The sequence below is a fragment of the Helicoverpa zea genome, chromosome 2, assembly GCF_022581195.2.
Source record: "Helicoverpa zea isolate HzStark_Cry1AcR chromosome 2, ilHelZeax1.1, whole genome shotgun sequence".
NCBI lineage: Eukaryota > Metazoa > Arthropoda > Insecta > Lepidoptera > Noctuidae > Helicoverpa > Helicoverpa zea.
The window spans coordinates 6955840-7200189 of record NC_061453.1 but is presented as its reverse complement, the minus strand read 5'-3'; the positions used below and the strand labels follow the sequence as shown (position 1 = coordinate 7200189).

At 36.8% G+C, this 244350-nt stretch overlaps 16 protein-coding genes and 2 long non-coding RNA genes across 43 annotated transcripts; 10 read left to right on the top strand and 8 right to left on the bottom strand.

Annotated features, from left to right (window-relative positions):
* Nucleotides 1–11532: 11532 nt before the first annotated feature.
* On the bottom strand, nucleotides 11533–25097 carry LOC124636989 (serine/threonine-protein kinase mig-15). Of its 9 annotated transcripts, none has more exons than XM_047173292.1 (22): nucleotides 24809–25097; nucleotides 24551–24616; nucleotides 22859–23066; nucleotides 22607–22783; nucleotides 22263–22494; nucleotides 22049–22177; nucleotides 21720–21953; nucleotides 21572–21645; nucleotides 21409–21493; nucleotides 21172–21295; nucleotides 20701–20721; nucleotides 20507–20603; nucleotides 20294–20423; nucleotides 19899–20025; nucleotides 18349–19299; nucleotides 17151–17273; nucleotides 14107–14497; nucleotides 13776–13996; nucleotides 13371–13561; nucleotides 12938–13076; nucleotides 12726–12860; nucleotides 11533–12657 (listed from the first exon to the last, which is right to left on the bottom strand). In XM_047173292.1, exons 1-22 carry the CDS (start codon nucleotides 24872–24874, stop codon nucleotides 12397–12399), a joined length of 4182 nt encoding a protein of 1393 aa, XP_047029248.1. In that variant the 5' UTR covers nucleotides 24875–25097; the 3' UTR covers nucleotides 11533–12396. The 9 variants fall into 9 exon arrangements, with proteins under 9 accessions (XP_047029248.1, XP_047029255.1, XP_047029265.1 ...); XM_047173299.1 differs by having other exon boundaries at nucleotides 11533–12645; XM_047173309.1 differs by having other exon boundaries at nucleotides 12950–13076.
* Nucleotides 25098–28198: 3101 nt separating this feature from the next.
* LOC124641909 (asparagine-rich zinc finger protein AZF1) lies at nucleotides 28199–88622 on the top strand. The gene is made up of 3 exons (XM_047180169.1): nucleotides 28199–28446; nucleotides 56493–56527; nucleotides 83516–88622. Exon 3 carries the CDS (start codon nucleotides 83955–83957, stop codon nucleotides 85656–85658), a length of 1704 nt encoding a protein of 567 aa, XP_047036125.1. The 5' UTR covers nucleotides 28199–28446; nucleotides 56493–56527; nucleotides 83516–83954; the 3' UTR covers nucleotides 85659–88622.
* Nucleotides 88623–95043: 6421 nt separating this feature from the next.
* On the bottom strand, nucleotides 95044–107684 carry LOC124642118 (serine protease inhibitor 88Ea-like). Its single transcript, XM_047180434.1, has 8 exons — nucleotides 107483–107684; nucleotides 99964–100261; nucleotides 99520–99687; nucleotides 98689–98950; nucleotides 98242–98340; nucleotides 96966–97096; nucleotides 96275–96401; nucleotides 95044–95788 (listed from the first exon to the last, which is right to left on the bottom strand). Exons 2-8 carry the CDS (start codon nucleotides 100252–100254, stop codon nucleotides 95628–95630), a joined length of 1239 nt encoding a protein of 412 aa, XP_047036390.1. The 5' UTR covers nucleotides 100255–100261; nucleotides 107483–107684; the 3' UTR covers nucleotides 95044–95627.
* Nucleotides 107685–109942: 2258 nt separating this feature from the next.
* Nucleotides 109943–121867, bottom strand: LOC124637477 (cytosolic non-specific dipeptidase). Its single transcript, XM_047173989.1, has 9 exons — nucleotides 121445–121867; nucleotides 120855–121052; nucleotides 120397–120658; nucleotides 119304–119451; nucleotides 114346–114446; nucleotides 113878–114008; nucleotides 112772–112894; nucleotides 112130–112288; nucleotides 109943–110303 (listed from the first exon to the last, which is right to left on the bottom strand). Exons 1-9 carry the CDS (start codon nucleotides 121853–121855, stop codon nucleotides 110244–110246), a joined length of 1593 nt encoding a protein of 530 aa, XP_047029945.1. The 5' UTR covers nucleotides 121856–121867; the 3' UTR covers nucleotides 109943–110243.
* A 46-nt stretch (nucleotides 121868–121913) lies between these two features.
* Nucleotides 121914–124632, top strand: LOC124637472. The gene is made up of 2 exons (XM_047173982.1): nucleotides 121914–122483; nucleotides 122930–124632. Exon 2 carries the CDS (start codon nucleotides 122989–122991, stop codon nucleotides 124630–124632), a length of 1644 nt encoding a protein of 547 aa, XP_047029938.1. The 5' UTR covers nucleotides 121914–122483; nucleotides 122930–122988.
* A 15-nt stretch (nucleotides 124633–124647) lies between these two features.
* LOC124637466 (nicastrin) lies at nucleotides 124648–132543 on the bottom strand. The gene is made up of 15 exons (XM_047173970.1): nucleotides 132309–132543; nucleotides 132013–132114; nucleotides 130242–130437; nucleotides 129918–130121; nucleotides 129710–129811; nucleotides 129408–129498; nucleotides 129138–129201; nucleotides 128914–129018; nucleotides 128028–128254; nucleotides 127600–127864; nucleotides 127365–127519; nucleotides 126696–126929; nucleotides 126129–126231; nucleotides 125609–125840; nucleotides 124648–125266 (listed from the first exon to the last, which is right to left on the bottom strand). Exons 1-15 carry the CDS (start codon nucleotides 132358–132360, stop codon nucleotides 125242–125244), a joined length of 2157 nt encoding a protein of 718 aa, XP_047029926.1. The 5' UTR covers nucleotides 132361–132543; the 3' UTR covers nucleotides 124648–125241.
* Nucleotides 132544–132994: 451 nt separating this feature from the next.
* On the top strand, nucleotides 132995–137255 carry LOC124641832. The gene is made up of 7 exons (XM_047180067.1): nucleotides 132995–133160; nucleotides 134168–134383; nucleotides 134492–134611; nucleotides 134780–134917; nucleotides 135113–135233; nucleotides 135511–135623; nucleotides 135835–137255. Exons 1-7 carry the CDS (start codon nucleotides 133137–133139, stop codon nucleotides 136714–136716), a joined length of 1614 nt encoding a protein of 537 aa, XP_047036023.1. The 5' UTR covers nucleotides 132995–133136; the 3' UTR covers nucleotides 136717–137255.
* An 8979-nt stretch (nucleotides 137256–146234) lies between these two features.
* On the top strand, nucleotides 146235–154066 carry LOC124638214. The gene is made up of 4 exons (XM_047175115.1): nucleotides 146235–146556; nucleotides 146936–147071; nucleotides 147532–147663; nucleotides 149473–154066. Exons 2-4 carry the CDS (start codon nucleotides 146949–146951, stop codon nucleotides 151846–151848), a joined length of 2631 nt encoding a protein of 876 aa, XP_047031071.1. The 5' UTR covers nucleotides 146235–146556; nucleotides 146936–146948; the 3' UTR covers nucleotides 151849–154066.
* A 166-nt stretch (nucleotides 154067–154232) lies between these two features.
* Nucleotides 154233–156512, bottom strand: LOC124638224 (mitochondrial chaperone BCS1). Its single transcript, XM_047175126.1, has 7 exons — nucleotides 156066–156512; nucleotides 155852–155991; nucleotides 155544–155756; nucleotides 155251–155389; nucleotides 154800–154994; nucleotides 154571–154714; nucleotides 154233–154403 (listed from the first exon to the last, which is right to left on the bottom strand). The coding sequence occupies exons 1-7, from the start codon at nucleotides 156386–156388 to the stop codon at nucleotides 154283–154285; spliced, it is 1275 nt and encodes a 424-aa protein (XP_047031082.1). The 5' UTR covers nucleotides 156389–156512; the 3' UTR covers nucleotides 154233–154282.
* Nucleotides 156513–157932: 1420 nt separating this feature from the next.
* On the top strand, nucleotides 157933–163320 carry LOC124640138. The gene is made up of 11 exons (XM_047177805.1): nucleotides 157933–158218; nucleotides 158306–158539; nucleotides 158827–159024; nucleotides 159193–159342; nucleotides 159765–159902; nucleotides 160103–160323; nucleotides 160808–160925; nucleotides 161174–161495; nucleotides 162316–162459; nucleotides 162806–162971; nucleotides 163230–163320. The coding sequence occupies exons 1-8, from the start codon at nucleotides 157992–157994 to the stop codon at nucleotides 161430–161432; spliced, it is 1545 nt and encodes a 514-aa protein (XP_047033761.1). The 5' UTR covers nucleotides 157933–157991; the 3' UTR covers nucleotides 161433–161495; nucleotides 162316–162459; nucleotides 162806–162971; nucleotides 163230–163320.
* Nucleotides 163321–164667: 1347 nt separating this feature from the next.
* Nucleotides 164668–167057, top strand: LOC124640120. The gene is made up of 3 exons (XM_047177780.1): nucleotides 164668–164815; nucleotides 165410–165596; nucleotides 166051–167057. Exons 1-3 carry the CDS (start codon nucleotides 164668–164670, stop codon nucleotides 166985–166987), a joined length of 1272 nt encoding a protein of 423 aa, XP_047033736.1. The 3' UTR covers nucleotides 166988–167057.
* On the bottom strand, nucleotides 164677–171746 carry LOC124640149. Its single transcript, XR_006985527.1, has 3 exons — nucleotides 171382–171746; nucleotides 165435–165607; nucleotides 164677–164810 (listed from the first exon to the last, which is right to left on the bottom strand). It is a non-coding gene; the product is annotated as an uncharacterized LOC124640149 (long non-coding RNA).
* A 9-nt stretch (nucleotides 171747–171755) lies between these two features.
* On the top strand, nucleotides 171756–178794 carry LOC124640129 (paired box protein 6 homolog). Its single transcript, XM_047177794.1, has 3 exons — nucleotides 171756–173352; nucleotides 175922–176045; nucleotides 176329–178794. Exons 1-3 carry the CDS (start codon nucleotides 173018–173020, stop codon nucleotides 176977–176979), a joined length of 1110 nt encoding a protein of 369 aa, XP_047033750.1. The 5' UTR covers nucleotides 171756–173017; the 3' UTR covers nucleotides 176980–178794.
* On the bottom strand, nucleotides 178787–183487 carry LOC124640112 (transcription termination factor 5, mitochondrial-like). Its single transcript, XM_047177769.1, has 8 exons — nucleotides 183332–183487; nucleotides 182956–183193; nucleotides 182104–182264; nucleotides 181646–181986; nucleotides 180937–181068; nucleotides 180718–180836; nucleotides 180202–180456; nucleotides 178787–179552 (listed from the first exon to the last, which is right to left on the bottom strand). Exons 1-8 carry the CDS (start codon nucleotides 183456–183458, stop codon nucleotides 179324–179326), a joined length of 1602 nt encoding a protein of 533 aa, XP_047033725.1. The 5' UTR covers nucleotides 183459–183487; the 3' UTR covers nucleotides 178787–179323.
* A 543-nt stretch (nucleotides 183488–184030) lies between these two features.
* Nucleotides 184031–188500, top strand: LOC124641192 (transmembrane protein 43 homolog). Its single transcript, XM_047179204.1, has 8 exons — nucleotides 184031–184182; nucleotides 184299–184406; nucleotides 184492–184718; nucleotides 184861–185054; nucleotides 185368–185543; nucleotides 185891–186119; nucleotides 186420–186525; nucleotides 186748–188500. The coding sequence occupies exons 2-8, from the start codon at nucleotides 184299–184301 to the stop codon at nucleotides 186893–186895; spliced, it is 1188 nt and encodes a 395-aa protein (XP_047035160.1). The 5' UTR covers nucleotides 184031–184182; the 3' UTR covers nucleotides 186896–188500.
* On the bottom strand, nucleotides 186674–192062 carry LOC124641201. 2 transcript variants are annotated; one of them, XR_006985648.1, is made up of 2 exons: nucleotides 191925–192062; nucleotides 186674–186858 (listed from the first exon to the last, which is right to left on the bottom strand). It is a non-coding gene; the product is annotated as an uncharacterized LOC124641201 (long non-coding RNA). The 2 variants fall into 2 exon arrangements; XR_006985647.1 differs by lacking the exon at nucleotides 191925–192062 and adding an exon at nucleotides 190321–190678.
* LOC124641183 (beta-galactoside alpha-2,6-sialyltransferase 2) lies at nucleotides 189121–200021 on the top strand. Its single transcript, XM_047179191.1, has 5 exons — nucleotides 189121–189900; nucleotides 196562–196659; nucleotides 196972–197117; nucleotides 198281–198411; nucleotides 198770–200021. Exons 1-5 carry the CDS (start codon nucleotides 189123–189125, stop codon nucleotides 199012–199014), a joined length of 1398 nt encoding a protein of 465 aa, XP_047035147.1. The 5' UTR covers nucleotides 189121–189122; the 3' UTR covers nucleotides 199015–200021.
* A 10769-nt stretch (nucleotides 200022–210790) lies between these two features.
* Nucleotides 210791–240820, top strand: LOC124637345 (matrix metalloproteinase-14). 17 transcript variants are annotated; one of them, XR_006985231.1, is made up of 15 exons: nucleotides 210791–211111; nucleotides 217153–217460; nucleotides 229024–229153; nucleotides 231230–231334; nucleotides 231486–231654; nucleotides 232411–232486; nucleotides 234664–234741; nucleotides 234884–235015; nucleotides 235169–235355; nucleotides 235596–235799; nucleotides 235923–236179; nucleotides 236450–236600; nucleotides 238062–238255; nucleotides 239815–239930; nucleotides 240435–240820. XR_006985231.1 is itself a non-coding variant. In XM_047173763.1 (13 exons), exons 2-13 carry the CDS (start codon nucleotides 217299–217301, stop codon nucleotides 240557–240559), a joined length of 1710 nt encoding a protein of 569 aa, XP_047029719.1. In that variant the 5' UTR covers nucleotides 210791–211111; nucleotides 217153–217298; the 3' UTR covers nucleotides 240560–240820. The 17 variants fall into 17 exon arrangements, 6 of the variants coding, with proteins under 6 accessions (XP_047029719.1, XP_047029683.1, XP_047029749.1 ...); XR_006985224.1 differs by having other exon boundaries at nucleotides 229000–229153; nucleotides 240435–240453; XR_006985235.1 differs by lacking the exon at nucleotides 239815–239930 and having other exon boundaries at nucleotides 236450–236534.
* Nucleotides 240821–244350: the final 3530 nt, after the last annotated feature.

Sequence of the window (244350 nt, the reverse complement as noted above, 5' to 3'; positions counted from 1 at the left end):
GCAAAATCAAAATGAATATAAAAATAAATAAAACCAAACTGTACCTGCCTATTAATGGAATATAATAAATCTTCATACTCCCAGTGGTTTCCTCACATTTTACTCTAGCTACCTACTCCTTTCCCTTTTCCTTCAAATGACCAAGTAGTGCCTTTGCCCTTGTCGGGCTTTGACTGAATAATTTTACTTCACTTACTTGAAAAACAGTTTCAGAATGCATTGTCTCAATGTAAGAATTTTATTTCTAGCTTCAGAGTTGAAACAATAATGCTGAAATGAAGTTTGTCCTGACGCTTCGTACTTGCGATTAAAGCCCCGTAATGACTTTTACGTGCATTTTACTAGCGTAGCGTTTGCTAGTGTTTTATAAACAACCGGACAACTTTGAAATGTCACTACAGTCGAATCGTTTTACACTGACGATTTATGGAAATTATTACCTTTACCTTTTACTCACACATTACCTTACCATTACCACTTTCAATAACCTTACCAACAAGTTACCGCCACGCCGTTTAAAGCAAACCTTTGAGTGTTACTCAAGGACTCCACGACAGTGGAACGTGACTTTCAAGTCCATGCCAGACCCTACCATTTTATACTTGCACACAACATATACGAATCCTCGCGAACCTTGCTGTCCGCACCTCGTAAAGCTGTACAAGTTCTCGCATCTCAGGCATATTAGGTATATACTTGCACACAACATATACGAATCCTCGCGAACCTTGCTGTTCGCACCTCGTAAAGCTGTACAAGTTCTCGCATCTCAGGCATATAGGTATATACTTGCACACAACATATACGAATCCTCGCGAACCTTGCTGGTCGCACCTCGTAAAGTTGTACAAGTTCTCGCCTCTCAGGCATATAGGTATATACTTGCACACAACATATACGAATCCTCGCGAACCTTGCTGGTCGCACCTCGTAAAGTTGTACAAGTTCTCGCCTCTCAGGCATATAGGTATATACTTGCACACAACATATACGAATCCTCGCGAACCTTGCTGGTCGCACCTCGTAAAGTTGTACAAGTTCTCGCCTCTCAGGCATATAGGTATATAGGTACATATGATAGTTCTACTATCTAATACTTTCGCGCAACCTTACGATTTCTCACGGACCTTACTGTTAGCAACAGTGGAACGTGCCTCGCAAAGCTTTACGAATACAAATATAATAGTTCTACTATTTAATACTTTCGCGCAACTTTACGATTTCTCACGGACCTTACTGTTAGCAACAGTGGAACGTGCCTCGCAAAGCTTTACGAATATAAATATAATAGTTCTACTATTTAATACTTCCGCGCAACTTTACGATTTCTCACGGACCTTACTGTTAGCAACAGTGGAACGTGCCTCGCAAAGCTTTACGAATATAAATATAATAGTTCTACTATTTAATACTTTCGCGCAACTTTACGATTTATCACGGACCTTACTGTTAGCAACAGTGGAACGTGCCTCGCAAAGCTTTACGAATACAAATATAATAGTTCTACTATTTAGTACTGCCGTACGATCTCTAGTTTTTCAAACATGTACATAAATACATAGTAATTATGATCACATAAACGTACGTACCCGGTTGACTTCCGCGCAGTGGGCCCGTGAACTAGCAGATTTCTGCCAGTACCTACACATACATAATGACTAAAAGTAGAATTATAGTTCAGAATTTTTTTTTTATTGATAACAACATAACACAATAATTTATACGGTTGTACCTAAGTGGTAAATTGTGTCTACAAATGAAATACCTTTGTATTTCCAATCTGCTTTTCAACGTGTCTAGGTGCCAGTATACCTATTATACAATGTTTAAAACTTAAACGGTCGAAACGCAGCTCTCCTGACGGAAAAGATATCTCGTTTACTCATGTTGTATCGTTAACTATTCTAAAAATTGTACTACTAGGGGAATTACATTTAATCTCGATGACAACAGAGCACTATAGTTCGGCCATTCAGAGAATGCGTTCCTGACACGTCGCGATTGAACTGACGACGTAACTTTGCAATGGCGTTGCAGTTACGATAAAAATATTTTTGCTGGTTGTTTACCGTTTTAACAATTGAGGAGCATTAAAACAACATTATTATATCAATAATCAATGAATGTTATTACGTCGTCAGTTCAATCGCGACGTGTCAGGAACGCATTCTCTGAATGGCCGAACTATAACAGTTTAGTGCACTACTAATGTGTTAAGTAAATATAGGTATTCCTATTAGACTCGGAACCAACCTACCTAGCAATCATGTTTACATAGTTACAGATCGCTTGGACCAGCCACCGTTCACATCTAATTTGACACCCCATTGCAAAATTATTTAAATTATTACAAATGAAATTAATAGCAAATGCTTAAAACATAATATGAATCAAACTCAACTAATTTTGGTAACAGTTTCCTTTTATTAATTGAGAGTGGAATATATCAAAGCTTAATTCCTTATCTCAGCATTGCAACAAGTAATCTGGTTTTCAACCGTATGGATCAGCGCTGGCACTTGCATGCTTCTGCAGATACACTCTCTAAAAGAATTCTGATATACCTAAGCTTCGAGCGTTCTACATCAATGAGTGTCCAGGGGCGCAATTCTACAAATTTTACTTTAGTGCTATGTGTACGTTACGATTATAACGTAGCTACCTATAAAGCCGTTGCTTTATAGTTACGTTTAACTTATCAGATTTTAGGATTTTAGTTAACAACTACGTCGTGCAACGAAACGCGCTTTGACAGGTGTCATCAGCTTTGTAATCTGTAGCTGTGACATTCAGTGAAACTACAAAACACAAACAAACACCTTAACATAGAATAGAATCCATCAATAGAGACTCTCAACTACTGTTCCTCCTCCTTTCATCAAAGTGAACAGCAACTCACAAACAGCGCTCCCGTCGATGCACATTTCCCCCTGTAGAAACGATCGCCGACCCCTCTACAGCGTCCGTCCACCTATAGATTGGCCGCAGGATTCCAAATTCATGCGCCCACCAACGCCGAATAGAAACCTAGAACCTATGAAGTAGGTACCTACTTAGTGAACAACCAAGTGCCGCAGATAAAATGCAGGTGCCACAGGACCCAGGCAGCTCGGTGCCGCTGCTTTGAAAATTTCAAGAAACTGTTCGGTCAGCAGGCATCTCCAGGTTTCACAAGTGGGTGGCAAAGCAACAACAACAATCAGTATGCCAAGAACATTTGTAGCCAACAACTGAGAAGGCTACACATAGATAAACATTAAGTACCTATGTACCTACTTCAAAAAGATAGATGTATTAATCTCAAATCAATAAATGCATTCTATTTCATGTCTTGGTTATGTTATTCTCCCAACAACTTTCTATGTAAGTTTATTTAGTTTACACTTATAATTCTTGTTGGGCACTGCAATACTGTAAAGTATAATTTACAAATAAATAGCAATATTACAATGAGGGCTACTCTGTTAAACTGCACCAATGCATGGGCGTAGCCAGCTTTGGGCTCAGGGTGGGGCAGCAGTCAACTTATGCCCGGGGGAGGGCGGGGGCCCTCCGATTTTTGTATCTTAAGCCGTTAATCTCAAATTTGGTAATCTCTTAATTTGAGAAGTTTATATTTTCAGGTACAGAAAATAAACAATCACACACAGGACAAAAGCCAAAAGTAAGGGCATATAGTTTCTGAATACGCGAGCGAAGCGAGCGCAAAATTTTTATCGGACTTAAACCAAATATTACGTAAAATTTAGCCCAAACGTACTTAACTTTTTGTTTGTTGACAAATGCAAAGATAAGGGCATATAGTTTCTGAATACGCGAGCGAAGCGAGCGTGAAATTTTTATCGGACTTAAAGCAAATATTACGTAAAATTAAGCTCAAACGTACTTAACTTTTTGTTTGTTGACAAATGCAAAAATAAGGGCATTTAGTTTCAGAATACGCGAGCGAAGCGAGCGTGAAATTTTTATCGGACTTAAACCAAATATTACGTAAAATTTAGCCCAAACGTACTTAACTTTTTGTTTCTTAACAAATGCAAAAATAAGGGCATATAGTTTCTGAATACGCGAGCGAAGCGAGCGTGAAATTTTTATCGGACTTAAACCAAATGTTACCTAAAATTTAGCCCAAACGTACTTAACTTTTTGTTTCTTGACAAATACAAAAACAACATAGTTTCTGAATACGCGAGCGAAGCGAGCGCGAAATTTTAATTATTTTTTAAGACTTAAAACCAAAAAGTACGTAAAATGTAGCCTAAACATACATTTTCACGAATAGGGGGAGTAGGTACGACACCCGATTTACGTCCATACGAAAACCCCCTCGCTCGCATAGATAAATCGATAAAAATAAAGTTAGATAACGAATAGCAACGTCGCGCAGCTAAGCTTCGCGGACCACTTGGAATGCCTCCAGGGACCACCAGTGGTCCGCGGACCACCGGTTAAGAACCACTGTGCTAAACGATCGTTCTATTGTACAGGAAATCAGTGGTAACTGTCATGCACCTTGACTCAATAGTAATAAGTACGATTTTCCTATAAAACTGTTACCACTGACCTGAAGTTGACTGTACATGGCTGTGCAAACAAAATAGCGAGCGCGGTTTTTACACTAGGATAAAATTGCATTTCTGAAAATTTTTATCACATCTACCAGTTCCATCTCCTTCAATGCATTATTTTTTGGATTAGATGGACGGCTCGGCTCGCTACGCCACATACCATCTATTCTTTTAGGGAATACGGCTCGCTTTCAAATGACGCGCGCACCGCGCACGTTCGAGAACTCGAGCGTGCATTTTGTTTTGATCGCGCTCTTTTCAAAGTCGACAATTTTTTTTGTGCAATTACTTACGGATAGTAGATATGATTGTTGATGTTGTTAGTTAGAGTTAGTAAAAAAAACATTGTTTAATCAGACACCTTATAGGTCAGAGCCAGGCCCCAGGGTGGGGCAAGTGCCCCAGCTTGCCCCAGTGTGGCTACGCCCATGCACCAATGTCAGTCATTTGTGATAAAATCCACTTAAGCCTGAATCTTGAAGGTTATATTTTAGAAGCACAAGCAATCACCAAATTATGAAATCGAAATCATTAGACAGTACCCAGAGTAAGTATCTATATTGAAACTCCTTCCATGTTTCATTCTTATAAGATTTTGTCACAGATGTGAAACCCCAGTTAGGTAAATAAAGCAGCATTGTCCCAACAGATCTTAATGGGAATTAATTAAAGTACAAAAATGCTCCATTGCTTAGTTCCTTAAACTTTTGGTCTAAGAGTTTCATATTCACCTAAAATACTCAAATTAGGATTATGAGTTAGGATGTTTACCAAAGATTCTATCTATTGAATACCAAAAGTTTTGATCCACATTTTCCATCTAATATTGCTGTTTGGTACTGTTTTCCTGTTCTGCATCTTCTGAGATATCTCTGTTGTAACATAACAACCTCTTTAATACTGCAAAACAAACTAAATTAAAAGGATTAGAATTATATTCAGGGTGACTGAGCAACCGTTATAATTAACATTAACTAGATAGGCAACCCACTGGAAGCGTTGACGGGTTGGAATGTTGTGCATATGTGCATACATACCAGTATAGCTGGGTAAGTACTTCAACATACATAGTCCAACTTACAATGGTCCTTCAATGTGCTATTTGTTTAACTAAATACCTAGCACATGTTTGTCATTTATAGAACAGTTGACTAAAGGTACAAATCCACCAGTTTGTTCTTGTAATATCCACTATATTGTAAGCAAGTCTCTTGAAGTAAGTTACCAGAACAATGTAGCAAGTAAGTAGTTAAATAGACTCTGGGAGGGAAGCTAGGTTTGGAAGCTTATATTATCCAAACCACCGGCACAGAAAATCTGAAATTAATCAAGATTTAAAGAAGGTACTCGTCCATATTAACTCTGCTGCCGGGCTAATAAGCCCGGCCGCAGACATCATGGACTATGACGAATTGATTGCTGTTGCACTTTTACTGGCGCTAAACAAGAAAAAGAGGAAACGACGTTACTGGGTACACCCGTCGAATGCTCAAAGATTATCCGAAAGTCAATTCTATGTTAAAACAGCTAAATTACGAGCATACCCAGAAGAATTATTTATTAAGTATTATAGAAAGTCCATTAAATCCTTTGATGAACTTCATAAATGTATTTACTAACAATAATGGATTGTATTATCTGAATAAAAATTGATTATTATTATTATAAAGGCACAGATATGTGAGAAATAAAAAAAACTCATTATTTTTGGGTGTTTATTTATGTAAATATGTGTACGTTTGTTAATTGTTCAATAAACAGGATTTTTTTTTTATAATATTTAATACAAAAATAAAAACATATAAAAAGCCAGTCACAGGCGGGCTCTGAATGTTCTGATACACGTCCATTCGGAACAGGGCTACCTTGATTCAGAATGAAAATTGCCGTATGTGTGCGGCGGTCATAGACATAATATTAGTAAACAGGACTGCGCATATAAACCCAAAAAACGAGCCGAGTGAAACGGTTAGTACGGAGGCTGTCTGTCCCTTTCTAATAGGGTGACTATGAGATTAAGCTATGTGAGACAAATCCGAATTTTGCTAAGATTATTAAACGCAGATTGGTATTGAAGTTTTAACTTACGCAGTTTGTGACCTTAAGATACTTATAAAGGCTTTTAATAATTAGCGGGAATTAGCAGTATAAAAGCAGGAAGATTCGAAGTGAAGACTGTTTTTTTGTATTTCTACTTCATATATAGACTGCTGAGCCATTTATGTCGCCTTTCTTCATTTTTTGGGAAGCTATAACAATAGTACAACAGTTTTAAAATCCATCACCCATATTTTCACTCATTACAAGAATTCATGGGCACCCTAGTTGTTTGGTTTACGAAAATGTTATTATTAGCTAACCTGTGGAACGATATATTGCAACCACCATAGGATTCACTTTTACAAGTATAAACACAACACTTTTTCACCATTTAAATAGTTTAAATTGATTTAATACAAAAAATATAAACAAAATTTTAAATGCTGATTACGCGCCAAGAATGTTCAGGGTTACCGCTAGAAAAAAAAAAATTATGTTGTTTATGTTTTAAGAATAATAATTTATATAAATAATTTATTCGTATAATAAATTAATGCGATTTTTATTAATTTGTTGACTTACAATTGTTAAAATAAGATAAAAATATATGTGATTCAATTGTTTTTTTGGGAAGACAAAACTGTTGACCACAACATTTTTTTATGCTGGCAAGGTGTTAGAAAGAGACAAACAGCCTCCGTTCTAACTATCCCTCTCGGCTCGGATTTGCCTCTGTGTATTATGCAACAAATTTAGTACCTTATTGCGTTGGAATAGAGTTCATTTTCGTAAATATGTATTTTGAGCGTGCGCAATCTTGTTTATTATATTACATCTATGGCGGCGGTCGAACCAAATTGTTCGCGAGCGCTGCGTTCGGAATGACGTCATCAGGTTTTTTTTCCGTTCTGAGTACCCGAACGCACGGAGAAAATTTTAAACCGAATGTCAGGTTTTTTTCCGTCCGGAAAAAGTAAGAACGTGTGCGCTCTTGTGAACATGTTGTATGAAAAAAGAGCATTCCGGTTTCCGAATCAGGATTCCTGATCAGGAAACCGGATGTCTGCGGCCGGGCTAATATAGCTAGTGACACGGAATCCCGAATCTGAATTCCTGATCAGGAAACCGTATCCGGAAACCGGATGTGTGCTGCCGGGCATAAATAGGGTGCCGCCGGTCTGAATAAAGTCAGTCGACAGAAATTTCTAGTGATTTACTCATCTCCTAAAATGTCATTGCTTATATCATATTTTCTTGTTTATATTTGAAAGTGTTTTGTTGATTTGAAAATCACCTGCAGGATCATACGCGTTGGCTTACATATTTACTCTTTCTTCTCAACGTTTTTCCCGTTTTGTGAAGGGGTCGGCTTTCCGTATCTTCAAGTACCGGCAGCCGGGTTGACTGTACTGCCATCAGCCGTACCATAAGGCAGAAGGCATATGTGTATGTAATTTGTGAAAATCAGGCATACCTTCATCAGTACCTAAAACGCAGGTAATTACCATCCTTACATTCGCGTTTATAACATTATGCTACTGCTCCATCTGCGTCTTAACGCGCAAAATTTTGGCGTTACACAGATGTGGCCAATGTTTTAATGGCATTAAACGTTAAGCGATAACTCGAATGTCGGTTTTTTGGACACATCAAAGGGTTTTAGTGTATAGTTTAGCGCGCTAAGTGATGTTGGCTACATTAATGCCATCTCATTCCACGAAACGCACGCGCACAGGACGCATGCAAGGACGAGTGTAGATACTTTGTTTAGGCGGTAACTGCATTTTACGAACACGATAATGGAGTGGTCGAATGAGAAAGCTTTAGAGTTTTTAGAATTACTTTGTGTGTCTAAGTTTAACCTCTTTAATGTGTGTTAACGCGTGACTTCATGAGGGATTAACTCTTTGCGGCATTGTAACCTAAGTGTAGCCAACGCGCATTTTTAATGCGCTAAGTAACGTGTAGTTGGCCATTGACATTAACTTTAACGCTAACGCAGATGGAGCACTAGCATTAAGGCCCCAGTTCACGTTGGCCCAAGTGCGGCCAATACACGCCATCACCAATGTGTACACGGGGTATTGGTGCAGGTTGGCGGACATTTGTCAAGGTTGGCGCGCATTCGGCGAGTTGTCGGTTTTTTGGGCACACATCAAAAGGAATCGTGGCCCAGCTTGGCCTGTGGTGTTTACACATTCGGCCAATGTTTTGTTCGTCACCGGCCGCTGAGGATAGTACACTTTTGTATTGCGTGTAAAAATAAATATAGTAGTGTAGTATAATATAAATATAATAATATAAATATAGGCCCCGCAGGGCATCTGAGGCGGATGACGGGGAGTAGCGACCCCGCGGGGCTATATATCCGAGTGCTCCAGGGAGAGCATACTGTCCCCCACCTTCGGCTTGCCGGAGTGAAGCATGACGGGGGATAGGTCTCCCGCTTCTTGGCTTGCCTTCATCGGCCGGTCAGAGTGGAGTCGCTAGAGCAGGGTTAGCAGCCCACTCGGAGGGTAGGTGCCTCGTGGTAAGTGGCGAGTGGGCCGGTGATGCTGGACCCACAGGGAGCGCGTGATCTGCGTTTAAAGTCCGCCGAGTTATCCTCACCCTTCAGCCGCTCATGTACCTGTTGCCCTCTTGTTGCTATTCAGTGACTGATTCCCGAGGGCCCAGTAAGTGAGTTGGCGAGTCTCCACCTGCCATTTTTACGTGTGCAAACATTGTTATCGGCAGGTGCCATAGTTCCCATAGTCTTTCCATTCCTAGTCCATTAACATCCCATCACAATAGCCCAAGTAGTTTTCCTCCATAGTTAGCAATAGTTTAGCACAGAACCGGGGATTGTCCTTGGGTACATTTCTATAGTGTATACGGGGATAATCGTCGGTTTTGTGTCGCCATTTCATTAAAGTTGTCTCAAAAGGGCTTCAGCGTGTTGGCTTCGGCCCCACGTTCGCCTCCCAAAAATCCGGGACTCTATAGTCCCGAGGTCTGGTAGAGACATACAAATAATACGTACAGTATAATGTAGTAAATGTAAATAGGTATAGTGTAGTATACAAATAAATAGCCGCAGCCTTAGTTACTTAGACGTCCATCGCAAGTGGTTTGCCAGGCAGCAATGAGCCATGCGCCAATGTGTAAACACCATTTGATCGTGGCCTACATTTGTGCATTGCAAAGCTTGGCCCAATACAGGCCAATGTGTACTGGGGGCTTTATAATTTTAGCCATAAATATATTTATGTATACCACACTATTGGGGCACCCGATTCTTTGAGTACTGTAACATTTTTATTTAAAAAAATAGAATCACACCAGTGATACATTGGAAAAACCCAAGAATTTTCAAGCGATGGTTCGATGCAATTTTGCAGCGGGGATGGATCCATCACTATATACTTCTAGTTTAGATGGTTCCCTGATCCCTCAGTTTCTCCAGAAAACCAAGAATGGTCGAGCTGGTTCCTGATTAATGTTTCTTCCATATTTCTAGACGAAAACTTCTGATGACACATGACTGACACTGTTGTGTCACATATTTGACATCACATTTGACATTACGAATGATTGGTATTGGTTTGTTTCGAATCTCAGGTAAATCGCTGAAAAGATAATGAAACAATGCAGGATCAAGAAAAAGTTCTCAAGTATTTGGTATCGGTGGAAAAGTTAGCTGATGAAATATTATCAGACAAGCGTGAAATTGTTATGTTAGACAAAAGAAGAAATCAAAACCGTGAAGCATTGCGGGACATTACAAAATCGTGCCAAAACAAATGTTGGGTTACTGTAGGATCAGTTTTAATCAAACACAATGTTGCAGCTACAAAGTCATTACTGGAAGCTGATCAAAAGCAGTTGAATATTGATATAAATAAACTCCGCAGTGACCTGAGAGTCAAAGTAAACAATCTACGCGATTTAGAAATGCAGCCACCTGTACCAGGGTTGATGTTAGTACCTATGTCATCAAAAGAGACTGAAGCTTTATCCACATCAAAGCTGATTCCTTCATAATGTTAAGTATTTTATGTTTTCAAAATAAATAAGTTAAATGATTTAGCTTTTTTATTACTATCCTGTGAGTAACTGTGTACATAAAATAATAAATCAATAAACAAAGTTAAATAAGTTTTTGGGGTGGTTAAAATGTAGTCAGGGATATTGCTGTAGAACTGCAGAGAGTGATTAATATAAAAAAATAACCAGCCAAGTGCAAGTTCAACTCATGCAGGTAGGGTGCATTTCTATTATCTAATTAAATGTTGTGCATATGAGCTCCTAAAGTATATCTGTGAAGTGTAGTCTCTTGAGACTGCCTATTGGATAGAGCCTGGTGAGAGACAGCAATTTAAAATATTTAATTGTGTATAACAAATGTTTCAAGAATATGTAAAGTATTATTTTTGAAAATCCAGACTTCATCATATTCAGATGTTTACTTACTTTTAAACACGTAGTCGGAATCGCGCATGAAGGGTTCCGTACCATATCATTTAGAAAATGAGCAAAAAAATCACGTTTGTTGTATGAGAGCCCCCAGAAATTCACGAAAAGAGGACTGAAAAGTCACAAATTACTACTAATTCCTGGCAAAGTTTCATCAAATATTATGAGTTGGCCACGCGGTCGAAATGGACACATAGTTTTCAGTATTTGTTGTTATAGTGGCACTAGAAATACATCATCTGTGAAAAATCCAACTCTATCCCAGTTCATGAGATACAGCCTGGTGACAGACGGATGGACAGACAGAGCAGCGAAAACAATAGGGTCCCGTTTTACCCTTTGGGTACGGAACCTTAAAAACCAATGTCATCTTTTTGTGCCCTTCTTGTTGAATATTTTAGGGGTGTTCTAATTCACAAAAATATCCCTACATTAGTTAGACAAGGGTGTTTTTCAATAAAAGGACAAATATTTTTTAAGTTTTATTGGGCTAAGGTATTTGAAATAAAAGTCATCAAATATATACTTTCAATATGCACAGTTATATCTTTATACATGTAAATAATATAGTACATAACAAATAAATAATAAATATTACCAAATTTTTAGGATTTATCCATTAATAAAAAATGTAGTTTGGTGTGATAATTATGATACAAAGTGACTTGACTAAATGCCAATTTGTTAAGTGAACAAACCTTACATAATATGTAAATTGAAATATAATTTTACATTAACTCTAATTGTTTTTGTTGAATGATTGTTATAATTAATTATAACCTGTCAGACATGGCATTTTACTTTGTTAATATGTATCATAAAAATAATTATGTAACCAATTAATAATATCATCACCCAACTATCTTAACATTATAAACAATATGGCATATATGAATTAATAGTTGATTTCAATTACATTTTCTTTAAGAAATTATCAATTGCAACATAATAATAAAACCTAAGCACATTAACTTACTTATGCATAATTGTCAATATCAAAACATTTATTCTAAAGGTTATTGCTTAATAATATAATATTCCTTAATAGCTTGTAATGAAAATTATCATTCATCAGTACAAAATGCCACATTTACTAAGAAGGTCCTCGAATACTTGAATGTAAATTATTTTGTGGATTGTCTTTTGAGCACATATACTAATTTCTGTCACTATCACAAGTCTTTGAATTTCGAGTGGCCAAAGCACATGATTTTGTTATATTGACTAATCTACTGGCATTATCTTGTACAGTACGGGCATGCACTTAGTAAGGGACGCCGTGCGGTTACAATCACAGATGAGCGGCGCGCGCGACGCCTGCCGCGCCCCTGCACTACCAGTTGGCCATGCCGGGCTTGTTGAGCGTCATGAAGTATATCTGACAAGAGGAACCACCCTTGGCGGATGAGAAGAACACTTTATCATTGCGCTCACATAAGAATTTGAGTCGTTGTGCTTTCTTGTGCATAAATACGCCGTCGAGGTGTCCGGTTTCAACTGAACGAATTTCAATAGCTTTATTGCCCCATCCCATTATCTGTCCTGTGCCGATGTAGGCTACTGATGTTGGCATTTCACCCCACTGAAAGAAGACCAATATACATCAATTAAATTTTATTAAAATACCTGTTTCATTGTTAGTAATGAGGTGAAAATACAAACCTGGAGAACAATGTTCTTGCTTACTCGTCCATATGTGTTCACGTAAACTCCTTCGTTATCGTAGCATAATAACAACTGAACTCCATTCGAGTTAGGAAGGGGTACAATGCAGTGTGGGACGATAGCTCCTTGTGTCTGTAGACATTGAAAATGTAACAGATTATGTGTAAAGTAGCACCTGTATTCTAATACATACTTGTTTATTTACTTACATGGTTACTTACATGCTTTGGAATATATATATCGTAAACTGTGGCAGTATCCAAGTCCACAGCATGAAAACCATCTGCTGATCCGTAAATTACTTTCAGTCTTGTGCTGTCTTCTATAGTCAAATCAACTAAAAGAGGCCTGGAAATAAAAAAAAATAAGCTATCAATATTTTTAGTTTGATAATTCTTCAATATTTTTAGTATGAATTTTATGAAACAAGAATAAAACCGAAGAATTCATTACAAAAATTTATACAACCACAAAAATACAAAAAAACAGAAACTACAATTTTATTTTAATCCTAAGATTTTTCAGCAAAACAAAAGTTGACCGACTCTATATGCTTACACTGCCATTGTATTATTAATAAACATTATTAAAATAAAACATTGTCAACTTTGGCAGGTGAAATTACAAAAAAAAAAAACATACCTATGTTGCAGTTCCCCAAAGTTCTTAAAGGCCATGAATTTGTGATATGGTTTGGGCGCCCACGCGTAAATCTCGATGGAGTCTTTCAAAGCAATAACAAGAAACTTGATTCTTTCGTATTTGACGATGCGGAAATGTACTGCGCCCTGAAGTTCACCGACGTTTATCCAGCCATTCCTCCTTTCAGCTTGCTGTAAAGTAACATCTTTTTTATTAAACATTTGTACAAACTGGACAAACGGTTGGACTTTATTTTTAATGTTCTTTAAAAAGACTTACAGCGAGTTTGATTTTTATATATATCTTTATATATTATTTTTATATTGTTATTTGTTAGTTTTGGTTAAAAATTGGTTGCTTAACTTATTTGTTATTCTTTTGCAATAAATAAAAATCGAATCTTACGTCACTAAGGCCGTCGGTGCGCAGAATTTTGGACTTGAGCCAGCTGAGATAGTATACACGCACACGATTCTTCTTTCCAGATACAGTCACAAGTATATTTTGTCCTTCTAACACTTCCATTTGTTGGAAGCGGCGTCGTGAGATCAATTGGTAAACTTTTCCTTGACCTGATCGGTCCAAGAGCATTAAACCATTCTCGGTGCCAATAAGTAAATTGACTCCTGTAACATTAAAATATAATTTAATTAATGTTTAATTACCTTAAATTAATGTTAAGGAAAAGTCGACGATTTTCGACGATTCAAGCGTATAGGTACATATATTTGCTTACCCCACAATGCTGCGCAGAGTATCTCAGAGTTAAACCTCTTCTTATATTTCCGGATTTCGGGGGTATCAGAAGAGAGGTCATGGCCTGTCGGAGTGACATTGACGTTGACGTGGCTCTCACGTCGCGAAGCATTGCCGCCGGAGCCGCCGGTGCCTCCGCTGCCAGTGGAGCCCGCGCCGAACCCGAACGTGAGGAACGAACGCTGCTTCTGTTGCAAGGGAAGGAACTGTTGTTGGGATCCCACAGACGAGTTCGAAGGGGATTGCTGTAAGGGATGTGGGGAAGCCGCGCCAACCACGAAAGATTTGGACGGCGTCGATTGAACTGAGGATGGGGGCGGATGGTGATGGTGATGGGAAAGAGGCGTGCCTCCGGCAATGGCTTGCCTATACTGGAACAGAGAAAACACTGAATATTATTATAAGCACTTATATCATATAAGGAATATATCAATCAAATAAATATGCAGCACATTCAGCCGCAGCATTAACCGTGTACATTAAATAAGTGATGGTTAGTCAAATAAGTCCATCTCCCATTGATTAGTTATCATGTCAAATACAGTTGGAAAGTTATTAGCTTGATGGCTTTTATCTACTATTCATGACTAAAAAAATGTGATCATGGACATGATATTGCAGCAGGCATGAACTCGCAATGTATGCTGGTAGATAAGTATGCATTCGATGAAGACTTGATTATGAACTCTGACTTTGACTTATCCAAACCATAAAATCAATTATTTTTAGTAGTTTCATCAACTGCGTTTTTTTATGTTTACTAAATAAGTTTTTCTGTTGATAACGTAACACAGTTTTTATTTTATAAACTGCGCCGTACATGAGCTATATTAGCAATTCATTAATCACCCGTAGTACCTCTGCCGTAGTTACAACTGTTATTAAGCAGCCCTTATATTAACTGGACTACCTTGAAAGCTATTAATAATGTATCGATCTGCATTCGATGATCAACAAAACAATTCGAACATAATGAAAGCATATCTAGAAAATGCATAAATATAAGGAAGAAGTGAGATACAGATCTAACTTTCAACAAACAACAATCTATGAGAACCTTAAGCATTTCCTCTTGCATCAATTCGTTTCGTACTTACGCAGTGTTAACAGGTGTCTGCAAACCGGTCGCGCAGTGGCTCCAGGAAGTTTGCATGATTGACAACCATTATCACATTAATACGATAAACCAAAAGCTTGAGACACCACACAGTCATGATCCGGAACAGGAGCTTCCAACGAATAGCTTGACACTCCATCATATGTGACAACCTCACGGGTAATACATTAAACACGGTTTCGTTGAATATTTCGTTGGTTTATCTGACTTTGCAATAATGGTTACGGTTACATTGCAAATTAAAAGTATGTGAATACATTTTGCATAGATGAATATATTATGAAGCAGCTAGCGTTGGAAGCACCGTCGTTATATTTAATTATGAATACAAATCATGGCATGTTACTAGAGATCCCGTTAAAATAACCCTCGAAGCTGTGTACGGTGAAATGCCACTCAATAACAAAATCAACATAAAAGACAACACATACGATTTTTCTGGTATGTTTGATGACAATAGCAACCAGTGTAACTAAACGCAAACCAGGTGATATATCATGACAATAGGCATGATGACAAATTTTTAAATTCCTTTGTATGATGTAGGTATACGTCTATTTTATATGAAAAATTATTAATTTTAAGAAAATGCGAAGTTTTTTTATCAAATAATAGCATTTTTCTCTGTCCACTTTGAATCCGGCGCGAAAACGCTTGTCAGTGTCATGTCGTCACTTGTGACGTCACGACTGAAATTACACGACGCAAGTAAACAACGCTCGTGCAATAATTAAGTTTTTAGTGTTATTAAATATGAATTCGAAAGTGCATAGGTGTTGTGGGGTCCCCCAGTGTAAGAACACATCCAAAACAACTCCTGATAAGTTATTTGTGTACGTTCCTCACAATAAAAAAATACGAAACAAGTGGCTTAAACTTGCAAGGCGAGATTCAAAAGCAATATTGCCCAGGGTACAACTTTATTTTTTTGTTTTATTTTTTGTGTTTCAGCTGTACGTAACTCACAGCGTCATCACCATAGGATGGCCTGGAGGACCTAAAAGAAAAATCAATTTATAAATAAAGGGTAGAACCATGATAATAGATTTCATTAACATTTACACCTGATAACAAATACATTGTCAAAAGTAATTTTAAGGAATTATTTATAACTAAAATTGTTTTTAATTAAACTAATATTCTAACATAGAAGTTTTTTTAATTAAACTAATACACTTAAATGGAAGTATTTTTAATTAAACTAGTATACTTACATGGAAGTTTAAACATTTCTAAATTCAGCTGAACAAAAATCTTTATTTGATGCGAAAAACTCTCCCAGCATTATGATTTCAATTCTAGGCAAATTAGCGCTGTTTGCCTTGATAAATCCGGGCTCCATAACTCGTGTTATGAACAATTAATTAATTAAAAACAAAGATCGCAGTGGAAGTTCACAATAACGAAATGTGACGTTCGCGCGCTTTCGCGCGAGTTGTTTTGAGAAATGACGTCACGAGCTCTGATTGGTGTTCAAGATATCATGGCGGATTGCCTTATTTCGTAATTTTATTTTATAAAAATACATATTAATCACATTATTAATAAAGAAAACAATGCGCGTTTTATATTCCAAGCTTCAAGTTTAATTTAATAAATGTATTATTTTAATGATTTTTGATTACTGTCATCATGCCTATTATAGTGATCAAGATTCCAATGAGAATAAAAGCTACACAGGTTTTGAACGTACCAACGCTTTTGCTCTGGAATCAAGCTCACTTTAGTCTGTCAAAATTCATCCTAGGATTGCTTCAACTCTAATAAGTACGTTTTTATTATGTATTATAGTTCGAGTATGCGTATGATGTTATATAAAATTTAAGAAATTAAATTGTTTCCCAACAGTTACTTGCGTATGATTCGATAAGACATTTGGGTTGACATGTAATAGCATATAAACATACCTCTTCGCTCGTGGACTTGTCGTGTCGTGGAGGAGTGGTCGGCTGTCCAGCTTGGCTCAGCAGATCGGGTAGTACGGAGCTAGTGCGAGATCCACTTCCTTCGTTGGTGCCGCTTGATCGACCCTACATCCAATACAATATTTTATAATATTCTGGAAGTTTACAACTTTTAATTATTATTTTAATCAATGGTTATTCCTATATGAAGCCTATTTTTTTGTAATAATAAGCCAAAAGTTTAACAATTCCATAATTCTTATGAGTTGCAGATATTTTAAATACCAAAGAACAGCATTCCAAAAATCATTTAGTCAATTAAGTATAATAATATCCAAATAACACAAGTTTTACAAAGTATTTTACACAAAAATCATACTAATAAACCTATGTTACGTGTAACTTAAGTCCAAACTTAGACAAACGTTTAATATAATGTATAGCAATATTAATATATTGGACAATAACAGAGCTCGACATACAACGGCAGCCAACATGCAAGTAGTAAAACACATTCACAAATTGATGATTGTTTCTTGCCAGCTTCTGTGATATGTCGTTAGGCAGCATTCCTAAATGGTTAATTTTCAAGTGTGGATGGCATAAGTACGTATCGTATATATTTTGCAGTTGTTGATTTCGTGGCAGGAAGACGGTATTCGCGTTTAGACAATGAATTCAATGAACGGGTTAGTTAGAGAATTAATAATGGGTTGCATTAATACACATGTTAGGTGATGAAGCTGTTAAGAGGTTGTTAAAACTAACGTCATATTTTTTCTACTTTGTTAAATTCTTACTCACTACCTATTTGTACCTTTTGTCTTCCCAAATAGCAACTCAACTAATACTAGTATAGTTCTAATAAAGAAAAGAATTATCACGCCAAAATGTAAGACGTGTGAGCAATATCTAAAACCAATGTTTTCCTTAAGTGATACATAGACAAAGTGGGTCATTTTAGTATAAGTATAACAAACAAGAGCTGAATACCATTCCCATACATTTAGGTAATTATTATTGTTATAGGAACCAAAACCACTACAAACTAAATACAAAACAGACAGATCCTTTATAAAAGCGTCCATACATATGATATATTATGTAGTTAGTGAAAACCATGTTAGAAAACCAAACCCACATACCAAATGTAAGTATATAATATTATTAATCAAACTATCCTGAGCTGGGAGCAATTTACCTGATCCTGAGCGAGTACCGCTTCCTGCCCACAACTTGACATAAGTTCTGTATGCCGGTTATATTGAGAGTTTCTCCGGAATACTATATCCGATTCAGTCTTTTCTCTGCGTGGCTTCACCACGTTGTCTTCGTTCAAATTATCTATATTTGATTTCTCATGGGTATTGGCGGTTATGTCTGGCGTGCCGGCTTTTTCGAAAGAGGCGCTACTCGTGAAGCAAATGCTCGTTGCTGGCGAGTCACTGTTCACGCTGCTCTGCCGACTCGGTCCGTTGCTCTCGCTATCTTGTCGGATAAGGGCAGCAACATTTTTGAGGGCATCGATAGGGTTGCTGGCTGCAATTTTTCGATCGGGAGTTCTTTTCTTTTCACTTTTTCTACCGTCGGCTTGAGCCATCTTTAAGCTATCATTCGTTTTTATGAAGTCTGTTAATATGGGCTCTCCAGCTGAAGGTTTTATAACTTGTTTGCGAGAATTGTTAAAGATTCCACTTGATCGAAGTTGTTTATTGACTCCTGCTTGGCTTTCATTTTTCGGAAAGTATATAGCGGAGTGACGTGTACTAGACAGTGGAAAGAGATCGGAATTTTCTCTTCTGAAGCCGCGGAAGAATCGGTTGGGAGAGTTGACTTCGGAATCAGGCTCTTTCTTGTACTTCAGAATATCAGCTAATTTTTCCTGTGTGGACTTGTCGGTGGGTTTCTGCAAAAGCTGCTTGTGTCGAGAAGGAGGAGTGGCTATAGCTTTGTATTTAGACCACGCATCTTCCATTTCTAATCGCGACTGACGTTGTAGCTGAGCTCGCTTTTGTTCCGCTTCTTTAGATGAGTCATGCTTTTCTTCTTTCTCAGAATTCTTTGAAGGGAAAAATCGGGCGAAGTCCCAATCCTTGAGTAATACTGCTTCATCAACATCAGACTGCCTTTTATCGTTGTCGGTATTCTCTCTCTGATGTTTGTCAAACATGTCCGATACAAAAAGTACATATGAATGATAAAAACCAAAGTGACAAAAAATAACGTAACAGCAATAATTAATGCTCACTGATCTTACTTTGGCGTGAAAACCATTCGAAATATAAATTAGTGCATTGGTTTTACATGGAACCCCCACGCTGTCAGTTGTAGCGTTGATAAGCCACACACAAAATACTTATCACAAATGCCACACAAATAAATCCCAGTTGCAATGAAAATGTCGATGATAAATAAAACAATACGCAATTAGGACAACAATAATGATAGGATATTTCTGTTATAGTATAAATTCATTGCACCTGATAAATATTTATCCGTAAAACAAATGTGGTGATAAATTAATATGTTACAGATGTAGCAAGAGTAATCGATATTATTGTATGCGTTAGATTTCTTAAGCAATATTTTGCTCATGTGTACACAGAGAAGGGGCCATGACTTGAGCTTTGTTTTCATGTGACACTGTGTAATGTCAGGAGAACAATGATAGAATTGAATGGAGTCTTTTTTGTCTTGGCTGTTTCAGCTATTATGTCAGTGTCATGTTGTGTAATAGTGTAGGCTACTCACCCTCTTCATGACGAGCGTGCGGTCGGCGTGCGTGTCGTCGTCGTCGGGCGTGGGCGGCAGCGGGCGCGTGGGGGCGCCGCCGCCCGCGCCGCCGCCGCCGTCCTCCGACACCGCGCTCAGACCTGGCCTGTAACAGAACTCGGGACTGGCAGACAAACGCAACGACACAGGACGGGAGGGGCAAACAAAATGTGGTCCACAAAAATAAATGCAAATAAAAAATTAAATAAAAGAATTCAATGGTTAGTTACATTTACACAGTAGGCGAGCAAAAAATGCGTAGGAATAATCGCCAAATATTCGAATAAACTAAGTCTATGTTCGGCTAATAGAGGTTCTACTTAATGCTCGTACTGATCTTTGAGTCATAAAGGTTGTAGTTGTCTCCTACTTACAGAGGCTTGGGCGGGTCGCTAGCTAGGAGGGTACCATCATTGCGCACCCTTCCACCACTCTCTTCGGCGTCAGAATCGCTATCAGAGTCCTCAAACGCCGGTTCTGGTTGGTTTCTCTCTACTGGTGGTCCTAATTACAATTTATTTTTTAAATTACCAAATATTGTTTATTTGTGTTTTCACACTACTTGTTTTCAAATGGTTAAAAAATACCTTGACCATTAGTGGGAGCGCGAGGTGGCCTGTTTGGCGGCTCGTTGCCAGACACGACACCAAGTTCGTTAAGCTGAGCAGCCAACTTGTCCAAATCCTGAAGATTAGAATAAAACCATGAAACATCTAGTCGCATACCCAAACAGCATAGCAACACAAAAATGATAATAATAAACGCCACTCGTACTACCTACCTCTGGCCTTCTCGGTGGAAGCTGCAGTTGCAGATTAAATCGGATGTGCAAAGAAAGTTAACAGCGTGACATGAAAATAAAAACAAAAAGCTAATAAAATTAAAGGAACAAATAAATACATGTGATAACGAAATCTGCCAACTTCTAATTTAACAGAATAAACCACGTTGTAGGTATACTCAGTAGAATGTAGCAATGAGATATTACCCAGGACAGTTTCACTACCTCTGGATAACTTTGAACAAAACCTTATAATATTATGAAGTTCTACTCAGAATTAGTGAAACTGACACAAAGTTTGCTAAATACAGACTAAGGCCAACAAACACATATTTACAAATAAACACCTCTAGCTTTCAATAACAGTGACTGATACAGTGAACTTGTTAAAAAGTACACATGATAATATAGCCATATAGATAGAAGCTGGAATCTGATTGGTACCAATAAAATTTGCATAGCAAAACGTACCATAGGTTTGAACATGTGATGTGAGCCGCGTTGCGGAGGCTGCGGGCCGCTGGCCGGCGGCGTGCCGTTGTTAGAGCCTGAACTGTTCGATGAGCCCGAAGACTTAGGTGTTGGTGGAAGAGGCCTGCAAGTTCCACTTCTATATCAGCAAAAAGCTAAGCTAATCATTACTTAAATATCCCAAATGTTAAGAAGTTACAAAACTAGACGGCAAAATTAAACATGAATAATATTTACCTATATCTGTTAGGCTGCTGTGCCTGTGGGTCTGGTACAACAATCAGTCTTTGTGGTATAGTCGGCCTCGCCGGCGGACCTGGCTCTGTGGTGTCAACAAAAGCTGGGTTAATCAACGTCACAAAGTTATTGAAAAAAATGAAAAGGTTAGCATGTTATTTACCTGGAATCTCCTCGCGTTCCTCTCGCTTACTGTTGCGTTTCGGTGGAGGCTGAGGTTGCGGAGCTTCAGCAGGTCTGGTTTATTACAGAATTTTAATATCATATATTAGTTTAAACGCTAAACCAGTTGAGCTAGAGCGATGACCAACCTTGGGCCTTCCTGAATTTGTTGGAAGTTCCTGCGCAGAGTGTCGCCGCCCTGGTGCGCGGCCGCGTTGTGCACGATGGACGAGGGCTCGCCGGCGACCGCGTTCTCTTCTTCCTCTCCCTCCGAACCAGAGTACTTGTAGTCCTCTCGCACGGAGTTGTCCTGCTTCCGTTTCTTACATCGGTCTATATGATCCTTCAGTTGTATTCTTACCTGTCTCTCTGTGGGTTGGTCTCTATAAAATCAATTTAAATACATGATTTATTTTGCTTGTCTATAAAAACCTATACATATGTGTCATACGATAAGTCCTTATTAATAATAATTTACCTTATAAATGCATGTTTCAACAGCTGTTCAGTATACGGCCGTTGATGGTAGTCTTTCACCAGTACAGTTTCAATGAAACTGTGAAACTTTTTAGCCCATTTCTTGGACTTAAGACGAGGCGGCGGGTTTCTATAATTATTACAAAAAATATTAGATTACATCCTAGAAAGTAGGTAAACCAGCTATGGCAGAATACAATGAATAAAATGTATACCTAGGAATGAGGAAAAGAGCCCTCATAGGGTGGAGATCACAAAGTGGCGGTTGACTCTCTGCCATCTCAAGTGCAGTTATTCCGAGCGACCAAAGGTCAGAACGATTATCGTAAGTTGCATCGGGGTTTTCATCGCACGCGATCACTTCGGGTGCCATCCAGTATGGAGTACCAATGAAAGTGTTTCTTCTTCCTATAGTCCTATCCAGTTGTGCTGACACTCCAAAATCCACTGATGACATAAATAGTTTTGAAATTAAATATTGTGTAGCTAATAAGGTAAGTTTTAGTTAGAATAGAAAATGAAATCAGAAAATAGTAGTCATGTTTGTTCACATACATACCAAGTTTAACTTCAGCATTGTCTGTAAGCAAGACATTTTGTCCCTTTATGTCACGGTGAATAACTTTATTGGAGTGTAAATAACTGAGACCTCTTAGGATTTCTCTACAGATGTATGAAATCCATTCTTCTTTTAATGACTGCCCCTTAGTGGACTTCACTAAGTCAGTCACGGATCCTAAAAATACAAAGCATTATAAAGATTTTTTTGTATCAATAACGTTATACAATTTGCAAGTTTTAACACACATACCAGCACCACAGTACTCCATGACCAACCACAGTTGGTCATCCTTTCCAGGCGGGCTCTTTTTGATAAAAGCACCATAGTATGTGGCAATATTGCGATGATTAGAATACTTTTTCAGCACATTTATCTCAAGCTTTATCTCTTCCTCCTCATCTTGTGTGACATCCATAACTTTGATGGCAGCAAGTTGCCCTGTTTTAGTGTGACGCCCCTAAAATATGCAATTTATTACATCGTGCCCTGTATTGTTTTAGATTGTTGTTTTGTGTTTGGTTATTGTTTTTATATTTTAGACAAATACAAGTTTATGTATGAAAATGTACTACTTAGGTAATAATTGGATGACAAGAAAATAATTAACTTTTTAAAACTTAGCTGTAGCTTAGTAAAATCTGTGCTATATTATTCTCTAGTACTATTATTGTATTTATTTGTGTAGGTATTCTCGCTCCATTTCAGAGATCTAATTAAAGGTTCCCACACATTTCGTACACTAACTTCAAGCAAAATAATGTAAACTGTTTACAGTCCCCAGGTTTCAAACTTTCAAAGAGCCAATTTTTATTAAAATTGCTTCAACCATTGTATTTTAATGTGCAGGCAGATTGGGTATTGCATCTTAAAGCATAATATTTGATAACAATAATGCAGCTAACACAGCTAGCCTTGAGAAAAACACTCATCATTCCTTTCATATGTAATTTTAAAAACATGATGTGCTCTGTTTAAACACATTCTAATATAAACACAAATGATGAGCATAGATTGTTTACACTTTAGTACATACTGTATAAAAAATTGTGAGTACACAAATGGGAGCAGTAACCTTCTTATCTACCAACAATTCTGAACCTACCATTGTGACTGGATAACTATTGTAATAACTTCAATGTTTCCAATGACTATTCATTCAATTTACAGTTAAAAATCCTGCAAATGTAGAGGACTTTTACCAGCTAGTGCAAAACTAGAAAATGCCTGTGTCTGATGAAGAAAGTAAAATTATACAAGTCTTAACATTGTTGCAGTAAAAATACTAAAACAGTTTGTCATGTGTTTTGTGTTCAAATTATAATTGGTACCACAGTTCATAAGATTGACCAATGAGTTCACAAATGCATTTCAAAACATGTTTGTTACCTTGATGAAATGACTTTGTTTTTAATATGCAATAGTACAATAAATCTGTCCAAAATGATACTTTTTGTTTTGCTTGACTTTTCTAATACCTATAAGACAATTATAAAAATGATTGTTACAGATTGTTTTATAGGTCATGTTTCTTGGACAGGCTTTTATCACTACAACATACAGGCAAGTGGTTATCATTCAATTCTGGAAAACTAATTATCCATTTTCTTATATACTTGGAATTTATATAATGTAATTGATAAAAAGACAATAGTACAAATGTGATGAAGACAATAGTCAAAAAATGCTTCAGTTTAATTTACTGGAGCTTGACTCCATTGATGGGAACTAATGAAGTTCATTGACATTAATAGACAGTACTCTTTAATTGTAATGCTTTCATTGGAGCCTATTAAGTTAATTTTTGTAACCCTGCGTCATGTATTACCACAGTGGATGTAGAACATGAGTAAGTCCAATATAAGCAATCAATTTAATTACTAATAGGCGTAGTTATGTGTGTATAGCTTATTAATGAACTGTCTTTGATAAAATAATACATACCTTGTATACTTGTCCATAGGTGCCATTTCCGACCACTTCTATGAGTTCAAATATACCAGCAGGATCCTGAAATGATACATAAATGAAATGAAATAGCATAAAAGATTATTATGCCGTTTCAAGTAAACCTTCACTTATGATTCACGCCCTGTGAGATCATTGCCCTTTGATTACTTTTTTCTGCAAGTTTAGGGGGCCTCCGGGTTCTAGGTATGAAGTATTTGTTGTTTTTAATAATAGTTAACTTTAAAAGTTTACCTTTAGAGCGCTGAGGTCAATGTCGTCCAATGAACAATTTACAGACGGTGCCAGTTGATGCGCCATTTTGACTATATTGTCACACACGAAGACAAAGCACGAGAACCTCACATCAATATAAAAAGCGTATAAAAACACCTAAATTACGACATTGGCATTAAGATTATACTTTTTTTAATGTCGCACGATTAAACAATTTATAAAATTCATTGTTTACACTTAAAATTAAGTAAATTACAGATACACAATTCGTCGCTCACACACCCGGCAGGGATGCCAGCACAGATTAGTTAAAAAAGTGCTGCCATATCAATTTATTAATCGTGAATAACAGATTATACTAAAATCATTAGTCAAAAATGTAATAATAATTTAACGTATTTGTTTTACTATCGTAATTTTGTTAAATAGTTTGAAAGTGAGTAAATATAACAGAACCTTTCATCTTGTTTATTTAAGTTTTAACTGGTGTAAGCGACATCTGTTGGAATCTAGATAAACCATCGATCATTTATCTCTGCAGACTTCATTCCTTCTCAGTTTATTGTTGTCGTAAAGACGAAAAATATTCGGTGGCTACTTCCACCACTATAATACAAGTAGGTAGGTAGTCAAAATTGAAAAGATTTAAACCATAGTGGCCCAACTCCAGAGTGTAGCTGTTTCACCGACTTAACAGAATCACGTTACTTTATGTGGAAAATGAAGAAGGGCACTAAGTTTTTCTTCTGTATATTCTTTGTTATTTCCCCTTTTCCCCTTTTTTTGTATATAAAATAATAATTTGTGCGCAGCAGCACCGATATACAACGTCCAATTTGAGAAACCCTTAGTTATACAAACCCTGTATTGGTGTGTGCTATATCCATACGGATTATTCATTCAGTAAATACGATTGAACTTGATTCTGCTAATTTTACTTAAGCGACATACGATTGATATCCAACTAAGATTCAATTATTGATCACATCGATTGAATGAATCCTGTACTGAAACAATCAAAACTATGTCGACGGATCTGCTGCTTCAAGAGATAGAGGCATCACGAAGTTATACCCACTCGGAAAAGGCTTTCCTACTTGTTTTGTGGCAATCTTAAAGAGGGATAGCATGGTTTTCAGACTGTTTGGGGATCCTAAAAATAAAATGACGTATCTACCTAGTTTCTGCATAGGTTTATCTCTGTGTGATGAAAGTGCGAGCAAAAATGGTCAGGACATTAATAATGTCCGATTTGTAAACATAATATATAACTGTCAAAGTTCGTATCACTTATTTTTAAAGGTTTTTATCCTTTTCTTTTTTGTCTTTTTTTATTCTAATCTTCAGTGATCATCTTGTTGTATCCTTTACGTGACAAAGAGTTTGTCAAAACAATAAAAAGCTCCTCCCATCTTCTTCAAGTTTGCGTACTTTATCTAAAATATAATCACTCGGTTTAATCGAGGATTTCCCGCCCATGTTACAGTTTCACTTGGGTAAAATGCTCATGCTGGTATAATACTCATAAAAAGTTAAGATATTACATGTTGTAGGCGGGCATTTGAACGCTAGATTAGGTCGAGTGATTTTAAATATCACGTTGCTTGGTACTTGGCATTTATTCGTGCCGCAAAGTAAGCAAACACCTAGACCACCTTACTTATTTTTTTATTTAGGTGATTACGAAATTATTGAAATGTTCCTCTGTCTCATATTTCAGACAAGGAAAAGGAATTTGAAAAATAAAGTAGACTTAACTGTCTAGCTCCTTTCTTCATAACAATGACATTACTTAGTGCTTATAAAATTTTAGCTACATTTATTTTAAAAATATAGGTACATGAACATTGAAAATGTACTTTTCCATCATTTTAGGGTTCCGTACCCAAAGGGTAAAACGGGACCCTATTGTTTTCGCTCCTCTGTCCGTCCGTCCGTCCGATGTATTTCTGTTGCCGCTATAACAACAAACACTGAAAACTAGAAAAAAATAAATAGTTGGGGGCTCCCATACAACAAACGTGATTTTTTGCTCATTTTTGCTCGATATCCATAAATATATATAGAATATTACTTTGGATGGTACGGAACCCTTCGTGCGCGAGTCCGACTCGCACTTGGCCAGTTTTATTCTATATAATATTTCCTCTTCCCTTATACTGATACTGTATCCAGATAACTATCCAAATTCTATGTTTCTCCTCATTGGCTATCACAAAACCTGGAGTGCCAGAAAAAACAAACTAGCTCTGTGTGTTTGTGGCACGTAGAAGTACCTACTTAAATCTAAATTTTATTGCAATTATGTTATTTGGTGATTGTCGTTTATGAAAGGCATAGCCCTAATTTACGCGGTTCTTGTCAAAGTACCTGCATTTGAGCCTGAAAGCCTGAAACTCCTAAGTATGAACTTGGTATACGAAAAAGGTTTCAATACTTTAGACTCCTTTCTCGATATTGTTGTTGAAAGCCAATACAGAACCTCCATTCAGAAATAAACTCTATACTTCTATCGTATTTATTTTGATTAGCATAAACTAAACAGAAATCGAACATGATTTTGAAAATAAAACAAAAACCGATCAAAAAAATTGTGTGCAGAGCATTTTGGTTCGAAGGCCATTGCATTTTATATCAAATCATATTGCGAAAAGTGGATTTTTGTGTATTACATCGGGGATAAAAGTGTCTTTGTCTTGGGCGAACCAAAACGCACACGGAACTAGCTTTGTTTCTAACAAAACATTCATAAAGTCATTACGGAAAGCAGAAGATTCTTCATTCGAAGGTTTATAAAATAGGTAATACTCGTTTTTCTGATAATTATGTATTTTGTCATTGCAGTTGTGGGTAATTTTATATTAAGCCTTTGAGTGCATAGTTTTGAAACTTTTAATGAGTAAATACATAAAGTTTTATGTGAACGTATAATTATAAATATTACACTGTTATTGATGAGTTCTGATTACGTAAAAATAAATGTCTTAAATGAAGATACTTATGGTTGTGTATACCGGTTTCTAGCCTAGGTAGTTGGCTCGACACGACGTGTGGTGTTGCACAAACCCAAACTAAAATTATTGACTAGATATTATAGAAGTAAAGTATAGCCGCGGTGCTACGTGCGCCCGCGCGGCCGTGCATACCGAATCGTAAGATCAAAGCACGCATAGGTAGTTACTTTACCTACTCCAACACCCACACAGGTGCACGGCGCGTCACGTAGCGGCGTGTCGGCGTGCCGCACACATGCACACGTGCACGCGAACACTAATAAAAGTATAATAAATGTTAGCGAGACACAAGCGCGGCGTACGGTACTATTTGTTCGGGAGGGAGGTTGGAGGCACTCATACAAGCGAGGGAGAGGCTGTGTCGGCGCTGCCAGCCAGTTTACCGTTGCGAGGCGCGTAGTGCGGCCGGACGCTGGACCGCCACCCGCGCGCCGCCGGCACCCCGAAGCTCTCCGCAGCCGACACGACCACCCCGGACTGTCTCGGGACAACCACCCCTGTGCTCCCCACGCGGACGCTTTGTCGAACACGACCCGCGTCGCGTTCCTAACTTACAGACTAAGTGCTACGACTCGTGCTTATTTCACTGGAGTGTTAATCCGATTTCAGAATATTTATTGGATCGCTTCATCATAGGCGAAGGTGAGTTTTGCATTTCTTTGAATACTATTATTATCTTAGTAGTTAATGTAGTCATAGTACTTGTTTATATGTTTTCATTTACAGAGGCTTCATAGAAATATCTTATAAGAAATATTATTTAAGTTTCCTTTAATCCAGTACGACAGTTGCGTTAATTGCCTATTGCTAAATTAATGTTTCCACGCGTGAAGAAATTATCATTTACTTAGTTGATAATGTTATTGACATTTATAAACGCGGATGAAGTAAAGTATATGTAATTTTTAATGAAACAGTCAGAGAGATTAAGTGTGGGCGGTGAGGCAATTGTTGTATAGTTTACCTTATACGTTGCATTGCTTATTATCACGTCTGGAGCTTACCATAACAAGAAGGTAATTTGTGAGTGCAGTTTGGTGTTTGAGCTAACTATTTCATAACTTAAAGCTGACTGTAACTAACCAGTACTCATTTTTAAGGATAATCTAAAAGAAATCAGTTACTAACCACATTCAAATATTGTTTAATGCATAGCTTTTATAGACAGACATGGTTATAATCGTAGAAGTAGTAGTGTAATGTAATAAAACAAAATAACCACGTTGTGGAGGTATCACGGCCGGCTATCATCACGACATATCGGCTGCACCGCATTGTATTGAGCGCGGTGTCACTTTGTTCAAAAGATTTCAACGCGCAGTAGCACCTATTGAACTCGTGAGAACATTGCGCACTACATACATACACTATGTATCTATACGTCAAATTTTCTCTATATTTTTCTCACGATTGACCACACGGAATGTAGGTAACGGACACATGCATAGATTTCGTGAGAGAAGTCAAATAAAGCCTGTCTGATGGTTATTAGAATAAGGAAAACCATCAAAATAACTGTACACATGGAAAAATAAATCGATGTGCCACGTGCAGCAATCAGTGGAAGATGAATTTAGATAACAGCTTGTGAATCTGCAAGACTGGCTCTCTTAATTAATTTTTAACAACAGAAGAGGTTAAGAGAGCAAAATTTTCCGCTTGTTAAAAAACAATTTTATAAAAAGTATCTTATTTAAGCGTGACATACAGAATTAAGCTTTAAACTGCTTTAAGTAAGACTAAAATAATAAAATTAAAACATAATTCATAAAACACGAACTTAACAGGAGCATTTAAAGAAACAGTTTAAAACTTTTAATGCACTTTATTATAAAGGACGCAATAAATATGTTTAAATAGCGTCGCCGTGGACAAACAATTATATTCCGTCAAAGTATTAAATTTTTCGCAACATATAATAAACCATATAAAAGCCATAATTAACAATACGGATGCAACAATCACAAGGCAGTTTCATTATTCATTTTCTCCCACTTAGTATGGCTTCAAGTTGATCTGATTCTGTGTCACTCATTACATGTCCGTACTAATAAAAACATAAAAACGCTTAAGCTAAATTACAGTCAGGTATGAACGGAAGAAAAACTTGCTGACTTATAAACCGGGGTCTGCAAGTACTTACGTTTATAGCCACAGTTGTCTAAATATCCGGTTCGATATTAACTCTATAAGCTGTTATTAGAATAGATTATAATAAAAACTTAGTATAAGAAGTTTGCATATTTTCATAGACAATTAGTCAATATTTATATTCAGTAGGTACTTTTTTCCATGCGTCACCAAATGTTAAACATAAATGCGTATTAAACTTTCAATATGAAAAGCTTCTGCCTTTTCGAATAACTTTTATATTCGTAACTGATATAAAACTGCGATGGAGAACTGAAATTTTCCAAAAAGGAGCTCGTTATTGTAGCAATCTCGAAAAGAAACTTCCATACCGCTTGTGCGCCGATCTGCTGTTATTATAGCATTTAACGATATCTCGACGATAAGTGTTTTATTGTCTTAAGAATTTTATAGCGGGCCGCGGTTACCTTGAGAGTAGTATTGAATTGGACAAAGGATATAACGTCACAGTACGAATTAGCCCGTGGCGATAGTACAATGAGATGGCATGAAGGTGATGGAGCTTGTTAGCCGGCAAGGGGAGCGTGTATTGTTCGCAGCACTGCCTTCGTCGAAGCCGAATAGCGTCGACTTCGTGACATCACTGCGTGTTGCTTCACCTAGCTTCGACTCCACTGAAAAGAAATCTTCTATACTTAATTGATGACTGAGTTTTTTTTGCAAAGTTAATTGACGTTTTTGAACCTTCAGATGACCCTCATTTCTTTGAAACAAAATTTTGCGATTTACCTTTTAGGTGTTTCTTTTTTTTTTGAAAAATAGTTTTTCGTTTCTTTTCGTTTTCTATTATATCAACCACTGTAAGTATCGTGATAGTCATAGCCAGCGGTATCAACTGAACTTATACACCCTTGGGGTCTTTAAACAAGATTCACAACAAGTTGTACGCTGTTTCAGTTAAAAGGACATAAATGGAATGTGGACCTCATATTTATTACTAATGCGAAAGGGTTTTGATATGCTATGTAGCCTATAGAAAAGAGTTTCGCGTAGGAATCAAAAGTGGTGTGAGGCTATTTTTGTTGGGATTACAGAACGGAAAACTGGAAAACTTCCTCCGAATAAGTAAGAGGACATTGCATGCACCAATTCAAAATGTTTAATGCACGTTCATTACTTTATGTGTATTGTCCTACGTATTGTTGGAGCAATGAATAGAAATAGCTCCGTGGATGCTGAGCCTGAGCCTCGTCGTGGCTCGTCGGCGCATGATCGCGTTACGCAATCAAAATGCTCCACACGACGGCTCGGAGCCACCACAGATACTCCTATACCTTATAATGCGTCACGACTTGTCCTTTTAATTGTGTTCCAATTCCAAACGTTGGAAATCGGTGGGGCTAGTCGCTCTCATTTTATAGCTAAGAACTTTTTGATGGGCGGATGATACACGCAACTTTAATAAAGGATGATTAGGCTATGTAATTTAAAAAAAATTAAACGTCGCGTTAATTTGGTGAACACATTTATGTATTTTTGTTGAACTAATAAATATTTTTAATGGATTGATCTTAAGAAAATATCAAATTACATAATTGAACTTTAACTAAAACTTTGGTAATGACTGAGAAATTGTGTGGAAATCTGCTCTTAGTTTAGATTACTATATTGGCGCAGAAATGAAGAAGGATTTGTTTTCTGAGATGCAAGAATTTTAGTAAACATTTGATAAGTGCGTGAAACATGATACGTCCAAAGATAGGAGTATGAATATGACGGCTGAGATGACGGCCAAAGATTAATAATAAAAAAGATCACGCTACGCTAACCACAAACTCATCTCAATAAAGACAGGAGAATGATGAGGATGACCTATAGAAAGTTTTTTATCTAGGTATCATCAATTGAATTATAGGTGTAAGCGTGAGATAGTGCTCGCTGATTTATAAATACTATTTCTTCTGTCGATAGGTTAGAGATTTATTGCTTAGCAAGTTAACACGTCTTGTGTGCCGATGCAGGATTAACTGATAGGGATTTCAAATATAGAAAGATATTTTCTAATTGGATTCTAAACTAGGTACTTAATTTTTGAATGCAAAGCCAAAATCTAATCGAATGGGATTCTGTCAAATATAAGTACGTATATCAAAGCTAACTATATATATTTTAGTTTTAGTATTCTTATAAAATGCATATCTACTCATATTACCATATAGTTTCTGAATTTGCACCGGCCATGGAAACTTACCTACAATAACACACAGACTACTATGTTGGCCTAAGATAAGAACAATTGAGGAGTGGCTCGGGAGGAGTCACGGCGCCCTCACGTACCGCATGACGCAGGTCCTCACCGGACACGGTTGTTTCGGGAGGTACCTGCACCGCATCGGTCGTGAGGAGGCGCCCGGGTGTCACCATTGTGCGGACAGCCCCGAGGACACGGTGGACCACACAGTCCAGGTGTGCCCCGCATGGGAAGGGCACCGCCGGGTCCTCGTCGAGGCTTTGGGCGGCGGCGACCTCTCGCGTCCGGCCCTGGTTCAGGCCATGGTCCGGGGCGAGAGGGAATGGGATGCCGTCGCCTCCTTCTGCGAAGCGGTCATGCTCGAGAAGGAGGAGGCGGAACGCCAGAGAGTTCGCACCTCTCATCCCGGCCGCCGCGCTGGACCAGGTAGACACCATGGGCGCCGGGTGTCGCGAGATGACTCCCGGCCACCGTAGGCGTGGGTCTGTGGGCGGTGAGTTCGGGTGGCTCATCGTCCCTCTGTCTTTCTAGACGACAGACCCGTGTCGACGGCGCGCGTTGTTCCACGCGCTCCTCAAAGAGATGTCAGCAACCCCAGCGGGGCCCAGCAGGGCCAAGGCCTGCCGGGGCTGCGGGTTGTTCGAAAGAGATACCGCGGCCCTGGTACATAAAAGGCCTATGACGGAACACGACGATTTTAGTCAGTAAGAGTCTGACACTCCCTCACCGCTGCTAACCCACAGCGGGAGGGGTCATTTGATGATTTTACGTCGCTAAAAAAAAAAAAAAAAAAAAAAAAAGATAAGAACAATAGAATATCTTATTCACAAGGGTCTTATGAATAAGATTTCTAAGTACGCGTCCATACATTTATAGAAACGAGAAAACCGATGGAAAGTGAATACTTAATAGTTCGTTGATAATTACAAAGATACGATGTTTATTTAGATACTAGCTGTTGCCCGCAACTTCGTCTGCGTGGGCAATATAGAATAGTCAAAATACTACTTATCCCGTAGGTGCATTCTTTCACGTGACAGTATAATTAGGATTAGCACTTAGCAGTCGCATAGATTCATTGATCAAGGTTGTGTTGTGGATGTGACCATTTATCTAAACAAAAGAAGTAAAGTTTGTGACGTTGTGAATATCTCTGGATCCAGTCAGCCAATTTGGAAAATTATTACGTATGGTGCGTAAGTAATTTTAACAGGAAACAGTTATAATCTATGTCTATATGCTTTGAGTCTGACAGAGCTGTCATTTGTACATTTTCTGCAGCTGCTGCGACTAATCAGAAGCCAGAAAGTCTGTCAGTCTTACCATGGATATCGGCTTGTGTAGTTGACTGGATTGAAGATAGGTAGATAGGTAGTCGCTCCAAGCAAAATATTGGTACTCAAACAGATTCGGTGACTGGAAGCCAACGCCAACATAGTTGGGGAATAGCTGGATGGATGATAAAATGAGTCATCATCATCAGCAGGCGCATAGGGTAGGATAGTTTCACTACTGGGGAGAAACACTTGTATGACGGGGATTTTCTGTGCACTTACTCACTATGGTAAGGCTGACCCCACATTAGGCGTGCGCGATCCTCGGGCGTGTGAGTAGCGCGGGCGTCGCGAGCACGCTGCATGAACGTCGCGTTTTGCTGCCCTGCGGCATGTATGAAGAGTGCAAGCGACGCGCTCGCGGCGAGCACGTGGCTCTCGAGTTGCGTTCTTACCCCTTCGCCCGCTATCCCCGCCGCCCGCTAAACGCCTTAGCAGTTAAACGTCAAGGAGAGCGGCGCGTGCGCGGTGCAGGGCAGCAAAACGCGACGCTCACGCAGCGCGCTCGCGACGCACGCGCGGCGCCCGCGCTACTCACACGCCCGATGATCGCGCACGCCTAATGTGGGGGAGGCCTAAGCCGGGACTCCACCGAAATGTTTGCATTAGTTCACGAATAGGCAAAATGTACGTATCTGTGAGAGTCCACTTCATGTGTTCGTACTTGAAACCTGCAGTTTTGCCAAGATTTTCATAATGTACGCTTGCAATTTGTCATTTCTTGGTGGAGCCAGCAAATCGAAAGAAACATAAGTGTTGTATACTGTGCGTCACTACCGCACACCGGGAAAATTTCGCTCTTGCGGAGGACGTTTATATACCATATTTTGTGTCACACAGGACGACAGTAAGTATCCACCGAAACACTTTCAAAGATCTGATGAACGAACAAATCAGACCTGACTTGGTCACCTGGGGCCAATCAGAGCTCTATAAAGCGATCATATGCATTGGCTCCTACTGTTATTGTGGTTTCTGAAAATTTATTCACCTCATTCAACGATGAATGTAATTCTGATGGTACTATTAAGAACACTTGCTTAGCGCAGAAGCTGACGTTAGCAGGTCGACTCTTTTGACTTCTCGAATAGGATACCATTGGTTTTTGTGCAATGCACACCTGCAAGGCATGCTGGATTAGGATAGGATACAGGTGGATAGGATATGCAACAGAAAACAATTCTGTCTTTGTGATTGAATGACATCAAACGTAGTTTTATATAAAAGGTGTTTTTTTTTAGACTTGGCTCAGCTTACTGAGACTGTTCGTAATCGTGACCAGTGTATTTGCGATCAGAAGTTGAAAGTAAGCATGTCTCTGGTATGCGACGCGCAATTTGTACGTTTTCAGACGCATAAAGCATTTTACGTGTGTATGATATTAAATCGAGAAAGCTCCCATTTCTTATCTAGACTTTGTATCTGGGCTTGTTCTTAAAGCTACAGAATCCTACATTACCTACCTACCTCACGCTTAGCAGCGCTTGCGAGAGACAGATCCTCATTTCTTCTAGGATTAAGTTTACATATTTTGCATCAGAAAAAATAATTAAGGTCTACTTAATACTACTCACTCAAAGTAATTTGTTTTAAGGCCACCACATTAGTGGAAGATAAGCTAAACTATGTTTATGAAAAAATCCTGATATGAACTCCACCTGTAACTTTAAATGATAATTAATTGTTCCACTAAAGTCATCATTTTTGACATAATGTTCAAAAAATAATTTAGATGGCACCGTTTTAAATTCGGCTGAGAACTATTAATTTTCTTTTCATCAAGGTAATAATTATAGTTGGATTTTGATGTGGCACGGCAAACTGACAAACACTATTGAAATGTCTATCGAAAAATTACACTACGTGTTAAAATATGGTGAATTACGGAAAATACACAACTCCATCTGTTGAAATAATAATCCTCTATAAAGAATGTATGGTAATTTATTCCTCTCCTCTCCGCTCCCTTTGTCAAATTTTATGTATTTTATTTAACACAGATTACCACAGATGGAGCTACTTTAACCTTGGCTAAACAAAATTTTCATATTTTTTTTTCTTCCGAAGTTACTTATGAAGGTGTGATTTTCTGTGTAAAGGTTAATAATAAGCCGATCAACTAATATAAGTACAACATTCAAATGTACAGTTTTGACAAACAGATTGCGTGTCGTAATATTTTACATCTTGAATTCACAAAATTAATCATATCTTTTGATAGTGTGAATCGATTTCGATGAAACAAAAACTAAGTAATACCCCAAGTTACGTAGAATTTTTGTATATAAGCATTGTCTGCATTGAATTCGTAGATTTTACGTGAATCCCGAACAAACAAACAGATAAACAGACAAACAGACAAACAGACAAACAGACAAACAGACAAACAGACAAACAGACAAAAATGACAAAAATGATGGAAATGGGTTCTGTTAGTTATCCTTTAACATGCTGGCTATTTTTTTTGTCAATTTCTTCAATGTACAAAAATTACTTTTCTACAGATTTATTATATGTATAGATCAGCAGATATATGCATTTGAATATAATTAAATACCATAAAATGATTAAGTTGTGTCCGTTGGCGTTGTCCAATAAATGTAGCGTACTTGAGGAATTTCAATATTTATTATGCACATTGTAATTGATTAATTAGAGAGCCTTGCGAATGAAAATAGTTACACGGAGTGCTGTTTGCTAGTTGGTTAAACAATAGCATTCTTAAGGCTGTGTACGACGTAATGTGAAAACGGTAACCTTTCTGTGGAATAGGCCGGCCTAACGTAATGTCTGATATCGTTTGCTGGGAATCAACAACATGCTCTCAAGGGAGTTTCGCTTATTTTATCGATACTTTGAACTACTGTGTTGAGCAAACTGTACCCCCTTTCCTTCGATAAGCCTTACAACTTGACGAGAACGAAGTTTTCTACTAACATGCCTGAGCATTGATCTAAACCAAGCGTGGTGCACGCGTATAAGGCTGATTGAATTGAAGAATCTCAAATAAAAACAAGGAAAATACTCTTTGAGAATGTGGGTTGAAGTTCTTACGAATAAAGTTATGATTATTTGATAAATAAAAAAATAACAGTACCAATTGAATTTCCATAAGTGCCAATCAAAAATCAAAACCGTGGGACGATGGCTACGTAACTTGATGCTACATAGCTAGCATAATAATAACAATCTATAACTCTCGCCAATTCGAAGGTGTAAAATACCCAGCAGTAAATCGACGCCGCTGTCCGGTCTGTTATGATTTTCGGAGAAAGTGCGATAATGACAGCATACAAATCTCTCTCGGTTAATTGTTTATTATATAATTAATAATTATAATTCAAAAAGTTTTATTGTAAATGTTTATTGTGGAGTTTCATGCGATTCCGATAATTGTCTTAAAGGTAACGCCCACACTTCTCTTATTAAGTACTGAACTTTAATTTTGTTTTTCATAGTTAACGATGTGGGTATTACCAAGTATGGTGTTTTCCAAAAGAAATTATTTATAACAAGAGTATCTATGTATTGCAATTTTACTTCCATTTAATAACAGATCCTGTGAAATAAACAGCCATCGATTTGTGAATCAAAGAAGTGAATTAAAATCTTTATTCTACCTTGACGACAACAAAAACTCAATTAAAAATTCCCAAAGACCTAATTAAAATGCAAATTACTATAAAAAGTATTTAGTTGAGTAAATTAGAGCAAAATGGGCAGTGTTGGAGCCTTGACCCCTCGCGTGTGGAGCGCAGGCCCGGCGCGACGCGGAAGGTTGGTGCGCGGCCGACCGCGACGTGCACTCCTGCGCAGAAAGTGTTTGTCCTTGTCGTACAACGCGTAACCTTTGCCCCTGAAACAAAAACAGACGATCGATTCATTAGATTCTGGCTAATTGATAACTTTTGGTACGCAATGAGGAAAGGTTGCATGCCAATAAAAGCATGGCGGCCACAAAAACACTGTTACTTTTTTACAAATGTTGGTAGATACTTCATGCTTTGCTCTTAGACATCATCAACATTAAAATAAGTAGGAATTGTAAGATTTCTACCTAAATGAAATGTAAAAGTAAAGTTCTACATATCTGGTCTATCTTCTGTGTTTATAAACCTTTCGGTAATTTCAACTTAATAATGAGTAGAGATGATTTTACTTCCCAATAAATCGGCTATAGAATCCGAAAAGGATGCCGAAAACCAATACGGAGTAATTAATAAATAAAGTTCAAAATAAACAAATAGTGGAATCATTAATAAATGATTAATAAAACTTTTTAGGTATGAGAGTTTTGGTTCATTAATTAGGTATTAATTTAATTGTTTAATCAAACATTAATTAATTCAAACAAATAAATCCTCTCAAATGCGAAAATGAAGTGTGGGAAAAACAGCCTTTGGAAGTTTGACCACCTACTTTGTTGAATTTGTCAGCTACTTCCTCATAGTTGACTTATATACATCTCATACTAGGTCTTAGGTCTGCAATTATTAAAAAAAACTTATCTTAATGGTTTCCTAAAGGTAGTTTATAACTCTATTGACAGGAAACCCAGACATTTTTACATCTTGTTTGAATTTTCATAGAAAGTTTATTATGATAATTTTTTGCAGAATCTGTTTTTTATGAATGCAAAAATGTGAATAAAAAAGACGAATATTTGGAGGAAAAGAATCGTTTGCATGAATTTAAAACAAATGCAGTTGAAGAAAGTGTTACAATGTGTCTACGTATATTTTAACATTACTCTTGCACATCTCTGGATGTAAGTAGATGCATTAAGTTAGGCTGTTACAACTAAAGATACTAATTGAAGCAAAATATCAGGAGTTTGAACATTATTGTTACTGATGTTTATAGCAAACCTCTTATGGATAAAGATGAGAGAGACCTAAGTATTGCATTATTAAATTAATCATTCTGTAACTACGAAATTAATCTTGGTTGAGAAATTAAGAAATCGTTTGCTAGGATTATTTATGATTGTTGTAAAACTTTTAGGATAAGGTATAGAAGTATACTCATGCGACGATTGGCCAATTGTTTGCGGGGTACTGAATTAATGTTTTTCTTATTTACTATAAAAATCAATACAAAGCCTCCTCATCTTAAAATATATTTAAAATCTATTACACTCCTACGCAGTTGTTAAGTAAGTTAAAGTTCTAAAAAATATTGTTTATATAATCCTGTAAAGCGAACTGTAATCTTACAATAATTAAAATGAAGCTAGCTAAAATTTTATGACTTGTCTGAAATGCCAAACATGCAAGCTAACATACATACGACACGTCTCTGTATTACAACGTCATTGTTTCCGAATTCATAATACGATACGAAATACTCAGTCTCGCGTCTTTCAAAGGCCGTAGCGTGACTAATCTTCACATTAAGCTTAATATGTTGAAATACACTCAAATCAAACATACATAGAAGTTTTTCGTAGTAGTGCATAAACACAGGCACACATACACACGAGACGGAGGTTTTTGTCGAATATTAAAGTCGAAGAAACCGCCGAATACCGCTAGCGGTGCCGTCGGTTATTGCTCTCGGATTCCGCAACAAATTAACATGTATTCGGTACGTCTACATTTTATACCTAGTAATTTTACTTTAAATACGCTTTTTAACTACGTGGAAATTTTTGAGAAGTTTTTTTTAGGTGGAAAAAAAATATGCACACTTATCGCTTATCTCAATGAATTATTTGAATGCTCTTTTATCAATATGAGTTAAGAGAGTCTATTATTCTTGGTATGTATGTCGTCAATCAGGCTGCTGCGTGTTTGTGAGACGCGAATGAGGACGCGCCGTTTAGCATTTTGCACTAACTTACTTTGTTTGTTTATTTAGCCGTTAGGAAGTAGGTCCTCCTATTAGAGTTAAAGTGAAGACAAGCCCGCGTAGGCTGCTTTTTTTCACATCCTACTCACACTTTTACCAATATATTACGAGTTTTTCCTCAATGATAAGTCATGTTGGCACTAAACATTATGTCCTGAGCGCTTGTCACTAGTTGCTATACGTAAAAACGATGCATAATTTATGTTGGTTGGGTGTCGTTGTCGACTGTGTTCCGACATACTGTCTAGATATTTTACATTCTGATGTAGAAGTAGCCACGGGTTCCCTCACGGCATGACTGAAATGCTTCCTCCGAGTGAGAGTAGCTTGTGTAACAGACCTCACAAATGCTAAAACAAGCAAGCGAAACGATGCACTAGACTGCATTATCTTATTTTTTAACACAAAATTATTTTAAAATGATGCTCATAATATAAGCAATTAATTTGGCAATTTCATTTTCTAAACCATAATTTATTTTAAACCTGTTCAATATTATAATGAAATCCGAATAAAATTCCATTAGTATATCGTCTTACGATAAGCAAATTAATATGCAGCGTAAAAAATCTAAAGCTAGCTAAAATTCTAACTAAGTAGTCACAAAATCAGAAACTGGTTTGTTGTTGGAATATTCTATGATAGAGTGCAAGTGAAAGTCATGATCGTACATATAAACAGTTCCGGTTTATCTTAGTTTTTAACATTAATTAGTAAGTCGTGCTTGCAGCGAACAATTATGTACTTAGACCGTAAATGTTCATGTCTTAATAGTGTCAAATCCTCATTCGTGATTCCCAAGCTCCCTGGTGCCAACTAGCGTAGCAGCTCGTAGCGTCGTAGACACGTAGCGCGTAGCAATCCCTGATGCGATAAGTTTCCTATTGCTTCCCATTATGTTTTCATGAGTCTTTTCTAGAATGCGTAGAAGATAAAATGATAATAGTTCAGCATAAAATTAAGCTTAAATGATATCATTTTTTTTTATTCACACATACAGTTATTTCATTCTATGTATCTATAATATTAATTAAGATTTTGATTAACATCATAAAAAGCACAATGATTCATCTGTCGTGCTACAAATCGATCTCAGCAAGAAATAATAATAAGACTATAAAAGCACGCGCCGATTGAGATAATGACATTTCAAACGTCCTTCAGTGACACTTGGACGCGGAAATTAAACAGCTAAATTACTACCTACATTCGAGTGCAGAACCGAACTAGCAGTAGTACAATAGCACAATACACATCAGCAGCCAATGAATATTGTACCATTGTATACGCTGGACCTAATTCAATTTGCTAAACTCAATTTTCTAAGCGTCGGTGTATGAGCTCAAGTCTATTTTCGTTCTTACAATTCCGACTTCGGGCCTAGCTATAGTACGTGATTCGAATTAGACATTAGGAAGTATTAAATCATGCAGGCAGCATCTCAAACGTCCTTGTGGGTTATTTCCTGTATAATAATTTTGGTCTAAAATGTACAATTTTTGCGCAAAAATACTTGTATTGAGGAACTCGGTGCGGTTGTAGTCACGTAGACGAAATTCGTCGTGGGGAGTGCAGAGGGAGGCTTGTTCAGGGTCTCACTTGCCTGGTGTGTATCATTGCGCGCCGGGAAACAAAAACTCCACTAATGTCATTTAATCCGTGCTGTCGACCGTGGGATTACGAGCGTAGTTTTAGGTATAAATTAAATTTTAATTTGCATTGTACTTTTCCAGCGGTTCGACTGACCTTCATGTTTTAACGACAAACCGGAGCATTTCAAGGAAGTTTACCTAAATATACCTACAGTTTTTGTTTTCTTTACCTTTTGAGAATTTAGGTTCTTAATCTTTATGACTTGTACATTTTTGTATATTTGTTTTTGTATAATTACGGCAAGTAAATAAAGAATAGTCTGGCAAATTCGCAGCCCAATATAATTGATCCGAAAATAACATGACACATTAAAATTTATTGTTGACCATTTAAACATTTAAATTATTATTTACATGGATAAATAACATATGACTTGATCAGCACAGCAGCTCTACCTGTAAAATATTTTAAGAAACCGCGCAGTTTTATAGGTAGTTCTATAAAAAGATCCTTTTACTGAAGCAAGATCCAAGGTTACTGGAATCTACCGTAATATCATGGAATGACTTTTCACAATTCTTATATTATAAAGTTTGATGTAAATCATTTCGTGTTATTCGCATTACGCGGCCGGTTACGTTAGCTGCCTCCGTTTGTTCACTGGCAGTGAGAACCGTCGTCTTATCCGGCTTTGTCATTATTACAATACTAAAATGCGTCCCAGATGAATCTGCAAAATGAATAAAACCGCAACTGTGGTATCCAATTAAGTGGATTGCTAATAAAAGTGAAATCGAAGCGAGTGCAGTGGCCGCACGGCGCGCGGCGCGGCGCACGCTGAGTCGCCGACGTCGTACACACTTATCGTACTGTCTCAACGTTTGTTCTCAACGTGCACTTTTATTCTTTTATACACACTGCATTCGGATTCTGTGCCAAATTCCAAAACCTTGGGCCATTCAAACAAATAACACTTTCGTGTTCACTTGAAAGTATTTTTATGATCACGAACGGGTTTCGAATCTATTCTTATGAATTCGTGTGGGCAGAGCTACTAAACCGGCAATATAATCCGTCCCATAACATTTGTATTAAAAAAATCCCCGCTAGCAGAAAAGGTTAGGTGTAACCACCTTGATTCTTTGTTTTAATGGTTTTCTGTTGTGTTTTGCCAACAAGTCAGCACCTACTGTTAAGCGATCTCGCATGAGGCATGAATAATAATTAAAAAAAGACGAAGTTAGTTATTCTTTTCCATTTTGAACATAAGTGAGTACAAAATTAGTTTTTATTTAATGCACTTTTACGGAATAAATTAACAATTAGTTGGATTATGATCCCTAGCGGCTTCTTTGATATTAGATAGAATTACCAAGCGTATACAGAGGCAAGTATAGATACTAGAATATTTGATATTTAATGACGACTACTAATTACATTAAGTGGTTAAAAACTTTCTCAGACAGAAAAACATCATGTATGATACCTGCATATGTAAATATGATGATCAGTTTTTATTTACTTTGTAAAATGATAATTTACTTAAAGTTATGTAAACTAAATATAGTGACACAATGAGGTGCGTAGTAAATTCTTGGTCTTTATGAATAGTAGCAATTTAATCGTAACGTCCTATCTTATTAACAATTGTCTCGTGTTACTCGCATTCATCGAACCTAAATCGAAGTTATGCTATACTAAGAGACTGGGTTTTACTATACTTCTATACAAATTCTTCTGAACCGATTTGATAAAATATTTTATAGCTGGAAAACTACTCTCGACCCGAGAAGCATAGGCATGTATTTTATCTCGGTAGATACCCTCAGTAGTTCCCATGGGACGTGAGTAAACGACTAGTCCCGAATAAAACTAGACATGTTGGTTTTCATCACTGCGAATAACAACACAAATTAAACGTTACCTCTTATATGTTCTAATTAGTGTAACAGTTATAATCTATGTATACTTTATGAGAGGATTTTGGTGAATAATAATTGGACAAGGTTATTTATATTGCATTACCATTGTTGGCTATGGAGTTCTGAAAACTAAAAATGTGAATTGGGCTTTTTGTAAAACACGAAAAAATTTGAGATGTTTTATATTATCTATGAAGTGGTCGGTGCGGGGCGAAGTGTGACTCGCGCGCAACATGATTTATCGCGAGCTTAGATCCGGTTCGCGCAGCCACCACCGCTGCCCACGCCTTGCTCCATTATCACGCCAAAATGATCACTTTGAGCTCGCTACAATTATATTATTCGCTTGCCTATACTAGCTGCGAACAACCACGTTTTTTTAAGCAAATTCAGAGACCAACCAAACACTTTCGTTTAAGAAAGCTCTGATAAATTGAACATTTGAATATATTTTTTCTGAATAGTAATTGAATTTATACTCAAGTTGCTGATAGAGGAAAATAAACATTCATTGCAGGTTCCAAAATTTTATAGATAAGTACTCTAAAGTTTGAAGTCTGGTAATGATAATACATTAAACGGTACAAAAACCACGTATGTTGGTCAAGCATCTCTTTGAGTACTTTCTTCAAATCTGAGAATTGGTGTATTAGATGAAATGTAAATAACTGTAGACATTTTTCACATTAGATGCATGTGAGATCATGTGTATTTTTGTTCTTTTATACATATATAGAAATAGTGGGGTGTGGCTGGCGGCTTAGATGAATCGAAAGTACTTTGGCATTTCCTGAAAGTTATTGCCGAAAACAATGCCGCAATAAGATGTTTGATTTATTTATTTCTGAATAAGTTAGTTCCAAATGAGTAGCTTTCTATTTCTATAAATTTATTCTACTGAATAATAATGTAGATGCTGTAGATGCAATTTCATTGTCTGTGTCGTTACGTCTTTGACGTCCAAAATGCTTGGTTACGTTTTAATTAGGCATGTCGATTACGATAGACAAAGTAAGATTAGTGACTAAACTGCTGTTTAATGTTGACTGTGATCTGATTTTTGCAAGTGTTTGCTTTTTATTCCGATATTTAGTACAATCAGTGTGGTTGATATGTTCCGGGTGCAGTGCAGTGATATCATTAGGCAGCTGAGCATGATGCCGGGGTTCGCGTGGCGGCACTGCACGGCGACATACCGTCACGCCATACCCCGCGTTTTGTAACACCATGACTCGAGTTCGCTTTACGTAAAATACTAGCCATGCGTCTTTTATTTGCCGGTTTTCCTTGAGCGTGAGAATACTGAAACTTCTTCAAAAGCCATTCAGTTAAAGATGGAGATAATCACTATCTCTTTATTTAATGTTTAGCTTATTATTTAAATGTGAACTGAAATTCACTGGGTCACTTAGTGAAGGGTAAAAGTTAACCATCAGTGCATGGCATAGAGATATGATGGCTAACACTTATTTCAAATGAAGACTCCGCTTCTTTTATATTGCCTAGACAAATCACAATTTGTTTTAATGCGATTCTCACGCCAGTGGCAGTGGCCTGCAATGTAATGAGTCAGCGGGTGTGAGTCGCGCGGCGTGGAGCGCGCGTGTGTGTGGCGTGTGTGTGGCGTGCGTGCGCGCTGACTTCGTGTTACGGTTAATGTTAGCTTGCATCACACGCAGCGCGGACGATGACGCCGAAAGAGACAACGAAGGAAAGTCGTGATGAAAACCTTACATTAGCGTTCAACTCGGCATTACTATAATTACAAAATTAAAACTACTTCAATAAAAGGTTTATTATTGAAAATTTAATTTCGCGATTCTTATATGGTATTCAGTAGTTCATTAACAAAGAAAGTTGTATGTGTATTTTTTACTGTCGCTTCTTTGTTCGGCGAGGCAATGTTTCACAGTGTACACCGCCTGCGCATGCGCACACGTTACGCCTGTCATCGTTATTGATTGACCAATTGAACTCGAACGTCTCATTATTTGTTTGAAATTTGTGTTGTGACAGAAATAATTGCTAGACATGTTGCTAAAATGGCGCTTTATTGTAAAGCTAACAAAGGACTAAATACGCCCATATTTGGCACATACTAGTCATAACGTAAAAAATGCAATGACTACAAAAATTGCATTCAGATTTAAAGATCTCTTTCGGTTCAGCATACCTACGCTTTTGATAATAAAGATATATGTATGGTTGCTGTACCTAATGTTTATATTATATGGATATGTCAATATATCTTAATAATTTACCAGTATTTTATTTTAATAACTTACCAGTATTTTAGCTTAAAATATTCACACACTAATAACTTATCTATTACTCACTTAAATTAATGAGTCGTTAAAAACCAGAATCACATAAAGTGGCTAAGTGCCACATCATTTGGTGCCCGTGATATGCAATAGTAATGAAATTAATTAAATTCCGTGTCAGTTTTCATAATGTGGACAAGACTCTTAACACACAATGCCCATAAAGACATGTTTGATGATCTCAAAGACCATTGATATTTTAATTAGCCTCTCCATTGTGAGGTAGTTCTCTATGGTTCGGCTTGAAAGCAGTTTGTTATAAGCATTCTTCATTATAAAATAGCTTAACAACAATGACAGAGTACACCTCAACAAGTAATGGGCTTTCCTATTATTAATTAGGTACTATTGGAATATTTTAATGGCTGGTCAAGTACTATTCAGAAAGTGGAAACTTAAGCATCACCTTCATTAGGAAACGGTATCTCTAAATAAAGGTAAATCTATAATTACAATAACTCGTAATATAAGTTTTATTTGATATTACCATATAATATTATTATTTCCGAAGTATAATTATATTTGAACGTGATGCCATATTAATAAAATTTAATGCTCTCATAAACAATCAAGTTTGTAACGAGATTTTCTCGGAGTATAATGGTACCTTCTGCACTATAGATTTTAACGAGAATTCAGCAATACTATAAATGTACGGAAAACAATTAAATATTTAATCGTGCGAACTACGTCATAAAGTGTTAAAGCTTAAATTAAACATGACTTTCTATGTGTAATGTGGTGTACCTAAAGCAAGGTAGTTTCATAGTAGAGCCAATAACGGCCAAATAATACTGCGTTCAACAAACGCAATTAAGCTCAGCAACTCATTAGGTTATGGGTGTAATAATGTAATATTAGTGGCTGTGAGTAATTAGCGGACATGGCAGTGCGAGTGACGGCGACTCGCGGCCGGAAGGCGGCCGCGCCGGTATCGCCACCGCTCGCATCTAAATTATAGCTAAATTATATCGACGAAAAGAAAAAGTGTACCAATTGAGCTGTGTAAGAGCTAGACGTAAATCAAATTGAAGATGCCCGATAAAGTGGATAATAATTAGTGGAAGACGTGAAAGCGTTGGGAGAAAAATTCGTGAGAGTTTGTGTTAGTGTGATTGTGCATTTGGTGAGGAACATCCGGTTGTGGCGCTCTGCGGTCTCATGAATATACAGAAAACCATCGACATTATATGTACGTAATTAATTGTAAATATCGTTATGTACCTACTTTATCACATCATTCATTGATTCACGATAATCGCTATACATGCAATGCGAGGATGCATTTTCCGATGTTCAAAGTTGATTAAAATATCGACTTCTCGAGAATAAAAACGCAACAAATCCATTAGCGTCGCATCAGATATACTCGTACAAAGTATGTACAAGGGTGCCCGATGCCTTAGTGTATCATGATACATATTCTAATTGATGCCCCATAAGTTTACGAGCAGACTAACAAAAATTCCAAAAACGGTGTTACTGTTACCTATTAAGGGCTTGTGCAAGCCTCGGCAACCCACCAACGATGCTCAGTGCTTCGTACATGGAGATAGGCACTTAATTGGGAGCGATTCACCATTTGCGAATATATTGAAGCGATCAAAAGGCATGTCCCATTAGAGATGATCCTCCATTAAGTATAAATACTCAAATAGGTACTTACGTGCACTAGAGTCGGAGTAGTATCTTGGAAGATTTTTCTCTAACAGTCATTAATCATAACCAAGATTCTCGAAACTAAAGTTTCTAGTAATTTATAATTGATAGCGGTATGCGAAAAAATATTTTCACCAATTTAAAAGTAAAACCAAACGAATCTTTTTGTAAAGAAACTGGCAAGTTTATCAAAATGTTTAGTTACTGTTGCAGGATATCACGATTTAAATGATAATATCCAATGTTTATGAGTGTTGTTATGCATAGTAACAGCGCATTATACGGTTGCAACGATGACGGTGACATTTACCGTCGTGTAATATGCATCAGTTCAGCTGCGTTGAACTTTCTTATGATAATGTGTATTAGTGATGATACTTTATTAATTGCTTTTATAGCCCGTTAATAGTAGCCCATTAATTAATGTCTTGTAGTCTTAATCGTTAATTACCATTTGTGGTTTTGACAGCTATTAAGGAAAATGTTGGTAAATCTAATACAATTATCTCGTCAAGTTGAAAGTGAAATTGCTTTGTGAATTTAAAGTTCGGGGGTCAAAAGGTTATTTACTTAATAACCTTCGTGCTAATATTGAGTTCAAATCAATATTGTGTTTCAACTTCTTTAAAAGTTGATCAATAAAGAGCAATCATTAACGTAAAGATTTTATGCATAGTTAAATTAGTTTAATCATGTCACCAACTTTTCAAGAACTGTTTCAACTTCTTTAAAAGTTGATCAATAAAGAGCAATCATTAACGTAAAGATTTTATGCATAGTTAAATTAGTTTAATCATGTCACCAAACCTGTAAAAATGGATTATTTTGCATCTTTAAATGAAAATTAATTTTTTTTTGGTCATTATTTCCGTCTCATATTATCAAATCTATTCAAAACGAATTGCTACGTGATGTCGCTTCAAAAGAACATTATGATAACTCGTAGTTGAATTTCCACTTTAGTGGCCACGTTTTATTACATTCTATCTCGACATGCCAATAAATCTATGGTTAGATTGTCTAGTTGATTAATGGATTTTTCCTGCAGTCTACTATTATCGTTGCATAGGTATTAACTTGCAGTCCAGTTATTCTTGATGCGATGTAATGTAATATAAGGCATGATTGTATCTAAACTAAGTATGAATAAAGTGAAAAGATTGCTACATAACTTTTGATTCAAAACTAATTATGTTGCTTTGGATATAGAGAGTAATGTTTCAGCAATTTAAATAAACGTTGCAAATTCTACATGTAAAGTCTATAATCTAGTCTTAAATCGAGCACTCTCACTTATACTGGAATTTGCCATTACGATCCACCTAGATATTATGCAGAATCGGGGCAGCCGACCTGCCGCCCACGGCGACGGTACCTAGGTACATGCCTCGTACGTACATGGTCGTGGTTCGCAATGTAAAGCTTTTTACGATTATGGTACAAAAATACTAACACTGTCGGTGACTCGCTGCAGTACCGTTACATTGCCGGATACAAACAATTGCAGAATGGCATCTGTAATTTTGGATGGGTTTTTATACTTGCAACTCTATTGAAACGTTAATAGGCATGATGACAGTAATCAAAAATCATTAAAATAATATATTTATTAAATTAAACTTGAAGCTTGGAATATAAAACGCGCATTGTTTTCTTTATTAATAATGTGATTAATATGTATTTTTATAAAACAAAATTACGAAATAAGGCAATCCGCCATGATATCTTGAACACCAATCAGAGCTCGTGACGTCATTTCTCAAAACAACTCGCGCGAAAGCGCGCGAACGTCACATTTCGTTATTGTGAACTTCCACTGCGATCTTTGTTTTTATTTAATTAATTGTGTATAACACGAGTTATGGAGCCCGGATTTATCAAGGCAAACAGCGCTAATTTGCCTAGAATTGATATCATAATGCTGGGAGAGTTTTTGGCATCAAATAAAGATTTTTGTTCAGCTGAATTTAGAAATGTTAAAACTTCCATGTAAGTATACTAGTTTAATTAAAAAAAACTTCCATGTAAGTGTATTAGTTTAATTAAAAAAAACTTCTATGTTAGAATCTAGAGAACTATGTAATAACTTACATCAAAGTGATCTTCACAAAAATAAAGTTGTACCCTGGGCAATATTGCTTTTGAATCTCGCCTTGCAAGTTTAAGCCACTTGTTTCGTATTTTTTTATTGTGAGGAACGTACACAAATAACTTATCAGGAGTTGTTTTGGATGTGTTCTTACACTGGGGGACCCCACAACACCTATGCACTTTCGAATTCATATTTAATAACACAAAAAACTTAATTATTGCACGAGCGTTGTTTACTTGCGTCTTGTAATTTCAGTCGTGACGTCACAAGTGACGACATGACACTGACAAGCGTTTTCGCGCCGGATTCAAAGTGGACAGAGAAAAATGCAATTATTTGATAAAAAAACTTCGCATTTTCTTAAAATTAATAATTTTTCATATAAAATAGACGTATACCTACATCATACAAAGGTATTTAAAAATTTGTCATCATGCCTATTTGTGTTGTCATTTAAAATTGTTACTGATATTATTCCTTGCCTTCATTATCTACAAGAAATATTTTTCTAGGTTTAATTAATTTTCAATCTGCTATCTGAATTTAAAACAAACGAGATCTCGAGATCATGTAAATGGGTCTTGTAATAAGTAAATCTTTAGCTTATATGGAGTGATACTTATATGGAAAGACTTTTGTTAATGAGGTAGTATATCGAATGGCCGATATGAAGTAATGTTATCTTATTACGCAGAGGTTTAATAGGCGTCGTAGTTAATAGAGCCCTAAACTTAATGCCGTGAGCGTTTATTACGTCCATAATAGAGTGAGCGCTCTGCTTGCGGTCTCGACCTTTATGCTGTAGTAATTATTGTTTAATATTACGGCTGTAGGTAGCCGACGTAACTCCCGCGCTGTGACAGGTAGTACCTAGCTACCGGTAGATATTATGCAACGAGCCGGACGCAACACAATGTTAAGTGCATTATATCTATATGATAGGCCGCGCTTCGTGACTCGCCCGATCCTGATCGCGAGCGATGGCGGACGTGTCCGCAATGTCATGATATATCATGACTTATAAAAGTGTGCGCCGGCATTTATATAGCGTTCGCGGTAAACACGTATATTACAGACATTACTGCGTCTTGGAAGGTGCCTTGATAGCTTTGACAATAATAAAGTGGAGAGTACTAGGAAGACATCAGCCGGAGGCAGATCAGCGTAATGTGAGCGCTCATCACAGCCGTCTCTGTACGTACTGCAACTAACATTGCACCAGGTTGAAGGTACATATATAAACGTGATAAAATTATTATTTCTTGTATTCAAGAAATAATTACAATCTTGTTCCTATATTTTTTATCGATCTAACGGCCTACTTACCTAATCTTGTATTCTATTTAAAGGCACCATTATGAGTTTTTTTTTTAATAGGACCTTTTCAGAGATAGACTAGATAATTAAGAATGTCACATTTACAATCTTGCACACATAATATTATTTTGTACGGTGGTATCTAGAGAGATAAATATGATGTTTTATTTGCTGGTTTAATGAATCCATAAATAAATTGACTCACCTCGTGGTTTAATTTGTGAAATCGGATTCGTTTGGATTTAACTTAAATTATGACGTTGATTTGACGACTAGTCTAATTACTCAGGCAAAGCGGTTAGTTTATACTTTATACTGATTTACAATCATAACATTCTTGAGTAGTTTCGTCGGCAAAATCAAAGTGCGTTAAGGGTGTTCTGGATTATCGGCGTAGCAGATACGCTACGTGCGGACCCCGAGAGTAGCCGCGTAGATGCTAATATTATATTGTTTGCTACGCTAAAGATCTGAAGACTAAAAATATCGTTGAGAAAATACTAAAAGCGTACATATTTTTAATAATTTGATTATTTTGTTTGAAGCATCAGCTTCAAAAGAGAAAGATCTTCTTCCTTATCTTAAATAAAATCTACCATCGAACTATTTGTACTTATCGACTAGGTAGTCATTCAATTTTGAATGAACAAAATATTTGCGAGTATTGTACTGCGATAGAAATCAAGATAAATTATTAATTTACAGTCTGAACGTGAAACAATAGGAATGCACTGTCAATTGTCAGATTGTAGAAAGTACCTGTTTTATTGATAATAATGATGCGCCTTTGTTTTCGCTTAAGTTTGTCAGATTGCTCCTAGAGCTTTTGTGTCATTGTTCCAAGAAATATGAAAGTAGTAACATGATCACGCGTGGCGCCAAAAAACAAACGCAAACCCGTGTGGTCAATATTATAAGCTTATAATTAGATGATTATTAGCCAACGATAAGATGCTAATGTATTCCAACTTAATTAACTATTATAAATTTCTACACATTGTTGCAGACGGCCTTGTTACGCAATCTGTGCAACATAACACACATATTATCTACAAATATTAACATGCGAGGCGTTTCTCTTTCATAGGTATCACGCGCGCTGCTCAAAATATAGCGCGCCGGTTTTGGCTTTAAAGAAACAACAAACGTTTGAAGCATGATTCATTCAAGAAACAATTGAGCTACGACTTGTGAACAAGCTAAACGATGGAACGAGCTCCTGTATGACAATGTGTAACGTACAGCGATACAAGAAATGTAAATTATTGCAACTTATCTGATAATATTAATGTTCATTTATATTTTAACGTGTCATATCGATGAGCAATAGTAATCTTGATTTACTAATATTACATTTTCCGCTGCCGTGTTTTCCGTAAAGAGGATCAATGGTCGTGGGTCTCTCTTTAGAAACTATAAGCTTGGTTGAGACAGATTTATAGGAGAAGCATATACTTAATACAGTTTTATTAGTCATTAATTTTCATTAAACATATTGAAGTAAGCAACATTGTGTACGAAGTGTTTGCAGCAATCTATCTGTGTGGTGGATTGCTTAATTTGACACGCGGGTCATGCGCAGTTCTTTGCTCGCTAATTTTACGGCTTAATAATATTAAAGTGTAGTACTCATGCAGGTCTACTGCCTCTAGGAAGCATGCTCCGTTAGTTTTATAGATGCATACATATACACAGACATTAGTACTGGTCATATTTTCACACATTACTAACTTGATTAATACATACGCTTTCTAAAAACATAAAATAGGTATAAAATTGTGCATTAACAGCCATAATGTAAGTATACGTGTGCGTCGCACGGTGGCAGCTTTTGTAAACATTGGCGCATGATTGCTCACTCAGCCGCGAGAGACTTCACACTATGAACCGGCCACAAATATTTGTTTAACTACTGTTTAAGTCAATTTTAATGAAATATTTCTGTGAATTTGTTTATTTTTGATGAATAAATAGGTGAATACACTATAAAATGTTAGCGTTTGCCTATACATTATGCATCTGGCAAAAATATGCTACTTATGCTTTAATTTCTAATAAAAACGTGCCGTTATGGTGATATCAATCTCGATGCTCATAAAGATTAAAGCTATACAGGCGCTTTTAAATACTCGAAATACAAATCGAGGCGATGTGAAAGCCCTTGCTTGATAAAAGCAAGCTTCGATACTTATAGATGGTACATAAATCGAATGATATGTTCCAAAGTAAAAAGTGTGTAAGTAAATTAAAAAGTAAGTCGAGTGCAGGTCCGTTTCTCCTCATGATTGACGTGACAACTTGATCTGACGACCGACGGCGCGGCCGGCGCTCGCCAGTCCCCAGACCCATCACACACGCCCAAAGTTTCAAACTAAAGTTTTTTTCTCATGCTCTAAAAGAATAATACCATTAAAGTATAGGAAAAACGTGACTTATGTGATATTATTTTTGAAAACAATTCCACATAATAGTACTACATATATCATTATGGCGTCTCTTCCAGACAACCTTTACCAGCTTATATTTATGTGTACCTGATGAATATTTTATAGTCAGAGCCAAAGGAATTACCCTGATAACTTGTGAGTTTAAAGGTGTTTAACTTTATTACTTCTGCAGAATTAAACATAAGATATTTTGCACCCTCAATGCTTAATGGATGGTTAATAGACACACGTGCTTGTGAAAGTTTAATGTAACTTCTTACGAAGAGTTCAAAGTTCTACATTAATTACTAGTTAGCTCCGGAACCAATTGAACCATTGGATCGATTATGTATAGTAAAATAGTGTCTCAAGCATGAAATATCCTTTAATTTCTTAATATTTAAGAGACCAAATAACTAAAGTTAATGCGGTTTATATTTATTGTTGTCAATAAAAAGATATTCCAAAATATAATTGGCTTAAATGAAATCGCTCTCAGAAATAATTTTACTGTCCATTATAATATGAAATGTCCGCGACTCTCAAATCATAAAAATGCATGCATTAAAAACTAGAAGGATACGACTGCGCTTTCACAATCGTTGTCTCTTTTTGATTTTCGTTAATTCCGTGCATATAATTGACATGAACTGCTCTGAAAATATCAGTCAACTGAACACGATCATACCCGAACATTAATGAAGAAAATTGTACGTGAAAATAACATTAAATAATGACAGCGTGTCGGTCGGGCGGCCCGGCCAACTCCATCGGCGGAATGCAAATCGAGAGCACTTGCCCACACAAACCTGCGTAATGTTGTTGCAATCGATATAAACTTATATACATTTTTATTAATTAAAGTGGAACTCGCTCGAGCCGGTAGATGCAAAATGAGAAACGATTTATATTTTGTCGAATGGCGGAATGTCGTGTATGGTGTTATTTACATAGTGAATGCGGGTGCGGATAACGTGACTCGTGACTATGATTATAGAGCTGCATTATATCGTGCGCTTAATGCAACGCCGCCGGGCCGCGTAATGTTCACACAATGGTTTGCTTCTTACAGTGAAAACACTTGTATAAATGCAGAATAGAAATGTTTGTTCTCGACAAAAAGGGTGCTTTAGGCGATCAAAATTCATTAAGATGTATTAGTAAAGCAGCCACAATAGCAAAGCGTCGTATGCTTGGGCGAATGAAAGTAAACGCGTGAGGCTGCGCGGCGCGCGTGTGTCGGACACTATCGCGGTCGGTTTCACCTCGCACTTGTATCTTGTGATCTCGTCGCAGAGGCGTTTCGCGCGCCTTTTTTGGAATAACTCGAGCAAATTTCGTCGGAAACTTTTATTTAACTTCGCGCGAGTTGCACTCGAAAATCGGATTTTTATTTTAATGAGCCAGTTTCGGTGTGGCATCTCGCTCGCACCCGCCGCTGCACTGAATAAATAAATGACTTGCTCTACTTTCTATGAGATCGTTTCTTTGGGCGGTCCGATGAGACTCGGCGGTTACGCAGAGCGGCTTTGTGCGCCCGCGCTCGTGCCGGCCGCGCGCCGCCGCCGCGCCGCGCCGCCCGGCCGCCGCGTGCGCATCAACAACATTGCTCTTTTACTCTCTACACAACAACAATTCTATTTTGAGATAAGTTTCAGTCACGATTTATATAGCTGGCAACTGATTTCTTTGTCAGAAAATTCCAATTGCTCTACATTTATAAAGATGGAAGACTGGAATGGAAGGATTCTTTAAAGCTAATTCGCCTAAGGGGAATTAGTGGTAGATACTGAAAACTCACTGATCATCTTTATGTACCAACTCACACACTCAGTTTAAATAAAATATAAAAATGGGTATCCTTTATCCCCATAGTTTTCACATCACGCAGGACGGTTTTAGTAAAACCTATGAAAGTCTAGAAGAAAATTAGCACATAAAGCATAAACATTTGACACTTAGGTACCTAAGAAGTGCGCCGGGTCAACTCGTAATCATATTTCTGTAGTACCTAAAGAATTGTCAGATCAAAAAAAGCTAGATTATATATTTTATGATACAGCCATCCATCCCTATTATGTCACTAGTGACACAATGTACGGCTTTAAAATTAATGAATTAGCACTTAGAATAGATAGAACTGTTTACACGCAGAATTATAGCCATTTTCTCTACGAAAGCTACTATTTGTTTGTGCACTTAATCCTGTTTTCCATTCATAAATCTTGTGCAAATGACATAAAGGCGTTTAAATGCAACGTTTACCGCGGAACAGAACATCTTTACACTGCAAGATTTGTTATTATATTCATAAAGCGAGACACCTCCCACACTGGTGCAAAGCCTCTGTATTGTCAGTTAAATATCATCATAATTATTTAATCTACGATAAATGGCGTTCCCGTTTAGTTAAACCTGAATAGTAGACAATGTTATTTTCACTTATCACGTGGTTCAGTTCTCTACCTAATAAATAAAAACATAGACTTGGAAATTATAACAAACTAGAATTATGTAATCCAGGCCTTGTATTGATTGTTACACATTAATGTAAGGCAAATAAAAGTTTCAGCTTTATTGATGGCCATGTACAAATTTAGATCTTTATTACAATAACAATTTCCCTGTAGTGAAATATTTTAACATCGATAGAAAATAAGGAAACGCAAAACTATAATATTGAAACATAAATTAGAACATATGAGGCGATCGATCTGACGATTATGTAAGGGATTTAACCATCGATACGGTCATACGGTTTTATGCAAGAAGTGGCGAGTATCACATGATAGTGCAGTTATTGGTCGTGCTGAAGGCTTGTTGCCTACCGGACATGGAAAGGACTCGGTCGGTATTATTAGTGCAATGCACTTGTATGCGTCACTACGCGAAGGACACGCTTTGTCTGGATCAGGTGGTCGAGTCGCGCAGCAGGTGGGGCGCGGGGCGCGGCGGGGCGCGCGGGACGGGGCGGGAGGGGGGACCTCGAGGCCGCTTCCTGTCGCAGGACTGGTTCTGCGGTTTGCACCACTTTTGTTTTGCACCAGTTTCCAACTAAACAAACAACCTTTTAACGTTTAATGCACCAATTTATGCGTACATGCACTTATGCTTGTGTATATGCGGTACCTAAATGGTTGCCTACTTATGAATAATTTCCTTCGTTTTCCACATCCATAATTATTATCATTACACACTATGGTATCGATAGTATGTTTGCGAATTGACATTATATTTTAAATTGTTCTGAGATATTATTTTACTCTTCAGTTATATACAACAACACTTTTCTGTGTTCTTGTCAGTAAATCGTTATAATATTCATTCTGAATGAGTATATGAAATGTATAATGTCGATATTTTATTTATGATTCGTCTTCTGAACTTTTTGACCCTTCCAATTTGCGCTGTACTAAATTACGGAACATATTGAATACCTGTAACAGTGATGGCCAATTTATCGTTTGTTATCGTCAAGTTGGAGGTGTCTCCTTGAGAACCTTTTTGTGTATGAAAACCGATTTACTCTGCGTCCTGCAGCAAATCATTGCTTTATATTTCCGAAAATGTTCGCGAAGACTTCACTAAAGGCCAATTTACCAACCATAATGAGTTTAAAGTAATTTTATTGTTATTTCTTTTCATTATTAACGATTGTATGGACTCTCTGTGGTATTCTTTTTTACGAAAAAAATAAGTATGTCAGAATTAAATTGTCAGAATGAACAGAGAACATGTTATAGGAATCATATTTTTCTTTGGGAAAAGTTAGTCTTCTAATTTATCATCGATGTTAAGATGTATATTAATGGTATTTTATTTATTACAGATATAAAATCGTCAGGTGTCGCATCAAACTTAAAGGTAAGCATCATAAAATTATATAGTCTTTGTAACTATGTGACACATTGTCGCGAACTAACAGCCTTTTCATATTAGCGGATTTTCCGAGTGCAAAAACTGAGCGACATCGCCCTTACAGACGGTGTCGGGGATAGGTACCTATATGATGACAGGAATCAATTGACAACTATCCGTCCAAAAATTACGTTAAAATAAGAAAGAAAAATTCGCAAGCGTGAAAAGGCTGTAATCGCCAAACTCGAATCAGGAATAACATAGAACGTCAGTGATGTGAATATTACATGACTGTACAATGAAGGTGAAAGTCAATCGCAAGTCATCTCGTCTGTATGCACCTCCGCCGTTGCTCATTGAATCTGCAACCAACTGAATTAATGAATAGAATCCTATGAATGATGGACAATAAGTATATCGAGCTATACTTAAGTCGCAGTCAAGCGGGACATTGTCCGTCAACACTGCGCACGTAAAATGATTTATTGACGTTGCAAGACTCTTATTTTTTATTAAAACACATTATATCGAGGTACGGTTCCTGGTGTCTGAAGGCGACCTCATACCTTTGCGATATGTTATTGTTCTACAAGGTATATCAGTTCAACCGCTGGACGACAATGCTTTTGTTCAAGTATGGCTTGAGCGGGATTTATTAAGGCTTCGCGGATTTTATTACCACAAAAAATGGCATAAATTGGTTCGATTTATGGTTGCTAATTTCCACATCACTTCATCTCCAAACCGCTTTATTAAGATTGTATGCTAGTCATTTATTTTACCCGACTGCGCCAGAGAGAGATTATTTTTTGAGCTACACTGATGTTTTTGTTAAGGTCATAACTGTAACCGCCAGACGTGTTCGAGGATGCTAAAGATGCTGTAGTGGCCATGATAGTATGCCGTTAACGTAGGGCAAGAGTCAAGGGCAGGGCACCGGGCGCTCTGCTAAATCTTCAGCGAGTAACCAGACAGACAACCTGCGGTAACCTTTACAAAGAACAAACATCATTTCTGCGTACCTATATCACGCAAATTGACGCAGTTTTCGTTAATATAGTTCAGAATAATCAAAAGACTAGATTTTTCCTTAAACTAACATTATTTATGCTCTTCTAAACTTGGCCTATTTAATTTTAAGATGTTTTTTGGAAACGCACAATTACAAAATTAGCATTAAAAATACATTCTACATTTAAATATAAAAATAATAATACACGCATATTTTAATTGTTGAATTCAAATCAATATTTCTATTGAATATTGAAATTATAACCTATATAAAAAATATATTAAATATTAATTTGGTTAATGTAGAACTCAAAAAGCCTATTAACATTTAAGCAGAATCTATAAATCTGAATTATTAACATACAGTAATCCTATTTAAGTAGTTTTTCTCCTACGTGTGTAGTTATTGACGTCAATTCGAAGCATCTTAAGCATCTCAAAATTTCAAAAGCTAGCTCCAAAAGTATTTTACGTACCTAACACTAAAACACGTTTGCTTTCATTAGTGCTGGCAGCTTTCGCCATAGTGTTTGGTTTGAACCGCACTATACTATATTTTTAATCTTATTGAAATAGGAATAAGACTCAGACTTCAATCAATCACTTTTTTATTAAAATTTCATCTCGAACGTAATGATGATGATGCTCACATCCTTTTGCTTAATATGGCAATGGCAAGTTTATCTGATCATATTTTTGTTTTGTTCGTTTCTTCGTGTCAATCAACATAAAAAATATACGTACGTATTATAAATACTTGTTAATTTGGAGTAACTCTATATTTATTTATTTTTAAATATATCAGTTTATTCTCTATCGCTGTCAACTGGGTGTATCACCACGCCGTTGGATAGCATGCTTATCCTTCGTGTCTACAATCTTGGTCACACTATGGTTACCCAAACAGCCGCCTAGAATGTTCTTTAAACCGTACATAGGCATCTACTGTTAAAGAACTACTAATAAATTATTCTCACTCTACCAACCAAGCCGTTATACGTGCCTTGAAACCCCCATGCTATGACCCGTGCTATGACTCCCATCTGCCCTAACCTAGATTAGAATAGACCCTGATTACTAGATTCATTTAAAATATTTCTCTAACTTGTAATAGGTAAGAACGATTAAAATATAGGTAGAATTTAATTTTACCTACCAAAAAAAAAACACTCTCAATTTACTTAATAAGGCTCTTAAAAGCTTTGGTTCTAATTGCTCAATTATTGCCTCCTTACTTCATGATTAATGACGATTATACATTGCTTTTTCAAACATTTTTACAACTGTAAGACGCCTACTCATCTAATGCTTTGGCAGACTTTTCTTGTGCGAGTTTTTTCCTCATAAATGGGGTCCGAAGACTCATTAACCCGTTAGATGGCTTGTAACAAAAAACCTTTGCCGTGGTTTGCAGGCGCTTCGATCGTTTATACAGCGAGTATTTTATGTTCGATTACTGAGCAGCTGACGTAATGTGACTATAAGTTCATATTTGACGCGACCAAGCATTATTTAAGTGGCATGCATATTAAATTAATTTATTACCTGCAATAAAGTAAGTAATTTTGAAATTCACTAGAGTTTCTAAAAAATGATACGTTTGGAAATTTTGTGTATAAAATACTCATAAAATACTTAATAAGTCTATTTTGATTAATTCTTTATGACAACTTTCATTGTTGTTTAAAAGCTTATAGAGAAATCATGTATATTTAATTGTTGTTAACAAATGCTTTGTATTGTGAACGTGTCATGTTTATTGATTGTAAGAATTAATCTCGTGGCGCTGCGGCTGTAGATCATCAATTACTTTCATTGTGCACATTATGTTATATCTACTTACTAACTTATAATAAAATTATAATTCTATAAAAAACTTTTCTAATACGAAATAAATAATCTATATTATAAAAAATGTTACAAGAATTTCATATAATACATAGTAGATGAGATTGTGTTTGTAGTTATGTTTTTTGACCTACTTGTTCAAAAAGTTCACCGTTCCGCTTAGAACAGGCTTGCACAGCAACCGAAGATAATTAATTTTATCAGCGAATATGCACAAATGAATATAATATATACACGCGCCTCGTCTAATAGTAATAATATTATAATAAAGCACAATGTCGTAAGAACATTTAGAGTCGGGAACAAACACGTTAGCATGCGTTTAGCACAACTATTAATAACGCTAATAAAAAAGAAATAAAACTTTGTCTGACTTAAAAAAACAACAGTTGGCATGTTGCAAAACCAGTTTATATATTTTATGAGGCAGTATTGCGCACAGCTACCTACTATTTATACGTATTATGTAGTTCGCGAAATCTCGTGCCGACAAATCCCTGCACGGTACAGTTATAATCTAAAAGAACCAAGTTAACTGGAATCTAATTCTCTAATTGTTGGAACGTTAACGATACCAATCTGTAAAAAATCTAGTGGCCCAGATATAAATGTAATTTTAGCCAACATCAAGACACTTATCTACCTTTATTGCTTCCAAGAAAACTTCTATTCACAGCTGAATATGGTACATTTTCACTTTCGTGATGAATCATATTCTTGTTTATTCAATTGCCGACAAACTACACCTGCCTCTGGTTAATAAGAGACCAATAGTCGACACAGTCAGCAGAACTATTGTATAAATTAACTGCATTGTGAAGCAATTACTTTTACACGGCATCTGACGTCATTAGACAAAGTGCAGTGTCATTGCATTACATTTTAACATGATTTATTTTTTGTTTAATATTTAATTTTACTCGCATTATAAAATATTCTTACGTAAATGCAGCTCGTAAGCTTAGTGAGCTGGCCGCGCGTTGATGTCTTTTCTATGGCGCAGCTTTTAATGGAACTTCGTAAATAGCTATGCATTTATCTTCAATGTACATTTATCCTTTGTAGCTCGTTAACTGACATTTATTTTAATAACAAGATATAATGATCGTGTTGTACCTTTGAATCATTTACGACTCTGGTACTTATTACACTGCTAAACTTTTATACTGTAGCACTTTAGATCAGTAATTGCTTACACAATTACACGTTTTCAAAATTGCTTACGCAATTTCAATGTGCGTAATTTGGCAAGGGTGTTAGTGGCCTAAATTATTTGAAAGCTTACTTTTAATGTGCTTTTGGATAAATTAATTGACTTGATAAAATCCAAGGCCAACAGATATAGGGAAATCACAAATATTGTATGTGTAGCTAGGTCGAATTATTGAAGCTTTGAAATGAAAATTCTCAAGTGATTGGAGCTCGGTATGCAGGACCAATTAATATGGAATGTTTTTATTTAAATGAGCGTCGTGGAGTCGCTGTGATACAGTTCCAACGATTTTTACGACCATTACTATATGCTTTGTTGAAATTAAACTAAGTGCCTCACTTATATTTGTGTAACCTTACTTTATGTTGAGAACTACATGCGCTATATATAGAAAAGATAAGGAAGCATTGAATACTACCTATAATTCAATCGAGCAATTAAAAAAAATAAAAATAAGGACTCTAAAAAAGCGTCGGCCGAATCGGAAACTCCATTGGAACAATAATAATATAGTGTCAGTGGTAAAGTGGAACAAGGAACTCTCGTAGTGGCGACTGGTACGTTGAACCTCCCTGCGCGTGTGTGTGTGCACGCACACTCCCGCACCGCGTGCACACACGCCGCCCGACAGTGTACACACGTCAGCAACGTGCGTCTGTGTGCGTCTAACAAACGTGTGTAAGTACTTTAATCTGATTCATGGCGCGATACGTAGGTAAGGCGCATGATGTTTTAGCAGCACGCGTTACGTTTTATAATTTCCTAATTTATGCCGATACTCATAAAGTTCACATTACAATGACAGACAACGTTCGGTTCGCGTACATGATATTTCACAGAAAACAAATTCTCGCATGATCTGTATAGGAATGATTAAGTTGTTACAAATACTCGCGGTATCGGTATCTAAGGTAATGTGTATGGGAGGACTCGGCCCGGTGCATGCGCACACTCACTTGTACTTCGTCGACGCATAAACAAGATTTACGTCGCTGTAACTCCGAACTCGCATATTTATTAAAGGGAAGCATGTTCCCTTTAATAAATATGCGACTTATCACCGCATGTGACTTAGGACTGCAATAATTTTCTATTATTTATACCGCATTAGCGTATAAGAATCTCGTATCTAATGTCCCTTCAACGATTTATCCAATATCTTGGTTCTTACTTCCTTAATTTATTTTCATTTATGATTATTTGATGCAGTAGGCTTTACTGGACTTAATTTTGCAGTTAAATGTTTTATGGCCTCTAATAATGGTATAATAGTTCTGAGATGAAGTAGTGACTAGTAATGCATGCATATTTGTGTCATTATGAACTTTATAGAGCTTGTGCAACTTCCTTGTACCACGTGTTGTTCACACGTCAACATATCACTGTCCTGTGCAGCCCTACTGGGCTTTATATTAACCTGTAAGCGGGTAAAATGTAATGTCTAATTGAAAATAAACAATTGTAATTGACATCCCAGTATATATATACTAATATAGACATGGTATATAAGTAACATAAAATATCTACCAAACTGCAGCAGTACATTGCAGTGGCAGCAGAGTATTCAACCAGGGAACAAGTGTCGTGTGTCGACAAAGTGAAGTCTCGCGTTCGCACCGGAGTGGCAGTAAACTAGTAGAGCATGTTCGCTGATCGCAAGTCGCAGGCGATTGCGACAGCCGCACGATCAGCCGCGTGATCGTCCTTGCTCGTTGCTCAACGCTCGATAACTGCACGATATTAGCGCCATCTTAAAAGCTTTCCACTGACAAAATAAAATTCGTAATAAGAACAATAATTAAAGAGGTTGTTAATGTTTTAGTGCTGGCCGGCGAGAACGCAGTAACGCCTCTAGTTCAACCGACCTTTACTGGTTCGGGTTTCGAAACTTGTACTACTAAAGGTTCTAAAAATAGCCTACACAAGTTGCACGGATTTTCTAAGTACTGCCTATTTTTAATGGCGTGTTGGTTAACCTAATTTGAAATTCCTAACATAAGTATTAATAAATTCAATGAATATTAGAAAATTGCCACAATATTTTTGTTGCCTATTCAGAGACTGTTTTTTGATTCCACTATTTTTTCTTTTGTAAGTTCTTTCATGCTAAGTGCTGGAAAACCCCAATTGTAATAAGAATAATAAGAACTAAAAAAGCCTATCTTTTCCAATATCAAAATCCATTATGGTCGGCGACTATTGTTGTTTTTCATGGAATCGGTTTTATTTCTCTGAGGCCGAGTCTCCGTGTCTCCGTGTGCACAATGTAGGTCGTCTATATAATTGTGTCGTGTGGTGTCTGCGGCAAATAGGATTGTGAGTAACAAAGGATGTTGCGTAAGGCCGCATTGCTATTTATTGATAAATGTCATCTGTGACGTCAGTGACGTGATATCACTTGTAGGGTAAAATATCAATCATATAAAACGTTTATCCTGCGACTCGCTCCAGTCTTTCCGTTGCTTGATCTACCAGTAAAACTCACTAGAGTACAAATCAGACCAGCTTTGTATGTACATGTTTATTAAGTAATTAACTTATAGTAGAAATCGGTAAGTTAATTTGCTAGTACAGTTCAGTGATTTGTCATTGACTGTAGTCGAACAGTGTTGCACTATAATTATAAAGCAACGAATGTACTCGTAATTAGTGCAATTGAATTGAAATTAAATTTCGATTCCATTGCCACTTAACCAAGGTAACATGTTTTATAAGAATAGCCAATTCGTATCCATCAAAATTAACAGTATTGTTAGAAGTGCTAATTATATTCTATTATTCTATTTGTTCTGAAGGAACGAAGAATAGCTTTTTTTAGAACATCTCTCTTGCGCAGTAAAATTGCCACCACTTTGATGCACCATTGCAATTACCTTGGTCTCATACTTAAAAAGTGCTCACATAACCTAAGACATAATCATGCATCGCTTCAAAGAAAATCGAGGCAACCGCTAGTTGAAGACAATAAAATGTCCTTCTCCTAATAAAGCTGTTGGAGATATGTTTGAAAAGAGAATCACTTCAAAAAAGCAAGTGAAGCACGATTAATGGTCATCACTGCTCGGTACAGTGAGGAATATTTTAGCCTGCCAGTAGTAAGTTACGTGATAAAACGTACCGTAATGTTACAATAGCGGGGGTCGCGCGGGTCTCGTGCTCATTCCGTTTCATTCAGTCATTCATTTAGCCATACTTGTCTCTTAATTACAAGTTCAATAGCATTTGCTTTCAATACCATTCAATTCGTAAGGCTGAATAAAAGTCTGCTTATGAGTCGGCAAGTGTCAACTGTGAAAAAGGCTTATTTTTAACCGACATCCCAAAAAAGAGGAGGTTCTCAATTTCTTGGGATGTTTGTTATTTTTTCTTCTAGCAGCTTTGTTATTGCACTTTTGTATTGTTATCGAAAATCTTTCAGTTAAATCGATTTTGTTGCAATACAAATGGAAAACAAATAAAGTACAGTAAGAACTATTTAGACCAACTATAATCGTACATTACTATACTTCGATATACCTAACATTACACAAATGAGGTCCACGAAGCCCCGCGGCACAAATATATTTTGAATCATTACATCCGACGATTTATTTATTCTAATACATTTTCGCATCAGTGTAAGCCTAGTTTTATCTTGTAGACAGATAACATGATACCTATACAATGCAATCAATCTATTAGTATCGAAGAATTCCAAATAGGCCAGATATTTCTAATAGGATTCATAATAGACATGCAGGCGTCGGCTCACTGCAAGTACAACGTTGCTTTACTTGAATGTTAATCGGTCTAAGTTTTTATAAATAACTACTAAAACTAATTTGCTCTATATAAAGGTATGTGTTAATATCGCTAGTTCATATTTGAGGTATATTTATCTTAGAAATTCCGTAATATCCGTTAGGACTAATCTAATGCACTCACACACGTGAGCGGTGCACACATACGCAGGGAAGCACACGTGCACAGCGGTGGCAGCGCGGAACGAGTTCACACCGACCTGCTGCGCCCGCGCAAGAAAGAACTCAGCCAAGGACGCCGGCGTAACGGTCCGCGTGCGGGGCGCGGGGGGCGGGGCGTGCGAGGCGCGGGGGGGGCGGCGAGGGGGGGGGGGGCGACGTGCCCGCGGTCCCGCTACGCGCGCCTCATGCCCGCGGGACGCACGGGACCCGCCGGTCACTGATTCATGCTCACGTTACGTCATCACTCCATAACTGTGTCTCTAATTAATTAAAATCTAATTATGTAACAACTGTTTGATTTAAATAAGGTCAAATGAAATGCTTCAGGTTAATTAATAACCATACTGTCTTCTTAAAAGATTCCTGTTAGAAAAAATATTAGCATAGCATTGCTGCAATGGCACTTCACTGATTAATGTCTCTAAACATCGATAATAATTTGTTAACATCAATAAACATGCTGGCTTGACACAACATTTGAGATTATGATAGACGTGTCCTAAATGAAGCATATTTCTTAAGAAAATCCAATTTTAAGTTCCTTCGCTCGGCCATCGACCCTAAAAACCTTATTTTCTTTCCCGCTCACCCTCGTTTACTCCGCTAGTTGCGTCTCACAGTCACGAAAACCGCTGTTCTGTCTTTATTTTGTTCCATTACGGCCAAGAACAATGACTATTCGTCGATAGGACTGTGTTCTTATATCTATTCTTTTCCGACACACGAGCAGCGGGCCCGGGCGAGCGAGACGACTAGCTTTCTGAAGCGTGCAGCCTCTGCTAAATGTTTCGAATTCCTATTGGGCCGCCGAGAGCTTAAAGATGGCCACTCGAAGACCGTTTTCTCGTTACGATAACCTAATTTTATTCCATTACGTCGGTAGTCGTTCTGCTTAAATTTCAATAAGGCAACTCCATTAAGTTCGAATGTCAGGAGGTAATGCGAGTAAAAAGACAGCGACCTCGCGGGCGTATGTTCGCACGCTGCCCCCCCTCCTCCCTCCCGGCCCGCGCGCCGCCCCCGGCCGCGCCCGCGCCACAGCCTCCGCGAGCCGCGGCTCCCGAGCCGGTGATTCAACTGTGTTTGTTCGGAAATGTCGAAGGTTTGCCGGACGTCAACAGACACGGAACTACCTTCAGCTTGAGCGTGTTTCCAGGTATCATTTTAATTTTATCTATCTAGAGCACCGATAGATTTATGCGCTACGAAAGAGTGCTCGACTACAATGTTTAGTAGCTTAATAGAGCTGCATTACTGAATAAAGCAGAGTGTTATCTACAAGTCATTCCAAATTGTACAACATTATAATGCCACTGTGCACTGCGTCGATAGCAATGTCGTTTGTCGGCCGACAATATAAAAGACATCAACGCGCTATGAGCCTTTAGTGGAAAATTATGCGTGCAACAATTCTCGGTAGTGTTTTCATTTAAGTACTATTATGTCTGTTCATTTGAATAGGCTGAGCAAACAGAAGTAGTCTCTACATATTTGATGAGAGTGACACATACAATTACAAATAAAATATGCACATTTTTTCCGCGCCTAAAGATACGACAAAAATTATCATAAAGTTAATTGCCGATCCATAATTTCGTTAAGTGATCGACTGTCCAAATATATTTAAGAGCAATATTTGCATATGCTACTATATTCACCGTATGTATGTATATTCGGTAAGCGCCGGCGTCACGCCGACAACTTGACACCTCACTATAAATATAAAAAGCTTTATACACGTGTATACTAAAGGTAGATATCTCTTGTCATTGATATTTTCCGCATTTAATCATGTCACGGATTATGCTAGAATCCTGTTCGAGTTTTTGTGGATATTGTTGTGGTTCCAGTTTGACCGCTAGCATGGCACGCTACGATACGATAGAGATAGCGTGTCACGTGCCACGTGGACCGAACATCTCATCACCATACAGTGCGAGCGATACAAGTTTTGATTTTTCTATTAATATATATTTTTAACCACCCTTTATACAACTTAATATAGTAGTATCTGTAGTATAAATAGCAACAAAAAAAACAGTAAAGTTTAAACTTATGCTGTCACAAATCTTTTTCAACATCGAAATTATACAAAATTAACCTTTGCTTTGACAAATGATTCAGAGTTGATTAGCAAAATGTAAAATAACCTACCTACCATACCTACTTTTTAAGGAAACTTAAAAAAACAACATTACAGCGTGTTCACTGTCAACGAATTTAAAAGGTTTGTCTCGTGGAGGTCGAAGGGTATTTGACCTCTTTGCACTGGACATTACACTCGGAACAATTACATATATGTTGAAATATAATTTAATTTTAAACATGAAAATATATTTTTCAAGGCAACTCATATTTGCTTACACCATTTTTTAAAACTATACAATTTTATATTTACTAAGTACAGAAGTACTGTGTGCGTGTTTTGCTGTTGAATTACATATTTCATTAAGCTCTTATGTCTATAAGAATTTATTTTACATACTCTAGTCAGTAAACGGATCTAATTTATTCTAGTCTTTATTTACATAGAAATGTAAATAACTACAAATATATTTAGAACTATCCTAATAAAAACCTATTAACGGCTATATAAATAACTTTTTTCAGTCTTTCAGCATGAAAATAAGCTGAAGTAATTAACATAACGTTTCAATGTAACGTTAGTAAAATGAGATAGCTTCACTTAATTGATCGGCTTCTGAATGGCTCCGTTTTTGTTTACACGCACTGAATGCGATCGATGCGCACGCGACGCTTATATTTCACATTACCAAGCAATTATGCTGATAAAAAACACGATTAATTATTATAATATTTAAATGTCAGTTAGGTCATTATAGTTTTATAATTAGAACAATTTATGCTGATTAGAATCTGGGCAATTAATAAAACGTTGACATTTTTTTTTGACAACCTAAATTACATATGTTAAAATGATGTAAAAAACAGATAAATTAATCTGTAGGAAACTTGAATCTTTAGTTTAGATGTCAAAATAAATTAACCTGTAAGAATCCTTTTAAACTGTTTCCCACACATAGTTATTATTCTTTCGGTTGAGATTCATTCTAGAGCAATCGGTTAATATTATGGACTAATGGTTTTTTTTTTACTAATTTCTTTCAACATTCTACACATAACACGGTTTATATTAACCTTGTCTAATAATAACGCTCTGTTATATCTTTTGGGAATACTTACATGTTTTTTTTTATAACTAGTTAGTGCTTTGATGAAGTCATTTATAATTCAGAATTCTCTCAAAACCCGTGATAAACAATTAGTATTAAATCTATATCTCTGTCATTTTGGAGTTATAAAGCTATGTTCAGCAAATATGTAGCTACTCAATAACGTTTCTTTAATTACCGACAAGATTGGATGGCCGGCCATTTAATTTTTTTTTAATAACAAGACACTAGCAGGAAAACCCATGGCAACATTGTAGGTCACTTTTTTACCATCGCGATACTACCGCGTTTCTTTTCATCAAATAACACTTTAGGTGAAATTAAAGTCGGAATCCAATTAGAATATTACTTGCGGTAAAAAACATCTATTATGATCACATAATGGCGTGTCGTTAACAAAACTATGGTGTTTAGGAGAAGAACAGTTCGATATGACTTCCAATATCTCATGTAATATTGATGAATTCCACTTATTTTGTAATGTTAATTTTTCTAACGACATCGACACGGTAAGTTCTATTTTATCTGCACCGTCGTCACGAATTAACATTTCAAATAAGCTTAAACATCAATATTGCATGAGGCGGGCTCGAGGACCTAACCTAAGATAATGTTTACTTCTACGTGGCGAAGCGATTCATCTCACATGTGAAAGCACATATAATTTATATGTTTTACTTAATAATTATGGTAAATAACCATATTGCTATAAAGTTTCTTGTCGTAAGAACGTTGCGGTTGCCAATTTACAAAACACATTAAATTCATACGTAGCTTTGATGTAACGGAGGAAGCATTTCTTGTTTATATTCTCTTAAATCGACTGATTGCGTATTTTTTGAATTATTTATTCTTAAAATGACTTTATACGGGTATACTACGAATTGTTTACCCAAATCTTCCCCATGAATATCTAGGTTTTTGTGAAAACATAAATCGTTCCGTATTTTTTTATTATAGTGATAAATAAATCACATTAATATCCATGACAGTAAATAAGTAAATTATGTCATTGAGTACGTATTTAATTAATAGAGTAAGTTGTTGATGGTGTTGGTCTAGTTGTATCATCAGTATCCAGGTTAAGTGGGGCGTGTTTTCAATTTCTCGCATCGGGTCGGGGTCACTCGCTCGCACGTTTTAGACCACGTCTTGTTCAATCAATTTGTTTATATCGAGCACTTTAGCAAAAGGATCACGATTGTACAGACCACTCAAATACAATATGTCGATATTACACTAATATACATAAATGTATGACATTAGAAAGTTGGTCTTGTTGTGCCCTAATTTTGAAATTCTGATGCCTATCTCTGCATTGTTTTGTAAATTTTTAAGTTGTTTTTCTTTAGCTTGGAATGTTAAACGCTTAGCATTCCAAACTTAAGTTTAGTTGTAACTCTGTACATACGTGAAATACGTAATAAATTCTTTATTTTTGAATAATGCGATCATAAACGCTAAACACGTTTTCTTGTAGTCCCAAAACTTAAACTTGATATAAACGCACTATTTTTATTTTATTTTATACTACACATTGAAATATAAGCAGTATTTTAAAATTCAGCCTAAACTAAAATGACGACGAAGGCCGTACATAAAGACTAGACTTCTTTATTAATTTTGTCTTTTCTATAGCAATATACTTCTTCTTCTCAAATTTTATATTCATGGCAAGTTTTTAACATAAAAAGTTTCATCCAAAACCGACCAGTAATTCCTGCTCCAATAAACTGTTGATTGCAATTTTATTACAGTATTGATTAAATACCGTTTTCGTCTCGAACGCTCGAGTTTTTTCAGCGTTGTAAAGTATCCTTACGATTCTTAATATGACGCCATAAAAGATAAGATTACGGAGAAAGTTCCGAAATTAGTTCAGTCTCGTTATTAATTACCATCTCCCACCCACATCCTGGTTGGCAGGACTTTGTGTTGACTCTTTTTATTCTGTTATATTTTATGCCTTTTTTATTTAGATTTTTTATCAAACCTCGTTTCTTTGAACTCTATTTTAGCTAAGTAGAATTCTCAGAGTTTTGTGCGACCTTTTGGTAAAACCTATGACGAATTGTTTAGGCTGCTTCGATGTTTCTCGATATTTCCTGAAAAAAATAAGAGAATTTCAATTCGTTATTTAACTTTACAAAGAAACGTTTTTACTTAAAGTTTGAATTAATATTTTTTGTTTATTTATTAAAAGGGACTAAAATTAAAAGTCATTGTGTCACAGTTATTGTAGTCAGTTTCAGTTTCATTGTTTAAATAAATTGCTACATGTTGCCTAGCATACATAAATATATGTGTCTTTTTAATCTTCAAGTTGTTTTTTTTTTAATTAATAAATAAGACATTTTATTATTGTGACAACTTATAAAAAAATTAATATAAAAATATTTTTAATAACGAAATTCCAAAACCATATCAACATAGACTTATCTTGTCACAAACATGTTAACCACAAGAAACATAGTTTCTTGGATTAAAATGTTAAAATTGGAAAGCCGTGTCAAAATGCAAACTAATAACATAATACGTTATTTATATATCATACGAAGAACTTATGGAAATTGAATGTGGATTTAACTTCCCACTTAACTTGATTAGATATTTAAGAACACTCTAATAAACGCGAATGATCCTACAATGAATAAAAAAAGACATGAAAACTAACGCATTCACGTAAAATAAAAGTATGTTGGTATTTGAATAGAGAGCGTCCAAACAGCGGCGCTCAATCTTTGTCATTATTCCAGCAAATTAATCATAAGTGAAATTGCGCTTTCGGACTAACTTGCGAACCACTGTCTGGCGTTATAATAGATTTTTTACAAACATTATAGTCTCGATTCAATGTTTCAGTTCGCTCTTTTGGCCAGTAATCAAATACACAGTTTTGTTTGTATTTGTGATGGACAAACAAGTTTTTTAAAAATGTAGATTAGCATTGTAATATATTCTGTATAGCAATTCGTTAAATAATAATTTGTTCTAGAAAAAAACTAGTTCACGGGTGCTCGTACGTGTTGATCGAACAATCGAAATTATGTTACACTGAGAAGCTTTTGTGTACTGACCTAGATCAAAGATTTGTGAACATAAAAAAAATTGTCAAGTGAACTGCCTCACTGGTCTTATTGGACTCGTGGTCGTTAGCGCGACTACATAGAATGTGCTCTCAGATTAAATCCCCAAGATCGGGTTTCTGTGGGTTTTTCCTTGTGGTTTTATCTGTACAGCCTAAAATATGGGCCCTGTCTATATTTATAACCTCACCTCATTTATATGGAACAACAAAACTGTTAAGTTTGCTATTATAATGTGCGAAACCTCTGCCTACGCTTTGAATGGATATTACTTACAGTAGGTATATTATGATACTCAATAAGTGCAACAGCACTTAAATAGATCAGTAAAACAGAACACGACACAACTCATACGTTATGCTCAATTTAATTTGGAAATTAAACCTTCTTGTCTGGTCTAAGTTATTAAAAGATTAGAATCTAATCTGACCACTTATTAATATCCTTAGCTAGTGCCAGTTCTCTTCCAGTGCATTGAATTACAACGTCTTAAAGAAATTAATTTGCATTCATAAATCTGTCTATTTAATGATCGCGGTGGATATAGCGATCATTTGAAGTAGCATTTCTTTTTGATATCAACCGATAAAACTGTAACAGTCATAATTAATTATTATCATTAATTATCACTTCCTTTTCCGAATGAATTCTAAACCTAAACTTCTCAGAGATCAACCCTAGTTGTTCTCTTTATCAGGCGGAATGCACAAAGATCATAGGTGAAGCAATCTGAAGTCTTCAGTTCTAAACAGCATGTCCACACAACGTCACACTGTCGGCGGCAATATTTCGCGCAGTACTTAGGTCTCAACAATTTACGAGGAAACGAGCATTTCGCAAAACTGATTACAAACCGTTGAGATTGGTTCTCGAATGTGGCGTGTCTAATTTATCACAAATGTGCATCAATGCAGCAGGCGCGGATCGGCGCGGATCGCGTCGCGAGCAGTCTCGTACGCCACCGGGTTGCAGGTGTCAATCCTGTCGCATAAATAATGCGGATAAACTTCCCGCTTTCCACTGAATTATGTCTCGTACACCTAGTAAATACTCACGCACATTTGTAATTCAAAATTTTTAGGTTTCGACACATTGCTGTGCTAATGTCTGATAGCCAGTAGTTCTGTTATTGAACCAAGATTACTGTTGGAAAGTTCACTTAATGGTTTTACATTATGCGCAGAATGTACTCGACAACTTTATGTTATCCCACTTAATGTAAAATTTCATTCCATGAACATTATTTCCCAAACGAAATGCATCTGTGATTGGTTTAAACATCTTAAAGGCCCTTTGTATACGTATTTCAGAGTTCTGAACTTTCTATGCTTGCAACTAAGAATGGCTAATAAATCATAAAATTTCAAGTGTTCACAATTGAAATTGCCTCAATAGGCAACAAGTTATCCAGTGAACAATACTCGGTATTAATTTCTATTTGTCCAACAAATAAAATATATCAAAATGGTATATGTCAATGTTGAAGTTGGCAACTACAAATAAATAGTGAACGCTGTAACTCTCGGTGTTATACAGTTACGTTACGCTTAAAGTAGTTTAAGACGTGCTCTCAGACTTTGAATGTAAAGCCGATTGTGCAATTTGCTAGATTTATATATTTTCTATGTATTTTTTGTAGCAATACTAGAAGCATACAATTTTAAATTACTCCTTTAAAAATATATTAATTTCAAAATTCGAGGCACAGTTTGCTTGATTTTGTACCAGAGAGGGTATTATTGCACATTTTTATTTCCCAAAATCTGTCGCAGATCTAGATTATCTTGTGTAGCGATTACAATAAATCATTTGCAGCCAATGCTGTCATATTCCAGCAAAAGTGAAGGTGCTATAATAAATCTGTGTTGTGTTATAATAAATCTAGTCGTTATCCGTGTAGTGTGTCGTTTTGGCTTACAAATATTTTCACTGAGTGGTACAAGCGCTGCGCGTACGCCGGGCACAGGCGGCCGGCTCGGCAGAACAACGTGCGCCAGCGACGGCGACGCGGCCGCACAACACGACAGCTAGTTAAGTGAGAGTGCACATTATGATAAATTGTGCGATCGTCGTATATTCTTCCACATTAGTCATATAACATTGCACTGTAGGTCGCATTCTTAGTTGCATATAATAATATCTGTTGGGAGATGATTCAAAAAGTTTAGGAGAGACCAAACAACACTTAATATCAGTTTTCTTGAAGTCTCAAACGGTAACCCTCGGAGATCGTTCAACTCGATCCAGCAGCCATGAAAATGTTTAATTTGAAAGGAGTATTTTGCTGCTATTTTAAAGTTTCTAGGTAAACAGGAAATGTAAACAAAATCCAAATACTTCGCTAAGAGACAGGAGGAACCTGGGGACTTCAAGGTTCTCGCATACTACTGATACACAAAGTACGAAAATAGACCCAAAACAAGTTGCGTTTGTTTCTGGTTACAGTTCACAAACAGTTACAACTTCACAACTTGTTTCTGTTTTATAAAACGCACCAAGTTGGACACGTTGATTCTTAAACAGATTCCTATTAATTTAATGCTTGTAGACCACAATACACTAGAATGATGTAAGTATCTGCGTAAGTAAGTACGTGTAGGTAGGTAACTGGTTAAATTCTTATCTCATAAAGTAAGTAGTAATACTGCATTTTGTAATAAATTATTCAACATTGCGGTTCACAGTCTTTAAATGTCAATAAGTAGAGCACTTTAAGAAAGAATATTAAATAAAATAAGTTTTCACTTTAAACCAGCCGCAATTACCTTGATAAACCGCCACAAAGTATGAACCCTTCAATTAAAAAGTACCATTCTGGTTTGGCAGGCTCACATGTCGGCAGGGCGCATGCTTTTTCTTACGAATTGTAATTTGGCTATATTCATTACGAAAGTTCCATTGTAAAGTGTCACGGGCGCATAGCAATTGACATACCATTTTTTTACATCAGTTTATGTAGAAGACGGACCAGGAAACCATGTACGGGCGTATTAATGTAGAAGAAGTCATGCAATTAAACTATATATTCAGGGAAGTTATATTTTAAGATTTTAATGTGGATACTTAGGCTTTTTAATGAAATTATTCACTTGAATGTTAATGTAACCATAAATGTAGAGACTTACGTTCCCAACTTGGCAACAGGAAAATAATTTCAAATATTTCATGTAAATCAACAGAGGTGAAGTATTGCGTTTAGACAACACCTACTTTCTTTGTGAGAGAACATTAAAGAGCAACATAATAACCACAAATTATAGTGTACGAAATTCGATTAGTAATACCTAAATAAGTATGAGGTTGAACATTCATTGTTGAACTCTCACTTGGCATGAATGACTAAAATGTTTATGTTGCCGACTGACCTCTGTCATCGGACCTCACCTAGCGCAAGAAACAGGACAAAGAAAGAAAAAAAAACTTGGTGGAACCAATTAAAAAAGCCATTAACAACAAGAATAACGATCTCTTGTTTATTGATTTAAATTGCAAAAGAGCGCGTCACGTGGTCGCCACGGTGCGGCGCAGGCGCACTGCTCGGGCACCGTCTTCGTCTCGAGCTTTAATTGGCGGACATGTCCGGTATTTTTCGTCATCTATTTGGATGGCCTGGGACCGGCCTAACATTTGCTAACCCAATTCACTAGCTGTACATATCGTAAATGCGAGAAGTCGAACACAATAGTGTAGTCTATAAACGTTGATAGTCTAAGCGCACTAAATCTTTTAGTACCGATCTATGTTAATCGATAGGACATTAACAACGGTGCGTCGGTAATGGTCAGTCCTGGGACTCAAGGCTGCGCTCGGTGAAAGGATTCGTCGTGAATCTGGATCATCCCGACAGCGACATCCGCGAGCCGTGCCTCGGCCTACGCGCCCGGCTCGCCGAATAGCACCAACACCGGTTGCGCTAATTTGGACCAGACATCAACACAGCTATGATAATAATTCAAACTGTTCTTTATTCTTCGACGGAAACATTTTTGATATAAAAGTAATTGTCCTTTCCGGCCATTAAAGAGTAAATGGACCGTAATTTCTAATGTAGCGCTACATGAAGGCAGTAAGTAAGAGTGGACTAATGTAATCCATGTACTAAAACTTCGCTGCGCTAGAATAATTGGCAATTATTTTATGGCGACATTTCCATAAGATGACATTTCTTGAATAACGCCAAAATCTAATAGTTATCGTTAGCCGAAAATTGGTTCACTGGAAATACATGGAGCCTGTGAATAGTAATTATTAGTGGTTCGCTCGATGTACAACACGGGGCCACATCGACACCGCCGTGGAATATGCAAATGATGTTAAACTGCAGCCTTACGAAACTGCTCCGGCTGCGGCCGATAGACGTGATAATACCTATAAATAAGGACAAACTATTAATGGTGAAATAAATTGATGTGAGATCACGATTTGAAAATTATTAACCTGAAGTCATTTACACCGTGGAAAGCGATCTGCGCGCTGTTATATGCATACTTACCTACTTATGCGACACGACCACTGCTTCTGTCGACAAACTTGGTAACTTGGAAGCTGTTTCTGAACATGTCCAACTAACATGCCAAAGTTGGGGTTTGCGTGAAATTCCAAACAATTCTCCTTATTTTAATATCCAGCGTCGTATTCAGGGAAATGTAGATATTGGGATATTTAGGATATTCAAATGATTTCATCAAAACCACTTTCAAGTCTTTGTCTCGAAAACGTATTTAGAAAATCCAAAAAAGCTTTTATGCTTTTTTTGAAAATTAATCAGATATTTAATTTACGACTGCGATAAATATTTCATTGTTGTCAAAACTGGCTAGACGACGCCCAGTAAGAGTGGCTATCTTTTAGTTGATGTCACTACAGTTTTGTAATCTGACAAGCCATTACTTTATTCGCATTGCATCTGCAAAATATTAGCATTTGCGCACATAAAAATGGTTTAACATTGATTGATTCCTTGCTGATTGGATTACGGAGGTGAGATACCATTGCAATTACGCTAAGATGTTTTCAGTGCACATAACGAAGTAGCCTCTTGTGATTGCGAGTATATAGATGAGCTTCATTAAGATTCGTACTAGACATATTGCTAGGTGCGATGTGAAATATTATACCCGTTAGTAATTGCGAGCCGCGATACAACTTATTACACGACTGTTGTCGGTGTATAATTGTCTATTACTATGTATGTGAAGAGTCCCCTGGTATACGTAACGTGTCTTGTTAAAGTAAATAATGCGTGACAATAGGTTTGTAAACAGATCTCTGATCTACGTCAATTTGAAAGAAGAATACTTAGCAAGTTTCAATAATTAATGAATTCGTTACGGAATGCTAAAATTAGTATGTAAATAAGAGCGTGTTAATTCGTATCCGATTCACAAGTTTGCAAAAGAATTAAGATGATTTATACTAAGTCAAATAGATACGAATAGTGATTTAAATATTGCGGCCGCGGTGTCGGCGTGGGCTCCGATCTGAATTTATTATGTTATTAAATGGAATTCATGCAGCGATTGCATTCGATTCGGCGACATGCTAATCGTACGAAAAGAAACTGCATGTTTTATTAATGCATATCATTATTTATACGTCACATAAATTTTGAGTTTCTGAAATGTTGGAATAACCAACATGGATATTTAACAATCGATAATTACTGGAAATGTCCTGTAAATAAAAAAGTTCCTTAATGTTGTACAATTAACTATATTTTTATTTAAATAATTATAGAAAATTAATGCGACTGGGAAATCCCTTGTACAAAGTTTCATGTTTGCAAATACGTATACGGCACATACGCACATACTGTAAGTACCAATCTAGACATTATACATTAAAATTATATGTGTACGGAGTTCGTATAAACATTAGCGTTTATGCACGCTATAATTTTACTTCCCGAATGGCAAGATACAAGTTGCAACAACTCGTTTATTTATACCGAGATCAATACGTGGACGAATAATTACATTGACTTTTGCTCTCGGTTATTTTATAATAACAAAATCCGGAATAACTTATTGCATGTTCTTGAGTGTTTCGATATTCATATATTTTTATCTTTGCGGCCTGTTTCGGTATTTATTATTTAGATATTTCAATTTTAATAACTTATTTGGCTATCGTCGGACCGATAATAAAAGATAATATCTATTTACATGATCAGTTAACTGCTTTACTTTATAAAATGACGTCAATACCTTAGCGTTCACATATCTTATTAAATTGCAAGCTTTTGCAGTTTGATTACTCATACGTTATATATGATGTGATTATCACAGGTTTGTGATTTTTATTTCACTGTTAAGTATTTCATAAGATAAGTATTTGAAAATAGAAATCCAGACAATATCCGGTTAGGTAGTACTTCACACTTTCTTAAACTAACTGTATTGCGTGTAAAAATCAAAACCTACATATACCGTGGTCAGTATATGTACTGTTAAAAATTGTAAGCATAAAAGAATGCTTACTGACGTGCAAAAATGTATCAAAATGAACCGTGACACCCAAGCTGGGCGGGTAATTTAATATTCGTAAAACTATCCGATAAAAATAACAAACCAAAACTGCACCAGGTGCTACTTTCGTTTTCCAGCCACTTATTGACCCGCCCGTCAAAAGCTTAACGGCAATTTGCCTCTGTATTATATTTGCACGCTTTGCACATAATCGAACATGCATGCTAACTACCAATTAGTCAGATCTTCATTTATTTTCACCACACAACAGATGCGGGATGCGGCCTCTGACAAATGCTAACTGACTTTTTTGTCCGGACGTCAACTGTCGTCGCATAAAATCTTTTCAACGTGACCTTATCTTCTCAAAACTTTTTTGTTCTAAATTGATTCGTATAGTGAAGTCGGACTGTAACATTTATATATTTTAAAAATAATATTTAGAAAAGTTATCTATAGATCATATCTACGTGAAGTTAATTGGTTGTATTGAATGTCTATGCGATTGTTTCCTTGTTTAAAATTTTAAATCAACTGTATTATATTTTTGGTGAAGTACCTAACTAACTTTAAAATTCAACGAGACGTGTTTGACTTTAACTGATCTTAATATTATTGAAACATAATACATAACGACGTGTTTTAAAGCTTAACTGTTGTTTTTTACTGAGAGAGATTTAACAAGAAGTGGGTGCATTCCAAAATAGTTTACGAAGAGGAAGCTTAAATTGCACGGAAGCGGTTTCGTTTTATTTACTTAACAATATCGATGCTGCGCCGATATTATCTGAAGGACTACTCACGTAAACAACAGTGATTAAAACACCATAAGAGAGAGAACGTAGGTTCGCACGAAACCAGATCGAACCGGATCCAAATCGGAGGGAGCGTTTTCTGTAACTGGAGCAGACGGCCGTCTCGAATATCGCCCCTTATGTCGATAATAAGATTTTCTTTCGTACGCCGCAATACTGCAGTTTCTCTTTTTTGTGAGTGCACCTGTGATGTAGGCCAATCATGGCTTATTTCAACACGAACTCGCGAGTGACGCTTATCCCACACGTTATTGTCCTATGCAGATGAATATAAAGTCTACGTCTGTTTACATTATTAGGTTTGATTTCTAATATAAAGTAACTGAATGTGCCCATGTTTTCTAACCCAATAGACGCTGTGTAAATGGAATATACTTACCTATACCTAACTTTACGATCATAAAACTTGAGAGCGATTAAGCTCGTGAATCGATTTGACGGATCAGCTGAATTACGTAATCTTGTGTCATCATGTAGCCAATTAGCTGAAGCCGCTGAGCACTTCTCTAGGACAAAGCGGTCATCTCGGTATAATTTTGGTTCCAAATCGAGCTAAACCTGAACGACAGGTCGGCACACCCGCTCATAGAAATGCACAGTCTAACCGTCTGCTCATTAAAGATCCCAGCGATTATATACATCAATAAAACATCTTTTATTTGGTAACACATAAATAATGACCACAACTTATAGAAAGTGAAGAATAAAGCAGATTGTTATTTTGTATTACAAACGAAACTAGAGATTTGATTTTTCGAAAAGATTTATTAAATTGAAATCAAGCTAGGCGAACCTGTCACCGAGTGATATGTTTGTACGAGTGCACGTGACATCACGGTACATTAAATATTGCCAATCGTTGAAATCTATCTTTACAACATTAGCATGTGTCCAATCATTTGCGAGCCGGTGTCGGCGCGGGCACAGCGTTCGAACTGCGTGGGAACTCGAGCAACCACTATCCGATATAAATACTAACCATATTTTACGTCAGAATTGGACGCACTCTAGTTGCGCGTAAGCAAGTAATCTCCGCCATTAATGTCACGACTAGATTGTGCATCCTTGCGTAGCCACCGGTCTCCCAGTTGCCATAAATCAGAGTTTAAACCGCAATCGACCTATATTGGCATTTACAACCGCCTCACAGTACACGTACGCAGCACTATTACGTGTATTATCCACCAAATTAATTATTCAACTAGAATTCGAGCATAATTAGCACCGGTGTAATTGAATTGCTAAAATATTTCATCATTACAAAGTTGCTGATTTAAATTAGTGTTCAATCGCATGTGAAAATCGTCGGGTTTGCTATTTTTTTATTCATTTGGAGCTAATAACGATCATCTTTGAAATATGGACACAGGTGGAGATGAGAATATACGGAACTCACACACTCGGAGGCGAGCCCTTTAATTGCATGAACCGCAATTAACCGCGTGTCATTCGAGTTTATAGTAACGCCCGCCAACAGATCAGCACGCAACGTTAATTTCACTTTTACTAGTACCCGACTCGTTATAATAATCTGGCATAAAATTGCAACAGTATGAGAGATCAAAGGCTGTACGCAGCAAGCGGTCATCTTCTGTTCAAATGTCAGAGGTCGGGCCCGGGCCGGCGGCGACGCGCGCTCTGGTATGCGAGCTGCAACCAGCTCCCATTTACGGCTGCCTAGCTAATACCAATTGATATGAAACATAGCGACAATTATACTAATTGTAAAACCATTCGCGCCATCACCATCGCAGCCCTGTCGATACTTTATGTCATGAACAGGTTGAAAATCAATCATTAGCGATATTTGTTAGAAATAATTGTTGTCATAATAAAAGCTCTGTTGTATCTTTTATTGTTGAGTTTTAGTAATTGTAATTAAAATAACGTACATAAGTTTATCCAAAGTTAAATACCAACTTAAAACTATGTTTACATTTTAAATTAATTTTCCGCCTTGAATCTAGTCTGAATAGTTGCCTTCAAAATAAGATATGCCTAAAACTCATTACTTGAATGTTCCTTTGTATTGAAACTTAATTGTAAAAATAACAAGGTAATCAATTGGCAGTCACACACAATCATAACATCGTGCTGCACGTCGAACGTCGCCTTGAATACCGGAGAATGACCAGAGGCATGTTCAGGTTTATTTCGAATCAATTCTATGTAAAACGTCCAATTAAAACCGTCACAATGTGGTCTCGGCTATCGCGGCCCGATCTGAGTCGGTCGCGGGCTCGGGGCTCCGCGTAACACTTGGATCATGCTCTGGATCAGTCCCGACTCTCCGACTAGCCACTATCGTCACATCGGAACTTCACAGTTAATTGTCCGCGTATTTTTGTTGTAAATACGACGCAATTTGTAGACATCGTCCGATAGCTCGCCGAGATAAAGTCGCCCATTGTAGTTGCGATATCGAGGCCGCTTATTCGTGTTAATTAAAGATATCGAACTAGATCTCCGGTATCGATATGCTGGGCTATTTTATAATACGACATTATTTTCATACATATTGAATACAAACTTATTCCAGAAATGGTCGACCTATTGTATAAGTGTAGTAATACATAACATAACAAAAGCAACGCCATTATTACACCAGTGTCTCTTAGTTATCTATTCTTTAATTAATTTAAGAACGCTATTAATATATATCGGTTCATAAATCTATTTAAGGCATTAATTACTTGCCTGAGATGGCATAAAGGTAGAAATAATACAAATGGGTATAAAATGTAATGAGTATTCGCACTAACGAACATTGCAATTTGAGATTTCTAGATATATTATAAGAGAGGTAAGGTTTTTCCGTAGCTCCGCCTTATAAGTCGCATCAATAGGTAATAGAAATGTTATTAGGAACTTGCATACGCGCGGCGAATCTTCTCACTACCACATTCCGAATCATTAAGTTCCTGGAAAACCAATAAAGGACAATTTGGTCAAAACATTTTCTACCGGAAGAGCTGTTTGTTTTTATGTAATTCTTTTACAAGTTGATAGCCTGAAAAAGTATATTAGAATAACAATGACATGTGAAATAACGTATACAGCAAATGTTTGAAGGCATCGGTGTGTCGGCGACGACTCGGGCGCAGCGCTCGTGGCGCAACCGCGCTCGTTAACCCACATGCAGCGCGCCGCCACTGCCACTGCTCAATACAAAGTCATCAAATTCACATCCTTGCTTGTCGATTAATACATGTATTAGTTAATTACTCAATTAGATAAATACAGAATTTTATTGTAATTGTTATGTACCAATCGGGCTGAATTTGCTTCTAACTGTGGCCTCCGAAGCCGAACATAACTTTGATACAAGTAACCATAAAACAATCTAGGTCAAGTAAAGTGTTTGTGCGACCTAAAGGAAGTTTTCTTGATATCTTTTCTTTAAATATAGTGAATATAACATGCCAACTTTAAAGCAAAGCCCCAGCTCAGAATTAAAAAAATGGCCTAATTTTTAAGAAACTATTATTTAAATGTACAATCATTAAGCCTACAAATATCCACTAAAATTATTTGTAGCCGTGTTGCGAGTACAAACCCGAACCGATTGCAATAATCGACGCTTATCGGTTAAGTTAATAGCTTACAAAGCTATTACGAGACCAGATTCTCAGAAAAACCACTGCAGCGACCTTAGCGCAGGCAACTATAATGGCTGCCTGCACCTCTACCTACCTAAAGCCTGGGATTACCCACTACGGAGCTTACACACGTACCGGACAACATAACCCAATATTTTTACCTTTATGATCGATACTTATGTCTCAAGAGCCGTCGACAATGTTTCCTATAAGCAATTTCAAGTTAATCTACGTCTCCGAACGTTCCACAATTGTGAAATAGGGTTTAAGTAATGTCAAAAGCACTATTTTTAACAGTTTTAGTTGCACAACAATTTCGCATGTTAACTTAGTGTTTCGTTTAAAGTAATGACAGGCTGTACACAATTTAGTACAGTTAAAATATGTTTGTGAGGCAATGACGTAAAGTACTGATTGAATTTAGAATTTTACGAGCGGCTCGCAAGTAAACTCATTAATTTATAACCATCTTCAAGCTCAGAACTTGCTTCATTGTAGTGTGTTGGACAACTGCACAATAGAACATCATCTACGACAAAATAAAACTACTTTTATGGATTTTATCGCGGCTATATAATATTATTAATGTAGTTATTAGTTTTATTTTAATGTCTAATATTCGTGTAAGTGTCAGAAATCAATATCATCAAAGACTAAATCTGGAACGTACCTATACCGCTAATGAATCGACATTGATTACAATTTTCTATAAATGTAGATTACAAAGCTTGCATAGTTTTAGTTGCATACAATATAATTTATAATGCTGTACTCCATTAGATATTGAAGCAAAATACACGAATCTAAACAACTACAAACATTCAAACAAAAAATAGCGTCATTGTTCTTAATTAAAGATTCGTTCCAGAATTTTTTATTGCCCACAAGTATTACATTCCGTTTTAAAGCTAACTGTTAAAGCATCTCCGAAGACGTCACGATGTTTTGTTTTGTTTTATACATCAATTGATAAATTCACAAAGATGCTACAGAACTATGTTTATAAAGTTACATTTGATTTTACCCAGTTATCGTATAAACGAAGCATAATGTAAGTTATACATAACCAAATAGTATTACTGGTGTATGTAAAGTATACATGAAGTAAATAATATTTCGTCAAATATCAACGAGTTACAATTGTATCAGCTGTCAGATGAAACTTAATATCGAGTGTTTCGGTCCCTCGCGCTTGCTCCAATTCATCGTGTCGTTTGACAGACCTTTCTCATTTTACGACACGTATATCGAACGTGTACGGAAACCTCCATCGTGTAGCCGAATAACAATAATATTCTTTTTTACATTTCAAATATGATGCAAACCGTGAAGGATGTGGAAATTAGTAAAATCATGTAGAAAGCCAAGGTATGAAGACGACAAGCAAAATTATACACTGTGTAAAGATCTCATTTAGCTTTTATTTTAGTTAAGTTTAATGTTCAGTTTTATTGTTTGGTTTTGGCGCTGAAAGCCACCTCGGTTCAGAAAGAATCTGGCAGGCGGCGCTGGCCCGGCGCGGCCACTACGTGATGCCTGATAGGCGCGACGCGTGACTTGCTCGCCCTGGTTTTGTGCAGGATCTAAAGACTCGGAGCGAGCTTATTAATTAAACATTCAGACACGGATATATTCTGCCTCCTGCTATGCGAATGCGATGCCAGTGCACTATAGTTTCGTTACCTTCCAGTTATAACTTTGCGTCAATACGAATTCCTCGCCAGTATCTATATGTATTTAAGTTGTCTTTGTTTCTCAAGCCTTGTGATTTTTAACCATTTTTTTTTTGTTCTTTTCAGATTGTCTTCACTCCTGAGCTTCAACCACAGTCACAACATCATGGATATTTTGGTCGATTTCATTTACTTTGCCAAAAGTCTGGCTAATTAAGTTCTCGACCAACAAGGATTAGGGTTGGGGTGAATAATGGGAAAAAGGAACGTACGGATCAAGTTCGCACACTCGATTGGTCCGCCGATTGACTCGAGCACGTTGGGCACGTCCGAGTAGCACCCCAGCCCGCGCCCCGCACTACCGCACTCTCAGTTACCGACGCTCTAGCGACTGCCAATAAAGTACAAGTCATACCGGGTTATTCACTTATTTAAATTTAGATATATTTATTGTAGTACAAAGATAAACTGAACACAAACATTGCGAGCATTCAACATTGATGTAGCAAACCTGACAGGAGAACGAACCGAGTAGTCGTCCTCGGTTGTAAATGAAACGGTAGTCATGACGGCCACTGCCCCAGAACTGTCAAAGTCAGATTTCTTTGATTTCGTGACATCCAACGAGGTTACTGATGCCCAGTACAAACAACAGATGCGTTCTGTTAATGTGTTCATGGAATCACCCGACTCAAGGTCGAACCCACTGCTCTCAGAGGAGCCCAAAGAACAGAACAATAATAGTTTATTGAGCGTGAGTGGCGCGCAGATTGGCGCCAGCAGTGGCATGGCCACGGCCACCACGTCCACCACACTGCAGAGCTTCGACTCTATCTGGAACGTGGACCGCGAGCGTGATCGCTTGGACAGCACCATGTTGGAGGATCTCAACAAGTTTTATTGGAATCAGGAAAGCGACATTAATGGCACGCATCCCTGCGCAGACACTGCAATTTCCAATAAATTAATAAACAACACGGACGGACAAATTTACACACTGACTGTACTAAATCATGACATGACAGAAACCAGTTCCAACCGGTACTGGGCTAAGGAAGAAGACGTGTCTATGTCTAGTCCAACTGATATAGAGACGCATAACTCATTAGATCTCGAATCCATTTTAAATATGAACGGATTTCCCAATGACTTCAACCAAGATTTACCAAAAGTAGAAGGTTTCACTTATGAAGATGGTGACTCAGAAAGTCAACATGCTGATTTAAGTACTAGTGATTTAGTTAAAGTGGAACCTTACAGCTACGAAGAAGGTGAGTTTCAGACTAGTGATAAAAAAGATGACTCACATAGTTCATCCCTTCTTGTTACACCTGCCCTATTAGAAAGTCAAGTAGAATTCAATAACAATAATAATGATTGGAAAATTACGGATCAAAATACGGAATCGAATGAATCTTTGCTCAGAAGTGCATTACAGGGAAAAGCCTTTATTAGATATAGTACTATACAAAAAAATCCTGCAAAAGTCGATGTAAGTAGTGATCTGAAACGAGACATCGCTACTAATAACAACAAACCTGATGTACCATCGATGTACCAATCCAAGGATCAACTGTTAATGGCGATTTCACCACAAAGTCGTTTAAACATATCGATATTATTAGAAGATCCAAACAACAGCGTTGTTTCAAATGGTGAAAACCCTTCATCAACGCAAAGTGTAGATGACATTCTACTGTCACGGCTTGATACAAATTACCCAGAAGACTACGAAAAGTTGAAGAGGATAGCAACGGAGCTCGGAGAATCGATGCAACCGTTTTGTACTGTAGAACCCATTGACCCGACGCGTAGCGTCTATAACATACATCACGTCAATGGTGAACTGGTTACCATGATCCCCGCCGGGGAGGTCCAGCTAAACCAACACTTACAAATAGTAACAGCATCGCCTACCGTGACGAGCACGAAACCTGGCAACAGGAGATACAAAAAACCGCAGAACAAGAACCCGACGCCGACGACGCAGGCGCAGTCAGGCACGGCCATACAAGCGGCAACCTCCACGTCTAACGGAGTAAGGAAGGAGAGATCTCTTCACTACTGCTCCATCTGCTCGAAAGGCTTCAAGGACAAGTACTCGGTGAACGTGCACGTGCGGACGCACACGGGCGAGAAGCCGTTCACGTGTTCGCTGTGCGGCAAGAGCTTCCGGCAGAAGGCGCACCTCGCCAAGCACTACCAGACGCACATCGCGCAGAAGAGCGCCGCCGCCAACGGCGCCGTCAAGCCCAACAAGCAGAGGTAACAACGTCCCGCACGCCGCCGCCGCCGCTTACACCCCATTGATAGTCAATTGAACTTTATCATGGTGATATCATAACAAATGTATTTTCTTTTAATCGATACTTAAAGGCTGAAAATATCACAGATGAATTTGGTAAGGTGCTAATAAAGTAATAATTTATAGAGAAATAAGACAGTTACGAAAGAGAGATGTGAAGTTCTCGGCCGTTAATCTTATTTGTTAATTTGTATGTAATTCCGCCCGTTACCGTATACATGTTAGCTTTAGCTAAGGACAGATACTTTTAAGTGTTTTACAAGATAATATAAAATCGACTTACATTGCATATTTATTAGTCATAAATACTAGTTTACGTTAGAAGTCATATTTGTAGACAACGTTTTATGCATTTTGGTATAAGTAGGTAGATAGGTTCCTTGATGCTCAAGGCACCCCGACGCAGTCCATGTGGCGCCGGACTGTACATCAACCAATATTTCTATAAATTGTGGATTATCGACAATGTATTCTGCAGTAACATCAGATAAATAGTGAACAATGATGAGCACCGCTGGTGTTAGTGGTCGTCGCAGCGCCGTAGTAATTTCTCCCGCTGTGCGACCGACTGAACTTTCTAAAAATAAAAATAAAAAAAGACTAAAAGAACGAGTATTCGGAACCCAACATCTTTCACCGCTCAACTATCGCATCTCTGTACTGTGCTCCTCTCGGTTTGAACAGTGATTTTTCTTTTTCGAGTATGGCTACACTATCATTTTTCGACATTTCTATTTACTTAGAGTAACTGCGATGTTTAAGATAAGGCATTGAACAAAAAGTTGAATAGTTGCGCTATTATTATAATGTGCTCGTCGGAAATTGGAACGTAATAGCTTGTTCGGGACGGGAGGGACCATTATTCGAGTGTCCATATCGGCCGACGCGACGCAGTGAACGGTTTCTCATTCCCAATATTACATCTTTCGCCTCATACTGGGAGAGGCCTGATTGCCCTCAGATTGCTATAAATTATAAATACAAGTGGTGTTTCAATCGCGGTCTTTAAAATGTGCTCCCTTTCTCGTCTAACAAATTGGCCTTTCTTTGTTCCGTCTGTGTGTTTATAACACAGGGCCTCGCCCTGTCATTATTTATATACGTGCCTAGATAGATAGACATTGTTTACAGTCGGACACCTATGTAAGTAATCATTTTATGTCTTCCCATTATTACTTACCAGTTATTAGCCATGAAACAGTAATCTTGAGTATGAAAGTGCATGAAAGTACTGTGCATGCTTACCTTCCACTCAGTGAAAGTAATTACCTAATACGAGTATAGACATCATTCTAATCTGTTTCACTGACATTTTCAGATGCCTTTCTATACATTCAGGTGCTTTGTGCTCCGTTTATCTTACAGAAATTACTTTTACGTACACAAAGTTATATTTATTAAGAAGTGTAGTTGAGTATACCTAGTTTACTTTTTATTTTCATTAAACATCTCACATCGGATATAACAACAATATTATAACTATTGCCAGAGTTGTGAAAGCACTTTCATTTGCATTGCACATGTTTTAATAAATTTAATACGCGTCATTAGGTGCAGGCCTTTGCAAATACAATAGGAAAGCATTCCATGTCATAGTAAAATTTCTTAATTTATATATCCCTCGAGTTTGATTATGTCAAATGTTTTTAGAGTATATTCAGACAATGTCGTGGCCACCGATGAATGTGCCAGTGGAGCACAATAAACACGTTAATAGGTTATATCATGCAGCGTCTATTACAATAGTTCAATTATGTACCGTGATTGAAATTAAACCACCGGAATTAAGGTCAAGTTATAACATTTCGGCCTCCGCACGTCAGGCGCGCGGTATCACACACAATGTCATTGCAGCACGACTTATTCTTTTTTTCTGTCAAACTATATGACTGGACCTATTTACATTAAATGAGCTTTAACTTACATGTCAATTTTTGAATAGAAGGATCCTTCCGCCCTCTAGCTAAGTGGATAATAGCACTTCTTATATCTACCTACGTATATACCGATTTGTTAATTTAAGTAACAGCTTTTGGAGCTTTGATAACGTCAAAATAATAATAATTATTATTCACCCGGATACTAGAAAATTAAATAGACCTTTGAAATAAATAAATTGTAAAACCCTATTATTACGTAGCAACATATAAAATCAACCAAACTGTAAATCAACAAATTAATTAAACTCTTGTTTGCTAAAGATTTTCAGATAGAGATAAGAAAAGTAAATTTATTTATATCTCAAAATTACACCTTGCAGTCTGTACATTAATTTAATATTATATTTCTTGGTATCCGCCGGTTGCATTGGTCTAAATATAATTTTAACGACATCTCTCACATTCACTGTTGGGAAACTGCTGGTTTGAGCTTCTCTATTTACTTATAAATGTTAAGTTGCCGATATAAATATGCATCTTGCCAGAAGCAATACTGATGAAAGAGGAATGTTCAGTATTTAACTATTTGTAAACGAACACTGCCCCTTGACGCTCCTGTTTGACTTTTTGACGTGGAGTATTCTCGTTTCAGCACAAAACTTTACAGCACCTTTCATTTTTGAATAAATCTCGGGTGCTCTCTGGCACTATGGAGGTGCTTTAAAAGATGCTTAAATGAGAATGCTCTTAGAATAGTATAAATGTTTGCGTGGAACTAACTTAATACTTTTGTTACTATAGTAATGAGTTTCAATCTCAACCCTTTAAGTATTTCGGTTTTATTTTTACAGTATAACTTTATATGAATGCCTTATATGTAGTTGATATAAATGATTAATGAGAAAAAAGTGCGGTCTACCTAAATACAGCTTTTATTGAATTCATGCCATTAAATACGCCTAAGGCGTTAAGTCCGCCCTTGTACAAAATGTGCAGAAATATTAAATAAATAAATAAATACCATTATATGTTTACTACAAAACACTTACCAGTTTAAACGCGGCGCATCTTTTGAAATTATTTCAGACTGAATTTTGTACCTACATACTCTGTTATGTCTCCGGGTTGAGGCACTATGAAGCTCTGTTGAGATTGTCGTGAATATTTTTATAAAAGTATAGTTGTAAAGCCAGAGGAAACTCTTTAACAATACTCATTATCTTGTAAATATGTATCATGAATGAATTTTATAGAAAAGTTGACTTTGGAAGTAAATTTTATACTCTACCACTTGTATCTCATTAGATGGTATTTGAATTACTAGCGAATTTATAGTTTTAATAAGTACCTAAATAAGAAACATTGAGAGATTTACCAGATTACTCTAAGATACTAAGGCTACCTTCATAAATTATGTGAGTGCATAAATGGTTGTTAATATATTCATGTAATATATTAAACTATGTTGGTTTTTGAGTACATTATTTTGAAAAGGTTTATTATTGAAAAGGATTATATTGATCGATTTTTATTGCATTTGTTCCTGAGTTGATTATTAGATTTTATTGATAATTATGTCTTGTTTATAAGGTTCTATGAGTAATTATTGCATGAGTAATTTAATTTTATATAGTATCGGAATTGTTGTAAGGGAGACGTGGATGACTCGCTGCCAACGACATGTGCTGTTGAACACTTTGTAAATACTGTTTATTTATTTAAGGTCGCCCCGCAATTGATGAGGGCGTCGCTGTCGGTTCTTATATCATTGAAATTAACATTATCTTCATTCATTTTAATTACTCTACTTTCGAATTAACTTTGTTTATATTCCCTTTACTAAAATTATTCTTTTTAATTGCTCTATAAAGTAAGTTTTATCCAGTTAAACTTTCATAATTTTTATCTACGTCGCCCTTAAGCTGAGCCGTCCTGTACAATACTTCATTATTTATTTTTAGAATTATATTTTAAGGTGAAGAAAATATGAAAACAAAAACATAATTGTATTTTGATTAACCGGAGCTGTGATTTTTTGCTTATCTGTATATCTATTAGACGGTGCGCGTGCCGAGCTCGACAGCGGGCGAGGCGCCGCACTGACTCAATCACTGAGGTCTTCCAAACCCTACGTCACACGAGCAATGTTTCTTCTTCCCCTGATCTCTATAAGGCAGACAATTTTGGAGCCTTACATCCAGAATATATAGACTCAAAAGTATATCGTAAATTGGCAATAAGCCAATTTGGCACTTGGTAATTGACTATGTGTTGTGTTTTTCCTTGCAACAAAATACTCGAAAGATTTTTTACATTTGAAAGTCTTAATTTCAAGGAGTAGAAACCCAATATTAAATGAAACGTAATGCTAATCAAATTATTACTTTACAAACATAATACTCGTAGATAATTTAATTTTTTAAAAACAAACAGAAGCATTGCTCGTGGAAGCCTAGTGTCAGACATAATGTCAGATTAGATCTGGTCACGTTAAATCAGTATCACACCGTAAGGTACGTGTAATATAATAAATGTAGCTACCATAATTTTTTACAACATTTACAGTTTTATAATGAATTTCTTATATTTTTACTTTCCTATGTTAGTTTGCTAATAAAATGTTTTTTTGATATAATATGACCTTTTGTTTTTTTCCCTGATTTCCTTAGTACTTTCGACTGCTTGACATAAACTGAGTCAACTTAATTGTAACATTAAGTATAAAAATTTGTAAGCGATGAGCTGGCGACTGCTGCAACATTTACGACCGAAACCTGGTCTTAATCTTTATATCCCAGCCAGCTTTTGAAACTCATTATTATGATTTCAGCCATGAAAACTTTAAATAATTGATATAAATTTAATACTTAATTACTGTGGATTGACTCAATTAATCCTTGCTCATAAAACTTGTGGATAAATAAAAGCTATGCTATCCCGGAATGCGAAGAACTGCGCATGGCACATGCTGATGAAAGAAGAAATCAAGGCAGTGGCAGTCTCATTACAGCCCGCGATTCACAAATGCAGTAAGTAATAAAAAGGTAGGTACAATATTAAATACCGTTCTTAAAACTGCGACAGCATAATAAATATTCAAGATATCGCACAAATCTGTAACTACGTGGAAAAACAGCTTCGTTTCCGGGCTTTTCTCTTAGCTAAAGAAGTACACTCAAGATCGACTACTTTTAAAATAACAAGTAATGACGTATTATGTTTTGCACTAACAAGGAAAAACAGCCAGTTATTTTTAGGGTTTTCCGGGTAAGATATTATACCAAAATATTATGTGACTGAAGGCATTCAATTAAAATAAGAACGTGATTTTCTAGTGGGATTACAAATAACAGGAATTAAAAAAGAGAGAGGTAGACCTCTAGCTAGAGGAAATTTAAGGCTTTTATATACAGGCAGAATGGAACATTGACTATGCGTAATGAAGATTCTTCCTGATGAAATTGAAGCTTATCAGAATATGCATCTTCTCTTTGCCTTCTTATGATTCAGAACAATAAGAGAAGAAGTTCATCTGCTCATAAGTATGATAAGTTTGAATTACAAGTTCTTTTAATAGTTTTTTAATTCAGTAAGTTCTGCTTAGAGAATAGGTTAGTTGCTTATTTAATTTGATCAAGTTTCTTTGCTTAAAAAAAATAATATTTAATTCATATAAGTTAAACTATTGCATATAATAGAGACATATGTATTTTCTGAATCAATGTTCAATTAAAATTCAGATAGCCATCGTCATATTAAATCATTAGATAATGAAGGAATGAACAATGACTCACTTTGATTGTGTTTTGTTAATTTCAAACAGTTTATCAAGTTTGGGGCCTCGCCGCCGAAGCCATTGTGATAAGGTTAAGATGAGTGAACAAAAGGCATATATAAATAGTGGTCGGGTAGTCGAGGGGCATTGTTTCCCGCGGTTCCGGCGCACACGCACCGACCGAAGGCGGTAATTAGTTCTATTGTGGACGGACCGATGTTATCGACGCCACAAATACTTCCGATGGATTTACGTACCTGCTTTCCACTCATTGTTTACTTATGTGGTCTTTATTAATCGTCGGTCCCACCACCCGCACCTCCGCCCAGGACAAAGAACATCGACTACAATTAATTTTAGTCCAACCATTCCATTGTACCAGTATTTAATGCGATGTTAAACAAGAAAGTAAGAAACAACTTCCTTAAAAGGCTATTAAAGCATATTAAATTATAAATAAGGTGAAGAAACAATTTTAGATAAATGTTGTAGATAAACACCTCCCTTATTCATATACAGAACAAATGTGCCATTAAAATGGAAAAAAACTGGATTCGTATCAATAGCAACAGGGAAAAGCGATACTTATGGGCAGACAACAATCCTTATAAAGTAAACAGAGCGATCGTACGAATTCAAAATAACTAAGTTATGAGCTCAAGAAAGCGGACAGCAAAACGGAAGTGTAGCGAACGACCTTCCTTCGTATAAACATAAGTACAAGTACCTATGTGTCGACGGCGACATGCACTCCGACAACTAATAAAAAAACAAGCTCATATAAAGTCCAACGTCGGCCGTGCCCGTATGATATCGCATGAAAGGAAAATATACAAATGCTGTAGCATACTTAATGTAAACAGACTCGTGAATATTGTGAGGCACTTCAACTTTCTCCCAGTGATGGGCCGTCAATCATCGTAAATTAGAGACGATTTTCCAGTTATCACTTTGATATAACTTTATAGGTATTTAGGTTCACGTAGCCTTAATGTGTGGGTACAGGCAATTAAGCGCACATACTTGTATCACGACCGTCTACTTGTTGCCAAATCTTTATTGCATTTTTAGCCAATCAGTGGAAAGTTCTCTGATTGGTTTACGTATTTCCCATAGGTAGACTTTTTATTTAAAATATTAAGCTGCATGTTCCTACATAAGTAGGTAATGCTAACTATTAATACTTTTTCTATTCGCATTTCTATACAAGATGTGGGAAAAAATCTCGCAAACTGTACAATTTGTATGTCTAAAGTAATTGAATAAAATGATTCGCGTATAAATCGGTAATTCTTTGACCGCAACCATCCGGTCAACACAGCAGCCATGTAGCTAAACCGCGATTAAAGCTATCACTGTTTACTTACTGCAATATAATATTGAAAACACTGTAAAAAATCGTCGAAACTTAAGAAATGATAAATGATAGACGAAGAGAAAACAACAGTCGAAGTATGCAACGTAACCAGAGATCATTAGTTGACGCGGTTACAGGAAATCGTACATTATGAGTGAAAACTGAGCATTCTGCATTTCAACTGAACGGTGAGGATACTCATGTCGGCTCACATAAGCAGTAAGTAGTTATAGATGAGTAATAGTCAATATTTTCTCGGCGACACAAGAGCTGCCCCGGCCGGCAGCGGGGCGTTTGGGAGGCAGCTGTGTTGTTCGTAATCACCGTACATTCGTTATTCACGCTCATCCCACTATTATCAAACGATTATTTTCTTAAGGTCCCTAAAATCCATCGATATTTTTTTACCTAATTTACATTGCATAGGACCTTGTTTTTAATTGTTACCCAGTGTAACGTTTACAATGTCAATCAACTGTAAGTTTATAAATTAAACGATACTCTATAGTATTTATCACTGTTTTCTTATAGTAAAGTAAATCAAAGTGTGTCTTGGACTTTACGAAAAACATAAGTAGGTACTTAATTCTGATTCTTGTATACAGAATTTCTTCTTATGGAATATTTCTTATACGTCTAGTGGTTTAAAATGGTTATTAGACGCGTTGACTTCAGTAACAAGCTAGCGATCTCTAATTCACTTTTTAATCCGCTTGTTACCCACATTCCTGGCACAAACAACGTGTCAGACAAGTGTAAGTTGGCAGAAACATCTGATATGAACCCACACGTCATCCTCAATCAAAAGGGTTAACCTTTTCACCGCGATTAGAAAACCGCTAAAGCCGATTTGTAAAAAATCGACTACCAAAATGAAGCTTTCATTAACCGAACTAACTTTCTACTATAGATCTTACACGGAAGTTACATGGAGCAGAGATAAGTGGACAGTGCGCGATAACATCGGCCCGATGCGGACTCCATAACAACGCTTATTTATTGTCGTTACAAGAGTCTCACGAACACTAAACTTAGCTGACAAAGTAATGAAATAGCTAATTTAACACTAAACCGTTGCATAGTGCATGCTCGGGTCTAGAACTATACAGCAGCGTAGTAAAAACTCCTCTCCAAAGATCAAACATCTTTGAACAACAAAGCCAATACCTATAAGCGATACATTTTTTTTGCAGTTTATCAGTTTTAAGTACGACTGTATTTGGTTTTTCTAAAAGTAGTAGGTACTCTAAGCACTAAGCCTTCTAAGAAAACAACGCAGACGGCTACACTAAACACGAGTATTTCCCCAACTTAGACAGTCAAGTGGAAACGTTTTCACAGCGCATTGAAACTACATTAGGGATTTAGGAAGTAGCAGCTTTTCTTTTGCATAATCTCTAAGAAAATGAGTCATGGTAAGCGATCTGCCTGGAATGCAAGACTCATCGTCGAACACGACATGGTCAATGATCGGTACGTAAATACTTACACTACACTTAATTCACAATGGGAAAATGCACACTCATTTAATTCTACTTTGACTTGACTTTTATGAGTTTCTTGAAGAATTACGCGACAAATGCCACTGCAATTGACGCCACTATCAAAAATAAACCTAATATGGTATTCTAATTCCATTACTTTGCATTCAACCCACGTTCACATCGACATTGGAAGCACGATGTTTTATTTCAAAATTTGAATCTTACAACAATACTTTGTTGTCTAGACATTGAATGTTTTTTTTGCAGAAAATATTTAGAACAAATTAGTCATTCTTAGTCCGTGTACATTTTAATTTACATAATGTTGAGTCATTAATTGATCGAGACATTTAATCAAAGTAGTTTGTGCAAAGTTGGTCATCCGTGCGAAATGCGCATTGCATTTTTATTGTCATTTTATAAGATGGAATGTAGAATGTATTGTTTTGATAGTGAATACAGGAAGTCATTAAAACTAAGACCGAGCTTACAAAGCTGCATCATGTTAAACACGTACTTAACAGGGTATTAAATTGTTTACATCGCACATTCTTCACAACTTACAACAACTTTATATTGAATTCTAATATTTATGAGAGAAGTTTTGGTCATCACTAGTAATTCGTATTTTTGTAGACGTAAACCAAGCAAAATGGAAGGCAATTCTGATTCCTCCAAATTGAAATTGAAAGATTTGCAGAGGTCAATTATGCATTTGTTTCCTAAGACCCAAAAAATACATGTATAATAGCGATGAATGAAAAAATATTTATTCGTAAAAAATATATTAAGCAAAATAATATTATCTTGTATATGTGTGTATCACGAATTTATGGGTGTGAATAAAATACGATTTGTTGGATTATGCCATTGAGGCATAGCTCAGTTTAATGTACTTAATCACGAATATATAATGGTAATAAAAAAACTATAAAATAATAGTTACCTAATTACAAAAAGACTTAACCTAACTTATCGAACAACAATTTTAACAATTTAAATGAAAATCTCTTGCATTAAAAGGTCTTAGGATAAAAATAAATAAATACAAAACTACTCCTAAATAACTTTAACTTATAAAGTATTATAACTGTGAACTGGCGTCTAACTGACACCTTGACGGTTTGCTACTGGTTGATATCACACATTATTATCATTATAGGAGTACCTCCACAACGAAGTTAAAATTTGGTAATCACAGTTACTTAATTTCATAAAATATGCCCAAAGTGCAGTTATGAGGTCAACTTATTCTACACATAAGGTTCTTTGATATTGAAGTCACAATTAAAAGGTAACTTATTATTAGATGACTTTGATTAAGCCGTCATTTTACAATCTTAAGAAGTCATGTCTTTTTTGTCGATCAGATCTGAAATTTCCCAATTTATATTAAATAAAAATTGCTTTAAAACTAATTATGGTGTTTGAGGTGATTTATTTCTTAGGGTCTCTGTAGACACCCATGAAGAGAATGGAGTTAGTTGGGCGTTCATAGATGAGGTATACGAAGGGGAAGTTGGCAATGAACCGGCTGGGCTCCGCGGGTCTGGACGACCGGAACCCGAAGATCGCTGTTGCTGCTGCAGCCACGGTACCTGCGAAACAATACATATTTTAAACATAAACCCTCTTAATTTTCCTGATCCCCACAGCAGTTAAACAATGTACTTACATCGCACAATACCTATACAACAACATTTTTTATACGTAAATGGAACCCACATGGTACAGCGCCGCAGGCACTAGCCGACACGTCTGGTGTGTTATCAGATACACGGCACGTTGATGTCAATTATACAAGAGGAATAGCCCTTTCTAATCTGTGTTCTTCTCATGATACATAACTTTTGTCTGCAGGTTAACAAGCGAATTAATGTTGACATAAAGAAATCGTGTACCTTCCTACATAGTTTTCGCTATATTTTTCCTTGTGGTTATCTAAAATATGAAAGTTATCTATAATTTGGCCTAAGTGAGCGTTCTATAGTGCAATAACGTGACTGTAATGATGAGTTATGACTAACATTTCGACTACAAATGACTCGCTCATTTGCAACTGTAATTGATTTGCGGTTGCGTACCTTCTTCATCGATTTGAATCTTCGCCTTGTGGACAGCGTCGTCGAAGAGGATGCCGCGTTGTTCTGACAGCGTACTGAAGTCAGCTGTAGCGTTGAACAAATCTCCTACTCCTAACCTTTCGAGCACCTGAAAAAATATAACGTTAATTCTCTAGTAATTTAGTACACAATGGCTTACAAAATAATCACGGAATCAAAATGTAGTGAAATATTATTAAGTCTTTTCCTTATTTTATAACACGAAGACTAGATTACATTCACAATCATAATAATGAAGTGCTCTGTTGGATTTCAGATTTCTTACTTTCGGTCTGTCTATCTGAGATGTCTATCAAGATCTCAAATGGCTCTAGCTAGGTGGAAAGTGGGCCACTTGCTGCGATTGCGTATACAAATCAAAAAGCTGAATTGAAAGATATTGAGAGATAATGTTTCAATATGTATTTTACAATGTTCCTCACACTCTATAAAGAATTTGAATCTAAAATTCATGGTTTTTTAAATGAATACATACATAATAAAACGACGAGATCAGAACAATCCAATGTGTGTAAGTCGTTTTTAGCATAAACTCTGTACTCATTAGGTAGGTATGCAGTAATAATTCCTAATTAAAACTGTATATAGATACGGGTGAGAAAATGAAATTGTTATCATAAAACACATAGCCTAACTATTAGGATGTACTTACGTCTCTCAAAGGCAGGCTCCTCTCCATTGTGAACTTGGGTATTTCGACGATGACCTCACGACCCATGTAACCTTCTTCCACAACGGCCGCCAGACGCTCAGGGGTCAGGTTAGCAATAATGTTGCTTACTCCTATACAAGAACAATTATGTATTAGGTAAGTATTGGTATTCAGGTACAGGAAGAAGTTCCCCAAGACGCGGGTGAAACCGCGATAAACAGTTGGTGAGAAATGTTAAAAGTGAAAATATAATAAAAAATAATTGCCATAAACATTTTATTTATCGAAAATAAATTTCGTACAGGTGCTAATCTTCTAATTGAATTACGAGAAAACCTGTATAACAGGAGTTCAAATCGCTACTGCCGTAGCAGCAATTTGGTAAATAAAATTTGATTGATGGCAACTTGCAACCAACGGGTCAAATAAAGCAACAAATAATCCATAAGACTTAAATTGGTATGTACCGTTAGCAACCGACTGAACTAGAAACCACAGGTAACAGTATGCTCCATCATTCATATCAGATTAAGTGCTCAGATCTGTATCGGACGAAAACGAAGCGAGGGCGATAACATCGAAAGTGTTTTCAAACAGACTCCAAAAGTGTTTCAATTGTGTGTATATTTCCTTATGCAGGTGTGACAGGTATGCAAATCCCATTAAGATAAAAAGGATTTGAATAATTCACAGATCGTAATAAAATGGAATGGAAGTCATGAGCGCTTTAAAGAAGCTTGCATCGAAGTGTTAGGTTCGTAAGTATTAAAGAACCCTACTAGGTACTCCAACGCATAAAATTAAGTAAATCGAAAGTCGAAATCGATCGATGACAATTAAATATGCTACGATGTTTGATCAAACTAATTATATCGAATACGGTATTTTTTTTTAATTGTTTTAAAATTTCGTGTGCGTGTAAATTGTACCGTTTTAATTTCAATGATGGTCAGGGGATATCTGAAAATCAGGGCTGTGCCCAGCACAGCTTCTACTGAGATATACCCCTTGCCACACTGGTTCTTTTTTTTTCTTGTATACTTTTGTTATTTTTCAATGACTGTATGTGTGGCTAAATAAATGGTTTAAATGGTTTATAATTCAATTAGTTACGCTCAAGACACAAGTTGGACATCGTACTCGAAAACTCAGCCTAGCTTTTTCCCAACTACGTTGCAGCTAAGCATCAATGTTTTTATCATATTCACCAGAATGTTTTGAACTGTTGTTGAGTGTGGAATAGGATCAATATACAAATATTCGTAAGTTAGCTTACCTTCCTTCATGGAGTAAGGTGGCAGCAGGATGTACATGCTGATATCGTTGCCCTTGTATGGCAACTCTAGGATTTGCGCTCCGAGGTCATCGTTAACCACTGCAAAGGAGAATAAACGTTATTACAGTTTTCATATAAAGATTTACACTACGTTATCCTATGTATTTTATTGAAAGCGTTTATAAAATACTATATTTTTTTGTAGTGTATATCTAAAAGGGTTCTTCTCAAATTCCTAAATTACTTTAAAAAATCTATCGCTAATATTTAACACAAAATGAAATCAACGCTAGCCCATTTAAGCCATCATCTTACTAATTTTGTTTCAGACAAAATTATAATAGAACGCTACATGGTTATTATTTAAGTAACCTTTCATATTATCTTATATATCATTATATTCCCATATATATTATATATCATTCTATAAGTAAAACAATCACGTACTGTAATGGAAAGTTCCCTTCTGCTTCATGAACGGTACGAGCGTCTGGCGTGTCTCCGAGACAAAGAAGGCCTCCTTCTTGGTCCTTTCCGCGGGGAACTTGGAAGCCCACACGCCCTTGAAGTAAGCAGCATTGGCGAGCACCAACTTAGTGGCCTGGGTGATACCGTCTTCCGGCAGCAAGTCCTTGATGTTGTTCTTGGTGATACGGGACACCCAGTCGTTGATGTACAAGCGAGAAGCCTCGGGATTGTCTCTGAAGTTCTGGAAATAAAAGCGCAGATTATTGATAAGTATTTAACAAATCTATTTTTACTTAACACGCGAAATATAATATTTGAAGTTTGAAAATGTGTTTAAGGAGAGGTGGTAGCAGTTTCAGAAAATGCAAAGCTCAACGTAGGTACCAGAAATCACGACAACCGCTTTAGGTTTTGGCCCCATTGGAGTGAATGATCTCGTCAAGGAAATACGGTGTGGTCGATTATGCACTTGCCTGGATTATAAAAAAGCCTTTGTTTGAATAAAATTTTGTTTTATTTAAAAAAATATGTGAGAACGCCTTTTCTTCAACATTTGTCTCCTTATTCCCAAAGTACACACTATCGGAGAAAGATGCCCACCACAACTTAACTTATAGTAAGGTGTAAGTAATATAGATGCAGAATACATCATACTCGTAGACTCTGGCCTATTTTCTAAGTTTCTATATACCTGCTAAGATTTTGGCCCAACCCGGGGTTGATCCCCATATCCTGCGCACATCGCATAAGGTGCATGTGTTGTGTGTTCTTTACTTGTACAATAACATTATTATTAAATAAAGTACTTACCAGGGTCTCCACCTCTTCCCCGAACAGATCAAGCATGCACTGACGCACGCGCAGCCCTGTGTCCGCGAACAGTTTGTTGGCGCTGGTGAACTCGTAGCTGTCGCTGTTGTTGTTCGCGATCCTCGAGCGCTGGTCCACCTTGTAGGCCGTCATCAGGTTGATCTTGTCCTAGAATTTCATAAACAACATGATTTATTTTTGTTATTATAATACGGTATTCGTAATATGTATACTATGGTATTGCCTTATTAAAGAAGGGTTGATTTAACTCTCTTTGTGACCATATTACCATATTCTCTTAGATCGCGCGCACACTGAGACTTTTTGTCGGCCGATATTTTTGTAAGTCCTTAAGAAGCTATGTGATAGGTTGGATAGGTTGGCAGGTAGACATCGAAAGGTTTGGGGTTGATTTTCAAAAGTGAAAATCATCATCACACTTACCATTTTCTCAGCAATTCGCAAGGATTCCTTCAACGCATGTTCAGTTTGTTCCCCTGATGAGAAGTACGCCAGGACTAGCGCGTGGTATACGGAGAAGGGTGAGAAGAATATGTTGTCATCAGGAACAGCCTTGTTGATGGCGTCGAACAAGTTGAGCGTGAACTCCAGCTGCCCTCGGTATAAGGAGGTGCGAGCCTCAGGGTCCAACTTCTTCGAGGAGTCATCCTTGTAGAAACACTGGCTGTTGACGGTCGCTATGACCAGCAGGCCCACTGCCGCTACTTTAAACATATTCACACTGGAACAAAAATATTAAAAACTATTTCGTTAATCTGTTTAAGTTTAACTTCACACATTTTTTCTTTTTTTAAATCGATGCTAAAAATACCTGAACATGCAGTATGTCTACTATCTCAATACGGTTTGCGTATTTCTTTTGTTTACGCAGATTTTTATACTACCATCCATGTGTCATTATATGTGATTATCCCTATCTATAGGCAATTACTCATAACAACCTATCGGAAAATTATGAGCTCTAGTTTACAAGAAATAATATTTTGTACAGGAAAAAGGTTTTTTACTCAGATGTTTTAATTTACAAAACATTGTTATTGAACCATATTTTAAATAATTGCGCCAAGGATAGCAATGCTATTTTCTAATATACACGAATCACGTTAGGGATAGTTTGTAATAGGTATACATAAATATAGGCGGAATGGAACAATTGGGTTTTTTGGGTAAACAATGTTTGACGTAGAGATTTAATGGAATTAATGACAGAACAACATTTTTTATTTTGCAATATTTTGAAAGTACCTAGCTAGTAAATTATTTAGTTATAAACGTAGTTAAAATCTACCTCTAGATACTTTTACTCGTTATTAAAACAGTATACCTATGCATAAAATAATCCAGGCTGCATTGCTACAGCTACTACGGCACGCTTGGGTTACGCTTGGGCCTAACGTTTGTTTACCAAACCACTCTATGCACAATAGGTAGGTATTGTCAAGCAACACGTAATAAGCGTATGGTTGAATAGTTCTTGACGTAATAAAAAGAGCAAAACTTAGCCAGACAGAGTTTATTTTATCTGTGGGCATTTCACTCGCTTTCTCCTTGAAGCCGAGGTGGGGTGGAGCGGTCAGCCACCCACGACTCGGACAGCATGCCATAATATGCCACTAACATTCGTCTCCTACGTAATATTTTATTTTTAATAGGAGCATATTTAAATGGATTCTAAGATATCGAACTCTAAACCTTATTTTTTATTAATGATTAGTTAGATTGGATCGCTTACTATCAATTAAACATGTACCACTTATTAAAAATAGCCTACAATATATTAACATTTTAAATACTTAGGCTGCTTAATGCATCTCACTAAATGGTATAAACGTGACTGATGGGTGCGGGTAATAGCTCGGCCGCAATGTGCATTAAATTGAGAAAGCTAGTTAATTATCGTGTGTCCGATCTCTATACCTAATTAAATGATCTAGGTTCAAAAATGAGGGTCATATCTGTTAGCCGCTCAATCACGTCCGGGCATGGCGTGTGATTGATTAATGGCCTCGCATCCACCACACTCAGCCTCGCACGACAGCTCGTTACATCTGTCCCCGCTATATTCCGGAACGAACATATTTATTACACGGATGGGAAAACCCCAGCCGTATTGTATTGTATGTAATCGTAAAGCTTGACCTGATAACCGATACTCGTACACACTGTAAATGCAAACATTTTACACAATTATACATTAATATGTGTACCGTTCGTTTCACACATTACGAGCAAATTCAATGTTATGCCTGCATATGTCCGGCCAGTGACATAATTTTACTGATTCACTATCTGATATTTAGAAAACTGGAAATATATAATTATAGTGGCGTCTAAAACTGGTTTTTCCTCTTGTGTTCCGAGACTGATTACCTTCATACAGATTTAACCTCTGTAGTGTGATTCATCAAGAAGGATGTGTATTTAAAAGAAATAACATTGCCTTGTGTAAACGAAAGTGGGTCGTAAACTGTTCCGTCTCAGAGGTGTGAGTCAGCAATTATGATTTAATATTTCTTCTTCTTGGGTTACTGGGTATCACCTGGGGAAAATCCGCTATTCACTTTAATTTTCAATTTTAAGTACATTAGTATGTACACGTGTGGTTTCAAATATATTAAAGGGCGTTTGTTTAAGCAGCAGGTTCTTTTCTCAGGACATTCAGCTGAACAAAGCATTTTTCTGCTCAAGGTTTTCATTGTGTCTTTCTTAAAATAGTGGGAAAGGTTAACACAATAATGCAGTAACATTTTACCAGTAATTTGGTTGGCATGCTTTTATGCAGTGAGTTTGAAAGATCAGAGGTGTGTCTGACGTCAGAGGGAATCCCAGCCTCCCGCCAGTAGGTCATGCTTACGGCAACCGCTGCGCCAGCGACACTGTCCCCGTGCAATGCTTGGATTTCCCTTTGAAATCAATGCTGCAGCGAAAGTTAAACACACGTCATCCTCGACACATTTGTTACACAACAGAACAAAAACCGTGTCGCTACGGCATGTCATATTTGAAGATAAAAAAATATACTTCAAAAACTGTGATCGACTGAAATACAATGCAACAATATCAATGAGTTTTCGCTGAATGAAATCATTGTGTTTTTGTCTCCAGTCTATCGATTGCTTGCTACAGTTTTGCACGAACGAGGTCAAAAATGCAATGAGCTTCATCATTTATTTGCATCTAAATGAAACTCAAACTGTAACTAAAACATCTTTCACTGCAGTGTTGGTATTCACTGCAAAACAATTGACGATGTTATACCAAATGATCAGCAAGAATTGACATTTCAAAACAACTACAATTTAGCTGCACACAATGCATTCATCTTAATCGATTTGAAGAGAGACAGAAAACAAACCACTTTGTATTGATGTTGGTGAATTACCAATCATCTCAGAACTTCGAGTATTGTCATTCTTCTTATTGTGAAGGCTCGGGATTCCCGTAAGACATTAAAATTATTATGGTTTCTCCCATCGTTCAATAACTCCCAGCATCCGATATCTCATGAATATCTCCAATGCAGATTATTTATCCGCAAGTGGCCAATTATATAAATTATCCTTTAGGCAGTATTTATATTTATGTACCTACTGTAGTATTCAGGAAAAAAAACTCGTGATCGTTTCTTTATTGGAACGGGTTCGATTTGAATTGTTATTGGCGTCGAGACAGTTGAGTGGCCGACGCTACAGCCTGCGTCGCATGCGTTCCGCTTATTGCTGAATGTACTTGCTAACGGTTTATTTGACGAACAGTGAAATTTTTATCGAATATCTTATGAACAGTTGAGCATGTTAAGGCACTTGATTTAAATTGATTGAAATAAAATAATTGCGAAAATACAATGAAATTATTTTCATCGTCGTAGGCAGTAACTTCATCTGAGTAATATGATGTTTCTTGGTTAAAACTTTGGTGAAATTGGAAACCCAACATTGAGGAGCTTTGTCCTCCAAAATAACCGGTTTCTTTCGAACAAATAATACAGCAAGTGTTTATGTTGACCTCGGCTGGTTTGGTCCATTTTTCGGAAACATTAAGGCCATACACCGCACACGTAACGTTTGCATAAGATCCTCGAACAGAACCGGCGCGCTGCCTGAATAACAATGAACTACCCATACTGACTAGGTAACTGTATATGAAGTCGTGTTATCGAAGAAATTATGTTTTATCTACTTGACATAGTTGATAATAATACTCAGTTGATATTAAACTTATGACCTTATAGGTACAGCTAGGGAACGTCAAAAATAATTGAAATGCGGTAGTTGTTTACTTAACAATAACTTACCGCCTAGTCAATGAGGAAAGAAACTTAAAAAAACCAACAAAATATAGACGTATTATAATTACATTTGGGTACCTACTAGTTTCGCAAGCGAGTTACGAGAAAGAAAATGAAATCTTAAAAATGAAGAAACCAAGTTTCCATATTTGCCATTCAATGATGATGATCATTAGTGGTTGACGCCATTGTGTAGATATGACACTAACTTTCTATTCAGTTTCACGGCCGCTTTTCAACTGTTGCATTTGCTACGACTATTCATCTTTGAAAGCTTTGTTAGGTCTAATTTCCTTTTATATCGCGAGCCTAAATATTAGAGGGAAATCCATTTTTAACCGACTTCCCAAAAAGGAGGAGGTTCTCAATTCTTCGGGATTTTTTTTTTTATTATTTTTTATGTATGTTCACCAATTACTCGCAGACGCCTGGACCGATTTGCAAAATTTTTTTTTGTTCGATAGGGTTTACCTTCGAGATGGTCCCATAATCATCAGGTCAGGATCCGATGATGGAAACCCTGAGAAATCGAGGGCAACTTTCGAAAATTGCAGGCATACGTAGGGTAAAAACTTGACACTAAGGCGTATGTCTGCTAACACTATGCAATGGTGAAGGTTTGAAGCTGACCTGATGATGAAGACCAGAGAAGGTCGAGGGAACTCGACAACTGAATGTGTGAACTGCCTCGTGTTTGGGCTTATACTATTTGTATTGACAAGACCTTTGCATCAGTGAAGGTTTGGAGCTGGCCTGATGATGGAGACCAGAGAAGGTCGAGGGAACTCGACAACTGAATACGGAAACTACCTCGTGTTTGGGCTTATATTATTCGTATTGATGAGAACCTTCCAATTATGCGGATAGTGACAACTATGCTTGTCACTGAAAAGCTTAAAATAAAAAGCTTTTTACAAAAAAATAAAACCGACTCCCAAAAACAAGAAAAGCAAAAAAAAACATTCTTAGGTGCATCGGCCTAGAAGTCAGTGTCTAATGGATGTACCTGAGATTATACGCCACCGACTTCTAGGCCGATGCACCTAAGAATGTTTTTTTTTGCTTTTCAGTGTTTTTGGGAGTCGGTTTTATTTTTTGTAAAAAGTTTTTTATAGGCTTTTACTTTACGGAGTAGTTAAGTCAAAATAATCCAGTAACCTCAGCGGGACTTGATGAAGAAAATAATACCTGCTTTCGTTAATATCTACTCTTTAAACCTAAATCAAAAAATAGCCCACAAGGTCTTGTACACTTAAACACCACTTTTAATCTCCAATGTCAGATGCTTATCACATTCATGACACTCGTTCAGATATAGGTCGATAGTAGGTAGGAATTCACTCTCTCTAATTAATATAAACCACTAGTTGCCCGTCTGTTTTACTTGCAACAATATTTATTTCATTCACACTATTGAAAAAATGGAAGTGTTTCCCAGGTTGAGGAAGTAAAACTCTCTGTGTACAACAAGCCAAACAACAGATCAAAAGCCTTCCCTGATAAATGGGCTAACAAACGCTATAAGATGTTTTGAAATCAGACCTGAGAGCTGTTAGTCCCTGTGATTAAAATAGGATGTTCAAAGCAACAAACTGTGAGCAACTCTTCAATTTTACATTATTGGGAGATAGGTACCTACTCGTGGATAGAGCACTGAGCAGAAAGTGTATTACAAACCTCTATCTATCTATCCTTCTATATCTCCATAGATATAATAAGTGAAGGAAATCCTAAAGATAAAGATGGTAATTAAATTGAATTGATGACAAATGTTATGGTTTAAGTGCCCATAAAAAGGAAGATAAATACCATTATTATATGTGCATACAACGGTTTACCCCTATTTAATATTTAAATGTATTCCACAATTTTCCGAGAAAATATCAAAATTAATTGCACGCATTATGATAAAAGTATGATAACTGCCTACTCATTTTATATTTCTCCTTTCCATAATCAGAAACACGGAAAACACGACTTGAGTCAGTTTGATCAACTTAATTGGTCCAATTTTCCGTGATTTTCCTTTTAATAGTTCGTTAGCTAGCTCACTTCTATCGGTTTTTTATGCCGGTATTTCAGATTAGTTTAGGTAAAACTTCAGTTAAGGAAAGCTCCTTATGAATTTTCACTTATAATACCACAAGAGCTTCAAAATTATCGGGTATTTTCCGATAGGTTCGTTGCAAACAAATGAAGGAGTCAAGTTTTTCAGGTTAAAAAATAACGAGCGCGAAGCGCGAGTGATTTTTCCTGAAAAACTTGACGACTTTATTTGTTTGCAGGGAACCTTGAGGGAAATGCCAGATAATTATGAAGCTCGTGTGGTATTCGGGAGATTATTTTTCCGTCCCAAATGTCGGCCACAACCTGTCAGTTTGACGTAGCAACGACCAGAGAAAATATTCAAAAAATTTTCAGTATAATACCATGTAGGTTGTACCACGTGACGTCGAATGGTGCAATTCTATTGGTCGATATTTGGGTCGGAAAAATAATCACGTCAATTGTTATGGAAAATTAAAAGCGAACTCTTTAACCTTAGGCCATACAAATCCTCTGCCTATCTAGACCCAATTGATATAATAAGTAGGCAATTCAGATAAAAGCGATATGTATGTATCACATAGGTAGTTGTTATCGATCAATGTTTTTGTAAAAATGGTTGATTGTATCCGTCGAGCAGTCGTATGATAGGTTTAGTCATAAATGGCTTATTCGTCATATATGGCTTATAATAATTAGTATGAGTATTATCATTTTTGTTTTTAATCAATGTTTTGGTTTGCTCTTGGTCTTTGGTAATTACTGCAACACAAGCCATATAATTTTTAACTAACCAGCTATTCGTAAGTCATCCAGCCTATAGTCACGTTAGTTATATTCGTAAACAAAAAGAATAAAAAGTATGTAAAAATTAAAATTAATTAATTAAACCAACAACAGAATTAGGAAATGTTATGTTTGTTGAGAACAGAAAAAGGGCACGTTATGAATTTATCTGTCTAGATATGGTAGATACGCGAATACAATGTTATCCCCTGTATCTATATACCTTAAAGACCGGTTTATGTCATTTGTTTAGGTACCATAGTTAAAATATTATGTGAAGCTATTTTATGAACAGTTACAAACAAACAACGTTCATTAACTTAACTCTTTAACATCTCTTATATAAAAGGTTCACGAAAACTTCGTAGCTCTGGACGTTAATATACTTCGTGAAAACGTAATTTTAATTAAGCAGCCTTAAACAGGGCGGTATCTAGTAATGTGCAACGAATTAAAGCGACATGGATGTTATGTGCGCGTACTGTTGCGAAAATTCGTCACAGTAAATTAGAAAGCGTGCATGATAATCTGCCAGGCGGTGACGGCCCTGTGTTGTGTTGATACTCAACAAGCACAGTTACACAAGTTTTTGTGAGAACCTGTCTCTTTGATTACTGGAAAACAATTGCTATGAAGGTAATTTTAGAATAAATTTCAGAAATTCATGTAACTATGTACATAAATACGTAGCTACAGACAGCTTAGGTCTTAACTCTTGACCCTTTGTAGAGCAAACATAAACACTGATTTTCTTAAACTACTGCCGTCATCCAACAGAAACAACAGGTACAGACTAAAAAGAATACAAAGTAAATAACTCACCGAAAAGTGTCCTTCTTGTGCACCAAGATTTATTAAAGAATTTTTGAATTGATTTATTTATCTTTATATGTAAAGCGTTTCACAGTAATATGCTTGCGTAGTTTTGTGTTAATATAATCTTTATGATTGGTATATAAAATACCATGCGGAGCGTAACGTTGCACTGTAGCGAGACTCAGAGACAGACTGAGTGAATGAGGGCCGGTCGCTATCCTCTTTTATGTTAGTATTGTAGAACTGGTATGCGTTTGCTCACCAGCCGATGTCAACGGGAGGTAAATTTAAAAGAATACTTTTTATTTAATCGCCCACACAATACATATTGGATCAGAAGTGTGCTAAATGAGATATAATCTCTGGTCAATTAATCGTTGGACGAAACCGTTAACATAACTGTAAGAGTGTCAACAAAGTCCGCAATACGGACAGTCCTTGTCCCTTCGAGAAGAAGGACCCTTGAGTTGATGGATTAGGTAAATCTTTTAGATATTAAATACCTTAACACCTAGGAAATGCCCTCTGAGACTAACTTAATCGTAGAGCGACTAGAGTACCTAAATATAAATTCAGAGAAAACTTACTACAAAGTACCTACCCGTATATAGTAAGCAAGCGCCTACTTAAATCGGTAGAGGTCATCAATCACTTTACAGTTTTCTATGTAGGTTCAGATTGGACTTTGCCAAAAGTACTAGATAAGTAGGTATTGTGAGGCCGTGCTATTAACCTACTAGAATTCATCGTGATACTTACTTTCGGACGGTCATCCACGCCTCCTTTAGATGAGATCGGACAATACAATGATGGAAGAAATGTCAAATAGCCGGGACTTTCTATTAGAATATCTGTTGTCTAATCTTCACTCTCTTTTATTCAGAATTCTGCGCCACCATGAAAATACCAAATGGGTTAAATGAAATTTAAGGCAAGTCACGAATTCATACCTACAGGTTGTTATCTTTACACCCCGCTTTCTTTGCAGCAAAGGTATTTCTGTTTTTTTTTTTAGAAGTGACTCTTTTATCAATTTAGATCCAATAGGCAGTTTTAGTACCTACTCACTAATAAAATTAAAGCTGCATTGTGATCTTGATCCCACAAATGACTGCTTCATCAAAGCAGAGAAAAGTAAGTAAGATGAACGAGAAACCTACGACAAAAATATACACCCGAAAGGAAACCGCCTTACCGCACGACTTTCCTTCGTATTTTCTGTGAAAGTTCAGCTGCGCCTGGAGCACAGCCATTACTTCTAGACATGACTAACAAAGAATCCATCATTTACATAGCTAGCCACTACCCAAGAATGGAGGACACCTCCATATTTAATACAAGATAGGCAACTAATTAGATTAGATCTTCTATTCGATTATATCACATGCCCTGTGCGGTCAGTATAGGCAAATACCTTAGCTTGAGAGAGACCTTAATACAGTGTTGTTTTTAGCTGTTACAATGACGATATCGTCGGAGCTACCGCCAATCTGACCTCCTCAACCCGAAATATAAATACCCGGGCTACCCGATACTCCTTAGCGAGACTGGCAGACTTTCTGACTATATAGTAAAGAATAAGGCATAGGTAGGTACTATTTTGTTTCTTTATCAAAATTAAGTGTATGAATTTGTTTTTCTAGTACCTACGTACTAAAACGATCAGTTACGAGTTAACTAACGAGGCGTTCAGAAAGAGTATTTCAGTTATGACATCTCAGCTCGTCTCTATGTTCCCCGTGGCATTTTCGGTCTGTACGATAAATAATTAATTTGAGAAAGGTCGGTAAATTCATCAAAACAATGAGATAAATAAACACAACTTGGTAATACCCAGAACAATATTTATATTCTTATAATCCATATCAATACTTCACCTTTTCCTTGATACGTACATGATCACTTGACCTTTTATCTATTGTAAAATGCAGATGATAAGTATAATAAATAATTGGCAGCGTCTCTTAGATCATTTATAGTAATAGAACGAACAACTTTAGTTTCCTCTTAACATCAAACTTTTGTGACACAGAGCAGCTTGAAATTTTTATGAAAGAAAGTATAATTGATAATAATTAATTTTAATAATTGTTTTAATCCTGTCTAGTCTACATAGGAATATATGCTTATTGATTGATGATGAGCGACAGCAAACGCATAACTCGGCGCCACTGCCAGCTACCCTACGAAGACGCCGAAGTATTTTTGCGGTACTGCCAGATTATTTTTCTGAGAACCAGATATTTTTCGTTTATGTAGACCTTACATAGTTCAGCAGTATCCTATGGTTTAATTAAATCGAACTCCAATATGTGAGCTAAACAGCTCATTTCACTAAGTCGTTAAAGAATGATTGAGGAAGAAACGTACAAACATCAAACGCCAGTAGCTGCCGACGCACAAAACACATTGGGCGAAACTTAGCTAAGTACTACAATCCGGGAGAAAATAAATAAAACTCACATAAAAGTAAATAAAAGAAAATATTTATTATGCAAATCTTTTATATAATACAGAAAATAAAAGAAAATCAAATGCTTAAATCAACACTTAAACTTGTTGGCCCTGTTCCAGAGTGCATTTTGATACGTTAAAGAAAATGTTAAACATAATAAGTTACACTGTCCAAATGTAAGAATAAGGCACCGAGACATATTATGCAAGATAAAACATACATTATGCAATGTGTATGTACTTTAAGGTTGGAATGAAGACAATCCTTTGAACATACTGCTTACACGAAACGTCCTTGCCCTCAGCTTAAAGTTTACTTTTCTGACTTAGACAGCTTGCTTACTTCGAACATGTAAGCTGCGAACAACTTTATCTGTAACAATAGAAAAATCATTTTAGCAGGTAGACTCTCAGTGACAAATGTTTTAATTAATTTATTATAATCAAAGTCCGTATCAAATCATTTATTTCACGAAGGCCTTTACAAGCACTTACGGCCTATAATCCTATATTACTACTAAGAGAAAAACAAGAAAACTTAATAAATATAAGTATACAGCTTGCACAAATTAACTTAGCCGTATAGATCATGCCAAAACGCTGTTCTTGTCCGAAGTTGGCATTGACAGTTAATTTCGTAAAAAAAACACATGGTAACAAAAAAGCAGTACTGCACATGCATGAGGCTTCAAAAGGCTAACTTCATTAATGCAAAGTTAATTGGTGCAAACTGTAATAATGTACCTACCCAACTATTAGAATTTGACCCGCATCATGAGAGAACAAATAACACCTCATTGTGACATCATTTCTCGGAGGTAAAGAACCTGTTACTGAATTTTCAAATACAGGAAAGCTATTTTTATTTGGCAGGTCATTTCAATATGTAGTTTTCATTTATAAAGGAAAGGGGAATTTATTTATATTTGATGCCAGTTCCTACGTGATAAGTTTCACGAATCAGCTACCCTTGGCTACGGGAAAACAATTAGGTTTTTACGCAGTAGGCGATGTTTGGTGTAAAAACACGCGCGTCATTTTTTTTACAATATCACGCGTCTTTTTATTGATATTTAAAAATTCACAGAATCTTGAAATCATATAAAAAGAACGCTTCGATGTTTATGATTTAATTGGGTTTTCTCCACTAATATATTTTGTTTATTTGTACCCTCTCCCTGAAACTACTCATCCCAGTAAAAAAAAATAACATTTCACTGTTCGGAAGCTACACTATCCCAGAGTAGCTCAGACTATATTCTGTCCAATTTAGTGAAGAAGTTCCCGCGACGTGAAGTGGACGCGAGTGAATGCGCGAAAAAACATCTAGTATTATAACTTAAAAATTACATGATGTTACATATACAGCCTTTCCATGTTGTATTGATTGTTACATGTTGCAATCGTATTGTAAATGACAAGGACAACTTGTATCCGTGGCCGTCTGTTTAATAAAACAATACACATCGATCATACCTAAATAGTATAAGTATAGTATACAAAATTGGTACAATCAGGAGCTATAACGGGCAGTTTAGTATGTCGATACAGTTCTGAGGAGCTGGTATGCACTGTTTCCAGCCATTAAAAAAGTACTTGTGCTAAGCGAAATGCGAATTTTTAATATAAATCTTTGTACTGGACAACTCTTATTTTCGTGCATTTGAATTAATTCGCAATAGTTTTATCAGTTTTGGTTATTTTTGTTGTAAAGTTTATATATTAAAAAAAAAAAAAAATTAATCAAAGTGTATTTTATTATATAAGTATTTTTTTAGTTTAGTTACTGCTTTTGCATTGGGTATATCCTGTTAAAACTTTAAGTAAACAAATAAATATCGTGCTTTCGGATTCCCCTATATCTTTTACTAGTACTGGTTTTAAGCTTATTTTTGTAACACCTGTATACAAAAAAATCACCAAGCAGCCCATAGTCTGGAAGTTGGTGATTCATTCACCCGTGCATCGGAGAGCACGTAAATGTCGGTCCTGCGCCTGATCTCCGGTCGTGTCGGATCACCGTCCCATTGGGCTATGAGAGTGAAGGAATAGTGAGTGCACCTGTGTCAGCGCAAATGCTTGTGCACTATAATATGTCCTGCGCAGCTGGCTGATCTCCTTATACGAAAACAGCCGCCGTGGCCGAAATCGGCCTTAGACGTATTATTATTATATTAAAAAAATGAAAATATAACTCACTCCTTCAATATAGTTGCGCACGTTGATCTTCTCGTTCTGCGAGTGCGCCATGTCGTCGCCGGCGCCCATCGGCAGCAGCAGCACGTTGCGTCCGCTGGCCTCTTGCAGCGTGATCGTCACCGGGATCGAACCTCCTTCGCGGGACATGTCTGGTTCCGTCTATGGTCATAACAATAGAGATTACATAAATCGTAAGAAAAATAAAAATCAATCTCTTACACCTACAGTGACGGTTCCGAAAATACTGAACTAATTTGAAAACTAATTTCGCTGTCGGAAAGCTAGACTCTTCCCGAGTTACATAAGCTATATTTTATCCGAGTACGGGGGCAGTATCATATACAAAGAATTGCCTCTAAAATAGTGTCCCCCAAAATCGTGAATCCATAATCGTGGTCCTTTGCATTTAAACGAGCACCTACAGTCAACTACATAATATCAAAAATATATATTTTTTATTGCTATATAGTTTATTAAAATATGTTTCACTTCCAGCTAAAACACGTAAGAAGTGGCGAAAGGCGGGCGTTTTGGGGGCTGTTTTATGTAAATTTTACCTTAAAAAGTGCTTATTTTCAGCTTAGTTTGAATAAATGACCTTTATTTTTACCACACTACCCAGAATATCAGATGAGTACTTACTAAATAGATAAGTCTGGTAGCGCGCGCCGCAGCCTGGTAGTGAGGGTGGTCAGGGTTCTCTGTCCACGCGCGCCCGCTCTGCGCTGTAATACGCATCTTGTTCGGGGAACACCTGTCAGCCCACTGTTAACAAACAATTTTATTAATTCACTGGCGACCCGCCCCGGCTTCGCAAGGGATACCTTACCTAACAGTATTTCCCCACTATTTAATGTATTTATACATATAAACATGCATGAAAATTGGTTGCGTAGTTTTGAAGATTTAAGCGTACAAAGGTACAACGGGATATAGGGACAGAACAAGCGACTTATTTTATAGTATGTAGTGATGTCAATAGACTGTACGTCGAGAGGACGTATTAGAATCTATCTTGGACACCAATGACTGTGTTTCGTTGAGTATGTTAAACTGTTGGTCCCGACTGTCATTTAACATCCATGCAATCGTTACGGGTAGTCGTAGTCAGAAGCCAGTAAATCCGACAACCAGTTTCACCAAAGGGTATTGCGTTGCCCGTGTAACAACTGGGTTGATGAGGTCAGATAGGCAGTCGCTCCTTTTAAAACACAAGTACTCAGCTGCAACTTGTGAACGGGTAGCCGACCCCAACATAGTTGGGAAAAGGTTCTGGAGATGATGTATGTCAAGAGGACTTCAAAAATCTGAAAGGATTTGACAGGTAATAAATCTATAGACCACATGTTGTAATGCGATGATGTAAGTAGCCATATGAGAATAACATCAGTCGGTTTTTTGTAGGTTTGCCCCTTTGTTACAGTGCAGTTAAAAACTGATTCATCCTTAAAAATATATGTAATATTATTGCGAAAACTTATGAAACTATGCCGACAGGCAAATAGGGAAATCCCGTACTATATCTGTACTAATATTTTAAAGTGAGTAAAGTTTTTGTGTTCGTGACTTTGCAGTGTCCTTTGACTATGGTTTAGTAGGTCTCGATTTTGAAAAAAAAAAAAAACCAATAGAAAGGCTACGTTATTTGTGAGCGTCACAGGTATTATATTCTAGTAGGTATGGGAAGTACATAGTTTAGTCACAATAATCAGCAGGCACACAATTGTATTTTAAAATTAGATACAAACCTTCTTGTTGATGAAGTCAAAGACTAGTTTCTCTACTTCTTCGGGCTCCTGGTTGGGTACGATTCTTATCGAGAACTTGCCAATAACTTTGCCGGGAATAACAGTCTTCGCGCCAGGTTGGAAAGCAGCACCTAGAAAGTAAGTTAAACGAACCTTGCTATGATTGATTTAACAGATTTTTTTGATATATGGGATTTTGCGGTTTATCAGCTAAACGGATTTTGTATAGACGGTTATGTGTGGGCTACTTTTATAAAAATACGAGTTCAAATATTATCAATCAATTGAGCATTGGTTTATTTATGTAGCTGCCACCCAATATCAAATATGTAGTCTGTTACGTTTGCGTTGATCTGGACATACATTGTTACTAATTACTTGTCAGTCTATTTTTTTCACCAGACTACTACTATAGAAATGTTTCGACAAGGTATACCTAGTATAAACCATGAATAGGTAAAAATGTACCTTCAATGCCATGCAGTGATAGGCTGGGGTATCTCCAACGATGCATCAGCAGCTGTTCCTTGTTGCCATTGTGAGCTAATTTCGGAGCACCAATTGATTTCCTAGAAAGAATAAAGAAAAATAAATTATTTTTGGTAGTCGCTCAGTAGGTAGACAGAATTTCAGGCGTTATGGAATTAATTTTTCAATACACTTCCTTGAAAACTAACATCTAACTAACACTATCACATTATTTATTTTTGGTTGTACCCTTGTATTGAAAAACGATGTTTGCATGGAGAACAAAATGATGGCCTTACGTACGTGCATTCTTTGGAACCCGCCAACTATTTTCAAAATAACATTTCTAATCAATAGAGCATACGTAACGGGAAATATCTTGGCCGGGAAGTGGATATCAGCCATTCACGTTCCGTTCGTTTTCTCTTCACACATATTTTTTGTTTATTTTTAGACGCAACTACATTATTATATTTAGAAATCTTGTCATGCCGTCCACAGTTAAACCACGTTACGTATAGGTAGTGTGACAAGAAACGTGTATTTTCGGTATTCTACCATCCAAGGAAAACAGGGGACTTAATGACAAAATGTACCTAATTCGTACATTATGTAGATTGGCAAGATAACAGTTCTGTGGTAATTCCATCTAAGCAGTGGCGGATTCACAAATTTGCCGCTAGTAGGCCATTCAATTTTTGCCGCCCCTAATGATTGTGAACTTAATGATATTTCTGTCAGTTACTAGATTATTTTTGCAACCCGCTATGTACCGAAGAGTTTAATGTTGACCTAACAAGTTTATCTGACAGCGACTTTAAAGCGTAAAACCTCTGTAACTTTTAAACGGCTCAATTGATTTTCATGAAACTCGCCCGTAAAACACCTGTAATACAAAAAAAATACTAAATTAAAATCGGTTCATTCGTTCGGGTAGGTACTATATCAGAGGCGCACCCATCGGGTGGCACCCCCCCAAAAAAACGACACAATATAATCACGGACTAAAATTGTAATTGAAGTACTTAAAAATTGTGTAGAAATCATTCATGGTGCTTTTTGCTAGGTTTAACATAAAGAAACCGGAGTCATACCACTGCAAAGTTATAAAGCGCTAACTAGTTTTATAGAAACCAGTGTCAAGTAAAAAAGCCGCGAGCGCAGCGAGCGCAAAATTTTTAAGATTTAGAACAGTAAAGTACCAAAACGAGTTTATAAAACCGGCCTAAAGTGAAAAAGTCGCGAGCGTAGCGAGCGCCAAATTTGTTGAGTTTTGAGGACACAAAAGCGAAATTATTTGGGACACAAAAGTCCTCCACCTCCTGAACAGCTTAGAAATCGTCAGCGTAGAGCGTCAGTTGTTTTTGCTACTTCGGTGCTTTAACTTTTTGTTAGATTGGACTCAAAGAACGCAGAATAAACCAGAAAAGATGAAGAAACCGCGAGCGAAGCGAGCGGATTTTTCAATTTATTTTTATTGAAACGCTATTGGAATATTTTAAAATTCATGATCACATAAACCTAAGCATATATTAAATAAAATAAAAAATAAAATAAAAATAAAAATAGCCTTTATTCAGACCTTGTTTACAGTATACAATCTTAATCTAACAACTCTGACGAGTTGATGACACCAACGACCTGGTCTGTTTTCCCAACTTTGGCAAAGGCCTCCTCCATTTCCTTCCACTCTGCTCTGTATTGGGCTCTTCTAGTCCATATATTCCCTGCTATGCTTTTAATTTCGTCATCCCATCTTCGGTACTGTCTTCCTCGATTTCTTTTCTTGTCCCTAGGGTACCAAGATATTATGCTTTTGTTCCACTTGTCATTGCCTCTGACTATGTGGCCGGACCATTTCCACTTTAGTTTCCTTATTCTAGTTGTGACATTCTCAATTTTCATGCGCCTTCGGATAGTGGTGTTTCTTATTCTATCAGATTTTCTTATATTTAGCATGCTTCTTTGCATTGCCGTCTGACACGTTTCAAGTTTCTTATATTGCGCTTTGGTGAGAGCCCATGTCTCGCAGCCATATGTCAAGACTGGGAGTATACAAGTGTTATACAGTTTTGTTTTCACGTACGTTTTGATTTCTGTATTCTTCATTATTTCCTTAAACCCCCAGTAGCGTTTCCATGCATTTCCAATCCTTGTGTCGATTTCTTTTGTCATTATATCAGTGACCGAGATTTGTTGGCCCAAGTAAGTGTATTCTTTTACAAACTCTACTGGTTCGCCGTTTAAAAGAATATTGTCTTCCAATGCGTTTGTCATAGCTTTGGTTTTTGAAGTGTTCATCGTCAGACCTACCTTGCGGCTTTCTCTATCCAGATCAGTGATCATGTATTGTAGTTGGTCTTTGCTCCTTGCCAGTATTATTATGTCATCAGCGAACCTCAAGTGTGTAAGATTTTCGCCATTTATGTTAAGTCCGTAGTGGTCCCATTCCAGTCTCCGAAAGATATCTTCCAGTACAGCTGTGAATAATTTAGGTGACAGTGGATCTCCCTGGCGTACGCCTCTGTTTATGTTTATTTGTTTCCCTTGTTTCTCTAGTTTTATTCTTGCTGTACTGTTAGTGTATATGCTTTTTTTAAAATCCTAATGTATTTCTGGTCGACTCCTTGTTTCTTCAGACATTGCCAGATACTGTTGTGTTCTATTGAGTCAAATGCCTTGTTGAAATCGATGAAGCAACAGTAGAAGGGCACTTTAAACTCTTTGGCTTTTTCAAAAAGTTGTCTTACCGTTAGTATATGGTCCAATGTTGAATAGCCTGACCGGAAGCCAGCCTGTTCCTTGGGCTGGTTTTCATCAAGAGTTTTGGTTATTCGCCTTAGGACAATTTTTGCAAAAATTTTGTAATGTTCGACATTAGGCTTATTGGTCTGTAGTTGTTAATTTCTCCTTTGTCCCCCTTTTTATGGAGTAGGATTATTGTTGATGTAGTCCACTGTGCAGGAATTTCCTCGGTGTGCAATATGTCGTTGAAAATGTGTTTAAGTAGTGGTACTAGCTCGTTTTTACAATCTGTAAGTAATTCGTTGCTGATATTATCAGGGCCGGGAGCTTTATCCTTCTTCTGTGTTTCTATTGCCTTGTATATTTCTTCTATTAGTATAGGTGGAACCGCGTCGGTGTTATTTAAGTCGGTGTTTACTATTTGGTTCTTGCTGGAGTAAAGGTTTTCGTAGAATGTAGTTGCTATTGACAGTATATCATATCTTTTTGTTTTCGTTTTCGAAAGTCGGTCTTTCATATTGGGTATCCAGTTTTTCTTTTCTTTTAAAGTTTTTAGAGCTTTTTAATACCTCCGGTTTTGCTTATGTATTTTTCAAAAGTTTCACGCCTAGTGCGTTCTCTGTCTTTTCTTATTTGGTTTTTGATTTCTTTACTTATTTCGCTTATTTTGTTTCTGATATTTTTTGTTTTCTTTGTAGTATTTAACAGTTTTGATCTTGCTTCTAGGAGTGTAATTACTTTCTCTGACAAGTTTTTCTTATCCTTCGTATTATATTTAGTATCAGGTTCTGGTCTCAATGTCAATATTTCATGTAGTATGTTGTACTTCTGCTGAGTATTTATACCCTCAAAGGATGATTCTGTCACTAATTTCAGATTGTCTTTGATGGTGTTTAACATTTGTTTGTTATTTGGTGTTGGTCTTCTGACTTTGAAGGGTCGACTTTTAATAGTGCCCATTGACCTGCTCAGACGTGCTCTGAGGACTCGGTGGTCGCTATTAAAATTTACATAAATGGTGCCGCAGTCGTCAATTAATTTTGGTCTATTTGTTAAGATGTAATCAATTTCGTTTTTGAAACTGCCGCCTGGCGATTCCCAAGTCCATCTTTTTGAAGTTCTTTTCTTGAATAGGCTGTTCATTATCCTCATGTTATTTTCCATCGCCATTTCTATTAGTTTTTGTCCGTTCCTTGTTCTTTTCCCTCTGATGTAAGGGCCAAGTACAATATCTTCTCCATTTCGTGGACTTCCAATCTGAGCATTGAAATCTCCCATTACTATGCAGTGTTTGTATGTGTACTTTTTTAGGGCGATGTTGAGAGTTGAGTAAAATGCATCGATTTCTAAAGTAGATGACTGCTCTGTTGGTGAGTAAGCTTGCACTATAGACCATATTTCCTGTTTTGGAGGAATTTTAATATTTAATTTGTTGAGTTTTGAGGACACAAAAGCGAAATTATTTGGGACACAAAAGTCCTCCACCTCCTGAACAGCTTAGAAATCGTCAGCGTAGAGCGTCAGTTGTTTTTGCTACTTCGGTGCTTTAACTTTTTGTTAGATTGGACTCAAAGAACGCAGAATAAACCAGAAAAGATGAAGAAACCGCGAGCGAAGCGAGCGGATTTTTCAATTTATTTTTATTGAAACGCTATTGGAATATTTTAAAATTCATGATCACATAAACCTAAGCATATATTACAGTGAGTTTATTAATCGTTTATTTATATATGGATTGTGTACTCGTATAATTATAAAAAAAAAACTGTAAAAAAATTCGCAAAATTTGCCGCCCCTCTAAATCTGCCACTCTAGGCACTGGCCTACTTGGCCTATTGGTAAATCCGCCACTGCATCTAAGACTTATCAATTCTACTGCATAATTATTTATTCATATGCGATAATTATTTAGATGCGACTTTAGACAAGTAGATAGGCAGCTGTTTGTTTAAATTAAAGGCCGAAGCATACCGTGTATGGATCAAGTACGTGGAATTAGCCTAGGAAACTTGATGTCACGCCAAATATAGTGCAATTAACATATGATCTGTTGACAGCCTTGTTTACTTTGCATATTACACCCATATCGAATGTGTTCCAACCTTTAGTCCTTTGTTGTTCAAACAATATGACGTAATTAGATCATAATATGTGCTGATGAAACATACTATAATAAATTACGAATAATATTTCAAGAGTATAACTGCCTTTACCTGTAAGCATCTGTATCAAAATCGATGTTCGTGTACAGTTTCTTCTCATTTTCAGTTAACGGGGCAACTGAATCGTAGATACCGGTCACACGAATCTTGCCATCCTTATCCACAAGCTCATTCATCAACCAAATAAGATCCGTCATGGCTGTAAATTGGACAATCATTGTCAATTGAACACATCGGCATTACTGCTTTGTGTTGTTAAATTATTGTTTGTCATTTAGAGAGTATAGAAGAGCAAAATTGTAAAGCCTTTTAATCTATATGGCCTTAGAGGCATGTCAAGCAATTAAAGTGGTTCCAGTAAAATCCATATTCTGGGTTTATTCAAAATTTTTAGTGGCTTTCCTGATTAGCTGATTACGAAATCTTGATATTATACTGTTGTCGGTTTGCTTAGTAACTACCTTTCGTAATGAGGCAAGGTATGCATTTATCTCTGCTGATAAAATATTGTGAAAGGATAATTAAATGGTTATCAGCTTTATGTAACTTTACTTTGTAGCTAACATTTAGTGTACATATTGATAGTTGTAACTGAATTACACATGCCTTTCAAACAATCTATAATTCAATATATAATTTAGTAGCTGATTTCCCGTGGTTTCACCCCCATTCCGTGAGAACTACTGCCTGTGCCCAGATAACATATAGCCTATGTTACCCAAGAAGAGTGTAGCTTTCCAACAGTGAAAGAATTTTTCATATCAGTTTATTAATTTCAGAGCCTTAGTACCTACAAACAAAGAAATATTTGCTCTCTATGATATTAGTATAGAAGTATAGATTATAGTTATAACTGAATGCATTCAATTGATGGATATCAGGTTCTATTGTTTTGTAATGTAGAATAATACTTTACAGTTATGACTATGAAAAATAATGGCATTGCATTGATTGTTACAACCTATTGAATAATAATTCTTGGAATGTTCAGTTTTATACACAGGAACCTACCTATGCTAAACAAATATTATTGATCTGTCTGAATAGACAGCCAGTCTAGACTGGTTATGATATGGATGTGAGCAAATGCAAATGTCATATTTAAATATCTAGAGTCAAAAGTAATATAAACTTAGAATAATACCTTCATGAACAGTTCCTCCATAGACACCACTGTGTAAATCCATTTTGGCACACTCAATTTCTAAGAAATAGTAACTGATACCACGCAGGCCGTATGTAATGCAAGGTTTAGTGGTGCCCAGCCAGTAGTTGTCCGATATACACACATAGTCTACATCCTTGAAGAATCCCTCTGGTTTTAAATTCTCCAAGAGTAAAGCATCCAATCCCTCAGATCCAGACTCTTCCATACATTCAAATATAAACTTCAAATTGACTGGAAGCTGTAAATAATTATAGTAACATTTCGATTTTTCTTGCAAATAGTACTGACAAAACTGATTAAAATACCTAAAACTGATAAACATTATTACACAGTAAGTAGGTATGTTATAAAGTAAATACTCTGTATCAACTAAGCTTGATTCAACAATAAAAATGATTAAAACACAAGCCAAATACACATAAGTAGTAACAAACCTCTTCACCAACGCCTTTGTAAGCATTAATGGCATGTACCCAGCCCAGAACCGGTCCCTTGTCATCAGTTGAACCACGGCCATACAGTTTACCATCCTTCTCCACAAGCTCAAAGGGCTCAGTAGCCCATCCGTCGGACTTCAATGCAGGTTGGACATCCAGATGACCATAAATGCATATGGTGTTTTTCATAACATCCTAAAAGTATTTCATTTTTAAGAATAAGATATATAAATGTGGACTGTTGTGGTGAGACTTGTATTAGATGAAGTAAAATAAGATTTTTTTTGAAGTTTTTTAAGATAAGCCTAAAGCTAAATCAAAATAAATTGTTGATTAAGGTCTTTTAACAAATTAAGTACTTAGTGTACTTGATTTAAATTTAACAGCAGGGTACACATTTTTATCTTAATATTTTCTGCTTTATAGTCTCTGCTCTTTTTATATTTTTTAAAGTGAAGCATTAAAAGCTAGAGCAGTATCATATTCATCTTTTGACAATTTTAGAGATGGGCACTTAAAACTACAAAAAGCAAGTTTGACCGGTTAAAGTAAAAATAGAAAAAAAATAGTTGAGGAACTGTACGTACTTTTCCCAAAACGCCTACCAGAACTGGAGGCAGTTTTACTTGTTTGCCATCAATAGTCTGATAACCAACATCCCTGAGCTCAGTGGTTGCGCCAACAGCCTTTAACTTCTCCTGCATCCATTCCACCATTCGCACGCAGTCTTTGCGGTACTTGATATCACAGGACACCGACGGAATAGCAACCGCCTCCTTTAAAAGTTGCTTGTAACTAGCCACATTCTCATCTACGTACTTAAATACATGTGGCAAAGTCCTATCCATTTTATGTGTCGGGTTTTGCTTGGGTGTGACTGAATAATCTCGATATAAAGGCCGATTAATAAAATTGTTCGCTATACACGACGCTCTTGCAGCTGGGAACCTTTTAACATTACAAATGCATTTTGCCGTTCTAATCAAACACGAAGTCATGATGATGGTATGAAGAAATTGACAGCTGTCATTTTGACATTTAAGTCAAACATGTGATGTAGAGTGTGAAACGAAACGTAGGTAAATAATAAGGTACAAGCTGTAAGCTGTAAGCTTCGTTATTTTCGTTGAGTTTTCTGAGAAATCTTCACTGAGTACTCCTGGCTGTGAAGCTATAGAATTAAAAATAACTAACTAAAACTGAGCAAAGATGAAATACAAATACGTACGAAGGCAATGTTTATGTTTATGGCGCGTTAATATAATATTATTCATTTTTTTTGAAGTCCCAGAGATAAAAACCTATATTCGGCTACAGCGATGGTAGAACCGTGGTGAACTGACACGGAACAGCCGGAAAGTGAGATCAGGCGCACCGCCACACGCACCGCGCAGAACCGATAGGCTTGGTATACTCTCTGAAACATGGGTGTAGCATTACCTACTCTTAGACAAAGACAAGGCTATTTCAGCGTGACCCGGGAACGAACCTAACACCTTTGTTGTGATGTTATTTTTATAACGACAACTTTAAATGGTTGACACAGCTTAAGTGCAGAGCGCTTTCACAAGAGCTGGAGGAGTTTGCTGGAGTACGGGTTTGATGTTTCTTGGAAATACGTTTATGGTATTATGGATCCTTCTTTGAATCCTATCATTTTTATACTGCTGAAAGCATTTGTGTCAAATGCCAAATAAATTTCAATTTTCCGTTACACTCGCCGAAATGTAAACGTAAAAAATAAATAAATACTTTTAAAATGATGTATATGTTCATATCTATTTGATGAAGTTCTCTGCAAGAAAAACCCTCAAATGGAAACATTTAAAATCTGTAGGTGTTTCGTTTTCTATACTGATTTCGGAGTGTGTCTAAACCTTGAATCTCATACTTTATCTCCAGTGTTTTCTTAACTTTTTTAAGACTGGAAGCGCTGTAATTAAAAAATTCTAGTGTTCTAGGGTCATGATTAGGCTTTACAAATTCATCTTAGTACACCTTTACTCATTATCTACTATTAGCTTTCGTCAAATAAGTTTCTGAAAATATCACTATATTTTTATTAATTTCAGTTCAAAGAAACAATATTTACGAACATATACTTTAACATCACCCACAAAAACAGACTATAATGGAATTAAGACAAGATTACGGCCAATATATGTCCATCATGAAACGGAAAAGGCTTAAGATATATTCGGAGATCAACGTGCTTCCGAAGACTGGAGAATATTTTATCCCACGCGATGACGAGTATACTAAGTCAAAAGAGTTCAGACGGAAACAAGATAATACAAAAAACAAACGCTCTTTAGATAATGACTATCCAAAAATAGTTGCATTTCAAGACGATACAATCATTGATGTTTATCAAAGAAACAAAACCTTTCACACCTGTATGCCTGAAACAAATAACATATACTTCTATGATGTTAAAAATAAATGTTATTATGGCGGCAGCAATATTACGTCTGCTAAAAATAACTACCAAAACGATATTAATTCCGATGAAAATCGATTACTAATATTCATGGAATATACTAACAATACTATGCACAGATTGTTAAAAGATTTGAAAAAAAGTAAAATACCAGGAACACCTGACTTGAGTGCAATTATATTAGTAATTGATTCAAAAAAGATAAAAAATATATTCAATGTTGATAAGTACATGAGGAGACGAAATCTGAATAGCGGCAATTTTAATTACAAACCTAGAGACACGGCCCTATTATTCAGTAATGTGACAAGCAACCACTTCGATATAACAATAGAGAAGCGATGTGGATTTAAAATACAAATTTACAAAAACTCATGCAGAAACCTCTTAGAAACTCTGTTGGCTGTTTGTAATTTATCTCAATATTTTTACCCAGCTTATGAATTGAAAGTTCCAGCGCTATGCACAAGGAACTGGTATTTCTGGAATATTTCTTTTGGAATTTTATTAAGTATAGTTTTGAGAAATATTAACGTTATAACTTTAAATGTTATGAGAAATCTTTATTTTGTACTTATTAAAGGGAAAGATCCTAATTTACACATACAAATTAACTTAATATTGAAACAAACAATACTCATGTTATACAATGCAGACTCCATGAAAACATTTTTGCCTGGATCAATTAATTGGACCTCTGTACACAAAAACATTTTACGAAAATCTACCTCATTAGACAGCATCTTGAATAAATTGAACAAAAAGCAAGAGCTTCGCGACGCAATAAAAGATGTTCAATCAGCTGAGAGTGATTACCAGCTCACACACACATTACACACTCAGTCATATGAAGCATCACACAGTGAGGACGGCTACGAGGCTGACTTCGGTGACGACACGTCTGTACCTTATTCTGATACAATATTTGACAACCAATCAGACGTCACTATAAATCTGACTGTGAACAGATCTGCTGCAACATCTTTTATTTTTCCCACTGACTACTATATTGTGGCTGACCAATACAGAGAACTCCAGAAGAAAAACGCAAGCACATTGTGCAACATTAAACTTAGATCCAATCATTCGTTGTTTGGGCAAAGCAAATTGTTCCTCACAAAGGTATTGAGAGGCTTTATGATAAACTGCCTTTACATGCATGTTGACCGAGATGATTACATTAACGAAACTATGTTTGAGTCGGCGACAGCTGGTTTCTATATTAAATTCATGGAAAAATGTTGGAAACAGATAACATGTCAAGAGCTTTACATTGATATTTTGAAAGATCTTACGCAATCTTTATTTCACACACTTTTTACTTATACACTATAAATAAAAAATATTGCGTTTTACAAACAAGTTTTATTTTAATTATTTTTTACTTAGTCATTATAAAACATGAAAACGATACGATGTCAATACATAAATATTATTAATGAGTAAGTTAAATTATCTAAATATTTCCTGAAACAGTAAGTAATGTGACTCTAGAGGGCTTTCACACTAGCGGATTATCTCGCGCGTATACATGCGGCAAAAAAACTGTCATGCGATTCCAGGGGTTTCGAACCTATTAGTGTCAATTGTTTGCGCCTATACGCGCGATAACTCCCGCACGATGCCTTAGTATGAAAGTGCTCTTACAATCTGAGCAAACATGGCGATTAAACTGTATTATTATTATATTATTTCAGAATTGATTGACTGATGACTTGGTACTCACAGGTTGATAATGGTACAAAGCAAAACCTGAAGACACTTATTTGAATTAACATTAGCGCACTTATTCTAATAATGATGCTTGATCATAAATTCGGTAGTGTTTGTTTCACTACACAATAATTGTGGAATGTTTCCTATTTTCAATCTCAGGAGATCTTCTACTGCATCACACGACACCCTAACATACCAGTCTTTTCTAATACTTGTTTTAGATTGTCCTCAACAATTGACAGTCCTCAGTATGCTGTAACAAAAAAACAAAAGGTTAAGAACTACACTGCAATCGAAACGATGGCCATACATTGATAAAGTTTGTAACATTAACAGATAAGTCCATATGTAAATACAGAACTTGGTGCTCAACTCATTTTAAAGCTATTAATTTATATGTATGTTACGAACGTCGCGTCAACAGGCTTCTCTCTCTTTCTCTCTCGTACGTATTTACGTAGGTACGTGAGAGAAAGATACTTTAAAAAAAAATGATAGGGCGCATATTTTAACCTCTTGAAAACACACATACGTCAAATAAACAAATAAAAATAACAAAAGAAATGCTACGAAGGTTTATAAAAAGAGTATTTACCCTGACGCAGCATCATCGTTGACTATGGACTCGGGTCGGTTGTCGGTGAATATGCGGTGGGCGTGTGCCTGCAGCCAGTACGTCGCGAGTGCGGCCAGCAGCGTGGCGACGGCGCCGGCGATGGCGGCCGCGCGGGCCCCGGCACCGCTTGATGACACAAACACTCGAGCCCACATCGCCTGCCACACTGACTCCGTCCACGTCGAGTACACGCCCGATTTTAGGTCGTAATCTGACAACAAGATCATTAATTTGTAAACAAATTCTTGAAAAGCTTCAGTCTATGGGTGTCCTCAGTGACACGGCATTTTTGAGCGACAGTGGTTCGAAATTATTTAGCGTAATGCTAAAGTCGAAATCCCCCACCCGCATTTGAGCAAGCGAGGTGATTAACGCTCAATCCTTCTGCGTGTGAGAGGAGGCCTGTGCCCAGCAGTGGGATGATAAAAAGGTTGTCGCTAAGGTTGAAGTTATTATTAAGATGAATTGGAGTTACATATTGAAGGCTATCATAACTTACCTGCGATGATAAAAGCAGGGCTAACAGCAGCACTGATATTCATTGTCGTCTGCATACAAACGCCCATGTGCATCCAACCTCGGAGCCAGTAATGCGAGTAACCCTGGAACATACAGTTATTTTGGTTATGATACTGGTAGGTATAATATCGGTTCTCGCAAAACTCGATGACGATCCGCAATTGCGAGCACAAGTACGAGATGGTCACTTAACTAGCCACTTTATTATAAAATGTGGTCTTTAAAAAATACCAGCTTTTAAGTACCTACTAGACTTAAACCATCGTACTACAGTGTTACCACTAAAGTGCTAGGTTTAGACCATTGACTTTCGATCGTTGGTAGTGCTGGCATGTACTTTATCTCTATATCTATACTTTATCTATAAAAAAGGAATCCCTCGACTCCATGGTTACGCCATCACGGCCGGACCGATTAAGCTGAAAATTAGAGGGGAGGTAGTTTAAACCCGGGAGAAGGGAAGTAGTTATCTCGGGACGCGGGTGAAACCGCGGGCGGAAGCTAGTGTTTTATAAAATAGGAGTTTAACACGCGACACAGCACTCACCGGCACAGACATAGCATCGCAAGCAGTACGATTAACACCGAGCGGGGTCCCAGTCAGCAGAGCAAGTAAATGGGCAGCGTACACCGGCGCACTAGAAGCCCACGCGGCCACGCCGACGTACAGCGGCGCCGCGCGTTCCGCCGGCCACTCGCCGCCGCCGCTCGACACGTAGTCCGCCGCCATTATCATGCGACAGTTCTGATTGCGTAGGAAGCAGTACAGCAACTCGTCTACCTGGGATAAAGTCATTATGTTAAAGACTTCACTAAATAGTATAAAACAAAGTCGCTTTTTCAGTCCCTATGTATACTCAAATCTTTAAAACTACGCAACGGATTTTGATGTTTCTTTCTTTTATCTATTAAGAGTGATTGAAGAGGAATGTCTATGTGTGTAATAACATAACATCAAAGCCGGAGCGCTAGTAAGCATAATACATAACACATGGGGATAAAAACTAAATCAGTTCCATATTGAATTTGCTTTGAACTACTATTTAGGAAATAAGACACAAAAGAAGGGATACTGATAGTATAAAACTATTTGTTTGTTATTTTCAAATAATGATAGTACACATTTTTGGTGGAAAACCATGAAAACCCCTAAATACATAAGCTACGATTTATCCGGACAATAGAAGAAATACCCTCAAAATAAAGCTACACTCACCATGTGCGCTGACACACTGATATTGCCGGCGTAGGCCTTCCCTGCAACTCGTTGATACAGTGTTCGCGCCACGACTGTCGCAAGCCGCGCGATTTTCACCTGAGAGTCAGACTCCCTCATGGTTCCGTTCGCCACAAGTGTGTCGGTAGGTATAACTGTAAAGAAATTATACGTCAAAATCCTAAGCTGAATAATTTAAAAGATACAATTTAAAAAATACTACTAATATACTTACAATTGCCATCGCCATCAACAGAGATATTATGATAGCTATAATAAACATTTTTATAATCATCTAATACGGAATGATAGAACAAATTCGCAAACGTAGTCTTGTGGTCCGTCAGCAACAGTTCGGGCAAAGCCCCACTTTCAGTTTCATTTTTGAGAATTCTTCGGAAGGAATGTAGTGAAGATGGCGGGAAACTAGTTGTGAACTCAGTCGACACTGATAAGTTGTAATTAATGTTGCTCGATAATATGTTGAGGAACTCCGCGATCTGCAAGTAATTTAATACTTTATATATTTTTATTTAGATATAATGTATTTTTTTCTGCAGTTCAGTAACATATTTTCATTGTGAAGGGAACAACAACAAAACAATTTCAATTTTAAATTAATCAATTTAAAATTTTAATTTTATCATAGTAGAAGTATGTTACCTCAGGCACATCGGTAGTATAAGGCACGAAGGCATGCAGGGGCCAGGTAGTCTCGCTACTGTCCAGGGCACCTCCGATCTGCCCCAGCTCCACGTGGAGACTGATGTCACTGGGAGCCAGCGGCGCGGCGGCAGGCCACGCCCCCTTGCTGATGTCATAAGCGACTCTCTGCGACCCGATGTAGTCAAATGCTTCGCCGTTGAATAACGTCCATAGTATATTTTGATCTAAAACGTTGATTCGAATTTTAAATCTCTGCTTGTTTGTTTGAGGGTGCGTCTACACGGTGCATGTCGCTGGAGCAAGTTAACATGCGCAAGTAACAAGAACACGCGGGTGGGTATTTTACTTTGGAACATGCTCGAGTCGCTGGATCCGCACGTTTTTAAAATGCGTGTAACCTGCGCATGTGCCTCAACATGCGCAAGCTAATTGCACCGTGTAGATGCACCCTAAAGTTGTTTAATAGATTCATGTCTTGCAAGTAAGTTGCATCAAATAACAGATATTTGGCATGGTTAGTATTGATGATAGTTTTAAATGTTGGCATGCAGCACACACCAAATATAAAATAAAACGACGACTGCATTTTTATTGTGCTGGGATAATCTATACTAACATTATAAAGAGGAAAACTTTGTTTGTTTGTTTGGTTGTAATGGATAAACTCAAAAACTACTGGACCGATTTTAAATATTCTTTCACCATTAGAAAGCCATATTATCTGCGAGTAACATAGACTATATTTAATCCCGGTGCGGGCAGTAGCTCCCACGGCACGCGGGTGAAATATTTAATATTTTAGTAAGAACTAATTGAGCAAGTAACTTCTCTAAATCTATTTCTTAATCACTATTAGGAAATAGTGTTATATTTTAATGTTTACCATATAATTCTGCATCTTTAGCGGGAATCATTTTTGAGAGGGCCGTAGCCGCCGTGACGAGCGTCACCATGCCGACAACAGAACTCGCGGCGCCAGGGGACACTCCTATAAACAAAATGTATAACTTTAAAGACACACACAATCATCACACTTGCTGTTATGCGATAAAACTGTGGTTTACACGATTTTCCTGTGGATTGATAAATAATATTGTATTAACTTACCATCAAACATGGAAGCGGAATCAATTCTTGCTGTTACTAGTGTTACTTTAGATTTTTTACTGTCCTGCAATAGAAAAACAATATTAAGATTACCATTTATTCTAATACTTTAAATAAATGTGAAAGTTACTATGTCTGCCCTGCTTTCCCGACATAACTACTAAAGGTACACAGATAGTCTAGAACGAGAGCCTGAGAAGGAGCTAAAGCTACTTTGTTTTCGATTCAGAGAAGTAGTTTTTCAGAAGTTAAATTTACAATAACACTGACCTTGGTCCTAGGGAATAGAGATGCATAAATATTATGATCACCCAGGGGATCACACACTTTAGTGGGAGTCAACAGAGCTGAAGTGGCTGACCTGTAACATCAAATATTAAATATCATTCTACATGTACACTAAACATACTAAATAAATGAATAAATATTAATAAAAACCCTTTTATTCCATGCAAAGACAATTTTTTATACATTTTAAGTCTGGATAAATATTGAAAACAAAACAAAAGATTTGCTTATTCCATTTATAATATTAAAGGTAAATTTAACACAACATAATGAGTACTACTGACCTCCTTAAACATACTTCAGAGTCAACTGCTGCAAACATAAATGAATGTAATTGTAAGGAGCAAAGTGGCATGCCCTTCTGATTATCCCTGTCTGCATTATATCTGAAAATGTTAATATGTAAGTATACATATTACTCCAAGAAAAGTGTAACAAAAACATTTGAATAACAAACTACTAAGTACATTAGTCATTACAATCATAACATACCTTTTATAACATTGATCAATTTTTTCTACCTCCACTGATCTTGACTCTGGCAAGTAAAATATAGGGAATGGGATATCTGCTCGTAATAGACCTGTGCCTCTTTCATTCCACACAATACCACCAGTTATGTCAGTAGAGCAAGTACTGCCATCTGCTGATGAGTACTCATTAGGACACCTTGACTCTTGACTGAATGAAGGTGCACTGAAAATGTAATATGTATTATAAATCAAGAACAACTTAATTCAACATTACTCTACTTTGACAAAACTAGACTACATTAACATTTTTACCGATGAGGTTATAAATGTTGATTGAAATTACCTTCTAGTAACATTGTCATGTAATAAAACACCTGCAATTAACGCAGGTTGAGACAAAAGTAGTTCATAAACATCATAGAACATTGCAGTGCTAACAACCGCCATGTAAGGCCCTGCTGAGGCATTCTGCATCAACCACTGGGCATCACTGATATCTTTTATCATATGGACCACACCCACAGCACCATTATCAGCAGCTAAAAATAAACAGTGGACATTGAAAATCATTAAAGATTACACTATGTATCTAGACACACGGCAGTGTGTCCGCCTAGTTCGAGCAAAAAAAAGCGACACACCGGCCGTGGGTTATATTACACGAACCATTTCGGGCCAAATTCGACCCCCCTATAACTCAAAATCTATTTTATTTACGCATATCAAATTTCTAGTATCTGTTGAAACCCCCTCACTTATCTAAAATAAAAAATTTCATTAATATACCTATAGTAGGTCTTGAGATATTGACGTCAGAAAATCGCTATTTTTACTATACACTCACTGACTGACTGACTGACTCACTCATCAAAAACCTAGACCACTTCCAATGGTCGTATTGACTTGAAATTTGGCATGGAGGTAGGTCTTTATGTCAAGGTAAAGGGAAAAATCTGAAAATGGCCAAGTGTGAGTCGGTTTCAAAATAATGAAGGTGTTTTATACCCCTAAGGAACTAAAACGAACTAAATTCATCTATATTTATATAATATATCTTCGAATGGTCGTACCGATCTGAAATTCCAAAGATTTGTATTTAGTCAAAGTAAAGTAAAAATCTGAAAACGGCCAAGTGTGAGTCACTTTCGAAAATTACGAATGTGTAACTTTGATCCACGAACATAATATATGATAACATGTCATGTCAGTCAGTTGGTAAATCTAGTCCATTTAGTTAATCTAGTTCATTTCTTTGTAAGAAGCGTAGTGCATATTAAAAAAAATTGAAAGATAGTATAAATGAGACATTTCCTTAACTAACTTAATCATAAGAAAAAAATAAAATAAACAACCTTACAAAAATAAATGAAATCCCACCCAAAACAAAAATGTGAAAGGCTGCCAAGTTCGATAATATGGGAATGCTTCGCCTATAAAAGAAGTGAGATCTGAATAAGTACCAAGTTCCATACTCATACCTCAGTTAAAAATAGTTACTTTTTAATGATGTTACTTGGCAAGTTTTAATAGAAAATTATATACTTGATTCACTGCGTTTAGTAGGTTTATAACAAGGTGTGTGAAAACTTGCCAAGTAACATCATTAAAAGTAACTATTTTTAACTGTGGTATGTGTATGGAACTTGGTACTTTTTCAGATCTCACTTCTTTTATAGGCGAAGCATTCCCATATTATCGAACTTGGCAGCCTTTTACATTTTTGTTTTGGGTGGGATTAAAGTTACTATATGAAGGAACTTCCTAGTAAAAAAACATGTAAGCATTAAAATATTCTGTAACCTGTCAATAGCAGCATGGAATAATTATATTATCTTACAACATGTAATGACAACTAACTACAATTACAAACAAACACAACAACAAACACATTAACAATTATTACAAATAAAAAATCAGTAAATGAAGCATGGAACAAACTATTATTATTTTTTTTATCAGACAGTTCTTACTTAACATAACTACAAATGATTGAAGGGCATCATCCATTTTAAGAGACAACTATTTACATTATAAATTACACATGTTAGTTTAATTACTGTGTAGGTTTAAGAATTGTTTTCCTTGTAATGATAACTAAGTCTTAAAATACATACATGAACATCCTGTTTGATGTGTTCCATTCAAACGTCTGAAGCAAGCAGCTCCTCCCTCGATAGACGAATATATTCTCTCATGTAACCTCTGAGAGTCTCCATCTACAAAATGAAATATTAATCAATATTACATTCCAAAAAATAGCTGAAAATATTGTGGTTGGACATGAACTACTTTAGTAAAAATAATTTATTACTACGCCCAAAAACTAAATACAAGTATATATAAGATTATTTTTAGGTGTTTATTTATGTAAGTACAAGTAAATATAATATCAAAAACATTCAATACTCACAACTGCAAACACATAAAATCAATATCAAAACAAGAAAATTCGAAGGTGCCATCGTATTCTCATTCCTCTTATCCCGTTCTAGGACTTCTTAGGTAATGTAAATCCCTTGTTAGAATTATATCAAAGAGTATATTTGTTTAATTTAATAGTAAACGAGGAACATTTTCAGTTTTCTACAACATCAAAATCTGTTTCTCGCGAAACCCCAGGATGACACATACAATATTCATACAATTCAATAAATTTGACAATGACGATTGCACGTCATTTGTCAACTAAGACCATAGAGAGGTATTACGAACTTCTAGGCAAGAGGCCAAGACAATACTATACAAACATCCGAAGTTTGAAGATCCCTAATTTTTGTTTTTAGCAGACCATGCAAGAAAAGAAGAAAAATACGTGGATATTACAAAAATGAAATATTCCTAATTAACTATAGTCAGAATTAATAGAGCCCAAGCTCTTATGTATGATAGTGTTTTGTTTGATTACACGTCTGTAAAGTCGTCATCCTTATTATTACTATATATCTGGAATGAGTCCACAAATGTTTTCAGACATTCCTAGCCTTCCTTACCATACCTATTTCTATCTTGAGCATTGTGCGTAAACATTGCAATCGATTAAATAAATAAAGTTATGACAACACTTACCATACCAAAACTTTAACAAATTGTCTTTGGTTTATATTGTACGAATGGACGCCATTTGTGAAACGACAGCTGGGTGTAAAAGCATATAAAACTATTCAAGATTTCGCTGCTCACGACGATCGCAAGCTAACATAAGTTTTATTTTCTTCTTGAGGAAGAAAATATATTCGCTATGTCCGAGCAGGTGGAAGTTAAGGTATGTATAAAATAAATTACCAGTCTTTAACGAACAATAAAAGCTTCCATTGTTCAACCTTGTCCGTTGGTCGATATTTTTATATTTAAACCGATTTTCATTTTAAACCTGCATTACATTACTCGATTAAACTGCAATTTAGTATTACTTATTACAATTTAACTTCATATTTTAATTAATTAATTTTAAGCTCAACAACGTTGTATACGATGCTCACATTAAATTATTGCTCCACCATTTTATGTTTCGCAATTCATTTTATTATTTTGTTGTAAAGGGAAGTGAACATCGGAAGAATTGTGACTTCTATAATCTTATTTAATATATTTTAGTTGCGAGAACTACGGCTCGTTACATTTGAAAAAAACGTCATCATTTTTTACACGTGTGATTTTTTGGATTGTCTACATTACTTTTCTTCACTGTATTAATATTTTACTTAATAATATATTACAACATTTAAAAGCAATTTGTATTATATAGTAACGTAATTTTACAGAACGGTTGCATAGAAAATATATATATTTTTAAGTTCCTTAATTCAACCTTCTCAATTTGTTCTTGAAATACCTACCTACCTGCATCAATGTTGTCTTAATTGAAGGTCGGTTTAAAGGGTAATAGTTTACTATTTGCTTATTTGTTTTTCTAGGTAATCGAAATACCTTTCCATGTGTAAAAATACATGATTTCTTTTTCTAGAACCTAAATATTGTAGTATGTGTTATGTTAGATAGCATTGACCCACTTCCTCTCTATAAAATTGAATTTTGTTAATAGTATGGTTGATTTTGTCAATGTATACTATACTATACATAAATAAACAATATTCAATATTATGAAATATAAATTATTCTAATAATTTTATCAGTTTTCTGTTGCAATATTAAGGTACATTTGTAAACATACAATGTGCATGCTTTTCAACATTTATTTTACAAGACACAGCCTTGTTATATTCTACTTCTCTTATTTTAACAAACTAAACTTATGTTTTTTTTTTGCAGCCGGATGCATTGCCGGACTTAGATGATCTGCTTCAATGTCCTGTTTGCTATGAGATCCCTTCAGGACAAATATTTCAATGTAACGAGGGGCACCATGTATGTGGACGATGCAAAATGCGTCTTGATGTGTGTCCTGTTTGCAGAGCATTATTTTTTGGTACTCGAAATTATGCAATGGAAGAACTCATTGCTAATGTTAAAAAACTACGAGCTTTTGTAAGTATTCCTCTCTTTAGTTTCCCAAAAGGGTAACTGAGTATACCTATTGTTTACCTTTTGTTAAGTATAATCATGCTAAAATCTATTTTTTTATTTATATTTCAGAAGCTTGGTGGAAAAGTCACTACAGATACTTGCTCTGAAAATAATACACCACCCAAAGAGGATACCACTGAAGTACCTGAAAATGAAAGTGTAGGTGATGATGTTAGCGAGCAGTCAAGTGTAAGTATACATGCTTTAATAAACCATCATTTACCAAAAAAATAATATCATGGCACTACCAATTTGTCCTATAAATAACCATATATATTATATATTAGCCCATTAGGTGGAGAATGTAAAAGATTTCTTTTGCTTTTTTGTTACACTTATTATATTGAATCTTTTCAGCAATCTACACTGAGACCTCCACCAGCTTGCAAGGGCCTCTTTCGTTGTCTCTCTTGTAAGAATGGAAATGGAGTTAGGCTCCCCGCAGCTCGCTTGCTCAATCACCTACGCTATTTCCACTCCCCAGAACTTATTGAGGTAAGAAATTTTATTCCAGGTATAATCCAATAAATGCTATATACTGTGAAAAATACCATCGGACAATTGATGTGCTCATAACATAGGCTCAGCTAGATCCAAATATTTCATCCTCTGCCTTTGAATTTATATTTTTAGTATTAGTTCATTCTAAGACTTACCATCAATTTTAAATAAATTGAAAAAATATTTTAGGGCAAATCTGACAATGGCGAATATATTCAAGCTTGGCAATTTTCTACTGCACCTGGAAGAATTGTTACTGCAGTACGAGTAGCAGACATGGGAATATTCTTTCTGATAATTGAAATAAGCAGTAAGTAGACATTTTCATTATTTTATTAATAACTAGCTGATTCCCCACAGTTTCACCCATGTCCCCTGGGAACTACTGCCCATACCAAGATGGTGTTGTATGTTACTCAGGAAAAGTGTAGTTTTTCAAAAGTGAAAGATTTTTTAAAACTATTTAGTAGTTAGGTCTGTCTTTAGGGTGGGTACAAACAACCAAAAAAAACGTTTCCTTTCTATAATAGCAGTATGTATATATGTACAACCATGACCAACAAAAACTCAATTTAATTTCATTTCAGATGATCAGGTGTGTGCATGGTTGTCCATGGCTGCATCTCCTTGGGTAGCGCATGAATTTTCCTACACAGTTACTATTTCTGGAAATGATCGTGAAGCAATTTTCTCTGATTGTGTAAGTATAATATATACGGTTCAAGATCATACCTCCCCATTCAGAGACATTTAATGGTTACTTAAGCCATTCCTTAGTGAAGGATTTGTATGACATTCCGTCACTAAGGAGTGACTTAAGTAATCATTAAATGTCTCTGAGTGGGGAGGTTAGACACAGTTAAACCCAATAATGTTTCCTATGGTTTATGACAAAAACATTATATTTTTAGGTGTGGTCTGTAAGATCCTGTGAAGGGTCTCTTAAGAAACGTGGGCATTGCCTCGTGGTGAATGGACAAGATGCAAGAGCATTGATTGCACCTGCATCAATCAACGGCAAGCTGTCTGTTCGTCGTACACCCGCTGACCAACTAACAACTCAGACTCAACCACGAGCCGTCCTACGAGTTGCCAACCGTGTCAACAGTGTCAGCAATCTTGACAACTCTCACACCCATGCTCATGACTTGGAGCCATTCCTGCAAGATTTACAAAACGACGTAGCTAGGCTTTCACGAGCATTTGCTACGCTCGGACGTGAAGCTAACGCATTAGTACGTTCCGAAGCAGAAATGCGAGCTAGAATCGGAATCAGGCACAATAACGAACGCACGAGCAATTCCTCTGATGGGGAATCCCCACAGATGATAGAAAATCTCCTAGACAATGCCGAACGTATGCAACCTTCGCGTAGTGCCCGCAGACGCATGCGACAGCGTCTGAGGGCCGCACTCAACGCTACGCCGCCACCTGTGCCAGCGCCTCGGATCATGAATGGTCCACCAAGACCGAATGGCCCGCCAAGACCGAATGGCCCGCCAAGATCGAATGGCCCGCCAAGACCGAATGGTCCCTTAATGCACAATAATAACATGCCACACCATGTTATGACTGGGCTCGCCCTGGTGCAGCATCTGCCTGTCTCACTGCCGCCGGTGGCTCCGCGCCCCGTACCGCCGATGCAGCATCTGCCTGTCTCACTGCCGGTGGCTCCGCGCCCCGTACCGCCGCCCCCCGTACCGCCGCCCGTCGCTCCACAGACGTCTAGCGGGGTGTCTAATGAAAACGGTAACGGCCGTCAGAATAAGAAGAAGCGACGTCAACGCAGATAAATTACTGTAGCGTTTGTTTTAGTTAGGTTTCTATTATTAACGAATTCGTAAACAAAGTAATAAGTTTACTATTATTATTAATGGTGTATGTTATCAATTGACTGCTCTTTGAGTCTCATAAGTTTTCCTCTGGGGCTATCGTATTGTAAATGACTCCATGTTGTAAATATTTCGTCTTTTGACAACTGCAATTTTTGCGAGTGCTGTGATAACATGTTGCAAGTTCATGCAATATAAATGGTTAAATACTTAATATTTTCATTAATTGAAGTATCCCCAGAGTATTTTGTGATTTAAACAGATACCCAATAGGATAAATTGTTGTAAGTTAATTTCAGTTAATGAAATGCATTTTGTGAAATAATTTTGACTATGATATTTCAAGAATATCGATTTGAATAGTGTTTAAATAATAATTGACGAATGTGCTTGTTTTAATCCTATATGTAATCATGAATTTGTTGTAGGACTATCGTTACTATTTTATTAATTACATTAATTATAATCATCTAGACAGAAAATAGATGTAATTAAAAACATTGACCTGCCATTTTTATTTTTGACCTACCCTTCATAACTTATCAATAAAAAAGTCAACCGAATTGAAAACATTGGTACCTAACGTATTATATAATGGAGTGATGAAATTGCCAATCCCACCACAATACAATTTTATTGATCATCCAGGCTGCCCCTTAGGCCTATCCAAATTATGATTACAGTGGCGTATAATAATAAAGAGTCACAGTAGTGCACTTTGGATTTTACGAAAAAGTTATCGCCCAATTTATTGAAAATCATAGTGGGTGGTAGGCATAGATATAATATTACTAAACAAGATTGCGCACGCTCAAAATATATATTTACGAAAATGAACTCTATCCTAACGCGATAAGGTACTAAATTGGTTGCATAATACACAGGCAAATCCGAGCCAAGAGGGATAGTTCGAACGGAGGCTGTTTGTCTCTTTCTAACACCTTGCCAGCATAAAAAAAAATGTTGTGATCAAAAGTTTTGTCTTCCCAAAAACAATTGAATCACTTATATTTTTATCTCATTTTAACAACTGTAAGTCAACAAATTAATAACAATCGCATTAATTTATTCGTATTTATTATTAAAACATAAACAACATAAATTTTTATTTTGCTTTTTTTTATTTTCTAGCGGTAACCCTGAACATTCTTGGCGCGTAATCAGCATTTAAAATTTTGTTTATATTTTTTTGTATTAAATCAATTTAAACTATTAAAATGGTGAAAAAGTGTTGCGTTTCTACTTGCAAAAGTAAATCCTATGGTGGTTGCAATATATCGTTCCACAGGTTAGCTAATAATAACATTTTCGTAAACCAAACAACTAGGGTGCCCATGAATTCTTGTAACGAGTCAAAATATGGGTGATGGATTTTAAAACTGTTGTACTATTGTTATAGCTTCCCAAAAAATGAAGAAAGGCGACATAAATAGATATAATATTACTAAACAAGATTGCGCACGCTCAAAATATATATTTACGAAAATGAACTCTATCCTAACGCGATAAGGTACTAAATTGGTTGCATAATACACAGAGGCAAATCCGAGCCGAGAGGGATAGTTCGAACGGAGGCTGTTTGTCTCTTTCTAACACCTTGCCAGCATAAAAAAATGTTGTGATCAAAAGTTTTGTCTTCCCAAAAACAATTGAATCACTTATATTTTTATCTTATTTTAACAATTGTAATTCAACAAATTAATAACAATCGCACTAATTTATTCGTATTTATTATTAAAACATAAACAACATAAATTTTTATTTTGCTTTTTTTATTTTCTAGCGGTAACCCTGAACATTCTTGGCGCGTAATCAGCATTTAAAATTTTGTTTATATTTTTTTGTATTAAATCAATTTAAACTATTAAAATGGTGAAAAAGTGTTGCGTTTCTGCTTGCAAAAGTGAATCCTATGGTGGTTGCAATATATCGTTCCACAGGTTAGCTAATAATAACATTTTCGTAAACCAAACAACTAGGGTGCCCATGAATTCTTGTAACGAGTCAAAATATGGGTGATGGATTTTAAAACTGTTGTACTATTGTTATAGCTTCCCAAAAAATGAAGAAAGGCGACATAAATGGCTCAGCAGTCTATATATGAAGTAGAAATACAAAAAAAACAGTCTTCACTTCGAATCTTCCTGCTTTTATACTGCTAATTTCCGCTAATTATTAAAAGCCTTTATTAGTATCTTAAGGTCACAAACTGCGTAAGTTAAAACTTCAATACTAATCTGTGTTTAATAATCTTAGCAAATTCGGATTTGTCTCACATAGCTTAATCTCATAGTCACCCTATTAGAAAGGGGCAGACAGCCTCCGTACTAACTGTTTCACTCGGCTCGTTTTTTGGGTTTATATGCGCAGTCCTGTTTACTAATATTATGTCTATGGTGGTAGGTCTTATCATAGACATAATATTAGTAATATTATATCTATGGGTTGTTTAGTAATATTATATCTATGGGTCTTATCCAGCTCGAATCCCTATTGGTAACGGCATCTATTAGCATTCATTGTTACTTGTGAGGTTATGCTATTGCCCGTAAGATGGCGTTAGTTTATGACACGTTCTAGAATCTTCTACGCATTACTTTGTCGTTACATTGTCGTGGCGCTAGTAGTTTCCGGGACTCTAGGTATCTATTATGTAATGAGGACTTAGATTAAAACTGGGGAATTGTACGTGATGTAAATAATACTATGCAGAAACACATACCTATAGCTGTTACATTAACTGACATCAAAACAATCGAATCCTATTAAAGCATATACCTAATAAGTTTATTGAGATGCTGTAAACTACAACTTAATTAGAAAACATTAAAAATAATCGAATTAATTTGAGAATGGGTGAATTTCATGCTATTTTACTGCAAACATGCCTATTTTTAAGAGATTGCCCTCTTTTGTCGAGTTAAATAAACCATTATGTAAAAAGAGATGGCGTTGTTTACAAAACTGCAAGCTCTAAGGGAAGTTTTATTTATGATGATAAAAAATTGTTTCCAAGAATTCGGTGGATGGCGTGATATGAACTGCATTACTGGGCCTTTGCAAAAATGCTAAGACTAGGAAAAAATACATTACGCCAAGCCCTCTATCAAAAAGCAAGCACAAATCCCGTGGATTTGTGCTTGCTTTTCAGGCCAACGTAGGGTCGGTCGCAGTGACAACCATTTAACGTCCGCTAAACGAGACGTCAACGTCGCGTTTCACAATGTTAATGTCGCGTTGTTATCTCGTGACGAGGCGATGTTAACGTCAACGCTCGTAAAACGCCAAAGACTCCCCTTGTTTTTCAAATTCTCTCGGAACATTATAATAAAGAACTGGCTTCTTTAAGGCGGCCAACTTTCCAAAAACTGAATGCGGGACTTAACCTTTCGTGAAAAGGGGGGGGGGCAGGGGGGCATTGAAAAATGATCGGACGGAACTGATAAAATAAAAACCGTAAGCAAAAAGCTATAATTTAACCTATCAATATCGTGTCACAGCGTGCACTAATGTCTTATTTTCAAAATCATTAGGCCTCACGAGTTCAGTAGAAATAAAGAGAACGAGATTATATTATAGGTAATCTGTGTTCCTGCACTGTTGAGCGTGCGCGCAGGTGGGTGTTGTGTAGAAGTGTGGTAGAAAAATAGGGATGCGGGACATGTGGGACGCATACAACGTTTTGCGGGACTATTTTACTAATAATTTCAAAACGGGATTTCGTCAAGCATTGCGGGACGGTCCCGCAGAATGCGGGACGGTTGGCCGCCTTAGGCTTCTTTTATGTTTTTTTTTTTTTTATATGGGAGGCTTTCTTTTTGGATATTAAAAAAAAAAATAGTTCCCATGAAAATTATAGATGGCGTTGTACCAACTACGTCACTGGGCTTTTGCTAAGATGCCCAGGTAAAGAATAAAACATTGCGCCGAGCCCTTTATGTGTCTTGGTTTAAGAAAGACAGATTTCTGGACAAATTGTTTTCAAAATATGTCGGAACTTCTTCCTCCAGCCCTGATCCCAATTTCATTTTCCCCTGTCACTCGTCATACTGACACTCACTCCCTTCCTATTCATGCCATCTTTCAGGCAATCCAACCATCTTTTCTTAGGTCTTCCTCTTCCTCTCCATCCATCTACATTTATACTTAGCACACACTTTGTTGCATGCGTATCGTCCCTCCTCATTACATGCCCATATCATGACAATCTTCTACTTCTCATCTTTTCCGTAACTGGCGCAGACTTCCTATTACTATTTCAGACTTCCTCTAATGTAATCATTCCTCACTTTATCCATTCTTGTAACACCATACATCTCAGCATTCTCATTTCTGCTACATGCACTCTCTTCTCATCCCTCTTTTTCAATGCCCAACACTCCGATCCATACAGGACGACAGGTCTTATGACGGATTTGTAGACTTTGCCCTTCAGTTTGAGGGGCATCCGCGGGTCACAGATAGTGCTAGTTATCTATCGCCACTTCATCCATCCAGAATTGATCAAATGCTTAACGTCCCTGTCCACCTCACCGTCACTTTGGACGAGTGAACCAAGGTACCGGAAGTCGCAGCAGACTGATAGGGGCATGCCGGCTAGGGTTATGGTCATGGGTCCTGAAATACCACCAAAATCACAATGCAGGTATTCGGTTTTGCTCCTGTTCACCTTTAAACCTACTGTCTACAGTCTTAGCCGCCATGCCTCCAATCTAATTTGCACCTCTGGCCCACTCTCCCCCACCAGGAAAATATTATCGGCGAAAAGCATACACCAGGGAGCCTCCTCCTGTAGGTGTACCGTTAGCGCGTCCATTACCAGCAGGAAGAGGTAAGGGCTGAAAGCCGACCCCTGATGTAAGCCAACACCTACACTGAAACTGGTGGTAGTGTCCGCTGCGGACCGGACTTGTGTACTGCATCTGCCGTACATCGCTCGAATCAACTGCACATACTTCCCTGGTATACCTTTCTCCTCAAGGGCCCACCACAAAACCTCACGAGGCACCTGGTCATATGCCTTCTCGAGGTCAAAAAACACCATATGCAAGTTTATGTGTGCAATTCTGAACTTTTTGCAAAGCTGGCGAATACAAAAAATGGCCCGACGTTGTTCCCCAACCCGGAATAAAACCGAATTTGTGAGATATCACTCTCTTCTCTCAGCCTCCTTTCTATAACTTTCTCCCACACTTGCATACTATGTGACATAAGCTTTATTCCTCTATAGTTGTTGCAATCCAGCACATCACCCTTGTTCTTAAAAATGGGCACCAGGAAACTATTGCACCACTCATCTGGTATTGTTTCCTCTTGCAACAACTTATTGAAGAATAAAGCCAGCCATTTCCATCCATCCATCTTTAATAGTTTCCACACGTCCACTGGCATTATAGTGATATGGAGTAATCTGGCCCTATCGCTTTTCCATTCTTCATTCCATTTACTGCTATTCTGACCTCATCCTCACATACATATCTTACCAGGCCCTCGTTCACCACTTTACGATGGAGCATACCACTCCACTCATTTTCTTCATTCATCAGTCTTTCAAAATATTCCTTCCACCTACCTTTAATCTCCACATCATTCGAGAGGACCACTCCTTCTCCATTCTTTACTCACTTTATCTGGTATACATCTCTTGCCATTTCCTCCCTAGATATAACCAATCGGTAGAGGTCATTTTGACCTGCTGGGCTATCTAGGGAGTCATACATCTTCTCTTTGGCTATTGGCCGGGTAGTCAGGGTGTCGTTACGGCCAATGGTCTAATAGTCAAGAGCCTCGACGAACACCTCATGAGGGTCTCGTTAGGCGGCTGGATCAAGGGACTAATTCTTATTGTGAGGAGGTTTCCGTCTTTGGGACCCTAACCACCGGTACCTTGGAACCTGTGCCCGATTTCCGTGACCTATTTTTTATATTTTTAAATGTTTTTTATATTTAATATTTAGAAATGTATATAATATGCCTATAAATAAATAAAAATATATTATTGTAATTGCAGTATCAGCGCCGGCTAATTCAATAATAATTGCCCACCAATATTGGGTACAGACAGGGTCCAAGGTATCGTTGGCCCCAGAGACAGACACCTCCTCACAAACCCTTCGGTGTCCCGTCCCCAAATAGGTCACCGAAGCGCAGCCAACATTCGGAAGCAAGTCTAGCCCCGAAAAAGCGTCCATGTAGCTGCTTGTTTGCTCAGCCATACCTCCTAGCGTTCATTGGTCACAGGTAAGCGCCAGTTCTCATTTGCCAACGATAGCGGGGTGAGTCCTTAGTCCACTGCCACCACAGATAATTTGAAAAAATATTCTCTGAGATTGTACACCTGACGGTTGCGGAGCGCTTTACAGGCTCGACCTCTATATTTCTGTAGGATGTCAATCTCATCACCGACATCGTGGGCGATGCACTCGTTCTGCGGTTCTCCTTTTAAGGGGGTTCGATTTGATTTGAGTCCATTTGAGTAGGCCGAAGGTGTACATCAGAACTGGCATAATCCAACCAAATATTAAAGATGCGAACCTTGTTGCCACCCGATAAGAAACTTTTTTTAGGACTTTGTTTAGGAGGCCAAAGAAATGACCTCATAATGATTGTTTCGTGTTTGATGCCTAACCCTTCTGCCATACCCAGGTAATTATTATTATCTAACCGACCACGGGACTACAGAGTCCCGGATTTTTGGAAGGCGAACGTGGGGCCGAAGCCAACACGCTGAAGTCCTTTTGAGACAACTTTAATGAAATGGCGACACAAAACCGACGATTATCCCTGTATACACTATAGAAACGTACCCAAGGACAATCCCCGGTTTTGTGCTAAACTATTGCTAAATATGGAATAAAACTACTAGGGCAGGGCTATTGGGATGGGATGCTAATGGACTAGGAATGGGGAAACTACGGGAACTATGGCACCTGCCGATAAAAATGTAATAAATACACGTAAAAATGGCAGGTGGAGACTCGCCAACTCACTTTATTTATATCAGACCTTGGATCCATAATATCTTAATATTATAAATTATAGTTCTATAAAATAAAACTAAATTAAATCCACACTTAAATCGGGCATCACACTATGCACGGAGTATGTAAGACATGTCCACAGAAGTGTGCTGCCATGGGTAATTCCACCTACCGGACAATGTGCTCAGCATGCGGTGGGAGCAGTCACGCAACCTGCGAAAAATGGACGCAATGCGCTTCCGGATGATGGCATAAAATCCATAATTGCAGGTATCGTTTGCAAAGAGTGATCTCAGGATCTGAGAGTTGTAATCTCTCAGATTCCATAATTGCTCTGCATGCGTGACTGCACATTTGTCTACACCAAAAATCGCATCCTGATGGAACTACTGTAAGTTTCAGTGACCTTCAGTAGCTTCATCAGATGTAGCAATAGCATCAGTGGTGGCAAACAGTTTTAAATCGTCCATGTAAAAAGCAAAGAAGCAAATGCGACATGACCTGAACCGCAAAGGTTCCGCAAAGGTTAGCCCAGCCCCGAACCCTCTAGCATTGTGCTGAAAGGGTTCAAAGGTAAACAAAACCAAAGTGGACTCAATCTGTCACCCTGGAATATTCCCCGCTCGATCTTGATAGCATCTCCGGTCCCTGCAATTTGTCGACTTTCTGAATGGTGAAGAACTGTTCTCCATTGGCCCATGTATGACACAAAAAAGGTAAACCTACGCAGATTTGTATTTATTTTACATAACTCCAGTAACCTCTTGAGCCCTGCATGGAGGACCGAGTCGAAGGCCTTCTCATAGTCTATCCAACATCTTGAAAATCTCTTTCGGGATCTTCGAACCCGTTGCCTTATGAACAAATCAGTGAGAAGCAGCTCCTTAGTAGCACGGGACACTCTTGCTTACATCCGTTTTGAGAAATAGACACACTTACCAAAAATTGTGATCAGACGATCATAATTTGTTTCCTCGTGTAGTTGTGTGTAGTTTGTCGCCCTTTTATGGTACGGCACGGTAGGCAATAAACTTGAAATTCCCTTTTACAAAAAAACCACTAACTTTATTGTATATCTAGATCTAGATTTAGGATACATTTTACTCTCTACATAAACGTATGTTTAAGTAAAATAACAAAAAACATGAAATGGACTCAAAAATGAACGAGATCGTCATGCACGCATATTACGGGTCCACGGAGGGGGGAATGTCCTCTATGCGTACCGTGACAGGATGCTGTCTCTGTTACAGGTTCTTGAACCAGCCATCAACGTCTCGCCCTAACGTTTGTCGGATCGGGTGCGGGTTATCCAGAAGAGTAATCACAGACTGGACGATGCCGCACTTGATCGGTTGCGCATAGAGATGCTGAGATGCAGCTCTATGGTCACTACCTCATCACAGACCGCGATGCCACCTTCGCCACCATTGGAGTCGCGCCGCGGTCGGCGAGTGAGGATGATAGGGTTGTTACAGTACTACCCGTGCCGATAAAGAATGGGATTAGAAATCGCGACAACTGTATTTACCTCTCGCTCATACACTATAGCACATGAGCGACAGTTGAATACAGCTGTCGCGATTTCTAATCCCATTCTTTATTGGCACGGGTTGTAAGTAGTTCAGTACAACGAAGTCTAATTACCACATTTATAACAGCTCCATCTAGTTACATTTCCGGAAATGAAACTGCTTGCAATGACAGATGAAAGCGCAATTCGTGTGAATGAGGGTTTTCTAAAATGGCGTCCACGAGGTGGCAGCACCGAGGCGTCAGGTCCAGGTACATGTCAAAGTGCTGATCTCTACTATGAATAAATACATTAATCATCTACAACTCACTAAAACACAAATAACTGTGGTTGAGTAGATAAAAACTAAATCATACTGTGTAAAAAAAATCTAGTACATTACGTTATCTAACTTTCAATGAGCTTTTCCTTAGTACCAGTGACTTTTGCACCCTTTCTGAGCTCAATTTTTAGTTCGGAAACCTCTTTTCTGACCGTCGTCCATAAAATCAACAACATTTCCAATATAACAAAATTTCATTAAACAATAAGTCCTACAATACAAGTACCTACAATCCCTAGTAATATTTTAAATGCGAAAGTAACTCTGTCTGTCTGTCTGTTACGCTTTCACGTCTAAACCATTGAACTGATTTTAGTAAAATTTGGTACAGAGATAGAGTTGACCTCGAGAAAGATCATAGGATAGTTTTTATCCCGGAATTTTGAAGGATTCTCTTGGAAACGCGATATAACCGAACTGTACGCGGACGAAGCCGCGGGCGGAAGCTAGTTCCATACTATTTAACAGCTGGACCAGACGCATACGTGGCGCCACCTGGTGGCAGAAAAGGAGAGAAAACCCTCATTCGATACGTACCATTTTAGTGTTGCTATATTACGCAAGATGGCAGTAGGAATCTTGAGGTAGTGTCGCTATTCCACAACAGATGCCGCTCAGAACCTAGCTGCATCCTGTCTGGTCTGTGTTCTATCTACAAAACTAGTTAGTTGAGTAAAGGTACCCATGATGTGACTTTCATTTGCTTTCGTTCATGTAAAACTGTTTTGTGTTATTATTTAAATGTACCGTTTTTAAAGTAACAGCAGTGGATTGTTTGTTTTGTATTTGCAACTTTTAAAACCGTGTGTTAATAATAATTTTTGAATGGTAGAATTTATATGGACCGCCAGCCTAGCCTAGTTGCTTAAACGTACACAGCAGAAAGGTGTAATGAAACATTCTTATAAAACGGCATGAATTAAATATTTGGCAATAATTGCAATTGCACAAGAATTGAGAGAAGGGTAAGTAAACATAGGGTCAGTGGGTCGTCTTAGGGGTAGGTTGAAATGTTGTACAAAATCTGTGTAAATTATTTCGGGGGTTAATTTATTTAATATGATGACGGTAGGTATTATAACTGATGCTTTTTTCTGGTTTTAAACAACTTTCTCAGATACATCCCTTGCTTTTACTGTTTCGTTGATTTTTATGTATGCACACTCATTGTTCTAAGAAGTAACATGTTTTTATCCCAAACATGTTTTTTTTTGGTTAGATTTACCAAATAGATAGAATGATGTGCTTGTTTATGTACCTGTTGATTCTACCAAAGAGGTCTTTATTAGAGATATTATGTGACTGAACTGGCTACTGGATTTTTATTTATTTAATATTTTCCAGGGACACTTTAGGGATGGATGCAATAGAAGTTGATCCAAAGCTGTTTGTCACTTGTCGGCTATGTCTTGAAGATCTAGGACAATTCCAGATAGTACCCAGTGTGCAACAGCAGATCAAGTATTGCTTTGGCATAGAGGTAAGCTTCTTCATCAGCCTTTCTTTATCGTCCCGCTGCAGGGCACGGGTCTGAATGACTGTACCAGTCTTGTTCCAAGGCAGATTGTTAATTTCAGACTTTACAGTCCATATATTCCTCAAGATGTTTTTCCTCGCCTTTACTTCTTAGTAATCTAAGATATGCTTAGGAAGTACATACAACTTGAAAAGTAACATGGGTTCTTGCTTTATTTTTTAAAAACCCTCACAGCTGGATGATCATCAGCATTGGCCTGGGTCCTACTGGGGACATTGGTTCTTGCCTGTCCTGGAAACAAATCCACACACTCACTAAGAGGCTGAGGCTTTGAGCACTAGGCTACCGCAACTTCAAACTTATGACTCATAGTAACTTTCGAGCTAAGCATTATTTTGCTTATACATTTGTAAATGTTTGGATATAATTATATATAACTATTTATTACTTTGTATTATTTCAGGTTGAGCCATTTGATGGACTCCCACAACTAATATGTATAAAATGTAAGGAAATATTAAAAAACTTCCATGCAATAAAAAACTTATTTTGTGAGAAGCAAGCAAACTTGATAAAGAAGGTGTTGAAAAAGGAAGTAAGTTCTCATTATATATCATGTTTAGCTAAAATTTTTTTTTTTTTTTTCCTTTGTGTTTTTGATCTGCTATCAGTCTACTAAGACTATGATCAGATGCGTGGAGATACTAGAAGGGTATTTATAGTAATGGGGCCAGTGCCCAATTCTATTTAGTCAGGCAGCACAATGTCAGCTTTCTTGAGTCTCTTTAGATGGTTCTGCACCAGTAGTGACTGTGACAGAGGATTTGGATGGGAGCTCAACCTTTCCTTATATCTGTTGAGGTACCGTTTGGTTTCTTCATGAACAGTTGGCATTTCCAGATACTGGTGGATTTCTGAGTTCCGAGTATACCAAGGGGCAGCCGCTATGACCCTCAAGATATTGTTTTGGGCTCTTTGTATGCACATAATGTTTGATTTGCTAGCAGAGGTCCACAGTTGGATGCCATATGTCCAGATTGGTTTTATAATGGCGCAGTACACTCTTAGCTTGTTACTCAGTGATAATGCAGATTGTCGACCCAGTAGCCAAAGGAGACTTTTGAAACGGTAGTTTATTTCTGTCCTTTTTGTCCTTAGGTGGTCTTTCCATGTTAGTCTCCTATCCAGGTAGAATCCTAGGTATTTTACACAACTTGACCGAGGTAGAGTGTCATGACCCAAGTTGACTGGGGGGCAGTCTCCACGTCTGAGCGTAAATGTAATGTGGTGCGATTTGGGCGCACTAGCTCTTATTCGCCACTTCTTCAGCCAGTCGTAGGTCTGGTCAAGTTGTTTTTGCAATATGCAGCTCGCTTTTTTGGGATCATTGTTACAGGCCAAGAATGCTGCATCATCAGCGAAGGTTGCAACAGAGACGTCAGGACATTGTGGGAGATCACTGGTAAAGATGTTGTATAATACTGGGCCCAGAACGGAGCCTTGGGGTACCCCTGCAAGGCACGCTACAAGGGACGATCTTGCGTCACGCAGTTTAACTTGAAAATACCTGTCACTAAGGTATGATTTCATTAGGGTGTAAAATGAGTGGGGCAAGAGTTGTTTTATCTTGCACAGTAGTCCTTTGTGCCATACACGATCGAAAGCCTGCTGGACGTCAAGAAAGGCAGCTGAACAGTATTCCTTGTTTTCCATGCATTGCCTTATGGTGCGGTAGACTCGGTGAACCTGCTCAATGGTAGAGTGTTGCTCACGAAAACCAAATTGATGATCTGGGATGATTTTATTTTCCAAAAGGTATGGTTTCAGCCTATTTAGTACTACTTTTTCCCAGAGCTTTGATAGTACTGGAGTTAGGCTAATAGGGCGGTAAGACGAAGCTTCGTCGGTCGGCTTTCCTGGTTTGTGTATCATCACAATTTGTGAGATTTTCCAGAGAGCAGGTATATATGAGGTTCTAAGAGACGCATTGATGAGGGTAGTGAGAAAGACGAGTCCCTTGCGGGGCAGTTCCTTAAGTATTTTAGGAGTAATCAAATCAAATCCTGGCGCTTTATTGGATTTCATTGTGGATATTAATCTGGACAATTCGCGTGGAGATGTTGGTCGCAGTGGTAGACAAAGTTGTAAGTCCTGGTTGAGAGTGATATCTATTTCAGGATTCTCAGGGACAAGTTGCCCAAGCTAAAATAAAATACTTATTTACAAGAATATTTCTTTCTTGTTAGATAGTTATTTATGCAGTATCGTGAAATGCTATTGAAACATTCTTAAAACATTATGGCCCTCGACTCATACACTAATGTCTCCGAAAGTATAAGGTAAGAAACTCATAACCTCTTCTATATTTAACATATTAGTAAGGATGTTTTCTTTCTTTTTTTAGGAAATCACGATTGGCGTTCAGTCCCAACAAGACACTGTCAGTTCAAGTCAAGCTCCTGGACATGCCAATGATTCTACAAAGAAAAAACCAAAAAGGAAAAGAACACTATCTTCATCTAGTGATGAAGAATCTGAGAAATTATCCCATACTACAAAATCAAAGAAAAAGAAGCATGTGTTACCACATAAAACTAAAATTCCAATGCCATGGAAGATGGACTACAAAAAGTGGGTAATGTGTAAGTTATGTAATACTTCTTGGCCAAGTAGCCAATCTATGTCAAGTCACATGCGTTGTCATACTCTTCTAAAGGAAAAGTATAGAAACATTTTCAACAGACAATGTACTGTGAAAATGAAAAAAATTGACAATCAACTCAATTTAACTGGGCTGGCTAACATGGTCGTTTATAACAGCAACAGGATTATAGAACCTGGTAGTCCATACTCTTATGTAATTTATTCAAAGGGTGATCCAGATGTTAACAATTTCAGTAATGAATTTGAACCAATCATAAAAGACTGTGTAGAGAGTAAAGAATCTTCAGATGATGATGAAATTATAGTAAATCCAGCATCCAGAAAAAGGCGTTTTATATCTAGAAGTTCCATTGACACTGTTGTTATAGAAAGTAACAGCAACAGAGTGTTATCTGATTGTGAAGATGATTCTCGAGCATCAACTCCAAATGATAATGAAGGGCCATCATGCAATGATCAGTGCATAAGTATTGACGACTCATCTGATAATGAGTCTGATAGCAACTTAGACAACAGCAAAAACTCTAAACAACCAATGGAAGCTAAACTAAGCGATTATAAAATTGTACAAGGTATTATATCCATGTGTGTTAATTCGTATCACAAGAAAAACGAATCGGCTAATGTTGATATGTTACATACAAATGGAAGCTACAACAAAAAAAATGAAACTCAAACAAATATAGAATCTCAACTCAAACATAAAGTGTTAAGTATTGGAAGAAAGATTATAAATAAACAGGGTTTCAATTGTACTGGTCTCCTCAGGTATTTGGAACACAAAAACCTTGAAATTGTATGGATAGCGAAACCACAGTCATCATCCTCTAAAGACACAAATTACATTCGCATATTGACAAAACTACGTGATCCGAAAAACAAAGATGAGAACGCTGGATGGACTAAGATATCGGAAACATGTGAATCTATGTCTGTACCAACAAGTAGAAAAAGTGGTCATGACCCCACTGAATCTTTAACCACTGTGGAAACTAATCAATATCCTGTTATTGATACTTCAACATCAAAAGAAGCTGCTAGCGCGGTTGCCAATCACAACACGAATCTGCCAGATAAAGATATCCAAGCAAAATTGGATGCAATACCAGCAGCTTTATACAGTATTGATAGCAAAGCAAGTTCTTCAGATTTGAAAAAACTTTTGAATGCCAACCCTGTTGCTAATCCTAAACAATTACCTAAGAAATTAGGACCTTGCAATGAATCCAGATCTAATAAAACAAATAGTAAACCACATTCATCGTCTATTAGTAATGATGTTGATAATTATTGTATGCCTATCATAACTTCTACGACGTCTTTAGCTGTGGTTCCAAATAAGGACCAGGAACAATCTGGCCTTCAAAAGAGTACAGATACACCCGCACCAAGAATTAAAGTGAAGCCAGCTTCTGAGTTGATGTCTGAAAGAACTTTAAATTGTCTCATGAAAGAGCAATCACCGCCTGTTACAAGCACCATGATGGTGAGTCAAATTGATAATGTGTGGCCGCACAACCACTCTGTAAATGTTTTTGTTCCGAACATGGGACCGTCGCTGCATGTCACCAGCCAACCCTTACCAATAGTTGAAATGCCACCTCATAATACGGGGTCTCCATCTCTATATCAAGTTATACCTAGTTCTACACAATCAAACAGTAATGATGATTATGTTATATTGGATTCCACAGACTTACCGAACACTAAAACAGACTCGCCTTTTAGATATTTCAAAGATTTGTTGCAGATGCACAGTTTGATTTTATGGGATTCATGTCAATTATTACCCAAAGAATTTATTAGTATTATCAAATTCAAAGTTGTATTTAAACAAGACCATAAAAAAGAAGAACCGGTTATGCTTTGTCTCTCGTTTTTATGTCTTAAGAATAGTTTTTGTTTGAAGTTTAAAGACAGAAATCAGCATAGCCTGGATATAAATAATATATCCGCAAATTGGCAATGGGAGCTTCTTCAAATATATCGTGGAGATGTTAGCAAAAAAGTTTTACAAAATGCTAGGAAATTCGGTAAAGAAACGTACGATTATACTTACAATTTCTTTTGTTTGCTCAATTCGATCAAGTGTCATAAGGTTCATTCAAATAATTAATTTGTTTTGGCATGATTGTCCTTTTTTGTATTAAAAAAAAAAAAACTAAAATACAATAAATGTTAGGTTTCCTGGTCTAGTCAGTTGAAAATGCGAGACTTTATTTAAATTTAAACATGGTGCGGTTAGGCAAAATAGAAGCGAAGTCCTTTGCCTGTACTACGTTTTTGTGGGCCACCAAGACATCTTATTTTTAGTCTTTTGATAACTGCAATCTCTAAGCTCAGTCCCTAGAGGGTTCGGTTGACCTTTCAGCGTAGGTTTTTATTTCCCATTATGTCTTGGCTTCAACAAGTGTGTTGGTGGATCTCCTCCGTTTTAGGAGCCACTATTTAGGGTTCGTTGCACGCACATTGTTCTACTTTTGCTGACGGAGTCTTATAGTGTTGTGTTGCCTCGTATTTTAAGCAATGAATTGTTTATGAGTGGTTACCCGGCTTGTTATCAACGGATGGATCCTAGTTAATTTCCTATTGGTTTTTGTAAAGGATATCTCTTATTCTTGACATGTGGTTTCCATGTTCTATCGATGTGAAGCCTAGGCCATAAGGTCTATGAGGATCATTTGGGGAAATATCAGTGCCGGATCAAGTAGAAGATCGGTAAAAAGGCCAAAACACGAGAGCGAAGCGAGCAAGCTTTTACAAAAAGGCGAGAGCGAAGCGAGCAAGGATTGTCCAGCAATTTTACGACTAAACCTCTTTTCAGAGTTCCGTACCCAAAGGATCATTACAGCTTTTGGCGTGAAATTCGGAGAGTAGGACTCTATTCAGTGTTTTTGTTTTTTATCACTTCCTCAAGCTCAAGAACATTTGTCGAGAGGCCATTGGTGTTCTTCGTTGGTAGTGAAACTACAAATATGTGTCAGTTCGCGGTAAAAGGTACTTTATGGGTGTTGGCACTTACGACATTATGTTTTTTTAGTCTAAGCAAGATTGTAGAATTTGTATCTCCAAATGACTTAAGCGCCAAAGTCCATAAGGTACCTTTTGTCATGAAATGACACATATAATCTTGCTAAGTGATCGCACGAGCGCAGAGTACAGACATTTTGACAGATGCCTTCGTCCTTTTCGTAAACAGTCTAATTAGTCTAAAGTTGAATACCATATATAAATAATACCTATTTAGATAGGTTAAGTTTAATATGTATGCTTTTTATTTCATATACTTATTGTCTCTAAGAAACAAACCAGTGTAGTAGTCTTAGTTTAATGTGTCATAATATCTTCATAAGCAATTGAAAGAAACAATAAGATATCTATGATTATAGAAAAGAAAGTCGTGTTAGTTACGCTACTTATAATTCAAGAATGGCTAAGCCGCTTAAGCTGAAAATTAAAAGGGAGAGCTTAGACTCGGCAGAAGGACATGTGAGTTTTTATCACCATCCAGATAGGGTAAGCAGTTATCTCGGGACGAAATGATGAAACAGCGAATGTTAGTAGGTACCCTTATTGATAAAAGAAACTCGGGTTTTAAGTTTATGTCGACTTGTGACGATAGGCAATTTCATATCCTTAGTTGATGGTTGTTACGGTTTATCAGAAGCAAGTCTAACTGCAAGTAAATAAGTCTTTTTACAGTTGCCAAAAATATTCAAACCTGGGGCTGAGTAGTTTTTTTGATAATTGTGTTGTTGTGAATTGAAGTTGGGGGCCTGTGTGCTAAAAAAACAGTATTTTAACTGTTATGTCGCACATTGCTCTTGTTGTGTAGTTTTAAATTCTACTTCTTGTTGCACTTACCTACTTTTTACATGTTTGTGACTGAGCAATCTGTTTTAAGGTGTCCCCACATTTATCGAAGATCTACTCGACTTTCGCCGTCGGTTGGCATCGTTAGAGCCGAGCCGATGCGAATGGTATTAGTAGCATCCTTCCTTTTTACGTAGGTATGGGGCTTTTTTGACCGGTGTTAGCTGATTCCGCGTCGATAAATGTGGGGAGACCCTTACTAAATTTTCCTTTTTTATTTTTCAGTAGAACTAAATTATAGTTTCCTTTGTATTGTGTGACAGACTTAGGTTTTGTAAAAATAGACTGTTGCCTTTGGCTGAAGCAACAATTAGTGGTAACTAAATGTTTATGATACGGTACTTGTTATACAAGTAGGTACTTTAAGTTTTATGTTATCTGTTCTATATCTCTAAATGTAGTTAGTTACATATTTACAATATTGTCAAAAGATACCTAATAAAGTTCAGAAAAGTTAAAAATGCGTTTTTTTACAGTATGCTAGGCTGGGTATATGTTGGAATACCAGTTGAATGAAAATGCAACATAATAAAAGACGTATTCTCCTCACAAACCATGAGAAATACATAATATGTATTCAGAATGTTCATGTACTTGGTTAGGCTTACAAAAAATAACAACACAATGTTTTTAGGATCTTATTGCCTAAGTCTAATTTCTTTATTAAAGTTTATTTTTTATCCCAGTGTCCAAATGGATGGAACGTCTAACAAAACGTCTTGTGGTGGTGAATGCTTGTGGAACATAAAGTATCCTTGAATTTGGGCAGGGCTCACCACTTTCTTATGCTCCAATACCCTATAAAAAAAATAAAAAGTTACATACTCAAAACTTTTTGCAACCAAGTGTATTTACATAGGATGTTACAAAAATACCCTTGTGGGTTAAGCGTAGAAATTTCTTTAAACTTCTGCCCACTGTATATGAAAAAGTTAAATTGAAATACATAAAAAAGCTGTCCTTACTTTCTTGCAAAAGTTTTTGCGTGTTCTGGTGCTTCTTCTCCTTTATAAAATCTTAAAAACATCAGCTCTATTTGGTCTTGATCACAATAGCCTACAAACTCCTTCATATCAACTCTGCCTGGTCTAATCAAAGCAGGATCCAGTCTGAAAAAAATCTGGATTATGACTGTGAATGTTCAATACGCATAGCTTATTATCATAACAGACTTGCTTGCCTTCTGTTACCTACCTCTCTAAATAATTTGTAGTCATGAACACTATTCTGGCTTCAGTAGAGGCAACACCATCAAGACAATTGAGAAGTCCACTAAATGTTACACGATTGAGACCTTCATATGCGGACTTTTGTGCAGTGGTATCTTCTCGAGAAACAAAGGCAGCATCAACATCCTCTAATAATATTATTGACTGCTGTGGTGCAACACTGAAATTCAATTGTACTTAAGAAACATAATTCTTGTAATGTTGGTATAATACTGCAGTGCCAGTATGAACTCTATAATTCCTAACTAAAGGCACAATGCGGATTAGTATTGTATGCTTTTATAGTACACCACGGTACTATTTATAGCGGCCTTTAATTCTTATTTCGTCTTAGCAATAAAATGCATGATGGTAACTGGTGCTGAATTGGAATAAAAAATAAACTATTTTATAAAAGGAATTTAGTGGTTACATACCTCAAAAGATGGTTTAGCCTGTCATCAGTGAGTCCTCTTTCAGACAAATTAAGTACACAAATATTATATTCCAATTCTCCTGCTAAAGCCATAATGTATGATGATTTCCCACATCCAGGTGGACCATACAGCAAGTAACCTGGAAATTGATAAACAGAATCAGAAAAATGCTACATTATATACACCTGCTCATGACAGCTAAACAACATTTTGGTATGGGAAGCAGTTAGCCCAGCTTGCAAATGTAATGCATATTTTAATTTAGTGAAATCTCAAAAAGATTTCCTATTTACCTCTTCTATATGGTATTCCTCTGTCAGTATACCAATTTGGGTTGTTGATGAAGTCCAAACAGTCATTTAGAATTTTATCTGCCAAGCCAGCCCGTAGCACTACGCTGTGAAGTGGGCGTCTTCTTCTAGGATGTCCAAATGGACGCCATTCAGAGCCCATGGCTGTGTACATAACTATCATACCTTCATGCTGTTTTAGAGCCATTGTTCTTGCTGTAATAGGAACAGTGGTAATGATGTAAGTTTTGAAATAATGAAGTCATAAATTCTACCTCAATTATTATGTAACAGGTATGCAATACCATTACCTTCTTCTAAGATGTTGTAATATAATTCCTTATTTCTTCCAAATGCTGTTAAGGTAACTGTTTCCCATGGCACTCCCATATGGAGATCTAATGTGTGCTGTTCTCTGGTACGGTCAACTTTTATCCATGTGCCACCATACCTGAAATTATCTATATGATAAAATTTTGGTGGAGACCAAATTGCTCTGTATTGAGTGAAATCTCGACGACTTACCTAAAGAAATGTTGACCAACGCTAGGAATAAAATCGTATTTGGTTTTTATTTGGCCAGTGTCTTTTTGTTGGAAAGACGTTTCTACACTCAAGTGTTGAGTCTGTCTAGCACCCTTGTGGGTTATCCATTGCAACAACCACTGGTAGGACTTGTCTCTACACGGGACTTCAAGTGTGATCATACAATGCCTCCGAAACAGTATCATAGACGTCTGCACACCTCTTCGTAGTAACGCTGCACCGGCGCCGATACCAAACAAACCAAATCCAGCACCAAAATATGGATTTTGTGACAATGACGCGATATAATCCGCGATCGCCATATTTCCTTTATTACAGGTTTATTATAAATAAAGAAGCAAGTTTCATTTAAATTAAATGTTTCGAGTTTTCACATTATAAAACTAATCCATCCATGCCCTCTTTTGACGCTGACAGTGACAGCTATTTGTTGATTTTGACATTGACAATCAGCTGGTTGAAATATGTTGCTATCATCAATAATCGAATGAAAAAGCTATATTATATAATTATTATAAGAATATTCATATTTACCTTAGTAAACCTTTTTTATTTTGTTTTAGGTTGTTTATTTTTTTAATATTCATAAAAAATGCGAAATAATAATTTTATTTTGTCTCTGCAATACTAATATTGATTATATTCAATCATGAAGATAAAGCGATTTAATCTTATACATAGCTTTCAAACGCATTACACTATAAACTTAAATAATTATTAAAATACTCTTCAGTGCATGATATTTGAAGAAGTGACCTATGATGCCAAGGAAACTTTTTTCATTAGTTTTATCACAATAGCATTAAAGCTGTTTCAAACTATGAACTTCGTGTTTGTTTGTTTTGTACCAATGCAACTTGGTGATGAACGCTCAATCCTTCTCTCTTTGCGTGAGAGAAGGGCTATGCCAAGAAGTGGGACGATCTACGTGGAAGTGGGTACTAATTCTCAGCCACGGATTTTGTTCTCACATAAGGCGATTAGCCAACTGCGCAGGAAATATTATAGTGCACTAGCATTTGCGCAGACACAGGTGCACTCACTATCCTTTATGTAGCCCGAGGCCCGATGGGAAGGTAATCCGACACGACCGGTTAGAGATCAGGCGCATTATTAACGTTACCATTTACGTGCTGAACGTGAATCAATCCTCAACTTCCAGGCTCCGGGCTGCTTTATGAAATTTTCTAAACCCACAAAGTGATTTGGCGCCCGACCCGGGAATCAAACCCGAAACCTCGTGCTTAGCAGCCGCGCTTGCGACAGTTGAACCAATGAGGAAGTTACTACGTAGGTACATCACACGCGAATCTATAGATTACCCGATTGCCCTCACCAATATTTGTTATAAAAAACCAAGTAGCGTGACGCCGCCGCGCGCCGTGCGTCGGTTGGGACAATGATAGGGGTCGCGTGACCCGCACCGCACCACATCAAAGTAGTTTAAAAGCGCATGGGAGACGACTACCTACTATATAACATTATACTTACTCTTTCAATTAGGTACCACAACTTTATAAAACAGATATTAGGTGTATGATTAGGTATAAGTTTAAATATTAAATACAAAGTTCACCAACTGGACTTTGGAAAAGCCTCCATTGAAGGATATTTATTTTATCTCCACTCTTCCTTATCGAAAGAACAGCCAAGGACAACCCATTCACCTTACTTAAGTAGGAGAAGTCTTAAGTAGGTACCTACTTTGATTCAGTCGCTTTATTAAGTGGTTTTAAACATTATTGAACATTTGAGATTTTTATGCCAGAAATAAGTAGGTACCTAATTAGAAATCATTGATAAAGTCGTTGCTTTTCAAAAAAAGTGTGTCAATAAAACGAATATCTACAGGGCTACGGCGCCAGCTACAAAAAGGCGAAATAGAATAACATAGCAAACGTTACTATGTCTTACTGCTTAAGACTGTTGTTGGTTTTGATATTATGTGTAAAACAAGAGGCGGAGTTAGCTATAGCGCTCCGAAAGTTCGTCTATCAGAAGGATATGTCGGAGTACTGCCGGAGGCGTGTCATGCCTTCAGTGTTCCTGGGCAGACAAGTAATCGAAGCCTATTCACAAATACTACACTTTTCTCGATTGGAACTGCCTTATAGTTGCTTTGTTAGTATTAGGTTTGTATGAAGCTTTCAGTTCAATCGGAATTTTATTTCATTTTAACACATGAAACTTTACTTAAACATTGTATAATTCATTGGCAGGACAGAATCAGGGAGTAATATAATTTTGGTAATTCAACTCATGTCCGACCAGAGCTTGATTGATTCTTGTCGCGAAAGTAGTAATCAGCTGCTGGTGTACGAGTTAGGAGAGACATTCGGTGGGTACTGGGGGGCGTTGCCGGATAGTGTGATGAAGATGGAACCAACCAGTGACGAAATCCCGTATACATTGAAAACCACTCAAACTACTACAACCAAAACTACTACTAAACGGTAAAGAAATAGTCTAGTCAATACTATAGCCTTATTAATCTTAAATATTGTATATAGATAGGTACTTACTGTTATTTACGTCAAAATATCTTTCGCGGGATTACAGAATGTTTTGAACATTACAGTTTTCTAGAAGTTTTCAGTTTATTTTTTTTTTGTTAAATAATTTTAATATTTGTAAGATTGGTACGTTCAAGCTGTCGCTGACGTTTAGGTAAAAGTTTTAAGATTTCTAAGGTACCAAAAAATCTAAGATTACATTAATCTCATGTATTTCCTCCTCAAAGCACAACAAAACGGCGGACTTGGTCCACTACCGGGAGTTCTAAGGATGCGTTGAAGAAATCTACCAGCCAGCAAGACACCATAGTCTTTGAGTTTCCCATACTCAATGTGTCTGCGACAGTGGTGCCGGGAAGGATTTCCGTAGATAGCGATTTCGAACCCCTGGAAGCTTTTGACGAAGGCGTTCATGTCAAAACATGGTAATTTTTGCCAAACCTTGTTTTTATGTGTTGCTGTAAATTGCTCTAAGAATTATTATTCATGAAAAACCCATAGGTACTCATTTCAACAGGTAGTTTTAGTGAACCATATCAGAAACGAAACCAAGTGATCCTTGTCATTGATTAATCCAATAATTGATTTTTTAGGCCCGGCGTGAGTTACAAGACCAAAATTCTGCCGCTAGTTCAATTCTCGTTGGCAGATGTGGTGAATGCTCGGCGCACGACGGAGGAAGCAGCCGCTCCTCGGTACGAGGTGGACTTCAATGCTGACCTGCTGTATAAATCAGATCCTAGGTGCTTATTTACTTACTCTAAACATTTAAAAAAAGTTAAGCCTCGGCGGATATACCATAGCGGGCAATGTGATATGCCCACAACCCTAATTTATTTTTGAAGTCATATTTATTTCTACTTTTATAACTGTTGAATACTTCCACATATACTCCTTCATATAGGTACTTTTCTATGTACCTACTCTCTCATGTAGGTACTTAAATATCATCATCATCAGCCTATCGCAGTCCACTGCTGGACATAGGCCTCTCCAAGTGCACGCCACTTAAATATAATCAATGTGAATGTAGGTATGTGATTTTATAAATTATTTTTTAATTTAAGGATTGATGCTCCCACAACATACTTTAAGGGCTTGATCACGCCCTGGGTTAGGTACTTCCGGCCTTGTAGAATCACTTTCACTTTTATTATTATTTCAGCATGAAATTTCCGCTACTGCAGTTACCTGTCAAGAGCAAACCACTTAACCACTATAAATTCAATGTTAACAGCAGACTCGATTTCAAGAAAAACAAGAATTTGCTACGTGAAAAAGAAGTCAAGAAATTCTATGAAACGTAATTATTCTAATTCCATAATTCTAGCGATAAAAGTAAAAAAACAAGGTCCCCTTGGCCGAATTTACAAATATGGAAAATTATTATTTATAAGGTTTTTACATGGGGCGGCGGAATTAAAGTAGCCTACACTCATTAAAAATATAAATCCGGCACTGGTCTGTGATAGGCGTTTACAATAAGATGATTTATAATTTCAGTCCACCGTATGTCCAATTTCCAATGGACTCGCAGGGACCAAGCGACATTTTCCCTACATCAAATGACATACAGACAAAACATACTACACATTCTTGGGACGAAGTGAACGCCATCTTGAAAAATCTCAGCAAAACTAAAGACGATGTTCCAAATAAGAAAGTTGATGAAAATCTGGCGAATCTACTGCAGGGGCTTGCTAAGATTGGGCATAATGAAAATGGTTAGTTGCTAATTAATTGTATCAGTCAGTTATTTTGGTGATGATTATTTATTATTAGAAATAGCTGACGACATGCAATAGACTTATCAATCCCCTTACTTTTTTGTTGAAGGGATAATTACATATAGATACATATACTTGAGTCTGTTCATTGACACGAAGTTCATGATACATACAGCATGCAAGATTCATTCATAACTCGAATGTTTTTTTAATTAATACAGTCAGTCTCGACTTGTAAGATTCACTGACACCTTACTCATCTGGCTCTGTGGCAGTTCCATGTATTCGTGCTATTGCGTACCTATCTCTTAACTGTTAATTAATTAGGCACTACATGGAAATGTATCTAAATAAAGCATAAACTTCTTAGAAACAGAAGGTGTCAACAACGAACACGCTTAACTTTTATATCCAGTTCACAAGCGCTCCATCTTTGAGACTGAAAATATGTATCAAAGAAGTGTAACTTTATATTGTTCAGTTAACTTAGTGCCAAATGCTTCATGGTACACTCGACGAGTCACCAGTACGCCTCGGCCTGCCACCATAATGTACCAAACAGGCTCCATAACATGGAGGCAGCCTTCAGCCAGTTACAGGTATTTTCCGATATGGTTAAGTTGGCACTCTTATTAATTCCTTTTGTGGCAAATAGAACGTTTTTGAAGACATGTTTCTGTTAGTAACTATTGAGTCTTCTTCTGCTTGGTAGGGTAATTTTATAGGCATTTGTGAAATAAAAAGCAGAAAAAATAAAACATTCTTTATTAATAATCATTATCATTTATTTATGTTATTATGCAACTGTTAATATGTACCTATTTAAAAAATGAAACTTATTTTCCAGGACAAATTATTTCGAAGAGATTGAAGACTCATCAGCATTCGAGAGAATGACGCACGAAGATAATAAATCGATCACTTTAGACATGACTACGAGTATCAATGATTATGTAACTTTACTGCCCCCTGTTTTAGATGTCGACCAAATCATCCTTAACGGTATTCATTGTACCAGTATTGTATCATTCTCAAAAAATGGCGATGAAAGTCAAAATCGTCTTATGCATGTTTACAGCTACGCAGCAGAGGAATGCATATCGTAACGCAAGTGGCTTCCCAGAAATAACTTCAGAAGATAGTGGCAAAATAAAAACTACATCTGAAACGTATGTCACGTACCCACTACTATATCCTAATATATCCTACTAACATTATAACAATGTACCTACATTCTTAAATATTAGCTCGAATGTTTAAAAATTTAGGTCTCAAAGACTCAGAAAACAGTTTTGAGGAATCATATTTATTCGTACAAAATTGGTAAGTTACGCTCCCGGTACGGGCAGTAATTACCTTGGGAAGCGGGTGAAACCGCAGGAAAACAGTTAGTAACAAATAATGATGTGTTTATTAAATGAAAAAAGATATATCTTATTAGCAATTTTGAAACTGAAATTACAAAAAGTATATAAAACACAAGCTGTGACAACTTACAAGTAGGTATTGTTTTTCAATTGTTTTCCTCAATAATGGGAGGTTGCGTCAACTAATTCTACGCCCACAGGGAATGAGACAGAATCGCTTACAATCACGGACATTAACACATGATTTGTTACCCTATACAGCTAAATTGTTTTACATTGCAAGCTAGAGCACAAATTGCTAGGCGATCGCCTACTCTTGTAATCGTGTATTTCCTTTACACCGATACATACTGCATGAATCTTTAAATTGTAAAACTCCGATTAAACATACCTACTGTATATGTTATTTTTATATGAAGTATTTTCTATGTTTATGTAATTATTCAATTTCATAATCCATGTAATTTGACCTAACATTTTTACCACCATAAGTTGAAGCTGTCTTATTCTCGTTGTTTTTTTACTAGAGAAAGAAAAGAAATAAACTAAAAATAGAGAAAGAAAAGAAATGCACTGTGCATTCTAATGCTATTCACATGACCAATTCACTATTATGTTATAGCATGAAACCCGTGACTCTATTGGACCATGAATCGTGGGAGAACATGGTGCACGCTGCTCCTCGTATGGCTGTGGTGCTGAACTCCGTTACCTCCAGCGAGAGTAACACGAAACACGTAACGAACGTTACACTATTGGGACCAAAGTAAAGAATTGTAGTGGATTTTTGTGGAACCAAAATTAATACATTCAAACTAGGTCACACACAGCCAATTCATACGACTGGAACTATAACCATGGCAACCAAAGGACAGTTGAAAAGAAAAATGATGTCATCATCTCTAGAGCCTTTTCCAGTCTTACCGGATTCAACTGAGTACCAGTGATTTACACGGAACGACTGTCTATCTGACCTCCTCAACCCAGACAACCCACTACCTTGGGAAGATGGTGTCAGACTTACTGGCTAAAAAAAACTGATTTAGCAACAGAATTAACTTTCACCTAAAGTTACTTAAATTAAATTAAGTTTATACCTCACCTGGTACCAGGAATACAGAGAGGCGTAAGAAGCGGTTCATTCACGCGATCCCGATCGAGCACGCGAAGCCGCGTCGCATTCCCGTCAATCACGAGGTGCCCCCGTCCACTGAGCCCGTCGACAGCGTCTCCGACGCCCAGGAGTTTCAACGACTCATTGAAGTTCAGGACGATGAGGTATCCATAAGCTATGAGTTCTGTAAGAGAAATACAAGTTTACATGAGCTTTAATACAAAAAAAAATATACTTATATACTTATAATATACTATACTATACTAATATACTTAACATAATAACTTTTCGAGACAAACAAATGTTTTAAGATTACATTTCTAAATCAACATGAGCTTGATGACTCAATTGGGTTTAAAAACATTCTTCCATGTCAAATGTTCATAGACTACATGACACCAGCTTACCAAATGTGTTGTCAGGCGCAAGACCGCGTGGCCCTACGCTACCTGGGACAGTACGTGGGCCCCGCGCTATTCAATATCTGCGACTTCAGCGAGGCTACTGCCAGACACGTCTACCTCTTCAACTCCTCCCGCCTTGTACTTGCTATTGGCAACTTTACTGTTAGTTCACCATCCTTTCTTTAATATATTTCATCTTTTAGTCAATAAGTACTTAGTATAGATAGTTCAACTCAGATTTGCGCGCGGCCCTATGTGTGCGTCGGCTTGTAAATATACAACTTTCATTCGTGTGACAGTGACGTCGTCCGAGCATGACGTGTTCTTATCGCTTTTTGTTATGGGTACAGTCGTTTACGAAAATACTAGTTATTCACGAAGAAATTATTAAGGAGTCAGGTAAAGCGTTTCAAAAAATTAAACAACATTCAAAGCTTTTTATTATTACCTAAATATAGTTTTTCATTATTTTCTCATACGTCTTTTCAAATTGATATTGACAATATCTAAGAAATAAATGAGGTGAAATATCTAAGATGAATTAAATACTCCTTACATATTTTCTAGCTCGGGGTACGCGGACAATAAATAAAAGTGTGGACTAAGAATGTAAAAAAACGTATCATCATCATCATCATCATCATCATCTCAGCCATAGGACGTCCATTGCTGAACATAGGCCTCCCCCTTTGATCTCCACTTGATCACACAAAAAACGTATAATCTAGTGTAATAATGTAAACAAAATGTGTGGGGAATTTTAAAAAATAATATTGGTTCGCATAATGTCGACCAAAATAAGACGGAAATAATGAAACTCATAAATTAACGTTTAAGTCAAATTGATGAAGGGATGTGGTATAATACTTGTCGACATGTACAAAAGAGAAAAGAAGAATACTATAGACATTTTGACATGGAGTCAGAATTTATGATTCACCTTGAAGAGTAGCGAATCCGAAAATTCATCATTTGATTTTTCAAGTAGCGATTCAGAATCATTATAAATAAATAAACATTAAATTACGTAATAATGTTTTTCTTTAAACAGCCGTATACAACCCCTAAATAACTGTATTTGTACCCGACTGTACCTCTTGTCACGCACACAAAGTCACTGTATATGTACAAGGGTTACCCACACATAAGGCCGCGCGCACGACTGAGTTGAACTTACTATACTTAGCGAGGTTCCTACGTCTGAAAATATAACATAGAAAAAATATGGTTTTAAAAGATAGAGAGTGTTTGATGACGATGATGGTAAAACTTAACAAATAAGATTTTGAATGCCCTCATCATCATCCTCCGAGCCTTTTCCCAACTACGTTGGGGTCGGCTTCCAGTCTAACCGGATTCAGCTGAGTACCAGTTGAATAATTGAATTCAAACCCCTTCATTGTCACCAAAATACGATGAATATACGTGTAAGTCGTTGTGACTGCAGTTAGAGCGCATGACAGTGGTGATGACGCCGGCTCGCACTTTGCTGACGACCGAGGCGCGCTGCGGGACCGCCAACCTCGAGTGCCAGGTGTCCGGCGCGCGCGTCTGCATCGACTCGCTCAGCGCCTGCGACGGCGTGCCCAACTGCGGCTCCTATGGTATACAACACAAACATAACCAATCATGACAACTAGATCTTTGAGAAGAACCCGAAATCCACAAGACCAAAATTCATCTATTCAAAGTAGGCTGAAAATCAGCACTTTTTGAAGGTCAAAGTTACAAAAGTCAGGGCCCTCAAAACGCCCGCCCTTTACCACTTCCTATGTGTTTTTGCTTTGAAGAAGAAGTGGTGGAACAAACTCCCCAGCAACACAATTCCGTTTGTATGGTTTGAAGAACCGTATCATACAAGTGTAGGAGGCAGTATAGCATAAATCTCTACTAATATTATGAAGCTGAAGAGTTTGTTTGCGCTACGCGCTACTCTCAGGAAGTACTGGTCCGAGTTGAAAAAAAATTATAATAGCCTTTTTATCGAGGAAGACTAGGTACTTTTTATCCTTGTTCGTGCAGAAGTTCCGACGGGATACGGGTGAAACCGCTGGCAGAAGCTAGTCTATAATATAGTGGTCCGATCTGAAGTTTTTTTATTAGTGGAACCGAATAGTGGATTTCACTATTCGGTTCGACATGAACTGTAGCTTTTACATAGGTTTACGGACACCGCGTTTATTACTTCTGTTTTTCAGACATTTATGATGAGGATCGGCTAACCTGCGGCGCGGCGGCTGGACTACAGCACAATGTATGCCTCGCCGCCATCACATTCCTGGCCGTGCTTCTCACTATACTGTATACAGTGCACTATTGGCTCAAGCGATGCGTGCCCAAAGTGTCAGACGCCTTCTTCATATACACCGATGCTGCTGAGAATGTGTAAGTTTCATCTGCTGACAACATTTGTAACATTAATAACATACCTACATTTGTTATATTATCTAATCTAAAGCTATGACATGCATGTAGGAAGTCGTTTCTTGTGCTGTAGCTGCTATTTAATCCTATATATTTGTCATCCCCTATCTCGGAAATAGTATTTTTCCTCCTTGGTATCAGAGTTCAAAAGTCGTTTTTGTCCTCTAGAGCAACAAAGTATAAATGTACCTACGTGCCTACTCAAATAGAGTAGGTATACGTTTGTGAATTCTATCACCATAGTGGCGATTTAATTCAGAACTCAGACTTAATTAATAATTATTGTTAATTTGCTTAGCGCGCCAGTATCTTTTTTGATGAAAAGTTACGTGTTGCACTTGAGTGTAAAAATTATTCACCTCGTGATGTGGTTGAAAAGCAACTTTGCATTTAATTATTATTGTACTTATTTCAGTTTATATTTGGACCCCATTATGCGATCGCCCAACGATACCGGATTCTCAAAATTCTTTTACCAACCAAGGGGCATGCATGATTATATGGAACACCCAGGAATGCAAAGAAGACATAAAACAGTTTGTAGTTATTTAATGGATAGATTTCAAAGAATTTTCAGATTAAAACGCACAAAAAGATTTTCAGGAAGTTTACGAGGCATTGCTGAAGCTGATTACGATGGATTAGACGTAATTGACTCTTTTGGCGAAATAGAGTTAGGTAAACTAGAATCTGCTTTGACGGCCGATGTCGCTGTGCAAACAGGATCAAGTTTAGAAATTGAAGGAATAGAAAGAGTCCTAGTAAGCGAATCATTAGATATAATTAATTCAGATTATGATTTCGAAGCCTACCCCGAGCTAAAAAGTATAGCATCGGATAATGGTAAAATGTTTGATGACAATATGCTAGCAAACCAACCTTCAGAGGAGTTAAACATGTTAAAGTTCTTCAGAAAATCACGATCGATTTCAATGCAAATGTCTTCTAGAGATATCAGTGACATAGCAGCAAGACAGCAACCCGATACAGAGGACAAGGAAACTCAAAGTGTTGAATTTTATGAGGAATTTGTGACTGCCAGTCTCCTGTCAGTAATTGACGAAGTGCCTGAAAAGAAGCCAGGACAAGGAATTGTTCGAAAAAAATTAAGATTTGAAGGAGAAACGAAGGCTGTAGATCCTGATGAAGATAATGCTCAAGAAGAGGAGGCCATTCCTGAAAAACGTCGGCGAAGTGTCATGTTCGGCGGTAAACATTTAGCTGATAGTGATAGTGACAGCAATGAGCCAACTACTAGTAATGCTAACAAGGAATTTAAATCCTATTTTTGGAGTAAAAACAAAAATAAGAAACCGACTAAAAAGAAGTCGCAACAGCTTCCTCTACGTTAAAACTCAGATAACATGTTATATATCTTCAATTATGTATTTTTATAATTTTGTACGTAAAGTTGAATGTTCAGGTGGCTTTATGAAATAATTTCTTAGATAAAAATATTTTTGATATTATATAGTTTGTATAATTATTTATACTGTCGCGCATCGCTTGAAGATGGTCGGCACAGCGGCGTCTGCGCCCGCGCCGCTATTTCCTAATTAAGACCAATTGTGCACCGGATAGAACACGTGCCAAAATGTGTGATGTCTTTTTAATGTCATTCCGTCATCGTTTGTACCTACCGGTATTATTGTAGCACGTTTTTTTATATTGTACAACAATAAATATTCAAATATTGAATATTTATTTTATGGTTTATAGTTCGGCCATTCAGAGAATGCGTTCCTGACACGTCGCGATTGAACTGACGACGTAACTTTGCAATGGCGTTGCAGTTACGATAAAAATATTTTTGCTGGTTGTTTACCGTTTTAACAATTGAGGAGCATTAAAACAACATTATTATATCAATAATCAATGAATGTTATTACGTCGTCAGTTCAATCGCGACGTGTCAGGAACGCATTCTCTGAATGGCCGAACTATAGTTATCAATATTACAACAATATAAAAAATATTCAAAAATAATATCTATGTACTTATATAATATTCTCGTAAAAATACCATCATTTTTGTTTTGCTCTTTCGTGTGTTACTAAATGTCATATCAGTGGCTCCATTAAAATTTGAGTAGGTATTTATATCTTATTGTAATTGCATGGATGCTTGAGCTTAACTCAGAGTGTATAAGCATAGAAGCACTAGGCAGAGTACATGTTGTGTTCTCCGTATCGTATGAATCACAACATCACAAGTTACATCCTTAAATTATGAGAAGGTGCCTGTGGTCCCGGAAAGTATCCAATGATATCGTGGAAACCCCAATTGTTTGTACTGCTGTTTGTTTACTCTGGTATAAAGTACATTTTCAGAGGAATGTTTCCCTCCAAACTTTGTAGTAAATATAAATGTTTTTTCTGGGGAAATAAAATGTAGGCGAACTGAATGCTACAATAAAATATTTATTTTGGACACGATTTATCTTGTATTCCTTGCAATGTAAGTGATTGATTCAGATTCTAAAAACATCAAGCGACTTATGAATAGAGGCAATCTACAAAATAGTATGTCTTTTATAGCCACACAACAGTCTATTATAACTGCAACACATAGACAGCAAACATTAAACTTACAGAGGATATTACAGTGACAAACAAACGGCTCGTTTTATTGGGGGCAATGAAATTTATCTTAGAGCTTTTATGTCAGTTCCAAAAAAGATAGATGTAAAAGTGTCAGACTAGGAGCGGGAGCCGAGAGCCGGTGCGCGAGGTCATTTCAATTGAAATCAATTAAAGCAATTGAGTCCAATTGAGCGCGCGGCAGATTCTGCGTCGCGCTCCGTCGCCAGAGAGATTTTATGTGAAGCGCCTACGCGCCGTCACATGACTCACTGAACATCATCCTGACCTTTTCTTGGTATGATCCTATTTAACAGGAATATTTACATAGTGATTGAATACATAAACTATGTACACATGAAGTTAAATGAACGATATGTAAATTATTATATTAAACATGTGGGCTTTTGCAATGGAAAATTTTTGAATATCATGGACCGATTTGATACATATCGCGTCCGTCAGCCATCGACGGCAATGTAGCGGGAAAAAACGTGGAAATGCGTCGTTATAAGAGAAAAAATATCCAACGATACACACATGGGATTTTTTTAAACACAATTGGAAATATGAATCCCAATATTTCAAAACTCAACTAAAAAGTCTAACAACAAGTTATTATGTGAATCTAATATTATAAAGAGAAAACAATTTTATTTTGGTCTGTTTGTTTGCAATGGATACATTCAAAAACTACTGGATCGATTTAAAAACAATATTTACCAATATAAGAACCAATATACCTAACAATATAAGAAGGCTACACTATCTGCAAGTAAAATAGACTATATTGCAAATGGACGCGGGTGAAACCGCGAGAAAGCAGCTAGTATATTATAATAGTAAACCCCAATTTTATATTAAGGGTTTTTATTGATAGCTGTTTTAACCGGTCGGTAGGTATGAGTATTGTTTGTCAGTCATGAAAAACTGATACACAACTTCAAAAGCTGAAATGCAATTGAAATGGAAACTGGGGTTTTAATTTCTTACTAACCGACACGACCGGAGAGATCAGGTGCAGGACCGCATATTTGATGATTACACTTCCAAGAGGGAAGAGGATAAGTAGTGATTTTAAATATGTATATACTAAGTCAGGTTCGTTGACGGGAAGTAATGAAATACTTATAACATACTTACGTGTTCATGTACATATTACCTTAGGTACTGACCTAATGATGGAATGGTCAGAAAGTCAAAGAATGTATAGCTCTGGAATACGCTATTACCTAACTGTATAGGGCATTTTTTTATTTGTATCGTTTGAAACTTGAAAACAAAGCAATACAGAGACTTCGATATTTTTTCTCATTTCGAACACATCTGAGTATCTTGTGAGTTTCAGAACTTCATGACACAAGCTATATAATATGATAATATTCAAATGGCTACGGAAGTTTAGAAAGTGAGGGGCCCTGGAGTATCGCCCATGATTACCTACTTAACTTGTGTGCGGTTATTATTGAATCTCTCTTGGTCTAATATTATTTCAATATTTTGTAGAGTAGAATTTCACTTTCTATGTAGTATTTAGTTTGGTACCACTTCTGGCGTCTTTTATGGTGGTGTAGTGAAGTAACGTAAGTTGACTTCGTTGAAATGCCTTCTGCAGTTAAAATAAAAATATAATGATTCTACACAAAAGGGGGTTGTTTTTAGTCAGTGAAAGTGTAATGATTTCCCGTATATAAGCAATTTTCTTATTCATCAAATTGTATATATGTAGGTGAGATTAACAATACCTAATCAACATTAACATACCTAACATACAGGGTTTTGTATAGGTATATGTATATCTAAAGTTATTTAAGGAATCGATAGTCATGTATTTCACGTTTTGTGTGTCAATTAACAACAAATCAATATACTGAAGACACTAAATTCACCGGACACATTAGTTTTTAGTATTTTCAGTAAGGAAACGTTTGACTGTTTAAATCTGATAGTAGGTACGTTATAGGATATACCATTATACCTTAAGCAAGAAAACTGATAAAAAAAAAACTTTCAATCGCAGCAGATAACTGCTGTTGTGATGCTAGTAATAGACTTGATTTTTTGGAGAAATAATAATTAATCATATAATACATTGTCAAATAAATATTCCATTAAATGTTAAATGTGGGAAAGATCACAGAGTTATTTACAACAAGAGTGCATAACTTAGGTGGCTATTGGAGTGACATATTTGTTACCTCTAAATTGAGAAAATAAGTGCTTGTACTACGTGAAAATATTGTAGGTAATAAGCAGAGAAGAGTTTTTAGACACAGAATGGATCTCTGGAACAATACTGTAGCAAATTACCTATATAAAAGTTGTAGGTAATTCGAGCGCGAGTACGTGTTCCTCCAATATGCGTCCATGCATTTATAATTATTTTAAGCAGTTTAGTTTTCTAAAAGAGAAGATTTAGATAAACATTTATCTTTACTAAACTGGTAGGTAAATAAAGGACTGAAATCTGAAGTTTAACCATTTTCTATGTCATCTACGAGTATCTATAAATATATAAAAGAAAGTCGTTTTAGTAACACATTTTATAAGAATGGCTGAACCGTTTAAGCTCATAATTAGAGGGGTGGTAGCTTAGGCCCGGGAGAAGGACATAAGAAGTTTTTATCACTATCCGGGACGCGGGTGAAAAAAAAACGCCGGCAAAAGCTAGTTATTTATAAAATATCATACTGTCACACAAGAACAAACAGAATTTAACAAGAAGAAGACCCATACTTAGGGCAAAATAAGAGTAGAGGCGGGCGACGCCGACGCGACGGTGACGTGGGGTTAAGCTGCTGAGTCGGAGACTCGCGACCAAAATATATATACCTATCTATCTATGGGGCTAACGTCAAAAACGTAAGGTGGAAAACATATTCAGTCGGCTTTTTTTCCAACTAATATAATTGTTATAACACAGAATCAGATATTTTGATTAAGATTTTGAGTTTGCATCAAAATATGTTTAGGGGATTATTTAATTTGTGTAGGTAAATCTATGAATCAACGTGTATGTCCTCCTATATATGTACATACGTAGGAGTTATGGTTAAAAATATGATTCGTGCCACACCCAGTGTGTAAGTAAGAACCAATAATCTAACACATTTAATAAAGAGACAGCCGTGAATGTATGGATAATAAAATGTCTTAAGAAACCTTACCTTTAGCCCCCATTAAAATAAAACTGAACATTTCAAACTGTGCGTCATTCATGCAGCCATATTTCGTCAGCAGCGCGCGCACTATTTCGGTCAACACGAAGAGTTCGGACACGGAGTCCTTGTACAGAACACGCAACTACGCCAGCTCCAGCACTTCCCACTTGGCTTTCCACACTTCACAATTAACACCATCCTATGACACAGAGCACAATCTATCCTATAGTAAATGACTTTAGCTGACTAATGAATTATAACACAAAGATATCGACACACGCGTCTCAGACGGCCGGTGCGTTCGACCGTGACCCATTTGTTTCAAACCACACCAACTGCAAATGCGACGAGAAGTGCATCAGCGAGTGCAATTCGTGTTGTCTGAAAGTCACCAATAAGCCCAATGAAGCAGAGATCCCGCTGGCGAGCGCCAGCACCAACCTAAATAGACTCTGATCATCTAAATTGACTTCAATTAAATAACAACCGAAATTGTTGAAATGCGCCATTACTCCCTCGGCGCTAATCTAAGTGCCAATAGTCAGGGCGAATGTTTTATTAATAATAGCCAGCAATAACTGTTAATTAATAATTAAGCGATGGTGTCGTTGATCGGCATCAGTGCGCGTGCGTCGACGGCTCGACGCAGCGCGCATTCAGATCAGCTGCATCCCGTGCCAGCCAGTGTTCTACCGGAGATACAGTTACCAGTGCTTTCGTACTTACGTTTTAATCCAATAATATTACTAGTGTGATTGGGCTATAGGTGTACGTGGCGGATATATAAATAGCAGAAAACAGGTTGGTAGAAGTTTGTTGATAGTGAGATGGTGAAGACAATTATTACCATGTAAGATGTGTAGGTAAAGGTAAAACTGAAAAGTGCTGTGAAAATGATAATCCAATTATTATTTTCCAAAGCTGTGAATATTTTCCCACGGCTATAAATCATGAGAGAGACATATCAGTGGTGTTGATACGGATTTACAATAAAGTGTATGGACTTTCAAAATAATGATGTGGGCGTTCGGCCCTACAATAGCACCGAAACAAACAAATATTGCGAGAGTTTGTGGGAAGCCCGCATAGTGCGCCGACGATGGCAGTGCGGTGCGCAGCCCGCAGCAGCCGGCGCGAGGGGAGCCCGGAGCGGCCGGAGCGCGCGCGGCTCGTGGCGCCCGGGGGTGTGGCTGCGCGACGCTACCATTGGTGTCCCGCCGAGCTCGCGCCTCAGTCGTAAGCGCCCGCTCCACACACTCAAATCTGTCTCCTACGGCGGCACACTACGACCGAGAATAGCACTCGCACTCGCGCTCTCGTCTCTCTCGGACGCGCTACTCATTGGCTCAAAACCTACATCGAGCGACGTATTATGGTAATATAAATTGACCAACCGTAGAGCAAATTCGGTTAGTTCGTTAAAGTTGATTAAAGCCATTTAACCGGGACGGACACGAGGATACGAACGGCGCGAGCGTTCGTCGATCCCGGGGGTTCGGTTAAATGAAGTCAAATTGTTTAATATCGGAGTAGATAAATCTGAGTGTCGCGTTCGGTCGGTGGAGCGAGCTGCGCCGCGACGGAGCCGAGCGAGGTGCGCGCCGAGGTAGCGGGCCCGCCGCCGCCCGCCGCCGACGGCTACATGTACGTGTGCGAGAGCGCCGGAGCCGGCTCGCGCTACGAGTGCTTCGAGCCCGGCCACCACATGGAGCAGCCGCCCTTCGACGACCACATGTTCGCCGAGTTCCCCAAAGAGCGCCAGGTGCAGGTGGTGGTGGGCGAGATCGGCGAGCTGTACCGCGACGAGCTGCCCGTGTTCGCGCCCGCCGCCGACCACAAGCGCAAGGAGGAGCCCATGCTGCTGCAGGCCGTGGAGTCCAGCCCCGTGCCGCACGCGCCGCCGCCGCCGCCGCCAGCCTCCAAGAAGAGTGACAAGAAGAAGAGCGACAACAACGGAATCAAGAAAAAGAAAACGAGGTAAGTTTTCCCACCTAAGATTCTTATTTTACCTCATAAATACTCTATTATTATTAACAATAATTTACTTTCATACAATAATGTTAATAATTTCTGGAGTATACAAAAATGTGATAAAAAGTTGGCTACGGATACGCTGCTACGAATTTTCTATTTGCTACGAAGATAATTTGTAGTCGCCGTCTTATACGTAGCAAGGTGGCTACGATCTTCGTAGTAGTTTCGTAGGCGTAAGCTACGTGCTTTTCTAAATTGTGCATAAGTATTTAATTTTAATGAAAAGTGACAGATCTGAGGTTTAAATATTATATGTGTGAGGAAATGGTAGAAGTAGTTATAGAGTAGGTACCTAACTACTTTTCATAGAAATAAAAATCGAGCAAAAGTAGAGGGTTTGGTAATGTTTACATGAAAAAGTTTTACTAAAAAAGCTGCGTAAAATGTCATATTTTTCCAGAAAAAAATAAACAAACGGCAAATTCCAGTGTCAACTATAAAAAAATTGATTATAAGCGATAAAAAAGGTATTACAGTTCTTTGTTGACAATAAAATCATTCTAACCACCAAATATTCGATTCTTTTTTTAATAATTAAGAAGATTGGTATCAAACTACATATACCTATTGATTTGTCAAAGAATCGACGTATGGTTCGAATTAGTAAGCTGTCAGATCAAGTAAAATACTGCACGAAATTCCCAATCGACATTGTGTCTTAAAAAATCAGTTCACAAATGAACTCATAGTATGCACCTACTTACAATATTGATAAAAAAATCTTAGACATCGCCTACAAAACGTTACTTGCGTTATTTAAGGCTATCTATCAACTAGAGTGCAACATATCAAATGATGAAGTGGTTCCTATAAACGTTTGACGTGTGTCGGCACGCGCCGCTGTCACAGGTGACCGGCGCGCGCGCACCCTCTCTGAATTAATTCTATTGTATAGTCGCCAATCCACCCCAGTTTTATTAATTATTTGCATTACTAATACGATGATTTTTAATACCTGATAAAAAACATATGGTTGGATGAAGGCATGTTAGATGTTTTCAATTGTTTTTTGGGAAAACAGTTTTTTATAATATTTTTTTTATCAAAAGGAGTTCGATGACTATTATCTTGGAAGAAAGCTAATATCATATTTTGTCCGGTGTTTGATTTATCACGACTGAAGATGATTGATTAAAGGGTATGTAGATAAAAGAGAGTTTAGCTTAACTACTTCAGGAATCTTATTTGATTTGTTGAGATAGCAAACTAATCAGACATTGTACATACATAGCTGCGTTTAAATTGATAAGTAGCTAACTCAGTACTCGCTATCTAACAAGATCCGATCTTTGAAATTACGTAGAAAGTATGGTACCAAATAGGGTAATAGTGTGGTAAATCGGTACCAGTTAGGATACCAGCTTGTTTGCAAGATTGCCATAATTTATATTTGACTATTCTGAAGTATTAAAAAAGGGAATTAAAAATTAAACCGAAAGTCTTTATCCTCCAACAACGACTCTTCCGCGATAGGAAATAATAATACATACGGGACTAAATAATAAAATTAGTAACTAGACTTTCAACCAAGAATGTTGAGATATTATCTGGCCATTTATGCTTGAATAGTATACTTCATAACGGCTCAACACCCTTATGATCGAGACAAAGCTTCAAGCGGCACCCTTCTTAGCAACAGCGCACTTGCTGCAGGCGTCTTGCAATAACTGCTGTAATAACCACGGAGGCGACATGTATCGTTCAGATTAATTACCCGTATGGCCGCGGGGAGTCAATTGCCTTATCTCACCATCTCGTGAATGGAGGGTACAACGCTTAATGAATGTAGTTGCAACAACTCTCAATGATCGCTCCGTTGATAGCGTACAACAATTATGTGGCTCATCTCTAAATATTTACAACTGCGTTATTAAATGGTGAACCAGCTTTAAGTACCTAACTGTTTTTATCCTAGGCGTTGTTGCTATGGTTTTAGAGAAGATTCGAAAATTATTTTGTGGCATTGTGAACTTTATTTTTAGGCGTAACTAAGTAAAAGGAAGCTACAAAATATATTTTCTAAATAGGTATTAGGTGCTCATAAACATCTCGATGTATCAAAATCCTGTGATGACAGGCACAATGAGTGTTGTAATAACTATCAAATAAAAATGTGGTGTAACAATTAATAACACGATACCACTATAAGTTTAAAGTCAATTGGCAGGCAATTAGAGGTGCTCGCGCGCAACGGGGGTGAATTTCGTTTCACGCTCAATCAATTTCTGCGCGTGCGCGGCCCGCAGCCATATTGCACGCGTCAGATGGTGGATGCGCTCCGGAATGATAAGAATAAATTTATTTGTGAATGCATAATTGAGAGCATAACAAGTTGCTGTTCAAGTAGGGGTCGTTTATTGTTTAGAACAATATCGAAATCCTCCCTAACACAGAGTAAACATTTTAACATAGAGTAACCTTGAATACTAGGTTCCCTTGAATACTAGGTTTCGCTTCTCAATTCTATCTGTTTTAGAGTATTCGTTTTTGATATTGGTGCTTTCTTCCACAGGACCACTTTCACGGCGTATCAGCTTGAGGAGCTAGAACGAGCGTTCGAGCGCGCACCGTACCCCGATGTGTTCGCACGAGAAGAGCTGGCTCTTAAACTTAACTTGTCTGAATCACGAGTACAGGTTGGTACTTTATTTTATACAAATATTAATTAGAGTAGACCTTTAACAATAGGATCCCATTTACAATTAGGTATATTAGTCGATGTTGGCAAACGTAGTGTAGGACGTCCTCAGGCACGGTGGAGTGATGACTTGCGCAAGACGGCTGGCAGGAGCTGGATGCGAGAAGCCGAAAATCGATCTCAGTGGCGTGCACTTGGAGAGGCCTATGTCCAGCAGTGGACTGCGATAGGCTGATGATGAGTCGATGTTGGTAATATAATTGTATTTTGTATTCCAATAGGTTTGGTTCCAAAACCGAAGAGCAAAATGGCGTAAAAGAGAGCCTCCACGCAAAACAGGGTACATCGGTTCCAGTTCACCGAGCTCCACGACGTTAGGCGGCGGCTTCTCCGGCATCGGCGGTAACTTGCCCGCCTTCCCGCAGAACGGCCTGCCTGCACCGGCTGACTCCTGGTCGTACCAGCACTCCTACGAACTATCCTCGCATCATTTGTTGTCGTCAAGCAGTGGCGGATACCCGGGCTTCAATGCTCAACCAGCTCCATACTCGTATACGACCGTCCTCAACGGGCACGACGGCCAGATGTTCGCGCCGCGGCACTCATACGAGTACGGCGAAGGCAGTCCGCCGCCGCTGGGCGTGCGCGACTACCCGATGATGGCGGCGCACTCGCCGCAGATGGAGCCGCACGCGCACGACGAGAAGCTGGAGTACCGGGCGCACGAGCACGAGGACAAGTACTCGGCGTGCGCGCTGCAGGACGAGCCGCGGTACGCCGCGCCGCCCGAGGACTACGACAAGTGCGCGCTCGTGTCGCACGACAAGCACTACGAGATGGAGCGCCACTCCGACCTCACACAACCCGTCGTCGTCAAGATGGAGCCCAGCACCGGACAGGCATACACCACGCTGCCTCCTTTTTTGAATTGAAATACTCCTTTTCGAAATTATCCTAGCGTTAGTAAGCGAGTGTAATTTCGAAAGGGAGTATTAGCAAGTATCTCAAGTAGCAGATAGATATGAACGTATATAAATATATCTTCTGTTTTGTTCTCATTTTTTTAATTAGTGCATGTTATCTACATTTTATATGAATTAATTCACTGACTATACCTATATCGATTCAGGAATGAGTTCATATAAAGTAGAAAAATAATATTATTAGACTAGGTATTGATTCATAAATTCCATGTAATTGGTATGCCAAAGTAGTTTAAATTTTGTATTTTTGTAGTTATAAAAATTTTGCTGCGTTTTAAAGTTATCTCTCGCAATAACTGTAAATAATGTTTTAATTTAATAATAATATTAGATGTAAACAAATGTGCCTCTTTACAGTTTAATTTGTTTGTAGGTTTTGTTTAATTTATAAGCTACGAATAGTGTGTACCATCCGTTAGGGTGCTAGTGAGGGGATCTTCTATGGAATAACTACTGCTCGCATATACGGCGCTTTGAAGCCCGCGGTTCGATCTCATTAGCAACTTTACGGGTAGTCTCTATTCATTGAGTAAAGTACTCGTAGACTTCGCTTCTCGTGCATTCCTTGTGCCTTATCTTGACAATGCTCGTTATCAATTATTGTTATACCATAATGATATCGTATGATACAGCATCTTTTGTAAGTATAAGTTAGATTAGTCCTAGTATAAATTCTATTTTAGATAGTATAGTGTGTAAATATATTTTGAAAACGTGAACAGTTCGTGCCAAAAATTAAGTAGGAAAGCCCAGAAGATGGGACAGCATCCAATAGGTGCTTATACTTTAGATATCGACAATTAGGTATTTTAGATTAGTAATCATTCTAATTTTTATTTATTTTACTAAGAATATATATTTAATTGTTTGTTTCCCAATCTACAGTCTCCTTAAACAGAGATGCGGTTATTTAGAATTCGTATATTTCTAAGAAATTCACATTTTATAATCATGTGATTCTCGAACAAGTGTCTGTTTTGTGGTGAATGCTTTAATTAATTTCTTTTTAGGAATAATCAGCAGCGAAAGTATAACAACACAATAACACAATTATATCTAAATCAAGATAGACACGCTCATCACATTGAAGATACACATTTAGTGACAAACGAGCATAACTTTCGTTGTTGACCATACCTATGTTTTTTTGCATCTAGCTTTTAAATTACTATATTATGTATGATAGGCTATATTTGCAGGATGAACTAATATAATAACATGAATTAAGTACCTACGTAAAACAAGGAGTTATATTTTCTTACATTTCCATTTATAGAATCGGAAGGTAGATATCAAATAGATATCAGATAGATCAAAATTTTGAAAAATGTGCAAAATAAGAACAGTAAGAAAGGATGATTGTGTCTGGTCGGGGTTGAAGATGGCTGTTTGTTGAGCAATAGATCTTTTAGAAATAAAATTGTCTACTGCGCAGCTAAACTGCCAACTTCAAGTTCGTCAAGATATGTGGCCTTTTTAATAGGTTTTTAGGAATAACATGCAAAATCTTTTATAATATAACAAAAGGGACCAATGAAATATAAATCATTTAAAAGACAGGTCTGCTAACAACGAATATTTAGCAGGGTAACTATAAAACTAGTTAGAAAAGTAAAATTAATTAAGAGTTATTTCCCATTCGTGTGTTTACTTTAATGAAGCATTTATATTAAGTTAATGTTAAGGTAAGAGAGCAATAAGCTGGATATTTTGTAATATTTAATTGTAAGGAAGACGAGAAATTATAATACAAATGTGCTTAAAGTGAGTTTTTTATTTAATCATTCGAGTACCAAGTACCTTTTGCTAACAGTTAAATGTACACGTCTATAAACATTTATATACAATTTAAAATTAACACGTTAATAAAGTTATGTACATTTTTTTTTTCAATATTAATTTTAGACACTAATCAAAGACAAATCAAAGTAAATCTATTTTCGCTCTCACAGTTAGATTTTTAGCCCTGTATTTTTTTATTGGCAATAAAAATGAGAACAAAGATGAAAAAAAATTAAACGTTAAAGAAAACAATATAAAAAACGTTCCGCTCATTTATTTTTACACTTTTAGAAATATCGTAAAAAGGCACTAAGAAAGATTTTTTTTACAAGTTTAGGATTTGTTTGATATATTTTTTAGTTTAATTTTATTTAACACGTCGCATTGGTGTTGCCATATTCAGCCAGAACACCAACCAACACAACTACATATTCAAAAACTCTTTAACCTTTAAATAAATACTGACCATATTTCCTTATCGCGTCACTATCATTCGCGACTCACACTGACGTCATATTTTTTGAGCGGCCACTCTCACACCGTCCTGTCTCGCCCATATACCGTCTCCACTAAAGTGGTATTTTTTCTCAATACTGTATAACACTAGGCTTAGGATTTGGTCGTCACTGAGTCTGTCTAAATGCATGTGAGTGTAATTCAGTTCTTCTTTCAATGGACCACTTGGTTCCTGGCCTGTACGCAGGCTTAGAAAGTTGTTTATGTAGTATTGTACTTCGGCACTGGAAAGAAGTGATAATAAATTAAATGGGATTTAAACATAAATGGTGAAATGTGGCTGTTAGTTCCGCCTTATAAATACTTGATCTTATTTCTCAACCAACAACCCAAAAAAATGGTTCAACGAACAGCATTGTCTATGTGCTTATTTCAGTCTTTTATCCCAACCATTTTTAATAGTCGGGTAAAACAGACGGATGAAGAGTTCCATTTGGAATCACTCTGTGAAACCACTAGGCCCTTAGAAATTCTCTCTAATCCACTGACCTCTATATTTACCACTGGACCGGCTGTTCCGTGCGTTTGACAGCAATTTTTTTGTGCCCATTTGAAGCGCCAATATCGTCTAAGCGAGTGCCACAGATCTAATTTTGACGTATAATTTCAAATGGCTGTGAGAGAAGTGTTTGTTCATTGGTTCACTGTAAAATAATTTTAGGACCACGGACACTCGCTATGTCTAACAGCGCCAAATGGCGATTATCAAACGGGCACAAAAGCACGTTGACAACAGCCTGTCCAGTGGTAAATATAGAGGTCAGTGCTCCAATCACATGGGCCTAAAATACATGAACCTAACTCGTAAAAAGAGGATTTGTTTCGCACAGGAAAAAGCCTGTTATGTTAAACTATTTACTTTCTAATACTCACACGGGGTAAAGAAGAATCAAACAGTTATTAAAAATGATTTGATCGTCAAACGTCTTCCTGAGAAACTGTATGTTTTCGTCGATAACGTTCATAGCAACATGTAGCCAGTACTTATGTCGTCTCAGTTCCTTCAAAATGCTACTGGTTAAAGGTTCGTTGGTAGTTATATTGCGCTTTGGCAAACTCTTTAGCGACGAAGATATGAGTATTGCTATGTCTCGGCCGCACACTTTGTCGCCGAAATTGCTTATGTAACTGCGAAAGGTAAATACATATTTGAGTATAGTTTAAAGCGTATAAATGCGTTGTTGGTAAAAAATATCTATGCTGTGAATTGCAATTTCTTAGACTTCAAAAAAATCTGTAATGAAGTTCATGGTATCATTTTACATATTTCTTATTTAACCACAATGGGATAAATATTGTTGTAGTGTGTAGTGTGTCGCGGTTTCATTTCAACTGTTCTGAGATTGGGCATTTGTTAACAAAGGGTAAAATAATAAAGATTCAACTTACTTATTAAAGACTTGCGAAGATGAGACTAAGTGATTTAAGCTAAAGCATTGTTTCTTTGCAGATTCTATTTTACTAAGTCGATTTAACATTTTCTTCTTGTGTATGACAAGTAGTAGAATCTGGAAGTTAAAATGTAAAAATTAAAAAGTGATAATGAACCTTAACACCCTTAAATAGAGTACAGTTTCGTGTTTTTAAACAGTGCAAACAGGTTCTTACCCTAGGATTTGTTGACAAGACTTTGTACTCCTTTAAATTTCTTAGTTCTTCTAAACGCTCACGAACAGTCTCAGGTTTCATGCAGAAAATTTTTAAACACCTTCTTTGTGCCTCAAGGGATATCCTAAATTCCTGGAACAAAGTTAGAACAAAACAGTTTTATTCACAGAACAGTATTCAATTTAGGAATAAAGGTTATGGCACAGTATAGCGGCACCGCAACAGCACGGCTCCACACCAGCATTTAAGTTGTTATTCAATTTAGAGCATTAAATCGTGTATATTATAATATATTTCGTAATGTCAATATGAAAAAGCCAACGGCGAGCAGTCAGCGCGCTTGCCGCTACCACACAACTCGACTCGCCGCCCGCGTGCTGCAAGCGAGCGGTCCTCATGCGTACAGCGCGCCGACGGCGTGCTAATTACGCGCCGCCTCCGAGCCGGCAGCGAAACAACGTCATTGCGTCGTGTTCAATCATAACTGTCTTAAAATAATATTGAGTTTGCGGTGACAGCAAGCTTACACCTCACCGCCGGCGCGCGGACGGTGCGCGGACGGCGAGCTTGCACCTTGCGGACAACGCGTAGTTAGCGCGCTGGCAGCTAGCCGTAGTCTAAATTCGAGGCGACGCCGTGCTGCAGCCGTGCTGTTGCGGTGCTGCTATAATGTGCCATGTCCCTAAGTTAGTATGTTTGAAGATAGTACCTCTAAAACATCTCTAACTTTTGCTATAGAATTGTAATTATTCTTTAAAATGGCAGGTTCTATTTTCAAAATGTCCCTTATGTCCATACCGGCCAGTGTGGGACAATTTTCTAAAATAAGTTTAGTATGCAAAGGATCTGCAGATATTATGAAGCCATTTCTTCTAATGCCAGGGATGTCGAACTTTATATCATTCTGTGCTATATTTATTGCTTCTTGGATGTCACTCATAGGCTTGTGTTTGAGAGGCAGATAGTTTTTACAATATTTCTGGAATTCTTCTGGTGTTACTGACAACTTCCAATGAAGATATCTTTCTAGTATGTTCATGCGTATTGTTACTGAAAGAAAAGTTTATGAATCAGATATTATACAGGAGAGACAAAAAAAAAAAAAATCATATCTTGGCTTACAGAACAATTAATAATTATTCAACAGATGGGTAGAATTTTACTTACATATACATGTATCAGTATCAGAGAATTTCTGTAAATCCTTACTACTGTCAGGCCACTCTTGGAACTTGTCCAATATTCTCTGTTCTAGTTGAAGGTCAGTTGGAAGGAATCCTTCTTTTTTTAGCCAAGCTATCTTTCTCAATCTTATCAGTGTGTGGTATCTGAAAGCAGAATTTTTATATATGAACTAATACTTCTAGTTCTTACATGAAAACTGAGAAGGTTGGTCTAGTTCACAAATCATCCTCATCCTCCGAGCCTTTTTCCCAAACTATGTTGGGGTCGGCTTCCAGTCTAACCGGATGTAGCTGAGTACTAGTGCTTTACAAGGAGCGACTGCCCTGCCTGACCTCCTCAACCCAGTTACCCGGGCAACCCAATACCCCTTGGTTAGACTGGTGTCAGACTTACTGGCCTCTGACCACCCGTAACAAATGCCAAGGATGCTCTATGACAGCCGGGACCTACAGTTTAACGTGCCATCCGAAACACAGTCATTGGTGTCTAAGATATACTTAGAAAGTACATACAAACTTAGAAAAGTTGCATTGGTACTTGCCTGACCTGGAATCGAACCCGCGCCCTCATACTCGAGAGGTTGGTTCTTTGCCCACCAGGCCACCACGACTTAACACACAAATATTTGATATAAATTTGAAAAAAAGACAGAGATATCAGATAGGTAAGTTACATTTTAAGAACAATCTCAAGGATGAAGTATCTATGAAACATGTTTCTGTTAAAAGTAAGATTAAATTCAATTTTCTTCTTCCAAAATTTCCCAAACAGAAGGAGGATCACAATTCAACTGTGTACATTATTGATAAATCTCAATTTGAAACCAAAACTCACTTTATAATATTTTTAGCAGAAATATGAATAAAACCACACTCTTTAAGTATTTCTGCATAGTTGTCCATAGTGATTGGGTTCATAACAAAGACATGGGGGTCTTGGCAGGCCTCCTCGGGTGTGATGCCGAACTTCTGTAAAATCTGTAGAGTGCACTCCAAGCCATCGTGGGTGACCTCGTCAATCTGTGGGTGCCTCTTCTTTATTAAGGCAATGTAGTCTTTAGATATCGATTCACCTGAAATATTCGAGCAAAGGTTATGCGTAAAATCTTTCTTATAACTCTCACCTATCAAATAAATATACAATATCACACTATTATAATAAAACTAGCCATGCAAGTCTTTTGCTGCCGAAAAGTTATTAGTTAAATTACCTGTAGTTTTCTTAAAGAAATCAAAAAACGGTATGTTGTGATAGTATTTTCTTGATGCAAGTTGACAAAAATACGATACTTGTAAACCTCCACTTCTATATTTCAAACTTTTGATAAGCGACCGCATATTAGTGAGGGTGTATTTTCTGGACTATTTTATTTTAATTGATTAAAGTTTTCACAAAATGTAAATATAAACAAACACATGCCAAAGCTACTGTCAATGACATCTGACACTGACATAATAAGTTCGGAAACGAACAGCATTAAACGCACTGACCTCTATTGGTAAATATAGAGGTCAGTGATTAAATGAAGTCTAAAATGTGATACACAATATTTTTTTATTTGGAATTGATAACTTTGGCTTGTTAGATTTTTCCGAATTTGTATATTAACTAACAACTTACTCAAGAAACTTCTTACATGGTTCAGCAACAAATCAGCACAGGTCAGCAAGTTTTTGAACGGCATAATCCGTTCCGAAAAAGTGATTTATAAATAGTTTATTAATTATTTATATTCAAATAATAATATTTGTTTATTCTTAATATGTAAAAGAAAATTATATATTACGTAAGTAAAATATAGTAGACTCGTATACAATAATCATCCCCGGTGTTTATAAATGATGATGTAAATGTCATAAATATTATGTCAGGGTATATATGTTCTGTGATTATGTCAATTTACAAACTTAGTACTGTGCCCGTTGTTTCAGTTTTTATCGCTGAATGCTTAATTTATATTTGAATAATATGTATTCCGTGTTTATCTGAGAACTATTTCGATGAGCGATATAAAATTGTATAGTTATTTTGGATTATATCATTGATTGTGTGAATTTGAAGGTTAGTAAAGTGCTTATTTTGTAAGTGCTTCTTATTTACCTTTTCTCCTGTTATAAACCGATTCATATTATTTATTAATAATCTATTTACATTTATTGATTGAATACCTCTTTCAGATGGTGGACTGGGCAGCAGTTAGACATCAATTTAAACAAACTTGGATAACTTCTTTTCTCAGTCTAATTTTATTTTGTGGAGTTACATATTTCTTGTTATGGGCAGAGGTAAGCAATTATTCAGCCTTGTCTCTTCAGGACAGTTAACTATGATATGAAGTCGAAATGAATATTTTTTTGTTGGTATTTGCAGAATCAAACAATCCAAAGTAATTTAATGCTTGAGGAATTAGTATCAGCTGCTGAGAGTATCGACGTCCATACGGGAGATGAAGCGGCGCGTTACGAAGGCCGAGTGGTCCACATAGTTGGCCCCCTCAGAATACTGGAGCCAATATCTGAGCCAGACTATAATATACAAGTACAAGCAGTCAAACTGAGAAAGAGGGTACAAATGTATCAATGGATTGAAGAGACTACGTAAGTTTCTCTATAGTAATATACAGCTACAGCTATCACTACATAATATAATGTAGCCCATCCCCGCTGCATGTCCTAGTCAAAACTTTGCAATAGATTGTACCATTCTTAGATAATTAAAATGAAAGATATTAATTTCTAGAGAGCAAGAAAACTTCTTAAGTGAACCTGCAGACGAGTCTCGCAAAACCTACTGGTACCACAAAGACTGGCGGGACTATGTGGTGGAGTCATCTCTGTTCTACATCAGACCGGGCCACCACAATCCTCCTTCCATGCCAATGTTCAGTGAGACACATATTGCTGAAAATGTTAAGATTGGATGGCTTTACTTAGGTAAGTTTGGTTTAAACAGTATGATTACACTCATATGCTACCTTTTGATGCTGCTGATTTATCAGCTTTATTTGAATAAACTTTTTTGAGTTTGAGTTAATGCTTCAACTTTTTATCATGTAGCCTATTAAAAACACAAAACTTATTTACAAAATTTTTTATGTACCTAACAATGCTTATTATTTTTGTAGCAAAGCTCAAAATAGATTTAATGAAGCTTTAACTTTAATGGAGCTTTGTGCAACTGACGGTTTTACTAATAATGTAACAATTAATACATATAATCAAGTGGTGCATAATACCCTTATTGCAGGTATGGACGCAAAACGCAAAGTGAATGACTACTATGAGATTTGGTCTGACTCTAGACCAGAGCGTAGTGATATCAAACTTCACTCTGGTTTCTACTACCATGGTGAAAGTGCATTAGAACATGAAATAGGTGATCTTCGCATCCATTTCTCTTATGCCGGACGTGAGGATGATATTGTAAGTATATATTGACATTAATGTTGGATTGCACAATATATTTGAAAATAGCAATAGCTTTTAAAGAATAGCATTTTAAAGAAATTAAGTACAAAATAAACTGTAAATAACATATGTAGCTTTAACGCCGCGAGACAATAAATCGAGGCCTGGATACCGTTACTCAATACTACTCAGTATTTCGCCCTTCCACGGGATTTCTTCATTAGATTGAGTTGGTTTATTGTGTTAACTTGTCTACCCCTCAGTTACCGAACCCCCCGAATTTAAAGTGATACCTGATTCCATATTTATCAAAATAAAATGTCTATACTCCAAATATCTAACTCTGCTTAAATCAATTTCAGTATACAGCAGTGGGGGTGGTAGAAGGTGGCAATCTTCAGGCATATAGTCCTACAAGATTTCCAACTGCCGATCCCATCTGCCTCCTGCGCAAGGGTTCCTACAGTTTGAAGCAACTGCATGACTTGGAGAGAAGGGATGTCAATGTGCACACCTGGAAGTATCGGCTGGTGGGATTTGTGCAAGTAGTTGCATCTGCAATGACTTTACACCCTGATTGGGTAACATTGTGTAAGTTTAGTATTGGCATATTATCATATCTATCTATACTAATATTACAAAGAGGGATTTTTGAATTGAAAAATTATTTCTCTGTTGGAAAGCTATACAGTATACACTATCCTTTAGTAACAGAGGCTATTTTTATCCAGTTATGGGAAGTAGTTCCGATGAGACGCGAGTGAAACCGCGGGAAAACAGCTAGTGTTATGAATATTCGTCATGGAATGTGTCCATACAGATTTCAAATAAATGTCTTGTTCTTATGTTTTGGTTGTTGTAATCTATAAAACTATTTTTCTATTATTTCAGTTTTACAATGTCAGTGGATATCAAGCAGTCTAAGGAGGTGCACAAGGTTTTGGGTGAACTTAGTCCTGTCTTTTTCATACACATTATTCATCATTGCTATTCCCTGGTAAGTTTGAAAAACTGTAGTATGCTGTAGTATGAATCTGTTTATTCAGAAATTTTATCTATCCTTAAATAATCTTCTGCACTTACCATTGAATTTCACTAGCATGTGATGTCAACTTCCATACTATGAGAATCAAGCAAACATTAAATAAAACATAAATTATTTAATTGGCATAACATTTGTAGAACAAGGTTTTAATAAAAACTTCCCGTTTTATTTCAGGTTGGTCCACAAGCCGACATACGGTGCCATAGTGCTAGGAGCCGCAATGGTCCCTCTTCTGCACTACTCAACTATATTAACACGACGAGACGCCACGCCCGAGCCTCCACCCTATAGCAGGATTAACAACAACACACATTTGAATTGAACAGCCTGTTATAAAGGGAGGAAACTATGTGGTATGAGGATAAGAGGAGAATATAAGACCATTCTTGGGAGAACTGCTTATTGAAGCTTTCATGGTAAACAACTTATTTGCTTTTATTTGAGAATTGATTATTACATTAAGGCCCTGTTGCACTGGTTGCCGATAAAGTGGCATTAGTTATCTGATAGTTCATGACATTGCCCAGGAAAAGGCAATGCGCAACTTTATCAGTAATTGGTGAAACTGGTTATAAATCATATTCTTATCTATGTACATGTATGCAATTTTTATCCCATCCTGAAGTAGTGGTTTGAATGTACCCTCTCCCTGAAAATAATGTGATTTATAATTTTATGCCAGTACAAAGTGGAAATGCCTGATTTCATAGTGACATATAACAAACGTACATAATCTGTCAGAATGTTATTATTTTTGGGCTTTGTTCACATTACATTAGAAAATTAAAATTGTTATTTTCTATTTATTATATTTTTGAGGATATTATAAGTAACGGATTTGTAATCCACATCTATTATCTAGTCTGAATGTTGTTAGTTTATATTGTAATATGTAATAGATTAAGTAGACTGATTGTACTTATCGTAAAATTAATATAACAACCGTACAAAATAGAGACACTTAGTAGTTTATATAAATGTGTAAACCCTGTCCAATTATAATAGTGATAATACTTTATTACTAAGATTTTTGCGGAATAGCCACGAAGACACAAATGTACATAAAATCATATAAGTATAAAGTATTTATTATACCTTCTCAGCACACACATAAACTATTAATAATAATATCTACAAAGTAAAGATAGAAAAATGTTAATTTACGTGATCTTTGTAACGTAAAAAAATATGGTACACAGGTATAAGTTAAGGGTTATGGAGGAACTTTGCCAAACGCACGAAAATGTGATATGGTGGTGACAGATTTTTATTTCTTAAGAATAATTTTCTAAAGCCGGCCTTCCGAGAGGCCTGGCTCGCGACAGTATTTCCTATTGTGACAAAAAACGCTCGGTCGAGTTTGGGAATTGTACTTTAGTGGGTAAACAAACTATGAAAAATAAAATATGGTAGATGTTTCGTGTCGATACATTTGAATTCGTAATTTTGCTTTGAGTGCACTTTAACTTTCAATGATCTGATTTATAATCATAGCAATATTTAAGCAGTTAAAAAATGTATTAATTCAATTAATTATATTACACAGCTTTTATTTCCTACATTTTCAGCACGGGTATAGATAGAATTAACAATGTAATTTAATAAATTTTACTCGAATATAACTATTTCATATCCTGTACAAGGTACATAGGTGAACCAATTATCTTAATAGTCTAGCTTTTAAAATTTTACCTTTATGGGTATTTATGTAGTTGGTAACACAGAAGTAAAGTAGTTGTACACATTATCGCTTCAGTGTCCTTCCTATTTTACTAAAGCACATACATGCTTCCAAATAATTCAAGTATATTTGATACCCCGGGTTGTGAATATGTAATTGCATTTTACAGTTCTGTCTCTCTGACTGCCGCTAATCTTCTTTGTATGGAATACTATTTTGAAAAAATAAACATCTCATAAACTTTTATATCTGTTTTTTTTAATCCCCGTGCAGTGACCAGTGTTCAGATATTCTGAAAGTATTTTATAATCATACTCAGGTGCCTATTGATTGAGTTCGTATTTTTCTCAGTACCTAAAAGATGTAAAATGTCCTACAGAAAAAAAATATACTCAATTCAAATATATTTTCTATATTTATTTCGTGATGGTAATTGACAAAACCGAAACAGCTGAATGTCTATACGATGCCGCAAGCTTCAGAAGCAAGAAGTTTCTACGTCGTTATTATTGTTTCATATAAGTATAATTAAACCATAAATGTGTCGCGAATCTCAATCAATGCTGTTATAAACCCTAGTTCAGTAGAAGCCAGTGAACTAGCTACAATAACAAGACAAAGGGCGCTGCGGCGTTCGCAGGCGGTTTTGGCGATTTAACGCACGCGCATTAAACACGTTATCAGCTGATCGCACTCCGCCCAACGAATACAGATTCACCCGAAACAGTTCTCTTCTATTTTTACGGTTGTGATTTTTATATTCAAGGTTAGAAAACAGTTAAACGTTTTCTTAAACCGTCGTTTGTAGCGTAGTGTCGCGAGATTACATTAAGTAATTCGGTGCGTGTATATCGACGTGACAACAATCATGAAAGCTGCAGCGATGTCGGTTTGGATATTTATTAACATCCTCTGCTTTGGTATGTGTGGCTACTTGTATTTAATATGGTATCAATACTGGATGTATATAGAAAAGCAGAAATTATTTGGCAAAACGTCAGAAGGCCCACAAAGGACTAGCCTTAGTTACCAAGATCGGTATACAGCTGAAAGGAAACCATCTGAATTGTTATTTAATTCTACTTTGAAAATCGATTTCCTTCGGAAAAATCGGAGGTCAGCTATCGGCGGTTTCTGGAGTAGTGGTGTGTCTATTCGAACATCTAACAAGACTTCTGGTTCCTACATCCAGCCGTCCAATAACATAATAAGGAAGAGCAACGGCAGTCCCAGGTTCCCCAACATCCACAGGCCGTTGTTAGAGTTCGACAGCGACAAATACATTTGCAATGATCTATTATCAACAGAATGTGAAGAGAAAACCGCAGAATTTAAGAAGCTACTGCTTAAGGAGTTTCACAGAGTCCTTATGGGAGAAAGCAAAGTTTTTAAATCAGGGTTAGACGCTCTTAATACGTATGATGTTAAATATGATAATAGTAATCGTAAAGAGAGTTCAAGAGAGCAGGTGATGTGTGCTCTTAAAGGTGTGAAGGTGCGGACAGTTACTGCTGATGATGAGCCATTTGCGCGACTCGGGTTTAGAATACCAAGGGCACCACTGCAAGAGGGACGTCATTATAACACGTGTGCTGTTGTCACAAGTGCTGGGGCGCTGCTTGGCTCCGATTTAGGAGAATTTATAGGTAAGCAAGTCAGATAAATTCCAATAAGAATCAATATGCTCCTTATGTGGCTTTACCAAAGTGCTTTTCAAATCTCTAAGCCTACGCTACGTATGATTCACAGTGCTCATGAGTCGGCAGCGATGTGACCGCACGAACGCACTTAGTCCGTAGTCTGTTTACAGTTATCGCCCCAAATGTGCTTTAAGTTACTAAACTTATTATTTGTTTTGCCTACTCAATTAACTAGGACAACAACCTGTAATGAGCTCCTTAACTTTACCGACATTTTGAATCATTTGCGGTTGAGTGAGTCAAGGGCTTTTGATTGATTGAGACTCTCAATTTGAGAGATAAGTTCGTCAGTCAAGCCTACTTAAATATATGTAGACATACCCAAAAATCGGGAATAAACATAGAAAAAAGAAAAGTATTACTTACATAAAATAGAGCCATTTCTCTTTTGTTTTAAGTGTGACATCGTCATCGTGTTTAGTTTATACATACTTACAAGTATGTTTATAGGTACTATGGTCACGATGGGTAGGTGATCGACCGTGTATTGTGCCACTTATCGCATCGGATCTTCGCTTTGTGAAACGCATTGACATGCATAGTCCGGCCTCTTCGGCGAACGGCCCAAATCATATGCGAATTACACGAATTAGGTACATATTGTCCATGGGACTTCACTGATTACTCAGTGAAACAGATTAAATTACTACATTACTGTGGCTGTATGCATGCTGAGCCAATATCAGCCAATATGTATGGTAATATAAAGATGTAGGTGTTCACTTAGTGTTTATATTTTTTTGCATATTTTATATAATGTTCTATCGGGTTATACACCGCTATTTTTGGAACCGTGCAGCTAATGTGACGTTTCATAGGTGCCTGCAAAGGCCTATGTGAAATAAAAAGATTTTGATTTTGCTACAGTTACAGTTGAAGTCTTAGGTATTGGAGAAATTGTTATTTGAAGTTCGTAAAGCTCATAGGCCGACACCATTTCGATGCAGTCGATGCAGTTGCGATAAGTAGGTACATCATGAAAATAATAAGAGGAAGTACTTAGATACAAGACTGTATGATCAATAATGAATATAGAGATGGCTGTATGATTATTACATTGTAAGGTATATGGTGACTCCCGAATTAAACTAGAATTCCAAAGAATCTAACCTAGGTCCGTACTGGTCCGTACTGAATATCTTATCCTCAACAATTCATACCGATTATTGCAAAAAACTGCTAGACACTTGTTATGCAACCTATCATTACGCTTTGATTTATTCATGTTTTACACAGAACACTTGGTTAGATATGCTGATATGATTGCAGTTAGGCGCCGGCGCCTGTGCCTCACTTCTGTAAAACCTTCGCGTCCACATCGGAAAATCCAATTTGTATCAGATATGATAATAATCGCATAATAGGTCTATTATTTACCTATGCATAGTAGGTAAGAATATCTATGATAATTTACAAAATTCAATAGACTATGTAAAAAATTCAATAGACTGGCGCATGATGGTAGGTAGGTATACCTACCCAGGTACATAATGCCACGCACATTCATTCACAGTATTTTCTTATTCACAAGTGTAAGCTCAAATATCCGAGGTAAAAAATATATGATTCACTCCTACAACTTAGAATATTATTATTTTATTGCAATTGCGTTAGTCAACAAGTAACCACATGTCTTTGTCCTTTCTCGAAAATCTGCTGATAACTTTATAGCCCAGACGTGGGACAGACAATGACACATGCTTCCGAGTCGGTCGACACGTGTAAGGACATCGTTTACTTATTGTTTATTAAATACTTTGCATACAATTTTCCTCTACTAGGTAGGTACCTGTAAATCAATCAGAAAGGCTTTAAAACTTCAAGTTGGATTCTCCAAAAAATCTCCACGTCACGCGGTTAGTAGATACGTATTCGTAACCCCTACCCAGTGGATTCGGTGTGATAATTTACAAGCTGGCTTGTTTCAAAGGAAATCAGGTGTTTGAAAACTATTACATTGGGTACTATACCTTTCATGTGTCAGTCACCAAACCACCACTGTTAAATAAACTGCGAAATGCCTATCAATTAAAGTTATTTATTATGATTCATATACTAGCAGCCCAGGTTACCGTATAAATGGCCCTTCTAGGCGTAATGAATGATGGTTAAAGACAAGTAACTTTCATAGATATATATTTTCTCTTTAAGGTCCAAGTCAAGTTGATATTGAATAACATATCTAAGTACAGGTAAGTAGACATGTTAAAATACCTCCGCCAGCAAATATGCATACTAAAGTGTATATTGACAGTCAGTGTGATTTATTTACCTATACCTTTACCTATGCAGGAAAATAACTATCGGGAAAGATGTCGGAAGTATGATGACGATGGTGTAAAATGGCAACTCGACCACAAAGCTGAATTGTATTTCAAAGAAGCTTTATAATAACAAGTGGAAGTAATATGAAATGAAACAGTTTATTTCCAAGGAATCAAAAACATTGTCTTGTTTATGTTTTTGACGACTTACTTGAATTTTGTTTTCATATCGCATCTTATCAGTAGGCTGTACTCAAGGATGGAGCGGCAAATGACATGGAAATGTATGGTGCCACGCCTACTCGCTGCTTCGCTATAGTTCGAGCTGATGTTTTTTTTTTTTGTAAATCTTTTATATAACTCACACATACATAGGCTCTCTTCATAATCGATCGTACATGGTACTGAAGCTTTGCCCTAGGCTTTTGATCGCAAAACCGAATTCGAGACTCAAAGGTGGTTTTACAACTATTGGGCAAACAAATCAGTCAAATTCAGACCATAAAATTTTCAATAGACTTTTATTATTTGGTTACATGGAAAGGAAAAATAATTCTGAACATCTTCCCATCTCTGATAGATAGATACAGAGAGCCAAAGCTACGATTTCGTTGAATTATTTGAGAAAAGCAGAGGCTATCAAAGTACAAATCATAACTACAGTAATAACTTGTTTATGTGTACTAAGTAATCGGACCATCTAATTGTTCTTTGTAATTTTGATGGCGAGCACTAAAGAAAGTGCAGAACTTTTTGGGCTGTTCATGTATTGTTGAGGAAATTCACTTACGTAAGTTACTTTATATGATGGGCTGCAGGATTGTTCGAAAGAGGTACCGCGGCCCTGGTGCATAAAAGGCCTACGAAGGAACACTATGGGCAAAAAAAGTCAATAAAAGTCTGACACTACCTCACCGCTGCTAACCCACAGCGGCAAGAGTCATTTGATGATTTTACCATCGAAAAAAAAACAAGAAAAATTTACTTTATGTATGATGATCTTGTCGAAACTAACTAGCAATTCAAATAAAGGGGTAAAGGTACCGTAAGTTCGCAAGCAAGGTTGTCTTGGTCGTTATAGGTATTTTTGTGTAGCAATGAAAGAAAAGCTGTGCAGGAGACGTGTGGTATTGTTCGCTTGGTGTCATCAACCCAGGCGCAAAAGGGCGTGCATAATTCATGTTGTACCATTGTGCGCTCCAAACATACAATACGCCGGCAATAAGGAGCTTCCCGCGCTCCTCTGCGGTATTATATTGTAATGTTGACGCTAACGGTGCAAGGGAATGTTTACTTTATCCTTTCATAGATAGAATTACGAGGTATCTAGTTCTTATTTGTTAAGATACTGCTCCTTTTTTGTGAATCTCTTAAATAGTAGGTGGTATGCTCCGTCGTTTTATTACTTGGGAAAATGATATAAAGTTCTGAAGTTACATACGCCATATTTTTGTTTGTGACCTGGAAGAAGATTAGAACATCAAAAGCTGCCCTTAAAAATTTCAGACCTAACTTCTTCTGTGGAAAAACTAAATGGTAATCCAATGTATTGTAACAGGCCTGTTTGTGCAAAATACATTATTGAACAGTTTTATTTTCCATTAAATGGTAAATATTCCATTTAATTCTATTAAGCGGTTTATCCAAGTCCGTGGACACGTCAAACGTCCATCTCAAATGGAAAGAAGTATGGAATCTGCCTAAGAATAAGCAAATTTTTTTTAGATTAATGTACCTCGATGAATATTATTGAACAAAAATAGGGAATGGTCACATTTTTGACCATAGACACTCAATAAAACATTTTTTTTACTACTCAATTGTTTTATTCGCAAAGACTTTAATTAGGTTTTCTGCATTTTTTAATTATTACTAAGGTAATTTATTAATTATTAATAAGAATTTATTATTTTATGTACGTAAACCACTGCACGTGGACGTAGGTACTATTAGGTACGTTCCTGCATACGTAGGTACTGCCTCATAACATAACTCAGTAAATGACAGTAAAATTACAGAAAAAAGTGACCGTTTACTTAATTACAGCGGTACAATAAGTAGTTGTAATTATTAATTCTTTTATTATCAATCACGTTGTTTACTTCTATTGTTCTGCTTTCTTACCTACATGTGGAGATGACCGCGACCGCAGGGCGCTTCGAACACATATTAGGTGCATGTCTTCTTAATACATGATTAATGGAAAATAGGAACATGCCCATTAAAATTCGAGATATATAAAAAAATGAAATAAATTAATTGTATAAATTCTTACAGGTTAGGAACCGTTTTTACAGTAAATAGCCGCCTTGTTGATCCATTCTATGAGAATTAGAACTATAATTATGATAACAAAACATAGTAAACACAATGAAAAAAGATTTCACTAATTCGTTGTCTATAAATGTTTCAAAATTGCTGAAATGGAGCGGAAACTAGTCCACAAGGTCTGATAACGTTATTTTATGAACGCTAAGATTGTTATTGTATGCCTTACGAGAGCCAAGGCCTTGAGCGAATTATAACAATTATGACAATGTCTATGGTCACGATTGGCGGTAAAAAATATTTGTCGATCTATTTTTTATTCAGTGAAGACACTGAGGCCTGTGTGATTTTTACGGGGAATACCACTTACATAGGTAAATGAGTATTTCTATATGTGCGTTTTTCGTGTTTCATACCGTGAATAAGCGCATGTAGCCTATACAACTGAATATTACGAACTTACCTTGTTATGCGTTACTCAGTGGATCGATACCTAGTCATATTTATCAAATTAATTATTGGACACATTTCATGTAAATCGACTTATTTGGAAAAGGAATTTTAAATGCATTTCTGTTTGTCGGTTAAACTTTAACCACATTTTTGAGCAGGGTGTTAAACGTCAAAACTTCATGGACAGAAAATGAAACCTTTTTTTACTTTTTTCTTCTTTGTTCTTTTTTTTTATTGTAATAGTAACCCGGGTAACTGGGTTGAGGAGGTCAGATAGGCAGTCGCTTCTTGTAATGCCGGCCATACACTCTACGGTCTACCGGAGAGGTAATCTGTGCAGGTATGCCCGCGCAGGTCAACCGAACATTGGTAGCGTGTATGGGGACGTTCCGGTATATCGGAGCGGTCTTCAGTTCTTTTTGCGATGGCATCGAATGTGGACGATGACACGCTGGCATTACTAGGTCTTGCTTTAATTTTGAAGATGAATAATACGAAAAAGAAGCGAAAAAAGTGGTGTAAGCATTGTTTAATGAAAACAAAAACATATAGTCATGTTAATTTATTAAATAAATTTAAATTTAAACCAGATTTGAAAGAAACACTAGAAAACAACTGACGCGACCTGCGCAGGCGACCGGAGTACACGCACACACGCACAGGTACACCGTACTGTGTCTCACCGTACGGTACTCGAAAGAATCGATTTTCGATCTTGCGCCGGTTGCCTGCGCAGGTTCAAAAAACTGCACAGGTCTATTCCCACACACATTCCGGTCTACCTGCGCAGGCATACCTGCACAGGTGGACCTTTCCGGTAGACCGTAGCGTGTATGGCCGACTTAAAGCACTGGTACTCAGCTCAATCCGGTTAGACTGGAAGCCGACCCCAACATGATTGGGAAAAAGGCTCGGAGGATGATGTTCTTTTTTTTTTGTTCTGCACTTTTGTTTTAAAGCTGTCACTAGAAAAATGTCATGAAGGAAGAAATTGTATTTTAATTTATTGTTTATTGTAACTAATTATTTTTACTATGATTAAAGGCTTATAAGAAGACTATTCGCTTTGACTAAAACCTTGTCTGTGAGGCATTGTAAACACAGGGAAATACATACCTACTACAGTCCTATCCTACTTAATTAACTTATGTATATAGTAATTATTGGTATATGCACTTATCGCTGTAAGTTTGACGTAATAACTAACAGCCTTACTTATAAACGTGAATTAAATATAAGTAATACTTAAGGGCTGTTTAAGAAAATTCTTACTTTTAAACGTTGCTTAAGCATGTCTTAACTAACATTCTTACTTAAAGTCTTAAGTAGTGATTAGATAAAATGTTGCTCAGAAGGTGATTTTATAAGTAAGGGGGTAACTGTATAACGAGTAGCTACAGCTGGGATTCTGGAATACAAAAGTCCTTTAATCATTTTTGAACTTACTAGGTACTGTTTGAAGTACCTAACTAATTACTTCTGCTTAAACCAAGTTATGCTAAAATATTATAAGATTGCAGCGTCATAAAGTGACCGAATTTGTGACCTTTAGATCAACCAGGCTACTTAAATTGAGTTTTATATTACACGGAGGATAAAAACAAACATATTTATGTTGGCAGATTCTCACGATATGGTATTGAGATTCAACAACGCGCCCACGGAAAATTATACAGAAAGTGTCGGTTCCAAGACCACTTTCCGAGTTCTCAATTCGCAGGTCTGTATATTCATTTGTTTTATTACTTAACTATGAATTTACTTAATACTTTATTAGCATTCCATATGTTATATAGGTGGTACATTTTTTAGTTTAGAAACAATGTTCAATTGACTTTTAGGTTTGTAGCAAAAACTCTCGTTAATGTCAATATCTCGTTACTTTTCCTCGCCATTTTGTGGAGAGGTACTTCTGTACTCTTCTATCTTTCGTTCCAATATTTTTTCTGAACATTCTATCTACCTGTTTTAGTTACAGTTAAAATATATTTTGAGTTTTTACGACAATATAATATGTTTAATTTGTTTTCAGGTAGTATCTAAGCCTGAATTCAACTTTTTGGAGGACCCGCTGTATCGCAACATTTCCATTATAATATGGGACCCTGCGAACTATACTGCAACATTGGATGACTGGTACCACAATCCAGATTATCCTCTATTCCCTGTCTATAAGAGGTAAGTTTAATATTCTCTTCTTGAATGATAGAAAACTGCATTTGTCTATAGTTCGGCCATTCAGAGAATGCGTTCCTGACACGTCGCGATTGAACTGACGACGTAACTTTGCAATGGCGTTGCAGTTACGATAAAAATATTTTTGCTGGTTGTTTACCGTTTTAACAATTGAGGAGCATTAAAACAACATTATTATATCAATAATCAATGAATGTTATAATTTTGTGCCAAACTGAGTGTCAAATAACTTGGTAAACAATATTTTTCTAAATCTATACTGCGCTATTACAAGGTTATGTCAGCGGTTTATATTTTGTAGTGCTGTGCTAAAAATAACAGGCAAGTATCGTAATCTGTTCTTATACAGTTATAATATAAAATAATACGTTTTGATTTTCTTTTTAAGAATTGGAAAATAATGGACTATAAGACTTAATTATAACGTTTATGAAATATAAAAATAAAACTATGACCAAACCGCATTTTTATACTTAGATTAAAAATGGTAACCCCAAATGGCGTTATGGGCCGCCATTTTGTGACGCTAAAACAGTCGTCCGTTGTCGTTTCGTGCGCATAGACCACGTTTTTCAAGTGTTTTCGATCTGTTTTTATTTGATTACCCGGCTTTTGTTAGACCGAGATATCAGGATTGATTCTGTTATTGATAATAATATAATTATACATGTAGGCGAAGATGATGATGAAGACACCACCTCCTCAAGCAAATCGGAGTCTGATTAATATTCTGTTCGCACATTCAATTCAATGTACTTGTAACAAAGAATAAATAAAACAATTTTATTATATGAATATTACCTTTTTTTGGTTTCCACTTAAATAACTAAAATATAAAACAAATGATTCCGCCAATTTAAAACGAAAATAATCTTAAAATAATGCGGCGGTTCATTTTGAAGGAACGGTAACGAACTCAGTGTTATGTTGTGCCCATCACTAGTCGTGACTAACTGATAGGTGTCAGGAACGCATTCTCTGAACGGCCGAAGTATAGTAATACTTTACGTCGCCTATTGAGACAATTTTGGAAATATTTTTTTGCCTTTAGAACAGGTAATGATTCATCATACCTAATATTGTTCTTAACTTATAATATCGTGCTTATATATAAACTGGATATAAAGTTTATTTCGTTTTTAAAGGCTACTTGAACAAAATCCGAACGCAGATGTCCATTTATTGAACCCGCAAGTATTATGGGCATTGTGGTCGGTACTCCAAGACACATCGCCGTACCGCCTGCGTAGAAACCCACCGTCATCAGGTTTCATAGGTGAGTGGGATATCCACAAATAAACTGATTATACATTGTAGATTAACATAGTAAATTATCTCGCGTATAATTAGCGGTTGATTGATCTGACCACAATCAGAGTACCTATTCAAGTGTTGATGGAAATATCTAGGTTAACTTCGTGCTTTTTGAAAAGCTGCTGAACAGGAAAATCCATAGATATGAGAATTCCTTGGGAAAGCCCGTAACATACAATAAAAATTATCAACACCTTTACTTCATTGGTTTTTTTTTAATGTAAAATCAAGCATCCTAGTTATCTTTTGTTTAGTAACTACAGAATCTGCCATTTAGTCTATAGCATTCACTTTTTACGAAGAAGGTTCAATTCACCCAGGTCTATGGTTCGCGCTGCACCGCTGCGCGCGCGTGCGCATGCTAGAGTACGTGCCGTCTGCGCGCGCGACGCGCCGGTGCCACTACCACGCGCCGCACGCCGACGCCGCCTGCACGCTCGGCGCCTGGCACCCGCTAGCCCACGAGAAAACCGTCGCAGAACGCATGCGTGATAACGATGATATACAAGTCTTTCAGAAAGGAGTGATTGATGTACCTGGGTTTCGTAGTATTGTTTGTCCTTAGGTACGATGCTGTTCAGGTTTTGTTTCCCGTTTTAATGTTGCCAAAATGTGTATAAGGCGAAGGAGCAAGTCTTCCATTCAAGAGTTAGCGACTTTCAAACCAAAACATGTTAGTTTGTACCATTGTTTTCAATGTTGCCAAAAACCGTCATTAATTGTGACGATGGGATAAAAGTGACCAGACATAAAACTTTCGCTCTGCACAGAGAGACATGAAACTTCATTATTCATTCGTTTTCTTCATTTAAGAAAAGCGATTACCCTGTAATCTATTGAGTAAACAAACCTTAACAACACAGATTCAACAAAGTTTTATTAATAGGTTATTTGAATAGCCCATCCCAAGCGTTGTTTTGAATTAATTGACAATATTAATGACTGCGTGTCGATATGTGCTATTTAATTATGCCTGTAACGAATTGCTTTGTGTTGTGTTTTATTGTTGAATTCTAATTGAGCTTACGTTGTTATTTGTCCCGCAATTTAATTAAGAAGAAGGAATTATTCATTAACGGAATTGAATGAATGGTGTCTTAATTTCTTTGAAGTTAATATAAAGTTTGAAAAAGATTGAACTGAAATATGTAAAATTATTTTACATATATTTTAGGATAAATAAGAATATTCGTCATAGCTATACTTAATTATGAAATTAAATGTCTTCCTGTAGGTAAATTTTTGGATCGGATTGCTAAGTCATATTTATTTATGGATCAACATAATACCTAAGCCAGTTGCAATTTATTGGTATAAAGGTAAAATTAATTTGAAAAATCGTGTTATAGAATAATTTTACGTTGTAAGCTTCTAGTGATAAGCGAGATGATTAAATAATGAGCAGGCTAACTGTGAATTTATTTTGATTCGTATTGTTGTTGTTTTATGATCTTGTTTTTTGTGCTATGTTAAGTTTCTACAGAAAATGCAAAGTAAATAGAAATCGTTTTATATTTTAGCATACCTACTGTGTGAAAAATAATAAACTGTGAAAGAAAATAACTATTTAAAGATCCCTTTTTCCAAATGTAAAAAAAATTAAATGAACATGAAGCATTACATGAATTGACATAATAAACTTTGTGCATTTGTTGTATTTTCTATTTTCATTTTCCAGATATCTATTAATAATATTCTACTGGCATTAATTGATTAAGCTAAAACTTTGGTTTGCCTTTCTGGATAGAATATAAAGTAGTTACTTTTTAAATCCGCTTATTTTTGTAGATATACTCCTGTAAATAGACGCTCTTGACTTCTTAACTTGTGCGGTTTCTGTCAGGACGAAAGAAGGATTAAGGAAGTCAGCTGTATGAGAATAGATTCATGTACACTTCGATATTTCAGGAAGTAAATATGTAATTCATAAAGTAGTTTTATATGATTCAGGTAAGGTCATGTCGGCCATGAAGTGCCCTTGTCCATCTTGTATTTTTAGCGATTTGCTAGCGTGCGGCCCGGGCAGCGGGTGCTGCCGGAATACTGATGGTGCGCGATGCCTCTTCTTCATTAGTTATTCAGTGTGAGCGCGCGGAATTAGCGCGCCATGTCCGAGATACCAGGCAAACGCACCTCGCACGAGCAAACTTCCAGCAACCTTGCCCTGCCGGCGATTCGGTACCGGCCCGCAGGTACTATGATGACCCCTCGTGCACTCGATTGGTATGGTCAGCACACAGCGCACAAATGACCAGACGGTGCAACGAACGACATATCACAACAATATCGACTGCGCTGACGTTGATCGGTCAGTTATCGTCCGTCAAACATTTTATGTATCGCGCGTGTCGCAGCCCCGCGCTCCGGTCACGGCACACCGCTTCCTCCTTCGTTGTTCATCTCCATCGATTCGGACAAAGTCCGCGAACTACAACTCATGAATCTTAAGCGATTTGTAATTACCATGTTTATATTCCACACACTTTTGTACCAAATACCGGACATTTTAATAATGAGCATATAATGAGCAGAAGCTTGCATACTTTAATTACAACGATGTTTAGCGGAATTTATTTTCCTCGTGCATTGTACTTTGACACTGCATGCTTGTGGCCTTCTGTGTCTTAGGTCATTGCCTCGGAGAATTTCGTAGAATAAATAGTACATGAAGTGTTCGGCCGCTGCAATGAGTGCTAATGTGATACACCCCAGCTGCACTAAGGCACTAGGTATTCCGTAAACACATGAAGGTAATGCTGTCAGTGTACTAGGAAGCGCTGGAGATGTGCCTAGTACACCCTAGCACTGGCCACCGTCCAGCAATAGCGAATACCAGTTGTATTCATGTGCTCAATAACATACATCTACACAATTTGTTTACTTAATGTGATAACTTGCATACCTGGCATGCAGTACACTACAATGTTATTTGTTCAAAATAATCTTACGTCTTCTTTGTATTTGTAAGAGCCATTATTCACAGCTAATCGGCGAGTCTTTCTGTGAGGATGTTCCCAGAAATGCGAGCTCCACTATCGAGGATCTCCGTCGGAGAACCGGTCCATTTCACCGTTATTACTATGTTTACCGGTGACTCACTGCGTTTTGTTATTGAATGACTTTTGTCCCTGCCTTTTTATCTAATGATATGTCAATCTTCCATAAAAACGTGCACCGGTTGTAATGATGACTCGCTTATTTTAACTAGGATACAAGAATAAACAAACATAATAACTGCATTGTTTCAAATGAAGATTTATTGGAACATTTGGCTAAACACCGGTACAGAGCTGCAGGCTGTAAATATAAGCAGAGGAAGTGTCATTAATTATAATAATGTACAAGAGGTAAGATTAAGTACTGAGCGTGCCCTTGGCAACATGTGAAGGTTTCAAAGCTTTGTTATACCTGCGACATGTGCATCTCATAATAAATATTCAGCTTATGGACATGAAATTATGCGTCAGCTTCAATAAAACCACTAAAGGAATCGATATTTTTCACTTCATTATTAGGTGGTGTGGTGGTGTACTTAGTACCTCTATTTGTCACTTTTGTCCTCAACGAAGGGCAAATGTATCTTTGGAATTAGTGTGTTAATTGGGGAAATCAATTATTACTTTTGAATGACTATGAGGACATATGCATTTATCCTGTACCTTCCGCGGTTTACACGTAGACCCGTAGAATAAAAAACCAAAATGTTCACTAATTGGGTCAATAATGATTCATGAGGACTGAATCACTTGTAATATAATAACTTTTAGGTGTACTCACAAGCTCGTATTGACGCACGAGCTACCATTTAGTTCATTAATTGATCTCTATTAAAACTTAGGATTTGATTTTATAGGACAGCTTGACCGTCATTTCAGTTCTCGTTAATTGAAACCACAACTCCCATAAACTACTTATTGTGTATGTATCCTTAGTAAATAGGAAATTCACACTGGTGAGTAAAGTTGGTAAATGGGACAATTTTAAAAAGGAAGATGCCGTTTAAGTGTAGTTTAAACAAGTTTTTGAGTAAAATCGACCGTCAAAAATCTTTTCGAAGTTGTAATTTTTAACCGATTTCATGGTCTTAATCGAGTTTTGCTAATTGTATTATAAATATAGTATGAAAGCATAACAAGATAAGTAAGGATAATTTGAATTTTTGTATTATAAAAATATTAGAAATTATGCCACCCTTTCATGCCATTAACGATATCTACAAGGACTTCTATAAACCTGTAGGGCCTGACTTAATCCAAAAACGATCCACCATGAATCATGTCTTGTTTAACTTGCAGTAGAGATTACTATCAAATGCGTCAGTTTCAATTTGTTTGATGAGGTTATCATTCCAGGAATGAAAAGCTTGTTATAAAATGCTATGACCTACTCTTTTTTTAATATAATATGATACACGCAGGATGAAGTAACTGGAAATACAAAAAAAACCTGCTTTTGACGCTTGACTGTCACCCAACTAATGTTGGGGCTACTCATACGTACAGGGAACTAATTACTGTACTTTCCCATTAATTAAAATGTTCTAAATTAAAAATAGCCAATTCATCATTAGATCGAAACGTACAATTATGTCACAGAGCTTAGTTACGTTGGCAAAACCGGAATGTGGATTTACCAGAAGAATGACTTGTTCGTCTACCTAACTAGTTTGTACCTATTAAAATTTTATAGGCAATAGAGTTGATTTAGTTTTATGATTTTTCTTAATATTGTTACCTCTTAGGTACTTTCATTATTGCTTTCACTATAATATTTATTTTTTGTAGCCATACAGACGATTAGAGAATGCCAAAACTAGTAGCATCTGTGTTGTCGCTAAATATTTATTAAGAATGAATCCGTTTATTATGTGATTATATAAAGATACAGTGGTTTTCGACATCTTTCTCAAGATGACTCACTTTATTCTTACTACATTTTGGGCAGGAAGGTGTGTCTATTTTCAATAATCTTTATATTAAACCAGGCGCCAGTCAAAACGATGATGCATCAATCAACGCGTGTTGTGGTGAGAACAATCTATTCAATTTGGAGTCCACGCTAACTCTAAGAACAGTCACTTAGAAATGTCGGCCGTGACTCACCGTCGGATGGCCCAAATAGAACGACAGTTTACAGAAGCGAGTATCAAATCCATTCCAGAAACATGATGACAAGGGGTTTTACATAAACCCGGTTTAGAATATAATATTTATATTAAGTTACTATTTTTTACCTCTTTGACAACTGTGTTGACATCTGTTCCGGGCTGCGGTTCGATGAGTCATACATTTTTTAAGTTTGCTCTCGTGTTTATTTATGCACGCGATTAGAAAATGGAGTTTGGACTGTGTTATTAGGATGTTCTATGGTATAATTTGTAGAGGTTTAGGGATGTTGTCCTTTAGGATACTAGAGAGCATTTCAAAGGAAAAATGTCCTTATCCTATCCTGTAGTAAATTCAAAACAGTCTCTTCTTATTCACTACTGCTCAAAAGAACGTTTGGATATAAGTGCCCCAATTTCCTTCTTAAACTATGCTCATAGATGTTCCTGTAACATTCTCTAACGGCTCAGTGTGAATCACGGCCGCTCCGAAGAACAACTGTTCAAGCCTTTATGTAACAAAACTGTTACAAAATGTACAGTTACAGTTTTAAGCGTAATATTTTCAGCTTTCTTTGTTTAGTACTGAAAACAACCATACAGACATTATTGTATGCAGGTTTCGAGGTCAGTGATGTTCAGGTCAGTCAGGATTAACCACGACAAGAATAAATCTGTCCTGGTACACGTGGTTGCTTACATTGTTGCAGATCTCATCGCGCTAACAGCTTGCGTTAACTTAATAATCTTAATGGAACCTTTGATTAATGTGCGCTATAGTGCGCACGCGACGGCGCAAGTTACTTATTACTTACTCTCATTCTCTGACAGAAAAACGATACATCATACATTCATGTCACGTGTATGCTACCAATTAGGAGAAAACAATGTTAATTGATTTGTCAAAGTCAAAGCTCTTTTTTTTCTATGGTCATAGGTTACAAAGGTGTTAATACATAATATTAAGAATCACTATGCCCAGTACGTAAAGCGTACAGAGATATTGTACAATTTAAAGGTAAAATCTATGTAGTAACATTTATTTCTAAAATACTAAATGTAACCAAAACTACAGTTAAATATTCTGAAATTGAATAATAAGCCTCGGCTTTCAAAAATGGTAGCTTTTTTTCTTAAAATCATTTAAATTTGTTAGACAATGCTTTCAAGTTTACGACGGATTTTAACTTTTTTGTAGATTATAAAAAAATACATATACATAACATACACATGTATATCTACTTTCTGAGCTGGTATTTTGTCTATTTTATGACTTAACATTTAACTTATACGACTTATTTTACTTGACTGCTGGATTTACAATCTATGAGAAAACCATTTAATATAATTTTCAAGTTATAAAACATCGTATAGTCGTAAGCATGCAAAGCACACGCCGATACAAAATCGTAGCGTCAGGCTTTTACTACTATCGTTCGTTTTATGATCACTGTGCACAAAATACTGAAATGAGTTCCATACTTATAATGAAATAAAAATGGATTCCAAAAACACTGAAATTCTAAAAAAAATACGAATTAAGAATCACCTACTTTCTGAGAAGTTGGTTAGAAACAATGGAATGTTCTAATATGTGTTATTTTAGCTAAAGTTTAAAAATGTTTAGATTGTTAATTGTTATTTGAAGGGCGTGGCAGCTCACGATTTAGGATAGTATAATTTGTGTGAATTTAAGTTGAGGTAGCGAAGCGAGAGCTTTGAGTTGAAAAACCTTAAATTCGTGCAAGAATTCGGTGAATGCATTTATGTTTTTACTCGACCGTTGGCTTTTGCGATCGATCGGAATTTAAAAACTATTGCATTTTTTATTTTTTTGCACTCGTGAATGACGTGTGCGTAAAAAATATACCTCTGAAGTATTCACAGAAGTTTTCATAACGAAAAACTGTTCGATGAGAATTGATGCTGGTGGTATCGTAAATATGAACTCACCATCAGTCCAGTCTTCTATAAGTAAAATTACTTATAAAAGGAACCGTTAAATTTTAAATCGATTTAATTCCAAGTTCGTCGAGTTGGCAGTGGAAGGTGGTTGGCAATTGTCACGAGTGCCGTGAAACGCATCAGTTCCGTACGCTGGACTAACTTGGCAATAGCGTCTACCGATCTCTTGCCAAACAAATCTTTACATTAATAGAACTCGATACAGTTAATATTTAACTTGTTTCAAAGGTCACTGGGACAAAAAAATTAAACAGCTACAGATTCTGATGATAATTTTATTAATTTATTTGTTGGGTATTGCCCTCAACGTCATAGGTAACCTGTGGTAAAAACATCGAGAGTAAATTCGTTATATGTACTTGTCTATTTTTACATAGACGTTGATCCTTTTCGTAGATTTGGTTTAAAGTATGATGCTTCCAGATTTTATTTTAAATACGTTCTTTATTACAAATGCCTGATAATTAGAGAAATGCTAATTACTCAGTGTTCGTTCACCACCCTCTTAAATATTTGTCTATACAGAAAAGAAAAGGAAGTTGTGGTAAATAATTATCACAAAATTCTTTACTTTTATAATGTACCTACATACCCAAAAAACAAACATGAGTTCATATTTTTTACGTGAAAAGTATTGGTCGATATTGAATAATCTGGTTGAACATAATGAACATGGCATAGCAGGTAAGTTGACTATCCGTCTACGAAACTACACACGTTCGGAATGTGTCCCACGCTGTTAACCACAGTCTGAGAAGCAGTCGTTAAGAAGACGAATGAGAACTTCGCAAAGACTGCATCTATTTACCTTACGCATTATATAGAGTAACGTATGTGCATATTTTTCACCACATTGCTACTAAGGAGATTTATGACGTTGGAATGCTAAATGTAGTCTGATTGCGGATAGTTCTTCGGAATTAATACATTTCTTCTATACTTGTAATCCTACGGCTAACGAAACGAGAGAACGACGAAATTAAGAGTGGAGAATCAATTGAATCTTTGGAAAATAGAGAGGCAATATGAATGCGAGAAATTAAATAAAGGTAGGACGACTTTGTAACAACGTAACGTGAAAATTTAAGGGCTTTCCGTTAGTTTGTAGATTAATAATTAGAAATAATAAAACCTAATAGAAGTAGGTGTCTATATCTACCCATCTACTATGAAGTACAAATCAATCACTGTCAGAATGAACCATTCAATTCAATCAGTGAGAGGGCCCGCTAGAGTGTTATCTTCGATGGGACATGCGATTGAGAAACACAGGAACTGAGTAATTATCGCCTTTTATTGAAATCACAATTATGATACAAAACAATTACTGTGTGACGCAGGTTTTTGTGGTCTTACGTCTGTTGTAGAGTGCGTCGCCAAGGTTTGCGGCAATATACAAGGCATATGAAAAAAAGGAAAAAAAGGGAATGTCAGACTCTTACTGACTGAAACCCATTATGCTCCTCCTTAGGCCTTTTATGTACCTGGGCCGCGGTAACTCTTTCGGACAATTCCGCAGCCCCGGTAGGCCTTGGTCCTGGTGGTCCCTGTTGAGCTGGTGGGCCCGTCTGGAATGAAAGAAATACCTCAGGTATTTACCGCAGTAGTAAGCGATGGACTGGAAATAATTTTCCAAACTATGTAGGGAATTTTCCAAATTAGTGTATGTTTATGCTCACAATGAATATTTCTTTAATGGATATCTGGGAACTGAAGTTTACCCTATTCTTAAGTTGTTTATTATGTCACTCGCGATGAAGGAGACAATAATTAGCATTCTTATCTAAGTAAGCTTACAGGTTTATTGTAAAATTTTCCTGTCTACCCGTTCAGACTTTCTAAATCTCGGGATTTAAATTAGGTAGGGTTTTTGTATATCAATGGGTATAGGAAAACTTTACCGTTCTGAAAATATATCGTAGGTACCTGTATTAATTTTAGACCCAAATTATTATTAACCACGAACTGTTATCTACTAAAATTAGGAATAGGCACTACAACGAGTATGTACGAATATGTATTGCATTAATTTTGTCTGCAATGTATTTCGCAAAAAGTTTTTGTGTGAAAACCCTCGTGACAAATACAAGGAAATTAAAAAAAGACTGTTGGATTTTAAGTTTGTCGTAAGTGTTATGATATAAGAAAAACAAAGTCGGCACAACCTGTTGTATATATCATATATGTGTAGTGAGTGTATGTTAGTAAACAGTGCTGCATTGTACAACAAAACTTTCTTTATTAATTTTATCGTTATATATCATAAGTAACCTGTTTCGATTTTGTAGAATTTGCATAATCAAACCCGTAAAATAATAAAAGCGTTCTCGTTAAGGTATGACATACAATGGGAAAGGTCTATGCGTTCAGGTAAGGAATCAATACTGTTATTAGGAAAACCTCAAACATAGGGTCGTAAAACCGGGTGAGTGTGTGAGTGAGCTCAGTGGTATTGAATCACCGACCTCCATGGTAATCAGGCTCGATCGGAGCCCCGTTTATTCGGCAAAAGTTCCTAGAACAAACTCATGACAGCTTTATTGTGTTTGCCTTGAGGAATTTCAGTTTTTCATAGGAATTAGAATGTTTCCTTGAATGTCACGAACTTCTGCAGTACATTACGCACGCATATTAGAATATTTTTTTAGAATTTCAAAGAAAATTTACGATCTCTCAGTCGTTTGTATATCAAGGACGGGGAATGAAGATCTCTGGCGAGATGTTGACACAATTTAAGAATTGTAAATTCTGTTAATGTTTAGGAATTCTTCCTTATTCAGCTTAAAGTAAACATGTATTTTTTAAGGGAGAAACATAAGGTTTTATAACTTAAATAAAATAATGCAATAGCAGAAAAATAACATGATATATCGTGACGCTTATAAAACTGAATGACATTTCATACCACATGTCGCTTCCTTATTTCCCTACAAAGGCTCCTAGATAAGAACTGCAGAACCGTCCGTGAGCAAAACACTACGAGTATAATGTAAATTATCTGAACCTTCGCAGAGCTAGGTGACACAATAAACAATACTGCCACATTATAACAAAGAAAGTTGGCACGGCATCAAAGGCGGCGTGCACATAGTCATGACTCCACGCTGCCACAATACGGTAACCGTGACCTTCACCTCGACTCGACCGGCTGAGGGAAGCTACCACCAACTCACCACCCTCGAGCTTTAGTCACCGCATACAATGGCTTTGTCATCAGGTCTTCCCAAGGTCGCTATTGTCATGCCCATGAGGTAACTCCACCGATACCTTATTGCCTGAAGTATCGATAGCTGACTGATTACCGGGAAAGGGGCACAATGGCCAATATTACTTAGAATATGGTTGCACAATAAATTTATATAGGCATTTGATTGTTTTATATCAATGAATCAGGTTTGACCAGTACTTTTACCTGTGTAGTATGAGCCATAACGAAAAATTGTGGTTAGTGGTTAGAAAGAAAATCTAGATAGGGTTTTCTTTGAATAATTCTAGCTTTAAAATTAAAAAAATACTTGTAGAAGATATGTTCAAGGTAGGATAAGTCGTTGGAGTAAAACCACCAAGGTTCCGTAGGAAGGAGATCATGCGATAAAGGGTAGTACACCGTGGTACAGTCGCGATCACTCGATCACTGCACGAGTAGTATTGTTGTTGAATATTCATCCACATATGGTGCAATGTATTTATGTTATTGCGACTGTTGATTTAATTTTCTCTTATCAGCGAGTATTTTTATAAGTGCAGCGACACGTTGCAACACCCTCGTCATGCATTTGTTAACTATAGGTATCTATCTGTGTAACATGTGTGTTCACATACATACCTATATTTTAACTACGCACGTCGGGTTCCATAACTGTTTGGTTATTGTAAAGTTGGGCTACAACCTAACACGATGTAAGTCTTTTAGGTAAACATATTATTTCGAGACCAGGTAGGTTATACCTTTTTGAAGTTTTCACCAATGTGACTTTATTGAACGTGACTTATATAGAATAAACTTAGGGTTTTTCAAAATTCGCCTTATGAAAATTCTGAAATGCTCAACTTATACTTGCCATTTATGGTTAAGTTTCAAATCAAAATAATATAATATTGTCATATTATATTCAGATATCGGTAGTCACTAGAAGCAATTACTCATATACAGCACTGTACTATTAAACTAGACCACGTGTTGAACCTCGGGATTTCAACACTTCAATAGTATCACAAGAAACCATCAAATGTTTGCTACCGAGAAACAGCTGTTCCACTTATGTATTCATCTATAATGTATGTAATTACTGAACTTAATATAATAATAATTGCGGTGGCAAGTATATTTCATCGTTCGTTTGACATATTAATGGGAAATCATTTTTCACGGAAAATCTTCAGCGACCTTAAATTGATCGAGTATGAATGTGAATGGGATTTCCCCATAGAAGTAATGCTCTACGAGGAAGTAATGTACAATTGTTGCGTATTTTTTGAGAATTAATAAATTCATATAGTTGCCTGAATTCTGGATATATGAACTAGCCCTAAGGTGACAATGATTTTTTGAAAATTTTAGTGGAACAATCAAAATATTTGCTGACGGAAAATATGTTATTTCCAGTGAATGATTATCGAGAGTCATGGCAAAATTGTATCACGATTGTTGCTTATGTAATTGAACTCGGCTAAGTCCTTAGTAGTGTTTTTCCTTTTATCCAACGTCGCATGTAACGACATGTAATTATATCTACGGTCTAACATTTTCTCTTCCCATTGTTTTCAATTAGGTGATAATTCAATTATAATTCGATTTTTTTTATTACAGTTTTCTTCAGGAAAATTAAGATGTTAATTTTTATTTTTGTGTACTTTATTTTGAATGGAAAATTATTTAGTACTCACAATTGAATGTGCGATTCTTCCTTAATTTTTTTTATCGTAAGTGATAAAAATAGTTATATAATAGTAATTTTTATGCATGAAACGTTTCGAAAATTACTGTTTTAGACTTACGTTGGAATGATGCATTTATTCTGAGTAATACCAACTACGAGTATGTAGAAGTTATCGAACTTTGTAAATTCCTGTGATGCATCTTAATAATGCATGCATATCATGTAAAATTTGAGGAAACTGGAAGTAAGTGTAATAAAAAACAAGTAAATGTATTCAACGAAAGCGCATAAAGTTTTCCTGTAAAGTTGCAGCGCGTGCAGGGGCGGGCGGAGGCTTCGCGGCGGGCGGGTGAGGCGGCCGCGATATAAGCGCTGCGCGGCGCCGCGGCGCGCACTCAGCCAAACTCGCGGACTGCGGTAGGTCGTGTCACGCGGTGGCGCAACGATCGCAGCCGTTCCCGCCACACTGACGAACACATTTTCTTTGAAATTTCGTGCAATTGCAAAGAAAAAAGTGAACAAAGCGGGACATTCGGTGACTTAAGAGTGCTTTGTGATTGTTGTTTATACATGAATAGACTCTATTTTTTATCGATATTTTACAAATTTCGGTAGTAATAGAGGTTCGAGACGGGATCGCACTAGTGAAACGAGTACATCAACGTTTCAAGTAGTGAGGATTGCGTGAACTTCGCACTGGACCAGTCCAACAGGTTAGTTCATTAAATTTCCGTGTTTGTTTGTACTGCACGTGTGATTAGAAACAAAGGACAGATCGCTTGATACATTGATTACCGCACGCCGTAATTATCTCTAATGTTAATTCTATTGCTCGTCATTATAATTATGATGATTTGTTTGACTTAGATGTTATAAAGGCTTAACTGTTGATCATGGACCCTTCACCTATTTGCAAAGTTAATTCACTATGTCTATGAAATCTGTGCAATATTTGAAATCTGTAATCTGGTGTATTGCCGGTTTGGTGTCACGGTCATACAGCTGACATTGTCGTAACTTGCCACGGTACAGTAGGCCCGACGTAGTAAACTATCTGTCTATCCCAATACTGGGTCATAGGTCTACTATGTCTTACTACCACGCTGACCTACGTATCTTCGCACATGCAAACTGATAACACTTTACTAAAATAACTCAAAGTTAGGCTCAACTCATTTCTTTAAATATGACTCCCATTTTCGAAATATAATGGTGTCTGCAATAAAATAACTTATCACAAAGTCGTCTTTTGATAAGATACTGTAGAGTTCTCAAGTGGCATCTGTCAGCATGCTTTTTATCTATGAAAACTTACTTTCTTTTTGAAATATTTGTTGTTGCAACATATACAATGCACACAAAACATTAAAGGATTGGCACTTGTGTTCGAAAGAAAGAAACGAAGCGTGCGTGCCGGTGCCTTATCAGATAATTTTCGTGGATAAGGACGTAAACATTATCTACCTGATAACACTAAGATCTGTATGAACTCATTCTTCAAACATTCCTTTAGTTTACAGTAGATACTGTTTATAAAGAATGCATTTATATATTTGAAGTATTGATAACATTGTGAACCTACGCTGAAAACTTTCAGTTTTTAGTAAAGAAATGTTTCCAATTAAATGACTCTGGTAAAGTAGTTTGCTTAGGCTTAATCTCCGCAAGGTGATTTGATTAGGTAATGTTTAGTATATCTACCAATATTATAATGACATGTAGTATATAATAATATATTATGGTATTTAATAATGACATGTAGTGAAATAGAAGAAGTATCCTTAATGCTCCATGATTTTCGTACAACCCGTTAGACCATTTAAAGTAACGATCAAACGTCTTTTAAAGCTTTCGCGGATACTTTTTAGTTAATTGACATTCAATAGCTTCATCGATTTAAAATATAATTTTGCATGAAAACCCGTTTAAACAAGGACCTCAATTAGATCGATTAGAGCCTCCCAATATAGTAGATAACAAGGGTGCTCTAAGTTATATAGTAAACAAACAAGTCCGTTTAGTTTGTACTGTGACCGCAGTGAGTCACAGGCCGCCGAACTTGACACGAAACGTTGAAGTAAAAGCACGGCCGCATTAATTATACATGTGATGTGGTCGCTACTTACATTCAATGTCAAATTATGTACAGAAAGAACCTTTCTCCGCTCGATCGCATTACTTAAGTTTTTTGTATCGAGTTCGCAGCTTTCTTTCGTGGTGCGTCATAGTTTTTAAAATCAAAGATCATGATAATCCCAGTTTGTATTATTGAAAAATATGAAACGAGTATAAACGAGTTACTAAAAATCCGCATTGAGCTCGGTGGTAGTCAATTGTTCTTTTTTTTTGGGAAGAGTCCTCCGAGGACTCTATACCTCATATACTCTATGATCTCTAAACTATTTTATGTATTTTATGTGTATATACTTAGGTGTTGTGTCTATCCATAAATAATGTTATTGTTTTGATTAATAGAGAAGTTACGTATAACTGAATCAATTTCCACAAAAGCTAATTAATGATCAAGTTTTTGTAAAAGGGTTCTTTGTTGAAGTGAAGCTCCGAGTCATGATTCAGAGCTTTATTGCAAGTGTGTGCATCAATAGTCTTTATCACAAGTCACTGCCCACCGATATGTACAGTGATTAATACTCAATCATTATACAATAAAGGAAGGCGATGAATACAAATGTACAGATTCGAATCGTCGAGGAATCATTTCCTTAATTCTTACATACTATTGGAAAAATATATACGAATAGGTAATATGCAAATGCATAGGAAACCGCAGATTTGTTAAACATTCACGTATAATTATGAGCTAAGCTATACATTAGTAATGTTCTGTACCTATATTGTTGTTTATTCGTAATAATTGACGTACGTAAGGGTGATGTGGAGTCACTGGTGACCCTGGCGTGTATTCAACCAAAACATTGAATGACTCACGCCTCGGCAGTTTCCACCATTTGTTATACTGCTTTGTAAGTCTACGAATGGATGACAAGGAATAGTTAGAGAGGCAATAGTGATGGAAGATAATTCGATAATTATTAAGAGAAGAAGAACTACGTATAAAGTTTTAGATCAGAAAGACTGTCTTTCAATATGAATTCAATATGTTGTGTAGTTTAGTTCAATACGTTTCAATAATTGTATCCAGTGATCAACATTGGCTACAACAACTGCAATAAAATAAGTCATATGTAATTCATAAAACAGGCTCCATGACCATCGAAGTAAAAGATAACAAACTCATCTCTATTAACTAAATCGTTGCCGGTAATATCCATATTGCAGGACAACTTAACATGTCTACAATATTGCAAATAAACGACACTGCACTATGATATCTCGATAATGATAAGTTATTAGTATTGCCCGCGAGGATCCGGAAGCAGGAAGCGTTCCACGGCCGTGTCAATGCGAAGCGACGTCAGCCGGGACCACACGGCGCAGCATACATACTCATTGAGATGCATCTCAGTAGAAGTCGACATCACCAGTCCACTCATGTACGATGAACCGATGATGTCAATCGCGAACTTTAAAGGCTCTGCTGCTTACTTGCAAAATTCCGCGTATCCTTTAAGGTAGCACATAAAATGTATGATATAATTTGGTCAGAGGTTTTGTTTAATAGTTCAATTGATCAATCTGAGTTCTAACTTCTGAGTCGATGTCATGTTATAAGGACGACTATTCAGGCTATCGTGAATAAAATCTGGTTATGCGTATAATACTTACGATCAATCTTGACTTTCGATCTGTCAAGGTATAAGTATTCATTTCTGTACGATCGAAAAGCTAAGGTTAAAGCTCAGTGGCATAGGAGACTAGAACGGTTTGTTGATGACGTGGCACCTTACATATTTCAATTTTACATATCAAGAATATATTTTACGTTTTTAAAATTCCTTTGAAATTAAATAATATGAGATATTTATCGAAACATGTTAGTAATTATCATAAAACCATCAGTTCTTAGTAATACCGAACTGGTTAGAGTTATGTTTTTATTATGAATCATCTCTTTATTAAAACGAGTTTGTTGGAATTACCAATTCACACTAATGAAAAATTTACTTAGTGCCTATGCATACATTACTTAAATAACAAATATGTTATTGATTCCATGAATTTCTTGTGTACAAAATCAATTTCAAAGATTTGTATTCGATATTTTTAAAATTTATTCATCAGTTTTGAAAGAAAAACAAGTTAATATTAGCACGAAGGACACTAAGGAACTTTTCATAACTTTTGTCAACTGAACGCTGAACACATAGCAAAGTCAAAGTTTAGCAAGCACTTGCTGAACCGCTTAGAATTAATCAATTATTTTATTATTTATCTTGTCATTATGTTTATCAGTTAGGGTTATCTATTGCAATTTTACTGTCGGGGTCAAATCGATTAAGCAGTAATTAAATATAATCAGTTACACTAAGATAACTGAAAATATTTAGGTTTTATTTGACTGCAATCGTTTGGATGCTATTGAAAAAAAATGTTAAAGTTAATGACGTTAGGTAAGAGATCCGAATCCAATGTCGGTGAAACCGGCGCGGGCGCAGCGTCACCTCCGAGCCGACACGCTTCGGCGAGCGGAACATTGCTGGCGACACCTTTGATCCGTGCTTTCGGTTTCATTTGCACAGATTGACCCGTGGGATATATCACGTTTTTATTATACAAATGTTTTGTTATCATCAGGCTTTTTACTATCCTACTACTGGCACAGGCCTTCTCTCATAATTATTGTATAATAAAATAACTTACATATATTGTGTATACAAATGATTATTAGAAGGAAGTGTTGCGTTTTTCCGGAAAAGTCGCATTGTCCCATTTATGATACTAGTAACGTTTATATCCAACTATGAATGGATCTACCATGAGCACTATAAATACGTATAATACGTAGACATGCTGCAAGCAATATAATTTATGAAGGTCTGTAAATCATTATAAAATTGACCGTGCAGTGAGGAATTAACCGGTTAGCAATGACTTTGCCGACCGGTTGGTCAGTTCTACTTAAATGCACTTTAAACACTTCCCAAAATTCTTATAACAACAAGTCTGCATACTTAAAATCATACGTCTATTGTTTAAGTGTTTTAAAATTTCTCATTACAAATAACATAAATAGGTACTGCTAATTCAATTAAATCATCATAGGTATTTTGGTCTTGGAACGCTACAGCAAACCTATGTTATGACATGAGAGCGATAAGATAAAATCCTGTGACTATTTAAAACATGGTCAAACAAATGAATCATTAAACATTTGAAGATCCACAATATCTAATCAATGGAGCAATATTGTTAATTTATGAGCTCTCAGTAAGATCTGTTTAGTTACGCAAGTAATAAAACCAGTAGTGATTCACAAATCTCTTGGGTACGGACATGCAATACAGCTGAATATCTAATCAGTTCCCCACATTGTGTTACCGAGTTGCTTGTTCACACTTTATCATATAAGTGCGATGATAATACGAAACGTTTGATGACAAGCCCTCGGCAACTCACCTAGCAAATATGTAGGTCATTTAGTAGCGAATGACTTACAGACTTATTTCTATGAATACTTTAAATAGTGTTCAAGTAAATACTATTGATTATAACTTATAATCTGCATTTCTTACAAAGGTTATTGCGATGTTTTAAAGAACAATGTCAGGTTTCGGCCCATCCAATCAACTTTTAAAACTGAATTCTCACGTACACAAAGTTCTTTACTACAACAATTTACATATAAAATTCTAACTTCTTATAAAATAGTTAATTGTTATCTAGAACTTTTCCAAAAAAAAATATCATGTTAATAAGTAATTATTTTGTTTATCGAGTTCAAGTTTTTCGTTTGAATAATTTGGTTTTGAGAAGTTCAATGCAAAAGTGGAAAACATAGAAAAGCTTCTGACATTAAACTACACAAAAAACTGTAACCGTCTTACCACAAAAACTTTTAAACGTCAGTTTAAGACTTGTCTAAAAAAATGTCAAATTATGACGTTGACATATGGTTCATTTTGCAGCCAAAATTTTTTTAGACAAGTGTAAAACAGGGGTTAAAGTTTTTGTAGTAAGGCCATAAGAATTTTCACTGTACATGAAATATTTTTATTGAGCCTATTTATTATTTATTTATTTATTGCTTAGAAGGTACATTTTACATTATAAAAAATATAAAATGTCCAACAAAACTGTATACACAGTTTATCTGTTGGATCAGATCCTAAGTTACTATGGACGTCTGACATTGTTCTTTACAAAAACATGAGTATTAGTGTCAACGATAAATATACTTTAATGTCTGTCTCCAACAATAATAACAAGTTCTGATCTAGTAAAGTCTGATTCATTCCAATTATTTACAAAACAATAATGATAATTATTATGTATGTAAGTCGTACGCGTTGATAATCCAGAAACATCTTACATAAGTGTACAGATGATGACCACTGACTCACAGCAATTAAGTGTCGCGGATATGACGTGTCTGATCTCTGCAAAAACCTCTAACCTAAACATCATTCCATAAATAAAACAAAAAATATAATGGACTTTAAGTAATGTACAGAAAATGTTCCGATAACAGTTTTTTTATTTGCCCAAATATGTGAGACATTCATTATCAGTTACACAAAATTAAGAATGCAACTAAGTACCCGTGTTATGAAGACTTTATATAAGAGATTGGCCATGTGTCCCGATAATAATTGCTACAAATTTCTTGTTTCAGATAACATATCATCGTGGTGCTCGAAGATATCGACAACTTTACTATACAATACAAACCAATTAGATTTAGTTAACGCCATAAGAGTAATGACAATTATTCCGTCCTTTAGATAATTTTTACAAAACTATATTATAAGGAAAAATCAAATGAGCATATCTAGGAGTAGTAGATTAAGAATATCCCCAGCAAGCATGGCGTGCGTGAGCCTGAGGAGTAGTCTGAGGATACTGTGGACGGCGACCACAGCGCTGGTGTTCCTCACGAGGAGCAGCGCCGCGCCGACCTTCGGTGGAGCAGATAAGGCGATGGTAAGTCGATTTCTTTTTGCATTCAAACAAAAACGTTCCTCAATTGGACCGTTTTTGCCTCTTTTGCTGCAATAATTAGGAAATATTGGCGTTGAAATGGATTTTACGTTGTAATTGTAGCTGCATATTTATTATCTCGATAGTACTGACTTGATTGCACCTTACTCACAAAGAAGGTATTTATTAGTAAGGAATTTATTTTATTACTGGTTTCCTTCACATCCTGTATATAATCGATAATTATTATCATTGGAATCGGAAATGATACGTAGGTGCGCACCGCGGTCGCTGAGTCAACTTTTCTCGGAACACAGTTCACGGCGCTACTGAATTAAAATGTATCTGAGCCCCATACTAGGTAGAGTAACACACTCGTAGGCGTTATAGTAAACTGTTCATTCATAAAACGAGGTAGTCCAGCCGAGATAAGTGGTTCACCTTTCGCTTCGACACAGAACATTTTGTTTGTCTTCTTATATCGTTTGTTTAACACGGGCCGTGACTCATTCGCGACACATAAGTATATGATATGTGTGTGTATTGGTGTAGCAAGATATTGGTCATTATACTTTTCAATGGGCATGACGTCATATACATAGTATTTTAAGATACGCTAAGTTGTGTATGAATCAATGACTAAACTAATCGTGGAATTTACATCCTTCTTCCGAATCCGGTACCGGTGAGATACGGGTTAGGAGATATTACTTGATTATTTTGAAGTGTATTATCTCGGATTTATGAACAAGAGATGTTTATTGACTTTGTTTGTCCTGTTGCGCTGTTTTAAATAAGAAGTTATCAAGATGTCTGTGTCGTTGTGACGTTTTTATGATAAGGTTTTTTATGATTGATAAAGTCGTGCTTACATTGTATTGTGTATGTGTACTGTCTTAAATGAGAACAGCTGATGAGAAAAAATAATTACACAGTGGATAGGATGTTAAGCTGTACATGACTTAACATTACTTTAAAAATAAATAATAAGAACAGTATATAAAGGACATAAATTCACTAGTAATTAATAACACACTTTATAGAACAAGAAATAAGTTTTAAAACTAGAGATAAAAGTCCTTGGAACTTGTACACCGTTAGATAAATTATGTAAACAAGTTTTTCACAAGGTTTAAACACGTATAACACTTTATAACTTCTCATACCTTCCTGCTTATTTATAAAAACAAAGCTTACTTAAAAAAAAAACTATTAGAAAATCATTTAAATATTAAAATTTGATATTATAAAGCTACGACGATACCAATCACAGCTTCATGGCATTACTATGTACCTAAAAAAACGTTCTCAAAAGGGACAGTGTCTTACGTCTGAGTAACAGTGCAACAAGAATTATGACTTCTACAGGATAGTACCAAAGCTATGCTGCTCGATGATGATACCACTCACAGCTTCATGCCATCACTTGAACCTTAAAAAAGGTTCTCAAAAGGGACAGTGTACACTCTTGTCGGCTGAGTCACAGTTGGTGCAACAAGAATTATGACTTCTACGGGATTGTAGAGGATACGTGTATATAAAGAAATCTCATCGTTTCTCGGAATCGCCTGAGTCATACGACGAGTTGTTGAGCTCGCTCGCCGTCAAGTTCTAGGTCATAGAGCACAGCGACCGCACGACAACGCAATAAGTAGGTACCAGCCGCTACTAAATTCAGCCTGTATTTGTGTATAAGCGAAGCGTATGCTGAGGCAAGCGATTAGGAAATACCTTTCGTGATAAAGCGATTTTTAATTATTTACTGGAGGTATCTGTAATAAATGATGTATGTGCAATAAATCAATCAGAAACCAAATAATTAGTAGAGTAGATTATTTTAGCTTATTGCACAGGATTTATTGAAACGCCAACCAGATTTTGTTTACAACCCGCTCCGCTCTTCGCAATGTAGTCACAACCTAATGCTGCGTAAATAGCCATTCCTATTACAGTCATATATTATATATTACAAATAATTTCTAACAAGCTATCTTGAATTCAATATCATCCTATACTAGTATAAATATTATTAAGAGGAAAATGTTCTGTTTGATTTTCCCTAAACAAAGCTATAAAGAGATTCAAAAATTCTGCCTTTGTTGGGAAGCTACACTATCCCTCGTGATTTAGACTACCTATATTTTATTCGGATGCGGGAAGTTATTTTCATGGAACGCGGTTAAACTGCGGGAGTCAGCTAGTATTAAATGAATTACTCAAAATAATAATTTTGTGTACTGCCACAAATACACACTAAACACACTGTTGCCTAACAGTCGTCGGTAAAAACGGGTTTTTAATTCCCTAATATAGAGCTTACCTTTTATATTATTATCTATGAGTCAGCTTCATAAACGTTTCACTCATGAAAAGGAAAATAGCTGCATTTTACGTAATAACCCATAGGTACAAAAAGGTAGACTTTGTATTTGGAAAACCGTCGCATTTATGTATGGATTCTCATAAAAAGCCACAGAATTATACATACATACCTCGGTGAAAATATAGACACGTAAGTTTTTATGACTTTATAATAAAAGAAAACTTTTTATCAAATACTGTTTGCAAAATATATTAATCTGATTAAATAAAGCAAAGATAACACTGATAACAGACAGCCATATTTCTTCGGGGTTAAACGCATTACGAACGTTTCAATCTAATCAATCAAACATTTCATTAGGTCCTAAATACCGTGTAAAAACCCGTGGTTATGTCAAGGTTATGTGTCCCACTGACCCGGTTGAAATCGCTAGTATGGCGAACTTAAGGCAATTGCTAATTATTATTCATATTTAAATACGCTACAATATGCGGTCGCTTTCAGTGTTTCAGCCTTTGCGGGTATTTTTTCACAAAGTGTTAGTTTTTTTTTTCATTACATTTTATATTTTTAATATAAATGTTTTGAATATGTAAAAAAAATATTACTCTACTTCTACAGGATTTTTTACAGGAAAAACTGCGTTTCAGTAACTAACGTATACATGATACTTATGTATGAGTACCTATTTATCAATGAACAAAATAATGATAACATGAATTGCGAAACCTGGCTTGTGAAGAATACAGCATGGAGTTTTGTTGATACGGGATTCACTATGGTGAGCTACACCATAGTGGCGTAACATTTTACTGTACTTTGTGCAACTAAAGTCGTAAAACAAGTTCTAAGTACATATTGTTTAATTCATGAGTACAAAGTCTTCGAGGCTGTAACTGCTTAGTCAGGATCAATCTGCGGTTTTCATAATCTGTTTCCATGAATACCTGTTCAATTCATGTGATTATCCGATAGCCAAGTCCACTCTTAATTAATTGACAGTATACGACACTTTCTGTCAGGGAAAAACCATAGAATATTATACAGCATTATCAAGTTGTTGTCACGCCAGTGTTGTTTACATTTTTAATAACGCCAATAAAAATGTCATTCGTCATAATAGTTCCGTATCTTATTCCATGTATGGAATATCAGACAAAACGCTTATTTTAAAACGACATGAAACAAGCAAATGTTCTGGCTGCATCGCCAAGCAAAATATTGAAATTCTGAAGTCGTAACTAGGATACGGATTCCGGCGGACAAATGTCGTGCGTTGAACATCGGATAAAGTCACGATAAGGTATTTCAGTGAAGAGGCAGTATCTATGCAGGGTATTTCGGCCACAATTTATAGGTCGTTGTACTTCACTCACGTGATGAACCAAGATTTAAAGGTCGGCACATTGTCATGGGCCAGGCATTTCCTGTCATTTGAAACAGGTACTGTTATGATAAACGTATCCATATAGAGAGGGTCATTCTCCCGTCTAAGGCTCCGCGCTGGAGAACAATAGCCGAGCCAGAAAGTGCCAAGAACCTGTGATGTTCTTTGTTTTTAACATTCCTACCTGCCTCGATTAATGCGATATAAAAATTCGACGCGTGTCCCATAGGCACTACGAGGGACCATCTCTCGGAAAATTTCCTTTGAATGTTTAGAACAATGAACCGGTGAAACATAATCTTCGACGTGTTCATTTTACTTTTATTGATGTTTCAATATTTATTAAAAGGATTACAAAGCCTCATTCAGTTTTATGGCGTCTCCGCAGTAGTCTATTTAAAGTATTTTGTGCTAGTTTTTATGGTGCGTGCATATCTAACTGTCAACAAGGTGTCATCCGCCTACTTGTTATGCGTTTTGAGAATGCTATCTTGTATCTCAATCCTACCAGAGCTTGCGGCGACCGGCAGCCTTACGAGATCAACGTGATGAAAAACAAAATATTTTTAACGTACAATGCCACCGACCCAAAGTCTTTTAACCCTGGTCACGATTCATGATCCTGAGAATTAAATATTTTTTTAGGATTTCGCAGAATATGTTGGCAAAAAATGCGATGACGAACAGTGAGATGTCTCCAGATCTCTGAAAAGATATTACTTAACTAGCCTATTTTTAAGATTTCGTGCGGAACATGGAATGATGAATTATTATCTCGGGAGATAAAATGAAGCGTTTGTGAGATGTTTGCTCAACTCAGTAAAGCGTGCCGTTGACATAAATTAGGCTGTTGTGTAGAGCTTGGACAATGGGTTGTGTCCAGCGGAGACAAAAAGCGACCGGGTCACTTGTGTGTTACGGTAATCTGGCGGACTTGTTGCCTGTAACGGTATTGTTGTGAGCTTCCTGCTGCATGTGTCGCATTCGTGGAGATGAGTGAGTGATGAGTGGTGAGTGGCTGGTGGTGTTGGGTCGGCGCGCATGCGCGTCACGCACGCAGGAAGCGCGCGGCGACCTTCAACACGCGCGCCACGGCCGCCGTCCTCTGATCGCTACTGCTTATTGTTCACCACGGCGTCGTCACTAACATCTGATTGCTAACATTTATTTGATTGCACTGCTGTGATACCGTGTAATGTGTAGGTTCTATTATTTACAAGCGTGAAGTTGTAATTTTCCTATATAAAAAATATAAAAAGTGGCAAGCAGAAAAAAAATATGTCGAATTATATAAAACGCGTCAATTAGCGAAAAATGTTTGTTTGGTCGTTAGTATTTTTATCGCATATTTTGTATCGCATACCACAATAATTCCATAGGTATAACAAGCCATCATACGAGTAAGATAGACCATTTAACTAGTCAGTCATAATCAATCTATTCTAAGAACTAATTGGAACGGACTAGTTAGTACCTATGGAATTATTCGTTCATTGCACATTCATTATATAAAAAATACCGTGCATTCGAATGGGTGACCCGATACAGTTAAAAGAGATGCTACACGTGTAGGGTTGCGGATGATTGGCAAGCAATCATCAGATCAAAGTCTATTATATTTGAAAAGTAAGACAATGTGCCGTGGGCCACGTGACAAACGTGAGGATACACGGACAAAGGGCGGCTTACCTTAACGCAAAAAACATTTTCTACATTCTACTACGGAAAAGTGGGGTTTCACACGCGATAAATTCTATTTTAATCTTTCGTCAATCGCAGCATAATTGAAATTAATTACGCGGGCAATTATCTATCCTGCGCGTGCGGTGAAATAAGTGCGGTTGGCGGTGCGAGCGCAGCCTACCTATCCTAACCGCAGGAAGTCGGTTAATAATTCAGCAACCGCATATTAGGCCAGCGTTGAATAAGCTACTAATAGTTTTACTAAGTTGAGTCACTGATTTTCATGTAGGTAGAGCTTTCTTTTAAAGACAACATACAAGAAACAACACAGAAGTTACTTATAGGTAGGTATATCATAACTAAGACTTGGATAATTAAAAATATTATGTTATTTATCTGTCATTCATTATTAATTAAATATCAGAAAAAACACCACAAAGCTGCACGATGCTTGCAACAAACATAGAAGTGACATTCAAGAATAAATCAAAATATCATGTTCAGAGCAATTAAGTTACATTTCAATGAGATTTATTAACATACATAAACTGATGAGATGGATGGACAAACAAACATGTTGTTTTGACTTACATAATAGACGCCAGTCTAAATTAAATATTCATCTAATGTTTGTATGGAAGCAATTTATCTTCAACATATGTATTTTTAAATTGGAAATGCATGGAAGGCCCTCTGTGTTTGTTTTTCTGAGGCGTTTTTATACGGACATTCCTGAAACGACTCACGTTCGCGGGAAAATATATATTAGTAATTATCGTGGCGTTGACACGTGTACAAAGCTTACCGCCCTTTTATAATATGCATGTAAACGGAACAAAAAATTGTTTACATAATATTGATATTAACAGTTAAACAGGTGTGTGGATTTGAATTGAATGGTAACTTTATTATCGTCGGAAAATTCATCCCCACCACTCACTCACGACGTGCACTCAGTGTTGTTGTAAACATTGTGAAAGAATTAACGAGCATGGAGTGTAATTACATAATTAATATCTGTCGTTTACTTCTTTGCGTTTGCAATAATTGAGTTTTATACATTATTCTTCGAGATCCTTTAGTCACTTTTCAAACAAATTATGCATGTGTTTTATGACAAGTGCGACACTTTGATACGTAGTTAGAAATTAATAACTATAACACCTTAATTATGTTGTTTGGTATTATAATAAAATTAATATAGTCCACGAGTAGTTGGTGGCGCAGTGGTGAAAACATGTCACCGAGGACCACGTGGTATATAAAACGCGATCATACACTAATTCGTACAAATGTATGCAACTGCGTGATACAAATACATACTTTAATTTAATTACATGTACACTGGATGTAATGACAAATCAAGACGCTAAACTGTGTATACAGTATGCAAATGTATGACAAATCCAGCAGTTATACTTTCCATTATTTAGATTTAACGACTCATAAATATAATTAATATTTATTTTGTTATTTACGACCGCCGATAGTACATTTAATGTACAACCACATACAACAATAATGTATTTAACCTTGTCAAAAATAGTTCACAAATTGTTCACATTAGATAGGTACTTCAAATATTACATGGTGAGTGATGAAAAACTTGGTTTAGCAATTTAGGAGAGCTATTTTAATGATTCTCATTTAATATCTGTGGATATGGTAGGATTATTTGTTTTCATCCTATATAAGTTCATGGCTAAGGTAGTATAAACACATAATGGTAATAACAGATTGTACGTAAGTACGTAGTCCAGAGATGCTGCAATAAGTGGCGTGGGCGGCGCTGGTCGTTAGCATCGTAACAAGATAAATGCACTATAGGTATTTATTGCCAACTTACACTTCTCAGGATTAATGCAAAGCAAACCTATCTTATCTAGTGCTTGTTTTTGATAAATTCTGCAAAGAATGCTCTGAAATACAAACAAAGAAAGAAAAATGTTTTGAAATAGAATTTCTCTATGGTTACTTCTAGAAAATTTCAAATTTCTGACAGAGATAGACAGATAAGTTAAGCTCAGTTCGGCTTTTATTTTATATGTAAAAGACACAGAAATCTGACAAATGCATAAATAAATACATATAAATTTCAGTTTGCAGTTTCTCAGTAATACCCGTTGGCTTGCTCAACTTAGTGGCACAGAAAAAAAAAACAATCATAAAACCGTTAGCGCATGCCGTGTTCGATCATTAGGAGCTGTCAAAATAGAACCGCTATCTTCACATTCATGAGTAGAACCATTAGTCACACGGAAAAGAAGTGTTGACGAATATTTACACGTGTCACATACTCCCGGTACGGCATATCTCGATTGAAGAGAACAGATGTACTTCCCGGAACGTCGTCGCGTGACCACCGAAGCATATTTACAACAATTCCTATTAAGCACTTCAGACTAGTGATTATGATTGGCGAGCCATTGTGATAGCTAGTAATGAGCAACCTGTTTTGTTTGTCTTTCCAGCATGTGCACTGCATGAGTCTGACTGTCTCTTAATATGGTAGGGTTAAAGTTGACTGGCTGTACTTTTAAACTTTATAAGCGGCAGTTAAACATTTTTAGACGATTTTTTTAATAATTAATTTTACAAAGGATATAATTCTACTCACTGTGCTGTTAACTTACTATAGTAGTCCGAGAATTATAAATTCAACTACGCATACAATATAATTTTAAATGACGATCATTATCAGCGTTAAGTAATTGCAAATTCTTGTTTAAACACGATAAAAAGCAATTCTAATGCAAATTAAAGGTGATTTATTGTTACACAATAGTTTATGGCTGTGTATGGACGGCTCTCGATTTTACCATAATACCGGAGGGCAATTTAATGATGGCTCCACGTGAATCCGAGCCAATGTCAGCAGTTATCCAACAATAAGCGAGGTACGCAATCATACATAGGTGTCATTAAATGCCCGCATGGTTTACATTGTAATCGGTCAGTAGATAATCGTCCCATACCAAAGTCCCGCACATGTGTACGTATTGCGCCTTTTTTGTCGTGCCTCTCTGAATACTAATAACGAATATAATACAACAATTATGTTACGTAACAACGTATGCCAATGCCATTATTATATTTGTTTTATTGATTGAATTTATTGTGTGCTGCATGTGATGTTAATACGAATACCGTTTAGACCTATGTTCAAATGTGAACATATTTAAGTGAGCGATAAATGTAAATACATAGAGAAATATTTTTTGTTTTAGCAGTATCAATAAGGCCTTCAATTTGAACATGAAATCAGAAGGACAGATTCCTCCTTTCCTGCCTGATAAAATTACCTTTATCACAAAATATACATTACCTTCAAACAATGACATACAGAATACACAAAAGGTAGGTCGGGACCGGAACTGCAACATAGTCATGAAGTTATGACTAAGTTTAGGGCTGAATAATGAGCAAAAACACATATTTTTACAAACAGAGGAGTGTGTGAATCACAATATAAAAATAAATAGGTCAATGACACAGATGTCTTTTCAAGTGGACATTTATTTACTTTATCGATTAGCACATTTCATATAAATTGACTCTGTTCAAATTGATACCGATGTGATCAAATGGATTTAGGTAAAATAAAAAAATATTTCTGAATGTGAATAAATAAATCCATTATTTTTCATTAGGGTTTTCCGTAATCGGGTAAAAAAATTAGACGAGAAGATACTTAAATATTATTACTATGATTAAACTAATCACTTATTTATGAGTCTTTGGCATTACAAAGCTTGTCACTACTATAATATTTGACCTAATGATTCACTCCGACCACGTGGTTTTGGACATTTTAATTCACTCGACACGTAATCCTTTCTATTGAAATTCCGTAATGTAAGCCGAACCGTTAGTTCTTTCTATTGAAAATTACTTGCGTCAGGATTGGTATATAGTCGTGCTTTGTTCAAATACTTAAGATCCTAGAGTCTTTATTACCACAAAATATAGTCACGTCCAAACGTTAAGGATTTACAGTTCATACGTAATTACAAACACGCGTTTTAAGAGAGCACACAAGTTTTATTTTCAATTAAAACAATTTTTCATAACTGTTTATTGATGAAATGTGTACACTCTACGTTCGTATAAACGTATCATACGTCTCTGCCTTATCCTTCTGAGGAAAGACGAAGATATTATACCAAAAAATATGTTCAATCAATTTAATCATAAAACTGGTGCTTAAACATCATTACATTAACGGTGTAAGTAATATAAATCGGACCATAATTCCTGTTAAAAATGAGTAACGGTTTAAATTAAATCGCTTTAACATAGTGGTTCTTAAAACTTAAAATCGCCTTAAATGAGGTGTGTTCGGCAGACATTACCCAGCGTCTCCTGCATTATGTTTGTCAAAATACATGTCCGGAGCATGTTATTTTTTCCAATTAACATTGTTACACAGCGATGATGCGTGATACGTGCCGTTTGACGCCCCCTCAGGCTATACAAATTTGCATGACTTAAGTGGGTCTGTGGAGCAGGCACGCCGCAGGCACCGCCGTGAGATCAACGCGGGCGCAGGCTCCGACAGTACCCGTTACTCATGGAACATACTGACCCCGATATGCTCATACCAATCCATTCTTTAAACGCCTCCATCAATAATCCTTCGTCTGTAACTCGGCTGTTCTTATTCCTTTCACTTAAAAGCCCAGGTTAAATATGCTTTGCCGGTGAGACGCTACTTTTTGCAGTTGCTCGACAATACTCGTTGTGTATCTTGAAACCTCCGCGGGTTTCCATAGAATTGTTACATGTAAGGAACAATAGTTTGCTCAGGAACATTGTTACCAATAAGTTATGTAGACCAAGCAGGTTACAATATTTACATCGGTACGAGACGCACAAGTCATGCGGTTTGGTTTGTGTCACAAACAATGGTGTGCAACTTTGTGCTGCTCAGTGTCAATGTCCTGCCCAACACACCCAAAATTGACCCATTCTCTCGCGTTTAGTCATCGATATAAACATTGATTTATTTGCAATATAAAAGCTGCACGCGCAGATTTTAATACCATTTACATTTTTTTCAAGAAATGATTAATACTCATTGAATCTGTATAACATGTAGAAATAGCAGTTTCGAACAATAGAAATACTCGGCAATAAAATATTGAACACGATTACCTCTAGGAATTTATTTTTCATCCAGAGGTCAATCACTCATTCGTGATGATATCTGTAAAACGTACGTTTGATTTGCTTAACAAATAGTAGAAATCTTTGAAAATATGTTTAGTATTCTCGTGGCATTGGACAGACAATAGTAAACACGGGCTTTTGGGGGTATTGACTGCAGGATTAACAGTGACATTGTTGCGAGTATTCCCCGGCGTGAGGGAACAAAGAGCCTGCAGGCGCTGCTGCGCCGAGATATGTGCGCCGGCGCATTGCGATGCAGCGCACGCACTCCGCCACTGCCACTGGCCAAGGTCGCAATGTCTCCGTACACCATCCACGACTACCGAACGCAACACTAACATAAAACGAAACCTTCGACAACTTACATACTTCTGAACGTCTAACATAACACTGAAGCCTACCTATGTATATCTACCAGGTCCGAAGGTAGGAATAACAAGTTAATTGTACGTTCAGTAATTAAGATTATCTTGTGAAATGAATAGAATGAACTGAGTTACACGTCGGATAAGAAATAATCTTCTTAACCATGTATTTGCTGTAACGACGTGTTTCGTGTTATCAAGCGCGTTGACAGTAAACAATGGGTGGGTAGCCTTGCGATCATGTGAGATAATATAACGTCACCAACTACTTGTACCAGATAAACGAGACCTCTTTAACAAGAAATTAACTTATTATTAACTCTATGTATACATTTCTTGGTCAGGTAACTGTAAAGAAAATCCATTTTGACGCCTAATACCTAATAGTTGTCTCTTGAGATATTGTTGTAAACTGTAATACATGCACCAAATTGTATTGAAACTCTGTTTTCATTCGATTGAAGTTTAGAACTGCACCTAGAATTTAATTCACATTTAGACAAGCACTTTAGAAACAAAAGCTTACGCACCAGCAGTATTTTGATCACAATCTAACAAGTAGCTAGACATCTTTCGTTTGAGAACAGAGGCCTACTCCTTAACTGGATGCGGCAGGTTGAACATGACGCCTACTTTCAGATGTACTTAGCGCAGTACGGGTACCTAAGCCCCTCTGTGAGGAATCCTTCGAGCGGGCACATCATGGACGAGAGTTCGTGGCGCCGAGCTATTGCTGAGTTCCAGAGCTTTGCCGGGCTAAACGCGACAGGTAAGGTTATCTACCACTATCGGCCAATCGCTCGAAAGCCTGTCATTATTCTGCAATTTACTGCAAACTGTTCCATTTATCAACTATAATAAAGGTTAGGAAATGATAATACAGTAAAACACTAAAAAAGAACACTATAGTCTAACATCTATTAATGTACCTACTTTATCACACTTTTTCCTTTGTGTGCCTAGCCCAATTTAATATTATCTAAACAAAAACATGCATCGTTGAAAACACACTTGTTTAAATAAATCAATGCTAATGTTTGCCAACGGCTGGGATGGTTGTAGGTGTTATAGTGATTGATATGTTTATCTAGTGACTAATTATGGACCTAATTTGTTCAAAATAGTGTCCTAAGTAAATAGTAAGCACTAAGCTGCATGATTCAGTTCAGTAAATGTTATAGGAAGGTGCTCCAGCCAACAAATATTCACGGACCATTACTCTTTGATTAAGAGACAATCAGCTGTGGTCTGTGAAAGTTGCAGTTATTTTACTTCGTTGTAATTTTATGTAGAACAATTTGCGTAATCCGATATTACGACTGCTTACTTTGATTAACTTAGAATCGTATTGCAGTTTTGTATTGAGTAGAGTTCGCGTAAGACAGGTTGAACAATTTATCACAATTATAAAAAGTAGGCACCTGTAAAAAATACTTCCATTTGTCAACAGATTGATGATAAATGATAGAGTTATAGTCATCACTCATAGAGTAGTATTAATTATGATTCCATCTAATTCTGAAAACTATTTACAATCAATTATCATAATTGAATTAAAAGACTATCAATCATTTGAGTATATAAACTTGCATCGTTTATATAATAGTGAAGTCATGGTGAGAATTCATTGTATCACTGAAGTTGTGAGACTAATGCACTTCATAAATTGCGCAGGTTGACATAATGAGATGTTGGATCACATCAAAGGGCCTCTTTGACCTTGCAACGAAGTAATACTTACTTACACTATCGTCTACTCTGCGAGCCTATCATTTCTTCAGGGCTGCCACTTGGCCAGAAGCCAATAAATACCTCTCATCATAGATATTTCAAATTGCATCTACCAATAAAGATCAAAAGCCTTGTTGATCACTTCAAATGATAACAGGCCATACTTGCTTTGAATATAAAATTTGCAATATTAACATTTTAACGGTAACCCTTAAAGTCGGTAGTTAGCTCTATACAGTTGGTCGACAGCCTTGGTCGTTCCCATCACAGTTATTACAATCACACACATCCACGAAGCAATTTATAAGTCTGTGATCTCCACAACCGACTATTTAAACACGCTAGAATTATGTGGGCAGTGCTTCGCTCGTCTTCGTACACGTACGTGCCTTGACACGAGAAGTGGTTTATTGGTCTTGACTATGACTGAAGGCAGTGTTGTTATGTAAGCAAATAACGCACAGACGATACATACAAATAAATAATTCATTATCGGTCAGTGCACGAGTTCGGACGAGCTTGTCACCAACACTACGTTATGATGCCTTTAAAGGTTTCATGCTGACGTTATTCGGAACGATAAACGTTAGGAATTGTTTTGTCACCTTCCTGAAAATTAGGAGCCGCTGCGACAGAGTGATGTAATGTTTTTGTTATTCAGACGTGTTCACGAGTTCATTAATTCCTTTTCCTACAATAGAGATATTAAAGATGAAGTAGTTTTCCTTATGGCGTATGAATTTAACAACTACATTGTTATTCCCCGTAACTACGAATGTAAATCGATCGCATCGCTAATAACTTCCAACTGGCAGCTGATCAGCGGTTGGTGCGACCATGGTTCCTCATTATTCATCGTTTTCCGTGTGCGGTTTTGGTCGATGTGTTTCTGTAATTACTTCCTTGTCATCGGTCGTTACAAAAAATCTATGTTTGTCCTTTGACACTCCGCAATGTTTTACAATGTTAATGGGATAATAATTGAAATTCAACTGATCTTACGCATTGTTAACATCCGTAAAGTTATGTAGTTACGTTTATTTCCTATAAACATTAGTCATGTCGATTAGAAACCGCAAAATGTATAAACATATTTTCAATGATTTGTTTACAGGCGAATTAGACGAGGAAACAACAAAAGTAATGTCATTGCCGAGGTGCGGCGTGCGAGACAAGGTGGGCTTCGGAGAGAGCCGCGCCAAGAGATACGCGCTGCAGGGTGAGTGACCCTTCTGCTAAATATTATTAATTATCACGTTTTGTTTATATCAAATTACTATTTGTACAAGACCATGACTGTCCTTAATAAATATTATTTATTTGTGAACCTTAAGCTCGTAAATAAATATTTATGCAAATGTTTTATTCAGGCTCAAGATGGCGCGTCAAGAACCTAACTTACAAGATCTCTAAGTACCCATCTAAGCTGAACCGAGCTGAAGTCGACAATGAACTTGCCAAAGCCTTCTCAGTGTGGTCCGACTACACAGACCTTACCTTTACGCAGAAGCGGTCCGGACAAGTCCACATTGAAATCAGGCAAGTTTCAAAATAATTTACATTACGCACTATTCTATTGAAAAGTCAATATAATAAAGAAACAATTCAGAAAGTTAGCAATGTTTTTGACATTGATGTTGAAAATTGCTCAACACAAAAAAATGCTCGCTGGAAATGTATTTCGTGTGTTTAGAATTTCACTTATAACTTGCAGTAAGGTTAATACTACAACTTCCAAGTTACGAACATTTCAACAGGTGAAATCAGAAAACTTCTACAAACAATGTTTCTAAAGTCAATACTTAAGTAATCCAACATTTTGGTTCAACGGGTTTCAATTTAATTTCGTATTGTAACGTGCTTAATTGAAAGTTTATTCAAAAATTAGAGTACTGTTCGTGCGAAACGAAGTTGAAATAAAATGAGTGTTTCGTGGTAGCACGGCCACCGTGCATCGTTTAGATCGCGCTGATATTGAAATCGTGCCAGTGGCCATTCTGTATTGTACGTAGGGTTATTTGAATCACTCATAATAGGTTTTTGGTCACAATCCGCGGTAATCTCTGTTGCGTAACTACGTGAATGGTTGTCATTGAGCGGTGGACGCGTAACTATTTACGTAGTAATGCTTGTCACTGCGTTGATCCGCGATCATCATTGATTGGATAGGAAATTTTATTACTATCGATTGTTACTTCCATTTTATGGCTCATTGTAAACATACGTAATGACTTTTAATTCTTTTCTCTATTACGAAACTGTGAAATTTTATAACCTGAGATAATTTTCCTGTAGGTTCGAGAAGGGAGAGCACGGAGACGGCGACCCCTTCGATGGTCCTGGTGGCACCCTTGCCCACGCCTACTTCCCCGTAAGTGTTGAAAATACACGATTCTACTATTTTCTACGATATATTTTTTACAGAAAATTTATTTTCGGAAAGCTTATTTATCTTAGCTATAGATTTGTCAAGGGGAACAAACCAAACATTACTATCAGAAAACAGTTTTTCATTTAGATCATTAGTACGTATTATTTCCGTTTACAAGGCCATAGTCCTCCCAAATCTTTTATACTCGGCTGAAACATGGGTCCTCTATCGGAAACATATACGGGCGCTGGACCGATTTCATCTAAAGTGCATAAGAGACATTCTGAAAATCAAATGGTCGGATCGGATTAGAAATACCGAAGTGCTACGACGCGCGAATGTCTGCGGCATAGAAGCGTACCTGATGCGGCGACAGCTCAGATGGTGCGGTCATGTTTTACGCATGGATGATGATAGGGTGGCCAAGCGCATCTTCTTTTCTGAACTCCAGAACGGCAGACGGAAACAAGGTGGCCAGTTCTTACGCTTCAAGGATGTTCAGAAAAGACACATGAAAAGGTGCAACATTGATCCTCAGAACGGCCTACTTAAAAATGCGATCAAAGATTTCGAAGAGCAAAGGAAATCCGCACTGGATGCGAAGCGTGATGCTCTTAAGGCTAAAACACCAGTAGCCATTCATTATAACTACGTGGACGGTATCCTAACGTGCAGCCAATGCTCGCGCACGTTTACACATAAAATAGGGTACTGCAGCCATCAAAGGGCGCATAGAAGAGCTGATCATCCTAGTTCTTCTCTCAATGATAACTGAAAGCAGTCACCATAGCCGAAATCGGCAGGGAAGTATATATACGTATTATTTATGTTTTTTTTTTTTAATTTCAATATCCATTTGGTAGAATGTACATATATCAATATTTCATTTGCATTGTTTATTAACATTTTAACAACTGTGTTTCATTGAACTCGTTTTTTGTTACATAAATACAACTGACTATTTGTGATCATTTTGAAAAAGTTTCACGCATAGTTCCATTTAAACGTGTAAAGAACTATTTGTGACTGCATTCAATAGCATTTAGGCAAATGATATTCAAATAATTTTACTATTCAGGCCGTGTCGCAATGAACAATTGGAATTATAATAGGTTTCGCTGTAAGTGACGATGTTAATCGTTTAGTACCTGACGAAATGTCTGCTATCGATCTCGCCTTTTTTCATATTGCTTTTTACCACCTTCCAGATTGATTACTAGACTATGCGTTCACAAAAACAAGTAATTTGTTTAATGATTATTATTTTGGGAAATCGATTAGATTGGGAACTCGCTAAAAGTTTTGTTTTAAAATTGAACAAACGCGGGAATTTCGAACAAAAAGGAATGTTCCATTATGTTAAAGCGTAACAAATAAAAATAACGGATGTAACAGATTGACGCCTAAATAGTGAAAGTTCTTTTGTGGTGGTAATGGGATAATAAAACGTTTTATTGTGCAAAACAAATTATAATATTTATTCGCTTTGCTACTATGTGCTGTAACCATTATTGTTGCTCTATGCACAATGGGTGCCCTAAACATTGTGTTCACGGAACGTGAGCTAGACAAACAAGACTTTTTGCAAGTGTTAAGGAGATAAGAAAGTATTTTACAGTTAGAAACACTTGCTAAATACTTTTGTGGCTTACCTACTGGCTGCTTTGCTCCAACCACTGCCCTAATATGAAATGTAAACGATATCTTTTGTTATCCATTTTCTGGGCAAGCACAGTTGACACAAGAAAGTATATGAGTCTGTTGCTGGGGGATTAATCTGTGTCATGGGAATAGGTTAAAAGTAATGCTTGATGAGTAGTTCCTATATTTTTGTGTCAGTCTAGCTAGGTGGTTACATTTCACATAGGTGTACGCAAGTATCATATACCTACCTAAGTGTGTGTGTTTGTATGCATAAGTAATTAATATTGTTAAACATAACAAAACAAAACACCTAATGATTGACATTGCCTTTCACGGCGATCAAGTGAAATACTTGAAGATTGTAGTACTTTTTAGCAAATGCCTTTATTAAAATGAGTTATTGCAGAATCAATCATTTTAATTACTTACTGAGAATTGTACGTGCGCCTAGCTGAGGTTTTACAACAATATGACAATTATTGATTCATCAGTAGTTGTTGTTGATTTTCCTCAATTGTGTCTCGTTTGTTCAGGTATACGGCGGCGACGCTCACTTCGATGACGCTGAGATGTGGTCCATTAACTCGAGGAGAGGAACCAATCTTTTCCAGGTAATTCATTGCTCTATGTAGAAGGATTTTTTTAAATTCGTAAATACATACTTATATATTTTTTTGTCACTTTTAGTTATGAGAGGTCGTATTCAAAATAGAAAACTGCGTCCATTCTACATATAAAATGCAATGTTCACAGGTCGCAGCTCACGAGTTCGGTCACTCCCTAGGGTTGTCCCACAGCGATGTTCGTTCAGCTCTGATGGCTCCCTTCTACCGAGGATACGACCCTGCCTTCCAACTTGACCAAGATGACATCCAAGGCATTCAGGTAAACACTGATTTATTGGCATTTTATTCGCATAAATAAACATGTTTAAATCTATTTATTTACTTGCATACCGAATCTTTGATGCGACGTTTGCAGTTAATTTATTACCTGTTTTACGTGATTAATAACTTCTTTCATTTCCACGTTTTCTAGGCTCTGTATGGTCACAAGACACAGACAGACATCGGAGGCCTACCCGGCCTGCCCGGAGCGGCCGCCCCACCGTCCGTACCTCGCGCCACCACGCAACAACCCTCAGCTGAAGACCCAGCTCTCTGCGGCGACCCTAAGTTCGACACTATCTTCAACTCGGCTGACGGTGGCACTTTCATATTCAAAGGTATGGAAATCAGTTCGAAGATTTATTGTACTAAGGAAGACTTGTTTGCAGGGTTCATGTCAGCAAAATGTATCATCAATGATAAGTTATAGAGTAACGTCATAATTTGAAATTCTCTACAGCTTATATACTACTGGATTGCAGCTATTGGCAAACGAAACCTCAAAAGCATCAAGGAAATACATCAAGCCCGGAAAATTACGGACCTAACTAATTGTTGATTTCCCCCAACTTTTCCAGGCGAGCACTACTGGCGTCTGACGGAGGACGGTGTCGCGTCAGGCTACCCGCGTCTGATCGCACGCGCATGGCCCGGCCTGCCTGGCAACATCGACGCTGCCTTCACTTACAAGAACGGCAAGACTTACTTCTTTAAGGGATCCAAATACTGGAGGTATAATGGACAGAAGATGGACGGCGATTATCCTAAAGATATTAGTGAAGGTGAGCTTTTTGGTTTTATTTATGCAGCAAACTTCCCTGGAGTATGCCGAATTTTCCCATATCATAAGGGACACTCAACTTTTTAAAAGCTAATATAAACTAATCTACAATTATTTGGCACAGGTTTCACCGGTATCCCAGACAACCTGGACGCTGCTTTAGTCTGGTCAGGCAACGGCAAGATCTACTTCTACAAAGGCACTAAGTTCTGGCGCTTCGACCCGTCACAACGCCCACCTGTTAAGGCCACATATCCTAAACCGCTGTCCAACTGGGAAGGCATCCCTGATGGCATTGACGCAGCCCTGCAATATACCAATGGATACACGTACTTCTTCAAGGGTGGATCCTATTGGCGGTTTAATGATAGAACTTTCAGTGTAAGTTTGGGCACCTCACCAACTACTATATTAATGTGTATTCATCTAAATCTCATTCTGTACTGTGTTCTATGGTGTTTAAATGCCTTATACCTAGAAGGCCGATTTTTCAATCGCCATATAACTTAAACTTCGATCTGAAGAATATGTTTGACGTTCTTACAGCGTTTGTATAGAGAATATGTCAAATCGCTGTATTATTACCGCATTTAGAAGTTAACTGACTTCTTTTTTTATAAAAATTCTACAAAACATGTTATTATTATTCAGGTGGACTCAGACAATCCCGCGTTCCCTCGATCGACGGCGTTCTGGTGGCTCGGCTGCAGCAGCGCGCCGCGGGGCACCGTGGGAGGTAACGCGCGCCTCTCCGACGCCCCCGTCGCCGAAGACGACGTCGGAGACATACTGTTCGACGCAGGTAGGCGGACACCCAGGACCGCGCGACTGTGACGTCATAGTAACAGACTGACTTTTATAACTGTCGACTTGATAGATTTTATCTACATGGCTAAAAAGCCAATGTGATTTTTTCAGTCCCGAAGTTCAATCTTCAATTATTTGAAATGGCAAAAAAAATTGAATAATACTTTGTTGATGACTTAATGGAACTACTTAATTGCAATCTTTCAACATGTTTTGTCCTTATGTACTATGAAACCTCTTTATTCATGTAAAAGAGCTCCCCAGATGGGAATAGCACATTGACCTCACTCACAACGACATTGGTTTATAACTCCCTTGACTATGATAAATACTTGACTACCTTATGATGTGACCGTAGGGACGAGACACCTCCTCGTCGACTCCACTGTTCCATGTTTGCTCTTGTGTCTATGTGGATGTCTATCTATTAGTTGTTTTGTAAACCCTTCTCGTAAGTCTGTTGTCCAATATTTGTTGTACTATATGTTGTTATAACCAATTGAACTGTTAATTAGTACAATTACAATCTAATTGTAGTACCCGTAGTGAACTACGGTAATAGTTTTCGTGTACTAACAGAATAACTTAACATAGGTTTTTTTTCATTTACTAACTAGTATATAAAAAAAATACTAACTAATTTTCAGCTTTATTAACGGATAACTTGTTGGAAAGCCACTAACCCTTTATACTGCGAAAATTAATTCGCTTTGTTTCCTACTAATACAAATAAGCGTTTTGCTTATAATGGCCGCTATGTACTAATACCGAGAGCTGTTGCCTGTGTGCTTATTGAATGAGTGCAGTGGCTGAGACGGTGGCCGGTTCGACATCGACGACTACGCGGCTTCTGGGCGCCTCCGATCCTACCTGTCCTTGTCAAAACTGTGGCATAAATACTCCCAAAAAACCAAACATACTCGTATACTGCAATTACTTATAAAAATGAAAAGTTTATATGTAACTTGGCCACAGTTTTTTCAACACAGTCGAATTTTGCGATGTTTTCTGTGAAAAAAAAGAACAATTTAGATTTACTTTGCAATGCAAGCACAGATTAGCACAAGCACCAATCACTTTAATTGTCCAAGATTTTTTATACACTTTGATAAAGAAATAAATATTTGCCGAATCGATTAGGTTAAAGAATGAGTACAGTCAAATAGTGTTAAACCTATTAATTAAAAATATATAAAAAACCTTGAAACATTGCGTTGTTTTCAATTTTAGGAGAAAACTTGATTGATTAAAGTGCCGTCCGTCGATCCGGTAAATATGGGATTCGTTTTATGTTGATTCAGTTTTCACATTTTTTGTTCAGTGTTTGCACCAACATTTTTATTGGTTTTAATCACTATGTTAATGTCACAAACAACAAACAGTCACCGTGTTGTCATAGCAATAATATCGGTGGCTGGGCATGTTCACGTTTCGATGTGTGTGTGTTTTTTTCTAGGTGTAAAATCATCCGCTCCCAGATCATTCTTCTGGTTCAGGAAATAGCCTCGGTGGAGTGTTCCTGAATATTGTACATAGAAAAATTGCATAAAGAACAAAGACTCAATTAGTTACATACAATATAAGAATACCAGTGAGATTATAGAAAATAAGCGGTGATTTTAGTACCGGCGAGCTTGTCGCGCGCTGCCTGTACGTTTATTTCATTTCACTTGCATGTTTCTGCATGGTAGTTAGTTCTATGCTTGAGGTGGAAGCAACCACGCTGGTTTGTAAGTAGCTTCTAACGCTTTGCTTACTCATATTAACATTACTTTTAACTCATCGAATTTCTTAGGTACATACAATTATAAGCCACACTGTATATTCAGGTGTCAAAAGTTTTACAAAACGAAATGTTTCGTTTTCTGAATTGTATCTACCTAAGAAATAATGGTTTCGTTCCATGCAATGATATTACCTCGTCTTGCTATCGGGTGTTCGGAGTTCTGGGTCTTTTGGTTTCTGAGTATTAACTTTGTAGTTAGTAAAGCTTATACTGGGGTAGTAGTTTAGTGATTGTTTAAGCACAGAGTTCGTTTTTGTACACGGAAAAGGTGACAGAGTATATAGAAAAATATTATTTATTTATTTAAAACCTCGTCGGTTTCCAGGAGTTTCCAAGCGTAAAATAAACGTAGTTGTATTGAACATTTAATGAGTTGAGCCGTGGGCGATTATTTTCGTCCAATCGACGAAGATGTGTATCAGTGTAAGATAAAGTTTTTGACCCACTTGATGCAGATAGCACGTTTGATTTGGATTACTAGCACTGTGTATCACAAAAACACACGGTGCATGATACAATGAGATTAGTAAATTATTAACATCACGACTTGTACTAATTTATTTCAATTAAATTCCGATGAATCTTGCAACTTATTGCATCAATGAGCATACTAGGAATCAAGAATGGAAAAAATCCTATCATGATAAATCAGTGATTCCTAGCGATTCTGAAACACGTCATACGTATAAAACTGTATGCTGTATGCATGGATTGATAATAATAATTATTGTTGACATGAATGTCCATGTCCATATTTATATATTGTAATAGTTTTGTGACTAACATGAGCGTGAAGCATGACTCTGACTCACTGATACTCAGAGAGGTGATATTTTTTTAACAACCAAGTAGAATTTATTAATCAAACGTTTGTAGAATATCTGTAGAAATTGTACAGTATGATATTTACTGGAACTGTTTTTGTGTCAAATTGAATATTTGAGAACAGTTTCTTTCAAAAGTAATAATGCATGCTTGAATTGGATCAAGTATAAGGAGTGTTTTTCGTTTCACTGACATGTTAAATATTGTTTATGAAATCAATTTTATTAAGAGTTTACCAGTAAAAAAGTCATGGCATTGCTTCAATGGTAAAAACACATAAATATTTACCGATTAATAAAGGTAAAAGGAGATATAAAAGCATAAATCAAGATTAAGCTTTTATTTTTGTATTATATTTTTATGAAATTTAAGTACTAACTCTGACTTGGTACCCTCCCATTTTGAAAAATGTTGGGTTGAATAAGTAACTGTTTATGCTACAATGTATTTGTTGAAAAGTATCCTCTAACATGAAAAGTGAAACGAAAGCCTGCAAGTAAACGATGTAAATAGTAATGATAGTAGTAGTTAGTAGCACGTAGTGGTACCGGTTGCGGGGAACTAAAGTATTGTTGCTAAAGGCAACTTGATGTTTCAGTGGTGAGCGTTCAGTCTTCAGGCGCTAGACTGTAACTTGAGGTTCACTCGTGGCCCCGAGCCGCTTCATATATTAGGAGGGTTTTCACTCCGCCGCGTCTTCACTCATCCGCATCTGTAGGTTTATTTTAATTTCATTATGATTTTCAGATACAGTTAATTCCACTTCTTTTATAATTTAGATAGTTTATACAACCAAAACGTGGTTGTAACCTTTCTTAAGTCTGTAGAAATGGAATTCACAGTATCTGTACATTCGCACATTTTACATTTGTGTTACTGTTGTGTCCAATGTCCTAATGCACTTTGTCCTTTTAAGTTGATAATTATTTTTGTAAGGTTTTAAAACCTCACAGCGCACTATACACTACAGCATGTTGTCGTGTGCTACTCGTCCTAACCAGTTAAGAATGTATGAAGCAGAATTCGTTGCATTTTAAAATAATTGTCACTATAAAGTCATGTGAAGGAAGTTCATGAAGTCAACATCACTTTTAAAACTAGTAAAGTAGTAAAGTATTATAGGAACGGATTCTGTCTTTATAACGAAATGGTTGGGAAGAGTGGTCGTCCACGATCACAGTAATAGTTCAAGTTAAGCATAAAGTGTTGTATGTACAGATGGGTCGGATTCTGGCGACAACAGCGGGCACAGTGGCGCGAGCTCGCTGACGCCGCTGTCGCTGTCGGCGCTGGCGGCGCCGCTCGTGGCGTTGGTGACGCAGGCGCTGCGCCCGCGCGCCTAGCGCCCGCCCCGCCCCCGGGCCTCGCCCCCCGCCGCGCCGCCGCGGCACTGACTGTGATGTGTGCAGTGTGCCTGGACGCGTTCGGTATATTGTGTATAGCGAATGCGCTGCTGTGATGACGAGTGCGCCTTTTTTATACTGCGAGAACGATAATTTAATGCGAAGTCATAGTTTTTATACTTAAGATAAATAGATGATGTAAGCTCGTGTGTGATATTGACGTAAGCGACAATTTTATATTAAATATTTAAAGTGATCATATTCTTGCATTTTATTTGATTATACCTGTAACTCATGAGGGGAAAATAATACTCGCGTTTGTATTTTTAATCGGTTTATTTAACGTTTTTCTGTTTTCCCAATAATTCTTCTTAAGTTATTAATTACAGTTTTAAATATGACAATATTTTTCGTTTTTATTCCATTTTCATAAACGCATTTTTTTAATAAACATCTTCACAATTCATCATAACACGGTCGTGCGACCTACTGTCTCAATCGTTCTAACTCTTAGGAAAATGCAAATAATATTAAATTTCAAAATCTGTCTACGATTATTCGAACGTGATTAATCTTACTTCGAGTGTCGAACGATGTCTACATGCGACGGTGGCGCGGCCCACGACGGACTACGCGGCCGCTACGCCGCGCCTACGGCGTAGGCGGGCGTAGCGGCCGGGCGTGCCGCAGCCACCCGCGAGCCCTCGTCGCACACTAACAGTTTATAATCATTTAGAAGGCGTAACATAAGACTTACACGATCACTACTCGAGAAACACCTACAAACACATCCTAGATCATATCAATATATCAGAGCCCGCGTGCTGGCAGTGCGCGGGCGCCGCGACGCGCACGCGCCCGCGCTGCGCGCCGCAGCCGCCCGCAAGTGCTTACCCTTGTAATCATTATGAGTTAAGATTTTATTCTACACTACCTCTCTCACTATGAATTAGGCAATTTAATGATATTATTTATAGAGATTAAAATTATGTTTAAGCAGTCCTGATGACAGATCGACAATTATTTAGTTTAATGTACTTTTCATCAACAGTGCAATCCTAACTACATATTTTATCAAAACGATATTTAACATAAACAAGTTCAACTTCGGTATATGATGTTTTAAAGTCCTCATAATCATACATATATTTATATGATCTAGAACTCATCAAGAATAAATGAGACCGATGCGATTCTGTACAGTTAGAACTAAATACGAACACGCAATCACACGTTCAGTGTAAACAGTACAAAATGTACAAGGAAGTGTAACTAAACAATATCAGATGAACGGCTACAACTCCTCACCTAGAGCCAACGTAACGCTATCAAATTAACACAAAACATTCACTTTTAATGGAAATAACACTAATGACATTCATTATATTTATACTAATTTATGAACAGATCTTTCAAACAAACAAATAAGTAGATAGATCGGAGACATCTTCGTTACTTCGAAAGTTTTAGACTCATCTGTTTCCAAACATGTATTGAATACTTTTACAGACTGGTCACATTTCTTACAACAATTTGCGAGTACACGAGTTGACAGCTGACATGAAATGATCATACGTTAAATATAATACATACGGTTTGCCTTCAATATTACTTGAAAGTACATTAATTAATCGGACTGGTAAACTAATGGGATCGAAGTTCGTCAGTAACTACATGTTTCTTGTCAAAGTATTGCGGCGAACTTACTGAGACAAGTATAGAGTTACGAACTAGCACCAATTCCCCTACATATACGGCATGATCTTACTATTTAGTGATCTAAATGTTAATCTAGTTAATTACAGGGTGTACTGACAACAGACTTTGCAATAAGTCCGTATGTTCAGTATAAATATTTGAGCTGCCTACAATCACAGAATAAATCTCTTCTGAACACGCAATCGTCCACTCGTGTACTTCAAAAGCTGCATAATTATATAGGTAAGTTGTAATATAGATATAACAACTACTAAAAATGACTTTGATTTATCTACTTACTTATTCAGTAAACAAACTTATTCAGATCAAATAAAAAAGTAACTTTACCCAACGAGTTAAATTTAGACGTGTACTCTAAAGAGAAACTTTCGGGGTTTGAAATATGAATCGCTTACTTATGAAATTTTAGTTTAAAATAACGTACAAATTGTTAAATCTATTTATATGTATTATGTATTGATACACTATAACTTCATAAGACTTGATACATTTTCAAATGTGTCTTAATTTACTTAAGTCCAGCCTAGACAATGGAAGGCCATATCGTATCGTGTTACTTGTAGTAGGTAAGCGTAACATTACCCGAGAACATCATAATCATCAGAGGATCCGCACAACATGAGAGCGACCGCGCAAACTGAAACCTCAGCCATTATATCATTGTAATCGGTACTTTGATGCCCAATGCTTGTTTAACAATACATTAACTGAAACGTCCGCATACTTCTGTGCTATTTCACTGTACTAGATCAATGAAATGAAATCGATTATATGCATTACAAAACTTCAATCGTGAATCATATTCGTTGTTTCTTAAGATTCGGTTGTGCCATTAAAATATATACCAAGACTCTCGCGATATCCAGATACTTTGACAATGTGACGTTACGCCTGCAAGTCTTTTGCAAATATTTTATTTATAACTTCATAATCACTTTTTTTGTGTTGGGTATTATACTTCGGCCGTTCAGAGAATGCGTTCCTGACACCTATCAGTTAGTCACGACTAGTGATGGGCACAACATAACACTGAGTTCGTTACCGTTCCTTCAAAATGAACCGCCGCATTATTTTAAGATTATTTTCGTTTTAAATTGGCGGAATCATTTGTTTTATATTTTAGTTATTTAAGTGGAAACCAAAAAAAAAAGGTAATATTCATATAATAAAATTGTTTTATTTATTCTTTGTTACAAGTACATTGAATTGAATGTGCGAACAGAATATTAATCAGACTCCGATTTGCTTGAGGAGGTGGTGTCTTCATCATCATCTTCGCCTACATGTATAATTATATTATTATCAATAACAGAATCAATCCTGATATCTCGGTCTAACAAAAGCCGGGTAATCAAATAAAAACAGATCGAAAACACTTGAAAAACGTGGTCTATGCGCACGAAACGACAACGGACGACTGTTTTAGCGTCACAAAATGGCGGCCCATAACGCCATTTGGGGTTACCATTTTTAATCTAAGTATAAAAATGCGGTTTGGTCATAGTTTTATTTTTATATTTCATAAAAGTTATAATTAAGTCTTATAGTCCATTATTTTCCAATTCTTAAAAAGAAAATCAAAACGTATTATTTTATATTATAACTGTATAAGAACAGATTACGATACTTGCCTGTTATTTTTAGCACAGCACTACAAAATATAAACCGCTGACATAACCTTGTAATAGCGCAGTATAGATTTAGAAAAATATTGTTTACCAAGTTATTTGACACTCAGTTTGGCACAAAATTATAACATTCATTGATTATTGATATAATAATGTTGTTTTAATGCTCCTCAATTGTTAAAACGGTAAACAACCAGCAAAAATATTTTTATCGTAACTGCAACGCCATTGCAAAGTTACGTCGTCAGTTCAATCGCGACGTGTCAGGAACGCATTCTCTGAATGGCCGAACTATAATTAAAAACACTTTCAGAAAAGAGATCTAATTTATTGAGTGATTTTAATACCACAGCCGAACCACATCTTACATTTTATACCCCTAAGCATAGTGACATCTACTGGCAGTCATCGGAAATAATAATAAGTCGTACAAAATATATGAAC

Bases quoted from the DNA above. Each gene is read 5' to 3' on its own strand.
- LOC124636989 (XM_047173292.1), bottom strand. From the start codon at position 24,874: ATGGCGCATCAACTGGCACCGTCTGTAAATTGTTCATTGGACGACATT. The intron at 20,026-20,293 runs GTAAGTAGGAGA...GTTCTGTTACAG, and splicing joins AGCGACCCGCCCAAGCCTCT to GCCAGGTCTGAGCGCGGTGT. The intron at 12,861-12,937 runs GTAAGTAAATAA...CAATGTCTACAG, and splicing joins CAAAGCATGTAAGTAACCAT to ACACAAGGAGCTATCGTCCC.
- LOC124641909 (XM_047180169.1), top strand. From the start codon at position 83,955: ATGACGGCCACTGCCCCAGAACTGTCAAAGTCAGATTTCTTTGATTTC.
- LOC124642118 (XM_047180434.1), bottom strand. From the start codon at position 100,254: ATGTTTAAAGTAGCGGCAGTGGGCCTGCTGGTCATAGCGACCGTCAAC. The intron at 98,951-99,519 runs GTAAGTACTTTA...TTTTATTTCCAG, and splicing joins GGGAAGAGGTGGAGACCCTG to AACTTCAGAGACAATCCCGA. The intron at 98,341-98,688 runs GTACGTGATTGT...TCTCCTTTGCAG, and splicing joins GAAGGGAACTTTCCATTACA to TGGTTAACGATGACCTCGGA.
- LOC124637477 (XM_047173989.1), bottom strand. From the start codon at position 121,855: ATGACTTCGTGTTTGATTAGAACGGCAAAATGCATTTGTAATGTTAAA. The intron at 114,447-119,303 runs GTAAAGGCAGTT...TATTCTTTCTAG, and splicing joins TTTGATACAGATGCTTACAG to GAAATCAATTGGTGCTCCGA. The intron at 114,009-114,345 runs GTACATTTTTAC...CTTACTTTCTAG, and splicing joins ATCACTGCATGGCATTGAAG to GTGCTGCTTTCCAACCTGGC.
- LOC124637472 (XM_047173982.1), top strand. From the start codon at position 122,989: ATGGAATTAAGACAAGATTACGGCCAATATATGTCCATCATGAAACGG.
- LOC124637466 (XM_047173970.1), bottom strand. From the start codon at position 132,360: ATGGCACCTTCGAATTTTCTTGTTTTGATATTGATTTTATGTGTTTGC. The intron at 132,115-132,308 runs GTGAGTATTGAA...TTCATTTTGTAG, and splicing joins GATTTTATGTGTTTGCAGTT to ATGGAGACTCTCAGAGGTTA. The intron at 130,438-132,012 runs GTATGTATTTTA...GTTTATTTTTAG, and splicing joins ACATCAAACAGGATGTTCAT to CTGCTGATAATGGTGCTGTG.
- LOC124641832 (XM_047180067.1), top strand. From the start codon at position 133,137: ATGTCCGAGCAGGTGGAAGTTAAG. The intron at 134,384-134,491 runs GTAAGTATTCCT...TTTATATTTCAG, and splicing joins TTAAAAAACTACGAGCTTTT to AAGCTTGGTGGAAAAGTCAC. The intron at 135,624-135,834 runs GTAAGTATAATA...TTATATTTTTAG, and splicing joins AAGCAATTTTCTCTGATTGT to GTGTGGTCTGTAAGATCCTG.
- LOC124638214 (XM_047175115.1), top strand. From the start codon at position 146,949: ATGGATGCAATAGAAGTTGATCCAAAGCTGTTTGTCACTTGTCGGCTA. The intron at 147,072-147,531 runs GTAAGCTTCTTC...GTATTATTTCAG, and splicing joins AGTATTGCTTTGGCATAGAG to GTTGAGCCATTTGATGGACT. The intron at 147,664-149,472 runs GTAAGTTCTCAT...TTCTTTTTTTAG, and splicing joins AGAAGGTGTTGAAAAAGGAA to GAAATCACGATTGGCGTTCA.
- LOC124638224 (XM_047175126.1), bottom strand. From the start codon at position 156,388: ATGGCGATCGCGGATTATATCGCGTCATTGTCACAAAATCCATATTTT. The intron at 155,757-155,851 runs GTAATGGTATTG...TTCCTATTACAG, and splicing joins TTACAACATCTTAGAAGAAG to CAAGAACAATGGCTCTAAAA. The intron at 155,390-155,543 runs GTAAATAGGAAA...ATCAATTTCCAG, and splicing joins AGGAATACCATATAGAAGAG to GTTACTTGCTGTATGGTCCA.
- LOC124640138 (XM_047177805.1), top strand. From the start codon at position 157,992: ATGTCTTACTGCTTAAGACTGTTGTTGGTTTTGATATTATGTGTAAAA. The intron at 158,540-158,826 runs GTAAAGAAATAG...TCCTCCTCAAAG, and splicing joins ACCAAAACTACTACTAAACG to CACAACAAAACGGCGGACTT. The intron at 159,903-160,102 runs GTAATTATTCTA...TTATAATTTCAG, and splicing joins GTCAAGAAATTCTATGAAAC to TCCACCGTATGTCCAATTTC.
- LOC124640120 (XM_047177780.1), top strand. From the start codon at position 164,668: ATGACAGTGGTGATGACGCCGGCTCGCACTTTGCTGACGACCGAGGCG. The intron at 164,816-165,409 runs GTATACAACACA...TCTGTTTTTCAG, and splicing joins GCCCAACTGCGGCTCCTATG to ACATTTATGATGAGGATCGG. The intron at 165,597-166,050 runs GTAAGTTTCATC...TACTTATTTCAG, and splicing joins ACCGATGCTGCTGAGAATGT to TTTATATTTGGACCCCATTA.
- LOC124640129 (XM_047177794.1), top strand. From the start codon at position 173,018: ATGTACGTGTGCGAGAGCGCCGGAGCCGGCTCGCGCTACGAGTGCTTC. The intron at 173,353-175,921 runs GTAAGTTTTCCC...TTTCTTCCACAG, and splicing joins ATCAAGAAAAAGAAAACGAG to GACCACTTTCACGGCGTATC. The intron at 176,046-176,328 runs GTTGGTACTTTA...GTATTCCAATAG, and splicing joins TGTCTGAATCACGAGTACAG to GTTTGGTTCCAAAACCGAAG.
- LOC124640112 (XM_047177769.1), bottom strand. From the start codon at position 183,458: ATGCGGTCGCTTATCAAAAGTTTGAAATATAGAAGTGGAGGTTTACAA. The intron at 183,194-183,331 runs GTAATTTAACTA...CGAATATTTCAG, and splicing joins TTTCTTTAAGAAAACTACAG to GTGAATCGATATCTAAAGAC. The intron at 181,987-182,103 runs GTAAGTAAAATT...CTTTTCTTTCAG, and splicing joins TGATACTGATACATGTATAT to TAACAATACGCATGAACATA.
- LOC124641192 (XM_047179204.1), top strand. From the start codon at position 184,299: ATGGTGGACTGGGCAGCAGTTAGACATCAATTTAAACAAACTTGGATA. The intron at 185,544-185,890 runs GTAAGTATATAT...AATCAATTTCAG, and splicing joins CCGGACGTGAGGATGATATT to TATACAGCAGTGGGGGTGGT. The intron at 186,526-186,747 runs GTAAGTTTGAAA...GTTTTATTTCAG, and splicing joins TTCATCATTGCTATTCCCTG to GTTGGTCCACAAGCCGACAT.
- LOC124641183 (XM_047179191.1), top strand. From the start codon at position 189,123: ATGAAAGCTGCAGCGATGTCGGTTTGGATATTTATTAACATCCTCTGC. The intron at 189,901-196,561 runs GTAAGCAAGTCA...TTATGTTGGCAG, and splicing joins CGATTTAGGAGAATTTATAG to ATTCTCACGATATGGTATTG. The intron at 196,660-196,971 runs GTCTGTATATTC...ATTTGTTTTCAG, and splicing joins TCCGAGTTCTCAATTCGCAG to GTAGTATCTAAGCCTGAATT.
- LOC124637345 (XM_047173718.1), top strand. From the start codon at position 217,299: ATGAGCATATCTAGGAGTAGTAGATTAAGAATATCCCCAGCAAGCATG. The intron at 231,335-231,485 runs GTGAGTGACCCT...TGTTTTATTCAG, and splicing joins CAAGAGATACGCGCTGCAGG to GCTCAAGATGGCGCGTCAAG. The intron at 235,800-235,922 runs GTGAGCTTTTTG...TATTTGGCACAG, and splicing joins TCCTAAAGATATTAGTGAAG to GTTTCACCGGTATCCCAGAC.